Source organism: Aulonocara stuartgranti (genome assembly GCF_965226115.1).
Source record: "Aulonocara stuartgranti genome assembly, chromosome: 13".
NCBI lineage: Eukaryota > Metazoa > Chordata > Actinopteri > Cichliformes > Cichlidae > Aulonocara > Aulonocara stuartgranti.
This window is the reverse complement of record NC_138949.1, coordinates 16,200,496-16,406,919: the sequence shown is the minus strand read 5'-3', so window position 1 is coordinate 16,406,919 and position 206,424 is coordinate 16,200,496. Positions and strand designations below refer to the sequence as shown.

The 206,424-nt window shown below is 41.5% G+C and overlaps 9 protein-coding genes and 1 long non-coding RNA gene across 19 annotated transcripts; 5 read left to right on the top strand and 5 right to left on the bottom strand.

The window, feature by feature from the left end:
• The first annotated feature begins 21,947 nt into the window (after positions 1–21,947).
• fam83b (family with sequence similarity 83 member B) lies at positions 21,948–30,855 on the top strand. 4 transcript variants are annotated; one of them, XM_082556645.1, is made up of 6 exons: positions 21,948–22,080; positions 25,080–25,181; positions 25,752–26,225; positions 27,380–27,544; positions 28,029–28,153; positions 28,561–30,855. In XM_082556645.1, exons 3-6 carry the CDS (start codon positions 25,776–25,778, stop codon positions 30,455–30,457), a joined length of 2,637 nt encoding a protein of 878 aa, XP_082412771.1. In that variant the 5' UTR covers positions 21,948–22,080; positions 25,080–25,181; positions 25,752–25,775; the 3' UTR covers positions 30,458–30,855. The 4 variants fall into 4 exon arrangements, with proteins under 4 accessions (XP_082412771.1, XP_082412770.1, XP_082412769.1 ...); XM_082556643.1 differs by lacking the exon at positions 21,948–22,080 and adding an exon at positions 22,115–23,919; XM_082556644.1 differs by lacking the exon at positions 25,080–25,181.
• A 3,873-nt stretch (positions 30,856–34,728) lies between these two features.
• On the top strand, positions 34,729–132,242 carry LOC309720677 (uncharacterized protein). 4 transcript variants are annotated; one of them, XR_014280551.1, is made up of 4 exons: positions 34,729–35,088; positions 128,678–130,750; positions 130,851–130,914; positions 131,722–132,242. XR_014280551.1 is itself a non-coding variant. In XM_082557803.1 (2 exons), exons 1-2 carry the CDS (start codon positions 34,744–34,746, stop codon positions 130,376–130,378), a joined length of 2,046 nt encoding a protein of 681 aa, XP_082413929.1. In that variant the 5' UTR covers positions 34,729–34,743; the 3' UTR covers positions 130,379–131,703. The 4 variants fall into 4 exon arrangements, 1 of the variants encoding a protein (XP_082413929.1); XR_014280552.1 differs by having other exon boundaries at positions 130,846–130,914; positions 131,722–132,241; XR_014280553.1 differs by having other exon boundaries at positions 128,678–130,914; positions 131,722–132,241.
• Positions 48,380–52,228, top strand: LOC309721081 (uncharacterized protein). Of its 2 annotated transcripts, none has more exons than XR_014280653.1 (6): positions 48,380–48,984; positions 49,188–49,210; positions 49,308–49,399; positions 50,184–50,294; positions 50,882–51,158; positions 51,235–52,228. XR_014280653.1 is itself a non-coding variant. In XM_082558436.1 (6 exons), the coding sequence occupies exons 1-6, from the start codon at positions 48,521–48,523 to the stop codon at positions 51,439–51,441; spliced, it is 1,197 nt and encodes a 398-aa protein (XP_082414562.1). In that variant the 5' UTR covers positions 48,380–48,520; the 3' UTR covers positions 51,442–52,228. The 2 variants fall into 2 exon arrangements, 1 of the variants encoding a protein (XP_082414562.1); XM_082558436.1 differs by having other exon boundaries at positions 49,188–49,233.
• LOC309720996 lies at positions 53,854–55,076 on the bottom strand. The gene is made up of 5 exons (XR_014280621.1): positions 54,931–55,076; positions 54,764–54,850; positions 54,358–54,611; positions 54,001–54,129; positions 53,854–53,936 (listed from the first exon to the last, which is right to left on the bottom strand). It is a non-coding gene; the product is annotated as an uncharacterized lncRNA (long non-coding RNA).
• Positions 75,521–113,855, top strand: hcrtr2 (hypocretin (orexin) receptor 2). 3 transcript variants are annotated; one of them, XM_082556362.1, is made up of 7 exons: positions 75,521–75,952; positions 108,168–108,334; positions 110,016–110,259; positions 111,758–111,873; positions 111,970–112,190; positions 112,348–112,469; positions 112,739–113,855. In XM_082556362.1, the coding sequence occupies exons 1-7, from the start codon at positions 75,736–75,738 to the stop codon at positions 112,906–112,908; spliced, it is 1,257 nt and encodes a 418-aa protein (XP_082412488.1). In that variant the 5' UTR covers positions 75,521–75,735; the 3' UTR covers positions 112,909–113,855. The 3 variants fall into 3 exon arrangements, with proteins under 3 accessions (XP_082412488.1, XP_082412487.1, XP_082412489.1); XM_082556361.1 differs by having other exon boundaries at positions 108,156–108,334; XM_082556363.1 differs by lacking the exon at positions 75,521–75,952 and adding an exon at positions 82,937–83,187 and having other exon boundaries at positions 108,156–108,334.
• On the bottom strand, positions 93,222–94,369 carry LOC309720995 (uncharacterized protein). Its single transcript, XM_082558303.1, has 2 exons — positions 93,931–94,369; positions 93,222–93,768 (listed from the first exon to the last, which is right to left on the bottom strand). Exons 1-2 carry the CDS (start codon positions 94,162–94,164, stop codon positions 93,496–93,498), a joined length of 507 nt encoding a protein of 168 aa, XP_082414429.1. The 5' UTR covers positions 94,165–94,369; the 3' UTR covers positions 93,222–93,495.
• gfral (GDNF family receptor alpha like) lies at positions 119,985–141,034 on the top strand. The gene is made up of 10 exons (XM_082557804.1): positions 119,985–121,331; positions 136,785–136,961; positions 137,271–137,384; positions 137,826–137,981; positions 138,142–138,201; positions 138,302–138,617; positions 139,720–139,979; positions 140,072–140,143; positions 140,257–140,335; positions 140,419–141,034. Exons 2-10 carry the CDS (start codon positions 136,925–136,927, stop codon positions 140,486–140,488), a joined length of 1,164 nt encoding a protein of 387 aa, XP_082413930.1. The 5' UTR covers positions 119,985–121,331; positions 136,785–136,924; the 3' UTR covers positions 140,489–141,034.
• Positions 141,035–144,572: 3,538 nt separating this feature from the next.
• hmgcll1 (3-hydroxymethyl-3-methylglutaryl-CoA lyase like 1) lies at positions 144,573–158,055 on the bottom strand. Its single transcript, XM_082556210.1, has 9 exons — positions 157,826–158,055; positions 155,416–155,493; positions 154,829–154,936; positions 154,360–154,455; positions 154,012–154,160; positions 153,407–153,470; positions 152,784–152,972; positions 146,344–146,469; positions 144,573–145,964 (listed from the first exon to the last, which is right to left on the bottom strand). Exons 1-9 carry the CDS (start codon positions 157,919–157,921, stop codon positions 145,845–145,847), a joined length of 1,026 nt encoding a protein of 341 aa, XP_082412336.1. The 5' UTR covers positions 157,922–158,055; the 3' UTR covers positions 144,573–145,844.
• Positions 158,056–167,663: 9,608 nt separating this feature from the next.
• bmp5 (bone morphogenetic protein 5) lies at positions 167,664–181,948 on the bottom strand. The gene is made up of 7 exons (XM_082557805.1): positions 180,032–181,948; positions 177,501–177,693; positions 173,465–173,613; positions 172,906–173,103; positions 169,087–169,163; positions 168,851–168,961; positions 167,664–168,718 (listed from the first exon to the last, which is right to left on the bottom strand). The coding sequence occupies exons 1-7, from the start codon at positions 180,522–180,524 to the stop codon at positions 168,569–168,571; spliced, it is 1,371 nt and encodes a 456-aa protein (XP_082413931.1). The 5' UTR covers positions 180,525–181,948; the 3' UTR covers positions 167,664–168,568.
• Positions 181,949–182,019: 71 nt separating this feature from the next.
• Positions 182,020–206,056, bottom strand: col21a1 (collagen, type XXI, alpha 1). Its single transcript, XM_082557800.1, has 29 exons — positions 205,865–206,056; positions 201,656–201,783; positions 200,974–201,528; positions 200,635–200,800; positions 200,315–200,543; positions 199,066–199,236; positions 197,728–197,805; positions 196,533–196,607; positions 195,322–195,384; positions 194,847–194,900; positions 194,710–194,763; positions 194,566–194,619; positions 190,758–190,811; positions 190,619–190,672; positions 190,490–190,543; positions 190,064–190,117; positions 188,304–188,348; positions 188,157–188,210; positions 188,032–188,085; positions 186,969–187,022; positions 186,344–186,415; positions 185,970–186,005; positions 185,302–185,346; positions 184,910–184,942; positions 184,673–184,819; positions 184,513–184,567; positions 184,239–184,430; positions 184,083–184,160; positions 182,020–183,946 (listed from the first exon to the last, which is right to left on the bottom strand). Exons 2-29 carry the CDS (start codon positions 201,750–201,752, stop codon positions 183,759–183,761), a joined length of 2,865 nt encoding a protein of 954 aa, XP_082413926.1. The 5' UTR covers positions 201,753–201,783; positions 205,865–206,056; the 3' UTR covers positions 182,020–183,758.
• Positions 206,057–206,424: the final 368 nt, after the last annotated feature.

Sequence of the window (206,424 nt, the reverse complement as noted above, 5' to 3'; positions counted from 1 at the left end):
TGGTGGTAAGGTGGTTAGCACTGTTACCTCAGAGTAACAAGGCCTTGAGTTCAGTTCCACCATCAGGCTGAGGTCTTTCTGTTCTCTTTGGGTACTCCAACTTCCTCCCACAGTCCATAGACATGCAGCTAGTGGGGTTAAGTTAATTGGTAACTCTAAATTGCCCAAATGGTTGCCTGTCTATATGTGACAGACTGGTGACCTGTCCAGGGTGACATCTTTTTTATATGTAAGAATGGCTAGAGAAAAATTCAGGCTTTTAGCTTCAAACACTGCCTCAGTTTTCAATGTGGAAAGAAAAAAAAAGGCCTGAAAGCCTTAAAAAGTGTTTGATATATGAAGTTAAAACTTTACAGCAATCATTATATACGTTTAAAGTTTGTGCGTGACATTTTTCAAAAATAGGATGCAGTCGAGGAGAAGGCCTGTGCTGATTTGAAATAGAATGAATGTTAGCAGCAAAGTAATCACAAGATTTGGAACATGTGGCAGACGCTGAGCCTCTTGATATGCAGACCCTCCATCTTGATCAGGTAGCAACACTGCACTGACTTTGAGACTAACTTTACAATGCAAATTAATACACTAATGGGTATAAATAAGGATAGAATGATTGTCTCTGCAAAATGAATAACTTCTGTTTGTAAGTTCAAAACGTGTATTCATATGCAATTCATCCAGCTTGAAAGGTTGTCATATTTTTAGGCAAAATGGGTTGTGGCTCATTGGTTACCATGCTGTATTTGAAAAAGTTATTATTTGTGTTTTAAGACTGTTTTGCTTCCGAGTTTTTCAGGGCTCCTCCATCAAACAGCCCTTTGGGGATGCTTTCAGCTAGGCAACAGTTTTATGAAGGGAAAAAAATCCGTTAATGCCTTGAAAAGTCTAAATCTGTAAACATCTTTTCAACAAAGTAGCAGATGCACTACAATTAATGCTTTAGGGAGAAAGCCTAATCTGTTTCAAGCAATTGCATATTGTGGCCACAAATTATTTTAAAATGGGAGAATGAATAATTCAAAACCTGGGATTTTGTGCACAGACAACAACTTTGAGTTGCCGTCTGTGGCGACGCTCAGGCTTCGGAATTTAAGAGTACGACTTGTCTTCTGCTTAACAACCATTATTTTAATAATTGTTTAAATTCTCTTTCATCCCAGATTAGCTGTGGTATAATCCACAACACCCTGTGGACAGGGTTTAAAATACAATCTGATTTATTGATCCAACAGTTTATTTCACAAAATAGAGCAATGTAATAGATGTAGTGCTCACCAGTACCAGCAGCTAGAGACTAATACTAATACATTTAGCTGCCCTGGAGGAAATGTTAATACATTTTCAGTAAACTCAACGTTGCGCCTCATAAAAATGCAGAAACACTTTTTGTTTGCAAATTCAAGGTTGATGTTGCGCTGTTAGTTTATGCCAGACCTGGATCTGTCACTGCTGCCAACCTCATCAGAACCCCTGAGCAAGAGACACTTTTTGTCATACATAAAAGAGCTTGCATACAAAAAAAATTAGGAGTACTTATATTGAAAAAGAAAGTTAAAGTTTTTGCACAGCATTTTCAGGGCAAGGAATGTTTTAGTCAAAGCAGTCAAACAGGTTGCACAACAGTGCATTTAATATGATGGCTTGATGTCAGATTACTTTTTTCCCCATTTCATACTCTTACAACCATCATTCAATACCACACTTACTTATTTTTAAATTACATGTGAGTGTGAACTGAAAATTGTAATTTCACCTGCACTGACATGAGTGTGCCCTGAGATTCATATGAATGAAATTAGATTACATTTTAAAGTTTAATATGCGTGACATTTGAAGAGGTTTTGCTTTGCAGAAGGTGTCATTACTGGTCTAATCTATCAACATTTTGAGGAGAAGGGTGAAACAGAGACGATGAAGAAGCTCCAGAGGATAAATCATGGTGAAATCGAATAAGGTCGGGCCTCAAGAGTGAGGAGGTGAACTTTTGTCTGGCTTCAGTTCCACCCTGTGAGAGAAACAAGGAATGGAGTACCACTTGGAGGTGCTTCAAAGAAAGTTACTAGCAAAAGGAAAGGTGAAGCAACAACCTCTTACAGATTTGAGAGCCAAAGTTCTGTATAAGATAAGATAAGATAACCTTTATTAGTCCCACACGTGGGAAATTTGTTTTGTCACAGCAGGAAGTGGACAGTGCAAAAGTTATGACGCAAAAATTAGAATACAATAAGAATAAATACAGTACACAGCTGTACAGAATAGAATAAAATAATATACTATATACAGTAGAATAAAATAGAATAAAAATATACAATAAGATAAAAATAGAATACGAATGCTATATACAACTGAGTAAAAATACAACGATGCCAGAAAAGATTATTGCACTTAGTGTTATTGCACATGTGTGGATGTGTGTGCTTGATCAGTTAAAGTCTTTATTATGGAGTCTGACAGCAGTGGGGAGGAAAGACCTGCGAAATCTCTCCGTCCCACACCGTGGGTGCCGCAGTCTCCCACTGAAGGAGCTGCTCAGTGCTGTCACAGTCTGCTGCATGGGGTGGGAGACGTTGTCCAACAGGGATGACAGCTTAGCCGCCGTTCTCCTGTCACTCACCACCTCCACTGGGTCCAGAGGGCATCCTAGAACAGAGCTGGCCCTTCGGATCACCCTGTTCAGTCTCTTCCTGTCCCCAGCAGAGATGCTGCCGCCCCAGCAGACCACACCATAAAAGATAGCAGAAGCCACCACAGAGTCATAGAAGGTCTTCAGGAGTGGGCCCTCCACCCCAAACGACCTGAGTCTCCGCAGCAGGTACAGCCTGCTCTGCCCTTTCCTGTAGAGGGCGTCTGAGTTATGAGTCCAGTCCAGTCTGTTGTTCAGATGAACACCAAGGTACCTGTAGCTGTCCACAGCCTCAATGTCCATACCTTGGATGTTCAGTGGTTGCAGTGGAGAATGCTTGTGCCTGCGGAAGTCTACCACCAGCTCCTTGGTTTTACTGGCGTTGATCTGGAGGTAGTTCAGCTGGCACCAGTCCACAAAGTCTTGAGTCAGTCCTCTGTACTCCTTGTCGTCCCCATCAGTGATGAGGCCGACTATTGCAGAGTCATCAGAGAACTTCTGCAGGAAGCACTGGGTGGAATTGTGGGAGAAGTCTGCAGTGTAGATGGTGAAGAGGAACGGAGCCAGAACCGTTCCCTGTGGGGCCCCCGTACTGCAGACGACCCTGTCCGACACACAGCCCTGAGTCCTCACATACTGTGGTCGGTCGGTGAGGTAGTCCAAAATCCAGGTAGTGAGGTGATGGTCCACTCCAGAGTTCTCCAGCTTGTCCTTCAGAACCGAGGGAAGAATGGTGTTGAAGGCACTGGAGAAATCAAAGAACATGATTCTCACAGTGCTTCCAGCGGTCTCCAGGTGAGCGAGGGAACGATGTAGGAGGTGAATGACGGCATCATCCGCGCCAATGCCAGGCTGGTAGGCAAACTGAAGTGGGTCCAGTGATGAGCTTGTTAGGCGCCGAAGCTGAGCCAGGACCAACCGCTCCAGGGTCTTCATCAGGTGGGATGTCAGAGCCACCGGCCTGTAGCTGTTGAGGTCCTTGGGGCGTGAAGTCTTTGGCACTGGTACAACACAGGAGGTTTTCCAGAGCTGTGGGACTCTTCCCAACCTCAGGCTCAGGTTGAAGAGGTGCTCCATCACCCCACACAGTTGGTCCGCGCAGGACCTGACGACCCTCGAGCTGATGCCATCTGGGCCCGCTGCCTTCTTGCCATTAATCCTCCTCAGTTCCCTCCTAACCTGGGTGGTTGAGAGAGACAGGCTGGAGCCTTGTGTTGAGTGTGTATTGGATGCTGTTGTTGGGGGTGGGGGGGAGTGAGCAGGGTGAATAGAGGAGGTGTGAAGTGTCAGAGGTGGAACAGCAGCAGTGGGGGTGGGTGAGTCTGCAGCCGATGTTGTAGACTGTCTCATGGCTGAATCAAATCTGTTGAAGAAATGATTCAGTTCATTTGCCCACCTCACATCCCTCCCAGGCAGAGAGTTCTGCTGTTTGTGGCCTGAGATGGTTCTGAGGCCTCTCCAGACTTCACCAACGTTGTTTTGTTTTTGTATGCGTGAGTTTCAAGTACTTGAAGCACATGTAATGGCACCTCTGGGTGTAGCTATTTGTAATGAATGAAACGACAGGCTATCACTGAGAAACCTCTGATTCGTTTTGAGAGAAGATGATGAATTTGGAAAACAGTGTGAGGGAAGAAGCAGACATATTCCGGTCTCTCGGATGCCCTTGAGTCAGAAACCTTTTGAGGAAGCAACACTTCTTTTTAAATCCCTAAAAAATGCTTTGTTGTTTAGAAGAGAACATTTTTTAAAGAATAAATCATTTTGTTTTAGAAAACATTAAAACATTTATTTCCCAAAGACAGGGAGAAATCACTGACTGTGATGCAGCTGTCTGTCCAACCTCACACACTAGCCTTTGTTTGCCTTTGTGTGGGTGGAGAAAGTTTTTATTGCTTTCATTCTGAGTGTGCTTTTTTTGCTCTATGTGAATGTATGAAAGCACTATCCATGGTTGCTTATAAATTCATATAAAGAAAAATGTTCAGCATTCAGACAGACAGAAGTTTTCCCATCCAGCACTGGCAACACAAAGTTAAAGCTCCAATCTCTAATATTATGCTGTATCTCTGCAAAAAACATAAGCACAATTAAAGAATTGAGCTACTGCAGTGTACGGCTCCTTGGTAAAACATTTTACAGGAATTTTTAAACCACTGTAAGATTCTTGTGCTGCATGTGCTGTAATAAATGCCTTTTTTTTTTTTTTTTACCTCATTTAGTGCTGAAAAAATCTTATTTTCATCAGAAAGTGATGCAAGAGTTGCCACTAGGAATGAAAGATTTGTCAGAGGGAATGGCACCCGTGGGAGGGAAAACTTTTTAGGAGCTTCGGCTCTGTCCTGTAGCTCTTCCCCGAGTCTTCATTCTGAATGTTTAAAGCCGAGCCACATCATTTTTTGCTTCAATAACACCAGTATTTGAATGCAGCAGAGCAAAACTTAATGAACTTAATGTGGATTGATGGAGAGTTCAAGAAAAGCAGGGGGTCAGTTGGTTATATTGACAAACACAGTTATCTGTCATGGTCCTGGGTCATTTTGACCCAGCGTTTTGCATTTCCTTGAAGTTCATTTTTGTGCCTTGTGTTTGTTCTGATTTTGTATTAGTTTAGGGTTGAACCTGAAGTTTAGTGTTTTATCAGCCCTACCTGTGTCTGTCCTCGGTGCTCTGTTCGTGTCACCGTGTTGTTGTAAATCAGTCTGTGTGTTTCCTGCTTTACTTTGAAGGCTCGTGTTCTGGATTTCCTGTTCTATTCTGAAGGTCTGTGTCTGTTGTCATTGTGTTCAGCTTGTGTCCTCCAGTCAGCGTGTGTATTAGGATCAGCTATTCTCCCCTCCTGTGTGTGATTACCCGATTACCTTGTGTGTGTGTATTTAGTGGGTGTCGGTCTGTGTTCATTGTCGGCTTGTCTGAGTTCATCCGTGTATCGCTGTGTTTCATGGTGCTTTGTTCCCGTCTCTGTGTCTCTGCCCCGCAGCCCTTTTCGTATGTTCTCAGGTTTGTTATTTAGTTTTTCCCAGTTTAGGTTCCCGTTAGTATTTCTCATGCTTCATTGTCTGTTTCTGCCACTGCCACTTGTAAATAAACGTCACACTCTTCATCAGTTGCTTGCTTGCATTTTGGGTCCTCATTCATCTACAACACGACTGCTGCCCCAGCCGTGACATTATCTGAGTATTGAACATTTAAGTTTATCAAGTATTCTATATCTCCCACTACTATGTATCCTACTACTCCTCTACTCCACAACATATCCTATTCCTAGACTTAGACATGGCTTTCTGGAAGAAATTGGTGAACTTTTTCCCAAATTAAAACAAAATGTACTATATTAGTGTCATTTAATTGTAATATTCATATTGACAACTTATAGTAATTAACTTGCAGTGTCTCACATTCTCATCCAATTACTGCCACAAGCACGATGTCCACATTTCCCCCCTGTAAATTCAGAAGAGCTGGATTAAATTAACTATAATTTAAAGACTGGCACAAGTTATACAGTTCAGTACATCTTACAACACGGCAACAAGTTTGTTTTACTCAAGTATTTGAATGACGCTTAACTTAAAAAAGCACCACTGACGAACAATGGGGGTGTGAGGTCAGTTTTTTGATCATTAATATGCAAATTGTCATGACCATTGAACAGCGGCCACTGATCAATGGCCATGAGTACCATCGACAGAGAGCTGGGGAATGTGTCATGGATCTGGGTCATTTGACCCAGTACTTTGAGTTTATTGTGTTTTTGTGATTCTTTGAGTTGTAATGATTTAGTTTTCTGCAATTTAATATTGAGTTTAGTACTTTTCATGCCCCTGAATTTGTTGGTCATTTCTGGTTTGTTCTCTTGTCTATTAGGTTCTCTTTGTGTCTTTGTCTTCATCTATGTGACCCTCACTCCCTCACTCTCCAGGTGGTAGTCATGTCCTTGTATCTCCCTTAACAGTTTACATGCTTCCCTCTTTCTGTCTCCTCCCTTTGTCTCCCCACTATGTCTTGTCCCTATGGTCCTCCGGGCATACCTTTCATCATCTTACAATGCTGTGATTGCAGCTATTCCCCAACTCTCTGTGAATGGCCATTAATCAGTGGTCATTGATCAAGTCCAGATGAACATAGTCAACTTTTTGGGCTAACTTTGAGACAGACAGGTGCCTGAGTCCTTTAAAGAGACATGGTGGGAATAAAATTACATTCATTCAGCAGATTTTGTAGTCAGATATGACTTGAATCAATTTAGCATTGTGCCGCTAATACCAATCTATTTCTCTAGACAGGAAATCAATTTTTCATGTGTGAATGCAGTAATGAGATTAAGGAATATAAGCAGAGCACAGTCACCAGCATCTGCAATACATAAAAGATTATTAGAAGCTCCTAAAAGTGCACATTCAGTGCTTTTTGCTGTAATTTAAAACTAGACTGAAAAATCCAATCAGTGTCAATCAAACTTCAAAATGATTGCAGCTTTAAAAGACAGCTTTCTCCAGAAGTTTAGACAGAAATGGCAAGCTAGAGATTAGTCTAGAGTTTGATGGATCATTTGGATCAAGAGTGGTTTTCTTTATCTTTACAAGAAGAGCACAGCTGCATGCTCAAAATGTGGAGAGACTGAACCTGTGACCGGACACAAATTTGTAATTGCTGAATCTCTGGTAGCCAGTGAACAGTGGACACTGCTATGTTGTACTGTGCTGGGGCAGCACAATGAGGACAGTGGACACCAACAGACTGAATAAACTGACCTGCAAGGCCAGCAACACTGTGGGTGTGGAGCTTGACTCTGTGACTGAAGAGTCAGAGAGGACAAGTTACAGAAAATATTGGACAATCCTTCACATCATCTCCACGATGTGCTGGACAGGACAGCAAAAGACTCATTCAACAAACAATGCCCCACAGAAATTTCTCACCTGTGGCCATCTAACTTGATGGCCCTGTGACACCTTGGCTAGTTTCACTTGCCATAGCTTGTTTATATTGATTGTATGTGGTTTGACTTTGAAGTATTTATTTTAACATATTGCATCTTGATGTGTTCTGGCTGGTTCGAGTTTGAATCTGAAATCAGTGATCCTTTTGCTCTCTATACCTTTGAAGAACCTGGGTGGAAAGAAAGCGTTTATTAAACTTGTCAGTTTTAGTCTAAAAGTGAGACGGGCTCAAACTGATGAAACACAGTGGTTGGTATTATGTGGTAAAGTGCTATAGCTGAGCACGGCAGCATTAGGCAGACAATCTGGTATCTGGTCATTTAAGTGAACTGCAGCTCTGCTCTCCTGTATTGCATATCTGAGTGAACAAATAGGCTTGTTCAGCGGTGGTTGGAGTTTTACTTCAGAGATGTATGACCTTAATGTGGCAACAATAGCCATGTGACATTAAAATAATTATGATCTCATCTGTGTGACAGTTCAGCGCATGGTCTTTGAAAGCCATAGCAAACTGGTCAGTGGTAATTGATGTGAAAGGATGTGCTCTTCAAATAGGGGCACTGGTTTTGATCATTATTTCAGCAACCATAAAAATAACTGACATGTGATCATTAAAAGTGGCAATTACAATTTCAAAGATAGTCAGAGATGAGCTAAAAAAAAATCCCAAACTAAATCTTGCCTGTGATCCAGCTCGTGAGTAGGGCCTTACTCCAGGCACCGAGGCCCATACTGTACAAAGTATTATTCTTTACTTATTATGAGTCCACACAGATCTCGCTGCTATTTAAACTGTTAAACAGAAATACAATGAAAGCGAATCCCACGTCTATTAAAATGGATAATAACAGTTTTTTTTAATGTAGTCCTTTAATAACTAATAATTGGGCATAAGGGACTGAGTTCAGCAGAGAAATCTTCAGATAACTGGCCAAATTTCAAATGAATTCAAAGTTAACTGAATATTAGATGTGAGAAACTGTGCTTTACTTAAACACTTTTCTCTGTGTAGCTTCCTTGTCGCTGTGGCTACCCATCTGAGGAGAAAACGTGTTTTATACATTACAATTTGTATACATGCTTTGGAGAAATAAACTGTAGTTTGAAAACTAGCTAGACTAGCCAGCTAGCTAAAGCTTGTCTCCTTAGTCTGATTTCATTCAGCTGTGTTCCATGTAGAGTTTTTCATGTCCCTAATTACCTGGTGTGTATATATTGTCTGAGTCTCCTTTTGTGCTTTGTTGCGTCGTCCCTCATGGCTGCGTCCTTGGACTATTTTCTCCTAACCTGTCTTCCTTGTGTTCTGAGAGAGTCAACAATAAAGTTGTTTTTGAGTGTTACTTTGTGCTTTTGGAGTCCTGGGTTTGGGTCCAAAACTTACCCTCCACACATCTGAACCCATTTGTCTGTATCTAAATATTTATAAAGACTGTTTATATCTATAGTCAAGTTAACACAAGATGCCAATATAACCTCCCACTCACTCTTGCTGCTGCATCAATAATACACAGAGGACCCAAAACCTACTTAAATGTTTGACTTGTTTGAGATCTGGAGCTGATCATGAAACATCTGGAAATATAAACTCAAAGCCCAGTCTTAATCCTTCTGTGGAGAGCAGCAACGGGGACTATTTCTTGGAAGGTGTTTTGCAGTTGAATTCATGCACGTCTTGAAGAGCAACCATGTCCGTGTATATGTACATAATGAAAAAAATGTTATGGGCTTTTAAAAAGAAAAATTTTACCCATTTTTTTTTTTTTACCAATTTTCATAATGGTGAAATCATGTGTGGCATCACAAGGTGGTGGAGGGTAATGAGTAGAAGAGCAAGTAACCAGTGATGTCACAAACACACTAGGACTGCAGCAATTGGCAGCTCAAAAGCCTTTACAATTATTTTCAAAACCCAACAACTGGGACTGTCACCCAGAGAATAATTAGTTTGAACATATGCTAATTATCAAGAAGGTTCTTAGATAAGATAAGATAAAGTTCTTATCTCATCTTATCTTATTTATCCCGAGGGAAATTCTTTTGTCTTAAACATGCTCAATGCGGCAAGAGGAAAAAAAGTACACAAGAATAGAATAAAATAAAATAACATAATATCAATACAAGTGACATAATGTCGGTGCAAGGAATAAAAATAGAGTAGCAGTATATAATGGGGGAATGAGACAAACATTCAATAACAAACATTCAGTAAGATACAGATGAATAATAATATTGCACAATCTGAGTAAAAAGACAAAAATTGCATTAATATTAATTCTAAAAAAGTCATCTACAGAGGGAGGAAGAGTTATACAGTCTTATTGTCACAGAAAAGAAGGATTTCCTGTGGCGGTCAGTTCTGCATTTAGCGGCGATCAGTCTTTTGCTGTGTGTGCTCAGATGGGATCAGAAGGGTTGTTCATGATATTGAGAAGCTTTTTAGCATTCTCCTCTCAGACCCCTCCACCAAGTTCTCCAGTCTGACACCCAGGACAGAACCAGCCTTTTAACCATCGGTCCATTAGGTCAGTTATACTTGAGAGAGAGAGATGTGGTTCAGTGTAAAAACTATTTATTGACATCTATTTATCTCAAATGTATCACATAAAAGAGCTCAGGAATCGATTCTACATGTACTGTAAAGCAGTTGCTTACCACTGGGTGAATGGGATGCCAAATGAGGTCAGGTCCAGAAAATCACCAACTTATGTTACGTGCAACTCATCTACTCACACTATGGTGCAGCTTGAACCAACGGTGCATAAATAAGCACATCACACAGAAGGCCCCACCACCAAGGCACCCAGTCACCTCCACTTTAGGCCTTCTGCTTCTAAATAAAAGAGAAACACAAGTTGTTAATGTATCCAAAACAAAAATCAAATGCACCCTCTGTGGTTAACCTGACTGCAGAAACACACTGGTGATCATCAGCTAGAAAAAGGGCCTCCTACCAGCTGAGTAACAGCTAACTATCAGATAACTTCACAGTGCTGGAAGGCTTCAAAGGAAATAATCTGCAGGTGATCTCTACAGAAACTTGAGTAGCACCAAACAACAAAAATGAAGCCAACTGAGTCTGAGGCAGCAGCAACATGTGCGCGACGCCCACCTGTAACAGTTATGCACAGCAACAAGTGAGTTAGTGGAAGATACTCAAATAGCAGCTACGATTTATAGTAGCACCATATAATGTGATTGACTAATAACGGTCATTAATAATGGAATACTGAAACATAATATTCATTCTGCTACACATACATGTCTCATTGTCAGATACCACAGCATCCTCACACCTATTTAATTTTACAGAAACCAGATGAATTCCCAGATACTGGCCTGAAAGCATTTTCATTCAGACGGCACACTGTACATGTGGTAATAAGAGAATATTGTACTATGATAACTAGAAATTAATTTTAAACAGCTGCTTCAGAGATTTCCGCATTAAACGGGAGGTTCAATCATCTGCAAATAGCTCTACTGTAATCAAGACTATAAATGTGTTAGAATAACATTACGAATTATTTATGCCAATAACCCATGGCTACAATATAACCAGGAAAAAAAGTGTGCAATTACACTGAACAGAACATGTTTGAGCTCTTACTGCACACTTACTGACAGCACATATGCAAACAATGGAATAGGCAGGCTTTTATATAGCACTTTGAATAATTTTACAAACCACACAGTGCACTTTATTCTATTCACTGTAAACAAATAACTTCTTCTCACATTAAGGCCAAGTCCTGGCACTAAGAGTTTTTAGTTGACTTGCTAAATGATTTAAATTCCCACACTCCTAAATCATAACTTGGATTCTTTAAAGGTCACTGATTTATCTTGTCTAGAAATGTATTCTATGAGATATTTATCGGGCGTGGAGGCACCACCAGTGTGACTAAAAGTATGAATATTTAAAATGAGACACACATGTTGGCAGAAGAAGAAATGACTAAATATGTGCAGCTACATTTATTCCTATAAATAGAAAGGGATGCAATGAGGGTTGCAAATGTAAAAGACATCTTTGAAAGCTGTGGACGAATGCTCTGCAGACAGCCAGACAGAAAGGTAGTGGTGACCTACCCGCATAAAGAAAAAGGTGGGTGCTTTTTACAAAAATGTGCTTTCATATATAAAAGCATCCATTTGACTTTTCAGAGAGGAAGATTAGCTTTGGCTATGGTGGTGGACAGTGGAGAAGTGCAATAGACTGAAATTTAACTTCCTGCCCACACAGCTTGACTGACTCCAGTGAAACCTTTATATGTTAAATACTTATTTATTAGACAGCCAGTGTGGACACAGACACGTGTCCTTTCAGTCTGATCCTAGCTGTTCTCTTGTGTAATGAAGATGTTCCTTAAGATGCTTCATATTCTTTACATCGAAATTGATCATCACATTGATTTCATCTTGATTTATTTTTAAAAAAGAAGAAAAAAGGTGTGTGGGGAGGTGGGGGGAAATTTCTGGTTTGTGACTAAGACCACTGTAGTGTAGAGGCAAAATTAAGCTTTAGATCCAATTATGTCCAATTAGAAGAAAATTGGTCTCCGTGTACTACTGTTACTGCCTGCTAATGTATGTCATTATTCCCTGCTGAGCTACAGAGGAACGCCATCCATCATGGGCACAACACAGTTTCATTCAGGTCAGCTGACAATAGTGACATTTGCTCTAACATGACAACTTCTGCTTGCTTTACAAAAATGGAGCGCAGAGAAACAATAGACTGTGAGAATACAGGCTCAGTGCATTGCATATTTAGGGAGGAAAACCTTGACCCCTACAGCGAGAATGAATCCAGTAGCTGCTTTATGATGTGAAAGCCTTTTTCTGACATGGTTTTGGTTCACTTCTCCCATTACAGAGACAATGTCAAAGAAAATCAATACAAAAGTTCTTCTGAGTGCTTCTGTCCTGCTGGATAATAGTGCCCCCATCCAGCAATTATGATTGGTCACTGAACAACTTAATGAGAATTAAAATGATATGAATAATTATGATAAAATTAAATGAGGGGGTATCTTTGGCAAGAATGGTGCTCCACACAGTTCAGAATCAATGACAGCTGAACTTTAGTTGAGTCTGACCACCCATGGTGGCCCCAAACCTTAAAAAAACACTTTATATTGAGCTTTTTTTTACCTGCTTTAACAATGTGAAAACATACTGCAAAGTCCATTGACACAAAACTACATACATGTGCAATTAAAATATAAAACCAAAGTATAGAGTCCAAGATGATATATAAAAATGTGTCTATTACATTATTATATTCTCACAATTCTGTGGAATTATAAATTGCCTTATGGATTCAAAATATAAAGAGCTACTTTTAACATATCACCTTCACATGAGGGCTTGGAAGTTTATCCATCTCATGTATTGTTTGCTGATCCAGAAATGCAGGGTGCAGCCAAAACTCAACAAAAGTTCGATTTGGTTTGTAGATCTCGGTTGCTGTTGTGCAAGTGTGGGTAGCATCCGTGAAGAAGGTCTCATAAATTATTTCAGAGAGCCTTGATATGCGTCATGTGTGGAGAGCTGTATGTTTTGATGTGCTGTCAAAGGGATAGCCAAGAATATCTATAAAACATTACTGTTTGCCTTTTTGCGTGCCCCCCAGAAAGCTTGTTTACTTCTGCTGGTTTTATTCCAGCAGTAAAATTACATCCTCCCTTGTGTTGGTATTCACAATGTTTACACAAATGTTATTATATTGTAAAAACAGAAATAATATCACTGTGAGCAAATAATGAACTCGTGACTAGGAAGATTAAATTTATCTCCAGCATCCATGAAGAACAGAGCGAAGAAAACTGCAGCAGAAAGTATGGTGGCCTGGACACAGTAGCCTCTGTAAATGTCAAAGCAAATCTCTCAGGTCAGACTATAAGTTGCTTTTCCTGAGAGGAGAACTTGTTAATAGAACAAATAAAAAAAACCATTTAATGGGTTTAATATACCGATCAAACAGGACAACTTATAAAATATTAATGCTGAAGAATAAAATGTTTATTTGTTTTCTTTTGGGGTGTCACCACCAGGTCAATGCATTTCAGGTGCACAAAAATTCAATACAAATTCATCTGCTAGCAGGTACTTGAGGGCAATTCTTTAAAAAACCCAAACGATAACAGCAGAGCATGAGGAATCTTGAGGTATCCCTGAAATATCACTAGTGTCATCAGCCAGAGGCTGAGACATCTGTCACCTTTTATTCTTTTGATACATCATTAAATCTTCATTTTCTCCCATGAATATAAACTATGGCTATATTGTGTGCTATAGTCCTGCAAATACATCAGCGTCATCCTATATTTTCTCCTTTTTCATTCACTAGAGATAGATGATGTGAGGGTGAACACAAATGTCACAGCAAGTGGACGTTATTCTCTAAACTTAATTAAGTGAGTAAAAAGGGATGTGACTGTTCTTGCCAAAAGCAAATTACCACAAGATGAACAGGCAATGAAGCTGCAAATTACAAAAAGAGCATCTATTGATGCTTCCTCTGTGACAAAAAAACAAAACAAAACTCTTTTGTGTGCTCAAATAGCAAACATTATGAGATCTAAAGTTGTCTTATCAATATGATAAGCACACATAAGCACCAGTGTCTTTTTTCTATTTCAGAAGCATAGGTTTTTTTAAACACGTGGTAAAATGTGACTAGATTAAAAAATAGTTTTGACAGAAAAAAACAAGGCTGTGAGATAAAGAGATCTGCTGACAGCATGATACTTCCCATAACACTGATGCTCAGCAGTGTCGTGCAGTACTGCAAATTTTCACACCAATACCTGTATCCATACCAATACTGATACTTTTAACCTATAAAAGCAGCCTAAGTAGGGGAGAGCAGTGTGTCATAATTTATGAGATCAATCATTTCTGAACACATTCTACAGACACTTCCATAGTGTATGTAAAAGTAACACAATTCATTGGTCTACACTCTGAACTTATAGGCGAGAATTAAGATATCAGTGCTATAAAGCTAGTATTGGTTGGATATCAATACCAGTGTTAGGATGGATGCTATGGATATTTAGATCAATCACCTTTAATGCTCAGAGTTGGCTACAGAAAAGCAATATATGGATATAAAATGAATAGATGAATGAAATTTAAAAACCCCTGGTCAGATTGTTGCAAACAATGGAAGTGAAAGCAATGAAACAATGAAAGAATAAAGTTACGTTGAAACCAAGCACACCATTGTTTTTCTTGTGACATTACCAATAAGTTTGATGTGTCACATGGCCCTCTTCCTATTGAAAAAACAAAAGTTGTATCCAAGATGGCCGACTTCTAAATGGCCACCATGGTCACCACCCATCTTGAGGAGTTTGCCCCCTCACATATACTAATGTGCCACAAACAGGACTTTAATATCACCAACCATTCCCATGTTATTATGGTGTATCCATATAAGTGGCCCACCCTGTATATGTTTGCCATGCTCGTGTCCTCCCAGGTTAACCTGCGTTCTCTATCTTTGTCCTCTGTGTTCCTTGTTGGACTGCTGGTATACATTGTGTTATTGTAACTCACTACCACAGAACCCACAGCTCTCATGCTTTGTTTGCTTACCTGTTAATCCGTTCAATGCACTTACCAGACCTGTCTTCTTTTGTCACAGATCTTGTCCTGCTGTAGCCACCTGCTTCTGGAGAAACTTGTGTTCCACTCCCACCCACAAGAAAATACTTATCTGAACTCAAACTTATCAGAAACAGTATTCTTACCTGTTTCTGTGCTTGTGCCACCCAAAGACTCGCCTGTAACCTCCACTGTAAAAGCAATAACTACTTGAACCAGCAACCAGCTTGGAAATAGAAACACACTCATCTGTCAAACCACTTGATGGTAACAAGACTTAATCTTGCAAAGGAACAGAGATTTCTGAATAAGGATAAATACTTACTCGTTATAAATTTGAAGTGTTCATTAAAATCATTAAAATCCTTGAACTTTCTTCCAGCGTGTCCTGCCAATGAATCTTTAGCATGGCCTTAGCAGAAGCTATGACAATATTATGATCAACTGAACTCCTTTTTTTTTATTATTATTTTTCTTCCTTGGAGCCTCCTACACATGGCTTGGCAGTGTTATGACTGCTAGCACTTTGGTTTAATTACTTTTTACAAATCATTTCATAATTTGTTGCAAAAATCTGAATAATCTCCATCAATACTCATTCAAGTGAAAGGCGGGGTCAGAGTGGATGAATTAACCAACAGAGTGGGAAAAGCAGAAAAAAAATCTATTAGTAAGACCATAATTTCAGGTCCCTGGGATATGTTGGAGCCTATCCCAGCCACCACAGGGCCGGAGGCAGGGTGCACCTTGGGGTGTGCCACGCAGGGCTAACACAGAGAGGCAGAGAATCATTTACGCTCACATTCACACCTATGGGCAATTTAGAATCACCGGTATCTCTTTATCTGTCCACCATACACAGACTGACTGCTCATATGCCTAGAGAACAGAATCACACATAATTTTTAACGTGGAAAAGTTTTTTTTAGTGCAAAGTGCTAAAAATAGCAGCACAACTGAATAGTGAAACAGCAATGTTTCATGGCAATATAACTCATAATCAAAATGTTTAAAAGGCAAGGTTTAAGCCACATAATACAATTACAACATATTTACAGTGTAAAATGGGGAAATAACTAAATAACACAGAGGCTCTGCGTATAAGATGACTTACAGTTTAGGTATTTCTACTTTCCTGTGATAAAATGAATTATTACTCCATTAGTGTATGAAATTTGTTTTGTCAACGTTTTCTCAGGAAGAAGAGAATAAGACCAAAGTGAACCTTACTGACTGGCCTGCACACAGTCCTGACTCGATTGATCCCACTGAAAATCTGTGGGGTGAACTGAAGACCAAGGTCCATGTCAGAAAACCATCAAATCTGGAGGAGAAAAATGGGCCAGGATTGCTCAGGAGACATGAGTGAGACTTGTTGAAAACTATAGCAAACAACTACAGGCTGTTATCCCCCCCCAAAAGGATACAAATATGTATCTACACATTTTCAAGTAAATATAATTACATTGTAATTTCAAATAAAATGTTTTGGAAACTCCATTTAATTCTAGATGATTTGTACCCTTAGCCCTGGGCTGCATTCCAGATATAAGCAATGGGCGGCTGAAAAATTGATTCAGTTGAATATTTCCATCTAAATGGTTAATTTCAATATCCTTTCTCGCCCAACTATCAACCCTGTGATTGGCTGATATTTGTCTTGTGCAATCACACCAAATACCTGTCTGTCTCCCAGGCAAATGCTTGAGTCTGATTATAAGGCCATGTTTGAAATTATACACATTTCAGTGTATTTAAAGCTATCTAGCCATCTATCTGTTATATCTGTGGTGTCGCTGACAGTCTGTGACCGTCTCCTTTGGCAATGAAAGTACAGAAAATACAAAAACATGTTTTGAGTCAAGGATATAATTTAAACTCTGTTTTAAGACAAATTGTAACAGCATGTATGTATGTAGGTAAATACAGTATGTAAGCTGCCGTTCTGTCATGGTCCTGGGTCTTTTTAAAAGTTTTTGAGAGTTCTTTGTTCTTTTTGTGTATGATTCATGTTTGGGTTTGCCCTTTGTTTCTTTTGAAAAATTAGACTACCAGTGTTGTTTATACTTTTATGTATATATATGTTTTATGTATTATATTTACGAGCGGCTCCTGTATATATTGAGCTTATTGTTCAAGTCTTTTATTTTAGATTTTCTTTGTTTGGGGTTCTGTAAGTTTTGGTTAGTCCTTAGCTTGTTATTCATAAGAGTTGTTTTCATTCTTTTCCTTCAGTTTCATTTGTGTTTCCCTGCCTGTTTGTTCTCCCTGTGTCGACTTGTTATCCCCTGTTCAGTTTTTTTTTAAATTTCCTGTTTTATTTCGGTAGAGATTTGTTTGTCTCACCTTTGTCACATTTTCCATGAAGCTGCTTGTTCTCTTGAAGTAGTTTCCTGTGCTTCATAGATTTGTATACCTAGCTTTGGTCTTTGTTAATCTTTGGATTTTGAACTTTGTTAATCTCTGGTCTTATCAGCATTAAATGATCACCTTGTGTTTGACTTCAGCCTACATCGCCCTGCTGGCAGTAGTAAAGTAAAACACAGACGCGCACACAATTTTAAAGCTGTCTTCTGCTTTCTCGTGACACATACTGATGTACAACAGACAACAGTCCCAGACCCTGTTAGTAGCTAACAGGAAGAACCAGGTGTGTTGTATTTTCAAAATAAAAGCCATTGGTTGATCGGGAGACCAGTGTGATTTAAAATGTATGGACTTCTCAAAGTACAACTTCTCAGTTTGCACATACAGCTACAGTTATTTTGTAGTGTGATTTTCAAAATAAAAGCCCCAGGATAGTTATGGGAACTTAAATAAATCCTCCAGTTACATATTTCACATTTTCAAGATGTTTTAATGTTTTTAAAAATAAAAACTGTGTGTTCATTAAAAAAGATCACTGAATTTTGAATTAAAGTCTTCACTTATGGAAATTTACTTGCATGCTTTAAGCTGTCAGATTTTCAAGATGAAAACATTCTATTTAGCTTTTTGAATCTTTTTTAAACCTGTCAAATGTTTTGTCACTTCGGCGAGTTTAGTCAGCCTTTTGAGTTACAAGTGTTGAGAAACCAGCATAAGATAAATTCCAGCAGACAGAACAAAGACCCTTGACAGTGATGGGCTGAAAATGGGTTTCCATTGACAGCGTGATGACAGTAGGGACTGTCTACCTGCAGAGAGAATCTGTCTGTTGCCAGATAAAGGCAACTGGTCTGTGGGCTACTCTTGTTCTGCTGTTGTTAGTGTGGCAGTCACTTGTAAAGAAGAGTGAAGTTTAAACATTAAGAAGAGCAAAATCAAAACAGAGCCACACTGAAGCCACTGTCTGTGCTTTTCATTTTGTATACATGGGACAAGTATCTTTTTTAAAAATTGCACATTTTCAACTCCACCCCCCACCAGTCATTGCGACCGACCAGTTGCACCAGCAGCAACAATTTCTCTGGAGTTTCTTCAGTAATCACAAAACTCCGTTCAAAATGCTTGACAAAAATATTTGACATTGGACCATCAGAAATGAAGATGTGGTTTGCTACAGTCTTATAAAAGTCAGCAATATTAAATGTCCCACGATCCATGAAATAGCTAACAAAAATAGCTGTGTTGTTAGCTATTTGTTGTTAGCTAATAAATGGATACTAAAATTTAAGTTCACTGAGATTCTGTCCTCTTCATACTTTTGTGGGTAGCAGAAAATAGAGAAGGTGATGATCGTTTTCAACCTCAAACCAAAACAGCTGTCATATACAGCATGGTCAAATGGCACACTGTGCACTTCTAAGGTACAAAAGTTTCTATAGTTCCTTCAGCACCTTAGCTTTACTTAATTCCTCTGAAATAGCGCTGAGGGCGGCTCTGTGTTTGTACTTGTTTCCAGGAAACAGTTTATATTTTAAGTATTTGGCACAGATGTCAGACCATTTTGAGATGACAGTGGAAAATCTTTTGTTAGACTTTATGCACGAATGCTAATGAGTACTTTAATGTTCAAAAAAGGGAATGCTTTGTTTTTCAAGCACTGCTATTTCTAGTAAGAATGCAGCCATATTGCTTTTCTATGATTCACTGTAACGACACCACCAGGGGCAGTTTTTCAGCCCATGTTAAAGGCTGGGTACTGACACGGAGTCATGTACTTAATTTTACTTTTACTTTTTAATGATAAACTCACTGAAAGTGAAAAGAGAAAGCTGCAGTGCAGACATGACCATGCACTGAATGTGAACACAACGGGGGAAAAAATTGGGAACTGCAGGTGTTAGCACGGCCTCATGAAAATGGACCTTCTAACTGACATCTGAATGCCAGTGTGGGGCTTTGATTCAGTGCTATCTAACAAGCTGAAGAACAATGCATTCTGTTTGAGTTAGACACAGTGTGAAGACATTGTTTTGAAGAAGGGAAAACCACAAATGAGAAGTTTTTCCTTCATTACTGTGGGAGGTTAGGGCTAGGTGGTTCAGTGATTCAGAAACAATAAACAAAAAAACACAAGAAAAAAGGTTTAAAATAAGTGCCATCAGCTGACATCGTCTTTAACTTTAACTAGAAAAGCGCTATATAAATACAGGCCATTTACCATTTACCATTTACTTTAAAATGTACTTGAGTGGAAAACATGTTGGATCCTCATTTTATGAAACTAATTGGCACTGATTTGTGTGCTGTAGAGTGCCTTTAAATTAAAAAATAGTCTTCAATTTGCATCAAATTTAACTACACTGTTTGAATGTGTTTTTCTTTTTTAGACTACAGAAAAATGCACATATGTAAGTCTTCCCACATCTCTCCCCATTAGTTTCTCTCAGTTTCTGTTGTCAGTAAAAGCTTCAGCATATCGACCCCTTTGCCCTCCCATTCATTGATGGGCGGGATATAAAAGCAAAGGGTTTTTTTTTAAATTAAGAAAATATCATAATTTTATAAATCTATGTTTTGCCATATATGACTAGAAAGTGTATAGATACAATATCTGTAAGGTGCTGTACTGTGCAAGTCTTGAGCAACCCCTCATTTCTTTATATTTCACTAGGTAAATTAGAATTAAGTGAAACCATTTATTAAGACATGCAAACAGAAATGGAAATACAGCACAGGCAAAGACAGAGTTTGTACAAGTCTAATGAACTTGAAAGTCTGTATAACCAATAGAACTATTTTAGGAATAGTTCACCAGTCTTTTTAAAGGACATTCAAAGCTCTTCTTTGGACGCTGGCTGCACTTTGTTCCATTGTCTCACAAGATGATCTCACACTTCAAAAGAAGCCAGTTGATAGGATTTGGGCATCTGTGTAGGATGCCTTTTAGATAAGGCATTTTGGGTATGTTCTACTAGGAGGAGGCCCCAGGGCACACCCAGGACTCCCTGGAGAGATTGCATCTCTCGGCTGCCTTGAGAATCTCTCAGTGTACATTATATAACATGCCTCATTTACCCAACCACACACACACTTTTGCTTTACCTAAGTGTTTTCTATCTAGCATTCACACTGTGATAAACGCATTGGAGAGGAACTTGGGGTTCAGTATCTTGCCCCAGGGATACTTTGGCAGCGACTGAACCACCTATCTTCTGATTAGTAGAGGACCTGACCCACATCCTGAGTTACAGCCTCGCAGCACCAATAGAATCCCACCCCTGGGCGCTTTTTAAAAAATCTAATATATCTTCCCCTACTGGCCAACAGAAAAAAAATGTTAGGTTACAATGGCTCCACTTTTCAGTCTCTGAATCTTGAATTCCCATTTTTCATATACAGTCCACTTTAGTAGACTGTCTTACTGTTTGAGAGCTTGGTTCATGGATGAAGTGGACGGTCGGTTAGCTTCTGCTAGGGCACCAGAAATGAGTATCAGCGTAACTTCAAAACTGAATTTCTAATATGTTGTGTTGAGCTGGCTTGATGAAAAGCTGGAGGGTGAACCACCTATCCACATCCTTGGCTGACTGCTGAACCATCAAGTCAGGACAGGAAAGTATGTATTTACCCACCACAGCAGATAATGAGTGACCATAAAGAACCTGACTACTGTTTGTCTGGATGCATTTCCGGCATCTGTGTTTTTCCATTTGTTACTTAAAGTTGTGGTTAGCCTGGCAGCAATGTTTGATTTGTGTGGGCTATTAACTAAAAATCCAAACCACTAAACAAGGTGTGATCAAGCTTCTGCACCGAAGCAGTGATATAACACTTCCTCCCGTGTTTAACAGATACAAATCCAGCATGCATAATTACACCTGTAATTTACAACAGCCGAAACCTTTGATTTCACCTTGTATGTGAGCATACTTCTATACTGATTACACTGTAAACCATTCATTTAAATGTTGCAAGAGGAATGATTTAAGATTTAAGCAGTTGTCTACTAAGCCTGCTGCTTAGTCTCTAGAGATTTCTCAATATGGAAAACTAGTCAAAACATTTTTTTTTTACTCTCAAATACAAAAAGAGCAAAAAGCTATAGGAATGCAGCATGAGTTTTAAATGCTTCTAAGACTAATAAGTTCCTTCTTTATTTTGAGCGTACTCAGTGACAAGTTTCTTGCTTCAGCACTGATGTTTATCAAGACGTCAGAGCTGTAGTTAACTGATTACAGGCGCTGCACAGCGACATAACAACACACCACTTGCTCAGACTTGCCGGCAGGAGCTGAGAACAGCCTGAGGAACTGACCATGACTACAGGGATTGGGTGTCACAAAAGGTGACTCACAAGGAGGCCGATTAAGGAAAAGAAACTCCCTGCATACGTTACTTAATCCACACACACCCAGACTCAAGACAGAACAATGGTGCAGAGATTTTGTTCGTTGTGGTTTTACTTTTCAAGCGAAATCCTGGAGAACTACCCGAGGTGTGTGAGCCCTGACCCAGGAGCAGAGTGTCGACACTGTATGTAACAATGCCATTTTTTCATGAGCAAACATTCCCATGAATCTTTGACCAGAGACAAGTAATTTGGAATAATGTAATGAGACAGGCGCTTTTTGGATATAGTCCCTCTTAAATAATCATCATATTATTGCTTTAATATCTCAGCGTTAGCTCAGTGAGACACATATATGTAAAAGAACTTGATTTTCATATCTTGGTCATATTATTAGGAACAGGTTACTTAAGACAGAATTTATTTACTGATTAAAAGAATGTGATGCACAGAAGAAAAAGAACTAGGCAAACTGATAAGCCATGGTAGTCTTAACTAGTTGGGACTGAATGTGCTTTAGCACACTGTGAAAGTTAATTGATAGTTAATTGAAAACAGAATAAGCAGTCGCTTAAATCGTTTCACTCTGCTGGACCTGTAATAGTGTTTGTGCTTAATAATTATTTTGCATCTAAGAGAAAAAAAAATCCATTTAGGATGCTGATAGGTTTTAGGAGTGCTGGTAGGCAGGTCATCTTTGGATGAGCCATTTTCTCCCATTTCCAGTCTTCGTGCTGTTGCAAGGATAATTCAAGCTATCTTTTGACTATCGGTTAAATGGATACCTCCTAAAATGTCAGACTGTTGTTTTTTTTTAACTTTCCCAGAGATTAAACAGACATATTTTCAAACTGAGGCTGCAGGGAGTGGACTGGAGGGGAGTCTGTTTCTCTAGGCACAGGCTTAATGGTTATTTCAGCGGGTGTCCTGTGGTGTTAGTTAATCAATTGTTGTTAAAGTCCTCAGCATGATATATAAACCTGAACTGGCCTGAAAAATGCTTTGAGTGCTTTGAGGCTAATGGCATTTGGATACACCGAGACAGGGAGGTTAGAACACTGTTCTTGTCACACTTGGTCATTTCAGTTTAATAGTCAGCAAATAAAGTAATTAAACTGAAATTCAGGTCGTCCCTAATCCATGATAACACACTGTATACTGTAAACGGACGTGCAACAGAGAATACATTTGTCTCAGTCTGACACACACTTGGGTTCTGTAAATGTAAATGTTTGTGTAACAAACATCTTTTATGGATGTCTTGTTTATGTTAGACACATTATTTCGCAGTCACCCAGCCCTTGAACAAAGTTAAACTGGCTGTTTGAGTTGTTGTCCTTTAGACTCGTTCGCATCAGGTAAAATGCTTTAGTGATTGCGGCTTTGTTACCCAATAGCCCCTTTTTCATTACCAATTGAGTGCTGACCAAAAAGGACAAGGGATGTGACTTGTGTCAGCAAAATAAGTTTGAGTAGCTCCACCCTGACATTTCAGCCACAGGGGTTAAGATAATGAGTAATCTTTCTGGTTTGAGTTCACATGGGTTTATAGGAGTCATCTATGTGAAGACACTGCAAATGTTTTATTTGATTTTAAACCAACATTCCTTGCCATACATAACAATAAATAGAGTCACACTCTAAAATTAAAATGTATTGTCTTTGAGGAGTGCTGTGCCGCTATTCCCGATGTATTAACAAAACCTCTTTGTGTCCGTCAATATGCTAGATTTTCGTCATTCTGAACTTTGTACCCAAATACAGAAGGGGAGTGGCTTTAGGTCTGAAACAGGTTTATGACTCCCTGTGAGCGAGTTTCGAGTCTGATAATTTGCATGTTAGAACTGGAATCCACACCCTCAACCTGCAGACTGCTTATCATGTTGAGACACCTCTGCTTCTTTGTCTTTTTCAGTAGGCACACATGAGTCTCTAAACATTGAACATAAGTTGAAAGTATGTAAATGTAAGCGGGATATTCTGGGAGCAGTCAAGAGGATTTTCACAGAGTCAGGAATCTAAATGTAAGTCACTGTTATTGAGTATAAGATAACATTGTTGTGACTAGCTCACTAAGCTTTTGAAGCCGCTGAGAGACATTCAGCGAGCGGCTGTAAGAATATCAAATGCCTCGCTTTCAAATGAATGAACACTGGGAGATTTATGAATAAATGTAAACAGAAGCCGTTGTTATGAGGTGTGTGTCCTATGATTAAACGCGTTGCGATAACAGCTGCTCAGCCTTTTGACATTTCTGTTTACCAGAAAAGCAGCACAACCAAGCCGCACACTTGAAGGAGCTTTGATAACTGAGATCTAACTCAAAATGTAAATAACTGCGCATGTATAAAATCAGAATGTACAAGAAAGCTGAAAAGGTACCTGAAAACAGGTATAAGAAACAGCTGTACATAAGGTGATCTGTATGTTGGCAATGGTTCATGCTCTGCAGCAAAGTCGGCAGTGAAAGTATAATTTCCACTCACACTTTCCCATAGAGGAAAGTAAAAGCGAAAAGGGCGAGTGCAAATTTGACTCTATGCTCTCTACACTTAGCCAACATTAATGTGAAACTAGAGTGAAAAGCTTGAATGTTTAAATTGTAACACTCGTTTGTTCAGCCGACATGTGTTTGCATTAATCTGGTGAGACCTGATTGGACATATAATGTCAAATATAACAGGGAAGCACCTGGATCACCGAATTTATGAAAACCGTGGGCTTTAAAGGTTACAGTGTTTTTTTGTATTTCCTGTTGTCCAGTACTAATATTAACAGGGGCAATAGCTTTAAGCTGTCAATCTGTCAATCTAAACTCTAAAGGGGCAAAAGGGCACCCCAGTTTGAAGCGATTCACATTTAAACATGGAAGGAGCAGATATGGTGTTCAGTATTTCAAAACAGCTTTCAAAACCAAAATAAGTGTAAAACACAGACCAGATTTACCAGAGTACATTAAAAACCACTTAAAATATAAATCTACTGACAGCAAATTATCATGTAGTTCCTGGTTTAGCAATTTTATTTTGTGTTATTTATATAACATGGGCATGCTGAAGCATGAGATATTTACCACCCTCTTCTCAAGTAATTTATCATATCTTATTATTGAGTGTTACTGAGGAAATGCTGGTTAGCTAATCAGTAAACAGCTCTTTGTACAGCCCCTGATTTCTTTTTCTAGTGGTGAGCTCACCTTAACGTCAGGTGAAAAACAACTACACCTTTCTAACCATCCAACCATGCTGGGTCTTCACGTTGATAAAAGTGACAGAAGTGAAAACAGGTTGGTTTTATTTACATTTCAACTGTACAGTGGAAATTCCTTGATGTGAATTTTTAAGTCTTTCAGGTTTCGAAACAGCGTCGTAAAAAACTGATTATATGTTGTTGAGGCAAACTGAAATACTTTCGCCGATTAGGCCTGTACACGCCATTAAAACAAACCATGTGTTGACCAGGACTATAGCTCACCTGGTTGAGAAGGCAATCCACATGCTGAGGCCTCCATCAGAGGCTCGGGTTAGAGTTTGCTTTCCTGTCTGTAATATGTTATAAGGCCTGGAAAATGCCTAAAATACATCTTTAAACATGCCTTTTAATATCTTCATCACCTCATAAACGATCTAGAACATTAAATAATTTACTGCTTTATATAAGAACACTGCCTTTAATGTACTCTTTGACCTTTCCATGCAAACTGTAGTATAGTTTAACATTAACAACTTTCCGCATACTGCATTACAGCTTACCTTTCCTCGTTAGGGTTGCCATGAGTCAACATGTTCCACCCTGTTGCACTGTTTGCTCTCTGATCCTCTAACATTATGTCATTGATTTTCATTTTCTATTACAGGTCCTACTGAAAAAGTCTGGAGCCATGGAGTCTCCAGAGTTTTCCCTGTTGTCCTCCTTGCGAGGTGAATTTAAATCAGAGGATTTCATTCAGCCTCACTATAAGGAGTCGTATCGGCTGGCAATTGATCGCTTGGTGAATGGCGGCAGAGACAGTTACCAGGAGTTCTTAAAAGGAGAACGGCTCGGGAGCTTTCTCTCCGAAGATGAGATCCTCTTCATCACTGGAAATGCAGAACAGCTCCCACCTCAAACCCAGACCGAGGAAATCAAAGATCCCTCGGATACCAAATCATCCTCTGGGACATATTGGCCCATGCACTCAGATGTGGAAACGCCAAATCTGGACTTAGGGTGGCCGGAGGTTTTGCATGAAATGTTACAGACTAATATAGATCTGCTCTTTCATCCACCGAGACTAAACAGCCCAACAATTAAAGAAGTCATCCGGAAGCACATTCAGGATGCAAGACAGGTAATCAGAGCTACCAGCAACAATGGACTGAGATATGCGGGCACGCATTGATCACAAAAGCATGTCAGAAGCACCTTTCTCCTTCAGGGAAAAGGAGTGTCTGCCTGGGCCAAAATCTGGTTCTGCAACTCACCATCATGAGAAATGAGTGTGTGAACTATTTTTATAGTAATTTCGATTACTGCATTATAAGAAGCAGTTTACACCTCAGTAAACAGCCTGTGTCAGTTTTGCGTAGTGGACGATTGCTTTTTTAAAAGTCTGAGCTGACTGTTAATTAAAGCAGCATGTTCACCAGAAAATGGCAGGAAAGTATCAACATAAGTGATCAATGCGTGCCCGCATATCTCAGTCCTAAAGCTCACAAAGCGCTAAAGAACCCACCCCCTCAGTTCTCATGCTAGTGAAGTGTAAAGAAAACGGAACTGGAATAAATCTTTAATGAAACAGAGCAGCTGCACTGTCTCAAGCCTGTCCAGACAGCAACTTTTAATTTTTAAATAGTGCATATATGAAAGTGCATTGGAGATCACACACAGTCCAGGCACAATATGTATTAAAGTAACACTCAGTAAAGTCACACATAGGTTCATTACATCCTGCAGTAACACAGTGTGATAGTGCTATTTTCAAAGCGTCCAGGAATTTCACCGTCTGCATTATCATTAGGAACCTTTTATGTACACTTACTGAACCTGAAGTGAAATCAAAGAACGAAGCAAAAGGGCTCTAGTTTGGTCCCACTCACAAAAATGTTCCAGGAGTGACTGAAATGGATTTGAGATCAATGGATGGTTGTGGCTCAGGAGATACTGAATCTCAAGTTGCCCCTGATGCATCCATTGGAGTGTGAGTGTGTGCATGCCTGTTAGACAAAGTGCTTAGGTATAGAAAAAGTGCCTGTGTGAATGTGCATGTGATTGGGTAAACAAGACTTGTGGTAAAAAGTGCTTTGAGTGCTCCAAACATTTAAATGTATTGATTATAGATAAGCACATGTAGCCGTTTATCGTGTCCCTTTTTCTTCAGCATGGAATCATGTTGGAGACTTTGTTCATAAGTGATTTTTCAGAGTCTCATTTAAGGCAATTTACCATTTATGAGCTTGCAGATGTCAGATTGATTTACTATTCACTGTTGATTTGTCCTTGCAGGTCATTGCCATTGTAATGGACGTGTTTACTGATGTGGATATATTCAAAGAAGCCGTCGACGCTTCAATACGGGGAGTCCCGGTTTATGTGCTTTTGGATGATTACCATTTGAAAAGTTTCCTGACAATGGCTGAAAACCAAGATGTGAAACTCCAACAACTGAGAGTAAGTTTAGGATGGAATGGATTTATTTGATGTTTTGGCTGTGCATGCATTCTTACATGTAAATATTATCTTCCCAGGCTTAAAATGTTTTTAAAGTTCACAATAATTAAGAAGATAGTTTTCAAAAAATTGTGTTTATTGCCATATGCAAAGTAACAAATGACCTTTTTTTAAAAAAATAAACCTTAACTTTAAAGCGTTAAATTATTAGTAAATCTGGTTAATCCTGTTTTTGGGTGGAGTTGTAATTACTGGAGAGAGATTACAATGACTCAAACACACCTACAAAGTTCCTTTTAAATAGAAATTACATGCCAACAGCAACAACAACAACTCGACGATTCAACAAATAATCGGAATGATTCTGTACAATATGCATGCCTGTATCACATATTAATTTCCTCTTTGACATATTATTACCACTTGTAAAATGTGACAGTCATACATATGTTCTGACACTCTCCTTTCATTGCTCTGATTGCAGAACATGAGGGTGCGCACCGTGAAAGGTCAGGATTACCGCTGTCGATTAGGAGCTAAATTTCATGGTGCAATGGAGCAGAAGTTTCTTTTAGCTGACTGTCACACAGCAATTTACGGCTCATACAGGTAAACAAAACTGCAATACAACCGGAGCTGTGGTTGAGACCACTGAGGTGCACACAAAAAGCTTTCAGCACTATATTTGTTCTGGCTCTTTACAAAATTTCTGTCACAGTTAGTATTTATTATTTGTTTCAGCTTTTTGCTGTTTATTAATGTGAAAAGCTTGTAGAAAATGTGACTGCACTTATAGTGGAAAAAAAAGTTTCAGTATTCCAGGTGTTGTAAATGTATTTTACTAGTGTACTTAGAGTCTGTAAGTGCAAACCTTTAAGTGAAAGGTTTTCATTTAAAGTGAAAGCCTTTCAGTTTGAGACTAACAACTATTTGAGGATAACAAATCTAAGCTGTAAACCAAGGGAAACAAATCAAAATACAGTTTTTTATACAAGTATTTTCCTGTTTGTTTACAGTTTCACCTGGTCATTTGAGAAGATCAATCTGAGCATGGTTCAGATCATCACAGGACATCTGGTGAAGTCCTACGATGAGGAGTTTCGAACCCTCTATGCCCGATCGATCGTGCCACCTGAACTGTGTCCTCCAGAGGGTTTGCTCCAACGAAACGGGTCACTTGGGCAACAGATTTTACCAAACTGTCATTCTGCTCCAAATCTTCAGCGGAGGGACATGTTGAGGCAAAGTCTGGACACAGTCTATCGGAAGACTCGTGAGAGGAACCTTGGTCAAAGAGATTATGAAGAGAGGCTGTTTGAAGAGGAAGATTACAAACTTAGACCCTTGATGGAAAATGGCATTGGTGTTCAGGAATTTCAATCGGTGGAGGAGATGAACTTCTTCAAAAGGCACAGCTATGCTGGAGAGAGGCAAGATGGACACGAATCCATCCCACAGAACATCAAGCCTAGAGGGAGCAACTGGAATATCTCTAGAGATGGAGCAAACAACTATGCTATGAATAATTATTTACAAGTGCCACAGATACACAGAAGTCACAATTTGCAGTCTTACAACGGAAATGACAAACGAGTTCTATCCAAGCAGCAGAACATGCCAACATTGGAGAATATGTCCAAGTCCTATATGCGTACATTGAGGATCGAGTCATATCTTAATAATCCTGATGTCCCATTTGGGGACTCTTGTGACTATTTAGACCAGTTTGAACAACTGGACAAAGCTAGCCCGTTCATGCAGGGAGGGATGAGGTCCTCTCTTGCTCTCAGGCCAACCGTACAAGAACAAATGGAGGCAAACAGATATCTACATACTTCTAGTAGTCTTAGCCCCACAAAAAACAGTCATTTACACTACTCATCCATGCAATGGACTCCAACAGGAGCAGGCTATGATACAGGTAGAAACCCTTATCATTCATATGCCAACCTGAGCCGAGCTAAAGACAGGCAAATAATCACAAACCCTAACATTTTCAGTGACAACTGGGTCAAAAGGCACAGTGTGGCAGATCCGAGATCAAGCACACACGAATCATCAAATCACATGTACAATGCTTTTGTAAGGATGCAAGAAGGCCAAAGTGAAGCAGCAATGACTGCACTGAATGGAGGACATGGGTCAAATCTAAATGAAGATCAGAGACCTGTCTCCCATTATGATGTCAAGAGCATGACAAGCACAAAGAGTCCCAGTGGCCCCATTTGGCAGGAGCCACCGGCCCGGGCTTTGTCAGCAGCAGCCCTGGATGTGAAAAGCAAGGATTTGACTGATAAATCAAACCGCACAGGTGCTAAGAAAATCACATCTTTGCTGAACATACAAGAGAAAAAAGAGAATTCAATTAGGAACTCAAAAACACCAAGTCTCACGTCAGCGGACAGCTCAGACACTCTGACTGCTGAGGATGAGGAGAAAACATCAGTTATAGAACAAAAACATCTCCCAAGCAGAAGCATTTCTCTCAGTTACTCCTCAGAGCGCCAGAGGAACAAGGTGGAGGGCATAAAATCTTTAAAATCGCGATTCCAAGCTGAGAAAGAACAACAACCTCCGCAGAGCGCTCTCTCCAAAACCACCACACAGAAGAAACCCAGCATTTTTGACAAAAACACAAGGCCTGGATTTCACTCAAGCAGCTGGAGCAAAGACCGAGGAGGTGAGAATCGCCTGTCGAGCAGATTTGAGCCTTTCGGCTCATCGGAAAAGAAAACCTCTCTACGCACTCCACACAGCTTCAGAATCAAACCGTCCCAGGAGAAGTCCAAAAGCCTTCCAAAAGGCGAGGCAGCTATTGAACTCAACAGCACTCAGGCTGCCAGTGGACATCATGAAAACAAGCTGGAGAAATTCTTTCAAAGAGTGGGAAATTTTATACACAAGAACAAGTAGCGACGTGTCTTAGCATTACGCACACTCTTCACAGGTCAATAACTACTAATGCACATGTGATTGGTAATGTTTATACATGTAGCTTTGCACTTTGCTGCGTTAAGAAAATGTTTTGGCAAACAGAGTTTACGTCTTTACTGGTTTATAGGTGCACTGATGGATGCCATATATTGGCAATCTGGAAATACAATTGTCAAGCTGCTTTTGTGTCTTTCTTCTACTTGAACTTCCTAACAAATTCACTGTCAGAATGTGTTTGGGGATGCGTACCTTTTTGTTGTTTCAAAATGTCACAAAAGTATAAAATGTATTGCTGCAAGTGCATACACATACCAAGGTGCTGTTACTACTGCCAAAGCCACATGAATGTTGACGGGTAAGTTACAGAATAAACATTGCAAATGTCCAAAAAAACAAAAAACAAAAAAAAAAACAAAAAAAAAAAAACATTGCAAATGCTACAGGTGTCCAAGATAAGATATGATGGAGCACATCCTGTGTCAGACAGGTTTTGCCGAATGCTGGGAGGGTGCAATACTTCTGTAAAACATGTGCTGTATTTTCTTAATAAAAATTTGCATCACTTTTAATATATTGTATTCAGGAAAATGAAGAACACTTTCTTTATTAACTCATTGCTTTTAAGAGATTCATCATAAGAGTTTGTTTTAATTCATGGGTTTTGTGCCTTAAGTCAAAAGTCAATGTCCCACACTTGACTCAAGGTGCAAGCCTGTCTCTAGGCAATATGTTCGTATATTCTTCATCCTGGCGTTGTTCCCGCTGGTGCAGGGTCCGCTCTTCGGCAAAGGTTTCTCCATTTGGTTCTGTCCAAGGCGTCCTCCTTAATTTTGTCCATCCACCGTTTCTTTGGTCTGCCTCGAGGCCGGCATCTTTCTGGGTCGATCATCATTGCCGTTTTTGCTACAGAGTTCTCATCGCTTCGAATCACGTGTCCATACCACCTCAGGCGGGACTCAAACATCTTTTCCTTAATTGGGGCTACACCTAGTCGCTTCCGTATGTCTTTGTTCGTAACATGGTCCCGTCTTGTAATTCCGAAGCTCCATCGGAGCAGGGCTACTGGGCGGGCCACCGCTTTGTAGATTTTTCCCTTGAGTCGATCTGGCATTCTTCTGTTGCAAAGGACACCAGTGACCTGTCGCCATTTTAACCAGGCTGCATTTATTCGTGCTCGGACATCGGAGGTTATATTTCCATCGTAGCTGATGACTGAGCCCAAGTAGCGGTCTTCTTCAACTCTTCGCTGTCAGTTATGATGGTGCCATCAGTTTGGGGGCCTCCTTCCAGGTATTCGGTCTTTTTCGTATTGAGCCGCATACCGTATTCATCGAGCCGGGTCTTCCAGAGTTGTGTCGTCGTTTGGGTCTCTTCTCTGTCTTTGCTGGCGAGGAATACGTCATCGGCAAAGAGGAGAGACCATGGACGAGGTACCTGGAGCTCGGCCGTGATGGTATCCATACATAGAATGAAGAGGAGGGGTGACAGAGCTGACCCTTGGTGGACCCCAACTCTAACTGGGAAGGGAGGTGATAGTCCAGTGGTGCATCGGACTGAACTGGTGGCGTTGTCGTAGAGGAGTTGTATCCATTTGATGTACGCCTCAGGGACACCATGCGATCTTAGGGAGTGCCATATGAGGCCCTGTCGAAAGCCTTTTCAAGGTCTAGGAAGGCAATATGTACCGTCTTGTTCTTTTCCCCTGTGCTTCTCCAGCAGGAGTCGGGCGGCGTGTATGGCGTCAGTTGTTCCACATCCCTTTACAAAACCGCATTGGTTGGGGGTGACGTTGACAATTTCCCGAAGACGTGCATCGATGACTCTTTCGAATATTTTCGTCGTGTGACATAGTAGGCGGATAGGACAGTAATTTGAGCATTCGGCTACATCCCCTTTGTTCTTCCATATGGGTATGGTAATGCTGGTCATCCAGACCGTTGTTCGTATGTTCGTATATTACTACATTGATTTCCTAATTTGATTGTGTTGACACACAAACACTGGCTGTACTCTATGCTATGAGTGCCTCGGGCTGGTGGGGAGCACACCACATGAGTTATTGTGTATTCAATCAGACCACAATCTTTTAACCAAGTGGCAAAATATTTGCTCTTATTTTATTCTCTTTAGGAAAAGCAGTAAATATTTTTAATGATATGACAACAACAACAACAGCATTTTTGTGACCTGTCAGGTATAATAATTAACTTCATGCATAGCATAGATTCAGAGATCTTAATAGATATGTTATTCAAAACAAGCACCCAGGAAATAATGGTAAAGCATCCAGTGCACATGCATTTACACTTTGCCTTGAGTGTAAATGCATGTAAACTGCAGCAATTCATCTCTCGTTTTCATTATTCAAGTATTATTTCTATACAGTTAATATACAGTGACAAGCTCACTGCACAGGAGTATTTAAAAAAGAATTCAATATGCTGAACTTGCCAGCTGTGAAGCTTTGTTTATTTGCAGTATTCCTGAAATTATTTTTGTTAAATATATGGAAAAAGCTAGAAATTCTTATTGTAAAAAGAAAGAAAATTACAGTATTTGACGTGTTTTTTTTATGTTATCACATGTCATTAAAGACAGTTGGTCAGCCTCATTAAAGTCAACATTTAAAGATGGATAATTTAGATTAGGTAAAGAAAAAAACAGATAATAATAAAGTAAGACAATGAGTACTTACAGTTTTTGCCCGTTGCTTGAACACTATAAACCCATGCTTAGACTAAAGTAACACAACTTGAAGCTTTTGTTACCATACCTCAAACACATGTACCCATACCTTAAACAAAAGCGCTCCTTTGCACCCTAGTTGCAATTATGCAACACACTTACTCCTTTATGCAACACACATGGTCCTGCATACTACACTCCATTTCATACATAAGACACTTTGTTCACAAAATTAAATTTCAGGGTGCCATTTGGAAAACACATGTATCCAAAATACAAAACACATGGGGTAATTGCAACCACTCAAATACACACCTGAAGGACCTTACTTGCAAAACTGAACACCAATTAGCCAACTACAAAAAGCCCTCAGTTTAGCCAATTCAAGAACTTTGCAAGCATGGATGGAGGAAGAGCAAGAGGAAGAGGAGGAGGAGGAGGTCGAAGAGGAGGTCGAAGAGGCCATGCACAGACCCATATTGCTGATGATATAAGAGCAACTTTGGTGTCATCAACCAGGGCCTGACTATGAGGGAAGCTGGGCAGAGAGTCCACCCACATCTAAGCCGCTTCACAGTGGCATCTGTAATAAGAACATTCCGACTAGAAAACAGGTCTGTCTTCACCTCTCTACCTTCTACTCTACTCTACTCTACAGTATATCACATTACCATATCAAGTGTACAGGGTATTGCAAGGTGCTAATGCTCCTTTTGCAGCCAAAGTGGTAGTTTCTGTGAAACATACCATGATTACTTATATTGAAGTACAGTGTTGTACAGTGGATGATACAGTATATACAGTAAAGTACTGTAAGAAAAATAAGCAAAGCGATGACAATATGTGGTTGTATTCCTCTAGAATGACTCGAAGACCTTCTGGGGGAGGACGCCAACGCATGTTCACACAACAGCAGGAACTTGCTGTTGAGGACCTAGTGAGGGCAGACAATGCCATCCGTCTCCACCAGCTACGAAAGCAAATACTTGCAGACAGGCAAGTGTTCAACAACATAAACCATGTGAGCATCACCACCACCACTGCATTTCGTTGCCCTGTACCTGTGCATGTGCAATGACAGTAAAGTTGAATTCTATTCTATTCTATCACACGCATCTTGAGAAAACACAGCATCACCATGAAGCAGCTCTACAGAGGCCCATTTGAGAGGAACAGTGACAGGGTCAAAGGACTTCGAGCTGAATATGTACGGGTAAGTGTAACTGTCCTTTACATGTATCAGAATCAGAATCAGAATCAGAATACTTTATTGATCCCTGGGGGAAATTATTTTTTGTTACAGTGCTCCATTTTAAACCAACATTAAGACAAGACAGACAATACGCTAACTAAGAATAGTACAATATATACATATATATACATACATACATACATAAGTCACTTATAAATAAATAGTTGGAAAAGAAACATGTGTAGCTGTAGCAGCAAACAGTGTGTTAAGTGGATGCGTTGTACAGGGAGATGGCCACAGGCAGGAATGATTTCCTGTGTCGTTCAGTGGTGCTTTTCGGTAATCTCAGTCTCTCACTGAACGTGCTCCTGTGACTGACCAGCATGTCATGGAGTGGGTGGGAGGTGTTATCCAACATTGTCTTTATCTTGGACAGCATCCGCCTCTCCGACACCACCTTGAGGGAGTCCAGCTCCATCCCCACAACATTGCTGGCCTTACGGATCAGTTTATTAAGTCTGTTGGCATCTGCGACCCTCAGCCTGCTCCCCCAGCATGCAACAGCATAGAGGATCGCACTGGCCACCACAGACTCATAGAAAATCCTCAGCATTTTCTGGCAGATGTTGAAGGACCTCAGTCGCCTCAAAAAATAGAGACGACTCTGGCCCTTCCTGTAAAGTGCTGTGGTGTTTTTAGCCCAGTCCAGTTTATTGTCAATGTGTACTCCAAGGTATTTATAGTCCTCCACAATGTCAACACTGACCCCCTGGATTGAAACAGGGGTCAAGTGTTTCCTGGTCTTCCTGAAGTCCACGATCAGTTCCTTGGTCTTTGCCACGTTGAGCTGCAGATGATTCTGCTCACACCACGTGACAAAGGAGTCGACCACAGCCCGGTACTCTGTCTCATCATCCCTGCTGATGCATCCAACCACCGCAGAGTCATCAGAAAACTTCTGAAGATGGCAGGTCTCTGTGCAGTGGCTGAAGTCTGTGGTGTAGAGGGTGAAGAGGAAGGGGGAGAGGACAGTCCCCTGTGGTGCCCCTGTGTTGCTAATCACCTTGTCAGACACACACTGTGGGAGACGTACATATTGTGGTCTTCCTGTCAGGTAATCAACAATCCAGGACACCAGAGAAGCATCCACCTGCATCGCTGCTAACTTATCACCCAGGAGGGTCGGCCTGATGGTGTTGAAAGCACTGGAAAAGTCAAAAAACATGACCCTCACAGTGCTCGCCGGCTGGTCCAGATGGGTGTAGACACGATTGAGCAGGTAGATGATGGCGTCCTCTGTTCCGAGACGAGGCTGATAAGCGAACTGAAGGGGATCCAGATGTGGTCTTACTATGGGTCGCAGCTGGTCCAGGATGAGCCTTTCCAGGGTCTTCATGATGTGGGAGGTCAGTGCCACGGGCCTGTAATCCTGGGGGCCACTGGGACGAGGCGTCTTTGGTACAGGGACGAGGCATGATGTCTTCCACATCACCGGGACCCTCTGCAGACTCAGACTCAGCATAAACAGTTTATGAAAGACTCCACACAGCTGGGGGGCACAGGTCTTGAGGACAAGGGGACTCACTCCGTCTGGTCCAGCAGACTTGCCTGAGTGAAGTCTCCTCATTTGCATCTCAACCTGGTATTGAGTGAAGGTGATGGGTGGGGGAGGGGTGTCAGGAATCTCACAGGAGGCAACATGTGAAGAGAGAGGCTGGCACAGTGGTGTGGCTCTGGATTCCAGGCTGACTGCAGGTGAGGTTGTGGGGGTGGGAGCAGACACTGTGGTGTCGAATCTATTGAAAAACAGATTCAACTCGTCGGCTCTATTCTCACCTCCCTCAGCTCCCTTGCTGTTGGTTGGCCTGAATCCAGTGATGGTCTTCATGCCCCTCCACACCTCTCTCATGCTGTTCTGCTGGAGTTTCCACTCCAGCTTCCTCCTGTAATTGTCCTTAGCCTCTCTGATCTTGTCCTTTAGTAACACCTGGATCTTCCTCACCTCCTCTTTGTTGCCCCCTCTGAAAGCCCTCTTCTTGTTGTTGAGGAGGGCTTTGATGTCCTTAGTCACCCACGGCTTGTTATTTGGGTAACAATGAACAGTCTGAGCTGGAACAATGGAGTCGGTGCAGAAAGTTATGTAGCCTGTGATACACTCAGTAAGCCCATTGATGTCCTCGGCGTGAGGCTCACAGAGTGTTTCCCAGTCGGTCACCTCGAAACAGCCCTGTAGTTCCGCTATTGCCTCCTCTGACTACCTCCTAACAGTCCTGGTGGTCACAGGTTCCCTCCTCACAATTGGCACATAGCGGGGGGTGAGGTGAATCAGGTTATGATCTGACCTACCAAGTGGGGGGAGGGAGGAGGAGCTGTATGCATCCTTGACGTTAGCATACAGTAAGTCTAAAGTTTTCTCTCCCCTGGTGGGACAGTCCACATATTGTTTGAATGTTGGTAGTGTATTGTCCAGTGATACATGGTTGAAGTCACCCGAGATCACAATAAAGGCACTCGGGTGCTGAGTCTGTAGCCGAGCTATGGCAGAGTGGATAGTGTCACATGCAGCTGTGGGGTTAGCAGAGGGGGGAACATAGACAGCCACCAAGATGACGTGAGAGAATTCCCTGGGTAAATAATACGGCCTGAGTCCAACAGCACACAGTTCAGTGTCCGGGCAACAAATCCTTTCTTTGATTGTTATGTTGGCAGGGTTACACCACCGGTTGTTAACTAAAACAGCAAGCCCACCTCCTTTACGCTTACCGCTAGCGATGCTGTCCCTGTCCGCCCGAACAGTGTGGAAGCCTTCCACGGAAGCATTCTCATCGGGAATGTCCTGGTGCAGCCATGATTCGGTGAAACACATCAGGCTACACTCTCGGTATTCCCTCTGACTCCGTACCAGTGCTGAGAGCTCGTCGATTTTAATTGCCAACGATCGCACATTTCCCATCACGATAGACGGCAGACACGGTTTAAACCTCCTCCTCGCTTCGAGCCTCCGCTGTCTCACCGTCACCTTTTTTCTTCTCTTCTGTCCTTGACCTCTGCATCCCCGATGTGTTTTCCTCCAAATTTCAGCTGGTACTTCTGCGGGCCTGGCCAGCGAGCCGGCCGGCATCAGGGCGATCAGCTGATCTCTGGAGTAAACAGTCCGTGCGTGTAGGAGATGTGCCGCGGTCCCGTTCCTTGATAAAAGTAACAGTTCCACGGCCACCAGAAGAACAAAAACTCTCTCAATCCTCTCAATGTACAATACAGTATTGTTGAAATCCAGTAGCAGCTGAATATGTACCATATCAGTACCACATGGATCCACTCTGAGAGCTACACAGGTACCTGTGTGATGGGGTGAGGGTTCTGTATGTGTAGCACTGTAGTACAGTAATATGTTCTCTTTTTTTTACAGAGAATCTTGGCCATGGATGGAGCTGCACAGCCTCATGAATTCATTTTCATTGATGAAGCTGGATTTGACCTGTGCAAAACAAGATGACGGGGTCGTAATGTAATTGGCCAAAGGGCAATTGGGGTAGCGCGGGGGAAATATCACATTGTGTGCCGCCATAAGCCTTCGAGGGCTTCTGCATCATCATACAAAACTAGGTCCATACAATAGCCAACATATACTCACATTTCTAAATGCTCTCCATGATATAGTTGTACAGAACAGAGCAGATCAGCCCATGTTTGTAGTGATATGGGATAATGTCAGTTTCCATCGGGCTGCTCTGGTCCAGGCCTGGTTCTCCAACCACAACCAACTTGAAGTGGTATACTTGCCCCCTTACTCACCATTTTTAAACCCTATAGAGGAATTTTTTTTGGCTTGGAGATGGCGTGTATATGACCGCCAACCACATGCCCGCATGCCTCTTCTGCAGGCAATGGAACAGGCCTGCGGCGACATTCAGGTGACAGCAATCCATGGATGGTTTCGACATGCAAGAGGATATTTTCCCCGGTGCCTAGCAGGAGAAGACATTGCTTGCGATGTCGATGAGGTCCTGTGGCCAGACCCCAAAAGACGGCGGGATCCATGAGCCCACGTATGCACAATTGTCATGATTTTTTGTGTTTACAGTATGGTGTTTTTTCTATTACTGTATTGTGTTTTGTTTTGTTTTTTTGCTGTATCTGAATTCATGGTACTGCAATGTACAGTGCTGCAATGTACAATATTGAGTCCTATTGGCTTTTTTGGTTGTTTGAAAATGTGTCTCCTGAAAATATGCCTTCTGAATAAACAATGAACATCAAAGACTGCAGTGTTTTATATAAAGTAGACTAGTGTGTTCCCCCTGATCTGTAAGTGTTTGCATATGATGCAAGTATGTGTCACTTTGTCAACAGAGTTACATTTTGACAAAGGAATGTTAGGTTTTGACAGCAGAGTTTAGGTTTTGAGAGTAGAGTTTCAATTTGGCACAGATGTGAATGGTATATTTCCCAGTGTTGTGTCATGTTTACTTGTGTTTGGAGTTTTGGCACAATGAGCGAAGTTTTGCAAAATGTGTTCAAGTGTTGCACACTTGGACAAATGACACTTCCAGGCGTGCATGAGTTCAGAATCGTTCTCTTTACTTGCTCATTTGCAACTGCAAATACAAAACACAAGCACTTCAGTTCAGCGTAACTGCGCTCTGCAGGCTATCTGTGCAGTAGAACACACAGGACCATTTTACATATAACTACTGAACACGTGTTAACAAAGTACTCATTTACTCAGTATTTTCCCACCAATGTTCATATTACAATATTCTGCACACTCATATGCTCCTCCAACTAGTATTGTTGCGCATGGAGACTACCCTCTCGATCCCCTCATTACATCATTTGCGATGTGACATCCCGTTTAACACCAGTTCAGGTACATCATGTAAATCACAAACTCCGACATTAGCGTTGTGTTCCATTAATGACAGTACCTTACTCTAATACATTTCTCATACGTCAACATCATTCCGTTTATCAACACATAACTTGTGCTCACCTGCAAATACAAAACACAAGCACTTCAGTTCAGCGTAGCTGCGCTCTGCAGGCTATCTGTGCAGTAGAACACACAGGACCCCAAGGCTGCCCGATTCAGTGCCTGCGTGAGCCCAAAGCTGCCCGATTCAGTGCCTGCGTGGGCACCACCCATGGGAATCATCATTGATCAGAGTATCCTAGCTATATTGCCAGTTATCACAGTATGTGTCAGAAATAGTAATACAGAACTGAACGCATAACATAACAATGATAAGAATGCATGAGATTATGGAGGGGGGGCAATATCTATTACAATACTTCCATCTGTGCCCACCCATTACATGAGTCCCACACTCTCCCCTCCAAAAATGAATGTCATCCCGACATTAGAGATTTTTTCCAGAATGCATGTCTTCAACAGAAGGTTACAGCAGTAGCTTCACTGGGAGTCAGCCTCTCAAGATACGTTCTGTCCGGTAACAGTCTTTGGCATGACATACATCTCCCCCTTCATGTCATGTACCAGCAACAGACACTACTGGCCAGGCAATGTCTGTAAAGTCTCTCCGCCACACAGGCGTGCTCTGTATCAGGCTGAAGGTGTAGACCTATCACTCTACCATGTAACCTTTTACACAGACACACATTTACTGCTGTATATCTCACATACAAGCCAGTATCTCTCTATGTGTAGCTAGTCTGGTTCTGGTATTCCCTGTTTAACTCATGTGAACTATTAAACAAATACATGCAGTTGTTGCTCTGTCAAATTTGCTCTTTTTAACATTTGCTACTGTGAACACTTCCCTTTCTGTTTAAACTGTCACCACAGTAAACTCAACATGTGACAATGAACTTAGTTTTTTTCTCTTAGCTGTGGACATCACTTGTGTCTGTTTATGACTGATGGCTGACCTAAGGTGTCATACGTGAGTGTCTTGGGTGGATTTCTGCATCGGAAAGGATACTTTCTTGTGGGAACTGGCTGTGAGTTGGGCTCTCCCTCGTCTTCTTCATCAGATGACGACACCTGTCCTTGACTTCTTCTGTTCTCCTCCCCAGACAGCTCACTTCGCCCTGCCTCCTCCTCCTCTGCACTTGACTCCAGTCCACCTTTTCCACCCTCGTCTAGGCACTCGCTGCTGACACCACCACTTGACAGTTCTCCGTCAGCTTCTTCTGGCTGGAACTCCTCTGCCTCTGCCCTCAGCTGACTCCTGATCTGGGTGGGTGATTCCGCAGCTTGTGTGGTGATAATTCCCCAGTCACCCTCATCCTCTGAACCGCTGTCGTGGTCACTCTCCTGCTGCTTTTCTTGGGTCTTTCCTTTTCTTTGTTGTTTGGCATCCTCCTTCCCATTCTTGTTTTTCTCCAGCTTCTCCTCCTGGACGGGGAGAAAGTCACAGGGCAGTAGGAGGTTCCTGTGCAGAACTCTCACTTTCCCTGGTCCTCTCTCTGGCTGTACGGCATAGACAGGGCTATCTTTGTGCTTTCTTTCTAACACGACATGTACTCGCTCCTCCCAGTAAGACCTTAGCTTTCCGGGCCCACCCCGATCTCTGAAGTTCCGTACTAGCACCCGACATCCCGGTTGCAGTTCCACTCCATGAGCCTTCCGATCGTACTGCTTTTTCGCTCTGTTCCTCTCTTTCTGGGCTGTTTCTGATGCCAATCTGTATGCCTCTTGCATCCTCCACTTACGGACGTAATCACTGTGAGAAGTACTCTGGTCACCTGGAACCAGGCCAAACATGATGTCCACTGGTAGGCGGGGGTTTCTGCCATAGAGAAGATAATATGGGGCATATCCTGTTGCTTCACTGCGTGTGCAGTTATACGCATGCACCACTTTGCTCAAGGAGTTTTTCCAGTCCGCCTTGGCTTCCTCTGTCAGGCTCCTCAACATGGAAAGGAGTGTCCGATTAAATCTCTCCACCTGGCCGTTCCCCGCTGCATGGTAAGGTGTTGTGCGTGACCCCTGGATTCCACAGTACTTTTCCAGGGTGGCAAACAGCTGGTTCTCAAACTCCCTTCCCTGATCATGGTGTAACTGGGCAGGGAATCCAAATTTGAGCACAAAATCTCCAAAGATCTTTTCTGCCGCTGTTCTTGCTGACTTGTTGGTGCATGCATATGCCTGTGCAAACCGGGTGAAATGATCCATCACGACTAGGATGTACTCATATCCTCCTTTACAACTCTCCAGATGCAGGAAGTCTATTGAGACCATCTCAAAAGGGTATGTGGTGACAATGTTGACCAGCGGTGCTCTGTCTGGTTTGCCGGGACGTTTCCGTTTCAAGCAACTGCACACCTTAGTCACATAATGTTCCACATGTCTTTGCATATGTGGCCAATAGAATCGATCACGGACCAAGGCGAGTGTCCGCTCCACTCCGAGATGTCCCATTTCCTCATGGAGCTCCTTGTACACCAGCTGATGGAATTTTGTGGGTAACACTAGCTGAGCTCGAGCAGCTGATTTCCTGTACAGGATGTCATCTTTGTCGAGGTACAGCTTACTCTTTTCCCGGCTTAGAACGGAAGAGTCTTCCCCCCTGTCTCTTCCTCTCCAAGGGGGCCATTGTCCTGTCATAACCCAGTCTCGCACCCTGCCAATGACTGGATCATCCTCCTGTGCTTTCTTTAGTGTCTCTTTGGAGATCTGTGTCACTGGGGCCATTACTCGTTCAAGCTCTACATCAGCACATGCTGTGGTTATGGTAGCTGGACACAACCATGGCTCATCTTCATGGGCTTTCAACTGAAGCACCTGTGTCGCAGGGGTGATTACCTCTGGTTTCATTTCCTGCGAGCATGTGCGCATGTACTCCTCCATGTCTAGTGGCATCCGTGATAAACCATCAGCATCGCCATTAGCCCTTCCCGGCCGATACTTGATTGAGAAGTTAAAATCGGCTAGCTCAGCAACCCACCGGTGTGTTGTAGCATTTAGCTTCGCTGTAGTCAGGACATAGGTCAACGGATTGTTATCTGTATACACTGTGAACGAAGGTGCGTAGTACAGATACTCCCGAAACCTCTCACAGATTGCCCACTTCATTGCTAGAAACTCTAGCTTTCCAGAGTGGAGGTGGTAGTTGGTTTCTGGAGCTGTTAGAGTTCTCGACCCATACCCAATGACAACCAGTTGGCCCTGCTGTCTCTGGTACAGGACTGCACCAAGCCCTTCTTGAGAGGCATCACAGTGCAGCACAAATGGCCTTTCGAAGTCAGGGTATGCCAGGAGTGGTGGACTCAGCAGGTGTTCTATCAGTTGGCATAGCACTGCCTGGTGTTGTTCTGTCCATGTGATTGGCTGGCTTGAGTGGCGTTGGTCTGCTTTTTTCCGCTGTCCTTTGTGCTTTGTTACCGTTGATCTTCTGTCAGTAATCACTTGACTCTTTACGATCGATAGCAGCTGGTATAGTGGCTTGGCAGTGCGTGAGAAGTTTGGAATGTAGGGGCGGTAGTATGACAGGAAACCTAGCATTTTCCTTAGGTCTCCCACAGTCTCAGGTTTGCGGTTTTTTAGTGCTTGCACTGGTGCCAATTCAGCAGGGTCCATGCAGTAGCCATCTTTGGATACAATTTTTCCCAAGAATTTCACCTTGTCCTTGAACACTTCACACTTTTGGGGGGTTAGCTTCACCCCGTGCTCTTGGTAGCGGCGCAGGACCTCCCTCAGATCACGCAGGTGGTCCTCAAATGATCTGCTGTGGACCAAATTGTCATCCAAATATGGCTGAGATATTTCATCCCTCAAGCCTGCAAGGCACTCTTCCATACTGCGCTGGAACTCTGCTGGAGCCGAGGACAAACCAAAGGGAATCCTTACCCACTCATATAAGCCCCAAGGTGTGATGAAGGCTGTGAGGGGTCTGCTACTCTCCTCCAGGAAACCCTGGTGGTACGCCTTGCCCTGGTCCAACACTGAGAACCATGCACTCCCAGTCAGGCTGTTTAGCATGTCTTGAACACGAGGGATGGGGTGACGGTCAGGAATGGATTTCCGGTTTAACTCACGGTAATCCACGCAGAGACGCAGACTTCCATCCTTCTTGCGCACACAGACGATGGGCGATGAGTAGGGGGAACGGGATTTCTGAATCCATCCTCTATTCAACAGGTCCTCCAAATACTCCTTCACCTCCTTGTGGAGTGGCTTGGGGACTGAGGTGTATGTGCGTCTTACTGGGGTTGTGTCATTCAATCTGATCTTTAACTGCAGGGAGGGGATGCATCCCACATCGCTCTCATCTTTTGAAAATGCAGCACACTCATCACGCAGGACTTTTCTCACCTGCTCCTGCTGGTCTGGGGTCAGGTGATCAACTGACACCGGTGGGTCCCATAAATCTTGGCTGCATCTGCCCACCTCTTCATACTCCCCTTTGTGCTGTTCTGGGGCGCTGATGGTGCTCCCTGTGTTTTCACTAGCACACGTCAACTTGCCCATGTTTTCAGCACTTACTGGTCTTACGTCTACTGGGTAAATAGCCTTCACTTGCTGTAGCCGTCCCAACACTGCATGAGGGAGGAGGGTGATGTCATGGCTGCTGCCATTCGTGACTGGAATAACCACCCTGGACCGGGTTCTCCTCTGCAGTCCAATGACAGTTTCATTCAGGTTAACCCCCTCTGGTAGTTTTGAAATGTCCTTTGGTTCGAAAAGAACCTCCTGTTTCAGGGGAAGGGGACCTGTCCTCACACTGCACTTAACCTCCCTGCTTTGTCCCGCTGGAATCACTATCTTTTGCCTCCCAACTTTCACCACACCCTCCTCGTCGCTTTTGTGGCAGCGCTGCACGATGTTAATTAGCACTTCCGCTTTCTTACAGTCAATCGAGAAGGCTTCCCTTACCACCGCAGGTGGATGCTGCTCCATTCCATCCTTTACAAAATGCTCAATCACATTATAGCCAATGATAGGTGGCTCTGCTACTCCTGGTTCTTTTGAGACAAGCACGGGGACAACTAGCTCTGGCTGTGGATCTCTAGTTGACCCCAGTCTAAATTTTAGCTCAACCCAACCTGCGAAGGGTATGGGTGTTTGGTTCGCTGCTTTGCCCACCAGAGCCTCATCCTCACCTAGGAGTTCACTTGTGCTTCTCAGTTGGATATGTGGAAAGCAGGACTTCCTCCAGTTCTCATTAATGATAGTCACCTGTGAGCCTGTATCCCACAATGCTTGTGTTTCTACACCTTCAAAGAAACAATCCACCATACACTTCTTCCCGATCAGGGCTCTCAGCTTAGCCTGACAGCGTAGTGAGAGATGACTGGCATACGTGGCACCCACAGTCTCTTTAGCCTTGCCACTCTGCTCTAATTCTGCCTCCAGCCGTCTTATCCGATTCCAAAGCAGTCCATGCAACTTGTCATCTGCTTCAGCATGGATGGGAATTAATGATTTGGGAGGGGCGATGGTCTGGATTCCCACTTGAGTGCTCTCCGATCTTTCTGTTGCCCCCCTTCGCCCTCTACAGCCTCTGGAGAGGTGTCCTGGCTGGCCACACTTGAAGCAGTGTTCACACCCTTCATTGGTTCCCTGCTCCTGGCATGCCTTACATCCCCTCCTCCCACTGGTTCTTAGTGGGCGAGTGGGGCCTTGAGGGGTGGTGATGCTCCTCCTTAATTCAGCCATCTCCTCTCTCAGCAGCCTGACCGCTTCATGCAGCTCTGACTCTCGGGAAGCAGCTACAACAGGTGTTCTGCGGTTCTTGGGTTTCACCACTTCAGCTGATTGCTCTTGAGTCCCCAACCTAGTTTCGGCTACACCCAGACCCAATTGACTGGCTGGCCTTTCCGTCTGGAGTTCATTTACTTTCACAGATTTGCTGCCTGTAGTTTTCTTTTGCTTCAATTGTCTTTCTGATTCAACACTAGCTGCTTCATTCATCTTATCAATGAGGATTTCATCTGTCACCCGAGGGTCATCCAGATAGGGCTTGAGCTGAAACTTGATAGGGTCACTCAGTAGCCCAGTACTGACCGACCTCAAGAATTTCTTCTGGATGAGCTCAGGGCTGTATTGTTCATCGGACCCCGTGTCTTCCGATGCAAGCAGCAGCCTCTCTTTTAACTCAATTGCTCTGAAGAGGAAGTTTTGGGGAGACTCGCGGCTGTCTTGTGTGACGTTCACTAGTCTGTGATACAAATCTGTGGTGCTATCTTCTTTAAAATGCCCCTTTAATATGGCCTTCAATTGGGGGAGGGTGAGGTCACGTTTTATCTCAAGCATGTCTCTAAGACTCAAACCTGGGCTGACAGACTTCACCACAGCCTCTATAACCTCCGCTTCACTGTGTCCTTTGTTCAGACCTCTGTCAATCTGATGCATCAGGTTGGTGTATGAGAGTCTGTCCTTTTGGCCCTTCTCCCCAATTTGACCACAGATTTTGAATTCCCTCCTTATCGTCACTTCCGAAAGGCGGTTGGCTGCGAAAGGAAACACATTTTGTGGGATGGTTGGTTGATTTGGTGGTGTCCTCTCCACCCTTCCACTCAGCCTCCTAATTTCTTCCTGCAGTGCTTCGCTGTTTCTCTGGAGCTGTGCGTATCTCTCTGCTAAATCAACTTCTTACCTTATTTCCTGAGCCCCCTGTGGCGAGCTCGTTGGATTTGATCCACTTTCTGTGCTTCTGGAGCTCCCTATCGCTGGGTCGACACTTTCTAACATTTTCTTTAGATAGCAGAGTGCAACATCCTGCTCTTCATCATTAATAACCTTGTCCATCGATTCTGTAATAAATTTTATTAACGCTCGTCTTGTTGTGACATTTCCACTAGGGATTTTAGCTTCAGCACATACCCCTTTGAGTTGGTCGAGTTGTAGGTTCCAGAGTGTCTGGGACACAGTCTCTGCCAGCTCCTCGAGGTCCATCGTGGTTGCTGTAGCCCTTCCTTATTTTCATCACGCTGGACACGGCGTTAATAATCCCAGCGGTGCCTCCAATATTTGTTGCACACTTGGACAAATGACACTTCCAGGCGTGCATGAGTTCAGAATCGTTCTCTTTACTTGCTCATTTGCAACTGCAAATACAAAACACAAGCACTTCAGTTCAGCGTAACTGCGCTCTGCAGGCTATCTGTGCAGTAGAACACACAGGACCATTTTACATATAACTACTGAACACGTGTTAACAAAGTACTCATTTACTCAGTATTTTCCCACCAATGTTCATATTACAATATTCTGCACACTCATATGCTCCTCCAACTAGTATTGTTGCGCATGGAGACTACCCTCTCGATCCCCTCATTACATCATTTGCGATGTGACATCCCGTTTAACACCAGTTCAGGTACATCATGTAAATCACAAACTCCGACATTAGCGTTGTGTTCCATTAATGACAGTACCTTACTCTAATACATTTCTCATACGTCAACATCATTCCGTTTATCAACACATAACTTGTGCTCACCTGCAAATACAAAACACAAGCACTTCAGTTCAGCGTAGCTGCGCTCTGCAGGCTATCTGTGCAGTAGAACACACAGGACCCCAAGGCTGCCCGATTCAGTGCCTGCGTGAGCCCAAAGCTGCCCGATTCAGTGCCTGCGTGGGCACCACCCGTGGGAATCATCATTGATCAGAGTATCCTAGCTATATTGCCAGTTATCACAGTATGTGTCAGAAATAGTAATACAGAACTGAACGCATAACATAACAATGATAAGAATGCATGAGATTATGGAGGGGGGGCAATATCTATTACAATACTTCCATCTGTGCCCACCCATTACATGAGTCCCACACAAGCAACGGGCAAAAACTGTAAATGAGGCTGTAACCGATTCCCCCTCTCTTCTTTCATTATTCTTTCAGTATCCAAAAGTCTCAACTAGCAATTTAATAACCTGCACAGTTCTTCAGTTTGACTGTTAAAAGTTTTTGTTTTTTTAGAATATGGGACTGCTTTTAGGTTATAGAGGATGAAACCCCGTCTTTTCTCAGTGTAAAATAAAAAGGCTCTGTTTACAGTTTTTTCTGATTGCTTAAGCACATGTTATGTAACTATTGGCTAATTTAGCAAAACTCTACACACAAATAAAACAACCTGTCACCCAATTATCCAAACATTTTAGTTCTCTTGCAAAAGCGAACACAGCTAGATTAACTCTTCACACCTTTGTAAAAATGGTGTTTCCGTATCAAACAGTACACACAAGCCATCATCTACTAAGCACACAATGCGCCAACTGCACACCGATGGTATGAATACAAAACACATCTGGCGTTTGCCTTCCCTGTGCACAAGGTAGGCTATGTCAGTTTGAGCTCATACTTCTGTCATAGATCCATAAGCATGGAGGGATCCAAACTTCAAGTACTGGTGTTTAGTCAAACACATCAAAACAAACACAAGTGTTTATTTCCAAGTATAGGATTATTTGCAATCGCCATAATGACTATATGGGTTACGTGGTCTGCAGTGAACATGCTTCCTCTGCCCCCTCCTCGTCTTCCTCTTGCTCCTCCTTGTCCTTGTCGTCCTCTTCATCCTACTTCTTCACCTCCACGTCCTCTTCCTCGGCCTCCTCTACTTCTCACTCTTTCTGCTCCCACCATTGTACTCCGCACACACAGCTTACCTGTATTATAGTGCTTAGGCTGATTGCAAAGTGAACGAATTATCTAAGAAAGTTTTCACATGTGAAAGTGTGCCAGACAGTTGGCAAATTAGTGTTAATGATAGCCATACATGTGTATACTTTTGCTAGGAGTGTGTTGGAAATTTGGAAATTGAGTGTTGTGCAGTGAATTGTGCCTACAGTCTTGCAAAGTGTGTGTTACAAAATTGCAAACTGAGTGCAAAGCAGTTTTTGTGCTTTTAGTTTTGCACACTCAGTGAGTGGTTTTGCTATACGTCTGACTAGTTTTAGAAATTGTGCTACAAGAATCACAGTTAGTGTTTAGGCATTCGGTAAAAACTGTAATATCTGTTTGGTGCTATTGAGTGTAAATTACAGTTTTTTCTGAATGCTTAAACCCTAACTGTGATTCCTGTAGCACAATTCCTTGTCTTGAACACCTTCCCCTGGATCTGGACTTTTTAGATTTCATTTGCACCCAGGAACTAGTTTTTCTACAAGCTTTGTCTGGTCAAGTTCAGGTTTGCCCTGTCCTCTTAGATGCATTATGTAGTTTACATACTCTGATAAACAGAGAAAAGGATAAAATGAATCTACATAGTGCTGTCATTCAGTTTGAGTGGGGACCTACTGGGCGACTAAGAATGGCTCTTTCCCCCCATCATCTTAACAGCCTTCTGGAACTGAACTTGTCCATCCCAGCCATTGCTAAAATTTTGGGAATGTCAAGAAGCACAATATTCAGACGCATGAATGAGTTCAATCTTTCAGTCAAAGCACTCTATAGCAGCCTGTCAGATGAAGAGTTGGACCAATGCATTACAGACATAAAATCCAGGCAGCCTCACGCTGGATACCGGATGGTGAAAGCACTTCTTCAGGCCAGAGGACACAGAGTCCAGTACCAAAGGGTTAGAAGTTCTATGCACCGTGTTGACACAGCTGGTGTTGTGTCAAGGATGTTTTCCTTGGGATGCATTGCTCGACGTGCTTATTCCGTCCCAGGACCACAGTCTCTAATGCATATTGACACAAATCACAAACTGATACGGTAAATTATTTGATCTTTTGAAGTGAAAGATATTCCTGAGAATTTTTTCATCTGCAAATGTTCAGAACTGTATTTTGTTATCTTACTCGTTACTATATTTGCATCTGGACATACATAAATTACATCTTGCATTGCTTACATTTAAACACTTCAAAGTGATAATTCCAAAATTGATAAAAAAAAATTTTGTTTTCCCCATTCAGCTATAACATTGTGATCTTTGGAGGTATTGATGGCTTTTCTCGTAAGGTAAGTTTAGTTTAGTAAGTAAATCAAATGTAATATTTACATGGAAGTTTCCCATTGTTCTTTTTCCTATAAAGATTATGTATCTCGGTGCTGCTTCCAACAATCTGGCATCAACAACACTGGCATTCTTCCGAAAATCAATCGAGAAGTTTGGTTTTCCTCTCAGGTAATAAGTGATGCATTTTATTATGGGTTAGGTATTATCTTACATACCTTTTGTAAGACTACATTTGGATATTTCATTAAAAGTTGTTTAAGATGATTCTAACTTGCCTCAATATATATATCTCTAATTTCAAAGGATTGTTATGGTGACTTGGGGATATTTAAGAATAAAAAAAAATTAATTCAACACCTTTACCAAACACTGCTGTTATGTAATTGGATACAAGGGGTGAGATAGTAATATTTTGCCTCCTTGGCTGTAACTCCCTGACATTACAAGGGTAATCATTTTATGATGTCGGGTTCAGTGTTACACCATGATTTCAAATTCAATATCATCATCAATAAGAATTAGTATTATCATTTCAGAATTGTAGGTAACCACTTTTAAATGCCATAGACTACTTATTTGTTTAATTTGATGTAAATATTTTTGCAAAAATATTCTAAAAATTGTCTCCTTACACAGATCATAATGATACAAGATGGCACTTGCGTAATTTTCAACAAATACAATAAATCTAAGTAATTACTACTAACCTGTGAAATCCTGAAAAATGTTTTAACAGCTGTGTTAAATTACACTTCATACTGACACATGCTGGAAAGTGCATTCATGAGACAATTTTTCTGATGCATTCAAGAGCAGTAGCAATGAAAGATTTTAAGGATTCTTTTACAATTTGTTTTTCAAACTTTGCTTAAGGCATATACTGTTCTTTATTATCAGATCTAATTTTTTTTTAAAGCTTCGAATGTTTTGGGGTACGATTCTTTGTTTTCAGGGTTCGTGGCGACCACGGAGGGGAAAATGTGGAGGTTGCACGGCTGATGTTTACTGTTCGTGGCACAGGAAGAGGCAGTTTCATTTCAGGAAAGAGTGTGCACAATCAAAGGTTTGTTCTCATAAAATACTGTCCACCTCAAATGTTCCTGACATAAGATGGAAGGTGTTGCATCTTTATTTCCATTAATTAAAAATACATACATTTAAAGGGTATAGGGTAAAGTTTTACAGTAAAATGTCTTTAGAAAACAGTGCCCTATCCAGCATGATACACTTTGTGATATGTATCAGGTGTTCCTTTTTTTTTTTTGGCAGTTTTTGTTGTTTTTTCTTTCAATTTCCATTACTTACCCCTCAAGGAAGAAAATATTGGACAGGTCCAGCAAACCCCAAAGAGCCTTCAGGAATGTGCCCTATTTTTTTAGTTATTCACGCACCTTTTCCAGTCTGTTCCTTCCTTCCATGAATGTTCATTCTGTGTTAATGGTCTGGTTGTCATCTCATGTTGCCACTGATCATTACAACCCTTTTGGCACCTTTTAAGTGATATGCCTGGGTCCTTCCTACATGCCCTGGTAATGTATTATTACTGTTGTCATGCACACATTTCATGTCGGGTTAGAAACAAGCAGGGAATTTCTCATACACACCAAGAAAAGCCATACCTAATTAAATATTTTTTATATATTATTTCAGAATAGAGCGACTGTGGAGAGACCTCTGGGTGGCCGTTACATGCATTTACTACGATGTTCTTCACAACCTTGAGGAAGAGGGCCTTCTTGACATTTCAAATGTTGCACACCTCTTTTGCTGCCATTACGTCTTTCTTCCTCGACTGGAGGATGATTTGAATACATTTTGCAGTGGATGGGACAACCATCCACTGCGAACAGAAAACAACATGAGTCCCAACCAGCTGTGGGAGTTGGGTCACAGATATCACCCTGTTCCTGTTCCAGAAAACACACAGGTAAAGGTGCACATTTTTAGTACTCATTGATTCCTATATACAATTATTCTTTCCTAATTTTGCTTGTTCGTTGCAGGGCTTCCAGATTCCAGACATTGACTGGGAGGACAGTGGCCTATCTTGCCATAACCATTCAAGCATTGTTGTTCCGAACACTGACTGTCCATTGACAGAAGAACAAATGACAACTTTACAGGGCATTGTTAATCCAAGAGCGGCATCCCAGTCCTTTGGTGCGGACATCTACATTATGGCTGTTCAGTTTTGTCAGCAATTCATTTAGAATAGGAAAGCTACATACAGTTGCAGGAAAGTTTGTGAATCTTGTTGAATTTCATTAATTTCTGCACAATTTGGTCATGAAATGTAATCGGATCTTCATCACGGGCATCTGGACAATCAGTCTGCTTAAACTAAACCAACTCAAAGAATTTTCATGGTGTTTTCATTAACATAATTGTGTATAAGCAGTTCTGATTATTGTGACTTTGGTCATGAAATGGGATCTGATCTTCAAATTGTGCTGAAATCTATGAGATTACACAGGGTTCACCAACTGTTTGAAGCTATAAACTTTGCTATAAGTAGGAATTTTTAGTAAAGCTTCGTAATGTAAATACTGAAGAATTAGGAGAGGGAACTTAAAAATATAGATTCACTCAGAAAACTAAATAGAAACTGCTTGTCAGTTTGAATGTTATGTTGTAAAGCAATATTTGACTGAAGGCTGATGGTTGGAATGTTTCAAAATTAAAACAACAATGTAAGTCAATCTTGTCCTTTTATTTTGATCAAGATGCATGCAAGATGTCATTGACAAGGTAAACTTTCAAGACATTAACAGTTTTAAAAACTACTTAAAGGCATTTTCAACCGAGAACTGAACCAATGTTGCCTGCACAGAGTAAATGGCATCAGAGAGGCCCAGTAGATGTGAACATTTATATTCCAAATCTTAAACAGAGACTTGTACAACACTACCTTGCATTATGGGAATGACTCAAATGAGTCCAAACCCTGAGTGGCAGGTTTCAGAGCAGGCAATGAGGTCTTCCTTAAAAGTTAAATAGTCCTTGTAGTGGTATGGAATGCGCAAGGTCTCATAGCAGGTGGCAGCAGTTGGATATCTGCCATCCACTAGCTCCACTGTGAGACTTTTTGGCACAATCTCCCATCCAGTCCAGAATTTTAGGACATTTTTCAGCTCACTTGGTGTTGCTGTGAAGAAAAAAATGAGGTTTAACAACCTTGAAAAAAATCCAACCAATATATTTTTAACATTGCAATAATATTGGTATTCTACGGAGCCCCGCAGGGGACACGGGAGAAAAAAAAATTAAGACGGACTTTTGCGAGATCTCGCAAAACAAACTCGGGATCTCGCAAATGTTTTAGCCGCATTCTTCAGAGGCCGCCAGCTCGAAGCCGACCGGGAGGTCGAGGCACGATGTGCCGGGAAAGCGGTGTTCCTCCCGGCTGTAGTAGGTCTCGACCTCCCGTTAGCTTCGAGCTAGTGGGTGTCACATCTCCAAAAGCGTCGGAGCACTTTTGCAAATATGTGATGTCTTGTAAACCGAGCAGGTATCTGACATTTACACCACTACATTCACGCCTCAAAATATCTTAAAGGTGTATTTTGTGACCCAGAAAGAGTAATATTACAACTAAGTAGCTGCCGCCATTGTTGGAATTCAACTTTTGTGAGATCCCGAGTTTGTTTTGCGAGATCTCGCAAAAGTCCGTCTTAATTTTTTTTCCCTCCCATGTCCCCTGCGGGGCTCCGTAGTATTCCCCTCCTGCAAAATGGCAAACCTACCATTTAGAATAAAATGCCTCATGTAGCCTGTGATTCGGCATTTATTTTCAAGAGGACAGTCATCATCTTCATCTTCTGGCCACATGATCCGCTGAAGAAGGACCTGTAACAGAACAAAGTATACCCTTAAAAATACTGCTGCACATTTTTCAGATTTCCATGGATTTTGTCTGTTCTTGTTTTGGGTAGTTCCCTTCCCTATAGCCATATTTCACCTGTTCTTAGCTCACTATCACCCACTTAGCCTTATGGTCCATGACTTGATTTCTTGAATAAATTTCTATAATAATCCATGTTTTGTGCTTTTTGTGTTCACTTGGATCCCCAAACCTCTACATAGTTTTGACTGTATCTTAAAAGAAGAAACTGTCTCAAACAAAAAATGAAAATAGAAATCAATTTTTTTTTTTCAAATTCAAACAACATTAATGGCTAAATATATAATTAGAAAATGTGTATTACCAAATAATTACTAATGTATTTTAGTCATGTCTTTTTCAAATCTACAAAATCGTTTTCTATATGTAAATCAGGCTTTGAGCAGTTTTATTTTTACAGGACTAAAGAAAAACTGCTGTAAAGATGTATGGTCCACAAGAATATGTTCATTTTTAGTATTTGTGCATTTTATTTGTAAAAATGAATACAGCTTTGTTATGTAAGTTTATTATTTGATACATAATTCTTGGTAAATGCCAAATTAAAATTGCAATTTTTTCACTTTGTAGAATGACTCAAGTCTTCATAGTTTGCTTTGGACTACATTTTCTACAACACAGTAAAATGTTATTAATGAATACAGTATTTAGGAACACAAAATTTACCTCAGGATTCACAGCAGCCAACTCTTGTGGAAAGAGTAAGGGCACCGTGTCAGGTCGCTGGGTCAGCAGGGTCCACATATGGGTTTCTTTAAGTCCCCTTCTCAGCTGTTTTATCGACCTCGTCACTCTTCCAATGACCTAAGGAAAAACGTTAACTAAACAGTAACACAGAAATATTTTACTTACTTTTCAATTTACTCACAGAATGGAGTAATAATTTCTCAAACAGCCATCTCCTGTTGTTCTCTGTCAAGGGGGGGAGGTCCCATGCATATGCCAGATCCTGAACACGTTTTCTCTCTTCATCCGACAGCTTGGATTGCCCTTCAAGCTGTAACCCATAAGACAGTAATTCAGACAGAAACAAGAACTATAAATTCCTAATTCCTCATACATAAAAAAAAAAAAAAAAAAAAGACAAGTTAAAAGTCTCAGACCATGTCTCAATGGCAGAGTTTTTGATCTAGAACAATTTTAAAGGATTAGTCTAGGTTAGACATGTTTATAACTCACACGGGGCAATGTATAAACGTTCCCTCATTTAAACATAAAAACCTACAAGCTGAATTGTCCCTCTCAGGTCTAGATCTGGACAGTCCTCGGGTGTAACGGTGGCAGTTTCAGGACTACCACCAAGTAGGACATGCACAACGGCTGGGCTAAGTCCAGATAGGCATGGGCCTCCATGAAGAAAGGAGTGCCCTACCATCCTCCCTGCCATAAGGAACATATCACTCTCCACAAGAAAGTGAGCTGCTGATGGTATGTAATGGCCTGGCTCTCCCTCAAAAAGTGGAGTAACATTAGAGTTTGCTATGAGATAAATGAAAAGAAAGAAAAAAAAAAAGAAGATTACTTACACGCAATACAGAGGTTTTCACAAAATAAAGAGACAATTAACTTGTGAAAAGTTATACAATATAATGATCATCAAACATAGGTACGGTCAACCAAAACAAACTAACCAAAATTGATGCAAAAACCAGACATCAGCTTCTCCATGCATGTTGATAAGAAAAAACGTATTACTCCTTGTCCGATAGCTGTATCCCCTGTTAGATCACCAAAATAAAATAATGAATACAAATAATTCTTTCAAGATATATTTATGTATCATTTTCAGAAAATTTACCCTCAAGCCTGCACTCCAAGGGACGTGCCCATTCAACATTGGGTCTCTTGTAGAATGAGATGAGGGCCATGTCCTGATCAGCTACACTTTGTCTGATGTCCATTGTGAGACGTAATGGGCTCTCCATTTCATGCATGTCCAAAGCATTCTTTGCACATTCATATTTGGCCTTTGAAGAGTCCAAAACAGTTAACCAGCCTAAAAGAAAATAGAAGTGATTATAATTGGATATAGTCTGTATATCACGTTCTATCTAGATACTATTACAAGAAGATTATGTTTTATCCTTTGAAGGATTGTCTAAAGTAGTTTGAATATGAGGCTATCAAAAATAAGAAATCCATTGAATGGATACAAACTAATGGTTTGATTTCCGGGAATTGTTCACATTAGCTGTTGATTGTTACTAATCAACACCTTCCTTACATAACCTGTGACTAAATGATTGACCTACCATCCCTGACTTCACAAGTAGTTCCAGATGGTCCTGGCATATCTGCTAGCCCTTCCTCAATTATTGTATCTTCATGCCCCTTTTCATTTCGTGAGCTACTATCAAAATATGTTGTTAAATTTCATTCAAGGCTTAAATCCAATGACAATAAAAATTGCAATTTTTGTTGCTAAATACCTTTCTCCACATGAAGAGGCATGCAGCTCAATGAGGTCAGAGTGAAACATATCTGTGCAGACAGGACACTGCTGCAATGGTGCTGTTGTGCAATAAATTATAAAGGACAAAGTTTATTTTTATAACATTTAATTTTTCCTTCTAGCTAGCTCTTAACACTTTATGCTTTTGGGTAATATGTTAGTATGAAATTGTCAAAAAACCTACATTTCTTTTCTGTAGGTTCATCACCATCTAAATTCACCACAGTACTTTCACTGGGAGTTTCCAAAGGAGGACAGGATTTTAGGTGTTCTGACAGAAGTTGCAGTGGAACACCTATGCCACACTTCTGGCATTTTGCTTTTGGCATGCATCTGAAGGACTCATCGCTTAGTGGTACAGGGTCATTGCTAAGTTCCTCTTGAATAGGAGCAATATATACATTTTTACCCCCACGACTGGCAGCCTTTAGGATTGTCCCTGTATAGCCAATATCAGCTGGAGGAACCAGAGAGAGTTTTCGGGTTCCCCAACCACCTGTATAAAAGCAAATTGCAGCAGATTATTCTGATCATGAAATATATCCAATGCCTCAAGAAAAGTAAAAAAGAAAAGTATCTTCAAAACTACTCAGAATTAGGAATTCACAACATGCGGTGAAAAGGAACTTGTCTTAAAAGTACTTATTAAACAGCAGGATCAGTTTCTAGTTTAATTATACACAGTGCAGAATTCATACACACCCCCAGGTTTGAACAGCAGCCAGCCACCTGTTACCTCCTTCAGTTTGGGAAACAAATCATTCAGGGCGTCCCTTAACTGAAAGCAATAATACAAATACAATCTCTGAGTCCAAAGAAATTACACATTTAACATTAATTATACCCCTGTATATACTAAGAAACGGTAAAAGAAGCATGCATTTACAGTGCAAACTGGATATAATAAAAAAATCTTTTTCAATCCAAAATTTACAGTTACATTTTCATGATTAATGATGAATATCCAATAATAATATTATTTTTTGTAAATGCCACCTGTGACCTGCAGTGATGGTCACCTTCAATAACACTTTTATTAAGCGAAAACTTCTCAGTTTTGATCAGTGAATAAAAAGAATAAGTTTATACCTCTTCATGTGTTGTGCTCTCATCAAGATGTGCTGTTCTTTGACCCATCCCTGCCTATATATATATATATATATATATATATATATATAAAAAACACCCAGCACGCCCCTGCGGGCGGTTTATCCTTCAAGCTCGGGTCCTCTACCAGAGGCCTGGGAGCTTGAGGGTCCTGCGCAGTATCTTAGCTGTTCCCAGGACTGCGCTCTTCTGGACAGAGATCTCCGATGTTGTTCCCGGGATCTGCTGGAGCCACTCGCCTAGCTTGGGAGTCACCGCACCTAGTGCTCCGATTACCACGGGGACCACCGTTACCTTCACCCTCCACATCCTCTCGAGCTCTTCTCTGAGCCCTTGGTATTTCTCCAGCTTCTCGTGTTCCTTCTTCCTGATATTGCTGTCATTCGGAACCGCTACATCGATCACTACGGCCGTCTTCTTCTGTTTATCTACCACCACTATGTCCGTCTGTATCTGGAAGTCCCACAGGATCTTAGCTCGGTCATTCTCCACCACCCTTGGGGGCATCTCCCATTTTGACCTCGGGACTTCCAGGTTATACTCGGCACAGATGTTCCTGTACACTATGCCGGCCACTTGGTTATGGCGTTCCATGTATGCCTTGCCTGCTAGCATCTTGCACCCTGCTGTTATGTGCTGGATTGTCTCTGGGGCATCTTTACACAGCCTGCACCTGGGGTCTTGCCTGGTGTGATAGACCCCAGCCTCTATGGATCTTGTGCTCAGAGCTTGTTCTTGTGCTGCCATGATTAGTGCCTCTGTGCTGTCTTTCAGTCCAGCTTTGTCCAGCCACTGGTAGGATTTCTGGATATCAGCCACCCCCTCTATCTGCCGGTGGTACATACCGTGCAGGGGCCTGTCCTTCCATGATGGTTCCTCGTCTCCCTCCTCTTTCTTGGGTTTCTGCTGCCTGAGGTATTCACTGAGCACTCGGTCAGTTGGGGCCATCTTCCCAATGTATTCTTGGATGTTCGTTGTCTCATTCTGGACTGTGGTGCTGACACTCACCAGTCCCCGGCCCCCTTCCTTCCGCTTAGCGTACAGCCTCAGGGTGCTGGACTTGGGGTGAAAGCTTTCTTGTCTTTATGTCAGTGGCTTCTATCTCCTCCTTTGGCCAGCCTATTACCCCAGCAGGGTACCTGATCACGGGCAGGGCATAGGTGTTGATGGCCCGGATCTTGTTCTTACCATTCAGCTGACTCCTCAGGACTTGCCTGACCCTCTGCAGGTACTTGGTGGTTGCAGCTTTTCTAGCGGCCTCTTCATGGTTCCCATTCACCTGCGGGATCCCCAGGTACTTGTAACTGTCCTCTATGTCTGCAATGTTGCCTTCTGGTAGTTCAATCCCCTCAGTTCTGACTACCTTCCCTCTCTTTGTTACCATCCGACTACACTTCTCCAGTCCGAACGACATTCCAATGTCATTGCTGTATAGCCTGGTAGTGTGGATCAGTGAATCGATGTCTCGTTCACTCTTGGCATACAGCTTGATGTCATCCATGTACAGGAGGTGGCTGACAACTGCTCCGTTCCGTAGTCGGTATCCGTAGCCAGTCTTGTTAATGATCTCACTGAGGGGGTTCAGGCCTATGCAGAACAGCAGTGGGGACAGAGCATCTCCTTGGTAGATCCCGCACTTGATGGTGACTTGTGCTATGGGCTTGGAGTTGGCCTCTAGTGTTGTACGCCACATCCCCATTGAGTTCCTGATGAAGGCTCTTAGGGTCCCATTGATCTTGTACAATTCTAGGCATTCCAGTATCCAGCTGTGGGGCATTGAGTCATAGGCCTTCTTGTAATCAATCCAGGCAGTGCACAGGTTGGTCAGTCTGGTCTTGCAGTCTCGGCTGACTGTTCTGTCTACCAGTAGCTAGTGTTTTGCGCCTCTGGTATTCTTGCCAATTCCTTTCTGTGTCCCGCTCATGTATTGACCCATGTGCCTGTTCATCTTAGCCGATATGATGCCTGACAGGAGCTTCCATGTAGTACTGAGGCAGGTTATTGGTCGGTAGTTGGAGGGGACCGGTCCCTTCTTGGGGTCCTTGGGGATCAGGACCGTCCGACCTTCGGTTAGCCATTCCGGGTGTCTCTCGTTAACTAGCAGCTGGTTCATTTGTGCTGCTAGACGCTCGTGGAGTGCAGTCAGCTTCTTTAGCCAGTAGGCGTGAACCATGTCGGGCCCTGGTGCTGTCCAACTCTTCATACTGGAGACCCTTTCTTGGATATCTGCCACTGTGATGGTTACTGGATCCTGTTCGGGGAGGTTGCTGTGGTCTGCCCTCAGATCCACTAGCCACTGAGCATTGCCGTTATGGGTTGCGTCCTTCTCCCATATGCTCTTCCAGTATTGCTCGGTCTCCAGCCTTGGTGGTGCTGTTCTCTTATTGTTCCCTTGCCACTGAGAGTACACCTTTGCTGGTTCTGTGGAGAACAGCTGGTTTATTCTCCTGCCTTCTATCTCTCTGGTGTACCTTCTCAAGCGGCTGGCCAAGGCTGTGAGTCTTTGCTTGGCAGTTTCTAAGGCCTCAGGTATGGACAGCTTGCTGTATTTCTTATGCACCTTCTTTGTCGCACCTTTCTGCAACTCCGTTAGTTGGCTAACCTCCCTCCGTGCTACTTTGATCTTGCCCTCTAGCCTCCTTCTCCATGGAGGGTACTGCCCCTTGTGGCTGTTCAACTTGTAGCCAAGCATCTCACTGATCACTGCTGCCGTATTGTAGATCAGCTTGTTAGTGTCGGTAATCGTGGTTGTAGGTATCGTCCGTAGTGCTGCATTAACATCATCTAGCAGACCTTCTGAGGGTACTTCACGTAATCTTGGTAACCGGCTACGGGGGATCCAGGTTTCAAGCTTGGCCATGATCCTATCTTTCAGGTCAGTTCCTCTCGCACTTAACGATCCTTCTCCTATCGCACTTGGGGCTATGTACCCAATCTCGGGTGGGGGTGATGATATCGCCCCCCTGACCTGGCGTCCTGACTCCTCCTTGCCGTAGCATTTGTGTTGTACCTTGTCAATCTCTAGCTGTGAGAGCAGTCCCTTCTTTCGAATGTTGGAACACTGAGCTACTAGTTGTTTCGCCGTCATTGTGGATGTTGGGTATCGAAGAATCCATAGGTCCCTCAGCCTATTCATGTAGCCCCTTCCGCCAGGGTTACTTGCGTAGTAGCATTCCAACAACGCCCTGTTTTCGTCTCTTGCCCACCGATGCCTTCTTGTTCCAGTAGCCCACTTTTCGTCAGGGTGCCCTGGTTCCTCAACACCTGACGCGGACCTTGTTGATCCGGAAGAGTATGATGTAGGAGAAGATCCTAAAGGAGAGGAAAAAGTAGAATTATTTTTGTAATTTTTAAATCACCAACAAAAAGTGAGTTAAAAACACAAGGTTAGTTACCTAGTTAACTGAATATTCTTAGGCTATAAGATTCCAATGTTTATTTTATCATATTTCCTTATGGTTCTTTCAAAAAAGTTTATTTTTTAATTCATGCCATTTGTTGCAGCATTTTGATTTTCTGGTTAGGATTTTATTTATTCTTTTCTTACATCTTTTGTTTTAATAGCACAGTATATTTAAAAATTGAGCTCGCAAGAGAAAAAGCTTTATTTTCTATTTTATCTGTTTTATTTAAATGTTTTTGAGAACAAAGCCAAACCAAAACTTAATGAAGAAAGCTGGAACTGATTATTGAGTTCAGTGTTCCCAACGAATACTCTGAATGGATGAAAAAAAATGAAAACAGATTGCCTGGCAGCGTGTTTCATTTATGAAAAGATCAGAAAATTAAATTTGATATTGTCAAATTTAATCCCTTTGGTTTATGAAACAGTGAGAATGAATTTCTTAATGGGTGGCTCAGTTTGGGGAAATTGTGGGTAGCCTGCAAGGACCTCAACTCAATCCCATATTTCCGTTTTAATATTTCTAATGTTTGCCTTGTTTTCTTCACTGTCTGGTCTGCCTCTGTCTTGCGTGTATGGATGCATTTACACCGAAATGTCCCCAACAAAGGATGTTTTAATTCACCACTATTCCAGTGAAACACGAGTCTCCCATCTTCCTGCTACCGGTCTGGAGTTTTTGTTCACCAAAGCACACACCAACTTCATACTGACGGACAGATCACTGCCCTTTTGCCGCCTTGTCTGACCGTGTTTTGTGGCTTTGGTTCACTTCACCTCACTCTTCCCCATTCTTGTCATTAAATCAGGCCGTTCTGCAACCATGGCAGCCATTCACTCTATGGCTTTATTCATGGTGTATTTTACCCCTTCACCAAAGGCCGTTCTCGTTTCCAACATTATATTTGCAGTGTTCGTCTATCTATCAATATCTGCGGAGTATTTTTTTAACGAGTATCCTATTTTCTAAAGCACAGCATGTAAAGGGTAGCTCGGTTAGCAGGATGCTAGCATGTAGCGCTTAGTGAGACACGCCTCAGACGAGTTGAGCAAAGACCCCGTCTGTGTACTTTATACGTGAGCAACGGATTTAAATAAAATTAAGGTTTCAAAAGACAAACTTGAAGATAAAAAAATATATATACTCACCGGAGAGCCGCCAGGGTTTGCCGCTGCCATCTTGGCGCTCCTAAATTCAAAACGCCTTCTGCAGACAGGCATGGGAGGCGTGGAAATTGTCTTTGAGTTAGTCAAACGTTTTCCTTAGTTCGAGTAGATGATAAAAAAAAATAATAAAAATAAATGGGATTTTAAGTAGGACTAGGCGTTCTGTAATGATCTCTATTTAGGAGAAAAACTTAATCACTCACCTTTAAACAGCTCTCTTTTAGGAGACACACTGCTGGCTAACGGTGTCATGTGATCAAACAGCGTAATTTAATTGGCTGAGAGCCACTCGACTCGATCTGGTGCTGATTGCTCTGGCTTGGGTCATTAAAGTTCATCACTTTTGCAGTTGAATTTTTGCAGGCGAATTTTTGCAGGTGAATTTTTTTCAGGTGAATTTTTGCAGATGAATTTTTTGCAGGCGAATTTTTTTCAGGTGAATTTTTGCAGGTGAATTTTTTTCAGGTGAATTTTTGCAGGTGAATTTTTTGCAGGCGAATTTTTTTCAGGTGAATTTTTGCAGGTGAATTTTTTTCAGGTGAATTTTTGCAGGTGAATTTTTTGCAGGTGAATTTTTGCAGGTGAATTTTTGCAGGTGAATATTTTTGCAGGTGAATTTTTGCAGGTGAATTTTTTGCAGGTGAATTTTTGCAGGTGAATTTTTGCAGGTGAATATTTTTGCAGGGAAATTTGGAGGATAAAAATTCAGTGTCATAAATTCAATGTCTAAAAATACTTGAATTCTGATGACACTATATTTCTTCCATACAATCGCGTTTTATGAACACAAAATGCACGTTTATTGAATATGAAAAAGATGTGTTGATCTCAGTTGTGCAACCAATTTCCGCTATTGAATCAAGTAAATCCAACATGGCCTTTTTTTTCAGTGTGAATGAGACTATAGGCTGTGTCATATATCTGCCATTAATCAGCAACAGTGAGGATTTATTGCACCCACAGCCATTATATGAGGTGGTGACATTAATGAGAAAAGCAGGCCAGGTAATGTAAAATGGTCATAAGTAACTAAGAGTAACACAACAGGAATAAAGGTCCTGCTGAAATGAGTTTAGTCAAAGGTCACTAGAATATACTGTATATAATTGACATTTATAATGCTAAGAATCATTCAAGAACAAAAGAGCCTAGAGTCAAAGAAGAAAGGTGAGTTTAGCAGAAATTGTAGTAAATCTAAAGTTTACATCCACCCAGAAAAATTCAATACAGGTCTAAATTTTAATCTCTGCCATCTCTTCCCTAAGAGTACCCAGACGTTGAGACATGCTCATACATGCATAGAAAGTTGAATGTTGCGAAAGGGATTTGGCAGATATAATCAGAACCAACCAAACCTGCAAATCATGATAAGGGGGAAAAAAACTTTAAAAAACAACAGACGATGAGTTCTGCATTGATGTCATTTCTCAGTATTTACTGAAATCCTGATTATGGATTGTTTTTAGTATCTCTGCAAGGAGATAATAACAAAAATCAGAAACATTTAAGGTCATGTAATAAAAAAAAAAAGCTTAGATTCTGTATTTTCAATTAAAGAACAGGCTACTGTGGATTATTGTATTGCTCATTGGGGATTTTTGGCAAACTGAATTGGGATTCAGAGCCTCAGGTTGGCATTTCAACAAAAAAATTGGATAACATGCTGCTTAGTTGTGATTATTATTTAATGCTGGACTTTATCTGATTAGCGGAGCACCAAAGGCAGAATATCTGATTAATATTTTATTTCTTTACAGTTAGGATACTTTAGAAGGCTCAATACTGAATGAGTATAGATCCTGGGTGTTACAAATTTTATGAGCGTGAGCTTCAGTCATATATTTGGTGAGCAACAACCAACATATAAACTCAAAAAACATAGCGAGAATAAAGAAGAGAACCTTAGAAATATTTTTGTTTAAACTGACTCGACTGATACTTTACACTCATTTTTCAATTACAGTGTGTGAGGATTAACATTAGGTACTCGTTACCCATACACAGAAATGAAAATCGTTAGCTTCATAGCATAAGTGCCTAAGTCATTGACTTAGTCAAATGACTTAGGCAATTATGCTATGAAGCTAACGAAATGTTGCATTAAACAAGGCCTTTTACTAGAGATTGAGACCAATATCTCATTTGGAAAGTGTTTGCTGAAGCCATAAGAGAGTGAGCAATAGGGCCTAGATGTCTTTACAAACTGAGAAGCCTCCTGCTGGCAACATGAAGCTATGCATGTGTGCTTAAATGCATCAGGGCTAAAGAAACAACACATGATCACTGAGCAGTATTTTACATGTTTCACGCATGTTTGTATTGAAAGATGCGGGATTTCACAATTGCTCACATCAGCTTTTTAAGCAAAGAAAGACTAATTTTTCACCATCGTAGTTTGATGTTGTGCCTGAATTCAGCTGGAGCCGTTCTTCTGGTTTGGGGGTTACAACTTCTAATGTTCCTGTTACTGCTATTGATTTTAACTTTGACATCTTTCATCCCTGGTACTGCTCATTTTTCTCGTGCGTCTTCTTTATGATGTGATAAATGCGGCAATCCCAGCTGATGGAAAATCAAAAGGAATTTCTGATTTGCTCTCAGCCAGGATTCCCACATCTTCAAGCTACCACTGTGTCTGGTTGGTTAGCCAGGAGCTGCATGTCTGTCTGGAAGTTGAGGTCCCACAGCACCTTAGCCTCTTTGTTTTCAATCACCTTAGCTGTTGTCTCCCAGCCTTCTAATCCATATGCGGCACAGATGTTTCTGTATACTATCCCAGCTGCTTAGTTGTGCATCTCTGTGTACACTGTCCCATCTTGCTTCTTCCATCCTGCTACTATGAGCTGGGCTGTATCCAGGGCACCTTTGCACTGCCATCAACCTGAGTCCTGATGGCTGTGGTAAATTTCTGCCTGTGTGGATTTGGTGCTTAGGATCTTGTGCTGTCATGATCAAAACATCTTTCCTGTCCTTTTGGTCAGCCTTTTCTAGCATTTGGGAGTATTTCTCAATATCAGCCACTCCCTCTGTCTGTCAATAGCACATTAAATGCAGGGTCTTGGTCTTGCACCATACTTCCTCCTTTTGTTTCTTATCACCATCTGTCTTCAGCTGCCTGAGGCACTCTTGTAGCACCTCCTCTCAAAGGGGCCATCTCCCTAATGTATAGAGATTGACAGACCACGTGACTTTCGCACATTGCATGCCGTGAACTCGTGGCAAAACAATCCAAGTACCGCATCAAATGCAAGCATTTGCAGCACCGCAAAACGTTCATTCTTCGGTTCCAATAAATTCTTGCTTTTTCTTTGCCCCCCAAAAAGGTATGCACAAAACGAAGGAGAACAATGCCGGTCCGTACAAAGACAGACTTGATGAAAAGTCAAAGAAAAGATACGAGGAAAAAAATCAAACCAGTGAAAGGGTCAGACCCTTATGAGCACACAGAGGGACAAAATACGTTAGCGTGCTGCCCAACTTTCACCACGCTCATATTTATAATTATAGCTCTGACACCCACTAGTCCCCCTCTTCCACTTTTTGTGGCTCAGAGAGCCATAGGGTGGAAACATCCATGCAAACATCTATGCATTGTGAGGAACTCATGTTTTGACATCCATGGCATTGATTTCTTCCTTTGGCCTCTTGCTATTCCAGCTGGGTATCTGATGACCAGTAAGGCCTATGTCTGGATTGCTTAAATCTTATTCATGCTGTTGATTTGGCTTCTCAGCTCCCATTTCACTAAGTGGGAGTAACTGGCTATGGCTGACCTTTTGCAACTTCATCATTGTTCCCATTAGACGTTGGAATACCAAGGTGCTTGTAGCTGTTTTTTCAATAACCTGCCAATATATATATGTACACTCTCTCCAGTATACATATAAAGCATTTTTATATACAGTATATAAATAGAATAACAAATGACACAGATAGTTTGTTTCATATTGCACATATTGGAAGAATAAAAGAGTTGTGATTTTGTAAACAGCTCAGTGTTGTCAGGTGTCTAAATGAAGACAAAAACCTAGCTGAGCAGATCGATACAAACAAAAGATGGATCTATTATTCTCAAACATGAAAATAAAAGCCGACTATGACAGCAGCTCACTCCTACATGACACAAAATTAATGGATCAGACTCAGGATTTCATAGCTGATGCCTACTCATTATTGCAAATAGTCTTCTTATATTTGGGTGCAAAACAAATTGCGATCATTTTGTCTACAGTCTTAGGTGAACCCTCTGAAGAGAAGCTTACCTGCATCGTGTTTGACATTATTTTGCTGGAGGCTTGGTTCCTAAAATAATGAGTTCTGCTTCTATGTTCTGAGTGTCAATTGGGCTCAAAGAAAACAATCTGCTTTCACTGATGACATCTGAAACATATAGCATTAATTTAATAGAAAAAGGCAGCTTTGAAAAAGTGCATGCTCTTCCCCTGTTAGAGACCTTGACACCCACTCAAAGTGACATGAACCCCAGGAGTTATTTCCGAATGCATAGCATACACGCTCAGAAATTTGGGATTTCTATTTCTGGTTTTATAGGTACAATATTTTTGAATGCACCCCCCGGGGCTAATCTTGGGCTTCCAGACTTTAAGATGCAATGTGAAAAAACGGCTTGTTTTTGGCTAAGGTTAAGGTTTTATGATTTATTTATATTAAATGAAAAACAACTGTCATTCTCCATCTGTCTTATATATATGTATTTAAAGGTGAAGAGCACTGCCACCTCACATCAAGAAGGCGCTGGGTCTGAAGATTTCTGCAGCCTTTGTTCTCTCTGTGCCTGAAACATTTTCTCCAGGTAGTCTCCTTCAAAGGTCCAAGGACGTGTAGGTTAATTGCTGATTGTTCGCTGTGGGTGGAGAAAAAGACTGCAAAAGTAAATTTCCAAGTTAACAAATGAATATTGTGAAATAAATATGTAATTTGAATGAGCTGGGGTTTGTTTTTTGTTTTTGTTTTTTTTTACATCACAGGGTACTCCTGCAGTGCCACACAGTTGTAGCAAGCAGCTGCTATTTTTTCTGAGAGTTTATTATAGATCAGATGTTTTTTTCCTCTATATTATTCTTTGGGTATCGGCCATTACATCTCCATAATTGCATTAAAGTGGAAGATAAACATGAAAGGGTCTGCAAATTGGTGTGACACTGATACTTTCCCATTTTGTCACAATAAACAAATTATGTACATTAGCAACTATAATAAATTAACCTCACAGTAGGCCAACACACCTCTCAACATTTTGAGAAATGTAGATCACTTAATGTGTGCATGCTAAATGCAAGGTCACGTCCAACAAGCAATTAGCCTAGCTTTATACAAAGCAGGGGCAAACATGCTGTTAAAGGATACCAGGAGGTAAGTCTTAAAACAGTTTGGGATTTTCAGAAATACACTCATTTGCTTTTCCTAATGATGCAGGTTTCATAAGAGAAGATAAGACGACTCTGGACTCAGGCGAGGCATTTTTACCCATGAACTACTGCTCATCGGCTATTTTCTCTTTTTTTCTTTAAAACCCTTGAAATGGTTTTGAGGGGAAATGCCAGAAGATCAGCAGTTTCTGAAAAACTCAGACCAGCATGTATGGTACCAACAACTACCCCACATCCAAAGTCCCTTGAATTTGATGCTCAGCTTGAACCTCAGTAGCTCGTCTCAAGCATGCTGTAGCAAAAGACCCGACACACACAGGATGGACGTGCTTCGGAAATGTTTATTTTGCTTGTTCAGCCATTTCTTTTGCATTACATCACAGGTGACTCAATGAGCAGCTTCTTCCTACCTACTGTGGTGTAATCTATATTGACGTACATCATGCGCCACTAGGCAGCAGTACTTACCCACTAAACAGGAAATAGGGGCATGTAAAACATTGCTGTCACTACCCAATCCGTACCTGAAACCCGATCGGTACCCCGCATGCGCAAATCTTACGTCACTTCCTCTCTTTGCCAAGATTGCGACATTCAATATATTTGAATGACACGGTTAGCGCCCAGTTAGCTCCTAGCATTTCTCAACAGCTCTGCCTCCTTTTCGACTACCGGGACATTTAAACAATGGATACCTCCGTATACAAACAAATTCATGCTTTTTCCTCAACAGAGAGCATCCCCCGATTGAACAACAGCGCCGTAAAATAAGAAGAATGGCGCCTAATTACAGAGTTACAGATTTGTACGGTCCGACTTTGCACTCCGAATTCCGAAGCAGACACCAAAAGCAGTTCAAGCCACAAAAACCACAAATAACAAAACAAGAGAATAAAACATGTTCTAAATGTGGAAAAGCATCGATGCACCCAGAAGCACAGTGCCCAGGCAAAAATGCAGAATGCCACAACTGTGGGAAACGTGGACACCACGGGAGAGTTTGTAGGTCTACAACTGTGCATGAGGTGGCAGACAGTGCAGACGGACTTTTCCTAGGTGAACTGGATTCAGGAGAAGACCCGTGGCTTGCTAACATCTGCGTGAGAGGCAAAAGCATGACATTTAAATTAGACTCAGGGGCAGATGTCACAGCTATCTCAGAGGAGACATTCAAAGACATTTAGCAGCTAAATGAACATTTGCAAAAAGCTGAAAAGCCACTGTATGGACCAGGAGGTGCAGCACTGATCGTACTTGGGTCTACAAAGGAGGATTTCCTACAGTGACAGGAGCACTACAGAGACAATCTATGTAGTCAGAAATCTGCGTGTAGCTCTCTTAAGCAGGACAGCTTCTGTGAGACTGAAACTAATTGCCCGAATGGACAATGTTGACCTTGAAACAGTGAAGAAAGCGTACCCGAAACTATGTGATGGGCTCGGCTTGTTCAAAAACCATACACGTTTAAGCTGAAGCCCAACGCTAAACCTTATTCACTGAAAGTGCCAAGGGGTGTTCCACTGCCACTACTGGGCAAAGTCAAAACAGAGCTGGAGAGGATGGAACAGTTGGGAGTAATCAGTCGTGTGGAAGAGCCCACAGACTGGTGTCGCGGCATGGTCGTAACCCCCAAAAAGGACAAAGAGAAAGTCCGCATCTGTGTGGACATGACACCTTTAAATGAGTCAGTGTGTCGTGAAAGATATATCCTCCCCTCTGTAGACCAAACGCTAGGCATGCTCACAGGTGTGCAGTATTTCTCCAAGCTTGAGAAATACTGGGCTTTTGGCAAATACCGCTGTCCAAAGAATCTGCTCTCCTCACCACATTTATTACGCCATTTGGTAGATACCATTTCAATCGTTTGCCATTTGCTATTTCCAGTGCACCAGAGCATTTCCAAAACATGATGGTGACGGAAGTGACAGCCGGCCTCGCGGGAGTCGTGTGCCACATGGACGACATCCTGGTCTGGGGATCCACGAAAGAGGTGCACGACATGAGACTCCACGCTGTCCTCGACCGTGCAGAGAAGGCGGGCGTCACCCTGAACATGTCAAAATGTGAGTTTGGCAAAAGAGCAGTGAAATTCTTAGGATTCATTGTGTTATCTGAAGGCATGAGTCCTGACCCTGACAAAACTAGTGCGGTGCAGAATATGAAAGAGCCAAGCACCGTGAGTGAGCTTAGGAGCTTCTTAGGAATGGTGAATCAGCTGGGGAAATTCATCCCAAACCTCTCCGAAAAAGACAAACCACTGAGAGACTTGCTTTCAACTAAAAACGTGGTACTGGGGGCACGAGCAACAAAACGCGTTTAGCAGTTTAAAAGAAGAACAGTCATCCGCTCCAGTACTGCAGCTTTACGACCCAAACAAACCCCAAAAGATCTCAGGAGATGCCTCTTCATACGGGTTTGGGGGCAGTTTTGCTACAGAAAGACAATGACATGGGTCACCAGTCTCGTATGCCTCACGATCATTGACACCCACAGAGCAGCGCTATGCCCAGCTGGAAAAAGAAGCGCTGGCGCTCACCTGTGCCTGTGAAAGATTCAGTGACTTTATTCTAGGGCTACACTTTGAGCTTGAGACCGACCATAAGCCACTTGTGAGGCTACTTGGAGGGCAAGCCTTGGATTTGCTTCCACCGCGGATACAGAGATTCCGCATGCGCCTAATGAGGTATTCTTACACTATAAGGCACATTCCAGGCAAAAGCCTCACCACAGCCGACACGCTGTCACGGTTACCACTGGCAGACAGCGTGATGCCCAGAGACAATGATCTTATGAAGGACACCGATATTTACGTTGACGCAGTGCTGGAGGGCCTTCCTACTAGCAGCAAATACCTTGCAGATCTCCGTGAGCAGCTACAGTCTGACAGCGTCTGTTCCCAAGTCATGAAGTTCTGTGCAGAGGGCTGGCCTGACAGGAACCAGCTGCAGGGAGTAGTAAAACACTACTGGTCAGAAAGAGCAGTTTTGAGTGTACACAACAGACTACTACTGCGAGGCACAAGGTTGGTCATACCTGCAAACATGCGAAATGCAGTTTTGGACAAAATACACGAGGGTCACCAAGGGGTAGTTAAGTGCCAGAGAACGTGCCCAACAAGCAGTGTGGTGGCCAGGCTTAAGTAATTAGATCAGTGAACTTGTCCTTAAGTGCAGGCTGTGCATACAGGAGAGAGTTAATGTGAGGGAACCTCTTATGCCCACACCTTTACCTGAGAGGCAGAATTTAGGAGCTGATTTGTTTACACTAAAAGACAAAAACTATCTGTTGGTAGTAGATTATTTCTCGAGATATACTCAGCCCAACTCGTTCAGCCAATGTGATTGTGCATTTAAAGTCAATATTTGCACGCCATGGAATACCTAAAGCATTGATTACCGAGAATGGCCCACAATTTGCATGTCAAGAAATGAAAGACTTTGCAAAGGACTACTGTTTTGAGCATGTCACCAGTAGTCCCAGGTACCCGCAGAGCAACGGCGAGGCTCTACACTCTGCCTTTGTATTGTCAATAAAATTAAAATGGTTCCAGATTTTTCTTCTTTTCTTGGTGTCACTCAATTTTCTTTACCATACCTTTTTAATGTGACGATGTTGTGACTTGTTGTTGCTCCCGGTGTTCTGGGAATCCATCCTACCTGACAAACCATCCTACCCGTTGTTTGTGCGCATGCGCACAACACGAAGTTAAATGGTGAACAGTCCTAACTTTGTGAAACTGAGCTAGAAGCATACTTTAACAGCTAAAATTAAGTGGAAAATCATCATACCTTTATTAATAAGAGCTAGAAAAACACTTTAATGGGTAAAATTAAGTGGCAAACCGTCCTGGCTTTATGAGCTACAAGCCTACTCTGATGGGCGAATTTAAGTGGCAAACCATCATACCTACTTAAATTTGTGCTGGTATTACTCTGTGACAGCAGAAATGTGCATTAACTACTTAGGGTAGGACATTTTGCCAAAGTAGGATGGTTTGTCAGAAAACCCGGCTCTCTTTCTTTAACCTCCTGCTCTTTTCGTGTGCGAGTGTAACTACCGGCTGAGCAGAGGAGGCAGGGCGCAAACGCAAGGGTCTGTTTGTTTCCTCCTGTCTCTGCTCAGCGCAAACAAAAGGCTGACCTGCGAAAAAAAGTGAGAGACAAAAAAATCCCACGGCTCCCAATAAGGAGTCGGCTCGCATCGTTCACTTCAACAAGCCGGCTCTAAGAGCCATTTCTTCGCGACTGACCCATCACTTATGTCTATGTACCTAAATACACAGAGTTTCTGCCATGTGATTGGCTCATTAGATAGTGGTTTTAACAGGCAGGTAAATAGGTGTAAGCTATAGTGAGCAGTCAGTTAGTCTAGCATTAAGACAGGAAACATGGTGTGGGGTGACAACTAGTCTGCCACTTCTAACGATTATAGCTGAGCACTTGTTTGCCTGAACATGTTCTTTTTGCATTACTTTATGTTATCAAGAGTGAAGTCTTGAGAAAGGACACATAAGTGTCTGACCTTCAGGATAAGGAGGCATAGTTGTAATGACTCAGTTCATGGCTGCACTAAATAAAAAACTCTTTGATAAATCTCCACTTTGTGTCACATTAATGCAGTAAAAACGACTAATGAGGCATATCTAACACAAGTCTTCTCTGACATACAAGAAATGATTATACAATGCAGTAAACAAGGCAAATTTCAGCGTAAAGAAAAGAAACCCTGCTGTCCCCTAATAATGAAATCAGTCAGAAAAGTCAATGCTAGTGATGGGATTTCCGGCTCTTTTTACAGATCCGGCTCTTTCGGTTCGGCTCACTAAAAAGAGCCGGCTCTTTCGGCTCCGAACCGGCTCTTCAGGTTGTTTTGTTGCTTTAATTAATTTATTATTAACAATAATATAAAATTATGCACAAAAGGAATTACTAACGTAAAAAAAGTGGTTTTATTTATATATGTTTATATATAAATATATGCGGTGGCCCCTAGAGACAAAACACGTACAAACTCCAAAACACATTTCTAGCATGAACTGAACTTCCAAAGCAGAGCTACTAGATCACTTAAATTACACAATTGAAAGCATGTGTGTATTGTTTGTGTATTTATACACAGGCACTCATATATATTCAAATAATTTAAAAAAAAGTTCATTTACCTGTTACTACCACACACCAAATCCGGTCGTTGGTACTTGCTGGCTTGTGTAGCCACAAGATAACAAAGGCTCAACACTGCGCCCAGCATCCTGGAGCACTTCTGTTGTCTTTTGTACGTGTTTTGAGTTTTTATGTGCTTCTGAGTTTTTATATGCTTCTGAGTTTTTACGTGCTTCGGAGTTTGTACGTGTTTTTACGTGTTTTGGAGTTTTTACGTGTTTTGACCGATGTCTCCTAAAAGGTTTTAGCAATAACATTGACTGCAACAACAATTAAAAATTTATTATTTCATAAGCCACCTTCAAATTAATGTCAAGAAAACATTAATACTGTCAGGGTCCTGGGACTGGGCGACCCAGGATCCCTGGGCAGTCATGGACCTGTGTATTATTATTATGTATTTTTGGTGTCGTTTCCCCTTCTCTGTGCGTGTACATATGTGTGTTTCTCTGTGCTGTGTTAGTCTGTGTCCCACTCATATGTTTAGGCGAGGTATGGGTGTGTATGTCTGCGGGTGTGCCTGGAGGATGGAGCTCGGCCACCTGCAGGCCTGAGGGGTGTGGCCCTGCGGAGGGACTGGCCACACCCGAAGCCACACACCTGCTGCTGATCAGGCCTCGTCGGGGGAGCTACTTAAGAGAGTCTTGGAGCTCCCACCGACGCGGGATCATTGCATGAGACTCCACGTTAGTCACCCTGTCTAAGCTAAGTCTGAAAGTGTATGCCTGCCATTCTGAGTGTCCTGACAGCTGCCGTTATTGTTTCCCGCAGGAAGAGAGTGGAAGGCACGGAGAGCAGCGAGCACCGGGGGGTGCTGACACGGGAGCAGAGAGCACACGGACTATTCACGGGAGACACGACATGGGAGTCTGGGAGAATACGGGGATTTAATGTTACGTTGTTTTCACTCTGTAAATAAACACTGTTTGTACATAGAGCACCGCGCCTGGGTCCTCCTTCCCCCACTCCTTCCACGGTGTGCCATGCCATACCGTGACAAATACAATTATTAGCAGTACCTCAATCAATGACACTTTTGAGGTACATTGAGGGACTTACAGTTTTTTCTGAATGCTTAAACCCTAACTGTGATTCTTATAGCATAATTTCTAAAACTATTGATACTTATAGCAAAACCACTCACTGAGTTTGCAAAATTAAAAGCACAAACACTGCTTTGCACTCAGTTTGCCATTTTGTAACACACACTTTGCAAACCTGTAGCTACAATCCACTGCACAGCACTCTTTTTGCAGAACTGTAAACACAACTCACTGCTTTACACTCAATTTCCAAATGATCAGTGCACTCCAGCAAAACTATACACATTTATGGCCATTATTTACACTACTTTGCCAACTGTCTGGCACACTGTCACATGTGAAAACTTTTTTAGATAATTAGTTCACTTTGCAATCAGCCTAAGCACTATAATACAGGTAAGCTCTGTGTGTGGAGTACAATGGAGGGAGCAGAAAGAGTGAGAAGTAGAGGAGGCCGAGGAAGAGGACGTGGAGGTGAAGAAGTAGGATGAAGAGGACGACAAGGACAAGGAGGACCAAGAGGAGGACGAGGAGGGGGGAGAGGAGGACAAGGAGGGGAAAGAGGAGGATGAGGAGGTGGGATAGGAAGGGTAAGAAGAGTAAGAAATAGAATTGCTGATGACATCAGAGCTACAATAGTGGACCATGTCAACCGTGGAATGACCCTGAGGGTAGCTGGCCAACGGGTCCAGCCTAACTTGAGCCGCTACACTGTAGCAAGTATCATAAGGACATCTTGAAATGAGAATCGGTTAGTACAGTCACTTTGCACAAAGATTTGTAGCACTGCCATATGCCAATGAGAAACACACCAATACCATTGATGTAAAAATACTGAAATTGTTACTTTACCGAATTGCTAGATGACCAGATGCTGGGGGCAGAGGAAGCATGTTCACTGCAGACCAAGTAACCCATATAGTCATTATGGCGATTGCAAATAATCCTATACTTGGAAATAAACACTTGTGTTTGTTTTGATGTGTTTGAATAAACACCAGTACTTGAAGTTTGGATCCCTCTATGCTTATGGATCTATGACAGAAGTATGAGCTCAAACTGACATAGCCTACCTTGTGCACAGAGAAAGCAAAAGCCAGATGTGTTTTGTATTCATACCATCAGTGTGCAGTTGGCGCATTGTGTGCTTAGTAGATGATGGCTTGTGTGTACTGTTTGATACGGAAACACCATTTTTACGATGGTGTGAAGAGTTAATCTAGCTGTGTTCGCTTTTGCAAGAGAACTACAATGTTTTGATGATTGGGTGACAGGTTTTCTTATTTGTGTGAAGAGTTTTGCAAAATTAGCCAATAGTTACAAAAAATGTGCTTAAGCAATCAGAAAAAACTGTAAAATAACTAGACACTAATGATTTCATACTACAGTGGATGGCTGAACAATTTTCACAACCGCTTATCCACCGAGACTCTCAGCTGACACTGGCTGAGAAGAATATAAAATGGACAGGCTGACAGTTTACGTGGCTAACGGACAGACAGATAACCGTTATATTCACACACACACTTAAAGCTAAGTTTAAATTAATCTTAGATTAGATTTTAAACTGCAAGAAAAAAAACAGATCACTCTGACAGGGAAACAAAATAGGGAAAGGGAGATCATACAAGGAGCCAACCAGAACTCAGTAGTGGGTAGAGTGGTGTAGCAATGCCCCCTTGGGACAGTTTGCTTCACAGGCACAGTAGCCCAGTACAATGTATACGTGCATGCACATATAGATACATAAAGCACAATTTACAAAACCTAATCCTGAATTCAAATATATTATGATGTCAACATAAACCATGAGGAAGAGGATTCATACAGAGGCTTTTTAAAGGACCCTCACTTGATGTATATGTCTTATGTTATCAAGGGTACTGAAGCTTCCTGTAAGGCAGCCTTGTTAAGCACTGCTCCACCATGAGATTCACATCTTTAATTCAAATGTACCATTTAATTCATTTTTAACTTCTCAGCAGGAGTCCGTGCAGTTGTGCTTTGACTGCCTTGCAGATTTAATCTGGTCTATTCATTTTGAATGGAATCATGATTTCCATACCGTCATCATAACACCATATTTTGCTCAGAAGAGCTGCCTAAACAAACCCAGCGACAGTATGCAGTATATGCCCCCAAAAAACAAGATGCTGAAATGATGTTCAGATTTATGATTTGTTTACACCAGAGCTGTTCACAGCTTATGACAAAGAGAAATAAGACTAAATAAATACAAAAAAGGAGTCTTAATGACATAAAAACAGCAGTTTATATTGTTGTCATTGTTTCGTTTTGTTTTTTAAATAAAATTCGAAAACATGTCCCCAATAAATTGGTACACAGTCTGAGGCTTGTCCCACCATTCAGTCATTACCTTCACACAGTCACAACAATTTGCTCAAGCACTACAGGACCCAGTTAAACCAATTAGTTTAAAACAAGTGCACTGTTGGATTAAGGGGGTTAACCGTGTCCGTGAATTGGTCTCAAGCCGTCCGTCCAATGTGCCCTCCTTTATATGCTTGTAATTGAATTTCGCACAGAATTAAAGGCAGATTAAGCTGATGCATTTTAAATCACCCCATTCATTTCCAAACCTTGTTCATGCACCCCTCCCCGCAGAAATGCTCTATTTTTACGCGAGTGGGCATTCGGGTTGCAGCTCAGAGCTCGTTGCTCGCTGCAATCTGCTGTGTTGGTGTTTGACCCTGCAGTGGCTTTGAATGGAGACAGAAGGGAGACCAGCGTCATTCTGACGAGTGGTCCGTGCGGAGCGCATTTAGAATCGCGTTTGCAGTGTGCTCAAACAACCTGCGGTCACTGCAGACGCACAAGCAACAGCTGCAGTTCATCGGGCACACAAAACACCTGGAAGCATGTCTGGCATCACTGGGAACGTGGACTGCGAGGAGTGCTTATCTTCTGGACATCTACCCAACAGCACGGAGTTACATGTGCATCCCACCTTGGATGACGACGAGGAACTTCTGAGATACATTTGGAGAGAGTATTTACACCCCAAGCAGTATGAATGGGTTCTCATTGTGGCTTACATTATTGTATTCTTCGTTTCACTCATTGGGAACTCGCTTGGTGAGTCGTACCTTTAAATGCATTCATTTCTCTCTCTCTCCATTCATCTTAACAACTTGCAAAAATCATAAAGCAAAAGCACACTTCGAGCAACTTTTCCCACCTCTCCATAATATCAGCGCAAATATTACTTGAAGTATGAGAAAAATCCAAATCAAGAGCGATCAATAACTAGAAGCGCATTCCCCCCCTCTGTGATGTTCACTAATCGCAGTCGCGCCTCTGCTGATGTGGAAGCATCAATGAGCAGGAGAAACCGTCAATCAGTCCAGGAAAGCGAGGTTAATTTTGGAAAATCGGTAACCTTTTGATTTCTTTGAAGATACATCGAGTAAAAATAAATTATTTCACACCGTGCATTTGCGTAACTTGCAAGTTTTGCAGACCTATTGTCTGCGAAATTCCATTATTGGACTGCTTTGTTGCTGGTGTATTTTCTCAATGGTTTAGCAGCAGGGGCAGTTTTACTATTTAGCAAAGAGAAGTCAGACTGACCTGTAGCTCTGTTTTTTTTAATTGTGAAATTTCTTATCGGGCTGCTACCACACATTTGAGAACCTCCTTCTTTGTGTCAGTGTGGGAGTCTTAGTTATGCTCTACTGAAGCTCGATTGTCACAGTCACTAAAATAACCTGCTCTTTTTCCGCTTGCACTTTGATCTATTTCAACTTTGAAAGCTGTCTTTGTGCAGGCTTGTGTTCTATGCCTCATCTCAGGGTTCCCACTAGCTATTTTTAGACTTTTTTTTGGTAACAAGGAAAAGGGCCCCCGCATAGATGCAGCTGCGCACTGCAGAATTGCACTCCAGCTTGAAAGGCTGAAGGTGTGCCACATTACCTGTCATTTTAGGCAGCATTTATCAATCTAACAATTTGTATGGTATTTCAGTGAGGAAGACAGCATTCACCCTCTTGCCATCTTCATTATCCTTAATGCAACACCCACTCCCCAGACAGTGGATGACATTTTGAAATGGGCCACTGGAAATGCTGTCCAAGAGAATTTTGTAGATGCTTTCAGAAAACAGCTTTCCACCCTTGTGCAGAGTCTACTTCCCCTTTTATGCTTTTAGTCTCACAATGGAGTGAACAGACACTTTGAAAATGATACATGAGTGGATAAGTTACGATTCCAGAAATCAGACAGGCCAGCTATTCACAGTCTAATGTTCAACAGTTTCATATTAAACATGTTAAGTGAAATAAGCAGGGTTATCATTTGCTTTTTAAAGCTCAGATTACAAAAATATGTGCTTTATAGTACTGGTTTACTAACAATACCTGGTTGCTGATGTAATCAATGTTTTAGTAAATACTTCAAGAGCAGGAAGTAATTTAGGAAACAAATTAGTCATTTTGTTTATGAGCAAAATTTGCATTTCTTTGCCGAACAGAGCAATTAAGGACATTGGAGGGGTCCGTGTGTGTTTAATCAGTATGGCCATGAGTTTCAAAGCCAGAGATGACAGGTTCTCATTATAACTGTCAGTGTTAGATGAGGAAGCACAGCGCAAATCTTTTAAATCATCGCAGCTTCTCTTTCTTTGTTTCCTGCACTGTGTGCTGTTTTCTCTTGCTGCAGTTTTACCTGCTATGAACAGCAGGAAGTGACAACAAAGGTGTCACCCCTGCCTGGAGAATCTCTTCCATAGACAGAAGTAAAGAGAAAAAAAAATCATAAAATCAGCATTTACTGTTGCATTTTTTATTCCTATAAGGGAAAAGGAATCCAGTGGAATTTTTGTTAGAGCTGAAAGTATTTGTTCTCATAGTAAATGGCCTTGCTGCTGTAATGGATTCAGGCACACATTGTACAGTAGGTACTCAATTTAAAACTTTAGTCTTCCTTTTCGTAGAGGGTCTTTCAGTGTAATCCTCTTTAGCATTTCTTTCCTGCTGCTGTAAGTACAAATTTTGATTCATCAAATTGCTGCCTGTATTAACTTCACTGTTCACTGACGATGTTAGCGACCACCTGGCGAGCATAACATTAAGCAACTAAAGCACCAGATATTTCCCTCAGAGAGTTGGCAGAGACTGAAGTTGGAGTAAAAAGTAAAGAGAAACCACTAATAAATCTGCTCTGTATGTGATGGATGTGTAACTACAAGAAGCTTTTTGCTAAAATGTTTGCAACATTATTATGCTTTTAAACCTTGGACACAGTGTGTACACTTTGTGTTCAAGGCTCTCCCCTTCCCATGCCAACATTTTACCCCATAGGCACTGAAACATTAGCTAAAATTCCAACTAATAATGGGCGGGCAATTGTCATTAGATCATCAGAAACATTAGGGCATAGGTGTCAAACTCTGGCCCACGGGCCAAATTTGGCCTGCAGCCTAATTACATTTGGCCCGTGAAGCCATACCAAATTATTATTAGAGTTGGCCTACTGGTATTATCCAGCTAATATATATATATATATATATATTTTTTTTTTTAGTATTAAGCTTTGCTTGTTCCATATTCAGTTTTTCAGCGAAACATGTTTGAGTCCATAAGAAAAGATTAATTCTCATATCTGGAGGAATAAATATATTTCAATAAATATTAACGTTAGCCCGCAACTTTGTTCCAGTTTTGAATTTTGGCCCACTGTGTATTTGAATTTGACACCCCTGCATTAGGGCTACTTACCCTGCTCAACTTCTTGTTAACACAACAATACAATGAGGCAGACATATGGCAGCAACTCAGTGCGCTCCTCCTCATGTTGACACGGTCAAGACGACCTACTGAAGTTCAAACTGAGCATCAGAATGGGGAAGAAGGGTAATTTAAGTGGCTTTGAATGTGACACATGGTTGTTTTTGCCAGAAGGACTGGTTTGAATATTTCAGAAACTGCTGATCTACTGGGCAGAAAACCATCCCTCTGGTTGCGTTATTCATTCAGAGGTCAGAGGAAAATGACCAAACTGCCTTGAGATGATAGAAAGGTAACATAAACTCGAATAACCATTCTTTAGAACTAAGGTATACCAAACTGGATCACTAAACACATAAGATCTCAAACCTTGAATTCTGGTGCTGGGCTACAGCAGCCAAATTCCACACTGGACGCCACTCCTGTCAACAAAGAATGGGAAACTGAGGCTGTGATTCACACAGGCTCATCTAGATTAGACAATAGAAGACTGGAAAAATGTGGCCTGCTCTGATGAGTCATAATTTCTGCTGCAACATTCGTATGGTGAGAATTTAGCATGAGCAACATGAAACAACATGATCCTGTCTTGAATCACTGGATCAGGCTACTGGTGTTGTACTTGTGTGAGGGATATTATCGTGACTCGCTTTGGTCCCCTTATGAGTGTAGTTTAAACACCACAGCCTTCTTGAGCATTGTTATGACCTCAGTATACCCATCTTTTAATGGCTGCTTCCAGCAGGATAAAGTACATTGCCACAAAGCTCAAATCCCACTCAAACTGGTTTCTTAAACATGACAGTGAGCTCACTGTACTCAAATGGCCTCCACAGTCACCCGAGCTCAATCCAACAGAGCACCTTAGGGCAGTGTTTCACTGAAATATGGTTTTCTAATGTGAAAACCATATTTCACATTAGAAAAATCACACGGCACACAAAACAAAAATATCACAAAAAGCATATTGATCATTTTTACCTGCACATCGGGTATAGCAGAATTGGCTCAGTTTGTCCACAGTACACGTTTTTTCTTCTTCTGACCACTACTCACGCTAGGGTCTTAATATGGGTCGGAATTTCTCCAGGAACCAGGTCAGATTGACTAATTTTCTTTTCAAATATTTTTCTATTGCTTTTACACGATGTTCTTTCTTCTTTGCCTTCTTCTGTTTTACTGGCAGTTGGCAACCCATTTAATTAGAGCAGGCAGTTGTACTGCCCTCTAGTGGAAGAGAATGTAATTGTTCTGCATGTTACTCACGCTAATTGACCCTGTGCACGAGAAAATGCTAGCTTCCTGGTTTGAGACCGGATGTGGGGTTGTACATTTCCGGTAGCTTTACTTTGCGGTCAATCGCTACTGCGAAAATATACTCCAAAATCATGTCCAAAACTCGAAAACGGAAAGATCGCGTTAAGTTACAAAGAGCAGGTGGGAACACTCACCACTGTTGTGTCATAAAAAATCTAATGATCAATTTTGACGTTTAAAGAGTTTAGATCGATCAGTTGTTTACATCACTCAACACAAGCAACACAGAACTGCATCACTGCAGCAGAAGACACATCGTCCACATTCAGAAGCACATCTCTGTATACTGACTGGTCTTATGATTTAAACAGGCAAATGTTCAGCATTCAAACTACAGGTGAAGAATAGTCAAACCAGATGTTTCCTCCGTTATGTCGATATCAGCTAGTCAAGTACACACCCACACAGCATGTTAACAAACCGTGAAAAAAGCCACACAAAAAATGAATGATTGTTGGTAAGGGTTTCTATACATTAGTATTTACGAAGGGTATGTTGTGACTTACCTTCAAAATTACAGTGGTCCCTCGCTAATAACGCGGTTCACCTTTCAACTCGCTGTTTCACAGATTTTTTTAGTGCAAGTTTGCACGTTTTTTTTACGTCACATTGTGTGCTGCGTCCTGATCGCTGCAGACGATCTCCTCCGTGACGTCTCTCATGTACAGTACAGAATTGCTGCATCGATCGCTAGCAGTGTGACTCTGAAGTGCAGTACTGTATGTCCACGATGTCCACGAAACGTTTTGCACCGTCAAAAAATTTAATTGGCTACTTGATTTCACCTATCGCTGGTTATTTTTAGAACATAACACCCGCGATAAACGAGGGACAGCTGAGAAATATAATATTTGAATCCCTTTTCTCTTTTGCTCTGAGGCGCGGGGGAAAAAATATCGTCAAGTTGATGAACATCATTTACAGATATATTGGGTAAATGCCCAAGACATCTATAGAAATGTAAATTGCCGCTTGATTCATTCATTTGCTTAACTTGTTTTGGACCATAAACAGGGCGTGAATAGGACACCGGAAACAAAGTTCCCCACAGGAGTTTCCGCACCGGAAGTAGCATATGCTAACGTGCACAAAGTCAATTGCTCAGAGTACCAATCAGGTGGAACCAGATAATCTTCCGAGGCACACCTGATCATTTCTCACAGAACACCTATGTTCCACTCCACAGTGGTTGGGAAACACTGCCTTAGGTATATGATGGAAGGAGCTCTTCACAGCATGGATGTGAGGCCAAAGAATCTGCAGTAACTGTAATGTAACCATGTCATGACCAAAATCTCTGAGAAATGTTTCCATCACCTTGTTAAATGTATTCAATGAAGAAATAAGACCGTTCTCTAAAACTCCAAAACTACCAAGGTCTTCCTAACAAAGCATCAAGTAAGTGTAGAGTAGGTACAGTGGGGCAAAAAAGTATTTAGTCAGCCACCGATTGTGCAAGTTCCCCCACCTAAAATGATGACAGAGGTCAGTAATTTGCACCAGAGGTACACTTCAACTGTGAGAGACAGAATGTGAAAAAAAATCCATGAATCCACATGGTAGGATTTGTAAAGAATTTATTCGTAAATCAGGGTGGCAAATAAGCATTTGGTCAATAACAAAAATACAACTCAATACTTTGTAACATAACCTTTATTGGCAATAACAGAGGTCAAACGTTTACTATAGGTCTTTACCAGGTTTGCACACACAGTAGCTGGTATTTTGGCCCATTCCTCCATGCAGATCTTCTCGAGAGCAGTGATGTTTTGGGGCTGTCACCGAGCAACACGGACTTTCAACTCCCGCCACAGATTTTCTATGGGGTTGAGGTCTGGAGACTGGCTAGGCCACTCCAGGACTTTCAAATGCTTCTTACGGAGCCACTCCTTTGTTGCCCGGGCGGTGTGTTTTGGATCATTGTCATGTTGGAAGACCCAGCCTCATTTCATCTTCAAAGTTCTCACTGATGGAAGGAGGTTTTGGCTCAAAATCTCACGATACATGGCCCCATTCATTCTGTCCTTAACACGGATCAGTCGTCCTGTCCCCTTGGCAGAAAAACAGCCCCATAGCATGATGTTTCCACCCCCATGCTTCACAGTAGGTATGGTGTTCTTGGGATGCAACTCAGTATTCTTCTTCCTCCAAACACGACGAGTTGAGTTTATACCAAAAAGTTCTACTTTGGTTTCATCTGACCACATGACATTCTCCCAATCCTCTGCTGTATCATCCATGTGCTCTCTGGCAAACTTCAGACGGGCCTGGACATGCACTGGCTTCAGCAGCGGAACACGTCTGGCACTGCGGGATTTGATTCCCTGCCGTTGTAGTGTGTTACTGATGGTGACCTTTGTTACTTTGGTCCCAGCTGTCTGCTGGTCATTCACCAGGTCCCCCCGTGTGGTTCTGGGATCTTTGCTCACCGTTCTCATGATCATTTTGACCCCACGGGATGAGATCTTGCGTGGAGCCCCAGATCGAGGGAGATTATCAGTGGTCTTGTATGTCTTCCATTTTCTGATGATTGCTCCCACAGTTGATTTTTTCACACCAAGCTGCTTGCCTATTGTAGATTCACTCTTCCCAGTCTGGTGCAGGTCTACAATACTTTTCCTGGTGTCCTTCGAAAGCTCTTTGGTCTTGGCCATGGCGGACTTGGAGTCTGACTGTTTGAGGCTGTGGACAGGTGTCTTTTATACAGATGATGAGTTCAAACAGGTGCCATTCATACAGGTAACGAGTGGGGGACAGAAAAGCTTCTTACAGAAGACGTTACAGGTCTGTGAGAGCCAGAGATTTTCCTTGTTTGAGGTGACCAAATACTAATTTTCCACCCTAATTTACGAATAAATTCTTTACAAATCCTACCATGTGGATTTTTTTTTCACATTCGGTCTCTCACAGTTGAAGTGTACCTCTGGTGCAAATTACTGACCTCTGTCATCATTTTAAGTGGGGGAACTTGCACAATCGGTGGCTGACTAAATACTTTTTTGCCCCACTGTAACTAGTGATACAGCCAGTTAATCACACTTTAATTGTCTCTTTATTTCATTGCAAACTTCAGTTGGTTTTTACCATAGCTGGACTGGCCATCGGTGGGCGGGCCCGATGCTGACCGATGTGTAAAAATAACTCAGTTGTTTGGTGGTGGTTTCTATGGCGGAGCTTTCACAGAGGCCAGCAGGTGGATGAGGGAAAGGGGAGGCAGGAGGAGGAGAGACCCGAGGCGGCAGTCCGAGTGTCAGGTGAACTGAACATCAGGTAAGAAGTTATGACCTGCAGTCTATCTGGGTCAGATATAAACCAAGTTTAGGTGGAGTTTATTTTCGCTGTGCTGATTTTTTACAGTAAGTTACAATAACTCGTACTGCATAGTAGCCAACATGACTGAGTTTCTATACAGCTGGGTGGGTGCTATGATGTTACTGATAGTGAACTTTATTTTATTCATAAGGTTAGTTAGTAGAGTTGCCAACTGCTCCTTAAAAAAAATGGAATGGTCCCTCCATCAGAGAAAGTTATTGTGTCGTTACGCTGTCAGCTGGCTCTTCTTCTCTCATTCTCTGCCCCTCTCTCGCCTGTTGCTACTTCAATCATGAAACTGATCAATGATCAGCTGATCGGGATTGCTGTCTTGTTTGTTTGTCTCCCACTTTGCGCCAGAAAGAGGAAACCAGCGGATGTCGCGCTAAACAACAGCAGCACATTTAAGCTTGATCAGCTGTTGTTAGAATTTATTTAATATTAATTTCTACTATCAGCTGATGTTTGCTGGAGCCACAGCTGTAAAAGCTGCTGGTCTTGATATCGGTTTGGTTATCTGGTGAGAGGGAAACATGAAGATGAAACCAGGAGATGTCCTTACTGAATCATCAGAGCTGAACAGGTGATGGAGAAACAGGTTTACCTTTTAGGTGACATGAATGAGTTGAAGGGAAGTTATGAACTGTAGTAGCTGAAAGCTGGTAACTGTGCAGGGGTGGGTCTAGCAAAGTTTTCCCAGGGGCCAGGTAGTGCATTAACAGGGAAAGGGGGGCACAAAGAAATACTTTTCTTTCTTATTCTCATTTAAAATGTCTAGCTTTTAATAAATAATTATCTGAATCTGACAACCAAAGTTTTTATCTGATGTAAAATGTATAGAAATCATACATATACCAACAAGACAGTGTACATCACTGTCACAACAGTGTCTGTTTTCATTCAAAGGCTTTATGGCTTTTCCTGTAATACCTGGTGGGTCTCTAGTCAAAATGCCCAGGCCGATTTTTGTCCCAGTCCAACCCTGGTCTTAACTGGTCCACGCTTTTTCTTTAAATCCACAAATGATGAAGCTTTTTAACATTTAGTGCATAAACTTTGGAATGGCACTTCCTCACTCATTAGGTCAACAAAATCAATAGTCTGTTTTTAAATGTCTGCTGAAAACACATTTTTAGAGATTAGATTTTCTTTTAAACGCACTCTACTTGTTTTCATTTTTTGGCAATGTGCCCTATAAAGGGCAGCGGGTATATTATTTGCCATCCGCCAGCAACGTATATCAGAAGCAGATGCGGGCCCTTTTTTTGCCTTTAATGATAAACTTATATGTAAACTTATTATGACTGCATTGAGAGGAGAGATCTTTGAAGTAGGCATGCACATCTGCTGCTGTGGAAGACACCCACAGGCAGCTGCAGGGGTGGCCGTGGGAGGTAGAGTGGGTCGTCTACTAATCGGAAGGTCGGTGATTCAATCCCCAGATCCTGTAGAATGCATGTTGAAGGATCCTTGGGCAAGATGCTGAAACCCAAATTTCCCTTGATGCTGATCCACTGCAGTGTGTGTGTGTGTGTGTGTGTGTAAATGTTAGACAAAGAATAAAAGTGCTGTATAAATATGTGTGTGTGTGTGCGTGTGTGTGTGTGTGCGCGCGCGCGCCAACATCTCAGATCTGACTTGCTGACTAAAGAGATAACCTTCTTTGGAAAATCAATCAGCATATTTTATACATTAACTTGAACCACACAAATCTGTGTACTTGTATAATAAATCATACTGTTATATAAAAAGTAGAGCAGCAAATGTCCTGTGAAACAGTACTATCTCCTGTGTGATGCTCTAATCAGTAAATGCTTGGCGAAAGTTCAAACAAGAATTTAAACATGCATGTTAAATTTTACAGGACTATTTGACATTTATGTCTTTTTTGTTTAAGAATAATTGATCACAAGCTCTTTTAAAAAAAAGAAGCAGTCCTCCATACTATTTTTTTTACTATAACAACAGTAGAAACTGTTTGAACTAACTAACTAATTACCACACAGAGCCTGCAACAATTCAACTCAATAATCGTATGCACAGCTATCCAGCTGAAACAAGGAAATATTATCCAGCTCGAGTGTTTTTCTGATCACCTCTTGTCCATTACTTAATAGCTTTTAGCAGTACATTGGTTCCAGTTCCACCTGAGTGATTCTGGCTTGCTATATGTAGCAATATTTTTTTTTTTAAAGCCGCTCATTATCTTTGCTTCAGCTTCCATGCACTTATTATCTACGTGTGAGTTTCTGCAAGTAGGTTACTGGGAGTTTTCAGGACAAACATTATCAGCTGTTTGGGTTATATTGATATTTATAAATCTATGGTATAATGTGCATTAGTCCTTTTTATAGTTCCTAGGCATCACAGCATCATAGTGCTATGTTAATTTTGATTTAAAAAACCTTAATTGGGCTGTCAACTGGATCATTTGTTCTCATTCTAAATATAAAAAGAATCCCAAATAATCCACAGTTCAGGTTATTGTTGTTTAACCTCATCAAAGGGAAGCCTGAGACTTCTCAACACAACACTCAGTTCTTGTAACCTTGCTGTGTTGCAGCTAAACTAAATAATAGTTTTAGGATTTGTTTTTGATCTGTTGTTTGTAGTTTATTTATTTCTTACCTCTCCTCGGCTCCAGTCTAGTTTGAATCCAGCAAATCCCAAACCAGGTCCCGGTCCTTTAGGACTCTTTTTATCGTCGTGGTCCTGGGGGATGTCAGGGGGAGTTTTGTCTGATGTTTGAAGGACGTTTTGATTGTAAGCAAATGTAAAGCAGGCCCACTCTCTTAATGAAATTAAATTTGTTTTCCCACTGTTTCTTTATTATTGTCTTTTGAATGCTGGATTGAGCTCTGCTGTAAGCTAATTTTGTGCTCAGTATTTAATTGAATCCAAACTGGGAGCTGGTTCACAGGAGAGGTGCCTGGAAGCAGAAGGCTCTGCCTACCATTCTACTTTTAAGTACCCTAAGAGTCTTAGGAGTAGGAGTAAGTAAGTCTGCAGTTCAAGAGTTAAGTGGTCTCTTGGGGTGCTACTGTACGATAATTTCTTTAAGATAAGATGGGGAATGATTATTTAAGATATTCTATGTGAGGGAGAGGATTTTAAATTAAATTCTGTGTTTAACAAGGAGCCAATGAAGAGAATTCAATATAGCTTCTCTTCATTGGTTCCGTCATTGATTTGGCTCTCCGTTTAGTTCCTGTCTGTACTCTCACTGCAGCATTTTGGAACAGCTGATGGCTTTTTGGGGAGTTTTTAGGACATCCTGATAATAATAAATTACAATAAGTCAGCCTAGAAGTAATAAATGGAGTCTATAGGTATATAATTTAAGCTGAATTTACTGTCAGAGGTCATGAGAAGATTATTTGCAACTACTACAAACATAGATTGATTTTCACAAGGATATTTCTCCTGTATAGTAAAAGATAATATTTTATTTCATTTTGCTTCCTCACAATGTGTCATGGTCCTGCGACCATGACTCAGTGACTTTATGTTTATGTTCTTTATTGTTATTACTTTCATTATTATTCATGGCTGTTTTGGGATGGTTTGTGTTTGGGATTTTAGACACTGGGTTCTGGGTTTGTGCTCCCTCTGTTGGTCCCTGGTGTTAGTGTTCCCCTGTCTAGTCAGGTTAATCAGGTCCAGCTGTTTCCCCCACCTGTGTGTGATTTCCCAGTGTCTCTCTGTGTACTTATAGTGTGTGATTTCCTCTGCTCCTCGTCGCGTCGTCTGTGTTCATACCTGGTGTAATCCCCTGCGTGCTCTCCCTGCTGTTCTCCCTTCATGCTCAGGTTTGCTATTTCTTTGTGTAGTTTCTCCCAGTTAGTTCATCCTTAGTTCTGTTTTACCATCCCCACTTTATATTGGATATTATCAATAAATCACCCTCACACCTGAATAAGTGCTGCGTTTTGAGTCCTCCTTCCGCTCTCCACACGGCCGCTGCCCCGGACCGTGACAGTACGACGCGAACACAACATGGACCCAGCAGCGCTTAACCCGTCCAGGGAGCTACGGGAAAATCTCATCGATGCCACACAGGAGCTCATCGACCGGTGGCTGGAAAACCCGGGTGGCACGTCCCAGCGCGCTATAGAGAGGCGGCTACAGCGTCTGGTGACCGGTCTCCCATGGCTTCTGGGCTCGCTTTGTTCGTGGGAGCGGGAGTTCCTCCTTTTGGACCTCGGACTTCACCCCCCGTCTGCTTTTACTTTCGAGCAGCCCGAGGCGGTGAGTGAGCGACATGTTCTGGCTTCCCCAGATTCCGGGACTCTGTTTTCTGGGGCTATTCAGAGCGGGATGAGAGACAGTGTAGATAGCTTACCTACCTTCGTGGTAACGGATCCTTCGCAAGTGGGCGTCTACAAACCCTCTGTAAAACCGAGAGACTGTTTCTCTGCCGCTCCTTCTGAGCCAGGACTTTATCACCATTCTCCGGCTCAGTTCTGTGTCCAGGCACAAGCTCCCAGGTCTGTGGCTCAACCGTTAGCCTCCCTAAGGGCTCAATTACCCGTTCTGCCGCCGCTCCAGTTAGCCACTCAGCCACCACCACCGCTAGCATCGCTACAGCCCACAGTTCCGGTAATGGCTGAGCCACAATTTTCGCACTGTTTTTCCACCGCTGTTTCTAAGCAGGGAGATGAACTGTTTTACAACGGACCTGTTCCTCAAAAGCTGGCAACATTAGAAACTGTTGCTCACTCCGGGGCTTCCCCAGAGGCTGGGTTACTGCCCTCAGCTTACTCTGGACCCCTGGAGGCCAAGATGCCAGCTGTGAACTGCACCGGGCTGTCACTGCCTGAGCAGGGTCAGTGCTCTGCGCAGCTGCAGCCCTCCGTACGTGCGCCAGAGGCCCACGTGCCTACTGGTTTTGTTTCACGTGCGCCAGAGGCCCACGTGCCTACTGGTTTTGTTTCACGTGCGCCAGAGGCCCACGTGCCTACTGGTTTTGTTTCACGTGCGCCAGAGGCCCACGTGCCTCCTAGTTTTGTTTCGTGTGTGCCAGAGGCCCACGTGCCTCCTAGTTTTGTTTTGTGTGTGCCCGCTGGTTCTGCGGCTGTTTTCGCTGGCTGGGGGGCCCGAGGAGCCCGTCCAGCCTCCTGCTTCGCCTGCTGGGGGGCCCGAGGAGCCCGTCCGGCCTCATGCCACACCGGCTGCCACGTCGGCTGGGGGGCCCGAGGAGCCCGTCCGGCCTCCTGTGGCTGCTTCTCCACCTGTGGCTGCTTCTCCACCCGTGGCTGCAGCGCCGCCTCCTGCAGTACCACCACCTGCAGCGCTACCACCTGCTACTACCACGCCTCAGCCTGAGGACACAGCCTCGCCTGGCCCGGCTTCATCCACGCCTGGCCCGGCTTCATCCACGCCTGGTCCGGCTTCATCCACGCCTGGTCCGGCTTCATCCACGCCTGGTCCGGCTTCAGTTTCATCCACGCCTGGTCCGGTTTCAGCTTCATCCTCGCCTGGTCCAGCTTCATCCACGTCTGGCCCGGTTTCATCCTCGCCTGGCCCGGTTTCAGCTTCATCCTCGCCTGGCCCGGTTTCAGCTTCATCCTCGCCTGGTCCGGTTTCATCCACGCCTGGCCCGGTTTCAGCTTCATCCTCGCCTGGTCCAGCTTCAGCTTCATCCTCGCCTGGCCCAGCTTCAGCTTCATCCTCGCCTGGCCCAGCTTCAGCTCCAGCGTCAGCTTCGCCTGGTCCGGCTTCATCCACGCCTGGTCCGGCTTCATCCACGCCTGGTCCGGCTTCATCCTCGCCCGGTCCAGCTTCATCCTCGCACGGTCCAGCTTCATCCTTGCCCGGTCCAGCTTCAGCTTCTGCTTCAGCCTCGCCCGGCCCGGCTTCGGTACAGCTTCGTCCTCGCCCGGCCCAGCTTTCGTGTCTGCATCCTCGTCTGGTCCAGCCTTCGTGTCTGCATCTTCGTCTGGTCCAGCCTTCGTGTCTGCATCATCGCCTGCAGCAGCGTCTTCAGCATCCGCACCATCGCCTGCAGCAGCGTCTTCAGCATCTGTACCATCGCCTGCAGCAGCGTCTTCAGCATCTTCGCCCGCTGCGGCCCCGGCTTCTGTGCCTTCAGCCTCGCCTGGCCCAGCCTCGTTTGGGTCTGGAGCTAAACGGCCGTTTTCTAGACCGCTGGCTAGACTACTGGCCGGGCGCCGTCGCCTGACTGGCCGCCGTTGCCTTCCGCACAGCCGGCCCCCGGACCGCCATCGCCTGAGCGGCTGCCGTTGCCTTCCGCACGGCCGGCCCCCGGACCCTCTTCGCCTGAGCGGCCGCCGTTGCCTTCCGCACGGCCGGCCCCCGGACCCTCTTCGCCTGAGCGGCCGCCGTTGCCTTCCGCACGGCCGGCCCCTGGACCCTCTTCGCCTGAGCGGCCGCCGTTGCCTTCCGCACGGTCGGCCCCCTGAACTTTTTGCGCGCCGTCACGGCCTTCTTCGCGGACGGCCTCCCGAACTCTTTACGCGCCGCCACGGCCTTCTTCGTGGCCGGCCGCCTGAACTGTGTTTTGGACTCTGCTCCCCTGTGAGGTTTTTTTTTTGTGAACATTTGTTTGGGACTCTGGGGCCTCCGTCTTTGGTCTTGGCCCGGTCCCTCCGTCCTGGGCCCCCTGCCGCCCGCCCGGATCTGGTGGTGTGTTTCTGTGGCTGTCAGGGGCCAGCCCTTGAGGGGGGGGTACTGTCATGGTCCTGCGACCATGACTCAGTGACTTTATGTTTATGTTCTTTATTGTTATTACTTTCATTATTATTCATGGCTGTTTTGGGATGGTTTGTGTTTGGGATTTTAGACACTGGGTTCTGGGTTTGTGCTCCCTCTGTTGGTCCCTGGTGTTAGTGTTCCCCTGTCTCGTCAGGTTAATCAGGTCCAGCTGTTTCCCCCACCTGTGTGTGATTTCCCAGTGTCTCTCTGTGTACTTATAGTGTGTGATTTCCTCTGCTCCTCGTCGCGTCGTCTGTGTTCATACCTGGTGTAATCCCCTGCGTGCTCTCCCTGCTGTTCTCCCTTCATGCTCAGGTTTGCTATTTCTTTGTGTAGTTTCTCCCAGTTAGTTCATCCTTAGTTCTGTTTTACCATCCCCACTTTATATTGGATATTATCAATAAATCACCCTCACACCTGAATAAGTGCTGCGTTTTGAGTCCTCCTTCCGCTCTCCACACGGCCGCTGCCCCGGACCGTGACACAATGTAAACACTAAAACTGTAGGATCTTCCATTTCTTCATTTTTAAACTCTTATTTTGTGGTGCAGTAATTTCAGTAACAGTAATTGTTCAAATATTTCATTTACAAAACATTACAGATAAAGTGGGAGATACTGCATATAATTTTAAACTGATTTTAGCATTTTATTTTGGGTTTAGACCAGAGAGTAATAAGAAGGCCTGTAATCTGTCAACATTTTCTTAAAAATTATGATATTGAATGTTAGTCTTCTATCGTGGCCATAAACAGACATTTCAGTGTAAGCAAAGTTCTAAAAATGATCTATTAATCATACTTTTTATAAAGAAATAAAAATTGGACTTGTCATCAGAGTTGGCACTGAAAATTGCAGTTTCTTTATTTGTAGTTCACTTCTGGCTCCAAAAACAGTAAGAGACAGTATGACAGCAGGTAAAATGCAGTCATTTACCTTTAAAGCCTGACTTCAGAAACCAGTAAGCAATCAGCTTACTCAATCACAATTTGTATCACGTCAGCTGCTTCCCCGATACTCACTCCTGTTTTTGGATTTAACTGAAATCAACAAAATGTGAGCAGATGTTTCACAAGCTATCATGGCTGATTTCTAACCTCTAGACATAAGGTAGTATGAAAAGTGGAATTCAGTAAGTGAATCTATTCAGCATCATCACTTTAAACATAAGCGGATGTTTTCTAGCCTTGATGTAATCTAACATTGAACGCCACAGCCTGCCCTGCACCATTACTGTAAACCTTACAACAGTACGTCAAACTGCCTGATATAGTATTTAAATAACAATGTTAGTGTAGTCAGAGCATTTAGTATTGCCAGTGAAACTTCTGATGATTTGCTCTCAAAGCTGCTCAAATAAAAATGTATTAAGCCATCACTAAGGGCATAATTGAGCAGTCCGTACCTATGAAAATCTCTCAAACTTTCTTGCATCTTTTTTTCTCTCCCTGGAAAATATAACAACTGTGTATTTATGAAGCTAGCAGACAGAGTTTGTGTCAAAGTGTACGGAAAACTTTGTGTGTTTGGTGATATTTGTCAAACTGTTTGAAAAGCTGCATTTTAAATGATCTTCCTTTAAAAATTTGGTTTATGCTTACTTGTACCAAGTGCCATGACTGCAGCTATATTTACTTTGCACCGTAAATGCACAACCAGGTGAGAAGAAAAACGGGGCTGACGGATGTCATTATTTTGTCATTACTGTGCAAGTGTCACCTTGCTATCAATGCAAGCAACATCACGCTGCAGCACACAATCAAATATGCATCAACCTGCTGATCAGATTAAATTATCCTTCACGAAGGAAGGTGCTGTTCTAAATCATTCCAGCACACTTAAAAAACCTTGGTGTCATCAGATGATCTTCATCTCTTCATCTCAATATAGCTTTTTGGGTTTTTTTTTTTTACTTTAATATCTTAGTCTCTGCAATCTGTTTCTTGATTTTAGCATGTTGTCTTTACATTTTGGGCACATAAAGTATCACCAGTGTGTTGACGGGTGCTTAAAGTCTTTTCTGAGTTCAGATCTCACTTGTATGCACAACAGGTCAGCATCATTGGCTCTGTCTGTGAGCGTGAGCGTTAAATGGCAGAGGTGGTGACCCCTATTCTGTGTCAAAATGTCAGTCTTTTGTTACTTGTTGATTGCAGTGATTCAGTGTTTGATGCAGCTCGAATTCCCTTTCCCATCTAGCATCTCGTTTGTTTGTGAAAATCTTTGGATCTAAGCAAGTAATTTTTAAGAACTTACTGAAAGTTCGTAGTTTTTAGTCTAAATGTTAATTAAATTGAGAAAAAAAACTCTGATAGCACAGCTTTATGGACAAAGATTTTTAGATGCTTGCAAGATCTGAACCACATCACATTCTAGGATAATCAAGTCATATTTCAAATGGTGCTGAGATGCGTGACAGTTTCTTTCTAGTATGGCTCAAGTGAGCAGTGCTGAACTCAGATGCCTTCATTCCTTGCAGGTTAGCATTCACATGCCTGTGCAGACTCTGCCAGTCGAGTGCTTATATACCATTTCACTCTGACACAGCCTACGTTCAACCGTTTATTCTGAAGATCAAAGTGCTTCAGAACAGCCATCATATATTCGCTTAGCTTGTTCAAAACTTGCTGTCACTTAGAGAGAAAGAGAGAAAAGGATGCTGCCATCTTAGAGCCAACAGTTAACTGACATTGTACATTAATGTGATGTAATTTTTTTTTCATGTATTAGGACTCCTGATACTGAAAAACCAGTCACGTATTCATGTGCATCACTTGACTTTACACATAAGGTTCTTGATCGATATACACAAAAAGCTCTTCAGTGAAATCAAGTGGATAAACAGCATTTTCAGAACTCATTTGATACAATATGAAAAATAACATTGGCTACTGAAGCTTAAATGCCAACAGAGCTGTGTTGTGCAAAAGGTATCTCAATTTTGATTAGAAATTATTCATAGATGACCTAAATCAACATATCTGTCTGTCAGGTTTCAGTTAACGGACTCAGGCGCAGACCGGGACTCCTTACAGGATTTACAGATTTTATTTACACAACGACACCAGGTGATGCTATTTACAAAGTGCTGGAGGGAGGGGAGGGGGGGGGGTCCAGGGTTCCGGGGTATGTGAGGGAAAAGACGGGAATCTGACGTCCTCCAAAGGCTCTCTCTCTTCACTCCCCACACTGGGGAAACACCATCCACTCACTCGTCCACGGGTTGACAGGCAGGCAGGGAAAGGTCTGGGATAGATCTGTACACAGAGATTATAGTTAGAGGCGAACAGACGGAACGAACTCACAGATCCTTATTTACAATCTACTGAGCGACTGACGCTGATAACTCAACGATCCAGCGACGAGTGACACAGTGCTGCTGTCTTAAATCGGCCTTGTGATTATCCCGATCGGCAGCAGGTGCGTGGGCCAGGGGCGGGAGCCCATAATGAGCATCGCCCCGGCAGGAGAGAGAGAGAGAGAGAGAGAGAAAACATGTTGCCTAATACAGAATCAGCTGGTGAGGCACAGGGACCATGACAGTACCCCCCCCTCAACGGGAGCCCCCCGGCGACCCACCAGGCTTATCCGGATGCAGACGATGGAACGCCCGCAGCATGCGCCGGTCCAGGATGGCCGCCCGAGGGACCCAGGACCGCTCCTCCAAGCCATAGCCCTCCCAATCCACCAGGTACTGGAAGCCACGCCCCCGCCGCCGAGAATCCATGATACGGGTGATCGAGTAAGCCGGCAGACCGTCCACGAGCCGGGGGGGAGGAGGGGGCCTGGAAGGCGGGCACAGAGGACTGGACCGGAGAGGTTTAACCTGAGACACATGGAAGACATCGTGTATCTTCATGTTGCGAGGCAGCTTGAGCTTAACAGACACAGGGTTAACCAAAGCCGAGATCTCGAACGGGCCGATATAGGCAGGAGAGAGCTTCCTGGATTCCGCCCGGATGGGAACGAAGCGTGTGGAAAGCCATACCTTCTGCCCAACAGTATAGGCGGGAGCGGAGGACCGGCGGCGGTCAGCGAAGCGTTTGTTGCGGTCCTTGGTGCGTAACAACGCAGCCCGGGTGGCCTTCCACACCCGACGACACCTACGCAGATGCGCCCGGACGGATGGCACAGAGTGTTCGCCTTCGATGGAGGGAAAAAGAGGTGGCTGGAACCCCAGAGAAGCTTCGAAAGGGGACCGGCCCGTGGCGGAGGAGGTCATGCTGTTGTGGGCGTACTCGATCCAGGGCAGTTCCTCGCTCCAGACGGCCTGGTTGGAAGAGACGACGCAGCGCAGGGCCGCCTCCAACTCCTGGTTCGCCCGTTCGGACTGGCCATTGCTCTGCGGATGATAACCAGAGGAGAGACTGACCTTAGATCCCAATGAGGTGCAGAACTCCCTCCACACACGGGACGTGAATTGAGGACCCCGGTCAGACACGATGTCAAATTCAAATTTCAAATTCAAATTCAAATTCAAATTTTATTTGTCACACACACACAACCATACACAGTATGACATGGGGGTGAAATGCTTGTAGCTGTACAATGCCCGACCATTAAATGACAGAAGAAAAGTTTTACAATATTTACAATTTACTACAAAAATTTACAAATTAACTTAGGAATTTACAGTAAAGAATGTGCAAATAGCAGAAGAGATTATAAAGATAAGGATTATAAATTATAGGAATTATAGGATTATAGGAAATGTGTGGTGGTGCGTGTGGTGACGTGTGTGAGAGTCCAGTCTTATAGTGACGTGTTTGGGAGAGTCCAGTCCTACACCTGGTTCAGGGCCCGAATAGCCTGGGGGAAGAAGCTCCTCCTCATTCTCTCTGTTTTGGCCTTAAGGGAGCGGAAGCGCTTCCCAGACCTCAACAGTGAGAAGAGTCCATTGTTGGGATGGGAGAGGTCCATCATAATCTTCCTAGCTTTGGACTTGCACCGCTTGGTGTAGATGGACAGCAGGTCAGGGAGCTCTGATTGAATGATGCGTTCTGCCGAGCGCACCACCCTTTGCAGATCTCGTCTGTCCTGCTTGGTGCTGTTCCCAAACCAGGTGCAGATGTTTGACGTCAGGACACTCTCGATGGTGCAGGAGTAGAAGTTCTTGAGCACCTTCAGTGGCAGATGGAAGTCTCTAAGTCTTCTGAGGAAGAAGAGACGCTGACGGGCTTTCTTAACCAGGGTGTTGATGTGACAGGACCATGACAGGTCCTGAGTGATGTGGACACCCAGGTATCGGAAACTGTCCACTCTCTCCACTGGCGTGCCACTGATGATGAGGGGTTTGTAATTCCTCGCCTGCTTTGTAGTGAAGTCCACGATCAGCTCCTTAGTCTTGCTGACGTTTAGGAGGAGGTTATTCTCCTGGCACCAGGTCTCCAGGTTCCTAATCTCCTCCAGGTAGGCCGTCTCGATGTTGTCGGAGATCAGGCCCACAACAGCAGTGTCGTCAGCAAACTTGACAATGGAGGTGGTGTCGGATGTGGCTACACAGTCATAAGTGTACAGTGAGTACAGCAGGGGGCTTAAAACACAGCCCTGAGGCACTCCAGTGCTGAGTGAGATGGAGGGGGAGACTTGTTTTCCTACCCTCAATGATTGGGGTCTGTCTGTGAGGAAGTTGAGGATCCACTGACACAGTGATGAGCTGAGTCCTAGATCCGTCAACTTGGTGAAAAGCTTAGAGGGAATTGTGTTGAATGCTGAACTGTAGTCCACGAACAGCATCCTAACATAATTCCCTTTGCCAGTGTCCAGGTGACTCAGGGATGTGTGGAGCAGGTGAGATATGGCATCGTCTGTGGAACGATTAGTCCGGTAAGCAAACTGAAGTGAGTCGATGGTGGGAGGAAGTGAAGAAGTGATGTGATCTCTCATCAGTCTTTCAAAACACTTCATCACAATTGAAGTCAGTGCTACTGGACGGTAGTCATTGTGGCAAGCGGGCTGTTGTTTCTTTGGAACAGGGACAATAATGGACTGTTTGAAGCACGTGGGAACCACAGCTTGGGCCAGGGAGAGGTTGAAGATCTCCGTGAACACCGGTGCTAGTTGATCAGCGCAGGCTCTAAGGACCCGGCCAGGGATTGCATCTGGTCCTGCTGCCTTCCTGGTGTTCACCCTCCTGAAGGTGTTCCTCACGGCATGCTCTGTGATGACGAATGCATTTTCTTCACTGGTGCACTCCGAGCGCGCGCAGCCGTTTGTTGTTTTAATTGCTGCGGCGTCGAAGCGAGCATAAAACGTGTTCAGCTCATCAGCCAGTGAAGCATCGGCATTCATCATTGAAGAAGCTGGTCGTTTATAGTCCGTTATAGTCCGCAGTCCTTTCCACAGGCTCCTAGAGTCGCACTGTCGTAGCTGTGACTCTAGTTTTTCCCCGTAGCTCCGCTTTGCCTTTCGGACCGCGCTGCGCACGTTGTAGGACGCAGCCTTGTATAGGTCCATATTACCGGAGACAAGCCCTTCATTGTAGGCAGCGGTGCGTGATCTCAGAGCGTCGCGGATGTTTTTATCCACCCACGGCTTCTGGTTGGGAAACGTTCGGATGATAGTTCTTTCTGCTGTGTCGTCCGCTAGTTTCCCGATAAATCCCACAACCGCTTCCGTAAACATGTTGATGTCATCAGAGCTGCGCCGAAACATGTCCCAGTCTGCGTCATCCAGTGCGTCCTGCAGCGCGGCTACCGATTGGTCCGTCCAGCGAGCGACCTCCCTCCTGATTGGTGGTTGCTGCTTTAGCCTTTGTTTGTAAGCAGGTATGAGGAAGATGGCGGAATGGTCCGATTTTCCAAATGCCGGCAGGGGTTGAGCCTTGTAACAGTTCTTGAACGGGGTGTAGCAGTGGTCTAATGTCCTCGTGCCCCGGGTGGGGCAGTTGATGTGCTGGTGAAGGTTGTGAAATGTCCGTTTGAGATTCACTCTGTTAAAATCTCCCATAACAATGAGTGCGGCATCTCGGTGAAGTGTTTGTTGAGTGTGAGAGCCTCATGTAGCTCACATAAGGCAGTGTCCGAGTCCGCGTGAGGCGGAATGTAAACAGTGCAGGCAATGACCGCAGTGAATTCCCGAGGGAGATAGAAAGGGCGACACTTAACGATCAAAAGCTCCAGATTGGGCGAGCAAGAGCGTGTGAGTGGGGAGATGTTTGTGCTGTCGCACCATCTGTTGTTCACCATCAAACACACTCCACCACCTCTTTTCTTCCCCGACTCCATTGTCCTGTCCATGCGGTAAACCGAAAAGAACCCCGTCGGCTGCACGGCGTGGTCTGGTATCGCTGGGTTCAGCCAAGTCTCGGTGAAGCAGAGGAGGTTGCAGTCCCGAATGTCTCTCTGGAACTTGATTCTGGCTCTGAGGTCATCAAGCTTGTTCTCGATGGATTGAATATTGGCTAGCAGGATACTGGGCATGGGTGCGCGGTGTGCGCGAGCCCGTAGCCTGTTCCTGATGCTGGCTCTTTTACCTCGAGGCCGTCGCTTAGGGTCGCGTCCTTTGTTCTCTCTCAGGATCTCCTTTGGCCAGGTTGGGTCCGGAGTTAAACATGGTGAAATGTTCGTGTACTGCAGACCAATAGAAACCAAAGTGTCTCTACTTTTTTTTGTGTGTTTTGTGTGTTTTGCATGATGCCCATGCAAGATTATCGCAGATATAGCAAAAAGTGACGAAAAACTGCAAAAAGTGGAGAAGTTAGGGCAGAGCATCCAGCACGGCAGCCGACCTCACCGGCGCCATTTTGCCATTTTGTATTTGTATTTGTATGTCATCTGGAATGCCGTGCAGGCGAAAGACATGGGTGGTGAGCAGGCGAGCAGTCTCCAATGCTGTAGGCAGCTTGGGCAGAGCAACAAAGTGAGCCGCCTTAGAAAAGCGGTCAATGATCGTGAGTATGACCGTATTACCTGCAGATGGCGGGAGGCCGGTCACAAAATCCAGAGAAACATGGGACCATGGTCTGGTAGGCGTGGGTAAGGGATGAAGCGGACCCGAGGGTGGCTGGTTTGGGGTCTTGTTTCGAGCGCAGGTTGTACACGCGGAGACGTATTCTTTGGCGTCCCGGCTCAGGGTGGGCCACCAAAAGTAGCGCTGCAGGAAAGTAATTGTGCGGTGTATTCCTGGGTGACAGGAGAAACGGGCTGTGTGTGCCCACTGTAATACCTGAGACCTGACAGGTTGGGGAACGAACAGGCGCCCCGCAGGGCCGCCTCCTGGATCCGGTTCGGCTCTCTGAGCCTCGCGAATGGCCGACTCGATCTCCCAGGAGACAGCCCCCACCACACAGGTGGCCGGGAGGATGGGAGCAGGGTCCGCCGGGTCTTCGGAGGTGGAGAACTGTCGAGACAGGGCGTCCGGCTTGACGTTGCGGGATCCTGGCCTGTAAGTGATTGAAAAGTGGAACCGCGTAAAAAACAGAGCCCACCTTGCTTGTCTGGCGTTAAGCCTCTTTGCGGTTTGCAGATATGCCAGATTCCTATGGTCTGTCCAAACGATGAACGGTTGGGCAGTGCCCTCCAGCCAGTGCCTCCACTCCTCCAAGGCGAGCTTGATGGCAAGAAGTTCCCGATCGCCAATGTCGTAGTTGCGTTCTGCGGGGGTGAGACGACGGGAGAAAAAGGCACACGGGTGGAGCTTACCATCCCTCTGTTGCGAGAGGACCGCTCCTACTCCCGTGTCGGATGCGTCCACCTCCACCACAAACTGCAGGGTTAGGTCGGGCTGGACCAGAATGGGTGCTGAGGCGAATTGCTCTTTCAGCTCCAGGAAGGCTGATTGGGCAGCATCGTTCCACTGAAAAGGAACCTTGGGAGAGGTCAATTGTGTTAAAGGCAGAGCTACCTTGCTATAGTCCCGGATGAACCTCCTATAGAAGTTAGCGAAGCCGAGGAACCGCTGCAGCTGCCGTCGGTTGGGGGGTTCAGGCCACTCCACCACGGCTTTCACCTTAGCTGGGTCAGGACGTAGGTCTCCCTGCTCGATGACGTAGCCTAAGAAGGCAACTGTGGACACGTGGAAGACACATTTCTCACCTTTTACGAACAACCGATTTTCCAGCAGGCGTTGCAGGACCTGTCTGACGTGGATCTCATGCTCTGACAGTGATTTGGAGAAGATCAGGATGTCGTCGAGGTAGACGAAGACGAACCTGTTGATGAAATCCCTCAAAACATCATTAACGAGTGCTTGAAAAACTGCAGGAGCATTAGAGAGGCCGAACGGCATAACCAAGTATTCAAAGTGTCCAAGGTGAGTATTGAAGGCGGTCTTCCACTCGTCGCCCTCTCGGATCCGAACTAAGTGATATGCGCTCCTCAAGTCCAATTTGCTGAAAACTGTCGCCCCCTGGAGCAGCTCAAAAGCAGAGGTCAGAAGTGGGAGTGGATATTTGTTTTTGATGGTTATGTTATTTAATCCACGGTAGTCGATGCACGGGCGGAGAGACTTGTCTTTTTTCTCGACGAAGAAAAACCCTGCTGCTACGGGCGATGAGGATGCGCGGATCAAGCCGGCGGCGAGGGACTCTGAGATGTATGACTCCATAGCCTCTCGCTCCGGTAGAGAGATGCTGTAGAGACGGCTAGTAGGCAATGGCGCGCCAGGGAGTAAGTCGATAGCGCAATCGTACGGTCGGTGAGAAGGCAACGACTGGGCCCGGTCCTTGCGAAACACTTCGGCGAGATCATGATAAACAGGGGGCACTCCGGACAAATCGGAGGGCGCGGTCGACTTGACGAGGGAGGCTGGTGTGTGAGGCGGTGAGGCGGATTTAAGGCAGGTCATATGGCATTCCTCTCCCCACCCCGTAATGCGTCCCGTAAGCCAATTAATGCACGGGTTGTGTTGACGAAGCCAGGGGTGCCCGAGAACGAGCGGCGTCCGAGTGGCCTTAAACACAAAAAAAAACATATTTCCTCAGTATGGTTGCCAGACAGAGTAAGAATAACGGGCTCAGTGACGTGAGTAATGTCAGGTAGGCGCTGGCCGGACAAAGCAGTGACATGCAAAGTGTGGGGGAAGAGGTTCCTGCCCTAGCTGAAGGCGGTCTGCTAACTCAGAGTCAATAAAATTCTGTTCCGCCCCTGAATCTATCAAAACGGAGAGAACATGACCTTTGGTGTTGACCGTGAGCTGGGCAGACAGCATTAACCGTGGAGGAGATTTGTCTTGGCTGAGACCGCCCACCAGCACTCCTACCGTCACTGGTGGGCGCGACCTTTTGCTCGAGATGGGCAAGAGGCGACCACATGTCCCTTGTGGCCGCAATAGAGGCACTCACCGGCAGAGATACGGCGCTGGCGTTCCGCGGCGGAGAGATGCGAGCCTCCAATCTGCATGGGTTGCTCTCCTCCGTCTGTGCTCTCTGCCTGCCGGGAAGAGCTGGGCTCCGAGGTGGAGCCAGCCCTCCACTGCCCCGTGGCTTCCTGGGAATTGTAGTGCCGCGGCAGACGACGAGCTCGCAGCCGGTCATCCACCTTGATACATAAAGCCATTAACTCGGTAAGAGAGTGGGGGAGATCTCGCATAATGAGTTTATCTTTCACCTCTTCACGAACATTATTGAGCAGTGCACTCCGTAAGGCCTCCGGGCCCCAGCCTGTCTCTTCAGCCAAAATCCAAAAATCAATAGAATAGTCAGACATGCTCCGCTTCCCTTGTTTGTAGTTCAGCAGACGAAGCGCGGCGACTTCAGCGCCTGAGCCTTTATTGAACACAGTCTGGAATTTAGACAGGAAATCAGCATAGGCAATCCCGGGATCCGAGCTAAGCACGACCTGAGTCCACTTTAAAGCCCGGTCCCGCAGCAACTGGACAAAAAAGGTTATTTTGGCACCGTCGTTGTTATGGAAGCGCCGCTGCTCACGGAACACACGAGTACATTGAGCCAGAAAACCAGCACACTTGTCCGACTCACCCGTAAAAGGTTCCGGCGTGGGCAGGGGTCCGTCCGAGGGTGGCAGAGGTGCCGGAGGTGCGCTCGCAGCGGCAGGCGCAGGCTCCTGGGGGGCGGGAGCCGCCGGCCGGGGATCACTCTCCAGAGGTGTTAAGCGAGCGACCGCCTGCGTAAGCGCCGCCATTTCGTGGTGGAGCCGCTCGAGCATTTGCTCATGTCGAGCCAGAGCAGCTCCCTGAGCGATGAGTGCCTGAGCGACAGGGTCCTGAGCGGCTGGGTCCCGACCTGCTGAGTCCATGATGGCTGGATCGTTCTGTCAGGTTTCAGTTAACGGACTCAAGCGCAGACCGGGACTCCTTACAGGATTTACAGATTTTATTTACACAACGACACCAGGTGATGCTATTTACAAAGTGCTGGAGGGAGGGGAGGGGGGTCCAGGGTTCCGGGGTATGTGAGGGAAAAGACGGGAATCTGACGTCCTCCAAAGGCTCTCTCTCTTCACTCCCCACACTGGGGAAACACCATCCACTCACTCGTCCACGGGATGACAGGCAGGCAGGGAAAGGTCCGGGATAGATCTGTACACAGAGATTATAGTTAGAGGCGAACAGACGGAACGAACTCACAGATCCTTATTTACAATCTACTGAGCGACTGACGCTGATAACTCAACGATCCAGCGACGAGTGACACAGTGCTGCTGTCTTAAATCGGCCTTGTGATTATCCCGATCGGCAGCAGGTGCGTGGGCCAGGGGCGGGAGCCCATAATGAGCATCGCCCCGGCAGGAGAGAGAGAGAGAGAGAAAACATGTTGCCTAATACAGAATCAGCTGGTGAGGCACAGGGACCATGACACTGTCTCCCTGATGAGCCCAATTCAAATCCTTGTGTGGCTGAACAAGAGGGAATAAAAATGGAAAGATGTATGAAAATAAAGCAACACATAAGCAGACATATGTTTTTCCTTAATATCGGAGAAATCATTTCTCAGAATATGGAGCCTGTAATCAGGGCTGCTTTTCACTCTCTTTTGAGTTTGTTTACACTGTGAACATTTGTAGAAGAACATATTGTAAGTATAAATTTCTTTGCTTAAGAGCATGAAATTGTTTGCTGTGCACCGCACCTAGATGGATTTTAATTAGATATAAATTAGACAGAGACCCAGATACAGATAAGTTTGAATCTGGTTTTTTTTTTTTTTTTTATCTAACTGAAGCTTTTATATCAGGCGCTGCCAATTCAAAGTGACTTTGCCTGACATAGACTGACACGTGATATGGACTTTTATGCAGCTTCCCTAAATTTTGTTGTGATTTGCTTGCATTTGATCCGAAATGACATGACTTTGAGACTGTATTTTCTTTCAGACGGTATCTGAAAAATGACAGAGAAAGAAATCCACACTTAAACGGATTTGATTAAAGAGGTCAACAACCAGATGAACAAAGATGACTACAAAGATTCCTTCATTTCCTGCTGTTTGTGGAAGAGATGTGCTCTCCTTTCATCTCTTGTCCCTGCACGTTGCTAATCAAATTACTATATGCTTGTAGCGCTGGCCTTATAGGGTTTCGCTTTTTTTTTTTTTTTTTTATAATTTAACTGATCAATGAATAGCACATGTGTAAGAGACTAATTGAATATGGACAGGCAAAATCTTGCTGTTTTCTGTCACAGGAGGTCATTTCTTCTAAAGATCTGTGTGGCTCTTTCTTGAATCTGTTCATGGTATATAAAGTATAAAGCTAAAGAAAATATAAATTGGATGTTAATACTTCTGTTTTCCATATTATTGAAGATAAATTCATCCCCAGCATTGCAGCTTTAATGCAAGTAAAGTAGTTTGCGTATTTGCCTAACAAGCGAAAAATCGCTAGAACGATCTCAGGAGGAGACACAAATACCCCGGAGGTGTGTTTTGTCAGGAAGGACAGCCAGTGTAGAAAATCTCCCATATCAAACATGCGGAGCTACCCGCTGTGGCAACCCCTCATGAATAAGAGCCAGCTGAAAGTAGCTTTAGTGTATTGTTTCAGTTTTACACAGTGCCTGTAGTGTTTTCTATCGCCCATTTGCTGGGAGTAAGGGCGCCCTTCGTTTGCAGGTGCGCCTGCTGCTTGCGGCGCAGAGAGGAGAGGGCGGCGGGGGATTTTCTGACCGGCCAGAGCAACGTTTGATAACCATCATAACCATCCAAGTAAAACAAAATAAAAACAAACCAACAAACACGAAAACACCAGACATTATGATACAGACTTATAATTTGCACCGATGTTTTTTCGAAATTCTATACACGAAGCCCTCGGTGCGCCTGCTTGCTGCCGAAGTCAAAGTAAACTTTGTTGTCATCTCCGCTACATACAGTCCAGTATATATAGAGACGAGACGACAAAGCTCCAGTTATAGCAGTGCAAGTAAACAAACAATATATATAAGAAGAGTAAGAAAATAAATATACACTTTAGGACTCGGGGTAAAGGGATCAATAACAATTTAAAATTTACAGTTTGATGATTTAAAGTCTCATACACGAGCCGTCGAGGGGGGGGGCTGCTCCTTCCAAATAGAGCACATTTCATTTATAATGTTTTAAATCCAAGTCCATTATGTATTCATGATTTGAATCGGGTTGTGTGAAGAGGGAGTGTTCGCCCAGGGCGCCAAACAGGCTAGGAGCTTGAAGGAGAATTTACCTATCATGATTTTGACAGTGAGAGCAACCAGAGTTCCTACAGGAATCTCCTGTTGGCACGTGGAGAACATGCAGACTCCGCAGAGAAAGGCCTCTCTCTGGTTTGAATGTCTAACTTTTTGCAGTGATGCAATGGTCGTCAGTGATGCAGGCATTAGAAAGAAAAGCAGCGTACAGACAACTTTCCCTCAGCAGAAAAGCTATGAATGCTCCAACAGTAGCTCACACTGCATGTTAACATACAATAGAACAAAGGGCAAGGAGGAGAATATTAGTTTATATTTGAACAGCGTGTTTCACTGCAAAAAGATCAAACACTAATTCAGTCAAACCAAACGCGTGTGTTGACATCAGTATTACTCTATTCTAGATCCTCTGATTTATTCACAGCATTGTAGCAACTTTTCATATTCAAAGCACTGATCAGATATGCACAAGAAGATAATTTAAGTTGACTGTATCTTCTCTTTGATGTTGTGTGTAGTTCAGTTACAGTCTAGACCTTTTATCCTCCTTATATAATCCACCCCAGGTCTGCACCATCACAGCACATTTACAGTCATAATTGAAGCTACAGGGTACTGAATGGATTGAGGAGCAAACTGAAGAGCCAGAAAGCTGCAGTCTGATCTGCATGGGTATGCATTGAGATTTTGATTGGAAGTTTCCAGCTGTTAAGGAGGGGAAAACTTTTTTCTTTTTCATTATTTATGGTATGTTTACTTGTGTGAGCTAATGGAAAAGTGTACTAAGAGGAATTTCTGTTTCTTATTCATTCTAAAGTGAATCCAAGCCTAGTGAAGACTTTGCTCATCTCCTGTAGGGTCATTCTGATGCAAAATTACAAGCTTCTGTAACATCTTCATGTCAGAGCGGAAAAAAGCATATGCATATTAAGTAAATTCAGCGGTTTGCTACATTTTGCTTGTCATGTGTTATCACTAACACCAGCACCTGTGCTTTTCCTGCTATGACAACTGAAAATGTCTGCTGTGAAAAAGGCCAGTGTGCCATCCCTCTGAAGTTGCCCTATGCTATCTGGCAACAAGATGTTAGCAACAGATCATTTAAGTCCTTCAAGTTGTGAGACGGAGGTTCCTCTGAACATATTTTTTATCTAGCAGATCCACCAACACCTTGTTGTTGGTCAGCAGTCACTGTTGCTGACCAGAAAACCCCTGCAAACCTCTGTGATTTGGAAATGATCCAAGCCAGTCATCAAAACCTTCATCATGTGGTCTTTCCAAAAGTTGGTCCACGTAAATCCCAAATCTTAGCATCATCCCTTTTATCCGTGAGTGGATATAATGTCTTGGCCCATTGGTGTATATTATGAAACATGTAGGGGTATAAATCTGATACATACTGTCACTAAAAGATAGTAGATTGTACCTGACGTCCACCCTGGTCTCTGTCTGTGAGGTAATTTTCCGCTCTATTGTTTTTAGTTGTGCAGTGTTGCATTTTCTTGTCAGCCTTTTTCCAGGAGCTCTTCTTGGAGTGAATCAATTCTCTGCGGCAATACCATCTAACCTATAATTCTTATCCTCGCTAGAAACAAAATGTTGGAACGGCAGCACATGAAATGAGGGAAGGCAAAGCTACAGCGGGAGTTTTTTTGCGTATTTGTCAGTCACCGTGTTGTCGAATAAATCACAATCCATTTGGGAAATGACTTTTAAAGTTTAAAAAAAGTGTACATTAAAGCTTCATTTGCATTTGAAAGCCTCTCACCTTGAATCATTAAAGGAGTAAGACAACCTTTGGCAAATGTGTGCTTTGCATTCCCTGATTCAAACTGTTACTTTTGGGAGTGCTGTCTAATTTGTTTTTGTTTGTTTTCTTTCCTTCTGGAAAAATATATTTTGTGACAAAAAATGCATTTCTTCCACTTCAGAGATATTATTTTTTCTCTACCAACCTTCCAAATCTTTTCATTTTCTAGGTTATAATTTCCCTGCACAGGAATGAATACTAAAAGCTATTTCAGAAGCAACAGCTGCCTCCCAGATACACAGAATATACTGTGACTATGCACTAATGTGGCATGAAAAGAAGAGAGAATGAATTTTATTACCTTGACATGTGACACCACTGATTTCAGCTGTGCATGAAGAAAACAAAAAAGGCAATGTTTGAACCCACAGTACTGTGCAAATATCTTGAGCCACCCCACATTTCTTTATATTTTACTTTCAAAGGTACTTTCTTTTAATTTTTTAGTTTCTTACAGGACAGCTCTTTAGACTTTTTTTTTCTCATTTGGACCGCTTTTCACTGATTTTCAGTCCAGTCCTTGAACCTGACCTGTAGGAGTCATTTTTTGTGTTGTTACCTCATGTGTGCCACCAGGGGTCACCTTTTGTAGAAACATGTAATTAGCGCCAGGTGTTGTTGGTCGAAAGAAGCAAACAGTTTGTGACCGCTGCGTTGTTGTGATAAATGACGTTGGATAAAGAGAACTGTTCAACAACTACTGATGGAAGTGCATTAAAGATGGGACAAGACAAAATAAGTATACGGCTGGAGTTACTGGACTGAAGTTTCATGCATAACATTGGCATCGCGTCACCAACGAACACCTCAGTGGCTTCAAATGTAGGTTTAGCCTCTACATGGCCGTTATTAGAGGAATTTTTTTTTTTTTTTGGTTGTTAAGCCAAAAAAACCAAACAATTGAGTCATTCAAGCATGAAAAAACGTGCCTACTGCAACTCTATTAAGTGGGGTCTATGAAAAATCCCAGAGATAAGAGAGAATAGCGTTTTTGCACCAACATGGTGATTCCCAAATAGAACAAAAGAAGAAATAGCAAACCTAAAATAATATCTACAGCAGATGAGCAGTATCTGAAAGTCGTGTCCTTAATAAATATGAAGAAATCCAGTAAAGACATGAAACAGGACCCAATGGATACATCTGGGCCTTCTACTGTTTACTGAAGTCTAATTTGGCTACGTTTTTGGTTTTGGTTATTCACTCCACTTGGGCACATTCTACGTGTCACTTACTGTTTACTTTTTGTGCAATGGGTATGACAGAAAGAGGAGTGCTAACATGCTAAATAATGAACTTGAACTTTCAGAGTTCTTCAAACAAGAGCTTTCAAGAAGTGAAGTGTTTTCAGGGTAACAAGCAAGAAAAAGTGTTCTATAGTGTTTTAAATTGGTGCTTTGCATACGGAATAAACATGTGTAGTCAAAGACTGTAGACCTTCACTTTGTGACTCAGGGAGACAAGAAGCCATTTTTAAGATAAGATAGATGAGATAAAATACCCTTTATTAGTCCAACAGGTAGGAAAATTCACATTATTAAAAAAGCAAAGTGGATGTGGCAGAAATAAATAGATGCAGCACAACTGATAATGCTATACGGAAGCAATAAAAGAAAATGTAAACAATATTGGGTGGAAGAAGATTAGATGCCTAGCAGCAAACCAGGATACTTCATAGTGGCATAGCAGGCATTGAGTGTTGAACTTTGAAATATGTACAGACCACAGAGTGTGCATGTGTGTGTTCATATGTGTACAATTACTGCTGTCATACATTTACTGCTGTTGACTCTGACAGCAGATGGAAGGAAAAACAGCTTGGCACGCCGTGGGTGCAGCAACCTGTCACTGAAGGAGATGCTCAGTGCTGTCAGAGCGACCTGCATGAGATTGGATGTGTTCTCTAGAAGGGATGACAGTTTAACCACCATACTTCCATCTGGTCAGGAGGGTGTCCCAAAACAGAGCTGGTCTTCTTGAACAGCCTGTTCAGTTTTTATTATCCCCAGAAGACATACTGCTGCCCCAGCAGACCATACACACACAAAAAAGATGTCAGATTCCACCACTGAGTCATAGGAGGAGTTCAGGAACTCTTCTTGCAATCCAAAAGACCTAAGTCTCTGTAGCAGATACTGCCTGCTCTGTCCTTTCCAAGATTGCATTTCTCTTGTTAGTCCGGTCCAATTTATTAGTCAGTTGAACACCCAGGTACGTATATGAGTCCATCATCTCAATCTCCACGGAGATTAAGAGGGAGAAACAGGGAGAAAAGGCTTTGCTATGCCATTTTACGTAAGAACTAAATTGAAAGTCAGTGGCAACAGGTCTTACGGAGTAATCCAAACCTGAATTTTTTTAACTGAAATTGTTGTCAACATGTACGGAGGAGGTCAGGAGAGAGGCACAACAATGAGTGTCTACATCCATGTAAAAGGATAAAGGTGACCAAATATTCACTTTAAAGCTTGTTAGAATTGTACAAACTGTGTTTTGCCTTGAATTCTGTAATTCCATGTATGTTTTGTACATGACTAAATAAATCACTGCAGCTGTTTTCCTGGCAAAATTTTAAGAAAGGCTCAAGTAAACAGGAGTCTCAAGATTTTTGCACAATACTGTACATGAGCTTTTTTTGTCTTTTAATGTCTGAAAGTTTTATAATTATTTCCTGATTTAGTCAAATGAAACAATGCTGCAGTTAAATTTTAGTTCAGACTCTGTGTATGATAGCATACACAAAGTATCAAGACACTGGTGGCTCAAATAGATTTCACATGCACTGATGTGATAAATGTTTGCCTTTCTTTGGACAACCCTTGATTGTGCATCACTTTCAGTTTGTTTTGCAGTATGGAAGAACCGTCACATGCGCACCGTGACAAACTATTTCATAGTGAATCTTTCCCTGGCTGATGTGCTGGTCACCATCATCTGCCTGCCTGCGAGTCTTGTGGTGGACATCACAGAGACGTGGTTCTTTGGAAACACTCTGTGCAAAATTGTCCCTTATCTGCAGGTAAGCCTTGAACCCTGACATCTGCTTTTCAAACAGGATATTGGAATCTTTGACCTTTTCAGAAACAATTCACAAGGTCTGTGGATGCAAGCCAAGACCCATATTTCTATTATTCTACCATTTTTCTTCATGGTATTCATGAGGGTAAAAAAAAACAAAACTCTTTTTCATATCCCCCAGGATGTGCACTGAGTGAGACCTTTGATGTTACTCTAAAGTGATTTAATGCCTCAGGCAACACTGCTTTAGCACCACTCTGGCAATATGTATGCAAAAAAGACAATCTTATTTAATATTGTTGATCACAATGATATGTATCGAGAGCATGTACCAAAGTCCCAAACTACTCTGCACAGATTATATGTCTCATACTCTTAACAGACTGTGTTATATTATATTGTTTATGCACAGCAAAGTCAATTCTAGCCTCATGGTGGCACGGCTTTGACTATATGTTCTGCAGGGATGCAGCTGTAAAGCAAAGAAATTCTAACATAATGTGAATTCTTGTGTGTCAGGAGCTAGTTTAGCAAACATGCTGCACCTCATGGCTTTTAATTAGCAATCTCTTTGTAGGTTTTCATAGTGACATTCACCCCGTTTACTGTTGAGCTTTGTATCATAAACTGGCGCTGCAGTATTTGCTTGAGGGCCATCTCCCGCTGCTTTCTTTTTAAATCCAGGAGCATCAACTCTAATTCCCCTTTGGTGATTCATTTTATGTAACATTTTGGTATGATTCCTATTCTACTGTTCTACATTGTATGCTGGTGGTCTATAATACCTTGAATAGGTTCACAGCAGGGTGCAACAGAAGCCAAATGCAGCACATTGTATAATATTTTAAAAAGGGGGTCCATATTTCAGCTTGCAGCTGGTGTCCGGATTAAACCCATCCATGATTCCCCAGTGTAATGTGCAAGCAAGTGAAAAATGATCATTGCAATTTACAATGAGCAGTGTGGTGGAAATGCTGTTTTGGCCTAAATGCAGCAGGTTGTTTTGTGTGTGTGGGAACGTCTTTTTAAAATATACATTTCAAAGCATTTAAATGTCACAGACGGTTCCTGTTGTCTTGCAAACAATGATTCACTTCCCTCAAGGTTTCTCTCACTGGTTTCAGTGTTTACATATGTTTCATATTCAGCATACTTAACCTGTAACCATCCAGGATGCATCCAAACTCAAAAACATCCAAACTCAATGAACAATTGACTTTCTGTCAGTTGAAGGGCAATGAGGATGTGCCCTGCTCTGCCTAAGGTGCAATCTTTCCTTTCTTTTTTAAGATCGTTTAAATGAACATTTTAAATTAGGCAGCGAGATTTATTTTAATGTGCCTGGCATCATAAGCTAACCCTTTACAAAAACAAGGAATCTCCGCCTTTTATTTCCAAGAAAAATTGACCACCCACTGCTTTTAAACCTGCACGTGAAATTTGTGCCGCTGCTCTGAAGTGAACAGACTCATCTGCAACACAGAGATAAGAGCATCTCCAGCATAGGAGGTGTCCCATGCATCAGTGTTTGCCAATCTATGATTCAAGTCTACAAATGTATGTTCTGAAATTATTTTCCTCATGAGCATTTAGTATTTTCTGTAACAACTGCAAACTGTATCAATATTAAATGGTGAACATCTTTGTGTATCTAGTTAAAAGTTTTATTTCATTCTTCGCAGACCATCTCTGTTTCTGTATCAGTCCTAACGCTGAGCTGCATCGCCCAGGACCGTTGGTATGCGATCTGTCACCCACTGTTGTTCAAGAGTACAGCCAAGAGGGCGCGCAAGAGTATTGTTGTCATCTGGGTTGTGTCGTGTATCATCATGATCCCCCAGGCCATCGTGATGGAGTGTAGCAGCCTGCTGCCTGAACTCACAAATAAGACCAGTCTGTTCACGGTGTGTGATGAGCACTGGGGAGGTTAGTTTTCACAGTTCACAAACTAAATGAACGCATTATGAAAATATATGTCTCCCTCGCTGCTAGAAGCACAGTTTCAACTTTAACTGAATGACTCACTAAATTACTTAAACAACAACTGCAGTGACATTTATTGGGCTTTTCCACCCCCCGTATAGATGGGTTGATCACATGTCATACCACTTTTTATCCATAAAGCGTGAGCACCTAAGCGGGATGGGTGGATTTTGCTTTGCTCAGATGAAGTCGCTCAGGGTGCCTCTGTGATTGAAGAAGTCAAAAGAGGAAAACCTTACAAAGAGAGGAAGCTTTCCATCTACTCACATTCATTATATTACAGTAATGATGGGTACCTTTAATGACTACCTTTGAAACGTAGATTGCTTTCTTTAATAAGCTTGCAGTCATCATTGAAAGCGTGCAGTGCAAGACTGACAGGCAGAGCAGTAATAAGAGGAAAATTGTGTTTTTTGTTACATAAAGTAAACCAAAATGTCAGAAGTTGATGAGAGGTAAATGAATCAGTAATGACTAGATATTTAAATGGCAGTCAGTCAGTATCTCATGAATGACTCTGATCGAAGAACTATACAAGGACGGAACACAAAGTTCAGAGACTCCGCCCATGAAAACAATCAACAGCCTTATCAAATTTGCATTTGGCCTAACTCACCTCTAATTTCGTCGCCTTCAGCAGCACTCCAACAACCTTTCACAGATGCTGTTTTTTCTTGAAACGTTTGTGCAAAACTTGATTTCCTGTAGCATGTCGACACGGCAACCCCTCAACTTCATTTTCATTCTAAAAAGTTATCAAAGTAGTTAAAAAACAAGATAAAATGATAAATATGACTGAGGAATTCTTCCGTGTGCTGATGCAAGATGGCAGGATGACACAGTGGTATGCACCACAGTTCAGGTTGTCTGATATTGTGGCATGAATTCACAGTGCTCTGTCAACAGAAGAATAATTATGAGCAAGAAGTTGAACCCCTTACTTATTGTGCCACCTTTGGGTTTGGACGCTGAAGATTCTTGTTTTGAAAGCAGCTATTTGGCTGACTAAGAGGCAGGTCTGCTTGGCAAAAAAGTGGATGTTTGCTGGATGTCTGCACTGGCAAATGGCCCCAAGGTGAAAGTTGTCAGGCTTTTCAGGAAACAAAAATACCAGCCACATGGTAAACTGGGGGAAACTTAAAGGGGAAACTGACTATATTTGTGGAATCTCCTGAATTTGGAATTTTATGAGTAGTGTTGCAGAACATGTAGTATATAAAAAAAGCATTAAACTTTACCCGCTCTCAATCATTAAGTTATTAGTTTGTGCCACTCAGCAGAAGGTTCAGTTAATAATAAGCCGCTTATGAAAAAGTGGTCAGTGGACGTGTTTGTTCTCTAGACGCTCATCATTATCTGCTTTTTAGTCTTTAACTACTAAGTAACTACTCATGTTTTCTCTACAATATTGTTAAGTGTTTCCTTTTAAATCCTTCAACAGCTGAGATCTACCCAAAGGTGTACCACACCTGTTTCTTCATTGTCACATACTTCGCACCACTGTGTCTCATGGTCTTGGCATACATTCAGATTTGTCACAAGCTGTGGTGTCAACAGGTGCGTATTCTGCCATTTGCTATAAATATAAATTTCCCAATGGGCTTCCAGGGTCTGATGTGCGCGTGTATCCACTTTAATGTATTCATTCAACAGATTCCTGGAAGCACATCAGTGCTGCAGAGGAAGTGGAAGTCTATCAAATGCTCAGCTCCAACTCCAGGACCGGGGGAGTCGGTGAGGGTTAGAACCAGCACGGTTTGTGCTGAGATCAAACAAGTCAGAGCCCGGAGGAAGACAGCTCGCATGCTGATGGTGGTGCTCTTTGTTTTCGCCCTGTGCTACCTGCCAATCAGTGTGCTCAATGTCATGAAAAGGTAATAATCTCTCAAGGAAGCTCTGCTGCATCCCGGATCTACAGTAGAGCTTACTATAAGCCATATTTTGTATAGTTTTTCCCCCTGACAGGTTTGTGATTAAAATGCATGCAAAAAGAAAAGAATGAATAAAATGATATCATTTTTTTACCTCCAGAGTCTTTGGGACATTTAAGAAGACAAACGACAGAGAGACAGTGTATGCGTGGTTTACTTTCTCACACTGGCTCATATATGCCAACAGTGCTGCAAATCCAATCATCTACAATTTCCTAAGTGGTAAGTTTTGAACTCTCCTCTAAGGATTCATTACTGCCCTCTAGTGAACAAACTGGCAACAACAACACAATTCACAGCTTTATCTGCTAATAACCTGAAAACAGAAGTTAATTCTGAGAAAGCAGCAAGTTTTTAATTCATGCATTTATGAAAAAAAAGCTCTTAGAATGATTTTACAAAAAAATTTAAGCTATTTTTAATGCAAGCTTGTAGATGGTTTTTAAAGAAGGTGGACTTTATAAAGATTTTGTTGTCGTTTTTTTCTTAAGGGAAGTTCCGCGAGGAGTTCAAATCAGCCTTTTCTTGTCATTGTTGTGGCCAGCATGAAAATGAAACGAGGAGGATAAGGACCAGAACGCGTACAGACAGTCGAAAATCCCTCTCCACTCAAGTTCACAATGTGGACAATGTGTCACGCATATCAGATCAGATGGTGTAGTCGTCTTATATTCCAGCTGGGGCACCTGAAGGACACGTTGATCTTTAAGTTAGACATGTGATAATGTGCAGATCTCATTATTTTTGGATGACATTTAAAGGGAAAAGAATTGTATTTAATGTTTTCTGTTTGGTTGATTTGAAAAGGACAGACTTTCTCTCTTCTGTTATGCAAGAAAATGTTGATTAATTATGAAAGACACGGTTTGTAATGTTCAGTGTTTTATATCTCTCTTTCATGTGTAGTTTCTGTAAATTTTGTATGTATTTTTGTTTTGGTTTGTCTAATTACGTCTAATTAAGTAGTAGCATCACCTTTGATATAACTGGTTTAAGGGATTTGAAGCTTTAAAGGTGCAGTCGGTCACATGTTCATCTCAAGTCCTCAGTGTAAATGCCCAGAAATGTATGTTCCTGTGCACTGAGTATGTTAATGAAGCCAGCTCAATTCATCAAAGTACAGAATATTCAATGTGACCCCTGCATGAACGGGACCGCAATGTGAAGCCTGTTTCTTTCATTTGAAACACTCCAGGTTTGTGTTTGGATAGCATCAGCAAAGCGGACATTTTCCAGCAAAATATACGTTACAAAATAATCATTGTGGTTGAATTTTTCGGCTGTGGGTAAGAGCTGCTCACAGTCACTTTTACAGGCGACTCTATGGTGGGTTGTTTTTTATACTGATGCTAAATGTAAAAACAAGAAACATGTCCTGGATGTGCTTTCCATTTTCTTTTGTGGCAGTAGTCTGCAAGCATGTATGAATAATAACTGTGTTGCCCACATATTTTGCTGATTATCTGTTATTACTTAATTATCTGCTGTTTTAAGTTATTACTGGGTCAGAAAAAAGTGAATTATGGCAAGACTTGAAACTGTTTGCACAGATGAAAAAACTATCACTGCGTCAGTGGGTCCTCAACTTCCTCACAGACAAACCCCAATCAGTGAGGGTGGGAAAACAAGTCTCCCCCTCCATCTCACTCAGCACTGGAGCATCTCAGGGCTGTGTTTTAAGCCCCCTGCTGTACTCACTGTACACTTATGACTGTGTAGCCACATCAGACACCACCAACATTGTCAAGTTTGCTGACGACACTGTTGTTGTGGGCCTGATCTCTGACAACATCGAGACGGCCTACCTGGAGGAGATTAGGAACCTGGAGACCTGGTGCCAGGAGAATAACCTCCTCCTAAACGTCAGCAAGACTAAGGAGCTGATCGTGGACTTCACTACAAAGCAGGCGAGGAATTACAAGCCCCTCATCATCAGTGGCACGCCAGTGGAGAGAGTGGACAGTTTCCGATACCTGGGTGTCCACATCACTCAGGACCTGTCATGGTCTTGTCACATCAATACCCTGGTTAAGAAAGCCCGTCAGCATCTCTTCTTCCTCAGAAGACTTAGAGACTTCCATCTGCCACTGAAGGTGCTCAAGAACTTCTACTCCTGCACCATCGAGAGCATCCTTTTTTTTTTTTTTTTTTTTTTTTTTGGCCTGTCCCGTTTGGCTCTTTTGCCATCAGAATTGTTGTCTAAAGGCAAAGAAAGATGCCCAACGAATTTACTTTACCAAACTGACCATCCCAGCCTTGCCGTAATGGTCCATTTGATTCACCTTTTATTGTTTATTTTATTTTCACTTACTGAATACGGGACAGACTTGACTGGGGGAAAGAAGGGGAGAAAGAAAGAGGGAAAGAGAAACAGCTGAGAAGAGGGACGGGGGAGAAGGGCAAAAGACAAAAACCAACAGAACGGGCAGAGAAAAAAAATGCATATATCAATCACCTGGGTCACCTGCTGAGAAAGAAAAAAAGCAAGCAGAAGAGAACAAGAGTAATAGAATAAACAACATCACAATGATATATGGGAATATGACAGTAAATACTAAATGTTAAACATTATTGTGCAGCACATAAGATCAACAGAACACAGTGTGCTTTGAGGTAGAAGCCAAAAAGGGTGTAGTTTGTGGGTGTGATCACCCGTGTGTACACCTGTGAGCATGGACGCGCTTGTTTTTTGTTTTTTTAAAAGGTTCCTTCATGTAATAATCTGCTAGAGGGTGTGGGGGGGCCACAGCCCCGTCCTCCAGGGTGTGAAGCAGGTGTGGAGGAGATCAAAACTCCAGACATCCAGAGGCCCCCAGAACACAAGAGACCAAGGAAGACCAACAGAGGGGCAGCTGCGCCACTGTCCCGGAAAGAGCTGAGGAGAGTCCCAGATGAGGGCTCACTCAGAAGCCGCGGAGCAGAAGCCAGGGGGAGTTGCAGTGACGCGCCCGTGAGCTCCGCCGGCAGCCAGCTGCGCCTGAGTGACCGAGCCCCAGGCCGAGAGGCCGGGGGCACCCCACCTCCGAAGTGGCCCGAGCGAGCCCCAGGCTCCAGGCCCCGATAAGCGGCCGCCAAGGAGTGAGCCGGTGTGTACCTGGACGCCCATCCCCGGACACAAAGAACCACCAACGCACCGATGTCTGAGGGGGTCCGCCACTGGCAGGGGAAGTGGTGGTAGGGGGAGATAGGCCTCCAAACCTTGGAGGGCCTGAGATGTCCCCAGAGAGGTGGCGCCTGACACCCAACCTGACATATAGACACAGACATACAGGCACACACATATACAAACATCCATTCCCACCCTCATGCTCTCATATGCACTTACTCCACACTCAACCAACGTGGAGACAGACGTAAAGAGACGTTGTACACACGATCACACTCCCCAAGCGTACTCTACAAACCGGGTCTAGGTGCCCTCGCCCCTGGAGGGGGGAACTGCACCCAGACCCAGGTGGTGTTTCCCTTTTCCCTGCGGTGGGGGGAGGCAGACCGCCCCGACTCCGCAGCAGCAGGAAGGCTCCACACTCCAGACCGCAGTCGGACGGCCAACTCCTCCTCCTAGCCCCCCTGCTCCAGCAGGTCGCAGAGAACGGGGGTGAGAGAAGACTCCAAACCTCCCTCCACCCGCTCATTGTAATGTTGATGCATGTGTGTTCTAAGGTGCATTTAAAACCCAGGAGGGCATGGAGCTACCTGCCAGAGAGCAGCAGGTAAGCGCATGGTCCCTCCTGCTAGCCCTCAATGTCTACGTGTATTCAAAATTGAGAGGTGGGCAACGATGCCAGGGGTGGGGTGTACACCCTGATGGTACTTTGGACTCCGTGTATCGTGCCCACCCCCAAGATCCTATATGTATGTGTAATGAGAGTGTGAGTAATGTGAATGTCTAAGTTGTGGGATAAAATTGAGGCAGAGGCAGCCAGAAGGGGACAGAGGGGGGGTAGCCTCCTCTGCACCCTGGTGACATACCCCTACTCCAAGGCCCTGCATGTGTGGGTGGTTGTGGTGGAGCGGGAAGAGGGAGGCAGCTGGAGATGGGGAGGGAAGGAAGGGAGGGGCAAGTGACCCCTCCCTGGGGCCAGCTCTCCCGCTGACCCCAGTAGGCACCCCCATACTCCGCGACCCGCCAGGGAAAGGGGGCCCAGGCCCATCCAGACCGGGCCCAGTGCAGCAGCGCCGCCCGGCCCCACAGAGCCCGGGACAGTCCACCCAACCCCACCACAGAGAAAACTGCACCCACCCCACCATCCACTCATCTTCCAGACTACATAAGACAATAAACACCCAGGCTGAGATCTTCCTCCACCTCTCCTGTATCTCCCCCTCCTGCAGAGGGAGCTCCTGAGGAGAGGAAAGCTCCTGCAAGATGTGACAATCTCCCCCACCAGTTGAAGAGCCCCCCAGGTGGCTCGACGCACCGGCGGCACCCTGCTCCAGGGCTGGGCCCCCATGCACCCACCCGCCCACAACCCCGGCAACACACCAACCAGGACCCAAGCCCCCGAGGCCCAGTCCGGGTCCCAGCCCAGAGACGGAGCGCCCCCAGAACCTCACGCCCATCCCGGACCCACCCAGGGCCAGCCAGGCTACCAGGTCAGTAACCCACGTCCGTCAGCACAGACCCTCCCCTAGCCCCGCTGCACGCAGCCGCGAGGAAACAGTCACCGGAGAGCCAATAGAGCCCCTAACCGGACATGACCGCTACTCCGGGGTTGAGCCCCCCAAGGAAGATGCCTCCGGGGAACCCCCCGACGCCCTAAGCCTGTCCCTACCCCCACACCAATCACAACAGTGAAGGCGGGACCAAACTATGACCCCCCACCCCCACTAGGTGATGGAGCTGATCAAAGGAGCCCAGAGCAATTGATCTGATGTGGTGGCAGAGGCTGTATCAAGACTAATGTAATCTAATAGATAATTTCTATATTGGTTAGAATTAAGATTATTTTTATTTTTCCAGTTCATGAGGACTGTTTTCTTGGCTATGCATAGGGCAGTGAAAACCATATGGGCGATATTCTTTTCTGAAGTGACATTATCTAAGCTGCCCAACAAACACACTAAGGGGGAAGTTGGAATGTTACATTTCAGACACTTCGATAAGTCTTCACATATCTCGCGCCAAAACTTCTGAACTGGTGGACAGAACCAAAGAGCGTGGATATAATTGTCCGGTGAATTGGTTTGGCAGTGTGAGCAGTTGTTGGTAGACGTAAAGCCCATCTTGAACATCCGATGACCTGTATAGTGTACTCTATGTAATATTTTGTATTGAATTAATTGAAGACTGGGATTTCTAATTAGATGAAAGGTTTTTAAGCAAATCTGAGACCAGAAGTTTAGGTCTAAGTTAACTGATAAATCCGCTTCCCATTTTGCAATAGGAAGTGATATTGATTCATCTGTTTTAGAAAGCATTCTGTATATTTTGGATAGTAATTTGGGGGGTTTAAGAGTAAGAAATTGAACCACACTTGGTGGTGTTTGTAGTTCAACTTGACCCGGTTTAAATTTCTTTTTTACTATGGATTTAATTTGTTGATATTCTAAAAATCTTTTCTTGTTGATCCCATATTGTGTAACTAGTCCGTCAAATGAAATAAATTCTGTTCCTTCTAGTATATGTTCTAAATATTTGATTCCTTTATCACTCCAATCTGGAAAGTTTATCATATTATTGTTTTGTAATATGTCAGGGTTGTTCCAGATAGGTGTACGTTTGCATGGGATTAATGAAGACGCCGTCAATTTTAGAAACTCCCACCATGCTGTCAGAGAAGAGCTGATGTTGATGCTTTTAAAGCATTCATGTCGTTGGATGTTTGAGCTGATAAATGGTAGGTCTGAGATCTCTAGATTATTGCAGAGTGCTTGTTCTACATCTAGCCAAGGTTCATCTAAGAGGGTGTGTTTTAGCCATCCTGAGATAAACTGAAGCCTGTTGGCTAAGAAGTAGTGCTGAAAGTTAGGCAGTTCTAGTCCTCCTTTATCCTTGGTCTTTTGTAGTGTTTTTAAGCTTATACGTGGGGGTTTATTTTTCCAAAGGAATTTGGACATACATGAATCTAGAGATCTGAACCAATCTTGTGGCGGTTTAGTTGGGATCATTGAGAATAAATAATTTATTTTTGGTAAGACCATCATTTTTATAGCGGCAACCCTTCCCATGAGTGATATGGGTAGACATTTCCATCTAGCCAGATCATCTTCTACCTTCTTTAAAAGTGGGATATGGTTTAATTTAGTTAGATCTGCAAGCTTGGGAGAAACATTAATACCTAAATATTTTATATTTCCCGATTGCAGTGGTGTAGAAGAGGAATTATGGAAGGAGCAATTAATCGGTAGGACTGTAGATTTTGACCAGTTAATTGAGTAATCTGATATTCTTGCAAAAGAGTTTATCAATTCAATCACCCCAGAGATATTGGTTTGTGAATTTTGGAGAAAGAGTAACACATCATCCGCATAAAGGCTGATTTTATGTTCCACGTTCTTGCATTTTATGCCCTTAATTACTGAATTCTGTCTAATTGCTGCTGCTAGTGGTTCAATAAAAATTGCAAATAGTGAAGGGGAGAGTGGGCATCCCTGCCTGGTGCCCCTCAAGAGACAGAAGCTGGAGGATGTCTGGTCATTTGTTCTAACACAAGCTGTTGGGGAATTATATAATATTTTTAACCAGTTTATGAAAGAGGATCCAAAACCAAATTTGTGTAAAGTTGCAAATAGAAATTTCCAGTTAACTCTGTCAAATGCTTTTTCTGCGTCTAAAGAGAATATTGTAGTTTCTAGGTTTTTACTGTATGAGTAGTCTATCAAATTAAGTAATCTACGTGTATTTGTTGATGAGTGCCTACCTTTTATGAAACCAGTTTGGTCAGGATGAATTAAGAGGGGGGTTATTTTCTCCAGTCTCTTTGAGAGAGCTTTGCAGATTATTTTAAGGTCTACATTTATAAGGGATATTGGACGATAGCTTGAGGGATATACAGGGTCTTTGCCTGGTTTTAGCAGGAGATTAATGTTTGCAGAATTCATATTTGATGGAAGTCTGCCCTTTTCTTTAATTTCCAACAACGTTCTGTAGAAAACTGGTGCTAGAATCGACCAGAATTCTTTGTAGAATTCTGCAGGAAAGCCATCTGGACCTGGAGCCTTATTATTGTGCATACTTATCAGGGCTTCCTGGAGTTCACCTGGTGTCAGTGGTGAATCCAGTGCCATTGCTTGAGTGTCCAATAATTTTGGAAGAGTTATGTTGTCCAAAAACTGATCAATTTCTTTTTTAGATGGGTTTATTTGTGGTGAATACAACGTTTTATAGAAATCCCTGAAAATGTTGTTTATTTGTATCGGTTCATATAATGTGTTCCCAGATGAATCTTGAACAGCACATATAGTTGTTTTTTCTTTATTTATTTTTAGCTGGTTTGCTAGAAATTGACCGGATTTATTACCATGTTCATAATTTTGTAGGCGTAGTCTTTGTACTAAGAATTTTTTTTTTTATCAATTATCTCATTTAATTCTAGTTTTGTTTTGCGTATTTTGTTCAATGTTTCCTGATCTTGGTGGGACGCGTAGGCTTCTTCTAGTGATTTGATGTTTTTTTCTAATTCCTGAATATTTTTGTTTTCTTTTTTCTTTTTATGTGATGAGAAAGAAATTATTTTACCTCTCATCACAGCTTTCCCTGCTTCCCATAGAACAGAAGCAGATATTCCGGGAGTGTCATTATAGTCCAAATATGAAGTCCACTCTTTTTAAAAATATTTAATAAAGTCTTCATCTTTAAGTAGTGATATATTAAATCTCCAGTTTTTTCTTGGCGTAGTATTATTCTTGTGCATTAGTGTTAAAGATACAGGACCATGATCGCTGACAGCTATAGGGTGAATCTCAGTGTCTGAAATGTCACTCAGCAGTGAGCTGCTGACCAAAAAATAATCCAGACGAGAGTAGGAGTGATGGACATGTGAGAAAAAAGTATATTCCTTACTGGTGGGGTGAAGGGAGCGCCATGCATCGCAAAGACCAAAGTCGCTCATATATTGTTTGATTATATTTGTGGACTGCCAATTACGCTGAGTTCCCGCTGTATTGAGCCTATCCATGTCTTCATTTAGTCCAAGGTTGAGGTCACCTCCAAGAACAAGTGTGCCATCTAAGTGTTCAGAGAGTGCACTGAAAAAACCGTGAAAGAATGAGGGATCATCAACATTTGGACCATATACACTTGCAATACATAGCTTTTTATCACGTATAGATAGTTTAATGATTAAGAATCTGCCCTCTGGATCTATAACTGTATCGAGTACTGTGAAATTAATATTTTTATGTATTAAAATTGCTGCTCCCCTTTGTCTAGAATTATAACAAGCTGAGAACACATTAGGAAACTCAGGTGTTTTAAGTTCATTCGAACCTCTAAGAGGTCTGTGGGTCTCTTGTAATAGGACAACATCTGCCTGTAGTTTTTTGAGTTGGTTAAATATTTTTAACCTCTTTTCTCTGGAGCCAGCTCCATTTATATTCCATGTAATGAACCTCAGTGTACCCATAGATGTTTGTGTATAACTAGGGATGTATGCTGTGTGCGTCGCTTAGACAGGTGGAGAGAATACGTCACTTGTTCATAAATAAAGAGAAGGAGAGAGAGAAAAAATGTGTGGCGAGATGCTCCCTGAGTCTGACTTTGTGTATGCATAGTTACTAATATGAGTAGGCTTGGCTTAAGTGTGTGTGTATCTTATATGACTGTGTGCGCTGTCTGACTGATGTAAATGTGCTGCCGTTGAGCGCATGGTGCGTATGTGTCGAAATAAAGGATGTTTGTGGATGAGTGTCGAAGCAGGTGATCGAGGCAGTGAAAGGAATAAAGAAAGAAACCAAGGACAGGGGTGAGCAGCATAAAACCAAGAGGGGGAAAAGAGAGGAGGAAAAAAAAAAAAAAAAAAAAAAAAACGAGAAGAAAAAAAAAGCAGAAACAAAACGTAAACATTCCAATTAAATCACTGACGGAGAGTGACGGTGTTAATTCTGCTATGAAATCACACTTTAAGATGCGATTTGATACTGGTAAGTTAAACAGATGTTAGTGCAAGTTAGTGTGAGTGGATAGGGAAATGGTGTAGCTGATTCTTATCTGGTGTGAGGTTAATACAGCCACGGAGTGATGTTGGGGTCGCGGTGGAGCTGTCCGTCCACGTACAGCCGGTCCACAGCGATGACAGCGCGGGAGCCCTTCTGGATGAAGCCGCGTCGGATTGGGAAGAGGACCCTGCGTCGTTCCAAGATCTCTTTGGGGAACTGGTCGTTCACGCTGAAGTCCGTTCCTTTTAATTCCCTGCCGCGGCTTTTCACATGTTGCTTTTGTTTGAAGTGGCCGAATTTGGCCACGATAGGACGTGGTCTCCCGGCCGTAGCCCGAATGGGGCCGAGGCGATGTACCCGATCGAAGACGATGTTCTTCACAGTGTCCTCCGGCAGCTTCAGGTGGGTTTTGATGAAGCTTTTTACCGTGGTCTCCGCGTCCTCTCCAGCGGCTTCTGGAATACCAGAAAATACCAGATTATCACGCATGCTACGAGCTTGTAGATCGATAACTGTTTCTTTTATTTTTTTATTTTCTCTATTGAGCTGTGTAACCCAGTTCCTAAAATCATCTCAAACAGAAAGAGAAGAAAAATTAAAACATTTAATGTTCATTGTTCTGTTCTTACTGTCCCGGTTAATGAAAGTGAAATGAGATCAAAATAATTATTTAAACATAGAAGGGATGCAGATTATATATGATATGCTCTGGTCAAACAAGGGTTAAGTTTCTCAGAGGGTTGATGAGCTCTGATGAGAGCCTATTGTTTTACTCCACTCCTCACATGTCAGCCAATCGGTGAAGCTCTAGGCAGCTCTTGTCCCTCCTTAGTACCAGCTCCCAAGTTTTCAGTCTCTTGCTTCTACAGCCGAACAGAGCAGACGGACTAAAACTTTTGTTATCGGTAAGCTGGAGAAATTAACCTCTAACGAGTTAAAAGAAATACCATCTAAACTGATATTTTTCACAAATTATGTATTTGCACTTGTTGTTGTCAAGGGCAGAGCGAAACCGGAGGGTTTACTGAGCTGTGGCTCCATGTAAATGCTGAGCATCCACTCGACGGCGGTAAGCTAAATGTGGCTAATCAGACACGTGATGTGCGGAGTGTGGGTACAGTTGTTCGATGTCTCTGAAACGCACTGTTGTTATGCTAGTTAGAGCATTAACTAAGTCATTAACATGTGAAAAGTTGTAAATGGTTAAAGCAGCTAAAAATAACTTTATGAGAGATAATTGTAAGCAGACTTTATCCTGCTTCCTGTTTAAATTTTGATGTCAATCGGTTGTTTTACAATACTCAGTATTGAACACTTGGAGGTAATTTTTAGTGTATTTCCACTTGTACTAGTAGGCCTATGGTACAAGCGGGATTAAGCACGTCTATTTTAATACTCCTATTTGTGGACTGAGTCCTTGTGTTTACGTGTTATTGAAATTGATTATTTGCACTTTGTTCAATTTCTGATAAGCATTTGCATATTATTCCATTTCTTAAAAGGGGTAATATACTTATTTATTTGTGATTAGATATATATGTACAGTGAGTTTATTTTGATCGATGTAATTAATGTTTACAATGAAAGTGAATTATATGGTGACTATAATTCCTGAATGTTTAAAACCTTGTAGATAATCTTTAATGTTACTGCAGGTTACAAATAATTGAACCTTGATACTGTGAAATTTTGGATATTGCTACTTTGACCTTTGAAACTTGATATTTTAATGTTGTACAACATGACTGAACTGATGATGATTGAATTGATGATAGCTGATCTGAATAGTAGTTACTGCACTGTGACACTACTTTAGTTTAATTTGTGAGAGTTATCCTTAAAGGGCATGTGACATATATTTGGCCATTGTTTATAGGTCAGGTTTTTATATGGGACGAATCCAAAGACCAGGTCAGCGATTCCAGAACCCAGAGTGTTCCAGTGTTCACTGGATGGCGAGCCAACCCAAGATCCTAGGAGACGATATACATGTACACGCACACTCATTTGCACATTGATGGACTACAATCCTCTACTGTACAAGTAGTACGGTAGGACAGACAATCACACACACACTCCTTGTCAGACGAATTCTATGGGCCCCACCGGTACCATTTGGACTTAAAAAAGACTAATTCTTTTACTTGTGCACAATTTTATTTAATTCTATTTTTTTTTGCTACTTTGGGGGAAATTTTTATACTTGACATTCTGTTAAAACCTGTTGTAATACTGTGTTGTTTACAAATTTCTTTTACAAGGCTTAACATCACTAAAGTACTTTTAAAGCCACATAACTGTGTTTGTCTGGTTTCTCTGCCATTCGTGTACCAGAGCTCTAAGAGTCGTTCTCAGTCTTCTGACACTAGCCCAAATTGCTTATTACTTTAGTAATTATCCATTGGTACTTTATGTAACTCCACATAAGTGCTACAAAAGTGGCGAGCCAGCCAGGAGCTCTTTGGTGCATGAATATCAGCAGTGAAACCTCCTTAAAGTGTGTATTGTCATTGAAACATCTTTTGCTATTGCCACAAGATGGATTTTGTATTGAGCTCAGGTATCAAAGTCCCCAATGCAGTAATTGTTAGTGGTACACTCAATTCATCGGATGATGAAGGGGTTCTTGACTTTTTGAAGCAGTATGGTACCTTTAGAGCCATCCCAGTTGTAGATCCAAACTCAGAATTTTTCAAAAACCTGATCGTCGAGTACCGAAGTGGTAACGCCATTGATGCCTTAACTGATCTTTTGCCATACACATATGAAGTTGAAGGGAAGCCCGGTGTAAAATACCATGTAAGAGCTCTCTCCAGCGTTTACACTGCCAAGGTGGGTGGCAGTGCTACTAAGTCCTACTTAGATGAAATAAAGCAGGTGGCAAAACTGAGTGGCAAAAGTTTTGAAGAGGTACTGAAGTCGATGATGACAGAGATCAGTGAAATCATTGGGAGTTCAGAGACCGATGATGAATGTATGCTCTCCTCCATGCAAGTTGATGATCCAGACAGGGAGAACCAGCTTCACCCCTCTCTTGAAACTTCTGAGATTGCACGCCAGCAGTTTTCTGAAGATCCACCCCAGGTAGGATTGATTCAAGGTGGTGCGGAGCCACACCTACCTGTTGATTTCAAAAAGAGCCCATTTAGTGCGGCAAACAGTTTCAACCCACCTGAAATTCAGAAAGTCATTGTGGAACACATCGTGAAGAAAGATGACTTGATTGCACATTCATATTCTCCAATGAGACTCCGGTCATTCTCTGGCAGGATCCCCAGACCCAGCGGTGAGACAGATTATGACACATGGCGTTCACATGCCGAACTTCTCAGGAAAGACCCTGCCATGTCTGAACTTCAAAAATCTAGAAAGATCTTTGAGAGCTTGTTGTCCCCTGCAGCTGACATTGTCAACAGACTGAGCCCAGAAGCTACACCTGAGACTTACCTTCAGTTGTTGGATGCAGCTTTTGGAACAGTGGAAGATGGAGAGGAGCTTTTCGCCCAATTCATGAACACTCTTCAGGATCCTGGTGAAAAGGCCTCTGCGTACCTCTGCCGTCTTCAGGGCGCATTGAACCTTACTCTGAAGAGGGGAGGAGTCTCTGCTGGGGATGCCGATAAACACATTCTCAAGCAGTTTTGTCGTGGATGTTGGGACCACACCTTGCTCTCAGATCTTAATCTTGAAAACAAGAAAAGCCAACCCCCAACATTCTCAGAACTTCTATTAATGCTCCGGACAGAAGAAGATAGACTGGCAGCTAAAGCTACACGGATGAAGAAACACCTTGGCTCAACCCGGCAGCGGGTTGTGGCGCACTGTCAAAAGACTTGCACCTGTAGTGAGCTACAGGCAGTGACTCAATCTGATTCTGACCCGTTGACAGATCTGAGGAAGCAAGTTGCATCCCTACAGAGTCAGCTTACTAATTTGATGGCAAAGAAACAGAAGAAAAGCTCGAAGCCTAAGGACAAGGCCGAGTGTGATTTATGTGAGATGGCTATGGCAACACCTAGCATCAAGGTCACAAGTGCGAAGCCTGCCAACTTGCGGCAGAGCACCCAGCCAAAACCATGGTACTGCTTCAAGTGTGGTCAGGATGGCCACATCTCAGCAAGTTGCAGTAATGACCCAGACCCCACTCTTGTCGCTGATAAGAGGAAGCAATTGAGAGAGAAGCGTCGCATTTGGGAGATGCAAAACACTCCATCTGCTGACCAGGATTTTTAGACGCAGTCTCAGTTGTGGGGCAAACTGGGACTGAAGCAGGTCAACATCGTCCCGCTAAATCTGGAAGTCAAGCTAAACCAAGAGCACAGGCCACTTTGAGTCAATCCCATGTTGGAGAACAACCTTTCAGACTACCTAAGAGGCTCATAGGCACAAAGAGTACAGGTCAAGTCACGATCAAAGGTAAGGTGTGCAGTTGTCTCCTTGACACAGGTTCTCAAGTGACCACTGTCACCAAGTCCTACTATGACCAGTATTTGTCTGAGCAACAGATAGAGCCACTACATGACCTTCTGGAGGTTGAAGGGGCCAATGGGCAGCTTGTACCTTACCTGGGTTATGTTGAGATTGGAATCACCTTTCCTAAAGACTTTCTTGGTGCTGAACTAGAAGTCAAAACGCTAGCTCTAGTAGTCCCAGACACCGGGACATTAACGAAGTCTTGTGTATTGATAGGAACAAACACTCTTGATGTAGTGTATGAAATGTACAGAGAGGCAAACCCAGAGGGCTACCATCCCATTCCTCATGGGTACAGAACCGTACTCAAAGTACTGGAGTTGCGGCAAAAGCAAGGTTCAGATGAAAACGTTGGATTAGTGAGGATGCGTGGCAAGGATGAAGTGAACGTCCCAGCTGGGAAAACAGTCGTTCTGGAGGGGACAGTATCAATCAAGGAATTTTACACTGAGAGATCTGCCCTGTTGGAATATCCTTCAGTATCTTCCCTGCCTGGAGGGCTTTTGGTGCAAACCTGTCTCCTTGACTTGCCAAATAACCAGTTGTGCAAGCTACCTGTAGTAGTTTCCAATGAGTCAGAGCATGACATTACCATCCCAGCAAAGAGTGTGATTGCAGAACTCAGTGCAATACAGACTGTCCTATCTCACAAACAAATTGTGAGTGAGCCATCAGAGTGTGAACCATCCAGGACCTCTAGTGTGACATTTGACTTTGCCGACTCTCCCATCCCTTCTGACTGGAAAGACCGCATTACTCAAAAGCTGAGCAGTATGCCAGAGGTCTTCGCCCAGACTGATCTGGATTTTGGAAGGACGGACAAGGTCAAACACCACATTAAGCTATCAGATGAGACACCATTCAAACACAGAGCCCGACCGATTCACCCGCACGACATAGAGGCTGTTCGAAAGCATTTGCAAGAGCTTCTCGCAACTGGAGTAATCCGCGAGAGCGAGTCCCCATTCTCTTCGCCAATTGTTGTGGTCAGGAAGAAGAACGGTCAGGTACGTCTGTGTGTTGACTACCGTAAGTTAAACTTACAAACAGTGAAAGATGCATACGCCCTCCCAAGACTGGATGACACCTTCACCGCACTCTCAGGTTCCAAGTGGTTCAGTACACTCGATCTTAAATCCGGCTATTATCAGATCGAAGTTGCAGAGAGTGACAAGCCCAAGACTGCCTTTGTCTGTCCACTAGGTTTCTGGGAGTTCAACCGTATGCCACAGGGAGTGACAAACGCGCCAAGTACTTTTCAGAGGCTTATGGAGAGATGCATGGGAGACATAAATCTGAAGGAAGTTGTTGTTTTCCTGGATGATCTCATAGTTTTCTCGAAAACCCTTGAGGAGCATGAAGCCAGACTCATGAAAGTCCTGGAACGCTTAAAGGAGTATGGCTTAAAGCTGTCCCCCGAGAAGTGCAAGTTCTTCCAGTCCTCAGTTCGGTACTTGGGGCATGTTGTTTCTCAACACGGAGTAGAAACTGACCCAGAAAAGACAGCCACACTTAAAACTTGGCCAGTCCCTCAGAACCTTAAGGAGCTGAGATCCTTCCTTGGGTTCTGTGGATATTACAGACGGTTTGTTAAAGGCTACTCAAGTATTGTGAAACCGCTGAACGATCTAACGTCCGGTTATCCACCACTGAGGAAGCATTGCAAATCAAAAGGGAGGAGTAATCAGTATCATGATCCAAAGGAGCCGTTTTATGGACGGTGGACCCCTGCATGCCAGAAAGCATTTGAGACTATCATTGACAAGCTAACGTCGCCTCCAGTCCTGGCCTTTGCTGACCCAAAGCTGCCTTACATCCTTCATACGGATGCGAGCACTACGGGCCTTGGAGCAGCCTTATACCAGGAGCAGGAGGGACAGCTGCGGGTTATCGCCTATGCGAGTAGAGGTTTGTCAAGTAGTGAGTCCCGCTATCCAGCACATAAGCTCGAGTTTTTGGCTTTAAAGTGGGCTGTAACAGAGAAGCTGAGTGACTACCTCTATGGCAATCAGTTCACCGTTGTCACAGACTCAAACCCTCTGACCTACATCCTCACCTCAGCAAAACTCGATGCAACCAGTTACAGGTGGTTGGCGTCCCTCTCTACCTTCAATTTCAGACTCCAGTATCGTTCTGGAAAACAAAATGGAGATGCCGATGGACTCTCGCGTCGTCCTCATGGCAGGCTACCTGATGACCTTACATCTCAAAAAGAGAGAGACCGGATATGCCAGTTCGCAAAACAACATCTGTCAGATCCAGACAATATTGACTCAGTCGATCAGGACGTTGTTCATGCTATCTGTGAGAGACAGTTTGTTTATCATTCAACCACCTCTGAAGCTTTGGGTGATGATGCAGGTATAACCCTTGTCGAAAGTCTTGCCATTTCTGGAGATGCTATACCTGACAGCTTTGAGCAGGAAGAAACATTGGGAGGCTTACACATCATTCCCCACCTGTCACCGGCAGATCTCAGAGACAGCCAGAGATCTGATCGGTGCATCAGACATGTTATTACCCAGATGGAGAGTGGGGAGAAACCCCCTCCCACATTGAGGAAAGAACTTCCAGACGTAGTCCTGTTGCTGAGAGAGTTGAACAGGTTCGAGCTGTGCAATGACATTCTCTACAGAACACGAAGAGAAGGCGGTAATAAACATTATCAGTTGGTCTTACCTGAAGACCTGCGAGAGTCTGTGTTGACAAGCCTACATGACAATATGGGTCATATGGGAATAGAGCGCACACTCGATCTGGTCAGAGCCAGGTTCTATTGGCCAAGAATGTCCTCAGATGTGGAGAAAAAGATAAAGACCTGCCACAGGTGTGTGCGCAGGAAAACGTTACCTGAGAAGGCTGCACCTTTGGTGAATATCATGACGACAAGACCCCTCGAGCTAGTCTGCATGGATTTCCTATCCATTGAACCAGACAGCAGTAATGTGAAAGATGTTCTTGTCATCACAGATCATTTTACTAAATATGCAGTCGCTATCCCAACATCGAACCAAAAAGCTTGGACTGTCGCAAAGTGTCTGTGGGACCATTTCATAGTACACTATGGCATTCCTGAAAAATTACACAGCGATCAAGGGCCTGATTTTGAGTCTCAGTTGATCAAGGGGCTGTGTGAAGTAGCAGGCATACAGAAGATTCGGACTACGCCGTACCACCCCAGGGGCAACCCGGTGGAGCGTTTTAACCGAACACTCTTAAGTATGCTTGGAACTCTGGAGAACAAAGACAAGTCACATTGGAAGGATTTTGTAAAGCCTTTAGTTCATGCGTACAACTGTACCAAGAACGAGGTAACTGGATTCACACCGTATGAGCTGATGTTTGGGCGTCAGCCACGGTTGCCTGTCGATTTGGCTTTCGGTTTACCTGTGAGAGAACAACAAAACAAGTCACACTCCCAATATGTTAAGGACCTCAAATCCCATCTTGAGGAGAGCTATAGAATAGCTACACGGAGTGCTGCAAAGGTAGCCGAAAGGAACAAAACCAGATTTGACAAACATGTGACCACATCTACCTTGGAAATCGGGGACCGAGTGCTGGTCAGGAACATACGCATTCGAGGAAAACACAAACTCGCCGATAAATGGGAGCAGACCGTCCATGTGGTGGTGAAACGAGCTGGAGACCTCCCTGTCTACACCGTTAAACCAGAGGGCGGGGATGGCCCCATACGCACCCTACACAGAGACCTCTTACTCCCTTGTGGGTTCCTCTCTGCAGCCAAGGAAGTGAAACCTGAACAACCAGAACCCAAGAAAAGGCCCAGAACGCGACGGACCACTCAGAAAGACAATGAAAGAGCAGATCACCCCTCGGACGAGGATGATATTGTTTCAGTCCACTGGTTTACAGATAGATCAGTGCCAAATGACTCGGCGTACATTGTCAAGCGAGATCTTCTGCTGACCCATAAATCAAGTCTTGGTCAAGATGATGTGACTGCAGATCAAGACAAGTTGGCTGGTAATGCTCCAGCTTGTGCAGACACCATCTCCGATGTTGTTCCAGCCAGTCATGCTGACCATAACCAACCTTATGACAATCAGATTGCGAGTTATGGAGAAGCCTTGTATGGGGAAGACTTAGCCGGAAATGACGAACCTGAAAAGGAAAGAGACTTACCCGGAAATGACGAACCTGAAAAGGAAAGAGACTTACCCGGAAATGACGAACCTGAAAAGGAAAGAGACTTACCTTCTACGGATCGCCCTGACATGAGGGATGAACAAATCCTACTTCTTTCGGACATGTTAGGGAGTGATGAGGAAGGAGAGGACTTGATATTTGACAGGGAAACAGTAAACAAAGAGAGAGATGAACAAACAAGCAAAGAAATTCCTGTTCGAAGATCAGAAAGAAGTCGCCAGCCACCAAAAAGGCTAGACTATGCTGAATTGGGAAATCCCCTTGTCACTGTGGTCAAATCATTATTTCAGGGTTTAACCACAGCTTTCATTGACTCTTTAAATTCTAAAGCTGAATTATTGTTCTTAGATGATGCAGTTCACAGTAGACATGCAAAGGGACTTGCATGAATTCAAGAGGGGAGGGTGTAACCCAGTTCCTAAAATCATCTCAAACAGAAAGAGAAGAAAAATTAAAACATTTAATGTTCATTGTTCTGTTCTTACTGTCCCGGTTAATGAAAGTGAAATGAGATCAAAATAATTATTTAAACATAGAAGGGATGCAGATTATATATGATATGCTCTGGTCAAACAAGGGTTAAGTTTCTCAGAGGGTTGATGAGCTCTGATGAGAGCCTATTGTTTTACTCCACTCCTCACATGTCAGCCAATCGGTGAAGCTCTAGGCAGCTCTTGTCCCTCCTTAGTACCAGCTCCCAAGTTTTCAGTCTCTTGCTTCTACAGCCGAACAGAGCAGACGGACTAAAACTTTTGTTATCGGTAAGCTGGAGAAATTAACCTCTAACGAGTTAAAAGAAATACCATCTAAACTGATATTTTTCACAAATTATGTATTTGCACTTGTTGTTGTCAAGGGCAGAGCGAAACCGGAGGGTTTACTGAGCTGTGGCTCCATGTAAATGCTGAGCATCCACTCGACGGCGGTAAGCTAAATGTGGCTAATCAGACACGTGATGTGCGGAGTGTGGGTACAGTTGTTCGATGTCTCTGAAACGCACTGTTGTTATGCTAGTTAGAGCATTAACTAAGTCATTAACATGTGAAAAGTTGTAAATGGTTAAAGCAGCTAAAAATAACTTTATGAGAGATAATTGTAAGCAGACTTTATCCTGCTTCCTGTTTAAATTTTGATGTCAATCGGTTGTTTTACAATACTCAGTATTGAACACTTGGAGGTAATTTTTAGTGTATTTCCACTTGTACTAGTAGGCCTATGGTACAAGCGGGATTAAGCACGTCTATTTTAATACTCCTATTTGTGGACTGAGTCCTTGTGTTTACGTGTTATTGAAATTGATTATTTGCACTTTGTTCAATTTCTGATAAGCATTTGCATATTATTCCATTTCTTAAAAGGGGTAATATACTTATTTATTTGTGATTAGATATATATGTACAGTGAGTTTATTTTGATCGATGTAATTAATGTTTACAATGAAAGTGAATTATATGGTGACTATAATTCCTGAATGTTTAAAACCTTGTAGATAATCTTTAATGTTACTGCAGGTTACAAATAATTGAACCTTGATACTGTGAAATTTTGGATATTGCTACTTTGACCTTTGAAACTTGATATTTTAATGTTGTACAACATGACTGAACTGATGATGATTGAATTGATGATAGCTGATCTGAATAGTAGTTACTGCACTGTGACACTACTTTAGTTTAATTTGTGAGAGTTATCCTTAAAGGGCATGTGACATATATTTGGCCATTGTTTATAGGTCAGGTTTTTATATGGGACGAATCCAAAGACCAGGTCAGCGATTCCAGAACCCAGAGTGTTCCAGTGTTCACTGGATGGCGAGCCAACCCAAGATCCTAGGAGACGATATACATGTACACGCACACTCATTTGCACATTGATGGACTACAATCCTCTACTGTACAAGTAGTACGGTAGGACAGACAATCACACACACACTCCTTGTCAGACGAATTCTATGGGCCCCACCGGTACCATTTGGACTTAAAAAAGACTAATTCTTTTACTTGTGCACAATTTTATTTAATTCTATTTTTTTTTGCTACTTTGGGGGAAATTTTTATACTTGACATTCTGTTAAAACCTGTTGTAATACTGTGTTGTTTACAAATTTCTTTTACAAGGCTTAACATCACTAAAGTACTTTTAAAGCCACATAACTGTGTTTGTCTGGTTTCTCTGCCATTCGTGTACCAGAGCTCTAAGAGTCGTTCTCAGTCTTCTGACACTAGCCCAAATTGCTTATTACTTTAGTAATTATCCATTGGTACTTTATGTAACTCCACATAAGTGCTACAGCTGGGTAACATTATCTGTGAGACATTTCACCGACTCCCTTAGCGTGGCATTTTCAGCAGCAAGCGTTTCCACCTGCTGCTGGCTGTACTCCAGGGATTCTCGCAAGCATTTAAATTCTCGGTGAAGAATCTCCACCAAGGACAGCATGGCGTCGAAACTGGACAATCGCTTGTCGATTGACTCCAATATGTCGGCAATATCTTTGCCGGCTGGCGATGTTGAGCCGGGGGAATCTGCCGGGCGTTGTCTTTTCGACGACGGCGTCTCAGCTTTGGCCGGGGAAGCTGCACACGGGGTCTTCTTCATCACGAGATCCTGAAAGCACTGATCGATGTAATCTTGGAGAGTCTCTAAACTCTCCTCGTTGTTCTCCAGGGTGTTGGAGATTATTTAGACAAATAGTGTTAGTTATAAGACAATTGATAAGTGTATTTGGTAATGCTGAAGCTTAAATGAATTTGTTCAAATCTAAACTACCATTTGCTTTAATTTTCCGCCAAAATCTCCGGCGTCTGACGTCAGTTACATCGAGAGCATCCTGACGGGAAACATCTGCACCTGGTTTGGGAACAGCACCAAGCAGGACAGACGAGATCTGCAAAGAGTGGTGCGCTCGGCCGAACGCATCATTCAATCAGAGCTCCCTGACCTGCTGTCCATCTACACCAAGCGGTGCAAGTCCAAAGCTAGGAAGATTATGATGGACCTCTCCCATCCCAACAATGGACTCTTCTCACTGTTGAGGTCTGGGAAGCGCTTCCGCTCCCTTAAGGCCAAAACAGAGAGAATGAGGAGGAGCTTCTTCCCCCAGGCTATTCGGGCCCTGAACCAGGTGTAGGACTGGACTCTCCCACACACATCACATCACCACACGCACTCTGGTTTTTCTTCATGCACACTTCCTATAATTTATAAACTCTTTCTGCTATTTGCACATTTTTACTGTAAATTTCTAAGTTAAATCTGTAAATTTTGTAATAACCTGTAAATACTGTAAAACCACTGTCATTTAATGGTCAGGCATTGCATTGCACAGCTTACAAACATTTCACCTCATGTCATACTGTGCATGGTTGTGTGTGTGACGAATAAAATTTGAATTTGATTTGAATTCGATTTTGAATTTGATACGCTGAAAAATGTATTTTGTAAAATAATTTTAAATTTTTTATTTAAAGTGTAAGTAAATATTTGTTGTAATAGATTTATGTATCAGTATCAGAAAACAATCCAAATCTTGATCTCTGATTCATCAGGATATTTTTCTACTCCAGAACTCTTGGTATCAATGTTTTGACCTTTTCTTGATAAGAAATGATTGTACTGACAGCTACAATGCGTAGTGTTTTTTGTCTTCTTCCGTATACTTCATTGTTTCTTTTGCAGGATTGGCCTACTCGTACTTGACACACTTAGAAGTTGCCTTTGAGCATCTCTGATAGAGCATCTGGGAGGTCAAAGGCTTTGATCAAGGGCATCTCAGTGGTGAAAATGAGGCAATTACAAACATGCTTTTTCATGTTCCCCACCAAAAATTACTTGCTGCTGCAGAGACCGCGTGTATGAAGTCTTCCTCCCATTTCTAACCACAACAGTGAATTTCCCATTTCAAACGTGCTTCATTCAGATGAGCAACTTGCAGCCTGACTCAGTAATTGCAGTCATTCGTAGCAGCTGATTTGGATTGTCAACACTTTGCTGTGGTGGTTCAACAGCATTGGTTTAGAACAGCAGTCAGTCGGGCATATAGTATTTGGTGATATCTTAAACGATTTTATATGCATGAGCTAGCATTTAAAGACAATTGCTGCAGCTTGCCCCGTGTGTCAGCCTGAGAAGCACAGTTAATGCCCACATCATTTTTAAAAAGGGTTCCCTAAACTGTGCACAACTGTTTGTATGTGTTCCAAAATGTTAACGCTAATGTGCAGGGCTATTTTTATTAGTTGCTTGCGAGTTTGATTTTATGTCAGTGAATGAAGTCTACACACACAAATACACATATGGTTAACCCTGTTCACAAGCAGCGCTGACTTTTTGTCAGACCTCTCATCCAAACAGCATCAGATATGACTTCCTTAAAACCGCAGCATTTGCCTAGGGTGAAGTGGATCAGAGTAATGGTTGTGCAGAACACAAAGACATGCACACAACTCTTTATGCAGAGAGCACCCTGATTAAACCGATGTCCCTTCAAGAGTAGCTTCCATCTTTCTTGAGAACCCCTCACCCAGTGAACATGAGTAAGCGGCTGAAGCCATTCATTTTAGCTACTTGCACATTACTGGAAGAAGATAAAAGCAGAAAATTTCTTTAAAAAGTATTTGCAAAGATATTTACAACTGTACACTGCAGCACACTGGAAACTCAGAGAATCCACATCCTCAAACATACAGCACAACAACGTTTCCATTCAGAAACACAAAGCAAATATTAATCTTCAGTGTAATCAGCAGTAGAGAAAATCCTTGAGTCAAAGTGCTATAGTTTGGATGCAAAGGACAAAAATGAATAAACAAGGAGGATGTGGAAACTAAAAAGGCAATCTGGAAAAAGGCATAATATGAAAGAATGACAGAAATAAAACCAATAACAGGAAACAGAGAGGAAAACAATCCCTGCCAGGGCAGCATGATTGTAATTAATCTAGGTTTGATTGCTCAGTTCAGCTTGATGTGTTTAATGTGGGGAAATTGTTTGTGAGCATAGATTTGATTTACTAATTATGTTAAAATTTTATAGACTTTAAACCACGACTATGGCACAACAATGACACATGTGGGACGTTTTTCACAAGAATTTCTTCATTTTGAACTAAATGTGAAATGTTTGCATCCCCACATAAAGTATTTAGAAAACACTTCTCAGCCCAGGTCTTGAATGCTGTTAAGGGTAAAACAGTGCATACAATTGGCTTTAACAACTTCTGAATAGACATGAAGCTGTCGAATTAAAGTCTCGTCTTTTTGCATCACTTTTTAAAAAAAATATATAATGTATGTTGTAACTTTTTCCAGTGCACTTTAAGCCTTTTTGCCTTCCAATGTTTCATACTTCATTGTGCAACCCTTTGATCAATATTTGTTGACTTTTTTTTTTTCTTGACAAATAAATCATCTAGCCACTAGGGAGCAGCAGAAATGAGCTAAAAAGAGAAGGTTGCTGACTTCGAATTGGGTGGAGTTGTTAGCAAAGCCATCCATCTTGTAAATGACTGTGCTGTAACATTATTTACAGCTGAGGGTGAATACTGTTTGTTTATCAGTAAACACATGTATACATATACATGTGCTTTTTGGTACCTAAGGCAGTGTTGTGTTGATTCGTAACAGAACAACTTATTGAATAAACTCTTTTAAATATTTTACATTTTTCTTGTATTATTGTACTTTGTCACTGGTCTATTGAAAAACTATATAGTTTGTCCCATTGCCTTTAGTTGAATATATGAAAAATGGCAAAATGACACAGTTTGACAGCCATAAAATAGTTTTTTTTTCTCCAACAAAGAAATGATCAAAATGCTATTAGCTTAAAATTTGGCATGGTGTGCAATTTGTCCTTAAAAAATTTGAGGATGAAGGCAGAACAAAAGCAGAGGATAAAAGAAGAAGTGGTAGCTCTAAGAAATTATGCCATATTCCTAAAAGTATTCACACTCCTTCCTTCACACACATGTGAACTTAAATGACAGCCCATTCTAAATCCATATAAAATATAATAAAATGTAATAAAACACCTTCAACTCTTCTGGGAAGGCTTTCCACAAGGTTCCACTGACTGTGGAATATTTAGCGAGGAAATTCCAGGGCTGCACTTGTTGCAGAGCGACCCATTCTTTCACAAATGTTTGGAGAAGGGACACAGATGTTTGAGTTTATACACCTGTCGTCATTAAAGTGATTGGAATACCTGAATTCAGCTATTTGGATGGGTAAGGGATTAATTTTGACAGTGTAGTGTATCTTTGTTTTGGTCTTTGGTTCAAATCATCTTCAGTATGTAAGGGCATGTCGACTGGCAACAGCAGTAAAATCATACCTGGCAGGAAAAGACACAATGCAACACTTCAGTCATGGATTGGTCTCCCAAGAACTTGAGCAACGTTGCAATGTTGAAGCCTCAAGCCATTAAAATATTAAATAATAAAAAAGTATTTGGTTTGCTTGTTTGTTTGTTTTTTGATTATTTAGAGCACATCCAAATGCATTTTGTCTGAAATGTGCTGCTTAAATATGTTTACTTTCCTCTTAGTTATTGTTGGAAAAAGAAATCAAGTGAAAACAATCTGACACAAATTTAAATCAGCAGATCAGACCAGGGATCAACTGTTTTTTATTTCCTATCTCTGAAGTAATATCGCACTACTCCTAAGAGATAATATTATTACTTAAGCCCACAAAATATAATAATGACAATATTAAAATACTATATGCACTAATTTTTTTCCCTTTTTTGTTGCAGCTCTGTTTCATTGCATTTGTCATTTTTATTCTGGTGCAGGGTACAGCCTCCAGTAAATGTGTTACATCCTCCTGACAGCGGGTGGTGTATCCCAGCTTAAATGCTGACACCAACAAGAGGGACACATCAGCTGCTGGTGAGAGCTTCATTTGTCTGCTCAAAGCTTTGCAACAGCTATCATGCAACTGAGACGACTGGAAGCTGCAGTCATATTTGGTGAGTTTAAGCCGAACCATTACCATAAAATTACAGATTTCTGATAGAAAAAACAAACAAGTTGATTAGTGTTATTGTATGTTTTTTGTGCTATAAAATTAGCATTACTAGAAGTGTTTCATGTCTTGTAGTTTGTACCACATGTATAGTCAAAGCGTAGCTACAGTTAGTCATGTGAGACATTAACATTTAATTTTTGAATGTCCCTTTTCATATAAAACCTCAAGACAAAAATGATCTCCGTGAAATAAATCCATATAAAAACCAATGATAAAGTAAATACATTCTTAAAGTCTGCTTGTATTTCAGTGATTATTGCTCCTCAGATTTCATCGCTGGCTTCTGAGTGTTTGGCTGCTGTGAAAATCTGCATGTCAGATTTATGCAAGCGTGAACAGGCATTTTATGACGGCATCTGTGAAGGTAAAAAAAAAACAAACACTTTTCCATTATATTGTTAATATTACCAAGGGTTGAGACAAGTAAGTATTACGTAAAGCGATTGCATTTCCTCAGGAAGGTCAGCAAATGAGACCGTTCGACTGAATTGCTTCCATGGAAAATGGCTAAAATGTAATAAGTGAGGAAACAGCCCGAAGCAAAATGTACATAACAAAATTAAGTGACAATAAATCACTTTTCTGATGCCTTTAATGCACACAGTATGTCTGTTTTGACATCGAAATCCTCCATTATTACACTGAATTTGATATACCAGCCTATATCGGGATACATAACCAGACATCACAAGGAAAACTGTCAGAGCAGCAGGCACATAGAAAACACCTGTTGCTCAAACAAGACCTTGCTTGCTTATGGAAAATCCTGTTTTTCCACCTTCCTCTTATGTTTCTGTCATTCAAGATGGAGGGTGCCAAATAAAAGGCTCAGAGGTCTGTAACATGACCATCCAGACAATACTGCACCAATTTCCCTCTCTGCCAGGGTGCGTGTGTGCCTGGGAGGAGGAGCTTTGTGATTCTATACAAGTGCTGGCCACACAATGCCACCAAAAGCCAGGTGCGGTATTCTCAGAAGTCTCTACGATAAGCATTTATATGTGAAATTACGTTTTTGTTTGCCAAAGGTGGACAGTTATTGCACTACAAAATGACTGTTAAGAGGATCTTTAATGTGCCTTTGTTGGTGGGAGAGATAATCATGTTGATTATTTGAACAGCAGTTCAGCTCACGAGGAGTGCAGTAATGGATTGGCAGTCAAGCACTTTATTAAACTACGGTAATTATATTTTATTACGCTAATCTCAGATGAAATCTAGTGAAGATGAGTCAAAATTGGTGAAACCCATTCACTACCTTTCTCTCTCTTTGTTTTTTAGTATATGATGGTGCTGGATCATGTTTGGATCAATTTAGGGCTTGTCTCAGCGATTCAGTTTGCAACAGGTACCTGGCACCTATGCTCCAAGCCTGTAAGTCAGGCCAGTGCAATGATGAAGGGTGTCAGCAGGAAACTCTGCGGTTCTACAGGAACGTACCCCAAAATGTTGCAGAGATGCTGGTCATGTGCGAGTGTGAAGCTTCAGATCAGAGCTGTCTGAGCATGAAAACCGAATTGCACAGTGGCACCTGTGGAGATGAGATCCGGGTCTGTCAGCGTGTACTTAACCAGTGCACTGAGGACAGTAACTGCAGGTATGCTGTTCTGTCCTCAGATGTTTTTGTTTTTTTTGTTGTTGTTGTTTTCAGGATTATTGTACAAATACTATTATTATTAAATGCACACCAAATCAGATGCAAATTCATTGTTTGCACAATGATGAAATGTATGAGCAGCATCTGGCGGATGAGATTGCTGGAGGGAACAACAAAGGCTGGCAGGAACATTGGTTGTGCGAGGCATGCGGGGAGGAGAAAAAAGGTGTCTTGTGTATAGGCTGTGCAGCAGGAAGGCAAACACTTTAAAATGCAAGGAAGGGATTCAGTCAACAAACTAACAATCACTAAATTGGAGCAGGAAAAAGAGCGTTCATCATTCGAGAGTCCTTTCCAGCCTTAAAAAGTGAACGAGTGAGTGATACTGGAAATGAGTGTATAAAATAACATTTTTTAAAATAATGCCAGCTCACTGCTAGTAACAGAAAAGAAGAAGTCTGCAGATAGTTGAATACGTAACTACCAACACTGAGCCAGACACAGAAATAACAAAATGTGAATTCTCAACCTTTAAGTGAACAATGAAGAAGAACTCAAGCTGAGGTAGTCCAGTATAGGGCCGCATTAGTGCACAGTAGCACTCCTAACCAAAATCCTTTTTACATTGTCCTGTTTGTCCTTTTAACACATACATGGCAGCGAGCTTTCATAGAGAGTGCCAAGTGCTGGTCCAGCCATTAGGAGCAATTTGTGGTTCAGTGTCTTCTTCAAGTGGATGCCCTCCTCACTTGTCCATTCTCAAGCTGATTTCATTATGGAAACCTAGATTTTCAGGTTATAGTTCCATCAAATCCAATGCTGTTTCTTTTTTTTTTAAATGGCCATTTTTTAAGATCACATCTCCAATTACTATCTAATAAAATTTTTCAGAAACCACTTTACACGTAGACTGCAGCCTTTTATAATCCAAATTCCGCCTGTGTGATTGGTGCACTTTTCCCGCTGCCATTTTTGATGTAATTCCATAAATATATGTGAAATGATCTTGAAGTAATATGTACAATCTACCATAACACATAAACATCTATAAATCGCAGCACCCACTCATTCCACATAACACACATTTTCTCTGTATTAACAGGGGCTTATTAGAAAGTTATCAAGCCAATTGTTGGAGTCCTGAAGAAGCCCAGTGCATTGACAGTGACCTCCCAAGAGATGAATGCTTCACCCAGATGGATCCAGAGCTCATCCTTGGTGCAGACGCTGAATGCAAAAGGGCCTTCGTGGCTACTTTAGGCACAGTGCTTCACCATCCTTGTACATGTAAAAGACTCTACAATGACGATTTTCTTACATGCAGCATGATTCACGACGTGCTTCACAATAGATCACGCTTCAGTGAGTATCTTTTTTTTTTCTAACCAGGCATTTTTAAATGTAACAATCATTTTTCCTGGAAAGATTGTAAATTATTTTTATTTGTATTTCAGTGGCATCTTCAGAAACAATCATTCGCCCCTCTAAACCTCCTCCATCAGATCATGCTTACGCTTGGTTGCAAGGTAAATTGAAATTTGTAAACTCTTTATGCTAATCGTAGTATGATTCACATGAATTTAAATTATCAAAACAATTTTTGAGTGGGTTTTCAAGATGGAATATTTTGTCTTTCCAGATTATCTTCTGTACGTTGTTGCAGCCATCCTGCTTGCTGGTGTCATATTAATGCCTCTGGTTATTGTCAGTAAAAAATGGTAAGCATCGATGTTGAATCAATGTTAAGTCGCTTTTATCAAAATATTATGTATAATTTACTTTTATTTCTGTTTCCTTGTAGGATCTCGAGAAAGAGAGATAAAACAAAATTTCACCATCCACAGAAAAGCAACTGTGTTGTTATTCTCTGATGTTTATTTCTCTTCCCACTGAATAAAATAATCATCATTTTTTCTCTTTTAACTCAAGATCACAGCTGAATAGATTCGTGAGGTTCCTTTGAGTTTGCTGCACATGCAGTCATCTCATATTTCTTTGCTGTAATAGGTAATAGAGTTTATTAAGAAAATAACTAAATTGAGAATGCTTTAAAACACTGTCATCAATAGCCAAATGAATATTGTTGTAATCATCCTTTGCAAAGGTCTCCAAAGCACACTTTGTTTTTCAAAGTACTTGGTAGGTGATTGATGAGTTTGACATGAGGGCTCTGTGGGAGTCATACAATCTGTACAAGGACTGATTGTTCTTCTTGCTGTAGTTCAGTAGCTCTAGGTCTAGAGTTGCTGTATGTTTGAAGCACTTGTCACACAGTGGTGTTACTTGATTGATAAGACTATAAGAAGCTTTTGCACAATCTTGTGAAGTAGCATTGTTTAGTTCTTCTGTAGTGCACCCTTAATCTTTGTGTTGTTGTAAACAGTGATCTTGTGCTGCTTTATTAAAGAACATATTGTATATTTGTAGATACAACCTTTATGTTTAAAGTTAATTGAAAAGATTTTGTTGTTAATCTTTCACACCGACAGTTATTATAGAAAAAAACAACAGATCTGACAAGTTTAAGATTGCTTTAAGTTATAACTTCAAGTGTGATGATTTATTTGTGCTCTGCTCACTCTTGTGCTGTGTTCCTCTGTATCTGATAATAAACTTCCCACTGAAAGCCTTAAAGCCCCACAGTTTGTTCAAAATGCTACATTTTATGTGACGATTCCTTTAAAAGGAGCTTTTAAAGAAAAACTTAAAAATCAGAATTTAAATAATTTGTCTTTTTTTTAATAGTTCCAGTCAGTGTGCGTGAAAGCCCCCCAAGAAAGGTCTTCAACCTGAAGCAGTGATTTGTTTTTCTTTTATTAGTTCATAGACAGCTATCGAGAAAGCCCTGTCAGCATAGTCCATTTAGTCCTGGAATCAGGGACAGAGTGGAGCCTTTGGTCAGGTGATGTCTGATATAAAAACAGGAGAAGTAGAAAGGGAGGACAACCCTATTCACCCCTTTGTGCACAAACAGCAAGGGAGAGGCACTGATGGGAGTTATCTGTATTGACCTGTAAACACACTTACTTTAGCATTTTGAGCTATTTGGAGACAGGGTAACGAGGTCTGAGTGGTGGAAAAAGAGAAGCAATTGCAGCAATCAAGATGAGTGGATTTGCTTCACTTTAATTGGGCCAAAGACACCAAATTGTTTTTGTCACTGGAGCTGATCTAACCCTGATTCACTGATCTGCTCTGTTTTATACGATTGAGCTATAGGTGAGTATTTCTGGACTCATTCTGCCCGGGAAAGAATTGAAGTTCTGTCCAATAGTCTATTTAAAGTCAAATTAAAGGTCAGTGTGGATAAATATGATTGATGTTTTAACCCATGATTTAATTCTTTTTTCTATCATGTTAAGCACACACAACATACAGTCTGATCTTCTGTGTGGAGGGCTCTGTGTCTGTGAGGAAAATGAACAGCCATGTCTGGAAATCTATATATTTGAAAGGATGCAACAGTAAGTAGATACAGAGATAAATCCAAATACATGCTAAAAAGTTCCCAGCTGGTTTGAAGGCAGGGATTTTTGTTGGACAGGAAGAGTTGATTGGGAGGTAAAGAAGGCTTTTTTCAGGAAAATAGGACAAAAGGGAACTAAACACTAAACAGTGAGCTAAACATGTTCATTGACAGGCAAACACTGGATTGGTGGGACTATTTGGGCCTAATTTCAGATGTAGGAGATAATAAAGTACAAAACCTTCACTAACGTACTTACGTAGAACTTTCAGGCGTCTGTATTTTACTTTAAATTTTGATGTTTTTGTACAAATCTTTACTTTTTAATTCTTACATTTTCAAAATGGGGGCGGGGATTATTTCTATCACTGCTTGCCTTCAAACATCAAAACAATTTGAACCTAAATCGAGGGGAAAATAACATAAAAGACAATTCTGTTGGTGTGTGTCTATCACATGTGCTTATCTGTATCTTATCTGGGATGGAAGACAGAAAAACACATCATCTAGCCATCATTTCTAGGACTATGCTCAGGTTTTAGATTAATTTTTAAATGTGGCAGGTGATTTTAAATGCAAACACCAAAAATGCAAACACAAATCCAACACCTCAACAAATATTAGCAAACAGACAAACTGTTTCTGCACAGTTTGTCACACAGTGTGTTGCTAGCTAAAGGCACAGCTGCTCTATTTCCCAGGGAGAGAAAACGTGGGAGATAACTTCACTCAGAGATGGAGAAAGGATAAGGAAGGATAGGAAGAAAAAGAGGTTATTTTTAAAGCTGAGGACTTCTCGGTGACATTTGATATACTGGAAATGTAAAGCTTACATTTTAAAGGTTTGGTTCATTTTATAGTTTATCAAACAGATATTGATCATATGAAAATATCTGGCAGTTTAATGCAGGGTTAGTTCACCAGAGTATGCTGTACTCTGGTGAAGTTTAGTGATGGAGCAGAGTGACTGTGGTGATCACAATCACAGGCAGTAGACATGAAAATAAATTTAAGCTGGTGGTGCTGCTTGGATTCATTCACTGACTTCCACATTTAAATTAGCTTCATACAGACTAGTGGTGGGCATTAGCTGTGATAGTTCATGTAACATCTGCTTACATCTTCTTGAATTAGGCTGTGTAAATCCACAAAGAGAGGAAGCAGCACATACCATGTGATTAAAATCCATTTGTGCTGATAGCAGAAACTACTGGGACTTATTTCTATTCACTTCAGCTGGTCTTAGAGCCCCCCCCCCCCCCGGATTGTACCCATTTTTTCTGTTTAGGTGTGGAGCCAAAGTCACCCGTCAGTGTAGGCAACAACAAACAGAGCAAATTTTTTGGCTTTGTTTTCTTCATGTTTGTGCTACATAACAGCAGATAGAAATTTGATTAAAATTAGAATTGGAATTTAATATAAAGGTTGTATTCCTTTGTATTGGTGTTGTTTTATTATGATATCAATAATGACATGAGGTTCAAAGCATAAGGGAGCTAAAAGCAATTGATAAACTCAAACAATGAGTGGAAAATAAATAGCAAGAATCAGAGCCTCGTCTAAACAGGCGTCAATGAAAACTAGAAAAGAACCCCATCATAGTAAAACTAAAGCTCAGCCAACTAGAATAATGGAAACATGAACCAAAACACAGGCTTGCAAGACTAGAAAAAACATGAAGTAATCGTAGAAATCAAAGACTCAACAATATCACAAAACATCAAAGCCACTATTAGAAAAGAGATCAAATCAGGAATCCAAAACATCAAACACTACAACAATCAAATCGAAGAATCCAAAATTTATATCCACAAAAACTCTGGGACCATGACAGTAATTTATTTTTTATTTCTCATCTTCCACTTTTTGCTTTGCATGACAAAAACTGACCCAAATTATTGGCTGTTTAAGCCTTTCATCTTTCAAAAGATTTTATATGATCTTAATATTACAAAATTTCACTTACACAGTTGATAACTATGGGATTGAAGCTATCTAATTCCCCTCTTTCTATGTATTTTCCCCAAGACACATCACTGCACATAAATGATAGATCTAGGAGAACAAAGGTCAGAACTAAGAGCCACTTTGGAGCCATGTGGCCAGTAGAGGGCCCCAAAAGGGTGTAAAATGTCTCACTAAAGTTGTTGTTTGCCATTAAAAGATAACATAAAGTAAACAAACAAACAAAAAACACTCACAAGGGCGAGAACAGCATTGAGGGTAAAGTTGTGGTGCTATTTTTAGGTACTACTGTGTTAGTAGCATAACTTCTTGGCTCGCTTGTAGCTACTACCATGACTATGTTCTGTGAGTTTTTGGCTCATAAAAGTGAGAGTCAAATACATTTAATAAGTGCCTTTAATAAGTGTTTACTGTGTTTATAAGGCACAGCTCTGTTAAAATGCATTTACACAAATAAAAACTGTAGATACCAAATCTCCAGCAATGTATGGACACTGGCTACTGTTTCCTGGGTATACTGGGGAATATGAATGCACAGTCAACTATCCAGGTAAGCCAGGTTTAATATTAATATTGGAAAAAAATATCTATTGTCAATAAATATTGTTTGTTTGAACATCGGTCATTTCTTAGAGATGGAAACTGTTTTAACGAGGCTGTAGTGGGAGCACTGGGTATCAGGTGTGACTAAATGTGGTTCACAGGCGGAATTTTGCTTGGGGGTGGAGACAGGTCAGGACTGAGTCTGTGTGCAACTGCACATGAATGCATAATTTTCTTTTTTGTTACGTGATTAAGATGGACCGCCATGGGCAGACAATTATCACAATTTAATACGCTTATGCAAATCTAACATCTATTCATTAGTGTGGAGTGCTTTTCTTTCCCAGTTGGCATCATGCTGGCATCCTAATTAGTCTGATTTTTGAAAATAGGGATGTAAGTTGAATGCAATTAAGCCGTAGGAAAGAAAGCCGCAGAGGAACAGGACAGAAGAGCTAACAACTGATTTTTTTTTATTCTTTACTTTCTGATTTACAGATTGCATAGCAGGGTGTAAACATGAAAAAAAAATGAAAGGACAACTTTACAGAGACAATTGTCTCAGAAAGTAGTTTATGTCGTGGTAAAATTCTGAAATACAAAAAAAAGACTATAAAGAGGAACTTTTTAAGGGATCTTTGGCAAACCTGATGGCAAAAACTCCTCTGTGCCTCCTTTAAAATGCTATCTTTGTGGTAATTTGAGAGTTGTCTTATTTTGAATTATTTATACAAGTTCACAGGAAATCACAAAAGGTCTTCAGAGAAGCAAGGTGCATGTGGAGGCACTCATACACGTAGGATTATAATACGCTGTTACATAATTTTATAAGGCCACTGATCAATGCAAACGAATAAAATCATAAGATCATAAATTATCGAGCCGTCAACACAAAGCTCAATCACAAATGAATACTCCCCTTGATAATTACCAGCTTCCTGTCACTTTCCATTCAGTGCGGTCGACGCTTGCTTTTGTTACATCAAAAATTGTGTAGAGCAAAAACTAAGCCAAGGAAGATGCATGTGTTCAGTAGATTATAAAGGTACTCAGACGGCAAATATAGACTGGAAATGAACAATAAAGCAAAAAAATAATAAAAATGAGATAGTTTTCAATATTATTTAGATGACATGCAAGAGATACATGGAACAATGTAGTTCAAATACAGACAGATAGGCAACAAATCTGAAGGCAGCAACAACGGGGAAGCACTTTAAAGGGAACAGACTAAAATATTTAAAGACGTTCCATTACAGAGACGCATCACAGCAGGCCGTGCTTCTTGCTTGGGCAACCTTGGAGTTTGTCTTGCGAGATAAAGCACTGCAGATGAAGGAACCAGCCTCTATGACTTTGGCAATGTTCACACCCTGCAAAAACGTCCCAGCATCAGTAAAAGTGCAATTAATATAATAAGCACAAGATAAACAAGAAATGGCAAGTTTAAGGTTTTCTCACTGAAATTAAAAGAAGACGTGTAACAGGTGACAGAAAATTAACCCGCAGTGAATCGTTTCTACCAGCAGGGGTAGGAATTGTTAAATAAATTGTTCCTGAGAAGTGTGTGCAACACCACAGTCTTGCACAAGTTATGTAGAACCACTAATATGATCAAATAAACTGTTACAGGGCAGTATGTTTGGAGAACGATGTGTTTATGTGAGTGAGCTTTGAAAGATTGTACAACGTTGGTTTTGTTGAGATTAGACACAAGTGTACATACACACCAGACAGTGAAGTCATACTTACTGTTTCAATGCCCATGCCATGAAGCATGTAGAGAACATCCTCTGTGGAAACATTGCCAGATGAACCCTGAGCGTAAGGGCATCCTCCCAGGCCAGCTACTGCAGAATCCACCACAGAGACCCCCATCTGCAAGGACAAACAACAGAGGCATTCGGCAAATCCGTGAAAGACTTCATGTCAGGTAAAATCCAGGAACAAAGATCTTTGTTCTATTGGGTTGTTCTGCCTGGTGCCGCGCACCTTGCCAGGCCTGTGGTTGTGTTTTACAGCTGTTTCTGAGAACCGTGGGCTTAAGGCTTGAAGATGAGTGGGCACAGAATGTCCCGCAGTATGGCTTAGTCATCCTCTTTGTCAGCTCAAACCACCAGCACCACATAATTATGGCCTTGTTCATATGACAGGAATATTATAAAGGCTGAGCAGAAGATTTCATATGTTTCTGATTGTCCTGGTTACTCATGTTTTTACAGCACGACTCTGCTCTTCACCATAGGGATTCACTTTCTTGCCACATCAAGAAGACATTTTTTTTCCCCTTGGCTGCTTAGTGTCCAATCAAACTGTGCCAATAAACTTAATGCATTTGTACACAAATGTGCTACAAAAAAAATCATTAATGGCAAACTATTTCGCTGATCTCCTTGATTACAAATGTTTCTGCTTTCTAAGGGCCTCTTTGTTTACACGAATGTAAGAATATACAAGAGATAAAATTCAAGTTGTGTACTCTACTGCGTTTTTTTTTTTTTTTTGGCTCACCAGCGCTCACGACAAACATTACTGCTGAAATTTGTGGGAAAGTTTTTCCTTTTTTTACTGCCGACGATAGCGAGCGCCTGGCCTCCATATGAAAATTAATGATGCGTTTTCAGTTGTTCTTCTCAATCCGTTGCTTTTGTTGGACAGCTTACCCAACATTATAAAAGGCTGCCCAGGAAACAGTACCCCGGTGCTTTTGTTGCAGCTCGATGTTGACATTGAAATTTACAGAAGCACATTTTACTCTTTCTCTGAATGCCCATATTACTCAAAGACACACAGTCACTGTTCTTGCCATGGACGTGCGCGACCCAGTCATGAATAAAACCTTTGTTTTCACACCAAGACAGGCCTTCAGTTTTCAGAGTCATTATGGACTAAGGTCTTGGGATGTTTTCCACATGTCCCTGGGATTGTCATGAGAATATTAAAGATGTTTTCCAGCTTCCGCGGTAGAACCAGATGTCAGAGGATCCTGCAGTGAGACAAAATTAACACACTGATCCTCTCAGTGGCACTGGGTCATGAAGGACCGGTACCCCACAGAGCAGGACCAAGCAAGTTAAATTAAAAGAATCTCTATTGCTTTTTTGGAACAATGATGCTAATTGGTTGCTTTTCCTCCAGACAAGAACCTACTTCTTTCAGGGGGCTGTCTGAGCCAGCCGTAATTGCTGTTTATGTTGGCAAGGGAAGAGGAGGAGGTGGGTAGAAGGAGGAGGAGATCTACTCCGGTGTGTGCAGTGCACGAGATTTCCAGACCTTGGTTAAAGCCAGAGCAGGATATTGTACTAGGCAGAATTTTTTGTAGTATAAACACAGAGTTGTAATCTGCCATGCCAATCCTCTCGCTTCTAGCTATAAGGTCACAGGTCTTCAGCGTACTGTTTCCGAGAGGAACAGAACAAACCCTTTCAGCAGCGTGCCCCGTACCCCTGGACACTAATCACGCAGGAACTGGTGGTCAGCAGCTCGGGCTTGCCAATGCTCAGTTAGGTTCACACTACCCAGAAACCAGATGTGTGCTCAGTGTTAAAAAGCCATACTGAGTGAGCTGCGGCTATATAAAAACAATGCATTCCTGGGTAAAGACACTGAACATTTTCAAACTTGCATGATTTGGGATAAGCTTGTTTACATTCTGCGCTCTGAGTGGACGAGGCTGAAGATGGACAAGCTCCCATTTTGGTTTTATAACTGCGTCACAGAGCGAGCGAAAGAAAGAGTGTGCATTCAGCGAAGGACACGAAGCAGTGATGCTTCACCCACGACTACATAAACCGAAAGGCTGACAGAAACTGTCACGGATCCCGTGCTGACACTTATATCACTTCTTTCGAGGAGCGAACCCCGGACAGCAAAAGGCAAACAAGCACTTAAAGAATAAATAAATCACATTTTACTTTATCATTTCCAAAAGAAAATAAAGTTTGACTAATGTGATGTGACAAATATGAAGTTATTCAACTTTAATATGCAATCCTATTTTTAATATAATGTAAATGAATACTAAAAATACTACTACTAATGATAATAATAATAATATAACATATTTATCACCTTAAAACATGAATTTGGTTGGAATTGAAGAAAAAATATAAGAAAATAAATTCACAGATAATCCAGTTTCTTAGGAATTTATGTACTTGCTAATTAAATTATTTATTGATTTTGAATAATAAACATTTATATTTCAGCTCTTCATCTGTATTTATTTATTTTGTATAACAGCAATCGTCCCAGGGGCTGCAGATGAAAATGAGCTTTTTGACCCATTTATTACATCAGTGTTGCTTCCTTTACATACATGTTAAAAGCATTTTTTTTTAAATAGTTAAAAAAAAAAAAGTAAAATAAAGCCTAAGAATACAGAAAAAAGAAAAATAAATGTTCTTTTACTGTTATTTTGTCCTTTTGTGGTATTTATGTGGGTTTTACGGTTGTCTTTTAAATATATATTCCAGTATGTCACAAGGGCTCATTTTAAAAAAAGTTAATAATCTATAATAAATATTTTCTAGTTTAGCTGAAATTGATTTTACTTGTTTACTCAACAGAAAGTATCGTCGGTGGCTTTGATTCAGAGCGGATTTCACTCTTTGAAATAGCAAATCACCAGTCACAAGATAAAATGATCCTTTATAACTATCCATTATAACTTCTACCATTCAGTCAAAGAAGTCAACATAAAGTTGCACTAAAGTTATCAACACACTGCTCAACACAGCTGCTAGGTAACTGGATGTTAGTAAAATATGTTAGTAAACTAAGGCTGAACAGAGTCTCATGTATGGAGACAAAAGAAAATACTGCAGATGGATGTTATTGTCAGTAGAGATCTCTAGTGTGAGCCCAGACAGGTTATACTGTATTCCCCAGCTGCAGTAGTACACAATACACCAAAATTGCAGGTAAGATTAAATAATTTTCCTTGCCAAGCCTGTGAAATCTAAGTACATACATTGTCATTGTGTGACCTGCCAGGGTAGGTTTGTAACAAAGCCCCCCTAGACCTCCTGAAAAAAGGTACAAAGACTAAGGAATGTCTTTATCGGGAACAAAAGAGGTGACTCAGGGCTGACAGCACTGGGGGAATTCATTTCTCTCCCAGTTGGTGGTGTGGAGTTCTGGCACACAGTAATGAAAAACTATGATAAAATCTTTAATTTCCTACTTGTTTATGGGTGAGCAAATGGTGAGCTAAATATCCCTGGCTGCTATTATTTCTTGTGGCCATGGGGCAGCTGCAATGAATCATTGTAAATATGATCCACGCAGGAATTTCACCATCTCTCTGTACTTTTTCTTTTTCAAACCATTCAGAATCAGATTTAACCTTAAAAATATTTGCTTCTTTACATGACATGGATCAGCTGCCTTTCCGAACAATGTTTGACCATAAATTGTACCAGAGAAGTACAATATTAGATTAATTCCATCATAATTATTAGAAGGGATAAGTGTTCAACTGCAAGTTTCACAACGGAACAACAGTTTCTTTAGTGGATGTGTAACATTAGTGAATGAATGAATGATTTCATTTACACGTTACATTTGCAGTCATACAGTGATTTGTGCAAACTGAAGCATAAATACTATACTAACGTTTACAGTCGAGTAAAATAAAGTACTTGAGTAGACGTTTCTAGAGCTGCGTCTGCAGCTGCAGCACCATTCATCACATGCTCACCGTAGAGCAAATGAAAGGATCATTTTCCACTGGCCTTTAAGCACGCCATTGTCAGAAAGTTCAACAGCCAAGCGGCAGACGAGCTAGAAGCCCCCCCACCCCCCCAGGGCCCTTCGATCCACCTAGCTCTCAGTCGCTTTGTCCAATAGACACTGAATAGGTGAGCCTTTGTGCTGACCCCCTCACATCTGTTGACCCACCCAGCCCCCAGTGTGCTTCCTCCTCTGTGGTGACAATGCGCTCCAGTAAAACTGATACAGCCCTGCCTGCATTGCCTCTGTTTTATGTTTGGATATATGTCAGGTTTACTGGCTCGCAACAGGCAAAGTGGTGACAAATGCCCCCACGACAGCTCCTTCACAAAGATTCACAACCCAAATGCACTTATAGAGTGTATACCTTTAACTGTACAATACATATTGTTAAGTTCATTAAGATTCTGGGATTTTTTTTTCTTTTTGAAAGCAGTTTGTGAATCATCTTGCTTTGTGGGGAAGCTTAGATCATGTTTCTTAATGCCGATTTTCCTCGTTGACTGATGGTTTCTGGTTCTCTGTGTGTCCCATTGTAGCCTACACATACACAACAGAGAACACATTCATCATGCCATAGACTGACAGACTGTCATTAAAGCTTAGGCACATATGTGCGCTTTTTAAAACGTAAAAAAAACAAAAAAAAATTTTAAGCTCTGAAATACTCTAATATAAAAGTTTGCAATAAAAAGTTTTACATCATTTTAAAGTGGCATATATGGCCAAAATAACTATACATCAGTCTTATTGATATATTACATTATTTGGCTTCCTTTTTCCTGACTCCAGCGGAAAATAAAAACAATTTTTCCTTTTTCTCGTTGCAAAGAAAGGACACTGTATTTCAATGGACTGTAGCATGTGAGCTGAAAAGTGTCTAAAAAGATGGATTGGGAGAAGTTTAACAAATGATGCTTCCCAGCAGGGATAATGATTTAAATCAACCTAAAAAAAAACAAAGACCTGTGATCTCTATGATGCTGGCAGAAAGTTGAATGATATCCTGGAACAAGAATCACCACCTCTATTTTGCCTCCACATCTGGTTGCTCCTCTTCATGTCATCATGAGTAACTACATTGATTTATGCAAAGGCCGGGCATTTATCCATAATCGGTCTGTGGTTCTCCACGAGAACATTCATATTCATCACAGGGGGAGGGATGTGCATGTGAAGGCAAAGGTACCCCAAATCCACTGGGAAAGCAGAAAGTAAAGCTGTCAGACAATTTAACATGAGAGGATATGGGGATCAAGAGGACGATGCATTGCTGTCTTGTGCTTGTCCAAAAGGAGAATCTACACTACAAACTACGGCAAGAGGGCTTCCTCTTCTAACTTTACCAGCATTTGTACGCTTAACACAGACCTCTCCACTTAAAAGTGTTAGCACCTTTTATGTCTCTCCCACAAGAATCAGAAGGTTTGTTAAAATTGAATCAGAAGGCACATCTGTCCTCCCAGAGTTGTCAGGCTTTATATTATCCCTTTATTCTTTTGGATCTTTGAACTGTTTTACCTTTCTGCTTATTCAGAGACCTCCATACCCTCCAATCACACCAACAAATTAGCTGAACTGTGTCTGATTGCCTCTGTTTTTAAAGATCCCTCTCGGCTGCCTGTTAGGTTCAGAGAATTTTTCCAAAATTCACAGTTCCTACCCTATCCACCTTTCAATAGTCCTGGAGCTAGTCTCCTTCTTTTATTGACTTCCATTTACAAACTAACTTCATTTACTTTTAAATGTTTGTTTTTAAGTTTTTGACTGTTTGCTGTCATTATTAATGTATTTTATGTCTAATCTTAGACTTATGAAATAGCTGCACAAAAGCTGGTTTACAAGACAGATGTAGGGCATTAAATAAGATAATCCTGTCATGTACTTCATGACAGATGGAGAATTAAGGACCGTAATGAAGCTTGGAAACGTTCTGGTGTCACAAGCTGATCCTCAACAGGTGTCATCTGTTGCTTTTATCATCTAATAGTTCTCTAGTTAAACACACTAGACTGTCTATTTGATTCCTTTTCAGATTTCCATCTGCTCTCTTTGTTTGTCAAGCTAACTGCTTTGACAAAGACTTTGCTCTACTTTCGACTTAAGAGCTCTTTCTGTCGCTACAGTACTCATAATATTAACAACTGCAGTAATAGCAATAACTATAAATAACAATGAATAATAAATCTAATCATCATTAGATCATTAGCAATTTCTGGTTCTGAGATTACTGGCAGTACCACATCTTAGGGGTTCTTATCTGGAGTGCACTAAGAATGTTGGCAGTGCTTGCCCATAGGTGTCATGGCAATGAACCGTTAAAACTTCTTGTTTTCTTGGAAATATTAATTATAGTAACAATAATAATAATATAAACAATAACATAAGAAACAAAATCATCATAGGTAGAAGCATAAGTACTTTTGAGACTATTGGCCGCACAATACCCGTGTTCTTACCTGGAGTGCAGTAAGGATGTTGGGCAGTGCTTGCCCATAGGTGTCATGGCAGTGAACTGCAAGCGCATTGATGGGCACGTCCTTCATCACCCTCTGCAGCATCTTAAGCATAGATCCTGGAGTACCAATACCAATGGTGTCTCCCAAGGAAATCTCATAGCAGCCCATTTCATATAATCTCTTTGCCACCTAAAAATAATAAAAATATAGAAAATGCTCTCTTTATAAGAGGATTACATAGTAAAATAACTTTTTTTTCAAATATAAGTACCATGTTATGTTTGGTTAGGTAGTGAAATGGAAGAGAATATAAATGCTATATTTTACATTTCTTCAGTTAATTCAATCTGTGCTTACGGAAAGAATATGAACATTTATTGTGATTTTTCATTTAGCAATGAACTGACAATAATTAGCTTTGAGTTTTGACATATATATCGAAAAGCACTGACATCCACAAAATTAATTAATTCCAGGAAAAACAAGTTAAAAAAAACAAACAAAAAAAACAGAAAAACAAAACCAGAACAACATCTCAAGAAACGATTCAGTTTAGTTTAGATCATTTAAATAAATGAACAGATAGGTTTTAAAAGACCTGTAAGTGTAAAGAACAATCCTACCTCTGCCACTTTGGAAGGTTCAATGTGTCCCTCATGGGGACACCCAAGGGCACAAGAAACATACCTGAGAAGATAAAGTTAACAAGTATCATTATTTTGTCAGTTTCAGCAACTGACAAAAAAAAACAAAAAAAAAAACGTCAAAAGCTGTTGAACATTTTCTATACTATAGTGTGCTCTTCAAAAAAAAAAAAGAATTGGGTCCAATGTGTCCAGAAGCCTATTAGTGTTTTGGTGTCCTTTATGGGCAAAGCAGTTCCTATAATTTAAAAAATAAAATAAAACACACACACACATTTCCATGATATGATAAAAGGCCCACATTAGTAAAAGTTAGCCTGTTTGGTTTACCTCATCTGGCCTCGTGGTTTACTAATGCATAGATATAGTCCTGGTGAACATCTGGAACTTTGCTATAACAGTATCATTACTGAACTGTGTGTTTTCTTCTATATAAAAACTGCAGTATGTTCAAATGCCCTGTTTTCCTATGGGGAAAAGTGAAAATCTGTGTGAAGCTCAGAAATCAAGGGAATTGTTTTCATTTCATTTCATTCATTTTGTTTTCATTTTTGTAGCAGAGAATTAATAGGCAGAATACTAACCCTCGAACTGGAATTTGTCGCTTTTTGGCAGCGTTAATGACTTCCTCAAACCTCAGCATACTTTCATCAACAGAACAGTTAATATTTTTTTTACTGAAGGTTTCAGATGCCGACCCAAACACAGCCACTTCAGTAGCACCAGCTGCAACCTTAAATCGCCAGAGAAAACAAACTTGTAAAACCGTGTTCACTGTGAGTCACGCTAACGTAAGTGCAGGAACTATTTTAATAAAAACAATGTAGTGCCAACAGTTAACTCAAACTGACAAGCTTGAGTAAACATGATGAATTATATGAGAAAAGGTATATAGCACAGGTCATTACGCTGAAGTGAAAATTCATGCTTACAGCATCCTGAAAGCCTTGCAAGTTAGGTGTCAAAACAGGATACTGAACATTAGATGCTTTCTGGATTCCTCTGAGTACATCAGTGTGGTCTGCCATCTAAATAAAGGGAGGAAGATATATTAATTAGATGTTAAAGGTAACAACATAACAGGCAATAACATAGGTAAGGTAATAACATAATAACATATTAACATGTTCCTGGGAATTCACAAATGCTTTCACACGTTTGAAGGCAGCATTAAAGATCAAATTAATTATCATTTTTCTCAGTACAAAAGGAGACACGTGTTAACGTCTGACTTTGTATCCAAGTAGTAAATAGGGGTACAATTTGATTGAGAAGGAGAAAATGAATAAAATACTTTCTCCAAAACCATCTCCAGCTCCAACAAGGATGCTAGAGGAGCAAGAAAGAGGGCCTAATAAATCACTCAGCATTTAACTGCAGTTCAAAAAGAAGAATTCTTACCTGTGGGACCCACTTTGAAGAGACAAAGCTGGTGGCCTCGATCACAGACAGGCCTGTTCCTGAGAGCATATCTATCAGCTGGATTTTCACCCCAGTTGGAACAATCTCCTGGAGAACAATGAAATTGAAATAGCTTATTTTGTATTTGAGTCCTCTCATGATACAGTTGGAGATGTGACAAGCAGATATATGGCTTAGTATTTTGCTGTGCTGCGTGTTATTTATACAGATAGCCATATTTGACATGATCAATCTTGCACTTGCTGAAAACTCTGAGATAGCTTCGCTATATGCCAAATTTCAGGTAATATGTTGTAGAAATAAAATTACTTCCCCCCATCCAGTATAATCTCTAAATGGTAGGTAAAGAGAGTGAACTCAGCCAGAAGCTGTGTCATCTTTCCTATTCAATTTCAAAGACAATGTGAAACATATGCTTCTAGCAATTATGGCACAAAACCCATATGTTATGAATTGTTATATGTATAGAAAAAATGGGAGTTTCCAGGGAGGATTGTGTATAGTATTAGAAAACAAAGGTACCCATAAATATAAATAAGGTTTGTGATTGTAATTGCAGAGTATACCTTTTCATTTTGAAGTCCATCTCTTGGCCCAACTTCAACAATTTTAACAAACTCTGGATAGGCATGTCCTGTAATTGTCTGGGAAAATATCAAATGGGGGGGAGGGGAATAAATAAAAAGAGAAACACCGCTCAACAAGACACAGAACACGGAGAAGTCAGCCATCCTTTTACCGTGGGATGCTCCAGGTCATGTTATTTCTAACATGAATAACTTTCAACCTCAACCCAGCTGAAACTTTAGAACCCAAATATAAGCTTGCTATGTCATTAAGATGCAAACTCATGAGATGTGACACAGAGGAAAGGCTGGGAAGAAGGGTTAGAGTAACTCCACTAAAACCGCAAGGAATATTCTGAGGATCAAGGTATTTTTTTTTCCTGATCTCAACCTTATAATTTTAAAGAAAAAGACCCTTGTTGAACTAAATGCAAAACCTCAACAGACCTTAAAGATTACAATATGAACCTAGCAACAGTGATATTTAAGCAGAGAGTGAAGACCACATATCTGACTATAGCCGTCAAAAATATCTATTTAAGTTTTTTCCAGTGGGGAGCAGTAAAACAAAGAAAGCTAACCGATATCCCAGCTTAACTCTTCTACAAGCAGGCCTGAAATGTGAAAGAATCCACTCAGTTTAAATTTTTAGTCTAATCTTTGTCAATTTTCAAGGGGTAAAGAGCTAATGTGTTATATCTATGGAAGATAGATATCAAATATTTATTCAGAACAAACTGAGCACACAGTACTGTGCTCAGAAATATACAGTACTGTGCAAAAGTGTCTAGCTACCCCTTGTTTCTTTATATTTTACTAGAAAAATGGAAAATAGATGCAGTTGTTTGCTGAAACGTGTGCAAACATACATGGAAACAGTGTATTACACGAAAACAGTGTTTGTGCAATTCTAACAAGCTTGAATGTGAATGTTTGATTTGATCACCTTTATTCTTCAACACAGCTTTAACTCTTTTAGACAAGCTTTCTTGTAATTTATTTTAGTCTTCAGGAATAGTTCTCCAAGCTTCTCGAAGGACATTCAAAGCCCTTCTTTGGATGTTGGCTGCCTTTTGTTTGATTCTCTATCAAGATTATCCCACACTGCTTTAACTGCTTCAATAATGTTGAGGTCTCGGCTCTGGGGAGGCCAATCCATGGTTGATAGTGTTCCACTGTGTGTTTTTCTATGCAGGTATGCTTTCACTGCACTGGCAGTGTATTTGGGATGATTGTCATTTTGAAAAATGAACATATTCCCGAATCAGACCCTTTCTAGGTGGTAATGCAAGGTGGATTAAAATCTGATGGTACTTTTCTGGGTTCATAATTCAATTTTGACAAGATCCCAAACACCATTGGCCGAAATCCAGTCCCAAACTATGACAGAGGATTCTTCGTGTTTTACAGATAGCTGGACAGGAGACAGGAGACAGGTACAACAGACTGTTGTACAGCCACTCTTCCACTGAGACTTCAGTGAACAGTAGATAGATTAAGTATAGAGGCAGATGTATCTCTCAGTTCCTGTGTCAGTTCTTTTCCACATTTTATCCTGACTAATTAGATAAGAGGAACAGACACTGTTTAACTACCATAGATAGTTTTTCTAGGTGTGACATTTCCTCTTTTATCCACTTGACTAGTTTCCTCAATTTTTTTAAGGCTACACTACACACCATGCAGAGTTTTAAGCTAAAATTCGATCTTTACTAAGTTGTCTGTCTTTTAATGCATGGCTCAGTGTTAAGTGGTGTAACAAACAAACAAAACACATTCCTCTGAAAATGGTTATGTATAAGGACTGAACTGAAAATGAGTGAAAAAGCAACCCAGAAGTTAAAAAATTACATAAAAGACTTGGAAACCACATATACAGAAACAAGTTGACTGAAGACTTTTGCACAGTACTGCATGTGGTTTAGCTTGTAATATCTTTAACTGTTATGAGTTAAATGTACGTTTTTTACAGATAGGCATGAACTATTTGTAAAATATACTCATACTTTGGATTACAAAAATGTTATAAAGTAAAAGTGAAAATAAATTCGAAAATGCAGGAATAAAATCGAGCGGACTCTTTCACTTACACTACTTTTACCTCTAATAGGCTACATTACAACTGAAAATGAAGCCTGGGGCAGCTCATATTCTGTTGTATTTTATTCTATTCATATTCTATTGAGTGTATTTTATTACCCCAAACATACATAATGCTAACGTAATACTCTTATTGAGAAAAAGGTACTCGCATGTTCTTCTTCTTCTTTTTTTAACCACCTTAGTTACAGCAGCATCTGCGCATCTGCGCATAGGTGGCCTTGTGTTGTGCTCCTCTCTGCTCTGTCATGAGGAAGTCATGTGGCCGAACATGTGCAGTTGAATAAAAACAAGGAAAACCGACGCCCACCTTGTCCTCCTGCAGCCAGCGTCTCAGCCACGGGTAGTCCTCGATGAGTTGCTCATAGCTCAGGCAGTGCTTCACTGTGGTGGGCACGTTACCCATCCGTGTGGCTGCTGCTCAGCCCGCTGCAGCTCCGTGTTCTCCGGGAATAACCTTCGCAGATCGCGGGAACTACCCAGAGCAAATTAATGTGTCGCATCCGTGTGCTAATGCAGGCCTGGATGGCGGAGGGCCTCGCTGCATGCAGAGATTAAATATGAGGATGGCTACTTACAGTAGAGGATGACTCAGCGGTTGTCATGACAACCACATCTCCTAAAGTGGGGGGAGGAGGCCAGAGAGCGAGAGAGGAAATTAAGCACAGAGGAGTATTTTCCTTTATTTTTAAGGAAAATAAATGAATGAAATAAAGAAAATAAAGGCCAGGAAAAGGTGCTTCCTTCAGTTTGAAAGCTGGTGATTTTTTTCTTCTTAATTGATTCAACAAGTTCACATACACATTCACCTCCCTGTACTGCTGAGAATTGAAGGTTTCAGTGTAACAGCCTGCTTTGATTGATCTCCTGTGACCTGAACCGGCGGAACAGTTTCCATTGCCAGGCGTGCCACTGCTGCCAATGTCAACTGCATATTGTAATAAAATCCCCCGTTAAGCCAAGGCAACATTTACCAGAGAAAACAGGCATTCTGAACCCAGATGTTAACAATAGAGGGGCTTAATGAAGTCCTCGCATTCAACCATCTCACCAAGCTGAACTGCCCTGTGATGAGAGACCTGTACCTCAATCTCCTAGGGGAGGAGGGCGACTCATGCGATCAGCCTTGGGAAAGACATTTTTTTGTAGCAGACCTAAAATTTGATGACTGTCAGTTGTCACCCTAAATGTTTTAATCTAAAGAGTGTATTGCCTCTAATGACTTTTAAAGGCTCCTCTTGGGTACAAAAATGAAATAAAAGCAGAGCAGCATTATTCTAAAGGTTTAAACTAAAACTAAATCTAAATCTGGTTTTGATTGCAGTGCATTTCTCCAAATTAGTATTTGTTAAATTATATTTGCCAACAGATAAACTTTAATTCATATTAATGGTGCTCGTGGTTTGTTGGGTTTGAAATTCTTTTCAGATGATTGTGAATCCGAAACTGCAGCTCATCTAAGTCTGTACTTGACGTCTGTTTTGAGGGGAATGATTGGACTCCTGAGGGGGAAAAAGGCCTTTTTAGTGTATAATTTTGATAACTGCATCAACAGCTTAAACCGAACCAGCCTTTTCATATTTCAGCTTTCAAGGAAACTCAGCATCTATGGTTTATCTTCTTGACAAAAACCAGCTGGGGAAGGTCACTTTAAAGAACTGGCCTTGAGGGGTTTTCCCCATCTAAGGAATCAATATAATGCAGGTGAGTTTAAACACTATTACCAGAACACAGTTCATCCAACAAGGAAAACTGTATGTCCAGGCTTACGCATTTGACATTTAAATGGTATAAAACTAGAACAAATGATCAAAATTTAGTCTCAATGTTCACATATAATTTCAGTTTTTTAGATATGAGCTACTGAATTTCTCAAAATGTGAATTAGAGTCCACTATAATCAAATAGTGGATTGTTGTATAATGGCATCAATAAATCTGTGTGACTGCAAAATTCAAAAATGATTGATATCTGCTTTGTTCAGCAATTCAAACTAAAGTAGAATAAAGAAGCGAAAGAAATTGACAGTGCATTCGAATTAGCAGGTCACCAACACAGTGAAACAACTGCACAGCCTTAAGATGTCTTCTAAGAAGATTAAACTCTGTAAAGAAACATAGTCTCCAAGTTTGTGTAGATTAGGCAAACAGATATGCCCTGACAGGAAAGGGGATGTCTCTGTGCTAGTTTGTTAGCTTCTCCTGAGAACAATATATTTTGCACATGAGGATTCTGGAGACCAGGCAGAAGATGAATGCCTCAACATATTAAATAAAATTCAAACATTGTCACACCATGTTTATGAACTTGGAAACAAATTCCATTAAAAAAAGAACAAGACTAGACTCTGTTGCTCTCTCTCTTCCTCCCTCTCTCTGTATCTCTCTCTCTCTCTCTCTCTCTCTCTCTCTCTCTCTCTCTCTTTACAGAGGTAGAAACAGATGTGAAAAACAGTACTTTATGGAGTACAGGTTTCGGCATGGCATGAAAGAAGTTTTAAACTCTTAGATACACACTCAAAACAAAGTGGAAGGGGAAAAAAACAGGAACCAGAACAAATCAATTTTCATCCTCCATCCGTCTTCAATTTCTACATCATGAATGTAACTGAACTGTAACAACAAGAGAGTTCTGGTGCTGAGCGAATAGCACATCATCATCACCATGGAAGTAATAATAATGACATGGTCTTTCATATACAGAGAAGATGAAAAGGTTTGTTGGATATACACCCCCAGACCACTTGATGCATATAACTGAAACGGAATCATGCATTACATATGCTGCACAGAAAAGCAAAGAAGAATGTACATTTATATATGTGTGTGTGTGTGTGTGTGTGTGTGTGTGTGTGTGTGTGTGTGTAGAAAGAGAGAGAGTGAGAGAGAGCGAGAGATACATAAGCGTGTGTGTGTGTGTGTGTATTTATGCTCTTATGTTACCCTATTCAATTTTCAGTTTATTCAAATTTGTACCACAAAAAACCACAAACATTTTTTTAAAGAAATAAAATGTGAGGTCTTTATAAAAATAGCAGCGTGTCCTACAGTTTTTTCTGGAAGGCCGACCACTCTTAGCCAACTTTCCACAGCTCCCCTCTGAGACAGCATGTGTGTTAAAGATTATCCTCACAGTAATCACACCACTGAGCACCCTATGGTTTTTACTCACAAAAGCCTCTGACTGATGTTTTGGGTATGAGTCCACACATTATCATAAAGGCTGAGCATCATTTGTAGTGCACATGCAGTCTACTGGAAGGCTGTGGGAGTTGTCTTTTTCATAATAAAGATCACTTTTCTATATTTATTAGTGAGTGCAAGTGTGAAATGTTAATTGGGGCGATCGGGGCTCAAGAGTTAGTAGTTTGTCCTATAATCGGAAGGTTGTCGGTTCAAGCCCCGGCTGCGACAGTCTCGGTCATTGCATCCTTGATACTTCACCCATTGCCTACTGGTGGTGGCCAGAGGGCCCGGTGGGGCCAGTGTCCAGCAGCCTCGCCTCTGTCAGTCCGCCCCAGGTCAGCTGTGGCTACAATGTAGCTTGCCATCACCAGTGTGTGAATGGGTAGATGACTGAATGTAGTGTAAAGCGCTTTGGGGTCCTTAGGGACTAAGTAAAGCGCTATACAAATACAGGCCATTTACCAATCCACACTGTTTAAAGGAGCAATAAAATCAGATCATTCATTCTTCACAAAGCCACTCCTTAAAATCGCTTTGTTACAAATGAATTTAAGAGGATGTTTCTAAGCAGCTGGATATTTATTGTGCAGATTTTTATATTGCACCACAGAGGACTTCATGGCTGGATTACGGCTCCACCTGGATCATAAAGTGTAGAGATTTCCTTCAGTGTATTCTTATCCTTGGTGGGAGAAACTGAATTTCACAGCATAAGTTACAACTGCCAGAATACACATGAGCTTGGTTTAAGTCATCGCTGTTGACATCTCTGTGTGCCTTCAGCTGTAAACTGATAACAGTAGTGTGTTTTACTAATTACTTTACTGGATGTGTGGGAAGATCGGGGTAGAAAACACCAACCAGGTAAACTCAAACTCATCGTAAGTCACACATGCCAAAATACAGTCGGCAGGCAAAAGCCCACAAAAATCCATGCAGGCAAACTGAAGAAAGAGGCAAAGAGTAAGAAAAATAACCAAGCATCCAGGAGATAAAGAGTCTAAGAGTTTGGACAGATAATCTAACAGCAGACGAACATGGGAGCTAAGAATCCTGGGCCAATTGCTCCAAAGGGGATGGGAAGACCCAGGTAAACACTCAGTTAGGTGGAGCAACTCAGCTCAGTCAGACCATGATGACGACTCTGGAGGGCAGCCAGGAGGCTCAGTGAACAGGGGAGGCTACTTTTGAGGTTGGCCTAGTGGTAGGGTAGTCAGGCAAGACCAAGGTTGGAGGTGAGAAGAAGACTATCTGAAGGCCCAGCAGGAACACTACAGAGAGAATAGAACCTCTCAGAAGACTGGCGGTAAAGATGGAAGCTCTCTGGAGGTCTCTAAGGCTGGCGAGCCAGACATAGTACTTCAGGCAGGATGTGGAACAGAAAGCTTGGAACCAGTGCAGTCAGGCATCTGCCAGGTATCAGCAGAGAGGGCGGATGCTTCTTAGCTTGGATGTCAGCCTGAGGGTCCATCAGGAGGGATGACTCTGGAGCTGGCGGACTGACTGTCAGACTGACTTGGGAGCAGTCTCTGCACTCACCAGTTGCAAGATGTAGCACTCAAACTGAGCAACAGTGAAGAAGGCAGACTCTCTGGGACAGTTTGTGTTGGCTGTGGAAACAATCTGGGTTTAGCATGGGTTGATTCTGAGGCAGGATGTCATTGAAAGAAAAGGTTAACCAGGTCTCCACAATAAAGTAGACTCCTGAGTATGAGGTGGAAGAGCAGGAACTGGCTAGGGGTCAGCAGGCCCACTTCTAGGACCTGTGGTGCTGCGGTGAGTTCAGTGGCTGGGCCAGGCAAGGAGCTATGCTAATATGATGACCAATAGCCCTAAGTCTAGCCAACTCTGCTACAGGTAGAAAGCTAACTGACACAGGAGCTGGATGAAGATTTCCTGACAAGCTAGTGATCAGATGCAATGAGATAGACAAAGGACTAGCAGGTTGAAAGCTACCACACACGAACTGTTCCATATATTTACTCAAATGATTTCTTTTTTTTGTACCAGTGAAAAAATTCTGCTATGAAGTTGGGCATTTTATGGACAAGAGTCCATGTGGGAATGACTCACTTTTGGAGCATGCTGCAAGTGACCACTTCAAGAGCTGCAGTTTTTGGCTAATCTGTATTGGCTTGATTTTTCTGAGCTAGAGGTTGCTGCTTGGTTCAAATGCAGGGAGTTGTTGCAAAACCATAAGTCAAGATTCATTACCTAAAATGTGACCCCCAAAAAGTATTTTAGGGCAAACAGAAATACAAAGAAAGGCTAAAGTATATAAAAACCATTTGGAAAAAACTGATGCAGGAAGCAAAGTAACAAAAAATGAATAAATTCAGAAAAAATAAAAGCTAACACTAGAGCCTTTTGAGGTACAGCAATTTGAAACCTCATTCATACAGTAAATCGCCATGATTATTACAGGACAGACACGGATTTGGATTCAGAGACAGGGAAATATCCTGTTCATCAGCTTTTGTTTATATGTTACATTATTTAAAATTCCACATGTTCTTTGACAAAAATAGTCCAACCCAAGCAACATGGAAAAAGAAGACAGCAGGCATGGTTAATCATAACATATCATGTTAGAAGCTATTTTTGTGCTAAGAAAAAAAACACAAAGGAATCTCTAAAGACTACCATGCTCTATGCATTTCCATGGAAAAAATCTGTTGTGCAAATGCTGCATGCAATAGAAAGAGAAAACGGCTCAATGTTCGATTAGCATTTAAAAACATGCAGTATGCAAAGTAAACTGGACATTTAAATTTTTAATTCTAGCCTATTTCTTGCATCCCATCAGGAAAGACCAATGCAGTTTTAAAACATGCTAATAAGACTGAAAGGAGAACATTTTTAAAATATAGAAAGAGTTGAAATGCACAGGTGCCAACTATAATATTAATTGGAGTTGACAGCTGAGTTCACAAACAGTCTGCTGTAAATTAGAGAACCTGAGAGCCCCTCTTCTCTTACTCTCAAAGATTATGCGCATAAGGGAATAACAAGCAAACATAATAGTGTTTCTGCACTGCCCCTTGTGAGGACACATTCCTCGATGGTCCTACTGCAGCCTTGTCATACCAAACAATGTGTAAAAATGTGACCCATATGGTCTCCTTTTCAAGAGGGTCTGATTGAGCTATATGGAAGCCATAGCCCACCCACAGAATACAAATAAGGAGAACCACATGTGGGGAGATGAATTAGGTAAACTACACAACATTTTTATTAGATACAATTTCACTTGCCTTGTGGATGGACTGCAAGGTGACACTTTCAAAATAAACTCTGAGCCACAGAAAGAAAAAGATCTCTGGTTGACACAGTGTAAATCAATAAAACATGGAATTACTAAACTAAATGAACAACGGCTATTATTTTGCACAGCTATATTAGACTGAACAAAATGTGATCAAGCCAAGCTTTGTTTCAGTCATCGAAACTGCCTGCAGCCCACAGCAGCAGTAATTGATCACATCAATGATAGTCAAAGTCAAAAATGTTCAGGTTAATTGTGTGGAAGTGTGCATTTGCAGTGTACCCAGCATATTAATCTCCACTAAGGCGGCGAATAAATGTTTAGTTTCACAGTTTGTGAGTATATTTGTGAACAGTTCCAATTCCAATTCATGAACAACTGGTTACATGTGCTTTTTATTTCAAACAGTCTGATTTGCATCACTTGTTTAGAAAATTGATAACTCATAATACTTCAGATGCACTTTAAAATAAACTGGAACAAACTATTGGAAATTAAATTAAATACTCAAAAGGGCCAGAAGCCTTAAGTTTAAAAAAACAAACAAAAAAAAAACCAGTGTTAAAATCATATGGTGGACTTTGTGTCATGTATGGCAAGGTACCAAGTTTTATCATACAGGGGTGAACAGATATAAATATGTGTTGTGTACAAAAGTCTTAACCCACCCCCCTTTTCTTCATATTTTTCTTGAAAAATGTGAAATAGGTGCAGCAATTTATTAAAACTTCTTCAAATTGACATGGAAATACATCATGTAAGGTTAAAACTCAAAACAAATAAGATTACTTTAGTTGCAGAGGCTTCGTGAAGGAAGCTCCTCTTTGGATCTTGGCTGCCTTTTGTTCTGTTCTCTGTCAAGATGACCACACTGCTTCAATAATGTTAAGGTCTTAGCTCTGGGGAGGCCAATCCATGTCTGGAAGCGTGTTTTTCTATCCACGTATGCTATGACAGTGTGTCTGTCATGCTAAAAAATAAAGCTTTTGCCAAGCGGACCCTTTAAATATGGTATTGTCAAAATGCCAAATTTGGATTAATCACTGCATAAGACTTCTTGCCACAGATTTTCAGTCCAGTTCTTGTGTAATTTAGCATAGCACTGCTTTTTTTCCCCTAAGAATGGGTTCTTGACAGCCACCATTACACTGAGACAAATTCTGATGATGCTTCAGCAAACAGTAGCTGGACCAAATTGAAGACTCAGATGCATCTTTAGGTCCTGTGTCAGGTCTTTTTTTCTTATTTCTTAAGAAAATGACTTTAAGATACTGCTCATCTGTTTATGCCCATCAAACTCTTATCTTTGGCACTTTTTGTAAATTAGATTACTTTTTCTAAGACAAAAAAATAGAAACAAATGATGTGTGTGACAGGCTGCTATTACAATTTAAAACTGGTTCTTTACTTTAAATTGTATGGTTGGCCCAACACTGGTTCATCGCTTCAGCTAGGTGACTTTTTATGCTAGAATGATTCATAGGTCAGGGTTAAGTGGCTTAACAAACAAAACATTCCCCTGAAAGTGGTGAAGTACAAGGACTGGACTGAACTGGCTGAGTGAGAAGGCAGCCAGTGGCCAAAGAAAAATTATGAAAGACTTGAACATTATAAGAAAGTCTGGCTCCTTAGAAGCAAAGTTTAAAGTAAGGAGGGATGGCATGATATTTTTACATTAGACAATACTTTGCTTTTTCTATCCATCCTCTTCTGCTTATCCTTATTAGGGTTGCAGGGGGCTGGAGCATATCCCAGCTTCTTTGCTTTTCCAGTATTTCTAAAATATTTCTTTTTGTGTAGTTTTACCCATTTAGAACCAGCTCCTCTTGACTATGGAAATCTTTTAGACGATGACTGATATGCTTCACTGCACTAAAAGGAATTACATTTTTAAAAAGGAAAAAAGACTGCAACGTTCTGCCTCTTTTTAAAAAAAATTAATCTGTGATTCTAATTTTGTCATCTCTAAGTGGCCACCTCTGTTTGTGGTCTGACAAGATTAATGGCACGTTATAGCAGCTTTTTGTATTTGTTTTTCAGCATGGGTCAAAGCATTTCCTGTGGTGGTGGATTCGTTTACATTAAAATGACCTAAATCCTCAAGCACTTGTGACTTTTGGCCCAGTCAGGTAGGAGCTTCAAGATGATGTCTCCTTAATAAATATATCCTGTTTGCTGAATAAAAGAACATGTTCTTAACAGCTGCTGACATGGATACCTCTGTTTTCTTAATCAGGTAAAGAGGATAAACATGTTTGTGGTAGAAAAAAAATATCAGCACATGGAAACGCATCTCAACATTATGCAACTATGTTTATGTAAAGCCAACAGCATGTTGTGACATATACTATAAACCGAGTGCACGATGCATGAATAATTCACAAGCAACCATTCAGGAAAGGTAAACTACCAGAGGTTGTGACCTTTTTCAGAAGTGGCCACTACAAGTGCGGATCTGATAAATGTCAAGGCACCTCTGACTCACTGCTGGCTGCTTTTGACTGCGGGGGTCTCGGAGGAAAAGGGGCCACTATATTAATCCGCCCCGAGTATGGCAATTGTTACCCTTTCATGTGGTCAAGAGGTTACTGTTGAGGAGGGTTGTGTCATTTTGGAGAACCTAAATAGAAGCTCATTCATAGCAGCTCCTGCATTACAGACAAGGAAGAAATGTAGCTGAATTGGAAAGAATCCATCATATTAAACAGTAGATGGGATTGTTAAGTGCTAGGAGTAATCATGCCAGGCAACAGGCCACAGGAATGCAAATCACCCCTCAAGCCAAGAGTTAAGTTAGCAGGTGGCCTCTTCTATTCACTGAATGTCAACACTCCTTTTCGATGGAGCCCACATAACATCTGGGCAGGCCAGCCACTGCTTTTAATTAAGTGAAATACAGTCACTCAATGTTCTGTCAGAAAAAATGTTATAAAACAGGGAGGGTGGAGGGGGAAAGTGCAACAGTACATATCCTGTGTTCAGTGAGGGTCAACACAGTTGTGCAAATAAATATTAATCCTTAACCTAATCCCTGCATTTCCAAGACCATTGAAGAGTTCTGCGTAACCATAGTACTTTTTTGGAAAAAGCACATTCCCTCGCACTTTTCGGGAAGTCCTGCTTATCCATGGATGAGTGCACCAACACTCACTCGGTTTTGTTTATGGTTTCCACTTTGTTTCCAAGGTTGAATCTTAGCTCGAAGCAGATGGGCAGTGACAAAATGTGAATTTACAGCATGCCGGTAAGTATATATGTATCAAGCATGTCACATAAATAATATGGTTGATGGGAACTTTCCACCATAATCTGGAAAATGTTGCTTTTCTCTGCTGTCATTCTCATGATAATCACTCTTTTGGGCTGGTATCGGAGGTCACAGCATTGCCTCGCTGGTAGCACTGTACTACTTAGCATTACCGCTCCCTAAGAGCATGTCATCAGGCTCTGTGGGTGTACTTCTAGTTTATATCATACTTGTCAAACATTGATAAATCTGAGACGGTAGTTTGGCAGCAGTGAGTAAAAGATCCACAGAATTCCAAACAGAAATACCTAAAAAACTAAAAAAACAAATAAGAAACAATAAATAATGCATTTATTTCACCAGGGATTTTTTCTTTCTTCTTACAGATTTATAGTTGTGCGTGATAAATGAAGAAAGAAAAGCTGCGAAGTCAATAAAAGCCGAGCAAAGATAAGAGCTTTCAAGTGGTACATTTATTAAATACACAGCACTCTACGTTAAGATACACTACTTTCCAAACATGAGATCGAATATGTGCGGCGCAAAGATGTAACTATGACAAAGTCCACAGAGAAATGAGAAACAGTGTTTATGTAAGAGATAAACATTGTTAAAAAAATAAGCGAACACTCAACATTATACGTGTTTCATTCCAGACTGACATATTCCCTTTCTGAGAACACCAGAGAAAAAAAACTGGCTTGGAAAAGGTGAAACAGTATCAACGCTGAAAGACGGTGACAGCTTGAAAACAGCTTTGGGCAGTTTGGTTTATATTAGAGAACGCTCAGTGTGTTATTTTAATCCTGTGATCCGATTTAATTTGAAATATTTCCAAGAGCCTGTTGAAGTTGAGACGTTAGTGTTAATAGCATAATATGGAGATCCCCCTTGTTAATAAAATGTGCTTGTGTTACAGTATCGCGGGACATTATTCTGTATGCGTCTGTCATGAACGATTACCGTTCTGAACTGGGAATGAACTCATTAAGAAATTAACATTGAAATACAGTGTTTATAGCGTTTGTAGAACACTATGTATAGGAAAAAAAAGGAGAAAAGAAAACAACAGAAGAGGAAGCGATCATAGTGACTCCAGTGAACAGTTTTCTCATAAAAGATATACAGTCCTAACCAATACAAAGTATATGCCAACGGACACAGAAGTTAAATGATAACTGTTGTAAAGTAAAATCAGTATTTTGTCCTAATCATTTAAATATCAAAATATTCAGTGCTATTTTTTTTAAAAAGGAAAATAAATTAATAAAACTCTATATACATAATACTGAACATGACATCACACCTCCAGCAATTCCCATGCCAGACTGCATAAATTAAAATTGGCCTCGCCCGTTAATGGCACCCACAAGACCTAACTACCATATTTCTATATTTCTTCAGGATAACATTTGAGCTGTCATCAAAGTAAAGTACTGATATTGCATTGAGCTTGGTTGGGGCGCAGCATGGTTTTGGCACATTGTCAGGAAACATTAAGTGGACCTATAAATGAGAGCATAAAGTAGAGTTTAAAGAGGTGCAACAGCAGAGAGTTACAAATGGTAAGAACGTTATTAGCTTATAGCCAGACTTTACTGCAACACGCATGCGGGATACACTCTAAAGAATGCTTACCAGAGTTTGCACAATAGCATGATTTGTTGCATTCATGTGTGCGTTGAGTGGAAACGAGCACTCGCCATCACAGTAAAAAGCAGCATAGCCCTCCGGTGCAATGATCCAATCCTTTAGAAAAAGAAGACATTTAGTATACCTGATTGATTATCTCATAATTTGACTAAATGAGTCATTTTTGTGTGATTACCTAACAATTTTTTCATTGTAAGAGATGTCGAATATTTGTGTTTTACCTGCCAACCCAAGTCCCGAAAGCTGACATAAAGCTCGTGCTTCTTACAGGCTTGCTTCTGTTCACTGGTGTTATAATCTGAAAAATAATAGTACTTTTTTTATGACAAGAAATTATTTTTTTTAACTTACTACAACATGCTATTATGAATGTATTGCTTTTGGAGTTAACGGATGTTTCAGAGAATTATTAATACACCCAACATTTAAAGTTGAAGTAAAATTCCTTTCATTTATAATGGTAATTGGTGGATAATAAGCATTAATCAATGTGCTGGATTATTTATCGAAATGACAAATATCATGTGTAGCCACTTATAAACAAATTTGTTTCCAAAGTAAGAAATCAAGAAAATACTTTGAGAAGAAGAACAAAGAACAGCAGAACTATGATTGAGACTGTGTCAGCTCCCAAAAAGACAAATAACAAACTAAAAACCAGCAACAAACAACTTAAACATAAACAATTACAAAGAAAGAACAATACAGTATCCACATCTGAACCAAAGAGTAAAACAGTGAAATGTGGATTATTAAATATTAGGTCTCTCTCCTCCAAGTCTCTGTTAGTACATGACTTAATAATTGATCAACAAACTGATTTACTCTGCCTTACAGAAACCTGGTTGCAGCAAGATGATTATGTTAGTTTAAATGAATCAACACCCCCGAGTCATTCTAACTACCAGAAATCTCGAAGCACAGGCCGAGGGGGCGGTGTGGCAGCAATTTTTCACACCAGCCTATTAATTAATGAAAGACCAAGACAGACTTTTAATTCACTTGAAAGCCTGATGCTTAACATTGTCCACCCCAGCTGTGAAACTCAGAAACCAGTCTTACTTGTTATCATCTATCGTCCACCTGGGCCTTACACAGAGTTTCTGTCTGATTTCTCAGACTTTATATCTAATTTAGTTCTGAGCTCAGATAAAATAATTATTGTGGGTGATTTTAACATCCATGTAGATGCTAAAAATGACAGCCTCAACATGGCATTTAATCTGTTATTAGACTCAATTGGTTTCTCTCAAAATGTAAAAGAACCCACCCACCACTTTAATCACACTCTAGATCTTGTTTTAACATATGGCATAGAAACTGAACATTTAACAGTATTTTCTGAAAACCCTCCTGTCTGATCATTTCCTGATAACATTTACATTTACAATAATTGATTACACAGCGGTGGAGAGTAGACTTTATCAAAGTAGATGTCTTTCTGAAAGCGCTGTAACTAAGTTTAAGAATATAATCCACCCACTGTTATCATCTTCAATGCCCTGTACCAACATAGAGCAGAGCAGCTATCTGAACGCTACCCCAACAGAGGTCGATTATCTTGTTAATAATTTCACCTCCTCACTACGTACGACTCTGGATACTGTAGCTCGCTCCAGTGAAAACTAAGGTCTCTAATCAGAAGTACCTGACTCTGTGGTATAATTCTCAAACACGTACCCTAAAGCAGATGACTCGTAATCTGGAGAGGAAATGGCGTGTCACAAATTTAGAGGATCATCATTTAGCCTGGATAAATAGTTTGTTGCTTTATAAGAAAGCCCCCCGCAAAGCCAGAACATCTTACTATTCGTCACTGATTGAAGAAAATAAAAACAACCCCAGGTTTCTCTTCAGCACTGTAGCCAGGCTGACAAAAAGTCAGAGCTCTTTTGAGCCAACAATCCCTTTAACGTTAACTAGTAATGACTTCATGAACTTCTTCACAAGTAAAATTTTAAGAGAAAAAATTACCAATAATCATCCCACAGATGTAATATTATCTACAGCTACTCTTAGTACCATTGATGTTAAGTTAGACTCTTTTTCTCTAATTGATCTTTCTAAGTTAACTTCAATAATTACTTCCTCCAAACCATCAACGTGTCTTTTAGACCCCATTCCTACAAAACTGCTCAAAGAAGTCCTGCCATTAATTAATTCTTCGATCTTAAATATGATCAACCTATCTCTAATAATCGGCTATGTACCACAGGCCTTCAAGCTGGCTGTAGTTAAACCTTTACTCAAAAAGCCATCTCTAGACCCAGCAGTCTTAGCTAATTATAGGCCAATCTCCAACCTTCCTTTCATATCAAAAATCCTTGAAAGAGTAGTTGTCAAACAACTAACAGATCATCTGCAGAGGAATGGTTTATTTGAAGAGTTTCAGTCAGGTTTCAGAGCTCATCACAGCACAGAAACAGCTTTAGTGAAGGTTACAAATGATCTTCTTATGGCCTCTGACAGTGGACTCATCTCTGTGCTTGTCCTGCTAGACCTCAGTGCAGCGTTCGATACTGTCGACCATAATATCCTATTAGAGCGATTAGAACATGCTGTAGGTATTACAGGTACTGTGCTGCAGTGGTTTGTATCATATCTATCTAATAGACTCCAGTTTGTTCATGTAAATGGAGAGTCCTCTTCACACACTGAGGTTAATTATGGAGTTCCACAGGGTTCAGTGCTCGGACCAATTCTGTTTACATTATACATGCTTCCCCTAGGCAGCATCATTAGAAGACATAGCATAAATTTTCACTGACACCCAGCTCTATCTGTCCATGAAGCCAGATAACACACACCAATTAGTTAAACTGCAGGAATGTCTTAAAGACATAAAGACCTGGATGGCCGCTAACTTTCTGCTTCTTAATTCAGATAAAACTGAGGTTATTGTACTCGGCCCTGAAAATCTTAGAAATATGGTATCTAACCAGATTCTTACTCTGGATGGCATTACCTTGGCCTCCAGTAACGCTGTGAGGAACCTTGGAGTCATTTTTGACCAAGACATGTCCTTCAATGCACATATTAAACAAATATGTAAGACTGCTTTCTTCCATTTGTGCAACATCTCTAAAATTAGAAATATCCTGTCTCAGAGTGACGCTGAAAAACTAGTTCATGCATTTATTACTTCCAGGCTGGACTACTGTAATTCATTATTATCAGGATGTCCAAAAAACTCACTGAAAAGCCTTCAGCTAATCCAAAATGCTGCAGCAAGAGTCCTGACAGGGACTAGAAAGAGAGAGCATCTTTCTCCTGTTTTGGCTTCCCTTCATTGGCTTCCTGTTAAATCCAGAATTGAATTCAAAATCCTGCTCCTCACATACAAGGTCTTAAATAATCAGGCCCCATCTTATCTTAATGACCTTGTAGTACCATATCACCCTATTAGAGCACTTCGCTCTCGCTCTGCAGGCCTACTTGTTGTTCCTAGAGTATTTAAAAGTAGAATGGGAGGGAGAGCCTTCAGTTTTCAGGCCCTTCTTCTGTGGAACCAGCTTCCAGATTGGATTCGGGAGACAGACACTATCTCTACTTTTAAGATTAGGCTTAAAACTTTCCTTTTTGCTAAAGCATATAGTTAGGGCTGGACCAGGTGATCCTGAATCCTCCCTTAGTTATGCTGCAATAGACGTAGGCTGCCGGGGGATTCCCATGATGCATTGAGTTTTTCCTTTCCAGTCACCTTTCTCACTCACTATGTATTAACAGACCCCTCTGCATTGAATCATATCTGTTATTAACCTCTGTCTCTCTTCCACAGCATGTCTTTTATCCTGTCTTCCTTCTCTCACCCCAACCGGTCGCAGCAGATGGCCGCCCCTCCCTGAGCCTGGTTCTGCCGGAGGTTTCTTCCTGTTAAAAGGGAGTTTTTCCTTCCCACTGTCGCCAAAGTGCTTGCTCATAGGGGGTCATATGATTGTTGGGCTTTTCTCTGTATCTATGAAGCGCCTTGAGGCGAATTTTGTTGTGATTTGGCGCTATATAAATAAAATTGAATTGAATTGAATTTTAAGCCCACTTACCTCCAGTTTTTGGTGCCTTTGAGGATTGTTGTTGATTATTCAATTTATTGCGATTGTGGTTCTTTTTTTTCCCACCAGCAGCTCTGACTGAGCGAAGCAACACCCCGCTGGCCTTGAAGAAAGCAACCAGGAACGGCTGTTTGGACTGGGGCCCGTTCCTCCCGATGATTCCAGCAGATTTCATGTTTATACTTCGTCCTTTAAAAAAATAAAAAGGTAAATAAAACTTTTAAAACAACATTTAATCTCAATGGGTAGTTTTAGAAATTTATGACTGCTTTCAGAGTAAGTACAAATACAAAAACCAGGTCAGCTCATCTTAATTTTTTTGATTTATGGCAATTAATTGGTGGGAATTGGTGATAAATAATCATAATCCAAACACTGCCAGACATTTGACCTGATGTCACATAAAACATTTTCGTAAAATCAAATGCAGACATTGTGGATTGTCTTGAAAGGTGAAGTTGACCTTTTAAAAGTCTAGGAGTTTAAAATAAATCTAAAGCGATTACAAGAGAAAAAAAAGTAATGGAAAGAAAAACTGAACTCCACTTGCCATCTGCAGTTTCCACACAGAGTTGCAGGCCCAGGTTCTGCTGTGGATTCATCACCCAGTGGTTACTGGTAGCTGTTATGTCAAACACTAGCCAGCCTCCATCAGATGCCTGGACCTTTTTGGAGTCAAGTAAGAACGTCTCTGCATCTCTAAAAAGTCAATGAAAACAATGTCATGAACATCTGCACTAAATAAGCTACAGTTAAAATGAGCAAAAACAGCTGGTGCATATATCACTGGCTACTTTGTTAGGCACATCCATTCAGCTGCTTGTTAACACAACTGTCTAATCAGACATTCACGTGGCAGCAACTGAGAGAATTCAATCATGGTAAAGACAACCTGCTGAAATTCAAACCGATTCAGAATGGGGAAGAAAAGCGACTGAGATCAGAGAAGAATGGCCATAAACGCAAACGCAACTCAAATAACCATTTCTTAAAACCAAGCTAACCAAAAGAACTTGTCTGCGTGCACAAAAATTGGACAACAGAAAATTCCATCCCACCTAGTATCTGCAGCCTACCTGAATATTGTTGCTGACCATCCCTTTATGACCTCAATGTATCCAGCTTTCTGTCTATACTCCCTTTCCCCTTACCCTCCAACTGCTCATGACACTTTCTTCAGTTTCTTCCTATGAAAAAGGAGTTTTTTTATTCCCACTCTCACAAAGTGCTTGCTTATAGGAGATTGTCTGATTTTGCTGTAGGATATTTACCCTGGCATAAAGCACCCTGAGGTGACTGTCGATGTGATTTGGCACTAAACCTGAATTAAATTGAATTGAACCTAATTGAATTGAATCTTCTGATAGCTGCTTTCAACAGGATAAAGGACCATGTCACAGAGCTCAGACTGTTTAAAACTCGTTTCTTGAACATGACAATGAGTTCACTGTACTCAAATTGCCTTCAGAGACACCAGATCTTAATCCAACAGGGCACCTCTGGGATGCGATGGAATGAAAGATTGGCATCATAGATGTTCAGCTGACAAATCTGCATCACCCGTGTAATCATATCAATATGGACCAAAATGTCTGAGAAAATAAAGTGGCTGGTGAGTGCACATGTACTTGGCATTATTTTCTAGAACATGTAGACTGAATCTTATCATGACTTAGTACTTTATTCCAAACTCTGTGGCAACTCTTCCCTCCCTCCTTTGGAAATCAAACATTTTCATTCTTTTTCCCCCCATATGTGTACTTGCAAAGATATATAATGACTTTAATTTGTGTGATTTCTTTTGGGTTATTTTTTTTCTTTCTCTTGTTTGTCTGATTTGTTATGTTTTTATGCTTTTCCTGATAATGAATAAAAACTTTGGTCTGGAAGAGTGTTAAACTCGTTACTGTGTGCTGGACCTGAAAAGAAAGCGGTGCTTTTGTTGGAAAAACCTTTCACTAGTAATAAATAGCAGAGTCGTGGGGCACAGGGTTTGCCAGTACTTCAGAACTTTCAGGAGCTATGAATCATGCATATCAGCTGTTTTTCTTTTGCTGTTTTTTAACATAAGCTTGACATAAGGCCTCAATCAACTCAAAGTTGAAAAAAAAAAGCCCTACTTCCTAATTTGCATTGGATTCCTTTCAAGTTGCAGATCAGATAAAGCAGAGCCTGTTACGTTTTTGTGGTTGCCTGATGCTGGTCAGAGACAACCAAGATTTTCCGTCAGTCCTTCAGGAACCATTTATGTCTTTATTGCAGGTGTAATAAAAATCAAGCATAATCTTTATGCATGACATACTTCTAAACTTCCTTTTTGACTTTTGTAGCTTTTAGCTTATTTCCTGTGATAATTTAGCCTGAGTAGGTATAGGTTTGTAGCTGTATCCAAGAGTGCAAATGTTTATCCTACATTTTAATCTGGGGTCACTAGAGAATGTGACTGAACACCAAAGCTGAGTGGTAACTGTTCAGACTGCTCTGTGTTTAACAAACTATGTTCACAAGTCAATATTTTCCATTAGGAATTCATGTTCAGCAGTAAAGTTCAGTACCAGAGCAGGTGTGACTCTGAGATAGGTGTGCAGTTGTCTGAAACTACAAGTACTCTGACTTTAAGTATACATTTGACAACCTGTATGGATACGAAGTAGAGCATTTTCACATAGTTGCTTTTGTTTCTGTGTTTCATTAACTCAGTGAAGACACTAGCAAGTAAACATAAACCCTGCAAGTTTAAAATAGCAAAATAAGTTGTGCTGTTATAAATTTTAAAAAACAGCTTAAAGTTCAAAGAACTTATTAGTCCTCAAATACATACATAAAGTGTATTCTGGTTACAGACTCCACAGACTTCCCCAATACCAGCATCTTATATACAGTGTTATTCTCATGCACTATTTAACACATTATCTCTATCACTGGCCATTGCTTTTACTGAACTTTTATTATTTTAAGTAAATGGCAGAACATGTGGACAGGAAACATTTTTTTTAGTGGGATTTGATTTTCTAAGCTTTATATTGTCAGTCTCTTAAACCCCTAAAATACCCTAACAAAATGGTTTTAAATTTGCTACAGAGACCACAACCTGTTCAATCTGTGCTAAACTGATTTTGTTGAATGGGCCAAATGAGAACCACTGGCAATCATGAGTATTTATATAATCAGCATTTTGTAGAAACTTAGTAGAGGTTTGTGGCACAACTTCACCCGCTTCCAACGTACAAGGTGAAGAGGATATGGTTTAAAAGGGGGTCAGACCTCCAGCAACTTGTGTAGTATATAAAACAACATTAAGGGCACAGGCTGAAACTCGTCTGTGTCTATAAGCAGCATTCTGCCTAACGTGCTGGAGGCAAACACAAAAGAATCTGTATGGCTTTACAAATGAACCCTACTCATACTGTAACTGCATTTAAGCTTTTATGATGACAGAAAAATCCAGAAAACTGTTCTCTAAGATTTCAGTCACTGTGAAAGACTCGTACCTGTTTGTGAGCACTAATTCAAATACACTATTCTCCATGAAAGCATGTGTGAAAACATGAACTGAGCATTCTTCCCCTTTAAGATGGTAGAGTCCATTGACTTGGACCTTTTCAAAGCCCCGGAGGGCCATATCTTCCCTTCAATCACCCACACACATTTTTGGCAAGCAAATGTGGGCCCACTTTTAAGTGCACCCTTGTGTATTCAGCTATGTCTTGCTTTAAACTTCCGGAATATTGTTAAGACAGGCAGGTGGCGGGCATAACAGTGACCACGGGAGCACCCTAGGGAGCCTCCAACCCCCTCCCGATACGGGCCCTCGTGGTTTCATCTGGGACACAGCCAGCTTGGCAGGCAACACAAGACGAGTGATAACTGACGGACCTTCCAAGCTTCATAAGTGGCCAACTTGCTAATGGAGTTCTCTTTATCCGTGAACTATATTTGTAAGGCAGACATGGTGCGAATGAAGGAGAGCAGAGTTTGAGATGGGAGGATGTGCTTTGCAAGTGGAAAGTTTCAACCCCCGACAGACAATGGCCATTATGAAATAAGATACAAATCGAGATGCAAATAGTTTTAAATAGTTCTCACTTTTTGCAGTAGCGGCTACTTCATTCTGCTTTTTCACTACAAGGAAGAAGCTTCCAGCCTGTTTTACATTTCACTAAACCTTTAAATAACTGAGAACAAACTTAACATAGGTCCTTTGTCTTTGTTCTTTTTTTTTAAAAGACTGACTCACTTTATGACTCATTTTCCCCCTTGTTTATCTACAATAATTTTATGCCCATAAAATGAAGCAGTAAGTCCTTTAAACTGTAATCCAAGAAGTGCTGGGACATTTTTAGTTAAATGCAAGTAGCAGCATTAGTAAAAAGAACACTTTCATGAGTTTACTAAAGCAGCAAACACCAACTGGTTGAGGTAAAGCATTTTAGTTACACATTGCTGGACACTTTAAGCTATCGTTATGTAATAAAAATATCAGAAATTATTTAGAGATTACCCAGTTAAACAGTTCAGGACTACAGAGGTACAATCACATTTAATATGAACATTTAATACATAGTTGTGGTTGGTCTGGCACTTACTTGTTTTGATACTCTTTGATGACTTGATATATGGTCACCTTCAGGGTAATATTGTCGTAGCGGCCATGACTACGGTCCTTATAGATCCTAAACTCAGCTGCAGTCACTGCCTCCCCGTCCGGTATTTGAGTCAGATCAAAACGGAACTCCTTGTAGTGTCTTCGTTGGTGAGAAAAATCTTTATCTTTCTCCACTGGAAAAGAAAATACTTTATGACAAAGTTGATTTCTACCGGGAAGAAAAGTTGATGAAAAAAAAAAATATATATATATATAAATGTATGAGTTCACCTCCTGAACTGCTTCTTAAGCTGTTTAAAGGAGAAAATATGCCAGCATCAATGCGCAGGAAAAAAGTGTAATTTATCACATCTTCTTTCACATTCAAGGTCCAATCCAAACATTTTGACTACCAACAAAAGCACTTTCCAGTTCATTAAATCAGTCAACTCAATACAGGTAGCAGTTCCCAGACAGGCCCTCTACTGTGTGCCTAACTGCATTCTCTGGCCATGATGAATGGGCTGTCAGTTAAGAAAAACAGGCTGATTTCAATTAAAGACACTTTCGTCTGCTCCTCAAGTAAGAAAAAGAGCAGACAGGATTCTTCAGCATCACATGAGTGTCTACTCTGACCTCTTTTCTGACCTCATTCTGACCTCTGCTAGGCTTCATAAAAAGTAGCTAACCCTTAAGCTTGAAAGTAAAATATTTCTAATATAACAGATAATATAAGATTACTTTTTAAGGCTCGTCTTTTTTTTTTTTTTAATCGGTGGATTTGTTTTATACCTATGTGGAGACAAGTGGAGGATATGCACAGCTTCTATTTTTTTTTCCTAAGGGGAAGCATCTGATTTTATATATATATATATATATGTCCTCAATTTCAGCATCAAAGAGCTCCAGTGTACCTACATTAGGGACATGCTGACAAAGTGACCTCGGCCATCTCTCACCTCCACCTGGTAGCAGAGTAAAGGCATGTGGCTGAGGTCAGCGGATGTTCTGGCATCCACGGTGATATCATGCAGTGCATTTCCCTGATATTTTATCGAGAGGGAACGCCTGCCGTTACTTAGCACAAACAGGTCAGAGGTCAGCTCTGACTTTTACCCACTGAGCGCGTTCCATTATATTAGCCACGGGTGGTAATCTGAAACAGAAGTGTCACTGAGAACACAGAGCATTTACCTTTGAAATAGCAAAATATTAAATAAAAATGTAAGATATCAGTTTTATTCAGCTGGTTCTAACTGGGCTGTAATGAAATTATCAAATGACTGATGTTTTATTAATAAAAGCCCCCCTTTTTATGCTGTCTTGTGTGTTTGGATGTTTGAATAGCTGGCTTCTTATTGATACTAGCGTAAGCATATTAAACCGCATAAAATGCCACATAGACATTTTAAAACAGTTGAGGTCAGTAGCTATATGTGAGTGTACTGTAATAAAGACAGAGCCCCATTGAACACTCCACTGACAGTCTCCAGAATGAGAGCAGAGCCTTCAAGCCTGACAGTGTACATGCCCTGGTGTAGCGGTAAGTGGAAACAGATGGGCTGAGACCAAGGTGAGGGAATAATGTTACAAGCAAGTCTCCACAAATTCGCTTTGTATTTTGGAAAATACAATCCTTAAAGAATAAAATAGTGAAACTTTGTAGATGATATGTTACAGGGATTTGTTTTTAAATATTCAGTTCTGCAGGACTGTGTAATATTTTGATTAATATTGCGAATATTTTTAATGTCATGATGGAATAATAAATGGTACAAATAGCACAAATATTATGAAAGGGGCTTGTGGTTTCTCTTAGTGACAGAACCTCAGATATGAGTATCAGTCAGTATCACCCTCTTTTAACAACAGGAAATAATTTAGGCCAATTTTCTCAAGGTCAGACAGTCATCTGATAAGTCGCTGTGAACTGCTGGGTTAAGGGTCGCAGCTACCGAACAAACACAATCATTATACATAAAAGCGACTTCAGAAAAAAATAGAAAGCAGCACAAATTGATGGGTCAAAACGTTCAGCTCGATTGTGTTAAATACAAAATATTTAACAGGAGTCTGTAGCAACCCCTCGGTACTCTGAAAATGACTGATGTCTGACGACGAACTTTATTTTTTTACATTTAGATGCACAAATGTCTTTTCAAAAATTATAAATCTTGAAATTGCTCCTCGGCAAGTTTCGTATGAGAGCTTGCACAGGTTTCTCTAAAAAAATATTGTACGTGTGTCCGGTTATTTTCCAGAAATAAGTGGTAATATTTTTCATCCCAAAAAGCAGGCTCGTTCAGCTTATGTTGGTGTTTTAAGATTTGCCTTAATGTCATCTATAATAAGAGAAATAAAAAGTTTAAAATCCCTCACTTATCTCTGTCGAGGAAATAGAAATCTAGTGAAAGATGAATAAGTCAATTTCTTTCAGTGTCCGTGATAACCAAGAATCACCTGCACATAATCCCGATGTATATATTGATTTATAGCACGTGTGGATATTGATCCCGTTTTAATGACACTTACCCAAATTGACAAAACTCATAACCATGTCGGCGTCATTGAGAAAGTTGGTGTCTTGCGCTGTGGTGAGTGCGGGGCTGTGGCCTACGAGAGGGGCCGCTCGGTAAGGCTGTGCCACACGGGAGTAGCCGGCATGCTGGGGGTTGTAGTAACTTTTCCTAGAGTGCCCTTGAGCCTTGGCACTAAAGCTCTTCCCTGCGCTCTCCTGCACGCCCTCCTCCTCATCCACGGCCATGGCGTTGTACAGGTCTAGCATGAACAGCGGCGCGGAGGACGCCTGCTTCCCGGGAGAGAAGGGCCTGGGACGGTGAGGCAAGCCCAGGATGGAGAGGATCTCTCTCTGTATCTCCCTGCGCTCGTGATTGCGCAACCTCCTGTAAATAAAACTGGAGTGCACATGATTGTCACTTAAAACGCAATGCACGCACGACAGGAAACTCAAACAGCTCCACGCAAGTCCAAGTACGGCACGGTTCAAAGGTGTAAGCGCTGTCATCTTGACAAATCAGCTCACTTTGAGATGTGAAGATGAACTACATCGCACTCAGTGAAGGGAGAGAAAAAAGCGTAACAATTTATGCTATAGTTGTGCCAACACGGAATCATAGACTTTCCATATTAGCCAGAGGCACCACAACTTTCACGGTGGTAACTGAGGAGGCTTTTAGCAGTCTGCCCTTCTACAAATGAGGTATCAGCTTGCAGAAAAATCGCCGCTCCTCTCCTGTGTGCGAGCTTCCTCCAGCAGCAGTATTTACGCCTCCAGGATCCATCCGAAGTCTCAGCCACACCAAGTATTTATGGAGCTGTGTGACCCCGTCCCGCACCTTACTCCTTTGTGATGAAAAAACGTGTAGGTACGCCCATAACGTCGGGGGATAACCTGGAGTTTCCAAGTGGATGAAATGTGTTGAACTGTGTCAAAATTAAGCAGAGAGAAGCACTCGACTCATGCCCCGGCGCGCATTTTTCTTTCCCCCCCTCTCTCTCACTTTTTTTCCTCCCCACTGAGAATGTGTATTGGGGCTAGTTGCCCTTTGAGTCCACCCCACACTCCTCAGCTTTTGTTTTTGCATCCTCCTCTAGCGGCCGCAATAAAACTTCAGCCAGGTCCCATGATGAATGTGGCGACTCAGGAGTGTAAAAGGAGACACTTGAAATCCGAGAGGCCTTCCTAACGAGTGAAAGAATAATGACAGAGCCTTTTAATCACCTCAAGTTATTGAAGGCTTCATAAAAGAGGGTTTCAGCTGCATCCACCGCAAAACAACGAGGGTCATGTTTTTATCATGCATGGAGGATTCACAGGTATGGAAATATTAAATACACTAACAAACAAGGAGAATATAGTAAAGCCATAATTCAGGACGGGAGGAGATAAAGGCCTGCTGTAAACCACATACCGCACGTGGTTATATGCTTTAATTTAAAATTACATCATTTCACTCAACAGCAAGAATTAAACATGAGTATTTAAGTTTATTGCAGAAAGCTTCACCCTCATGGGACATTAAATAAACACAAGCGAAAGCCGCCATGCTGGGATAATTAAACATATAAACAGAGAGGGATTCACGTGTGATGAGTGGCTACTGTCCAAACAGGGTGGAAAGGAAGTCTTCTTAGAAAAATTCATACGCATACTAAGATGTTGCCACATAGCGCCATCTAGCGTAAAAACCGAACATTTAGTCATTTCTGAAGTTTCCCTGCCAGCCACAGAGCGTTTTAGCTGAAGCTGCGCTCATCCAAGTTTCCTAAAGCAGTGTCCTAATTCGACGAGCCATGCGATGATCTCTCTCCTCTTTTTTCTTCCAAACCCATCACCGTACTTAATCCCCTTTTGATGCTTCACTTTGAGTGGAAACTCCCAAGTGCAAACCACACCCACGATTCCATGTGAAAGATGAGATCAGTGATGTGATAGGAGAGCAGAAATAAACGCGTAAAGTTCAGAGACAGGACAGCAAAAGCCAAACAAAGTTCACAAATCCTTTAAAAGATTTTTTTTAATTCTAGTTTTTAAAAAAGAAAATAAAAATGGCAAAAGTCATACCTTCACACCAAATAATAACATTACAAAAGATGTTTAAGAGAGGTCACTGCTGAAATGTGATGTGCCTCTCTTATAAATAAAAAAAAATACCTGCTACAGTAATGAAAGGTAAGCTGGGGGAACATAAATGGATTAAAATGTGAAACTAAAGTGTTGGTGTGTTCATAGGTGGCACATTTTTTATATATATATATATTTTACATCCTAAATATAGAACAAATAAGACATGGCAATGAATGGAGAAGTATTGCAGTAGGAGGGTAACCGGGGTGATGTGTTTTGTAAAAAGTTTTCACGCACAAAAGTCAGAATGCTTTATGAATTCGAGCTTCCAGGAGTGAGTACTCAGCGAGAGGCAATCAAAGTCACAGTTTTGCGCAGAAACTTGTTAATTTCTGTGATAATTCATCACGAATCAATTCACAAATCATCATTGTTTTTTCATGTGTGTGTTTGAGTGTTGATTTTTGTTGTTCTGTTTTTTAGTGGAACATGTGGCACCTGCCCTATGTGCAGTAAAATCTTATAACGAAACATGCAGTGAAGGAACACAAGGGGGCAATATAAGAAAGTGTACCAGCCACAGGGACTTACAGTACAAACTTCAAGATTATTAGGAGTCAAATATGTCAGCCAACTGCAGTCAAACGCTTTGGTAACGCCATATTAAGATGTGACCAAACAATCACCATTCATTTAGAATTCACAAACAATTTGCACATGTATGTACACATAGGCCTTATACTGATAGGTGTCACACTGGAAATGGTGGGTTTATTTATGTGTGGTTCACAAGAATCGAAAGGTTGCATGTAAATAATGTTCAACATAATTGACTGTATGTGTAATCTGCACATACACCTCACGTTTTGAAGTAGGTGTGCATGTAATTAGTTGATGTTAATGCAGTGCATGCCATAAATCTCATTCAAAGTAAATGATGGCATGGCTCAAAATGGGTCCTTCCTCTGAGCTGACTAAATGCCAACTAAATGCCAACAGCTTCAGACAACAGCAGGATTGACAAACACCTCAGACTCAAAGGTGTTCTCATTAGTTCTAATTATAAATTCATCTCTTCATCAAGATTAAATATAAGGCTCAAACAGTAAACATGTTTTTTGTCAGCAAAGCAGAAGATTTGGTAAGATTGTGTTGGAAAACCATAATAAGCTTTCTTGATATGCAATAAAATCTTGGTTAGACCTTTATGTTTGCTGGCGTTTGGTATGCTGCACCTAATACGACAGGCACTGCACTTACATTTCCTACCTATACACAAACCCAGATATCCATCAAACTGTTAGCTGTAGTGTGTTCATAGATGGTGTGCATGAGTCTATGCGTAGTAATCTTAAATGCAGTGAGTACCGTGCGTTACATGGCTGGCACATTTGATACCTCATATAAGGTGCTTGGATAAGAGGTATTCACTGGAGCCAATCATTAATCCTCTTAACACCACTAAATTTTCAAAGAATGTTCAAAGCCATATGACTAATAATACAAAATACCATCAAAGAAACTGGGATGCATAAAAGGTGTCACATAAACGGTGTCAGAAGAGGTACGTTTTGTTTCCATGTCAGAGAGGAACTGTAATGGTGAGATCTTCCTGAGAATATCTGTTCTGCATCAGCTTTATACTGGTGCCTGCAGTGATGCTGCCTTATGTCAATAGTTTGGGCCTTTGCTGTAAGAATCCCGCCTCATCATGCCTCCATAGCACATGGATGGATCGCACACACCAGGCTCACCAGGGATGCCAGGATTACCACTTTTACCCTCTGGGCCATTTTGACCAGGGGGCCCAGGTTTACCTGGAGTACCTGGTTTACCATGTCCCTCCGGACCCATTGGACCTGTGGAGATATAAATAACAAGCAACCACAATGGAACACAGCTGAAAGCTAAATACCAGATATCCACTAAAAGTGCTTCTGCACTTTTACATGACCTTATCAAATGAATGGAAAATAAATCTGTGATGTTCTTTACCTGGAGGTCCAGGAGGCCCATGGTCTCCAATCATGACCCGACCAGGGCTCCCCTTCTCCCCTTTGAAACCTGGTTCTCCTGCAAACACAAGTGTCCTTGTTAGAGAGATTGTGCAGAAAGTTTTAGGATATGCGACTAACTTGACCTTTATTTTACCTTTGAGACCATTAATCCCAGGATACCCCGGCCGACCAGGGTGGCCTGGCAGTCCCCTAGAACCACTAAGCCCAGGAAGACCTCTGAGTCCCTGGGGCCCCATTGGACCTGGTGGGCCAGGAGATCCAGGCTGACTTTGACACCTGGTACAGCTACTCTGCTGATTGCTCAGTATCAATAGAGGCAGCTCAGCTGGAAGGATTGATAATGAGATAGTTTCATTTGGGGAAAATACATAAAAAATGTTCAGCAGGTAGATTAAAATGATACATACCCTGAAGAAGCTCTCTGCATATCTGCCGAATGTGATTGTCTGACATTGCACTTAACTGCAATATAAAGTGATAGACCACGACCAACCACTAAGTTATACATAACACGATTACAAAAAACCATTACAAACAAGTTGTTAGTACAGTATAAGGCACACGTACATATCTTCCTTCGGGTCCAGGTGGGCCAGGAGGGCCCATATCTCCCCGCAACCCTCGGGGGCCTGGTTGGCCTGACTGACCTGGCTGTCCGGGTCGTCCAACTTGACCTTCTTGACCTCTCTGCCCCAGATCCCCTGCTGTCCCTTTCTGGCAAGGATACCACCCCATTATTAGTAATACTAGTTATTATTCATGTTACACTGAGGTAAGGTAATTGCTTTATTGAGCTTGACATACCTCTCCTTTCAGACCCATTGGACCAGGTGATCCCTGTCAATCAAAGTAATGATAAATAATTTAAAAAGATGATAAAACACTCTGAAAAGCACTGTAATTGACATTTATTATTATCATTCTCACTACGTACCACTTATTAGCATTTGTGTGTTTAGGCCTATGCCCCCCCCCCCCCCAAAAGAAAACAAAATAAAAACAAACTAGAATAGTAGGCATCAAACTCCAAAATATGAACAGATAATCTGATTTTTGGAGGTATTGAAGAAAAAATATTATCTACTAATTTTCTTGTCCAAATTTAGTTAAATCTCGCTAAACTATGCATTTGTACCAGAAACTGTTTTCTTACACGTGTAGTTATGATGCAACAAAGCCTTTCAGAATTAACTCACCACACCCCCTGGCCGCCCCTGCTCTCCTTTTTCACCTTTCATCCCCTGGTGTGGAAATCATTAGGTCAACATTAGATTATATTAAAAAAAACACATAAAATCAGGTTTCAGACTTCAGCCAATGCTGTATATGCAAAGTACTGTAGATGGTGCTGTCCATTAAAAAATTCACTTAAAACAGGAAGAATGACACATATTTATAGTAGTATTGAGTTTTAATGTAGTTCAGTGTAGCCATTTCATTCTCATTAGCATTGCTTAAATTAAAAAAATATGTTGTTTACATCCCAGATCAGAGAAACCTCCTGTTCCAAAAAAGCAAGTAAAGCTGACGTGAAAGCTTCCAAATCCAGATACAAGATGTGATAATAATGATTTGTAAGTATATTAGTAGACTGAACTATTATGAATTCTATGTCCAAAAAACCTTCCATCATCAGGAGAGGTTCATCCTTCCAGACAGCAGACACAAGCCTGGAATAGACTTTTGATTTGAGGTTCCACAGTTTCACTGTAATTGCTGTTTTTGGACAGAAGCAAATCTTAATCCAACACCCAAAGGTGATGTTGCGCTAATGTAAAACAAAGGTTGTGTTCTCAATTTTCTAACCATTATTTGATCTGCTTAACTTGTGCTGACTGCAATATAATTTTGTCTTGAATCTTACCATGTCGCCCCTTTCACCTGGATTCCCCCTCTGTCCCTGTGAAAACAACAAAGGCACAGAGTTTCATTTTATAACATGCTTTTAAAGTTAGACACACTAAAGTCTGTGCATATCACAAAAAAAAAAACCTAACACCAGACTTTTTGTAGCGTTTTTGTACAAATTACAAATATTACCTACAAATCTGATTGTGATTTACGGCTAATTGATATGAGTGTTCAGTCATTTTTATAACTGCTATTTCTGCAGACCATGGACCTAAATTTCACAATCTAAACAGACTTAACCCTGACCTGGAATCAAGAGAATACTTTGAATTTCTGACTAGATGTTAAAATTCTGGTGATATCAACAAAAACAGATCATGGAAATACCTTGCTTCCCTTCATTCCTGGCATGCCTGGGTGCCCTGGTTGACCTGGACTTCCTGGTTGCCCTGCACTGCCCTTTAAAAGCATGCAGTTAAACCCAGTAGTTAAAAATGGAAGCAAACAAAAGAAATAACTGTTATTTAAGAAAGATGCTGTTCGGCCAGAACATCATAACCAGACCCTTCAGAACACTGGCATAGGACCTGTCAGGGTGTCCTGTAGGGTCTAGCTTAGGGTTGTAGAGCTTCTGGATTAATGAGTGGGGCCTCTGTGGGGTCATACGGTGGTATTCAATGGGTTTTGCAGCTGAGGAGTTTCTATAGGAGTTTGTCATTTTCTTTTTGCAGTTCCTGATCAGTGTTTGTGGTGTGGCAGGGTGCATTGTCTGCCTTTGTGATCTGTAACACCGTTTAGGTATGTAGTATGCATCAAAGTTTAAATGCCAAATGTTTCCCACTAGAACATTCCATTTTAAATAAAGGAAAATAATGTATTTTACCTGTCAGTGTGGTTTGTAGTTAATGTTGTGGCTAATCAGTGTGTACTGTGGTTTTGATTTATATACTGCATTAATTATCAGCTTCCAAAAGAACTTGCTCATCTGGTTCATATTTAAATGGTAACATACCGCAAGCCCCGGTGTGCCTTTTATGCCCGGACTTCCTCTTTCACCCATATTCCCCTTAATTAAGAGATAAAACACATTTTAGATTGCAGAAAGAATACAATGAGATAGCATCCAAACCGCATCCTATTATGTGGCTGATATTTTTGCTTTCTTATCATAATTCATTTTCAGTGATACATGCCATAGTTTGAGCATACTTTCATGAGGTTTTGGGATTGTGCAGTTTGAAGTTTAATTGTGTCTAGTCGGTGCTTTCTTTTCCAGCTGAACAAGCCTCTGTAATTGCAGTCTGAAGTTCAGCCATAAAATCAAAGTAGTGCCTGCATGTCCATAAACTACGTTTTCACTTGTGTGCCATTCACCAATACGCATTGGCTTGTTAAAAGCAGATCAGCTAATGAAAAATGATTAGGAGACAGCGTGTCCAGACCAGACAAGCCCAGACTGCTTACATTTCCACTAAAATTCCACTGACGAAAGCACTAGATCCTGATCATTGCTTAATTTAGCTCCACTGGAGAGGCCAGAAGATCGTTACTTGTTCTAAAGTGTATTATAGCAAAACAGGGACCAAACAAAACATGCAATGCTGCCGGCCAAGTACTTTTTCTTGTTTTTCCTCAAAGCTTAGAAAGCATCAAAGATTCAACATTATCCAAACTAATGTGATCATGTGCTGCAATTCATTTAGTATCGGCTGGACAATATATATACTGATGCATGACATCATGCCATACTGATCTGCTGTACTTGGAGGCAGCTGCACTGCATTGTAATTGGAGACAGTTTCAATCAAGCTTGAGCTTGCTGCTCACTAATGCAAGCATGGATTAATGTGGATTAATCTTAAGTTATTGATTTCTCTGTGTCGCACTTTTAACTAGTGCATTCACAGCCCGAGGGCTATGGAGGGGGATAAACTCACGTTAACCTCATAGTTTATCCTGTATTAAATGTCGGTAAGATCAAAGTCAGCCATTATTTCTACTAAGTTCATTCTTTTTTTCATCACAGCTGTTTGAAGAAGCTCAAACATGATGTTCTAACAGGTGTAAATCATTACCTTCAGTCCGATCGGTCCTTGCAAACCTGGTTCACCAGGTAATCCCATTTCACCCTGCAAAAGAGGGAAAAACTGTGTTGCTAACTCTTCAGATCAAACATAAACAAGAACAGCTATTAACTTACAGGTGGTCCAGTCGATCCTTTAAAGCCCCTGGGTCCAGGCTCACCAACTTCTCCCTTTAATGAGAATCTTATCAGTCAAATATAGTCATAATTAATAAAGCAAAACCATTGTTGAGTTTGCTTTGCACATACATTAGGAGCTCTTACCTTTTGTCCATCCAGGCCTGCATTTCCAGGCAATCCAGGCATACCCTAAGAGCAACGTGGTGTTCCAGTTAGTATATTTAATAATGAAAAGAAGACAATATGACTATCAGTGCTACAGATTTGCATTGTAAGAAACAGAAATGGCATTTTTTAAAATAAAATTTCAAAGGCATCGTTTGACTTTATGCCTTACCATTGTTGTGAAATGATTATTTCATTGTGTCAGTAGCAATTGTTGTTATTTTCTCTCCATAAAAAAACATTATCTAGTCCTTTTGGATGGAGAAATGCCTACCAAAATGTTATGCTTCCCAGATGTGGTTGGTTAGTTTACATGAGAAGCAGAGTAAAGTAGCTTGAGGCTTTTTTTGAGGTTAAATTCTTGTGAGTAACAATTTAGTAAATGTAATCACCCCCAAATCAAACTATTTCCTGCAATTTAAGTTTGTTCTTTAAACTAAACCACATAGATCCCTGGAAAAACCCTATGTGCCTCAGCTGAACCTCAGTTAAATACACTGTATTTGCAGATAAATGCAATAATTTTTAAGTGAATGGTTTAATGCACTGAAAGTTTTTTAAGGTCAGCGTGCAGCAATTACTATACTTTTTTGTGTTTCAGTTAGCTCCCATATGGAAAACATATATATAAATCTTATAAAGTTTTTATCTGTCTTGTATGAAACTTGTATGAAAAGCATACAAGAGTGAAAACACATATAAGATCCCTTGAAAAATTATATAATGAAACCTGTATGTTTTGTATACTTACTAAAAAAAAATATGAAAGTAATGAGAAAGTGGCCACTTTCATGAGTAAATCATGTAAGCCTTATATGATTTATATATGATTTACTCATGAAAGTGGCCACTTTCATGAGTAAATCATATATCATATGGGCTTTTCTTAAATAAATGCTTTCAGATGCTGCCTTACACTGAAGTTTCAGTGTGCATAGAGGACAGATGGGATAGGAAGGCAGTGAGAGAGTATATAGTGTTGCCGTGAACACACAGTCCTCTCCAACACGTGAAGAAATCCCCTTGTTGGGACCTACAAAGGAGAACTGCATCTTGTTTTAACTTGAGGAAGCGCAGTTCTAATCCTGCCTCCTTGGATACGTTGCTAGCGCTATTGTTCTGATGGGGGAAAATGGCTTACAGCCTTGTGGAGCAACTGAGTCATCTTTTGCAGACCCATCGCAAACGTTTGGACGAGGCTTATAATCATGATCAGTGGGGTGGCTGCCCAGTTGAAAGACTTTCTTCCTAAAACAGATTTGCCAGAGCGTCACAGCATTCCCCCGATGAGTTACTTTCACTGCATGAGTCTGTTTGTTACATAACAGGGTTATCCTGGGATGAACTACAGGGGAAATACCCCTAATTTACTGCCTGTCAGGGGTAGTCTTCGTACTGACACTGTGTTAACACTGCAGTCTTCATACACCAAAAAACATTATACATGCAAACCTGCATGATCCGTGAAATCGGCTCTTGCAGTGGCCTACTTTACTCTTCTCTTTGTATGTTTCTACTATTATTTCATGCTAGAACATTTGTAAAACATTATGTGTTCTGCACTTCTGGTTCAAAATGCTTTGCTTAAAAGTTAAAATCTAAAAAACAATATGATATTCATGCAAGTCTTCAATGTCTAGGACTCCAATTAAAGTTGCAAGACAATAGCAGCAGCTTAAACAACCTGGAAAATACCAAACCTTTGATCAGCACTGTCTATGCGTGTGTTTATGACTTACAGGATGGCCTTCCCTTCCGTCAGTACCAGGAATACCACTGGCTCCAGCTTCTCCCTTAATACATTTGAAAAAAACTGACATTTAATTTCATCAAAATTTATAGTTAGAAGCCCTCAATTCCAATACCCACATGCCACCTCAATCACAGTGCCCGACATTTTAGTCAATTTGAGTCAGTCAGTCGACATCTATTTAAAATGTGAACTTCATGCTCGATGTTTACAAAAGCTGGGAATTGGAAAAGGACAAGAGGGACACTTGGTTATGCATGATTCGATTTCCATGGTTGCCAAAAGTCAACAGCACAACATAGGGGAACAACTAAGTCTTTTAGGAGTGTGTGCACTCATCCAACCTCGTGTCACTATTATTCCCCTAATCCCTGAATGAGCTTTGTAACATACTACACTGTCAGAGCAAACAGACCTTTTGACCAGGTCTTCCTGGAAATCCACCCTTTCCATCTCTCCCAGGTAGACCCTGAAATCACAGAAAATTTAATTATATACACAATTATGATGGGCTGTGAGTCGATTCTCAGTTTTTTATACATACAGGTTCTCCCAGAGGACCTTGTGGCCCAAGAGGTCCTATACTTCCTTTTTCTCCCTGACAGTAGACAATCAGCCAGTTAAAGCATGCATATTTCATGTTTAAACCTCTGAACTACTTTCAGGATTGTGTGGACACGTACCACATGTCCAGTTTTTCCTGGTAACCCTGCTGCTCCCGGGGTCCCTTGTGCACCCTAAGGAAAGATTTTCACCTTCAGACAGTCGTGTATCAACATCTGCTCCAGAGTATCAGAGTTGTTTGTGATATACATTGATGGAAAAGCAAACAACTTTTTGTTAATCTGAGGCCCATAATGTAGACAGAGAACTTCATAGTAAAGTCTGCTCTGTCACAAATATGCAGCAGCAGTGGTCTTTTCTGTTGCCTAGATAAACAGTGAACTTAACTATTTAGACTGAAACTTCAGGGAGTGGCATGTTGTATTGCATCATTGGATATTTTTAAATTTGCACTTGTTGACCCAAAACTAGACATTAGTAAAGTTTCTGTTATGCGTTGCCAAGTTAAGGGAACAATGCGTCACTGGATTATAACATACTCAGAAGGAAAAAAGCCTGATTTTGGAACAAACGGGGAATTGCATCACTTGTTTTTCTGCATTCAAAACTATGCTAATGGCCTCAAGAAGGAACAAATTACTGTATAGTGCAATACCAAGATGACATTTGTTACTGGCTGACTCAGTGACTTTGGTGGGCGACATTTTTATTGAGATTCTGTTTGCAAAAATATGCTGAATGCAAAAAACACCGTTGGAAAAGTGTAGACGTTTCTCTCTTTCTGTCTCAGCCCCATTTGTTGTTCACTTAATAAACATGACCCAGTAGCATTCTCATACTCAACTGTCTCAAAAAACACATCAGAAATCTCCCTGGCTATAATACTGTAATCTTGTTTGCAATGGATATCAAATGAGCTATGGCAGAGGGATTAAAGAAGCATTTATGAAAGCTTGTTGTTGGTCTTCACGCTGCAGTGAGTTTTGATAAATAGGGTTTTGTTTTACTTGTAAATGCTAAGATGTGCCAACCTATATGACAACACAGAGCTTAAAAGAAGGACATTCTTGGAGACTGCACTATAAGCTGACTGACCAGTGACTTGCAGAAAGCTTTTGCTATGGGGCTCATGCTAACAGGTGTGTTTACTTTCGAAGCAGGGGTGCGGTTTTCATTGATTTCTGCTGAAATGAATGCCACCATTGTAGTTACAGTGTTAATAAACTACAGAGATCAATATCACAGGCTGGATGCCCACATAATTAGCAACAAATTGTTCATTGAAGGGTGATGAATGACTGCGGCCATGAACAACTACCACAGACTGCAAATACACAAACATAACCTTGAATTCTGTTCTCCTGGCTTAATTTGGCAGACATCTCATGTTTCTGTTCTCTACATCCTATGCCAGGAAAAAAAGATTGCACCCTTGGTGGTCTTACTATATGGGAATAGTTTGAAAAGGCAGATTGAAACATGTTTGTATCCAAAGAAAACAGTTTATTCTGCAAAGGGAGGAACCTAAAGAAAAGCTTTCGTAGGTCCTTGCTAGGAAAGGTTTTTCGGCTATTGTTCTGCATTGGAAACAGAACAATAGCCGAGAGGAAACGCCTTTTGACCCAGACATGAAGGGAAATTTGGTTTGATAGTTTCATTTAGACTATTTAAAGCTGATTGCCAAATAGTTATAATTTATGATATAATTATTCTTTCTCCCACAGCTAGGAGGATTTCATGCATGTAGTCCAATAATGCTCTTTTCACTGTTTTGGCCTCACAATGTGTGTGGAATGTCCTTCAGTGAAGTCCGGGCAGAAAAGCCTCTGTCCATCTTCTGACGGAGACTAAAAAACAGACTACCTCTGCTACCTCTTACTCAACAAGAGCAATCCAAGACTGCATGCCTCTGCCAAGGTTGAAAAATTCCCTCCACACCATCCATGAATTAAATCCCTGGATCCAGAAAGATATCTGGATCTGGACTAGTTTGTGATACTGAGACAATGTCTCTCTGCATTTCTCGTAATGGTAAAGAATTCTTCCAAAAGTTCCTGGATCTAGACTCATATTTAGATTGACTCCAAACCCCTTATTACTTATAATCTGGGCAGACCCTATTTCTGGTAAAATCTTCATGCATATCTTTAAGAGTCCTGCAAGCAACCTAACAAACCAAACCAAACCAATTACGTAACACAAAAATCTTTTAGAGCTCTGTTTATAAAAGAGGTACTCCCACATTTGGACGATATTTAGCTTTTGCTCCACTTAGGTTAAAATTCACTTCTTGTAAGTCACTGTCTGCCAGAAGAATGTAACACAAGTAGAGGTCCAATTATGGGATTTCAAAAGAGCGCTGGAAATGGGATAAAATAAATAAATAAATAAATTCACCTGGTCCTTAATAGTGTAGTGTCTGCTTATCGAGAAGACCGTCCAGCAGCTTGTAAAAACCTAATGTGATACATCCTGGACACATGTGTCCGGGACAGATGGCACAGGAGGATTTACTCCAGGCGCAGAAAAGTGTCAGCAGTCAGCTGAGAGAAGTTTTTAGACCAATACTAAGTGCTTGAATTGTTCTCCCCTTCAGCCAAATAGCAGGGGGCCCCTGTGGTCCCACTGATGACTGATGATATGACAGAAATGATGCAGTTTGCAGCAGCTGCATTAACTTAGTGAACTTTAAAGCAATGCTAAACACAAAATGCTGTTCAGATGAACATAAAAGGGACTCTGCTGTGTCTGTTGTTGCTGTTTCGGTTATCGAATAAGCAAAAAATGCTGGATCACTTAGGCTTCGCTTGCTTTTAATTCATTTTTAATGGTCATTTCTACGAAAAAATGTCCTTCCAAGGAAGATTTTCAGACTTTCTTGCTGCTGGATAAAATTTAAATTTTCTCAATTTTTTCATTTGGACCTGTTGTGGTGGCTGGCACATTTCAGCGTACATATGATGTATCCTATCATATAACAACATGCATAATTTTCTATTTGTGTGACTAAACAGTGGAAGCTGTTTTTTAGCTGATGCACCACTTATTGTGGGTAAGTCTTGATTCCATAACTTGGTTTTGTTGTCATCTAAGGCTTAGAGATTCCATCCATCCATTTCTGAAAATCACTTGTCCAAATAAGGGTCATAGGTCAGAAAGTGCTTTTCCCAGCGGTCATGGGATGAGAGGCAGAGTAAACCCTGGGCAGGTTGCTAGTCACTTGTATTTTTTCCAGAATTATGAGGTTTATTCCTAACTGAGATCCATGTGACACATATAGTCCTCTGTCAAGGCGTGATCAGTTTTGTTAATTTGGTTTCTCAGATCACGTGGTCTATCTACAACTAAATATTAACCGCACTTCTTGTAATCCAGTCCTAGGACCTCTACCTTAAATATTGTAGTTATAGACTAAAAAGCAAGGAGAAGATGCAACTCGGGCTGAACAAGACACCAAGAGGAAAGAAGATGCACCCCCGGTTCTCTTTTTTAACGTTCCTAGGAAATGGCGGTACAAAAGTCAGGAAATATGAACACATTTAAAAGGTCTCCGATGACCCTCCTGCTCTCTCTGCTCTCTTGTTCCACACTATAGATGCTGTACTTTTTACTCTCCCAATGGATCTGCTTTATCTTCAAAACATATGGCTTCTGGAGTGATTGATGCAACAATGTTCAAAGTTGATGTGTCTAGCAGGGATTTCCTCTCAATCCTACATTTGATCTCATAAAAAAAAGATTTAGCTTGAAAATTCAATGTGTTTTTCTACTTTTAACTATCGTTTCTTGTTCTTTTTTTCCCTTCCAGCTATAGCAGAGTTTCCATGCTTGAGCTGATTTCTACAGAAATATAAGGAACTGGATCTAGATACTATATTAATGAATAGAAATGAGGCAACAGCTGAAAATAATAAATAACATCAGCACCTTCTCGCCTGGTTGTCCAGGTGGCCCCGGTAACCCAGGAATACCCCTCTCACCCTGAAAGAATAAACTTGTGTTTAAAAAAAATGTCTATCAGTCGCCACAAAATCATGCGTGACACCACAAAGTGTTATTTGACCTTCCTACCGAAACACCGGGCCTCCCTTGCTCTCCTTTGTACCCATCTGGTCCACGTGACCCCTTAAAACAAGGAAAATGAAAGCAGCTTTAAATTTTCAACACTATCTTATCACTGACTTTTCATCCACTGGTTATTGATTTACCTTAATTCCCGGCGAACCTGGGAAACCTGGAATTCCTCTAAGCCCAGGGATACCCTTGAAATGAAAAAAAAAAAGACAAGAGATGCACACGTTTGTTTAAACATCTGAATCCCCTCCACTGTGTGCATGCTCTCTGGGTGATTCTAGGCTGCGGGCAGATGCTTTTTCTGAGTTTTTGATCATGCTGTAGAACATGTGGTTTACTTTTGGATAGTTTTCATCACACAAAATCACCACCATGTTGCCAGTGCTGCTATAAGCAAAGATGTTTCTTATTTAACCACTGGAAAATTAAGAAAGTAAGCACATTTACCAGTGTGTTTTAACATTCTGAAGCAGTCCTGACCACATATAATGAATAAGAAGAAAACCGTTATGATCTACTGGACACAGATACTCAACTGGCTTTCTCAAAAGCTGCTGTGGATGCTGCTGTTGGTGATTATGTTTGTATATTGAACTATGTAGTACTCACAGGCTTACCATCAGCACCAGGAGGACCAGGCTGACCAGGAATACCAATGCTTCCTTGCTCTCCCTAAAGAAAGTGGAATGACGTTATTCAACCATGTGTGATTAAAACTGTATCATGCAGTCTCAAAGCAGTAAAGTAATCCATTTAACACACCTCCGGTAACAGTAAACTTTCTCACAGTGTTGATTTAATTTATCTATAAAGAATGCTTAGCAAGCTTGTTTATCTAATGTAAGATGCACCATGTGGGGTCTTAAAGAACATCTGCACGCCAGCAATGTTCCCAGCATTTTGGATCTATTAGTAAATGTAATAAAAGCATACCGGTGACCTTATAAACACAAACATTAACAAAGAGAGTCTTTTGCCAAGCTTATATCTCTCTGAGGTCCTTGTATAACGGCTTTTATGACCGGGGCTTTTTGATACCCTGTGATCAATAATGGCAAACATGTAGGTTTTATTTCCCACTTTGGTAATTTTCCATTGCACCCAGTATTTATCTTTGACAGCAGTCTGGTTTGGTTTAAGAAAAAACAAAAGTACAATACTCCGTACATGTCCTTACAAGACAAACTTACACACACAAACACACCATAGCAAGCCTCACTGGAGAAAAAAAGACCACTTGGTGCATCCATAAATTATAATACTGTTAGTTTTCAGCAGGTAACTGTGTGCTTAAGAGCTTAAAGTGCTAAAACTTCCCACTCAGCACCGTTTCTGACACAATCTGTTTTCACAAGCTAGTAGGATCTGATCTGTTGGTGAAGTGCAACGTGTGCTCGTCATTTACAGGATGTCTGCACACAGTTCACTAAGGCTGAGCTATAAGAGAGGGAAGGTTTGAGTTCTGCCCTAATACAGTTTGTCATTCCTGAGTTTACACATAAATTCATACTGTTAAAGATAAAGTTGCTTTTGTGATAATTAATCTCTTCAGTCCGCTACAGCTTAAAGCAAATATTTAATGAGCAGTCTGGACACTGAGGGGCTGGACAAGGCAACAATGTATGCCAAAGCAGGAACAAAGTCAATGTGTCTGCAGTGTTGGCACACAGGCAAAGAAAGATCTTGTGACTAGATTCAGCTCTTTTTTAATATGAACAGGGCAATAGGGTGTCTGAGCGATCTCATGGTTAGATACTGTGTGCAAAGCAAAACGACAAAAGGCAAAGACTGTGAGGAAAGAGACAGAAAAAAAAACTGACCTTCATTCCTGGTTGTCCGGGAGGTCCAGGAGGACAAACACAAGGTTCTGGAGTCGGTTCAACGCGATCAGAGCACTGTAATAACCAAGCATAACAAGAAATCACAGCCACACACTAAACATAATCTGCAAAGCTCTGATATTAAGGTTTAGTCTTTGGGTTATTTGGTCTTTCTCATTAAAACTGAAAATATGCATCACGATTTCTTGAAACCACTTTAAAGCTGCAAACCATGAGAGAGGGATATATATTCAAAGGATGCAAAACAGAGAAAAACAACACATTCTCAAAAATCAGAAGGTGAACGACAAGTACAGGCTTTAAAAATTCAGTTCAATTCAGTTTTATTTCTATAGCACCAAATTACAAACAAATACTTCAAGGCGCTCTACATCGTAAGTGAAAAACCCTACAATCCCCTGTGGTCGAGCAAATGAATAAATAACATCCTTACATATGAATTGTTCTTGTCATTTTTAATTAAATTTTTTAAGAATTCTAAAAATAGTAAAATAGAGTTGATAACATGATATAAACAGCTTCACTATGTTTAGCTCTAGCCTACTTGCATATGTACACTAGATATGTAGGTGTCGGAGAGCCTCCATTCAAAAGAAAATTGATGACCAATCCTGGAGATTCCAAACAAACCACTGAAAAGCACACACAGAGAGAGGAGAGAAGTAGCGATACTTGGAAAGCATTTGTAATTTTAGGCTTCTCATCTTGTCTCTTTTGATATTTTTATCCAACAGCTTCACATGAAAAACAGTTATTTGGCACTGGCTTTTGCGGTTGTAGCAAATCCCAAGCCAACAACGGGCCACTGCTTTGCAAACACAGTTAGAGCCAGCAGGCAATAAAAAATATAGTGCAACATCTCTGAAGCTGAGCCACGGGTCCTCCTCCAGCAAATTATTCTCCGCATGAACAGATGTGTCTTAAAATTAATATACTGAGCTTACACCTTCGCTTGTAACGTTGCAACCGACTACTGATGAAATAACAGGAAAGAAAGCATCACTGTACAGTCTGAGGTGTGGAGTTAACTGAGGATGAAATCTTTGGCTGCGCCATCACGGGGCGCATTGCAGAGCAGAAGCAGATGTAATTAGGAGAGGTGAAAAGTAGGTGAAAGTACGTTATCTTTTGGATGGAAAAACAGGTGTTGGGCCAAGCAGACTCATATACTTACAACTCCAGGTATTTCACAAGCAGTCTCCCGGTTGTTCTGCTCAGGGTCACAGTAAATGCGAAGTTTCTGAATTTCAAACTGGGAAAAAAAATTAAAGGAAGAGGTTGTTGTTAGAAACAAAACTTCCGATATTGGGGACAAACAGATTGTAATATGTGGCCAATTACGTGATACTTATTTTAGTTTTATCGGTGCTTTGCCACTAATGAATTGTAACAGCTATTGTATAACTGCTGAAGAAAAATAAGTGCCCTGATTGGCTGCTGAGCTGCTACATGTTGCCAGACCTCCCTCAGTGTGCACAAATGCTCTGCAGTGTTGTTACGCTATTCTTCCATTATTTGGTTATTTGGTTTGTTGTGCTGGCAGTGAAACGTCTCCAGGAGGTCCCAGGGACTGCGTCACTTCAGTTACCATGAGAGCATAATAATAATAATTTACATTAAAAAAAAAAAAACCCAGATCAACACATAGCTTTGATAATGGCACTGACTTTAAACCTAAATAGGTTTGAATATAATAATATAATTTCTAGTTGGATGACTATTTTTACTTATAATGTTAGTGTAAATTGGCCGGTTTTATCTTTCTGTGTTTATAAAGACTCAATAACAAAAATGTTTTTTCAATTACAGGTGTGTTTATTCAGAAATAATACCATGACTGACATTGTTAAATAGCTCAGAAATTCATGGTCCTTATGACAATGGATAAGCACATAGAAAAACATTCACTGTGTTTAATATTGTGGTTCATGTGAATATATTCCCAGGAATGTTGAATGAATAGAAGTTGGTATTCTTTCAAAACAAAGGATTTTCTCATGCTTCCCAGTTCTTCACGTGTCTTGTTTTAGTTCTGGTGAATCTTATTGCATTAACTAACACTGCGGCACAACGGTGACATGAGAAACCTGCACATCTATATCATGCATATGGGCCTCGGGCTCCTTTATGTAACTGTTTGTGTTCCATCAAACTGAAAATAAGAATGAAAACATCTAGAGTGCAGAGCACATCTATTCTTCTTTTCAGTGTGATTATTGTTGGCTCACTGAGAACTGACCTCCATATATCTATCTATGGAGCAAATTACAACACAGCACTACTAATACAACATTTTTAGTGCAAATGGTGCCAACTGAGACAAATAAAACAACGATTCATAAGACCATGTGAACAAAAGGGTTCATTTTTGCCAAGGATTTATCACTCACGGAGTTAAACATGTCTCCTAGGAGGTAGCAGTAAACTGCATGGTATTATGTGATCTAGTTAAAAACATATATCGGCACTGAGTTTGCTTAGCTACTCATTAAACAAATGCTCATAGACTTACTGGCACTGTTGTTTCCTTTCTGACATATTTTCCTACTTGGGTTTTTCCATTGATGAAAATGCCAACAGGGGGCTCCAGTGATAAGGTTTCAATTTCCAAGTCATCAACATAAAGAGTGACATCCTCTTCGGTGACCAGCAGACGTAGCTGGTGCCATTTCTCATCAAACAGCTTCATTTATCATAGAAAAAAAAACAAGAATAGCCAAAACACATTAAAACAACCTAGTGTGATGATAAACACATGAAAAGGGAACCTATTATGCTCACTGCCAGATCTGTGTTGTTTTTTCTTTTTCTTGGACTCTAGAAGATTAGCTCTGCATGATTCACAGTTTGGGCCTTTAAACAGCCCCTCACTGTCTGAAAACAGTCTTTTTCTCATTGGCTGCCCCTCACAAACAGAAGGTTTGAACAACAAGTGAGTGAGTATATGGCAAACTATAAAGAAGAGCATAATAGGTAAACTTAAAATAAAACTTTGTGTACATTGCTTTGCAACAGTTTCATCTTCTTCAAAGCTATACAAAGCTGGCATCAGGATTAGATTTTGACCCTTACACACTTTAATAAGGATTGTTTGGCAGTCATAGCTACCATACAATCTCACAATACTCATTTAGGACATTTTTCCACTTCAGTTTTAAGGATGTGCACAGTTTTATAAACAAACAACAGCAAAGTGCTGCCAGGCAGTTTTGAGATGTGACCTAAAAGTGAGAACCAAGATCATCATTTTGATCAGGTGTTTCAGCGAGAAAGAAGATTTCATGTATGTATTGCACTTATGACTTAACTCCAGTGGGGATCATGTTTTGTCTTTCTGTCTGAAAAAGAAATCGCATTTATTGTATATTCTAACCTGTTTGTTTTGTTGTGTTGTACAAAAACATGAAGAGAAGATAAATGACCCAGTACAGCTTAAAAGCATCAGTAAAAACTAGAAAACTATTACAGGTACAAGAGACAGATTGAACCAGAATGGTCCAAATGAAACCCTTAGAAGCTGAGATAGCCCAACTTTTAGCCACTTGTATGGCTTCTAAATGGGCTTTACCTCTTTTCCCATAATGCAAATCTGTTTTGAATTAGCCTGTCTTCCTCTTAAACATCCTCATGTTCTCTGAAATAGCTGGAGCTGTCTTGAAAGGCAAAGAGAACTTAAACTGATGACACCACAACAGTTATTTTGACTTAATAAAGCTCTTACAAAACAACAGAGGATACAGCCTTTACACAGTGTTACCTACCTTTGCTGTCTGTTGTGAAAAAGTAACAGTCTGAATCCCATTTGGTGCCTTGCTGGTTGTTGTGAACATGACGGTGTGGTCAAAACCGTTTAAAGTTACCGCCATCTGAGGTTTACCATCTCGTGTCTGTACTCTCCACAGGTCCCACTCCTCTTCTGCAAGTGATCCTTTGTACCTCAATGTGGCCACGAAAACATATGAAGGAGGCAGGCCATCAGGAAAAAGGTTCCTGAAAAATAGAATAAATAGAAGATGGTCAGCGTGTCATACTTTGTCATACATAAAGATGATAAAGAAAAGAGAAAAGCATCCATAATTACCGTGTAGCTTCACTCAAGTCGACACGAGACGTCACCTGATAGGCCTTAGAGCCATAAAACGTCCCTTGAGTGTTCTTTGCTTTTTTTGCCAGATTTAAATGTAACAAGATATCAAAGCCCTTCTCGTCACGGGAATCTATAGGAATTCTGGCGGGACAAACAGTCTCTGTAACAGAGAAACGCAATAAAAAGGACAGAACAAGAGGCTGGATGACAAATGGAGTTCTTTATTATATTAAGAAAAAACACTATACTACTAGCACGAGAGTAACATTTGAACACATTTAACTTCATCATATTGGAGAAGAAAAACACAGACAACAATCAACAGCTGCTTACCTTCACATAGTTTCTGTCTTATGACCTGCCTGATCCTGGAAATAGCTTTGTAGTCCTCAACAGAGAAGACATAAGTTGAAAATGGCTTGTTTGCAATGTCCCTCAGCTCATCCTTTTCTGTCTCTGGACCAACACCAATTGCAAACAGGATTACTCCTTTTTTCCTCGCTGCCTCAGCAGCTTTCAGAACCTCATCTTGAGACTTCCCATCTGTGAGGACAACAGCAATTCTGGAAACGCTCGCTCGCTCAGAGAGGCCAAATAGTCTGTCTGTAGCAAACTCAATAGCTGCCCCGGTATTTGTGTTACCCCCCCTGTATTCAATGGACTCCATCGCCTTGATGAGGTCTCTGTTGGTGGAGTGCTTCCCCAGAGGTATTTCTAAATGGGGACTGTCACTGTACTGGACGACTCCAACCTGGGTAAACCTCTGCCCGACATTGAAGCTCGTCGTTATGTTGACTAGCCATCGCTTCACTATTTCAAAATTGACATCTTCAACACTCCACGAGCCATCTAGAATAAAGACCAAATCACATGGTGCAGTCCTACAACCTGAAGTGGACAAGAAGTGCACAATTAGCAATGCAAAAAAAAACGTTTTAATAAATCATATTTAGTTGAACAGCTACTAGATATGTAATGCTTTACATGTGATAAATGAAGACAGAAGCATTCTTACTTCTTAGGTCTTCATCTTGAGCCGCACTAAAGAAATGGAGAAGCATGAAGCACAGGCATCTTAACACACAATGCATGGATGTTGATTTGTAACCCATTACGGAGCAGTAACTAGTTCCAAATTTGCACCTACAGGAAAAGGGAAAAATATGCTTTGTATAGCACAGAAAAACAAATGGACAATGCATGTATTTATGACATGGTCACTGTGTATTTCTTGCCTTGAAAAAAGTTAATGACTCAGGCTATTGTTTTCCCAGTTATTATTGTTATTATTAAATGCTTGGCTGACATTTATTTTGGCTCACCCCCAAACCACATGTAGGTGATTATACAGGGTGTGCAATACCTTAAGTTATGACAAGGATGTTGGCCACATAATAGGTTTTTCAAAATGATGATGAATGATTCAAGCTTTGTGTACACATGCAAATTAGAAGCAACTGTGCAGCATTTACGCTTTGAGGTCATGGCAATTCCGTGAATTAATGATTCATACTCTAGTTATGCATTTAATGTTTATCCCCTTGTGCTTTTTCTTTTTTAGAACTGTCTCCGCCACAGATATTACTAGAGATCAATGTCTCGTCAAGCTGTCTGGGTCCATTATCAGAAACTATACTGTAAACTTTGTTGTCAGGTTGAGGCCCAAGTTAAGCAGAGAACAGATGGGGTGATCGGCAGATATCGCACTGTGTTGCTAATGAACTGAAATAATAAAGTTGTAGGGGGAAAAAACAGAAAGACAATGACCTTAAAAAGATGCAAAGAGCTGAGATACTGCAGAGTCAGCTAATAATTCATCCTTGAAAGTGACATTTTCACATTAAAGTTGGGTACTTGATTTATTTCACGTTAAAAATAAATATTAGTTGGAGCAGCTTTAAATTCAAAGTAGAATGCTATTACTGGTATCTTAAAGTTACACTAACCCTAAGCCAAAAAGTTTTGGCATCAGCCACACATAAGGTAATGTAATTGTGACATAATGCAGGATAAGTTTTCACACTACGCTTTTCCTAGAGTGCTAAACCGCAAAAGGAAAAGCTCCAGGGTATCATGCTCTGTTGACAGCACTACTCAGTAGCCACCCAGAATACGACATGACTGACTCGCACTGCTGCCATCAGGTATAAACCCTGTTATACTGTATTTGCTTACATTCACTTCCTCGCTCCAATGCTGCCACAATTCCCGCGTGACTCCAGAAATTCCATATTTACTAATAAGCACCACTAATCTCCTCACATCTCCCTCGCATCCTTCCTTCATGTGGCGCACAATATTTTTCCGATCTCACCGCACAGCCTCCGCCGCCTCAGTACACCTAAGCATTTTCCCTTCGAGCCTCATCAACCACATCCTCACATGGCTCTGTCAGCTTCACAAGTAAACAATTTATTGGACCTCTGACCACAACTGCTCTGAAAACCAGTGCTCAGTGTTTCCTGTGGGATTATCAGCTGTTTCCTCAAATCTGCTGCCATTTGCCAATCTCTGCCCACCCTTGGCCCAAATACAAGACGCCTGCCCAGAAAAGCTTCACTCCCACACTTTCCCTCCTCCTCTTCCTTCTTTCCCATCAGCACATGGAGAAATGTTAACCGGTGTCTGCCACATGCTGCTAAAGACGTACAGCAGTTATGTTGTCAGGTGGGTCATTCTTAAGAGTAAGGTTATTGTACACTCTGGCAAAATGTTTAAAGTTTTGGCAGAAATGAACATAGAGAATGAAAGTTTGGGGAGATGCCTGCTAAAGTGTTTTGCACTTATGATTAATCACTTTTGTTTTTCTTCCATATTATTTTAAACTCTCTTCGGCTTATTCATCACTTTTCTGGCTCTGCTACATTAGCCTCACTTGTGCTGACAATTTATTAACTAATTGACAAACTCCATTGTGATCTCACTTCCCAGCCTCTACTTATCCACCTGCACAACAATGTCATTGAATGATACTGAAATAAAGCAGTTTCAAGGCAAGTGCACAAAGCAGAGTTTGTCTTTTAACAGTACTTAATACTAAAAAAAATACGTGTCTGTATTTTTTTAGTATATTTTACAAGTAAGCACTAATGCGGTTGCATTATATTGCAGTGCAGTGATCATTATGTTTGTTCTAATAGACATATGAACAACACCGTAAAACGATGAAAGTTTTGTTTTTATATTTAGCATAATGAACTAGAGAGTGCAACATACAACTGTGTGTTGCTTCTCTGGCTCTTGTATTAAATCATCCGTTAAAGTGGTTCCCAACACGTGAAAGAAAGAAACTGCTGACATGCTGAAAGGAAGCGGTTACAAATGAGGACCAGATATGCCGCATGCAGTAAAAGACTCAGGCCTTGTGGAAGGAATTTGATGGGAAAAAACTGACCATATACCTTTTTGAAGCTTTTAATTGTGACATGTGAAGGTCAACGAACACACGGAGCAGGATATGACCCCTGGCCTCACGAGTATTTTTATTCCTGTGCGGGCAAAGAGCGGTCACACTCTTTAACATAACTAAGTTTTTCCACTGTGTAAAGTCAGCGTGGAAGTGACACCAGCTGAAGGAGGCGTTAAGCTGCCGTCGTTGTGCAAGCCGTTTTCCTCAGAATTTTTTTCCCCCGCTAGAGAGCTGGAGGAGGTTGCTGGAAAACCCCCTCACTGGCAGCGTCCAGCCAGGATGACTTTCCCCTCAACTGACTTTCCTCAAACCGAGTATTTCTACACCTCTGCTCGAGCCACATGGAAATGATTTGCGCCATCAGACAGTCAAATTCCAGCTGTGGACGGTGACCAGACACATGTAGTCATGATGAAGGGAGTCATCCTTCATCGAGGGATAAAAAAAAACAACGTTGCACGTGCCGTGCCATCATCCTTCATGCATAATGTAGCAGAGTTAACAGGTGCACTCGTGTTGCAGGTAATCATCCCACTGGCGCACTGATCTCTTGTGTTATTGGAGGCAGCACAGACGCTATTAACCTCCAGCTTTTGTTTTTGGTGGTCTCAACAGTGAAGCTGGTATGCAGAGGATTAAATAAAACTAAGTTAAAAGGTCTAAAATAGCTACCACAAGACACTCATTCTGTGCTGAATCTGTTGTTTGTTGCATTTTATTCCACTTTAATAGAATTTTTGTGAAGCTTAGTTTAGTAGCACTTTAGCTCCAGCTGGAAATGCTGTTCAGAAAGCTGCTGAACAAATGATATCTCACATTTCCCCAGATAACATTTCACTTGTTCAGGGTGGGCGACACACACTGAGTCATCACAGATACTAATGAGAGTATCAGACCTCATATTTTAAGCTTAATAATTACACCTTACTTGAAATGTGGCCATGATAGCACTTTTTATTACTAAGCTCGCAACGGGAGAAAATTAACACATTTTTCTATTTGTCTTGTTTCTGTAGTGTGCGCAATGCAACTGCAGACTTTAACTCCACGTGAATTGCTGAAGTTAAAATTATCTGCTGCAAATTTGGCTAAAGGAAGTTGTTCCATTCCAGAAACAACAACTGCTGTTCAGCATGTGCAGCACTTGCCAAGATCGAGGGGATTTATTGCTGCCAAATTCTTCAAGCAACAAGGGAAAGCCAAACCCTATCAGTTGTTCTGCGTGGAAATCTGTTCAACTAATCCAAACAGTTAAATAATGCGTTGTAAAACGTTAGCTCATAGAGGTCCTATAGCTTTTCAGCAAACATCTCCATTTTAAATGAGTTCATTCCTTATTTATGAAGATGACTGTGCTTGACATGCATGCAATTCTTACATATGTTTAAAAAAAAAGTGCACGAGTACAATACATGCAGTGCAGTGATGCATTATCCAGAATGTTTGCAAAGATTTGAGAAATATGACAGAAAAAAACATTTTATGAGAGGAGAAATTGCCAGGAAAAAAAATCCTGAGATGAATCCCATTCATTCTTTTAGGATAGTTTCATAAACAAGGGACTGATAACTTATTTAATGTCTTCAATATGCAACTGCAACAAGTCTAGTACACCAAACTAAGCAGTCAAATCTGAGCAATGTTACCACGTTATAGCACACAGCAGACTGAAAATCATGTCAACATGTGAATGTCAGTGATCATGAACAAACACTTTGAAATTAGCAAACAGTTGTTTTGCTATGCACACAAAAAACCTATACAGCACAACAGCATCTTTAAGTCAGTAAAAACAGAAAGGAAGTCAAAAGTTACCAGTAAGCGTCCAAGCACTTGTCTGAATTCCCATTAATCCTCTCATTGAGAGCCAGTGATCAATACTGTTCACAGCCCCAGATTCACAGAAAGTGGATTTCGCGAGAAGTGCACATGTTTCACTGCTGAATGAAAGCCTGCCCTTTCTAGAAGCTCTCCTCTGTTTCTGTCCTTCTTCCTCTCAAACCGGCCCCCCTCACTCCGGACTTTTACTGGCCCGCAGCCACCCTCAATTACCATGGGTGGAAAGAGAAGCAGATAAGGAGAGCATGAAATAGTGAACCAGACAACCCATCTCCAACAGTCCAAAGGGAAAATAATAGTAATGAGCAGAACTTCTTTCCAAGTGTTGAGGGTTTGGATTGTTGCTTAAGGCATAACCAGAGAACATGGAGTTTTCTGCAGGACAAGCAGCATACAATTTTTGCTGCACTGAGTCACACATATTGTATTCTTCCATGGTACCCTCACCAAGATCAAGAGTGCTCAGCAATGCTTTGCACTACCCCTGTTTGAATTCCCCCTTACTCACTCCAATTCACCACTCAATGGGGCAGCAG

What these genes read in the sequence shown, in the direction of transcription:
- LOC309721081 (XM_082558436.1), top strand. Translation starts at nt 48,521, where the DNA reads ATGAATCTACATAGTGCTGTCATTCAGTTTGAGTGGGGACCTACTGGG. An exon ending in AAGTTTGGTTTTCCTCTCAG is followed by an intron (nt 49,400 to 50,183) that starts GTAATAAGTGAT and finishes CTTTGTTTTCAG; the next exon opens with GGTTCGTGGCGACCACGGAG. An exon ending in AAGAGTGTGCACAATCAAAG is followed by an intron (nt 50,295 to 50,881) that starts GTTTGTTCTCAT and finishes ATATTATTTCAG; the next exon opens with AATAGAGCGACTGTGGAGAG.
- col21a1 (XM_082557800.1), bottom strand. Translation starts at nt 201,752, where the DNA reads ATGGGTTACAAATCAACATCCATGCATTGTGTGTTAAGATGCCTGTGC. An exon ending in ACGGAAGGGAAGGCCATCCT is followed by an intron (nt 188,349 to 190,063) that starts GTAAGTCATAAA and finishes CGTTGCTCTTAG; the next exon opens with GGTATGCCTGGATTGCCTGG. An exon ending in CAATGGGTCTGAAAGGAGAG is followed by an intron (nt 184,820 to 184,909) that starts GTATGTCAAGCT and finishes TATCCTTGCCAG; the next exon opens with AAAGGGACAGCAGGGGATCT.
- fam83b (XM_082556644.1), top strand. Translation starts at nt 25,776, where the DNA reads ATGGAGTCTCCAGAGTTTTCCCTGTTGTCCTCCTTGCGAGGTGAATTT. An exon ending in TGAAACTCCAACAACTGAGA is followed by an intron (nt 27,545 to 28,028) that starts GTAAGTTTAGGA and finishes CTCTGATTGCAG; the next exon opens with AACATGAGGGTGCGCACCGT. An exon ending in GCAATTTACGGCTCATACAG is followed by an intron (nt 28,154 to 28,560) that starts GTAAACAAAACT and finishes GTTTGTTTACAG; the next exon opens with TTTCACCTGGTCATTTGAGA.
- hmgcll1 (XM_082556210.1), bottom strand. Translation starts at nt 157,921, where the DNA reads ATGGGTAACGTGCCCACCACAGTGAAGCACTGCCTGAGCTATGAGCAA. An exon ending in AACCTTCCAAAGTGGCAGAG is followed by an intron (nt 152,973 to 153,406) that starts GTAGGATTGTTC and finishes TATTATTTTTAG; the next exon opens with GTGGCAAAGAGATTATATGA. An exon ending in ACATCCTTACTGCACTCCAG is followed by an intron (nt 146,470 to 152,783) that starts GTAAGAACACGG and finishes TTGTCCTTGCAG; the next exon opens with ATGGGGGTCTCTGTGGTGGA.
- LOC309720995 (XM_082558303.1), bottom strand. Translation starts at nt 94,164, where the DNA reads ATGACCTCCTCCGCCACGGGCCGGTCCCCTTTCGAAGCTTCTCTGGGG. An exon ending in CCTATACTGTTGGGCAGAAG is followed by an intron (nt 93,769 to 93,930) that starts GTATGGCTTTCC and finishes CATGTGTCTCAG; the next exon opens with GTTAAACCTCTCCGGTCCAG.
- bmp5 (XM_082557805.1), bottom strand. Translation starts at nt 180,524, where the DNA reads ATGACAGCGCTTACACCTTTGAACCGTGCCGTACTTGGACTTGCGTGG. An exon ending in CTGTGTGGAAACTGCAGATG is followed by an intron (nt 173,104 to 173,464) that starts GCAAGTGGAGTT and finishes ATTTTTTTAAAG; the next exon opens with GACGAAGTATAAACATGAAA. An exon ending in TTCGGGACTTGGGTTGGCAG is followed by an intron (nt 168,962 to 169,086) that starts GTAAAACACAAA and finishes CTTTTTCTAAAG; the next exon opens with GATTGGATCATTGCACCGGA.
- gfral (XM_082557804.1), top strand. Translation starts at nt 136,925, where the DNA reads ATGCAACTGAGACGACTGGAAGCTGCAGTCATATTTG. An exon ending in TTATGACGGCATCTGTGAAG is followed by an intron (nt 137,385 to 137,825) that starts GTAAAAAAAAAA and finishes CTGTCATTCAAG; the next exon opens with ATGGAGGGTGCCAAATAAAA. An exon ending in TGCTTACGCTTGGTTGCAAG is followed by an intron (nt 140,144 to 140,256) that starts GTAAATTGAAAT and finishes TTGTCTTTCCAG; the next exon opens with ATTATCTTCTGTACGTTGTT.
- LOC309720677 (XM_082557803.1), top strand. Translation starts at nt 34,744, where the DNA reads ATGGAGTGGGTGGGAGGTGTTATCCAACATTGTCTTTATCTTGGACAG. An exon ending in TTGTCAATGTGTACTCCAAG is followed by an intron (nt 35,089 to 128,677) that starts GTATTTATAGTC and finishes TTACCTGAGAAG; the next exon opens with GCTGCACCTTTGGTGAATAT.
- hcrtr2 (XM_082556361.1), top strand. Translation starts at nt 75,736, where the DNA reads ATGTCTGGCATCACTGGGAACGTGGACTGCGAGGAGTGCTTATCTTCT. An exon ending in GTGCTCAATGTCATGAAAAG is followed by an intron (nt 112,191 to 112,347) that starts GTAATAATCTCT and finishes TTTTACCTCCAG; the next exon opens with AGTCTTTGGGACATTTAAGA. An exon ending in CATCTACAATTTCCTAAGTG is followed by an intron (nt 112,470 to 112,738) that starts GTAAGTTTTGAA and finishes TTTTTTCTTAAG; the next exon opens with GGAAGTTCCGCGAGGAGTTC.